General features: G+C 39.2%; 3 long non-coding RNA genes across 7 annotated transcripts; all 3 read left to right on the top strand.

Moving 5' to 3' along the window:
• The first annotated feature begins 71,437 nt into the window (after positions 1-71,437).
• On the top strand, positions 71,438-127,704 carry LOC143684220 (uncharacterized). Its single transcript, XR_013175925.1, has 3 exons — positions 71,438-71,485; positions 122,938-123,083; positions 127,557-127,704. It is a non-coding gene; the product is annotated as an uncharacterized LOC143684220 (long non-coding RNA).
• Positions 127,705-130,914: 3,210 nt separating this feature from the next.
• On the top strand, positions 130,915-260,764 carry LOC143684216 (uncharacterized). Of its 3 annotated transcripts, XR_013175919.1 has the most exons (5): positions 130,929-131,222; positions 131,564-131,713; positions 222,295-222,378; positions 249,178-249,406; positions 260,324-260,764. It is a non-coding gene; the product is annotated as an uncharacterized LOC143684216 (long non-coding RNA). The 3 variants fall into 3 exon arrangements; XR_013175918.1 differs by lacking the exons at positions 222,295-222,378; positions 249,178-249,406; positions 260,324-260,764 and adding an exon at positions 162,562-162,877 and having other exon boundaries at positions 130,915-131,011; XR_013175915.1 differs by lacking the exons at positions 222,295-222,378; positions 249,178-249,406; positions 260,324-260,764 and adding an exon at positions 162,562-162,878.
• A 2,675-nt stretch (positions 260,765-263,439) lies between these two features.
• LOC143684207 (uncharacterized) lies at positions 263,440-269,180 on the top strand. 3 transcript variants are annotated; one of them, XR_013175906.1, is made up of 4 exons: positions 263,440-263,500; positions 264,254-264,407; positions 266,692-266,801; positions 269,015-269,180. It is a non-coding gene; the product is annotated as an uncharacterized LOC143684207 (long non-coding RNA). The 3 variants fall into 3 exon arrangements; XR_013175910.1 differs by having other exon boundaries at positions 263,473-263,535; positions 264,254-264,358; XR_013175908.1 differs by having other exon boundaries at positions 263,473-263,535.
• Positions 269,181-282,382: the final 13,202 nt, after the last annotated feature.

The following is a 282,382-nucleotide window of genomic DNA, read 5'->3' as shown; positions in this document are numbered from 1 at the left end:
ACAAACGTGTGCCACGAGCGCCACCTACTGGGCAGGATAAGAAAAACAGAACCCAGAGATTTCACAGAAAAATATTACAACCTTGCTGGGTCCAACACCAAGAGAAATCTGAATAAATGCCCAGACGCCAGCAGCAGAAGATAACTGTCCACGCTCAAAAGATCGAGAATATGGCTCAGTCAAAGGAACAAACCAATAGCTCAAATGAGACACAAGAGCTGAGACAACTAATGCTGAATATACGAACAGAAATGGAAAACCTCTTCAAAAATGAAATCGATAAATTGAGGGAAGACATGAAGAGGACATGGGCTGAACATAAAGAAGAAATAGAAAAACTGAAAAAACAAATCGCAGAACTTATGGAAGTGAAGGATAAAGTAGCAAACATAGAAAAAATAATGGATAGCTACAATGATAGATTTAAAGAGACAGAAGATAGAATTAGTGATTTGGAGGATGGAACATCTGAATTCCAAAAAGAAACAGAAACTATAGGGAAAAGAATGGAAAAATTTGAACAGGGTATCAGGGAACTCAAGGACAATATGAACCGCACAAATATACGTGTTGTGGGTGTCCCAGAAGGAGAAGAGAAGGGAAAAGGAGGAGAAAAATTAATGGAAGAAATTATCACTGAAAATTTCCCAACTCTTATGAAAGACCTAAAATTACAGATCCAAGAAGTGCAGCGCACCCCAAAGAGATTAGACCCAAATAGGCGTTCTCCAAGACACTTACTAGTTAGAATGTCAGAGGTCAAAGAGAAAGAGAAGATCTTGAAAGCAGCAAGAGAAAAACAATCCATTACATACAAGGGAAACCCAATAAGACTTTGTGTAGATTTCTCAGCAGAAACCATGGAAGCTAGAAGACAGTGGGATGATATATTTAAAATACTAAAAGAGAAAAACTGCCAACCAAGACTCCTATATCCAGCAAAATTATCCTTCAAAAATGAGGGAGAAATTAAAACATTCTCAGACAAAAAGTCACTGAAAGAATTTGTGACCAAGAGACCAGCTCTGCAAGAAATACTAAAGGGAGCACTAGAGTCAGATACAAAAAGACAGAAGAGAGAGATATGGAAAAGAGTGTAGAAAGAAGGAAAATCAGATATGATATATATAATACAAAAGGCAAAATGGTAGAGGAAAATATTATCCAAACAGTAATAACACTAAATGTCAATGGACTGAATTCCCCAATCAAAAGACATAGATTGGCAGAATGGATTAAAAAACAGGATCCTTCTATATGCTGTCTACAGGAAACACATCTTAGACCCAAAGATAAACATAGGTTGAAAGTGAAAGGTTGGGAAAAGATATTTCATGCAAATAACAACCAGAAAAGAGCAGGAGTGGCTATACTAATATCCAACAAATTAGACTTCAAATGTAAAACAGTTAAAAGAGACAAAGAAGGACACTATATACTAATAAAAGGAACAATTAAACAAGAAGACATAACAATCATAAATATTTACGCACCGAATCAGAATGCCCCAAAATACGTGAGGAATATACTGCAAACACTGAAAAGGGAAATAGACTCATATACCATAATAGTTGGAGACTTCAACTCACCACTCTCATCAAGGGACAGAACATCTAGACAGAGGATCAACAAAGAAATAGAGAATCTGAATATTACTATAAATGAACTAGACTTAATAGACATTTATAGGACATTACATCCCACAACAGCAGGATACACCTTTTTCTCAAGTGCTCATGGATCATTCTCAAAGATAGACCATATGCTGGGTCACAAAGCAAGTCTCAACAAATTTAAAAAGATTGAAATCTTACACAACACTTTCTCGGACCATAAAGGAATGATGTTGGAAATCAATAATAGGCAGAGTGCCAGAAAATTCACAAATACGTGGAGGCTCAACAACACACTCCTAAACAACGACTGGGTCAAAGAAGAAATTGCAAGAGAAATTAGCAAATACCTCGAGGCCAATGAAAATGAAAACACAACATATCAAAACTTATGGGACGCAGCAAAGGCAGTGCTAAGAGGGAAATTTATTGCTCTAAATGCCTATATCAGAAAAGAAGAAAAGGCAAAAATTCAGGAATTAACTATCCATTTGGAAGAACTGGAGAAAGAACAGCAAGCTAACCCCAAAGCAAGCAAAAGGAAAGAAATAACAAAGATTAGAGCAGAAATAAATGAAATTGAAAACATGAAAACAATAGAGAAAATCAATAAGGCCAGAAGTTGGTTCTATGAGAAAATCAATAAGATTGATGGGCCCTTAGCAAGATTGACAAAAAGAAGAAGAGAGAGGATGCAAATAAATAAGATCAGAAATGGAAGAGGAGACATAACTACTGACCTCACAGAAATAAAGGAGGTAATAACAGGATACTATGAACAACTTTACGCTAATAAATACAACAATTTAGAGGAAATGGACGGGTTCCTGGAAAGACATGAACAACCAACTTTGACTCAAGAAGACATAGATGACCTCAACAAACCAATCACAAGTAAAGAAATTGAATTAGTCATTCAAAAGCTTCCTAAAAAGAAAAGTCCAGGACCAGATGGCTTCACATGTGAATTCTACCAAACGTTCCAGAAAGAATTAGTACCAATTCTCTTCAAACTCTTCAAAAAAATCGAAGTGGAGGGAAAACTACCTAATTCATTCTATGAAGCCAACATCACCCTCATACCAAAACCAGGCAAAGATATTACAAAAAAAGAAAACTACAGACCAATCTCTCTAATGAATACAGATGCAAAAATCCTCAATAAAATTCTAGCAAATCGTATCCAACAACACATTAAAAGAATTATACATCATGACCAAGTAGGATTCATCCCAGGTATGCAAGGATGGTTCAACATAAGAAAATCAATTAATGTAATACACCATATCAACAAATCAAAGCAGAAAAATCACATGATCATCTCAATTGATGCAGAGAAGGCATTTGACAAGATTCAACATCCTTTCCTGTTGAAAACACTTCAAAGGATAGGAATACAAGGGAACTTCCTTAAAATGATAGAGGGAATATATGAAAAACCCACAGCTAATATCATCCTCAATGGGGAAAAATTGAAAACTTTCCCCCTAAGATCAGGAACAAGACAAGGATGTCCACTATCACCACTATTATTCAACATTGTGTTGGAGGTTCTGGCCAGAGCAATTAGACAAGAAAAAGAAATACAAGGCATCAAAATTGGAAAGGAAGAAGTAAAACTATCACTGTTTGCAGACGATATGATACTATACGTCGAAAACCCGGAAAAATCCACAACAAAACTACTAGAGCTAATAAATGAGTACAGCAAAGTAGCAGGTTACAAGATCAACATTCAAAAATCTGTAGCATTTCTATACACTAGTAATGAACAAGCTGAGGGGGAAATCAAGAAACGAATCCCATTTACAATTGCAACTAAAAGAATAAAATACCTAGGAATAAATTTAACCAAAGAGACAAAAAACCTATATAAAGAAAACTACAAAAAACTGCTAAAAGAAATCACAGAAGACCTAAATAGATGGAAGGGCATACCGTGTTCATGGATTGGAAGACTAAATATAGTTAAGATGTCAATCCTACCTAAATTGATTTACAGATTCAATGCAATACCAATCAAAATCCCAACAACTTATTTTTCAGAATTAGAAAAACCAATAAGCAAATTTATCTGGAAGGGCAGGGTGCCCCGAATTGCTAAAAACATCTTGAGGAAAAAAAACGAAGCTGGAGGTCTCGCGCTGCCTGACTTTAAGGCATATTATGAAGCCACAGTGGTCAAAACAGCATGGTATTGGCATAAAGATAGATATATCGACCAATGGAATCGAATAGAGTGCTCAGATATAGACCCTCTCATCTATGGACATTTGATCTTTGATAAGGCAGTCAAGCCAACTCACCTGGGACAGAGCAGTCTCTTCAATAAATGGTGCCTAGAGAACTGGATATCCATATGCAAAAGAATGAAAGAAGACCCATCTCTCACACCCTATACAAAAGTTAACTCAAAATGGATCAAAGATCTAAACATTAGGTCTAAGACCATAAAACAGTTAGAGGAAAATGTTGGGAGATATCTTATGGATCTTACAACTGGAGGCGGTTTTATGGACCTTAAACCTAAAGCAAGAGCACTGAAGAAGGAAATAAATAAATGGGAACTCCTCAAAATTAAACACTTTTGTGCATCAAAGAACTTCATCAAGAAAGTAGAAAGACAGCCTTCACAATGGGAGACAATATTTGGAAATGATATATCAGATAAAGGTCTAGTATCCAGAATTTATAAAGAGATTGTTCATCTCAACAACAAAAAGACAGCCAACCCAATTACAAAATGGGAAAAAGACTTGAACAGACACCTCTCAGAAGAGGAAATACGGATGGCCAAGAGGCACATGAAGAGATGCTCAATGTCCCTGGCCATTAGAGAAATGCAAATCAAAACCACAATGAGATATCATCTCACACCCACCAGAATGGCCATTATCAACAAAACAGAAAATGACAAGTGCTGGAGAGGATGCGGAGAAAGAGGCACACTTATCCACTGTTGGTGGGAATGTCAAAGGGTGCAACCACTGTGGAAGGCAGTTTGGCGGTTCCTCAAAAAGCTGAATATAGAATTGCCATACGACCCAGCAATACCATTGCTAGGTATCTACTCAAAGGACTTAAGGGCAAAGACACAAACGGACATTTGCACACCAATGTTTATAGCAGCATTATTTACAATTGCAAAGAGATGGAAACAGCCAAAATCTCCATCAACAGAAGAGTGGCTAAACAAACTGTGGTATATACATACGATGGAATATTATGCAGCTTTAAGACAAGATAAACTTATGAACCATGTAATAACATGGATGGACCTAGAGAATATTATGCTGAGTGAATCCAGCCAAAAACTAAAGGACAAATACTGTATGGTCCCACTGATGTGAACGGACATTCGAGAATAAACTTGAAATATGTCATTGGTAACAGAGTTCAGCAGGAGTTAGAAACAGGGTAAGACAATGGGTAATTGAAGCTGAAGGGATACAGACTGTGCAACAGGACTAGATACAAAAACTCAAAAATGGACAGCACAATAATACCTAATTGTAAAGTAATCATGTTAAAACACTGAATGAAGCTGCATCTGAGCTATAGGTTTTTGTTTTGTTTTGTTTTGATTTTACTATTATTACTTTTATTTTTTTCTCTATATCAACATTCTATATCTTTTTCGGTTATGTTGCTAGTTCTTCTAAACCAATGCAAATGTACTAAGAAAGGATGATCATGCATCTATGTGATGATGTTAAGAATTAATGATTGCATGTGTAGAATGGTATGATCTCTAAATGTTGGGTTAATTTCTTTTTTTCCGTTAATTAAAAAAAAAAAAAGAGAAGGGATAATTGGAGATGAAGGGATACAGACTGTACAACGGGACTTGATATAAAAACTCAGAAATGGACAGCACAATACTACCCAATTGTAATGCAATTATGTTAAAACACTGAATGAAGCTGCATGTGAGGTATAGGTTTTTTGTTTTTGTTTTTTTTGTTTTTTTTTCTTCCTATTATTGTTTTAATTCTTATTCTGTTGTCTTTTTATTTCTTTTTCTAAATCGATGCAAATGTACTAAGAAATGATGAATATGCAACTATGTGATGTTATTAAGAATTACTGATTGTACATGTAGATTGGAATGATTTCTAATTGTTTTGTTAATTCTTTTTTTAATTAATAAAAAAAAAATCTAAAAAAAAAAAAAAGTACTAAATAAAATCTGACACCTCCTAAGGTGTCCCATAGCCTGGGATGTGGAGGGATAAGGGGCTTTTTCCAAGGTCAAGCTCTAGGCAGCAGGGAGCAGAGAGCTGGACCTGATTGGTGTGAATAGGTTAAAGGAGAAACACAATGAAAGCACACATGCACACACGCCTCTGACAACATGCAGGTATGGATAATTGGTAGGACTAACCCATCTCAATCGTGTGCCCTCTGTGGCAGATCGGATTTTCCATTATGGCCACTAACATACCCTACCCCGCACTCTCTTCTACAGTGCATGTGGACTCTCCTCCACCAAGAGGTGGGGTCTCTGTTACTTCCCTTTCAATCTAAGTGGGTCCGTGACTACTGTGAAAGTGACATTGTTTAACTTCCAAGAATAAGTCATAACAGGCAGCACAACTTTCACTGCCACCTTGATCAGGAGGCCTTGGACTCCTGACACAAGACACAGGGAAAGGCCACTGCAGGGTTCTGGCCACAAGCCTACCTGAGAGCAGAGTCGACAGCCAGCGTTGACCACACCACATCCATAGATTCAAACACAAGCCGTGTGCGCGAGTGGGACTTTGGAAGATTCCAGCGTCCAGACTTCGAGCTGCCCTGGTGGATGCCAGAGGGAGAACAGATGAGCTGCCTCTGCAGAATGCTTCCCCAATATCAGGTCCATGAGCAAAAGACAAATTGTTGTCTCAAGCCACTAGGTGTAGCTATGGTTTGTTATGCAGGAAAAGCTAACCCTCCTTCTCCCCTACTGGCTTGTGAGAGCTGCCCATGTATCACTCACGACACTGAATGTACCTGAAGAGACAGACTCAGGTGGATCAGCCTTTGCAGCCTGCCGAACACATTAGCTCAGCCAGGTGAATGTGTGGAGGCAAAGCTTCAACCTGGCATAAGGCTTTTCCTTGTGGAAGTGATTGGCAGACACATCCAGCACAGTTCTGGCCCCAACCTTTAAATGGTACTGGTCTTAGGGTGCCTGTTGGTGCCTTTATTGAGAAAAACTGAAAAGATAAATGCCCAGGGGTATTTGGCAGAGACTGCCACTTGCTTCCCCAGATCCATTTGTGTCCTTCTTCCTTAATGTTCCAAAATGTTCACTGCACACGAGGCTGCCCAGAATGATTACTGTAGCAGGTGCTGGTGGTGCACCAGGTCGCATCCCCATGGCCCGTCTAATTGCGCTGCAGCTGTGTAGGGACAGACCATGCCCTGCTGCCTTTGTCCGGCAGCAAGTGTGCAGAGTGTCTCTCTGTTCTTTTTCTGAAATGGCAGAAGGAAAGCGGCCCAGACACATGTGTGTGTGCACAATTGGACACTGCAGGAGCAACTGCGCTGGGGAGAGCTCTTCACCGATGGAGGGTGGATAAGGCCTCCACCTCCCCTTCCTCTTGGGATAATATTGAACCGTGTTCTACAAGATCCCGCAGAGGGCCCCTGTGAGAGAAAGCCCCAGTTGCCAGAACAGGGAGGAGCTTCTTTCCCGGCTTTTCTCCTTTCTCTGTCTCACTTTCTCTTCTTGCTGACTTCTATTTCTTGGGATAAACTCCTTTTATCCAAGTCCTTATCTTAGGGTCTATTTTTTTTAATGCAATTTTATTGAGATATATTCACATACCATATAATTGGTGGCTCACAATTTCATCCTATAGTTGTGACTCCATCACTACAATAAAGTTTAGAATATTTTCATATTTCAGAAAAAGAAATAAAAAATAAAAGAGAAAACCCGAAATATCCCATCTTCCTTATCCTCCCCCCCCATTATTATTATTTTTTCTTTATTTTATTACTCGTCCATCCATACACTGGATAAAGGGAGCGTCAGTCACAAGGTTTTTACAATCATACATCAGGGACTATTTTGGAGGGAACACAAACTAAGACAATTACATCTCCTGACTTCCTTTGCAGCAAGATGTGGCCACAAGACTAAATTTTGCACAGGTCCTCCATAAATTGTGGTTTACCTTTTGCTTCCCTTAGTCAGTAGTGCTAGTATGTGGCTTGTCTGAACTTCCTTGGCAGAGCAGGCCAGCTTGTGAACTCTGGAGACTGTAACGCAGACTTCCAGGGTTCAAGTCCTGGTTAGGTCACTTATCACTTCCACGACCTTGAGAAGGTCACTTAACCTTGCTGTGTCTAATTTCCTCACTGTAGGAAAATGATGATAATGATAATGATAGTTATGTCACTGTGGATGTTACATGAGGAAATACATGTAAAGTGGTTAGAAAAGTACCTGGTAAGGAGAAATCACAAAAATACTGTAATGTGTATATATATATATATATATACACACACACATCCAATCATTCCATGACAAATAAAAAGTGGGTTGGTTCCTAGTCTGAGCCCCTTAGATGCTCCACAGTGAATGATTTGAAGATCGTGGTAGGAACCCTGGCTGTGGAATCAAATCAGGAAACTGCCCTACATGCCGCTGGATTGATATTTCTGGGCAACTTTCTGAATACTTGAACCACACGCAGCTGCTGCAGAAATGGGCGCAGGCTGTGGATTCAAAATGAGAGGAGAGGAGCAAATGCCGATGTGTTCAGTTATGCCCGGCTACATTCCCCCACTGCTTCTTGCTGGGTGCTGCTTGCTGTTATATTTCTGTAGTTAAGGGGCAGAGGTGACATACGTAGAAAATAAAAATGGTTTCTTTCTTATCTCTCATGGATGCTCATTCAATCTTGCCCATAGGTACCAAGGCACAACCATTCAGTTTGAAATCAAGGAGGACTATTTTATCTCTGTATCAAATCCATTGAGATTCACAGCTTAGGACCCTTTAAAAAAGAAACTGTCATTGGACAGACCTTTACTATCTTGGAGATACCTAAGAAGGTGGAAGATGTTCGAAAGTGGGCAGAAAAAGCTGCAAGAAGTGAATCAGGACTTAGCGTCAAAAATTGAAATAGACTTTATGTTCATCTGTTTGAGCCATTCAGCAATTTCCATCTGATAAAGTACTTTTCAGTAGGAGCTGGAAAAATGAAACTACTCTACACAAGTGAATGGAGTTCTATTGTTTCCATAATGGGAAAACAATCATGGATTTATTTTCAATAATGATAACTAAGTGCCAGAACTGCCTTGCTTCACTGAATGTTCAAATTGATCTTATGAGATGGGCAATTTTATTATTCCCATCTCATAGATGTGGGTATTGAGGCACCAAGAAGTTAACTAACTTAACATCACAGGAGTGGGATTTCACCTCAGATAGTCTGGCTACAAGCCCACCATCATAGCCACTTTTCTTTTTGGTAATATCCAGAATTCAATCAGTATTTTATTTGTTTACAGTGGAAATAAATTCAATTTATTTCTTTTTTAAACATTTTTTTAATTGTGAAATATATATATATAAAGCAATACATTTCAAAGTACATAGTAACAAGTAGTTATAGAACAGATTTCAGAGTTTGGTATGGGTTACAGTTCCACAATTTCAGGTTTTTCCTTCTAGCTGCCCCAAGACATTGGAGACTAAAAGAACTATCAATATAATGATTCAGCAGTCATACTCATTTGTTAAATTCTATCTTCTTTGTTATAACGCCACCTTCTCTTGATCTTTCTCCCAATCTTTAGGGGTATTTGATGTATGCTCATTCTGACTTTTTCATGTTGGAAAGTGGTGTCGATAATATGGTCTAGGGGTATGGAACTAGTTGATGATCTGAAGAGGCTGGGCCCTTTGGGTTTCAGGACTTATCTGGCCTAGGAACCATTTGGAGGTTGGGGATTTCTGGAAAGTAATCTTAGTATACGAAACTTTTGTAGAATCCCAGATAGAGCCCTAGGTGTTCTTTAGGGTTGGCAGGTATGGGTTTGGTTGGGGTTTGGCAATTTATGGTAATAGCAATAAGTAGCTGAAGCTTGAGTAAGAGTAGCCTCTAGAATAGCCTCTTGACTCTATTTGAACTCTCTTATCCACTGATACCTTATTTTGTTACATTTATTTTCCCTCTTTTGGTCAGGAAGGTGTTGTCGATCCCACAGTGCCAGGGCCAGGTTCATTCTTGGGAGTCATCTCCCACATTGCCAGGGAAGCTTTCACCCCATAGATGTCATGTCCTATGTAGTAGGAAGAGTAATGATTTTACATAGCTACTTTTCTACAATAACACAATTGCTGCCCAAGGTTTCATTTTACGATCATTTTATCATATTTATGGAAAAATCTTACATTTAGAATTTGGGATTTTTGCCTTATTTATATTCCTAACAGACACAATGGCCTTCTTGATTGCTTTCTTCTCCATGCCATATTCATTTTTCTTAAATTGAAATAAAATTCATAATTTTAACCATTTTAATATGTACCATTCAATGGTTTTTAGTATATTCACAATATTATGCAACCATGATTGCATCCAGAACATTTTCATCACCCAAAATAAAACCACAAAACCACATTCATTAAAAATGCCACTCCCCATTCCTCCCTTTCCTCATCTCTTGGCAAACATTGATTAAATTTGTCTCTATTTATCTGTCTATTGTGAAGATTTCATATAATTGGAATTCTACAATATGTGGCCTTTATGTCTGGCTTCTTTCTCTTAACAATGCTTTCATGGGTCATCCATGCTGTAGCATATATTAGGACTTAATTCCTTTTTAAGGCTGAATAATATTCCATTGTGCAGATACACCACATTTGGTTTACCCATATATCAGGTATTTGGGTTGTTTCTATTTAATTGGCTATTATAAATAATGCTATCATACATATTTGTGTTCAAATTTTTATGTGGAAAATTTCATTTCTCTTGAATATATACCTAGGAGTGGAATTGCTAGGCTATATGGTAATTTTATGTTTAACTGTTTGAGGAACCACCAAAGTGTTTTCCTCAGCAACAACCCAATTTTACATTCCCACCAGCATTGAATGAGAATTCCAATTTCTCCACATCCCGTTGTTATTTTCCTTTGTTTTGTATTATGGCCATCTTAGTATGAAGTGGTATGCTGTGGTTTTGAGTTGTATTTCCCTAATGACTAATAATGTTGACCATCTTTTTATGTACTTGTTGGCCATTTGTGTATTTTCTCCAGAGAAATGTTTTTTCAAGTTCTTTACTCATTTTTAAATTGGGCTGTTTGTCTTTTTGTTATTGACTTAAAAGTGTCCTTTATATATTCTGGACACTGGATTCTTATCTGATATATGATTTGCCCCTTTTGATTGGAAGCTAGGACAGAGAGAGAGAGAGAGCCATGTCTTCCTGGCCCCATTCACCTGGAGTGGAGTTTCCATCAAGCTGGACTGGTAGAGAAGGAGGGAATGGATCATGGTTCAAATGCCAGATTCTAGAGGTTTTTCCAGGTTTTTGTAGATTTTCTTGAGTAAATGTTTCTTCTTTTGTTGCATGCCTTTAGGACAATTTCCAGAAACTTTGAATGCTTTTTAAAATTTTATATTTTTAGTACTTTTCTAGATTTCCTTATTTCACTGGGGATTGGGCCTATGAAATTCCACATGCTTTATTCCCAGCAGAACAACTCCAGAGTTTGGTCTTTGCATTACTTCTCCATGTACGGTTGCTTCCTTGTCTCATCCAGTGTCTTACCTTTAATGACTCTCATTTACTTCTCTAGGTAAGCCTGACATCTCTCCCAATCTCAGGCTCAAAAATATATAAATTCTTTCTTAACATCTCTACTTGGATAAATCACAGGAAATACAAACTTACATATGTCCAAAGCCAAACTCCAGATATACCCAAAGTTGCTTATCCCTCCCACAGACTTCCATTTTTGTTAAAGGTCTGTCCATCATTCCACTTGTTCATGCCAAAACTGAACTCAAGGACCTCTCTCTCTCCATCAAAAATCCCATGAGAATATCCTGTTGGCTCTACTTTTCAAACTATATCCAGAATTTACCAAAATAAGCTGCCATCTTTGATTGCCTGGAAAATTACTAAAGCTCCCTACCTGGCCCCAATTTCCACCCTTGTCCCCTACACCATGCTAGTCAAGTGTTCCTATTGAAACATAGAGCAGACCATGCCATTCCCTGTAATGGCTTCCAGACTTTCTTGGAGGTAAAGCCAAAGTCTCCACAATTGCTTACAAGATCCAATAATTTTGGTTCCTGTTACCCCTCAAATTTCTTCTCCTCCTCTCGTTCATACTCTCTCCTTTTCAACTATACTGGCATCCTCACTGCTTATCACACATGCTGGGCTTGCTTCTGTTTTTAGCTTTTGGATTGCCTCTGCTTGAAACCTCAACCCTTGAAATCATCTTGACTAAATCCCCCACTTTCTTCAAGTCGTTGTTGAATTTTCACCTTCTCACTGAGGTTTCCCTGGCCATTAATTTAAATTTTACTCTGCCCTTCCAGCATTGCTGAACCCTCATGCTCTGCCTATTTTATCAATAGCACTCATGATCTATGTGCTGCATAGTTTATTTATTTATTATGCTTATTGTCTATTTCTATTTCCCCCAGTATAATGTCAACTCCACCAGGACAGTGATTTCTGTTTCTTTTTTACATCTACTCTCAGCACCTAGAAGAATTCCTGAGATACAATGTGTACTCATTGGTTGACTGAATATTTTCATCAATGGTGTGCTGGTAAATGCTTAACAAGCCACTCCCTCCTAAAAAACAAGCTCTAATTTGTAGCATTTTTTTTTCAATATTCATGATGCAAATACTCTCATCTGATATCAGTGGCTGCTATCAAGCTGCCAACGTGAGATCTGTGGATGTAGAGTTATAAAAAGTTGTGCACAATTGTTTCACCTAAGACAGGATGAAACAGCTCCAGCACATCACTGGTTCTGGGCCATGGATAACACATAGATTTCATCTTGTATGAAAACTCTGGTTGACTGGTAGAGTCTAGATACACCATGTTGAAAAGGATACTGAAGCCTGGCTCAGGCTCAGCAGGAAAAAGTATCCTGATTAACTGGGAAGATTACATAGGTACGATAATGGTATTTGTCATTCCCATTTTATGACATCTTAGGGAAGAGAAAATGTGACATTCTGAAATGTGCTTATTTTATAAGTTTGTTCTTTTTGGCCTTTCTGATTTTTCTTTTGAGATCACCAAAATTTCAGCTACACTCTAGAGTAGGATTTTACCTAATGAGAGAAAACATTAATTTATACAAAAAATAGTTTCATAATGTTTTCAATTTCTACACCCATGAAACACTCTGAATATCACCCTCACTGTGGCAGTTTTAGCTTTATAGGAACTCTTCTAATAGGGCATGTGCAACAGTATCCATTTGCTTTTTGAGTTAGGAAGTTTTAAAAAAATGAGCTATCTTTTTTTTCTTCTGTTTTGGTGAGTGGATACCTGAAGAGCTAAGGAAATCCAATGTCTGGAATCTCAGAGTACAGGAGAAACTTTCAAAGTTACATAATGGAATCCTGGAATAAAGGCCTACTCTTGATAAATTGGCTTCCAAGGGAAAAAAAAACAGTGGAGACATAAAAGAGGTGGGAAACTCCTTAGGATGCATTTGCCACAGATGCGAACAGAAGGAAAGGAACTGCACCAGAGAGCAGTCAAATATCTGAGTATTAGGCCATTAGGTGATACTCCACAAAAAGTATCTTTCAGAGAAGAGAAAGAAAAGGGAGGTGATGACAGGTTTTGATGTTATAATTTATACCTCTAAGAAACAGAAAAAGAGATAAAAGTATAGTTATTTTTTAGTTGTCGCTTCCTTTTTTAAAATGTTACAGGCAGGTATAATTTGACTTGAGATTAGAGGAAAAAGCCATTCATAGTGAATAGTAGGTGAACATAGTGACTCCAAGATGGTTACTTTATTCATATTTATTGAGCACCTACTGTGTACCAGGTAAACTTCTATGTCCTAAGGATATGGTGGCAAAAAGGACTTCAAACTGTTTTTTGAAGGTCAAATCATCACTCTCATACAAATATAAAATGAAAATAGCTGTAGGATTTTACTGAACTCATTTATTAATGAGGAGTCCAATATGATGCTAAAACCAGTTCAAAAAAGAATTCCCAGACCCATATGTGTTGTTAGTCTGTAAACTGCCAGAATGCGATATACCAGAAATGAAATGGTTTTTAAAAAGAATTTCTTAAGTTGCAAGTTTACAATTGCAAGGCCATGAAAATGTCCAAATTAAGACATCCAGGAAAAGATACCTTGGTTCAAGAAGACCAATGATGTTCAGGGTTTCTCTCTCAGCTGGAAAAGTATATGGCAACGTCTTCAGACTTTCTCTCCAGGAATCTTCAACTGCTTCCCCGGGGGTGTTTTCTTTCTTCATCTCCAATGGTCTCTGGCTCTGTGGGCTCTGGTGGCTCTAAAACTTTTTCCAAAATGGTTCCCTCTTAAGACTCCAGTAAGCAATCACACATTGAATGGGTGGAGAAACCATCTAATCAAAAGTTGTCATCCACAATTGGCGGGTCACATCTCCATGGAAACAATAAAAAAGATAACACCCAGCAATACTGAATGAGGATTAAAGGGCATGGCTTTTCTGGGGTACATAATAGCTTCAAACTGCCACATATGCATAGGCAGTAGGGAATACTAAAATGAATTTACAAATGGATGCAAAATCGGTCTGTCCACAGGGAAATGATCAGTTGCATTCTACAGAACATAATTCATTTGCTTTTCTATGAACAAAAATTGTTTGCTTTGCTATCAATTTTCTATTATAGTTAGGTAGCTATAAAAAATTGGAAAGGGGAAGGAAGGGGGTTGAGATACACGTGAGTCAAATCTTTTCTATCAGAATAGAGAGTTGAATAAGTTCAATAATTAAAACTTCAATAATTAATGTTGAAAGATAATGAATCAAGGAAGTGAAACAATGACTTCATTTGAAGATTGGTAGTTAACCACTGTTCGACTAAGAAGATACATGGATAAAGGTTATTGAATCTTACTGTGGGTTGAGAAGCTGGAAGGAGGGTGGGGACAGAACACTGTTGATTTTCAGTGTGACATCCCCATTACTTCCTATTTTAGCCATGTTCGTGTATTATTTTTGTAAACAATTTGAAAAGCAAAAACTAAAACTCTAAACATAAAGATGTAACTTCATTTTATGATTATAACTATACACAAATTTTGTTTGCATTTGGGGAGTTGACTCTTGAAACAACTGATTTGTTGGAATTCCTTCCTATTTTTACTTTAGTGGTTATTATTATACATTTTATTAAAAAAAGATGAATCCACTTATCTGTATGTGTCAGTAAAGTACGTTGAATAAACACACTTGAATTGGGGGAATTTGAATTACTTTAGGAAATCATTCCAAATACTGAATTTTGATTTGCACTGTTCAGGTTTCCTTAGCAAAAGCAGGATAAGTAAAAAGCATAACGTAGTACCTGGTTCACGAAGTTCAGGCAGATGTCAGGGAACCTGGAGGTGAGAGCCTTTCCGGAACAAGTACTCTCTCTGCTTCTTCCTTCTCCCCACATTGCCGCTTTTTCTTGGGCTGTCTCTTCAATTATTCTCTCTCTGCAGCCATTTCCCCCTGCATAGTTAATGGTAAAAACTTCCCCACTTTAGGATTTTCATACCCTGTGATCAAGTCATCAGTAGGAATCCTTGCATCTCAGAATTTCATTTCAAATTCTTACATGAGAGACTATCTCAATGACTCAGTTTGGCTCCAGCTGCAAACCCGGGCAGTGGTAGTGAAGCCTTTACAGGCTATAAAGGAGGATAAGTTTGGAAACCACAAACATATCAAAAGGTACCCATGGCACCTCCGTATGTCAGGCATGTACACAGGTGACACTGATACCCACTCTTTTTTTTTAATGCAATTTTATTGGGATATTTTTGCATTCCCTATAATCATCCAAAGTATACAATCAATGGTTTGTAATATCATCATATAGCTGTGCATTCATCTGCAATCAATTTTTGAACATTTTCATTAGTCAAAAAAATGCATGAGGATAACAAAAATAAAAATGAAAAAGAACACCCAAAACATTCCATACCCCTTATATCTGCTTATTATTTATTTATTTTTGTCTTTGTTTTTTTTTTATTCATCTGTCCGTACACTGGATAAAGGGAGCACCAACGATAAGGATTTTACAATCACACGGTCACACTGTAAAAGCTACATAATTAATTATACAGTCATCTTCAAGAATCAAGGTTACTGGATTATAGTTCAACAGTTACAAGTATTTCCTTCTAGCTATTTCTAATACACTAAAAATTGAAAAGGGGCAGCTATATAATGCATAAGAATAACCTCCAGAATGACCTCTCGACTCTATTTGAAACCTCTCAGGCAGAGATTTCTCTTCCTCCTTTCGGTCAAGAAAGCTTTCACAATCCCATGATGCCTGGTGAGTCATGTCCAACGTTGGGAATCATGTCCAATGTTGACAGGGAGATTTACACCCCAGGGAGTCATGTCCCATGTAGGGGGGAGGGCAGTGAGTTCACCTGCAGAGGGGACTTAGAGAGAAAAGCCACATCCGAACAACAAAAGAGGCTTTCTAGGGGTAATTCTGGTATTATAAAGTAGGCTTAGCTTCTCCTTTGCAGGAACAAATTTCATAAAGGCAAACCCCAAGATCGAGGGCTTGGCCTGTTAAATTGGTAGTCCCCAATGCTTTTGAGACTATCATGCATTCCTCAGGTGGGGAGTTTAATAATTTCACATTTCCCTCCAGTCCCTCAAGGGGGCTTTGCAAACACTTTTTATTCTCTACCCAAATTAAACTGGGATGTATCGATGATGACCACTCTTAAGCTGGGCTTCTTTCCATTTGTTTTCTTGCAATTTGCTTAGCTTATGGATGATCTATGGGTCTCAGAGTAATGAAAAGTCTCTGGTGATTTATGAACATACAAGGCTATGTTTGAATATTTAAGAAATGGTCAATATGGGGTAGAGAAAGGGATGATTAAATGTTGTTATGAATATTATTTTACTTTCCTTTGTTGTACTGAAGACAAAATCAATTGCAGAAAAACAAGAAAGAGAAATAGGTACAATTTTGGAAAATCATTTTTTTAAACTGTAACAATTAAGGTGTGTTTGCACTGCTCTTATTTAAAAGTCAAGGAGATAGAAAAAAATTAGAGGACTTGAGAGATATGAACAAAAATAACAGCCGAGGGGAGGTGCCAAGATGGTGGCTTAGCAAGGTGCGTGATTTAGTTTGTCCCACAGAACAGCTACTGAAAAACCAGGAACAGTACAGAACAGCTCTTGGGGCCACGTCAGTGACTGGACACACAGCGTACCCCAGTCTGGACCAGCTGGACCAGCTGAGAGCCTCCCCCAGAACTGTGAGTTCTCCAAGCTGCAGCCGCTGGTGCCCCTCCCCCACAGACTGCTTCCCAGAGGGGAAAGGAAAGAGACTTTACCAGCAGCAGGGGCTGAGTGCAACCCAACGCCTATTGTGGAATTAATTAACAAGTTCTGACAACTAAAAATAGGACCCCAGCTCAGGTGAACCTGGTCAAAGCAGAGGCGGCTCATTTTTGCCCCGGCACCATGGGGGTAGGGCTGGTGGATAAAGAAAAAAAAAAATGAAACAGGGTTTTTTGTGGCTGTTTTTCTACAAAGTTTTGACTGCCTTTGGATACAGTTGCAGGACTTCTCAGGCTGCAACTGCCCCAGGCATGGGCAGAAACAAGCTTATTTAAGGGCTTGTCTGGAGCCTGTGCCTTCCCCAGGGGAGGGGTGAAGCCCAACTCAGGTAGAATCCCTCTCTTAAGGAATTCAGACACCAGGGCTTGGTAATTTGAAGCCATTAAAACCAGCCTACAACCTCTCCTCTGTCTCTACCATGCCCCCAACAGGGAGAGTCTGCCAAAGTTAAAGGTACTGCATCATCTTATGTTGTGGGACCTGCAGGCAGACAAGCACCACATACTGGGCAGGATAAGAAAAACAGAGTCCAGAGACTTCACAGGAAAGTCTTTCAACCTGCTGGGTCTCACACTCAGGGAAAACTGATGCAGGTGACTCTTTCCTCCTGATAGGAGGCCAGTTTGGTCTGGGAAAATCCGGCTAGGGTCTATAATACCTAAGAAGACCCTCCTAAGGGTGAGGGAAAAAGGCACCATACAGGCAGGGGCAAGAAACAAGAAAACAAGAACTGAAAAATTCTCCTCTGTTAAACAAAACCTAAGCTAGAGGTCCAGAAAAAGCTGAACTGAATGTCAAAGAACAGACAGACAACAAATTTATCCAGCAAGATTACCCTTGGTAAAAGAAGTGAAAACAATTTCCAGAATAAACTAATTAAGGTAATTAAATGCCTAGACACCAGCAAGAAATAACAAATCACACTAGGAAAATTGAAGATATGGCCCAGTCAAAGGAACAAACAACAATTCAAATGAGATACAGGAGTTGAAACAATTAATTCAGAATATATGAACAGACATGGAAAACCTCATCAAAAATCAAATCAATGAATTGAGGGAGGATATAAAGAAGACAAGGAATGAGCAAAAAGAAGAAATCTAAAAGGCAAAATTAGATATGGCATATAAATTCACAGAACTTATGGGAATGAAAGGCACAGTAGAAGAGATGAAAAAACAATGGAAACCTACAATGGTAGATTTCAAGAGGCAGAAGATGGGATTAGTGAACTGGAGGACAGAACATCTGAAATCTGACAAGAAAAAGAAAATATAGGGAAAAATATGAGCAGGGATTCGGGGAATTGAATGACAATATGAAGCTCACGAATATACGTGTTGTGGGTGTCCCAGAAGGAGAAGAGATGGAAAAGGAGAAGAAAAACTAATGGAGGAAATTATCACTGAAAAATTTCCTAACTCTTATGAAGGACTTAAAATTACAGATCCAAGAAGTGCAGTGTATGCCAAAGAGAATAGATTCAAATAGATGTACTCCAAGACATGCATCAATCAGAACGTCAGAGGTCAAAGAGAAAGAGAGAATCTTGAAAGCAGCAAGAGAAAAGCAATCCATCATATACAAGGGAAACCCAATAAGACTATGCATAGATTTCTCAGCAGAAACCATGGAGGTGAGAAAACAGTGGGATGATATATTTAAGATACTAAAAGAGAAAAATTGCCAACCAAGAATTCTATATCCAGCAAAATTGTCTTTCAAAAATGAGGGAGAAATTAAAACATTTTCAGACAAAAAAATCACTGAAAGAATTTGTGACCAAGAAACCAGCTCTGCAAGAAATACTAAAGGGAGCACTATGGACAGATACAAAAAGACAAAAGAGAAAGGTGTGGAGAACAGTGTAGAAATGAAGACTGTGAGTAAAGGTAAAAAGAAGGAAAATTATATATGACATATAAAATCCAAAAGGCAAAATGGTAGAAGAAAGTACTACCCATGCAGTAATAACATGAAATGTTAATGGATTAAAATCCCCAATCAAAAGACATAGACTGGCAGAATGGATTAAAAAACAGAACCCATCTATATGCTGTCTACAGGAAACATGTCTTAGACCCAAGGATAAACAAAGGTTGAAAGTGAAAGGTTGGGAAAAGATATTTCATGCAAATAACAATCAGAAAAGAGCAGAAGTAGCTATACTAATATCCAACAAATTAGACTTCAAATGTAAAACAGTTAAAAGAGACAAAGAAGGATACTATGTATTAATAACAGGAATAATTCAGCAAGAAGACATAACAAGCATAAATATTTGTGCACTGAGCCAGAATGCTCCAAAATACATATTGCAAACACTGAAAACACAGAAAAGAGAATTAGACACATCTACCACAATAGTTGGATACTTCAATTCACCACTCTCATTAATGGACAGAACATCCGGACAGAGAATGAATAAAGAAACAGAGAATTTGAATAATACAATAAATAAGCTAGACTTAACAGGCATTTATAGAACATTATACCCCACAACAGCAGGATACACATTTTCCTCAAGTGCTCATGGATCATTCTCAAAGATAGACCATATGCCGGGTCACAAAGCAAGTCTCAACAAATTTAAAAAGATTAAAATCATACAAAACACTTTCTCAGGTCATAAAGGAACGAAGTTGGAAATCAATAATAGGCAGAGTGCCAGAAAATTCACAAATATGTGGAGGCTCAACAACACACTCTTAAACAACCAGTGGGTCAAGGAAGAAATTACAAGAGAAATCAGTAAATATCTTGAGGCAAATGAAAATGAAAACACAGCATATCAAAACTTATGGGATGCAGGAAAGGCAGTACTAAGAGGGAAACTTATTGCCCTAAATGCCTATATCAAAAAAGAAGAAAGGGCAAAAATTGAGGAATTACTGTCCACTTGGAAGAAGTAGAGAAAGAACAGCAAACTAACCCAAAAGCAAGCAAAAGGAAAGAAATAATGAAGTTTAGAGCAGAAATAAGTGAAATTGAGAACATGAAAACAATTGAGAACGTCAACAAAACCAGAAGCTGGTTTTATGAGAAAATCAATAAGATTGATGGACCCTTAGCAAGATTGACAAAAAGAAGAGAGAGGATGCAAATAAATAAGATCAGAAATGGAAGAGAAGACATAACCACTGACCCCACAGAAATAAAGGAAGTAATGACAGGATACTATGAACAACATTGTGCTAATAAATGCAACAATGTAGATGAAATGGACAACTTTTTAGAAAGGCGTGAACAACCAACTTTGACTTGAGAAGAAATAGATGACCTCCACAGACCAATCACAAGTAAAGAAATTGAATCAGTCATTAAGAAGCTCCCCAAAAAGAAAAGTCCAGGACCAGACGGCTTCACATGTGAATTCTACCAAACATTCCAGAAAGAATTAGTACCAATCCTGCTCAAAATCTTCAAAAAAATTGAAGAGGAGGAAAACCTACCTAACTCATTCTATGAAGCTAACATCACCCTCATACCAAAGCCAGACAAAGATATTACAAGAAAAGAAAACTACACACCAATCTCTCTAATGAATATAGATGCAAAAATCCTCAACAAAATTCTAGCAACTTGAATCCGGCAACACATTAAAAGAATTATACATCATGACCAAGTAGGATTCATCCCAGGTATGCAAGGATGGTTCAACATAAGAAAATCAATTAATGTAATACACCACACCAACAAATCAAAGCAGAAAAACCACATGATCATCTCAATTGAACCACATAATCATCTTGATTGATGCAGAAAAAGCATTTTACAAAATTCAATATCCTTTCCTGTTGAAAACACTTCAAAGGATAGGAATAGAAGGGAACTTCCTCAAAATGATAAAGGGAATATATGAAAAATCCATTGCTAACATCATCCTCAATGGGGAAAAATTGAAACCTTTCCCCCTAAGATCAGGAACAAGACAAGGATGTCCACTATCACCACTGTTATTCAACATTGTGTTGGAAGTTCTAGCCAGACCAATTAGATAAGAAAAAGAAATACAAGGCATCAAAATTGGAAAGGAAGAAGTAAAATTCTCACTATTTGCAGATGATATGATACTATATGTCAAAAACCCTGAAAAATCCACAGCAAAACTACTAGAGCTAATAAATGAGTACAGAAAAGTGGCAGGTTACAAGATCAACACTCAAAAATCTGTAGTGTTCATACACTTGTAATGAACAATCTGAGGGGGAAATCAGGAAAAGAATTTCATTTACAATTGCAACCAAAAGAATAAAATATTTAGGAATAAATTTTACCAAGAGACAAAAGACCTATACAAAGAAAACTACAAGAAACTGTTAAAAGAAATCACAGAAGACCTAAATAGATGGAAGGGCATTCCATGTTCATGGATTGGAAGACTAAATATAGTTAAGATGTTAATTCTACCTAAATTGATTTACAGATTCAATGCAATACCAATTAAAATCCCCAAAACTTACTTTTCAGAAATAGAAATCCAATAACCAAATTTATCTGGAAGGGCAGGGTCCCCTGAATAGCTAGAAGTATCCTGAGGAAAAAAATAATAAAGTTGGAGGTCTTACACTACCTGACTTTATGGCGTATTACGAAGCTACAGTGATCACAACAGCATGGTACTGGCATAAAGATAGATATACTGACCAATGGAATAGAATAGAGTGTTCAGATATAGACCCTCTCATCTATGGACAACTGATCTTTGATAAGGCAGTCAAGCCAACTCACCTGGGACAGAACAGTCTCTTCAATAAATTGTGCCTAAAGAACTGGATATCCATATGCAAAAGAATGAAAGAGGACCCATATCTCACACCCTATACAAAAGTTAACTTGAAATGGATCAAAGACATAAACATTAGATCTAAGACCATAAAAGTGTTAGAAGAAAATGTAGAGAAATATCTTATAAATCTTATACTTGGAAGGAGTTTTCTAGACCTTACACCCAAAGCAAGAGCATTGAAGAAAAAAAGAAAAAAATGGGAACTCCTCAAAATTAAACATTTTGTGCATCAAAGAACTTCATCAAGAAACTGAAAAGACAGCCTACACAATGGGAGACAATATTTGGAAATGACATATCAGATAAAGGTCTAGTATCCAGAATTTATAAAGAGATTGCTCAACTCAACAACAGAAAGACAGTCAACCCAATTACAAAATGGGCAAAATACTTGAATAGACACTTCTCAGAAGAGGAAATACAAATGGCCAAAAGGCACATGAAGAGATGCTCAACTTCCCTGGCCATTAGAGAAATGCAAATCAAAACCACAATGAGATATCATCTCACACCCACTAGAATGGGAATGACCATTATCAATAAAATAGAAAATGACAAGTGCTGGAGAGTATGTGGAGAAACAGGCACACTTATCCACTGTTGGTGGGAATGTCAAATGGTACAATTGCTGTGGAAGGCAGTTTGGCGGTTCCTCAAAAAGCTATATATAGAAATGTCATATGACCCAACAATATCATTGGTAGGTATCTACTCAGAGGACATGAGGGCAAGGACACAAACGGGCATTTGCACACCAATATTTATAGCAGCATTATTTACAATTGTAAAGAGATGGAAACAGCCAAAATGTCCATCAACAGACAAGTGGCTAAACAAACTGTGGTATATACATATAATGGAATATTATGCAGCTGTAAAACAGAATAAAGTTATGAAGTATGTAACAACATGGATGGACCTTAAGGACATTATGATAAGTGGGATTAGCCAGAAACAAAACAACAAATACTGTATGGTCTCACTGATATGAACTGACATTAGTGAATAAATTTGGAGAATTTCATTGGTAACAGAGACCATCAGGAGATAGAAATAGAGTAAGATTTTGGGTAATTGGAGCCAAAAGGATACAGATTGTGCAACAGGACTGAGTGTAAAAACTCAGAAATGGACAGCACAGTATTACCTAACTAACTGTAATACAATACATTAAAACACTGAATGAAGCTGAATGTGAGAATGATAGAAGGAAGAGGGCTGGAGGCACAAATGAAATCAGAAAGAAAGATAGATGATAAAGATTGAGATAGTATAATCTAGGAATTCCTAGAGTATATAATGATAGTGACTAAATGTACATATTTAAAAAATGTTTTTGCATAAGGAAGAACAAAGGAATGTCATTACTGCAGGGTGCTGAAAATAGATGGTAGTTAATATTTTAAAATCTCAACTTATGTGTGAGACTAAAGCAAATAATGTTTACTTGTTACAAAATTTATATTTTGGCTAGTGCATTTCCTAATATAACTTATGTAGACAGCTTAATTGAACACCATAAGTACATGGACTCTTGAGTAGGACATGAGATTTTGTTGGTTTGTCCAGAGTGATGCCCCAATAAGTCCCAGAGTGATTTGAACAGTGAATAAAAAAGTATTTGCAAAGTTCCCTTCAGGGAAAGGTGAGAACGGGGGAAACTTCAACTTCCCCAAGTTGAATTCTTGATATTCTTACAAGCAGTGTGGACAATCAAAGCTACAGGCTGAGCCCCCAGTCTTGAGGTTTGTTCATACGAAACTTAAACCCCACAAAGGATAGGTCAAGCCTACTTAAAATTAGGCCTAAGAGTCACCCCCAAGAGAACCTCTTTTTGTTGCTCACATGTGGCCTCTCTCTCCAGCCGACACAACAAGCAAACTCACCACCCTCCCCCTGTCTATGTGGGACATGACTCCCATGGGTGTGAACCTTCCTTGCAATGTGGGACAGAAATCCTAGAATGAGCTGAGACTCAGCATCAAGGGATTGAGAAAACCTTCTTGACCAAAAGGAGGAAGAGTGAAATGAGACAGAGCATCAATGGCTGAGAGATTCCAAACAGAGTTGAGAGGTTATCCTGGAGGTTATTCTTATGCATTAAGTAGATATCACCTTGTTATTCAAGATGTAATAGAGAGGCTGGAGGGAACTGCCTGAAAATGTAGAGCTGTATTCCAGTGGCCATGTTTCTTGAAGATGATTGTATAATGATATAGCTTTCACAATGTGACTGTGTGATTGTGAAAACCTTGTCTCTGATGCTCCTTTTATCTACCTTGTCAACAGATGAGTAGAACATATGGAATTAAAATAAATAATAGGGAGAAAAAATGTTAAAATAAATTTAGTTTGAAATGCTAGTGATCAGTGAAAGGGAGGGGAAAGAGGTATGGTATGTATAAATTCTTTTTCTGTTTTCTTCTTATTTCTTTTTCTTAATAGATGCAAATGTTCCAAGAAATGATCATGATGATGAATATGCAACTATGTGATGATATTGTGAATTTCTGATTATATATGTAGTATGGAATGATCAAAATAGGAATGTTTGCGTTTGTTTGGTGTTTTTTTGGTATTTGAAAAATAAAATTAAAAAAATATTAGAATAAATAAGGGTCATGGGCAGGCCATGGTGGCTCAGTGGTAGAGTTCTCGCCTGCCATGCCAGAGGTCCAGGTTCAGTTCCTGGTGCCTGCCCATGTAAAAAAAAAATAATAATAATAAGGACTTTTTGAAAATGTGTCTATTGAAGATGGTCCTTAAAGATAACTGATTTTATTGCTATGTCATGAGTATAGAGGAAGGAAGGAAAGATTTTTCAAAGTTAAGAAGGAATAAGAGGAGTTGGAGAAATCTGGCCCATTTAGAAAGAATTTAAAGGGAGGGAAACTCAATATAGATTTACTCTTTAAGTTCATCTGGAATTTTAAAACCACGGCAAAATAGCCATAAAGTGTTCAAACAGAATAAACAATGAGGAGAACATGCTCTTTCTAATATAAAAACATTCTGAATAGTTACAAAAATTAAAATAGTGTAGCAGTGGTTGAAAAACCAACAGACAGACCAATAAAACAAAATACCGAGTCCTGAAATAGGCACCAAAGTAAGAAAAGATGCTCAAACTGTGATAAAGAAAACATCACCAATCGAAGATGAAATAGCGTAAGGGAAAATGTTAGATCCTTACTTCGCATGATATGCCAAAATAAAGCCCAGCCAAAAAGAATTAATGGAAACAAAAAAAGGAAAATAATAATAATTTAAAAACTAACTTGGAAAATTCATATTCAGTTGGAGTTAGCTGGGAAAGGGCTTCCTTAGTTTAAAAGCAATGGAAGAATTCACAAGCGTTAAGCCTGTCATGTCTACTCTACCCAAAGTAGTGGCAATCGATCACTATGTGAGAGCATACTTTCACCTTAAGAAATTGTCTTCTGGGTGGGTCTGAATTGGTAGGATCAGGACTTGTGGGCTTAAAACAGTGTATCTCAGATTGAGATTAGTGGGCCAGCTATGTCAGAATCTCCTAAATTGTAAAGTAATAGCAATAAAAAAGACGAATACAAATTTTCAAGTACACATTTAAAAAAAAATTCTGGACTGTATTTGAGATGTACTAGATCAAAATTTCTGGCCATACAGCTCAGGACTCTGTATTGTTAACACCCATTTACATCACAATAGCAATTTTGAGAATTATGGGCTCAAATGAAACACCAGCAAGGCGGGATGGAGTGAACTGAGCTTGTTTAAAAGTCCTGTCTGGAAAAACAACTACTTTACCCAGGTTTTTTCTAACCTGTTTGATAAAGGAAGCAGATTGGAGGGAATCAAATTAAAAGTGGAATCTCCATGCCCTTTCCAAAGTGGGCGGTGAATTGTCCTGGCATAAAGTAGAATGGTAAGCGGGAGTATTAACAGATGTGTTGCCCCGTATTTTGGGCATCTCCATTGTGCCATCCCAGGCATGCCAGACAGAGACCCTGATTTCTCATTAGGGACAAACCAGGTTTCCCTTGAGTGTGGCACCCCCAGCACATTCTATGCCATTCTGTTTGGGTGTACAGCATGCAGTTGGCATGGTTTAATCAAAATCGACAGTTAAAATGTAAAAGAGGAATTTCTTTATATATCATTTTTCTGTAATATATATATGTAATGCATCAATCTATGTATTTATCATGTATCCATCAGTCTATCTAAATTTTTCATTTATCTACCTATCCATTTACATACCTATCTATCTATGAATTCATCTACCTCTCTCATTCATCTCTACCTGATTTAATTATCATCATCATCTATCCATATTCTTTTCAGTTCTTCTAAGGAGGATAACATAATTCAGATCAATGGAAAATAAGCTTTGTACATGCCAATTTGTCTCCAAAACTGGTCAGATTTGCTAGGAGAGGATCATTTGTATATACTTAGGAAAAATAATATTTTGAAAAATGTGATATGAAGATATTCTACTATATATGAAATTTATTCTCATTTTCAGAAGGCATTTCAACATTTTATTTTCAAGAAAAGTGGAGAAAGAATGGCTAGATAAGAAACATTACATTATTGAAGTATACTTTAAAATGATAAAATTAATTTAATTCTGATTAGTGGGGAGGAGGATTTTCCATCATCTCGAGAAAAAGCAGTAAATAATCTGCCATTTGCTACCACTGATGCTTTTTAAACAGTTTTGTTCGCACACCATACAATCCATCCAAAGCACACATCAATGGTTCTCAATATAACCACAGAGCTGTGCATTCATCACCACAATCAATTTGAGTACCGCTGAGTTTTGTGAGGAAAGGTTTTGTTGACTATGACTGGAACTGCGAATTGGCTTGCTCATGTTTCATTTCATCTTCCTTCTAGCTTGAGAAGTTAGAAGGCCAAATACTATTTTTCCAGACTTTGCTGTTAGAGTTCTGAATGCAAATTAGGTTCTTCTAATTAGAGGGATAGGTGCCATATCTGGGTCACAGACATGAGGTGAAGGTTTTATAAGTACCTAATACTCCGTATTAAATCCCTTCCTGCTTAAAACATGCAGAGTGTGTTCTGTTCTTATACCAAACTTGTACCGAGACAATAACTATTAAGAGTGTGAAGAGCTCATCATTAAAGTGTCTTGATTGGGTTTAAAAAACTTCCAATTGCACTGAAGAATGTCTTTGAAGAAACAGAAAAATGCATTAATTTTTATTACATATTGACCCCTGAATACATGTCTCTTTAATATTTTGCATGGCGAGGTGGGAAGAGGTATGAAACACTTCAGCTGTATATCAGAGTGCAAGTTTGTCTTAAGGGAAGGCACCCATAAAATTGTTGGAGTTGTAAGCTGAACTAGTCCCTTTTTCATAGAACACCACTTTTTACTTAAAAGAACAACTGACAGATAAATTAAGGTTATTCAGACTTGGGTAATGGGTAGAGGTTTTCTCAAAAATGAGCAAAATGAGCCTGTCATTTCAAAGAAAACAATTTACAGTATTTTTTGCCAATGATAAAATTGGAGCTTTCAAGCACAAATTAGGATTTTGGAAAACATGTGCTCAGCAGAGGAAGCTTGACATTTCTTTCATTACTTGGACTTTACTGAAACTCAAGACTTTACTTATGAGATAGTTGGTACAATTATTAAATGCGTTTTTTCTGTTGTGTAGTGTGATGCAACATGTTAACATGTGGAAGTTCTCTGTAACTCGATAAAATAGCTTTTTCCAAATGGACAAAGGATAATGTTTCAAAAAATCATGCAAGGGTATAACTTTCTTTCAAGGTTCAAGAGAGACCATGGATTTTAATAGAACAGTATGAAATATATAATGATAAGCTTATAGATTTCACAGTGCAACAAGACAAGAAGCTATCACTCGTCAAATTATGATGTAGCATCAAAGAAGAATATTCACAATTATTTGAAAAGTTTATATATACACATGAGGCTGTATTCTCTTTACATACTTCAACCAAAACAACATATTGACATAGATTGAATGTGGAAGCAGATATGAGAATCTAGATATCTTTTACTAACCCAATTTTAGAGACATGCAAAAATTTAAAACAACGCCACAATTCTAACTTTTTGTTTAGAAAACATGTTATCTATCATAAAAACGTTATTTATATTAATGTGCAATGGGTTTATTGTTATTTTAAATAAAATACATATTAAAACTTTCTCAGTTTTTATTTATAACACAGTATATATTTATATATATGGTTCACTTACAAAAAACTCTTTAGGGTCCTTCATACCGTTATGGAGAGTCAAGGAGTCCTATGGGCAAAAAGCTTGAAAACGACTTTTTTAGAGCAGGTGCAATTCAATGTCACACTTTACCAGGAGATGGCGCCACTAATACATCTTGCACGCTCTCTGCAGCTCACAGGAGTGACCCACACTATCAATTTAATGAGCCCAGAATTTTGTGCAAGAATTGATGGTGGGGAAGGAGATGAGTAGAGAGGAAGAGCATATCGAAAGTCCCAGAAAAACTTGTGATGCAGCCGAGAGGAAAAGGAGAAAAACATAAGAGAGGACAAATAGGCTTCTAAGCTTCAGACATGAAACAAGCACAGTTTATTGCACCTCCTACTCTGTGGACCACCTGCATCCCCTCTCTAGATTAGGGAGCATCCCTCGATTTCCAGCTGCGAATTTGGATGAGGCCATTCCCTGATAGAAACTTGCCCACTGCTTCTGGTTGTTCTTACCAGGAAGAGAGAAATTCCATTCCATGACCTTTGGATAACTATGTGACTTGGCCCTTGCCTTCCTGTGCCTCCTCCAGTGTTCACAAACTCAATTTCTCTCACTACATTTTACAGAAGTACTTCTTTATGCAATGTTATACACGGAAATGTCCATCCCCTAACAGCATGATATGATATATCACTGGGAAATGTGTTCTGAGAAACGACGTCATTCTAAAGACGTGGTGCCCAATCCCCTGGAAGAGTATTATGATTATTGAAAGCTGAATTTTGTCTGGTCTCTGCTCCTAGTCAGCGAGTCCCATTGGCAATGTTTTAAATGTTTATGTTTCCCCTCAGTGTATGGACGCCAGTGCACTCAGAGATACACCGTCTCTCCTAACACACAGCTGCTATGAAATATGAAATGTCATGATATTACTATTCAAAATTCAGTTCTGTAACAGGGTCATTTCCTTTCCTGACCTTTCTTCTTTATTTCCTATTCTGCCTGTGAATACCTCTTGCCATGCTGATTTGGACTCTATTTCTTTCCTCCCGATTTTCATTTCTCTGCTGTCCTCAAGGGAATCCCTGTTCCTTGTGCTGATTTGACACCCCAGCCTTGCTCTGGATGACTCACACACATCCCCTGCCGCCCACTGCCAGATGATAAAAGGCGGTGGTTATTTCTTCATGTCCAGAAGAAGAACCTCATATAGACTCTGCTTGTATGGAAAAGGTTTTAATGCCTTGGTGGAGCTCATTTCTCACAGTCCCACCCACACCACCAGTTCCATACCTGGTTAATGCCCAAGACTCAATATAAAATGTTGTTTAAGAATGTCAGGAGGCTTCAGTTCTCAGGGCCCTCTCTGCCTCCAGACTCCTGCTGCCCATACTTCCAGTCTGTTCTGCCCCATGATGCATGATACTTGACAACTTTTTTGGATTTTACAGAAAACTCATCTATCCAAGGTACTGGTCAGCACTGTGCACTTTATGGGACATTTCAGGGAGTTTCAGAGGAGGACAGATATAAAGAACTTTGCAATGGAACTGCAAGCATCACCATTTTCTTTGCTATATTCTCCTCTTCATCTGGTCCAGTCACCTTCTACTTTGCTTGCTTTTCTTTCGCTAACCAACCTCTCATCTTTCCTTTTTTCTTTCTAGAACAACAATGCCTTTTCTTTCCTTAGGAAGAAATGCTGCTTTTGCCCTCCTTTCTGCAGCTTGGCTTTTAGCATCTCATCATCTATCCCAGCATTTATCAAGTTATATTTGCAAAAATGATATAAACTCTTTGCTGACTAATAGATGACAACAATTTTGCATACGTACCTTACAGATAAAGGTGCATGAATATTTATGTGCATTTTTATACCCACCTTTAACTATCTTACAGTCAAAAGTGTGTGAATATTTGTGCGCAAGTCTTTGTATAGTTGGATGCTTTCATTTCTCTTGGGTAAACACTTGGAGTGGAATGCCTGGATTGTATGATACGTGTATATCTAACTCTTTCAAAATGGCCAAACTTTTCCAAAGTGGTTGTATCATTTTTTATTCGCACCAGCAGTATATGAGGACTCCAGTTCTTTGATGACCTCTATCCTGAGAATTACAAAACAATGCTGAGTGAAATTAAATAAGGCCTAAGTAAAAGAGAGACATACCATTTCCATGGGTCAAAGACTCAATATCATTAAGGTGTTAATTCTCCCCAAGATTGATCGACAGATTCAAAGCAACCCAAGTCAAAATCCCAGCAGGCATTTCTCTGTGGTAGAAATTGATAAGCTGATTCTAAAATTTATATAAAAAATGCAAAAGACCTAGAATAGCCATACAACTTTGGAAAAGAGCAACAAAGTTAGAGGGTTAACTACCTAATTTTAAGAATAGTTATAAGTCTGGGAAATCTTTAAGATGTGCTGATATCCAGGCCACAATTCAATTGATTAAATCATAGTACCTGGGGATGGGACCCAGTCACAGAATTTCTGAAACCTCTCAGGTGATTCCAATGTGCAAACAAGGTTGAGAACCAATCTTAGAAGATTCTTGTGCTAACATATTCCATTAAACCTCTAGAGGGCCTCGTAGGCTCATAGCTGACAGGAAATTGCACCTGCATTCAAACAGGTTCACCCCACATTCTGAAGCCTGTTTTTCTTCAAATAAACAGATGATGTGGAGGAAAGAGGAAAGAATATAAGACTGACAGCTAGTACTGCTGGTCCTACCACTTTTTTTTAAGACTCATTAATATCATCTCCACCTTCACCCCCCACCCACCCCCACCTCCACCCCCGGCAGGGACTGAGAACCTTTATCAGCATCTGAATCTGTGGTGACAGCATCGTGGAAGGAAAAGGACGATTCATTATTTACTAATTCTAAAACAATCTTGTTGGCTCATAGAACTTTAGACTCAGCCTGCACTTGGAACCTTATAAAATTTGGCTGTAAATGAACCTTCTGTGTAATCTCTTTATGACCCTACAGAGTCCCTCTGCTTTGGCCACACTGCTCTAATTGCCATCTTCCAAACCTGATACCTAACTCCCACCTACCTTTGAGTTTTCCGGGCTGGGAAAGCTTAAGTTCTCCTTCCTTAGGATGCTCTCGGTTCTCTCCAGCCCTCAGGGACCCCTCCCTCCTCAGAGCCTTATAACACATCCTGTCCTATTAGGAATTGGATTATCATGCGCACCCTGTAATTTCAAATGGTTTCATACCTCGTCTGATCAACTAAATTACATGCTTTTTGCATCCTGGCGCTACATATTTAATTTAAAAGTCATTGTAGTGTTTGATGGATTCATATTTGCTTGATGAAAATATTTGTTTTAATTAGATGAGCTTTAAACTGAGCTTCTTGAGAAAAGGGCCATGTTTTACGATTTTTACCATCCTGCCTGAAACAGAGCAGGCACTTGATATGCAATTGTTCACTGAGATATAAGCATCCATGCTTAATATTTATTTGCATATGAATGTAATTTAATTATTTTAATCCCTTTCCTTTAAGCTGAACTTTCCTTCTCCTCTACTTCTTTCTCTGAGTCTTTTAAAGTGCCAATCCCTCCTCCCTACATTCCTCTCCCCACTTCTCCTCTCTCTTTCTTATACTTCTTGGTTCCTTTATTAAGACTTCCTCTTTTTTTTTTTTTTTTGCATGGGCAGGTACAGGGAATAGAACCTGGGTCTCAGGCATGGCAGGTAAGAACCCTGTCTGCTGACCCATCGTGGCCTGCCCTATTAACACTTTAAATAACAAGATTTAAATGGTAATGAGCAGAGGGTATATTTGAGATACGTGCAACAACTCTAATGTGGCATGTACGTACCACTGATTTTGTTGGTGATAAAGTCACAGGTATTGCCAATACAATTCTGATTTATCAACCTACATTCGTAATTGAACAAAACCTTACATTGCAGTAGAGTTTAGTGAAAGTGAAGATGTATTTTTCCCCATATAAATTCATGAATCCTCTCAATTCTATCCAGAAAGCCCTGGTGGCAGCAGAGGTCTGCGGTCCCCCAGAATCTCTGTTGTAGAACAATGATGTCAAATCCACGTTTTTATTTTTTTGATGGTCCAATCAGGTTTTTGTTTTGCTTAACTTTTTTTTTAATTAAAAAAAAAAATTCAAATCTTCAAAAAAGTTTCCAGGTTGCTGCGGCAGATCAAACGACGTACCCAAGAAAAAGTACGTTCCTAACCTTAATCCATTCCGGCAATGTGAACCCAACGTAAGTATGCAGGGCCTTTTGCAGACGTTGCTTTTAGTGGACCTGCGGCCAACTAAACCACCCTAAGACTGGAGGCCTTAGAGAAAAAGCCACGCAGGAGCCCGAGGCCGGAAGTCAGTTGGAAGAGAAAGGAAAGGTGCGGGAAAGCTGAGGAGGAACCAGGGGCACCGGAGCTCTGCAGACCCAGGGAGGAGGCGAGCCTCCCAGCCTCGAAACCCTAAGACAGTCGTTTGCCCTAGGTAAGCCACCCCTTAGTGGGGTACTTGCCACAGTGGAGGGAAACTAAATTGGCTGCTCTCCTTGAGTGGAAGTTAATGTGGGAGGCCTGAGACATCAGTAGTTCTCGAATTTAAGAGCACATCCGGACCCCGTGGAGGGCTTGTTGGAACCCGGTTTTGGGGCGCCACCCTGATTCTGAGTCATACGAGTCCCAAGAATCTGCATTCCCAGCAAGTTTCCACGGCCTGCTGAGAACCTGGCTTTGAGAACTGGCTTGAGGGGGTTAAGCCAGGCTTGGCAGAAGAGCCGCAGGAGTCAGGAGGAAGCAGTGCCTGAGGCTGGTGTGTGGCCACGTGGGGCTATAGGGGGAGCACGTTAGGGTGGGCCCTGCATACTTACGGTGGGTTCCGAGTGCGGACCCTGAAGACACAGCTGGTGTGCAGGTGCCTCCCAGGTCCTACCCCACACCCCTCGGTTCCGCCTAAATATGCCAACGGGTCTGTGGTCCATCCCCAGGGCACTGACCTTTGTTCCGGCACGACCTGCTTTTGCACCCAAGGGGGTCGCGGGATGGGTGCGTGGAGGTAACCCCCAGGCTCGCGGTTCTTGGGGAGGGGATTCCCTGGTGCGCCCGCGTGGTTCCGCAGGGCTCCCCAGTTAGAAGGAAGCCCCGCTGCCCACGCAGGAACGCTCCTCGCTACCTCTCCCAGCCTCACTCCCTCAGCCCCCTCACACCTGCTCACAGCCATCACCTTCCGAATAAAACGACTTGCTCTCAAGCCCTTACCTCAAGGACTGCATTTGGGGACACCCACTCTAAGATGGGATCTAAAACCAGGCCTGTCGCTCACCCTCTGGGTGACGCTGGGCAGTGGATTCAGTCTCTGGCGTCTCATTTCCTTTTCTGCACCGCGGGGATCATTGTTCCCCTCTCCCCGTGTTACCGAGAACGCGGCGGTGGGTTTTTTTTTTTTTAACTAGTTTTGTTCTAAAGACTGACGCTGACTTGGTACAGTGCTCAGGAGATGTTAGCCCCCTTCTGCCTTGATGGGGGTCGTCTCCTGCGAGGAAGAAAGAGGGCAGAGGGCAGAGGAAAGAATGTGTTTGCCAGATCCATGACCCACGTGGGCGCGGTTGGCCCCCGGAGGCAGCTTCCACGCGCGGAGGAGACGTGGGGACACGTCCTGCCCCTGCTCCAGAATTTGAAAATTCCTCATCTTTGCAAGCACTTTCTTCAGCCAAATATATTTGATTTCAGTGATAAGGTTTTGGGTTGGGAGGATTCTTTTGATTTCTGTTGCCCTTCTCACCATCTCTTTTTCAGGAAGTGCTTTCTCTTTCATTATTTTTATTTTTTATAATAGAAATATTAATGAAATGATTATTTTATAATAGAAATATTCTTGAATTGTTTGAATGTGGGACTCTTTATGATTTGGCTAATGTTCTATCAAAAAAAGGAGGAGAAAGAAAAAGATCTTTAAATTTATTTTGGAATTCTTTGCTCAGCCAACCTCCCTGCCCCTGTAACTCTCTGCTTCCGGCTGGTAATGCAGTTTTGAAACAGAATCCCAAAGAGAGACTCTGATGGAGAAGAAAAATCAGTATGGATTGTCTCTTCATCCTCCATCCACTTTGTGCGAGTTCCATGCAGGCTCAGTCTGTGGGGGATAGATTTCTAAGTACATTTGCTGCAGGCACATACATCTGAAGGACAGAAATAGATCAAGACAGATAGTATGAAAAAAAAAGTTATGAAATGCAAGAGAAACCAAAACAATTATAAATTTAGAGTGGAAAAACAGTGCTTTAAAATGAAGAAGTTTTTAAAGTCAGGTTTTATGAATTCAAATTGAAAGGACAACATTCCTCTCCTAAGAAAAGTTTATATGTCATTTAAGGCTTGGACTCCCACGTGGGCTTTAACCAGCTTTCCATCTCTCAACTATGGCCCCCAAAAAGCAGTGCTGTTCAGCCTTCTGGCTTCCGGCAGAGCAATGGACTAGGACAGTGGGTCAGGGAGGACAGGGCCCTTTTTAAATAGACAAATAGATTTTGAGATGCAGATGATTAAAAGCTAAGAAGCTAAGATGACTCAGTTCCCCACCTTGACTGATTATGGTAGCCTGGTTGCTCAATACCCAGCAGATTTTAAGCTGTTTATGTTCAGGATTCCTATCTAGATCATTTGTACTTTTTGCACAGTACCCTGGGCGCCTTGGAAAGATCTTTTCTTATGCAGCTAGTCTGAGTCATCAAATTTCATTGCATGGCCTCTGGGTTATATGGGGTGTGTGTGTGTGTGTGTGTGTGTGTGAAAACAAGATGTCAATATATGCACCTACACAGCATTACGTTTGTGTGTGTAAGAGAGAGACAGAAGGACAGACAGAGAAAGGAAGAACACCTTCACCCAGAGCTCAGAAGTTTGCATTTAATTCAGTTGGCCAAAGGAGTCACGGAGAGTTTGGGTACAGAGAATTAATAAATTCAGCATTTCCTTTCAAGAAACTTGCTACAGTAATGGATGGATTAATTATTTATGAATTGATAGGGGTTGTAACTGGGAGCAGAAAGAATAGTTTGGAAGCCCTTGAAAATCAGCTGGGGAAGAAACCAGGGGAGATCATCCTGCAGTCCCAGCAAGGGTAACTGAAATGAAGCAATGCATGTGAGAGACGTTTAAGAGGTGGAGTCTTCAGACTGTGGTCCAGTGTAGAAGGGAAGGGAAGGCAGGAGCCACGGATGGCTCAGAAATGTGACAGATCTGTCCGTTCATCTCTGACTCAGGACCAAGTTATAAGATTATCCCACCCTGTCGTTTACAGTGCTAGAAAGAACCTCAGATGGAATTCTGTTGCTTTTTTCTGAGGACCTTTATCCTCCTGTTATCCTGTTTTTCTTACTCTCTAACCTGTGCAATCCTAGATCCAATAAGGCTTTTAACTTAGAGGCAATGAATGTGAAGGATCTGATTTTATGTCAAATTATTTTATAAGTGAAGAGGGTAACCTTTTAATATTGAGTACACTGTCTAAGATGTAACTTGGTCTCCCTTTACATGAACAATAATTAATTTTTATTGTGACCTGTGACTCTACTGCCTTGATTCAGCAGGGGGATCTTGAACAACTCTTTTTCTGAGGAGATGAAGCCATTTTTATGATAGATGATGAGATTTAAGCTTTGCACCTGGAAATAAAGGTCTAAGCCCTTATTTTTATTTAAAGATTTTGGGTGATTTGGTTGGTCTACAAGGTCAGCTGAACTTATCTCCGAGAAAGAAGGTAGCCTCTGACTTTAGGATGGGAAGAGGGTACTGAGTCCACAGCAGCAGGGAATCGAGCCCCTGCACACCGCAGGCTGGCAGACCTACAGAGAGGAGGGAAGGCCAGCAGGGCGTCTTGGGAAGCGGGGCACTGAGTACCCAGGCTTTGAGGAAAGAGCAGAGGGCCCTGGTGGTCCAGGCTGCAGACGGTGGGGTGGGCACTTGTGAGCCTGCAGTGCGCTTGAGCCACACTCCTTTCTTATTTTCTTGATGTCCTAGAAAAAAACTCTGGGGTTCTTTATGCTCTGATGGAGAGGCTGGGGGAGTCTGGATAGGGACTGGTTGTGGACCTCTTACTGGTGAATGGAAGTTGGGAGTCAGGCTTCACTTGTTATAAAGAAATATAGAGGGCAGGGAGGGTGGTGAGAAGTGTTTGTTTCTTTAAAAAAAAACAGAAATAAAATAAAGCAAGGGGGTGATTCATCTACCCAAATATTGTAAGCCACAAATACCTGTTAGGATGATGGAATGCAGGGCTCTGTGCATTTATTGGGCTAGTTTTTCAGAGGTGTTCTCTATAGCAGACTTAATTGGATTTACCTTGCCATGAAACATTCAGCCTCATGGACCTGCAGATGTTAGAGTAGAAATTCACTACAGCTAGTGCTGCTGGAGACCTGGGAAATATAAAATATGCTGTGGGTAATTTTGGAGGGAGGGGCTTACTAGAGGTATACTGCCTCCAGGATATGTTCTTTCTGAGCCTGATGCTAATCCCCTGTCTGCTGTGCCATCCTTAAGATTAAAATTGGGCACCCCCAGTTACTGGTACCATTTTCATGCTGGTGTAGCTCAAAGTGAGCCAGGATAGGACTGGAAAGCACTGGAGGTGGGGATACGCCCAAGTGTGGGTCTGAAACCTTTATCGAGCTATGACCTAACTATTTGCAACTGAATAAACACACGTTGTCCAATTACACCTGAACAGCCAAGTCCAGGAGAAAACAACATTCAAAGGCCAGGGGTATCCCTAACAAACAATCACGGAGTGGGCACTGGCCGGGTTCCCTTTATCTTCTTGGAGCGATTTCCGTTTGCTCTTCTTAAGGACACCAGGGGTTGCAAGAATCAAATTTCTGAGTGTGCCCTGTTCCTATTGAAAGCTGCTCTTTCCGGGAGTTTTGCTCACAGGTCCTTTTGCATTTCTTCCATATCTTTAAACCAGAACCCAATCTCATTAGGTTAAGAAGTGCATTTTACACTTATCATCTGTATGTATAGTTTCTGGCAGCTTAGGGCATTGCTGTCGAATGAACTGAAATCCAGTGGTGGTTGTAAATGTTTGAGAGGCTGTCCCTCTCATCATGAGTCCTTGAATTGCAATGTACAAAGAACATTAAAGAGCTCATTTGAGCCTCACCATGTGCCTTAAGATTGATATTATCACCTCTATGCAAAAGAATAAAGTTCAGAGCAGAAATATAAAAATAGGAAATATTTTTCTTAACTGAAAGAAATAAAAAGTTTGACAGTCCCTGTAGCCATTAACTAAGATGTAGTTAGATACAGCCATGTCCTATGGGATGTTGGTGATACGTACACACATACAGAAAGCAGAGATGTATACATGGATATGGGTATATGCATGTTATTTATGTATACATGTGTTTATTATATATATATGTACATGTATATACATATGCCCAAAAGGACAGATCTCCAGTTATCCAGATGGTGAAGTGATTTGCCCAGGGTCATGTACCAGGATTTCTGAATAAATCTCCCAAGACTCTTTGCACTGAGTCTTGGAATCTGTTGTGTAGAAGAGGGAGTAGATGATTCTGCATTATTCCAGAAGACATCTTAGACTAATGAGTAGAAGTTACTCCAGGAGGCAGACTTCAGCATGATAGGTGAAAGCACTTTCTTAAAAAGATGATATAACTATATATTAATAGTATACTGATAGATTTTTAAAAATCCAGAGCAGTCTGTATGGGATACAATTTTTATGAAAAGGAAATAAATGTAAAGAATATGCACAAGTAAAGAAAATTTGCTAAGGTTGGGTTTAAAATAGTAATAGTATATTTTCTTTCTTTTTACTATGTGTTTTCTAATATTTATCCATGAGTCTGTATATCTTCTGCTATAAAAATAATAATTTGGAAAAGAGAAAGGAATCTGCTAACAACCAGAGCTGTTCAAAGGTGACAGGTTATAAAGCAATAAACCATCCCTTATAAAAGTGAATTTATGCAGGTCATAAAGCAATAAACCACCTGTGGTTAAATGACAGGGATTCCATAAAAGATGAACCTTCCATGTAGTTGTCAATGGGAGAAGATGGCCTCTTAATTCCCAGCTCAATCCTAACAGTCTGTAACTTGGAATTTTTCTCATCTAGCCTGTATTTTTCAAAGCCAATGATAAACACTCTGACAATCATAGTTTCCCTGTCACTTAAATGAAGAAAGTGCTAGAATATTTTAATTTTTAACCAATGTAAAATACAAGCTATTCTTGATGTATATTTTATTCTTAGGAGAGCAAAATGAGACGGGTCCTGAGTTTTGTGTAGGAGCTGGGTTGGTTGCCTAGTAACCATCAGCTCCCCAAACAGCCGGCCCCCCTTTGGCAGCCCTCTTCCACCATGCCTGAAGTCAGGCCAATTTAGCAACCTCCTAATGGCAGGTTGCAGACTTCTCTCTCCATGAAGTAAATAAATAATTGGCCAATAAAAGCGTTACCCCTTTAAGAGCCAGGCTATCCTTTTCTCTTTTTTTTTTTAAATTTCTGAAAACATCTTAAGTGGCAATGATCTTCCTCTCCAGCAAGGCTTAGAGAGGAAAAGGAAGACCCTGTAACACTGCTTGTCCCTGGCCAGCTATTAGAGGGAAGCAGTGACTTCTGTTCAGCCATTCTGGCTGGAGCAGACACCTCGCTCTGCTGTAGAAAAGAGGAAAGCTATTTGCAGAGGATCAAAGCCATGAGCTGTCATCAGGGCACACAGGAGTGGAGTTGAGGTGTTTCTGCAAGAGAATTTAATCATTTGTGGGTCACCTGAGCCTCACCTTATGAAATGAAAGAAACCTTGTGAACAGAAAACCCCAGCAATTAAAGCACCGTAAATGAAAGAGAAGACAAAATACTGAGCGCGTTTTCTCTACATTCCTCCTATGAAATTTCTCTCTCCATTGTTAGGCTGATAGGATGTGAAGGATTACTCCATACCTGCAGATTCTTTAGATAATGGTCAGTACTCTGCTTTTTCTGAGTAATCTATAAAAAATAACGAGGGGGTTGGCAGCTGCTGCTGTGCAGCACGTGGCCGGCGGACAGAGCTTCTCCTGAAATAACCCCACACTTACTCAGAAAATTCCATAAGAAAAAAATACAGTTCAAGAGATGAGAAAAAAGTTTTACATCGGAGTTTCCTTTATTTATTTATTTATTTTTGCTATCTTTAGAAGAGAAGGTGAGAATGACACTGGTTTTTGTTAAATAATTACTGGATATTTTGTTGGCATCTGTGTCTGGTTTTGATGCCGGGCTTTTCAACTGAACAGACAGTTAGGCTGCAAAGCTCAGGATGACTTTATGCTCACTGATTCCCCCAAACCAGAGTTTTGAACTCAAGTTGCATTCTTTTAGAGTGTCTGTGTCTTTCCATGTGGTTAATTTGCAATTATATTTTCTATTTCTTCCTCTTTATGTATTATATTGCAGAGACAGCATCACAGTAAAAAGGAAGAAAACTTTTTTTGAAACAAAGAAATATGATGTTCCTTTCTGCTCCTTATACACCTGCATTTGTACATTACAGAAGTTTTCGTAGGATTAATTTTTCTATTGTACCATTCTCAGTTAACTTTGTCATAAACATCTTTTCCATTTATAATGGTTGTTTGTAATTGCTCTACAACAGACTATCATAGGGTGTGATGTATCATAATTTCCTAAGCCTTCTCTTATTGAATTTTTGGGCCATTTTATATTTTGCACTATTGTAGATAACGATGTAAAAACAAGCTCTCTTTACATTTTAATAAAGACCCTTAATGGGCTATTAAGAGACATCACTAGCTGTGTAGTTGTCAGTGTCCCTATGTATGATTATAATCCTACTGGCCTGTTGTGTTTAAGGCACACGCTTTCTATTGATTGGCTTTCAGGGAAACTTGAATGCAAACACTCGGCCATGAGTGCTTCTCATGTCTGAAAATTAACTTCATTAAAAAAGACAATTTAAGAAAGCCCCAAACACCCTGTTTAACTGGAACATTTAAATGGAGAATGTTCAAGTTAATTGAATTTCCTGGTATTTGCTGCTGCTGTCACCATCATTAGCTTATATTTATGTAGAGGTTAGAGTTTAGAAGGCAGTTTTCACAATACAGTGTTTTAAATTGTGTGTCTTGAGATTGGTTCCCAATAATGTGTGTGAAATATTTACTTCTCTCTGTGTCATGCGGTGCTGCAAAATGCCTCTCACAATGAGTGCAATGTCATCCCTTCAAAAAGGACTCACCATGATAGTGTAACATTGTCAATGCAGTTGGACTAGAGTGGCCCCATTATGGTGAAACTTAAGAATCATCTACAGAATCCAAGGCATCCCCTTACATGTGTGAAGAATTTAACAAAATTCCAGATAGGAGTATTTGGGGATGCCCATTTGCTCTTTCTCATCAGTCTAGATCACCAGCTAACTGAGGGTTTCAGCATTTAGCATTCATGGAACTCAAGAATTTGCAGAGGCAGTGATGATCATTTAGGTGTACAATTAAAGCACACAGAAGAGTCATGAAATTCATTCAAGGATTAGGATTTGACTTAAAAACCCTGGAGTTATCCAGAGTTCTTTCTTCTACTTCATGGTTATACTTAGTTTCGTTACCTATATACCCTTGGGACTCTTCTTGAAACAGACAGTAGCAGTTGATGAAACGTCACTTGACACAGTCAAACATCTTATTATTTGTTTTGCCATCTACTCACTTAGCAGGACTGCATTAAGTAATAAAGCAAGAAGACATTTGATTTACTTTCATTCGTTTGTTCATTTGGCAACCTTTTATTGCATACCTGCGTTGTGTTAGGATACCTGCTAGGCACTCAGGACAGAGATCAGAGATGCAGTAGAGAGACAATTTAGTGCAGTCAGACAGATCAGGGTTTGCATCCCAAGTCTGCCATTTATTAGCCATTAATTTGGGAAAATTGCTTCACCTCTTCACGTGTGTAGAGAGTAAGAGAACAAAGTTGAGCAGTCCAGTTTATCCCCCTCGAATGCTTCATATTCTGCCTCTGATGTATTGAGAAATATCTAAATTCTTGAGTCTCTGGAGAGAGTGGATTCTAGTCTTTCCTGGCTCACCTCAAGGGCACGGTGGTGCTTGGTGCTTGAGTAACTTTAATGAAGAACCGGTGGTGGAATGGCAGAGGCCCATCCCAGAGGTTGGAGGACTCAAAAACGGAGTTGAGTCTGCTAGGAAGCACGAGCCCAGGGAGGAAAATGACTTCTAGTGCCAATGCAGCTGTCCCCAGAGGTTATTTCCTGTCCACGCTTCTAGCAGCTACAGTGCATGGGTACCGGGGCAGAATCCTTTTAAGGTCCCAGGGGCTCTTTAAGAAATGGTGTCTCTGGGTTACACTCAGTCAAGAAGGCATCAAGCCTAAAGCCTTAAAGAGTTCTTGGTGACATTCTCCTTCACGGTTCAGAGCCATGAGTACTTCCTGGGACACTAGCTCATCCCACAAGGATGGCCTGTGCCCATCTTGAGACCCATAACAAGTACTTCCACGTCCCTTTTGGCTTCAGTGTTAGTCCCTGTCTTGCATTGGCCTTTATTTCTGTGTCTCTGTTATCCTTCCTTATTCCTTCTCCATGGGATTTGGCCAGTCATTCTGGTCCTCCTCACTGGCCTCCCAATGTGAAATTTCAGGTAGCAGTAGTTCCTTCCATCCCAGGAGACCCATACTCTTCTATGAGCTACAAGTTTTACTCTACTGAGCAGCACTGTATACCAAGAGACAAGATAGGCTTTTCTCAAAATTTGTAAAAGAAAAAAAATTTATAAAAGGTCTTCAAGAATTATAAAGTCCTTCCTACCCTTCCTGAACTTGTAAGATTAGTCATATAATTTTCTAACTATGTATGTGAGTGAATGTTTCAGAGAAGATCTGCTTCGAGATTTTCTTCTACTGTTTATATTGATGACTGGAAACTCTTCATGGAGGGAAAAACAGTAATGAATATTGTGAGATGTAGTCTCTGGTAGGATTTCCTTTGGAAAGGTACCTTGTTACTCATATTTTGAGTAGTGACTTCACCACTCATCTAGTGATCAAGTCTCAAAACTTTGGCACCCTTATATATGCTATGTTTTTCTTACCCTCTCTTTCAGTTAGCATTCCTACACTGACTTCCCTTATGTTGCTTTGCTATAGTCCCCCTGCTCTCTCAGCAGGACCATTCTACTCACCCCAAGCTACTCTTCTCTTCACTTCATCCTTCCTGCTGACAAGCCTCGATATAATGTCACTTTCTTCCTGAACAATCTCTGATGGATCCTGACTGCCTACAGAAGAAATTTTAAACTCCTTTGTCTAACATTTGCTCCCATTCACCTATCCAGTCTTATGTCCTGCTACTTCCTCAAATGATTCCTTTATTGTGGTCATGTGTTCCCTGAATTTTCCCCAGGTTTGCTTTATTGACATCTGTAAATTTGTGTGCTGGAGCACCATCTTCTCCCTTTCCCTTCCTCTTGAAATACTATCTTCAATATCCCATTCTCCCCTATGAAACTATCTTTGACCCCACCTCCACTCCAATGTGGAAATAGTTCCTTTTCTCTTTTATCCTCCCATTGCAAGTTGTTTGGGCATTTTCCCATATAGCCACTTGGATTCAAGAGTGAGGCACCCAGAAAAGAGGCCTAAGTTAGAGATATGTATGTGGGAGTTGTCAGACTACAGATGGTTAAGTCATGTGATTAGATGAGGTCCCTTAGCAGAGGGTGAACCAGGAAGAACACCAGCCATTAGGTCCAGGGTTGTGGCTCTGAGTGTGCCTTGTTTATATGATCGTGTATATCTAGCACAGAGCAGTTGTCAATAATTGACCATTGACTGAATTAGAAATGGAGTATTTCCTGAACCTGAAATTTCAAAAGTTTCGAGTTTTTCTGTACTAGGGATTAGAAGTGGTATCCACTATGCCCTTTTCAGTTTACTGCTCCACCAATCATGTCATTCCCACCAACCACTGCCCTAGGAAACAGTGGCTCTCAGTAGAATCATGCATTCACTCAAAAGCATCCAAAGACTACTTCTTCTGTAACATGCACTGGGGATAGAAAGATTAATATATCAACGACATGATGAGATGCTTACAAGAATGTCACAGGGACATACATGGAAACAGGCCAGAACTGACAATACAGTGTGATAAATGATAAATGCTACCACGGGGAATGGAATGGGCATGGCTATCTCTCATCCAGGCACCTGGAAGAGAGAGAGAACATGCTGTTGGGTCTTTATCCAATAATTACTTTGGGCGCACCAGTATCTAAGAGGCTAGTGCAAAAAGGTCCCTCCAAACCTGATGCTTGATTATCTTCAGGGCTTGGGAGATGACTATCAGGGTCAGAGTATTTGGGTTCAAAAGCTGGTCTTGCCACCCATGTTTTACTTGGGGTAGTTATTAAACCTTTCCCTGAAACCCAGGGCCCTCATGCATATTACCTCCCACTGCGATCCTAAGGTGGAGCCCTTGTAAGACCCCATTACTCCTAATTCTTTTTTCCCTTTTTTGTTCTTATTTCTACTCCCTTTATTCTCAGTTATAGCAGGAGAAATAGGAAATCAACTGGAAACTCTGTTGGCTCCCAAGGATGTCTTTTGGTCTACCTAAAATCTGAAAAAATGAAAAGAAAAAGAATTTTCAACTCTTTCTAGTGGATTGGAAAGGGAAGAGTCTTTGTGCCTTATATTCAAGCACCAAATTCTGGCTAATAGAAAGTTTTATTATGTTTGCGCATAAAGTTAAGTGAGTCACCCCAGGAAGCAGTGGGTAAAATAAGTGATTGTGAGACAAGCAAAATATTTCTGTGTATCTCATTCCTATTTTTCTATTAAATGAGTCACAGAAAGGAAATTTGAAACTGGTTCTTCAGAGACCAGCCTGTTAAATAAAAAACCCAAACCGAAACTTAATAACAGAAAAAAAGTGCACCACATATTACTCTCCCAGATGGGAGCTCAGTGACACGGTTGGGCTAATATTTACCATTTACAAAAGCAGGAAAACTTGAACTACAATCTGTCCTTATTCTCCAATATTAGAGAACAGAATACAGGTTGGAAAGGAAATTTCTTTAAATTGATTGGCTCTAAGTGAATGCTGCGGTACTGTGTAGCCACATGGTTTAGATGGTTCTAATGATATAGTTCTGGGTAAGAAACAATCCTCAAGTTTAATGTCTTAACTAACAACTAACTAATGTATCTCATGATTTCTTAGATCAGGAATTCAGAAAGGGCTACATTGAGTGGCTTCTGAAAGGGCTTCTGTCCCCAGTAGCATTGACTGCAGCCACTTGCCACTAGCAGAAGGGCCAGTCTGAAGGGTCCAAGATGGTTTCCCACCCACTTCTGGCATCTTTCCTGGGGTAACTGGAAGGCTGAACTCAGTGAGAGCTCTGGAAGGGAGTGCCTAAATATGGCATCTCCCAAAAGGGGGTATCAGGGGAGTTAGTGGCTGATGTGGTGGCTCAGGGTTTCTAAAGTGCCCTACAGCGGCATGAATGGAAGCTGTAAGGTCAAGCCAGTCATTAAGGCCAGCTCAGAGGCTAAGGAAGGGGAATTACCTTGGCCTCTTAATGGGAGAAGTAGCAAAGAATACATGTGACCATCTTTAATCTACTACATAAATACCTGTTGTGGTAGGGTTGAGAATGTCTAACTCCTAGGTCAGAAATGCTAGAGACATTTCAAACTCAAGCTCCTCATTATATCCTGTTATTTATCTGTCTCTGGATGAGCCCACATCTGCACATTCTGATGCCTTCTTACTGCAGTCATCTCTCACTTTCTGCCTGAGGGCTTTCACTGGCCATAGGTTTTTCTCAGTTCACTCAACGGGCAGACGGACATGGCTGGGTACTTAATGCTCACATTAGTGTCCCTGAGCCAACAAAGGATAAAAGCTAGAAAATGAATACTCCACCTCCTTCCCCACGGGTGGGACAGTTCTGAGTGTTTTCCGTAGAGGCGCCCAGAGGACTCTGGCATGATTGAACCCCAGTTGCCCACAGCAATAACTTGCTCACCTACCCACCAGGCATTTCTTTCTGTTCTCCCTGTTTCGGTTTCCAACTCTCCTACCAGAATTCTTTTCCCCAATAAATGTTTTATACAGCTTTTGCTTCTGGGAGAGATGATACTTATGGACTGGTAATAGTTTTAGATCGTGGCATTAAATAGCTGCCTCTAGGTTTGACTGTAATATGGGAAAGACAGTACACCTTTTCCAGACCCAATTACATCACTCATAACTTAAGCATTGTTGACCCATGATTAAATTGAGCCTTGCTTTTTCTCGAGTTACTTGCCCAAGGCTACATGGCTGGTAGATGGCACTTGTGTCAGGAATAAAACATTAGTTTCTGATTCCTGGGATCTTGCCTCTGTGCACAGGGTTTTGAGCTGGGTACTTTGGCTCTTAATACTGTGCGTGTGTTCACAAACATGACTGGATGACACAATGAAGATGCATTGGAATATAAACACACACACACACATTTGCCACCAGTAAGTAGCCTGCCTTGTTTAGTTCATTGATCAAGGGTAAAGGTCTATTTTAAAAAGCCATAAAACAAAAGTTTGTTCATCTTACCTGTATTCATCTATTTGCTTTTGAATTAGATTTTTCAACTGGCCTTATTCTTAAAGCAACAATGAGAACGTTTTAATCTTAATAGCCAGTGGATACCTAGAAAATCTGAATCTAGCGCAGAAGTTTTTTTTTAACACCTTCCCTCAACTATGCAACAAAATTATTTTCAATAACAACCTTATAATAGTTATTAGTAATAATTATTTCTTTCTCTATTTCTTCTTTAGTTTTAAAACATTTTATAATTAAAAGAAGAAAAATAAAATTTAATTTTAAGGAGGGTCTTCAAATCTGGTAAAATATTTCATGCACGAGCCAAAGTTCCCCTTATCAACAAAAAGATTACACCTTGCAGCTTGTGCTGTTTCACATTTCAAATTTGAAACACAAATAAGAACTCCAAGTAGTCACACAAAATGACAGAATCGAAGTAACTCATATTCTGCTTCTTTGTCTTTAAAAACTGTCTTAGTTTACCATGCTCTCGTGACCAATACCACACAGTGGGTTGGTTTGAACAATGGTAATTTATTGGCTTACAGTTTGAAGGCTGGGAGAATTCCAGCTAACTAAGGTATCCAGCTAACTAAGCTAAACTAAGGTATCGGCAAGGCTTGCTTTCTCCTGTCTTCTGGTGCTGGCTGCTGGTAATCCTTGGGGTTCCTTGGCTTGCATCTCTGCCTCCTATTATTTGGTGATCTTACTCTTCTTTTCTCTGCCTTTCCAGATTCCATTGACTTCTGTTCCTGGCACTTCCTTTTAACTTTCTCATACTACTGTCTTCCTGTTTCCTTTCTTTATAAAGGCCTCGGGAACGGGGGTTAAGGCCACCCTCATTCAGTCGGGCCATGCCTTACCTAAAAATAACATCTTCAAAAACACTCTATTTATTGTGGATTCACACCCACACGAATGTGGATTAAGATTAAGAACGTGTCTAAATTGGGATATATAAATCAACCCACCACACAGTCATTACACTCTCCTTTTTTATTTTGAATCTTTTGTTTAAATGCAGGCATCTGTAGGACCATACAGTTGGAGATATGATCTGTGCTTGAAGCAGGCAGCTAAAGAAAACTCAAATGCTTGTCTACCATTATTAACTTTCAAAACAGATGCATGTAGCTGCATCCTTATGTGATGGCAGCTGAAGATATAAATGGATTCTTTAGCTTAACTTCCAAGTAAAGAAAAATACTTATTAAATGATATGTTATAGATTAAGTCATATCCCCCACAAAGACATGTTCAAGTCCTAAACCCCAGTCCTATGAGTGAACTCATTTGTAAATAGGATCCTTGAAGATGCTGTTAGTTAAGGTGAGGGCAAACTGAATTAGGGAGAGCCTTAACCCAGTGTGATTGGTGTCTTATATGCAGAGGGAATTGGGACACAGTACAAGGAGACAGATGGGAGAGAGATGGCCACGTGATGGAGGCAGAGAATGAGTTATGGACTGTTGGCAAACCACCACCTGACTGCTACAGACTTCAGAGAAAGTGTGGCCCTGCTAACACCTTGATTTTTCATTTCAGGCATCCAAATCTGTCAGATAGTAAATTCCTGTTGGTTAAGCCAGTCAGTCTATGAGTTACAGCAGTCCTGGCAAACCAAGACCAGAAGTAATTTTAAAATATGCTATTTGAAGCTTACATGTACAATATAGTATTAATACCCAACAATAACTGCAACAACTGTTAGAACTTAGATCAAAAAAATATATTTTTTTTTGAAGGGGGAGAGTATTTTATCATGCACATTGTTTAGAATCACTGGAATGAGTGGCACGTGGTGATGAATACAAGCAGGCTGAATTTTAGGCAACTTTAGAATTGATTTTAAATTCTCTGTAGACAATACAGCCTTTATTTTAACCTGCACCTGGACAGATCATGCCCAGTCCCTGCTCTTGATATACTACTGCTTGCAGCTTTCATTGGTCACCTCTCTTTGTGCAGAAAAAGGGAGAGGGGCTTAGGCCGCAGTCTGAATTTCAGCAGAAGTGCGGATTGTCTCTGTGAGCTCATTATGTCTGTGTGTTTGTTCTCAGGTATGTGAGCCAAGAGCTTGAGTAGGTAAGCAGAAGACGAGCCCATTCCTATCAAATCTTGCGCGCGAAGAAAATACTGTAATTTAATACAGTTTTTAGAGTTCTTAGATTGCACTGAAGTCTTTTGAAGAAATTGTGGCACAATCATTGGAGATTGAATGTAATCTTGGAAAGATAAATGGGTGTGCAAAAGTAATGATGATTCAGGAACCAGGAAGCTTTTCTTATCTCCATGTGATGGGTGCCAATTTCCCCTGTTCTTGGTGAGAAAGAGGCTTGGGCCAGTTAACACAGAGAAAAAAGTTAATTCTGTGATTCTGCATGTTCAGAACTGTTTTGTGAAAACTGATGATGATCTGTATTTTATTGGTACAATGCACCCCCCAACTCCACCCCCAATTCCACCGTGGCCCTGAATGATTAAGACCCAGACTTCTCAGTTTCTAACCCAGGCAACTGCTCACCCAGATCTCCAAACCACTAAGAAAGTGGTGGACAGGGGTGGTGTTTGCAGCTCAGTTAAGGAAAGAAGAAGCCCTGACAGTGGGTATTTTCCTTTGAGCTCTCTCAGTACTCCATGATATAACACCTGGCCACATCCTTGAAATTTACTGTTTTGATGTAAAATTTTTATTGAGATATAGAAAATTGCACAAAGCATTTTGATGGACTCACTTACCACTGAATTACCAGCAAATGTTGGTAAATGAAAGCAGTGTCCGCCAATACGGCTATGTTACCAGTACCCAAATCAAGAGACAGATGATTTGGGTACTGGTATCATCTGTCCCTCTCCTGGGCTACTGTCCCCTTTCCAAGGATAACCTCTACCCTGGCTTCTAACCCCATAGATAGATTTTGCCTGTTGTTGAACTTCATCCAGATAGAATCCAGGTGGAAGCACGTATTCTTTAGTGCTTGGCTTTGTCCACTCAACATAATGTTTGTGAGATTTGTCCATGTTGCTGTGTGTCTAGTTGGTTCATTGTTTTTTGTTACATAGTGTTCTACTGTATTGGTATACCACAGCTTACTTCTCAGTTCTATTGTTGTTAGCACTTTGGTGGATATCTGGCTTCAGCTATTATGAATGTGCCAATATGGGACATATTGGCTAGGGTTTTCAGGGAAACAGAACCCACAGGATATGTATAATGTACATATGTGTGTAAATATTATGTGATTTATTATAGGAATTGACTCATGAAACTGTGGAGATGGGCAAATCTGAATTCTATATGGTAGGCCACAAACTGGGAACTCTGATGAAGGGTTTTGATGAATTCACCAGGAATAGCTGGCTGGCAGACAGAGAAATGCGAATTCTTCCTTCTGACTACTAAAATCTTCAGTTCTCCTTTTAAGGCTATCAACTGATTGGATGAGACATCTCTCATTGTTGAAGGCAATCTCCTTAGTTCCTTGTAGATGTAATCAGTCAGAGCTGCAATCAACTTACTGATGATTTCAATCTGTGGAATGTCGTCACAGTAACAACCAGGCCAGTGCTTGCTTGACCAGGCAGCTGGACACCAAAACTTGACCAAGTTGACACATGAACTTAACCATCACTGGGGGACACTTACATGCATTTCTTTTGGGTATGTACCCAGGATTGGGATGTACTGAGTCTTATTTCAAGAGGCATTTTCTTTTTGTTCCCATACTCAAGACCTCTGCTCATCTCTGGTCTTTATCCCTCTCCTGGGCTACTGCCATACTTTCCCTTCTCTGGTCCATCTCTGTATACTCTCATTATGGTTACTATTCTAAAACTGATATTGTTTGGGGGGACTACTTTTATACTCCAGAACATTTGGTGACTCTCCATTGTCTACAAAATAGAGAGTGGTGTTGAGAGTCCTCTAACATCTGGCTCCAAATCATCTTCTCAGCTTCCCCCAACCATGTATATCCTTTTGCATATACTGTTATCTTATTTGCAGTCCCCAAGTCATGCCTTTTCAATTCTTTAGGGAATTATCTCAGCCTGAAATACTTGTTCTCCATCTTCTTCCATTTCTTAAAGAACCTAGCACAAAATAGATACTTGATCACAGAAAAGATACCTGAATATCTAATAGGTACTGCCAACTCTCGATTCAGTCATTCCCTGCCTGTTTTTCCTCCATCTTCCCCTTTTCAGTCAAAGACACCTTCCACTCAGCTCCACAATTCAGAAGTCACCTTTGTGTCTGCTTAACCTCCTGGTCTCCACATTGAATTTGTGAGCAAGCTCTGGCTGACTGCTCTCTCTGTGAAACACTTTCCCAAATCTGACTCTCACCTCCTCCACCTTTGTCAGTCTCACACCAACTTCTAACATCTCTAGCCTGGACTGCGTTAAGACCTTCCCAATGGTTCTTCCTGTTTCCTTTCTTGCCTCTTTGTAGTCTACTCGCCTTTGCAGCCCAAATGACTGATCTTTTAAGAAGGTGAGTAAGTTGATGTTGTTTGTTGGTCCTTAAAACCCTCAAACCCACTGGGCATAAAACCTAACTCTTCACTGCGGCCTGGAAATCTGTACAACCTGCTTCTTCTCAGCATTCAGACTTCTCCTCAAATGCACCTTCCTCTGAGATGCTCTTTGAGCCCCCCCAAGTCACTCTTTATGCCCTGACTTTGCTTATTTTTGAGAGCTCTTAGCACTGGCTAAAATAATATTTGCTTGTTTGTGTTTGGTCTTCTCACTAGAATGTAAGCACTAAGGGGCGGGGGCTTTATCTTGGTTAAGATAAATATATAAATAATATGTATCTTCTATAAATAATAGCGCCTGGCCCATAGTGGGCCCTGAACACAGTTTGCTGAATGAGTAAATGTATGAGTGAATGAATGCGTAATGAACACCCAGCACTGTAGTTCTTCCACTTATTCTCCTGCAGTCTTTCACAGTGTCCCTAGGAGACTGAGTTGCTCCTTCCTCCAAAATAATTTATATTTAGCTTTAATAGTTTTACTTATTTCATTCTGCCTTATGAAATATTTGCTTGTTCATCAACTTCCCCTCCAGGCTGTATGCTCTCCATCTCAGCTACCTATATATCCTGAATGAGCCCTGCTTTTGGGCTTCCACCACACTGCAGTCTCTTGTTTAACCAAAGGTAAAAGGCATTAGCCACTTAAGGAGAGGGTCTGTGTGCTTGTGAAAAGGAGCTTACGAAGATCAGCCTTCTTAGGTGGGCTAGCACCGCAAAAAAAGAGCACCTTTGGCTTTTCAGTCTTTTCTAATAACCACTTGAGATAAACTTTGTCCAAGAAAATTTTTGTGTAGCAAGGCAGGGTGATTCTTGGTGACTATTTCATTTCCACTTAAGGGAAATTTGGGATCCGATTTTGAAGATTTTGTTGGAAGGCCTTACACTTAAATTTATAATATCAACCAAACCATTTATTTTTTTCTTTTCCAATTTAATTTAATTGGAAAGCCCAAGAAAACAAAGACCCTGGATTGATTAAAGATCTCTGCTCTCCTGTAAATAGCTTTCTAACTATAACAAAATCAGTTTCCTAGAGAATATTTTATCCACGAGAGGAGGGGTGAGTGGTTCCCAAATTGAATGTTTTTTTTTTTTTTTTTAACAAATCCAAAGGTCCACTTATTATCCAAGGATCTTTAATGTTTGAACTGGCTCAGTTACTGAATAAACATGCTTTTGTATTGGAAACAGCGTAAAGCAACCACAACAGAAAGTGCTCAGAACCAACAAAGCACAACCTGCAATGCAGAAGCTTGTATCCAGCCTAAGAAAATGAATATTTGCGATGTGTCATTGAAAGCCATTGTGTGCTATGGTTGAAGTATTTCTGCTGTTCTTGATTCCCAAATGAGATGCCTAGTATGTCTCCAGGTCTTTTATCTGGGTTGGGAGGAGAGTTATACAGAGGAAATGTGAGCTGCAAGGTCCTCACGGATATTTACGTTTGAATAACCAAAGGACATTGAAGTGGTAGAGGTACCAAGACCATTTTCTCTCTCTTTTGAAATTTTCTAATAGACATCTTATGAGAACTAATGATTCTTTGTACATAAAGGGGGAAAGATAATTAACTTTTTGAGCCACATTTCAACTATTTTAACAATCAACCAGGTTTTCTTTTTTTCTCCTTCATTTTCAGTTACTCTGTAAATAGGGCAGATAATTAGGTCATCCAAATAAGAGAAAAAGGGTCTGAGATAAAATCCTATTAAATTGTAAATTTCAACATTACTGCAAGTGTGAAAAAGCAGCAAAGGAGATGTTTATGTGAATTTCTTTTACATTCCATGCTATTTTAGAGATACTAACCCTATCAGTAAAATAATTTGAAACATACAGATATGCCTAGTAACTTTATTCATATTGTATTTCACTTCATTTCATCACATCTCAAAGCCAAATTAGTGCACTTATAAGAAAATGAAAATCAAAGCAACATTAGCTTATTGCAGGAATAATGCAATAATAAACATTCATTGGGGAATTTTACTTTAAAATTCAGGCATTTACCATTAAGGGGATCCATGTCTGACATAATAAGTACATATCTAGTGGTAAAAGCCAGACTTTGCTCTGATGACACACATAATTTGTTCCAATTCTGGCTTCACCATTTATTAATCACATAAACTTGGATGAATTACTTGGCTTTGTTTAGGGTTCTTGTAAGCAACAATGAAGACTCTGGCTTAACTTTGGTATAAAAGGAATTAATTGGAACGATAACAGGTAACTCATAGAATGGATAGGAAGGCTGGAAAGCCAGGTAAAGGAAAACAAAGGAAGGAACCAAAGAAAATTAGGTAGTCAGAACCACAGCTGAGGTCCTGCCTCAGGAACCTTTGTCTAGGAGACTGACCACCATGCCTGGACACTAATTGCCATCACCCTGAATACTACCAGTTTTAGTTTGCTAGCTGTCTGAGCGTGATACACCAGAAATGGAATGGCTTTTAAAAAGGGGGAGGATTTGTTAAGTTGCTAGTTTAAAGTTCTAAGCCCATGAAAATGTCCCAATTAATGTTCCCAAGTCTGTAAAAATGTCCAAATTAAGGCACCAACAAGAGGTTACCTTCACTCAAGAAGGGCCGATGAAGTTCAGGGTTTCTCATTCAACTGGAAAGGCACATGGTGAACATGGTGACGTCTCCTGGCTTCCTCTCCAGTCTACTTGTTTCATGAAGCTCTCCTGGGACATGTTTCTTCTTCATCTCCAAAGGTCTCTGGCTGCATAGGCGCTCATGGTACTCATGGCTCTGTTGCTCCCTTCTCTCTTTCCAAAATACTTCCTCTTTTAAAGGATTCCAGTAAACTATCTAGACCCACCTGGAATGGGTGGAGTCACATTTCCGGGAGATAATCTAATCAAGTTTCTAACCTATAGTGCTGAATAGGAATTAAAATAAGCAGTTGCTCCCACAAGATTAGATCAGGATTATAACATGGATTTTCTAGAACACATAATCCTTTCAAACCAGCACACTACCATGTCACCCTGGACACTGGGTGCCATGCCCATCCTGAGTAATGGCAGAGGCCTCTTGGTGTTGGAGAGTCCAACCCACTTCTTGGTCCTCTTCTCACCACCATCTACACTCAGTCCCATGTAATAGCCCCTGGCCTCATGGCTTTAATCATTCTCTCTATTACCTTAACTTCCAAATTTATTTCTCTGCTTGGACCTTGCCCCTGAATGCAGAGTCATATATCCACCTGCCTATTAACATCTCCACTTGGACGTCCAAGAGAAAACTCTGCCTAACAAATCCCAAACTGAACTTCTGTTCTTTCCCACATCTCAACTAAAGGTCACACCATCCTTCCACTTCCTCATTCTTTTCTTTCTCTCATGTCTCACATTCTTATGCATTAGTGCTTTCTCCTGGTTCTTCAAAAATACATCTAGAATCTTCTCTACTCCTTTTACTGCTCCCATCTGAACCACCATCCTCTCTCATCTGGATTCCTGTACCAGCCCCTATCCAGACTCCCTGCTTCTAGCCTTGGCTCCATCTACCCCTACCATAGCCTACTCTCGGTGCAGCAGCCAGAGCGATCATGTTAAAATGTAAGTCAGGTTTTTGAGTGAGCACAATTTTCATTTAATTTGTCAAAAGCACAAGGAATGATATTCTGGGTTGTATGGTAAGTGTATGTTTAACTTTATAAAAAAAGGGATTGTTTTCCGAGATGGCTATACCATTTTACATTCTCACCAGCAATGCAAGAGAATTCTGGTTGCTCCATTTTTTCAGTAGCCTGGGATTGTCAGATTCTTAAAAAAATTTTTTTATTAATTTTAAATTGAAAAAATATGACAACAAAGAAACACAAACATTCTTATATATAATCATTCTGTTCTACATATATAATCAGTAATTCACAATATCATCACATAGTTGCATATTCATCATCATGATCATTTCTTAGAACATTTGCATCAATTCAGAAAAAGAGATAAAAGAACATAAAAAGAAATAAAATGAAAACAGAAAATATATATATACATACCATACCCCTTACCCCTTCCTTTCATTGATCACTTGCATTTCAAACTAAATTTATTTTAACATTTGTTCCCCTTATTATTTAATTTTATTCCATATGTTCTACTCATCTCTTGACAAAGTAGATAAAAGGAGCATCAGACACAAGGTTTTCACAATCACAGAGTCACATTGTGAAAGGTATATTGTTATACCATCATCATCAAGAAACATGGCTACTGGAACTTAGTGCTACATTTTTAGGCAATTCCCTCCAGCCTCTCCATTACATCTTGAATAACAAGGTAATATCTACTTAATGCATAAGAATAACCCCCAGGATAACCTCTCAACTCTGTTTGGAATCTCTCAGCCATTGACACTTTGTCTCATTTTACTCTTCTCCCTTTTGGTCGAGAAGGTTTTCTCAATCCCTTGACGCTGGGTCTCAGCTCATTCTAGGGTCTCTGTACCACATTGCCAGGAAGGTTCACACTCCTGGGAGTCATGTCCCACGTAGACAGGGAGAGGGTGGTGAGTTTGCTTGTTGTGTTGGCTGGAGAGAGAGGCCACATCTGAGAAAAAAAGAGGTTATCTTGGGGGTGACTCTTAGGCCTAATGTTAAGTAGGCTTGACCTATCCTTTGTGGGGTTAAGTTTCATATGAACAAACCCCAAGACTGGGGGCTCAGTCCATAGCTTTGGTTGTCCATGCTGCTTGTGAGAATATCAAGAATTCAACTGGGGAGTTGAATTTTCCCCCGTTCTCACCATTCCCTGAAGGGGACGTTGCAAATACTTTTGCACTCACTGATCAAAGCACGCTGGGATTCATCAGGGCATCACTCTGGACAAACCAACAAAATCTCATGTCCTACTCAAGATTCCATGCACTTACGTTGTTCAGCCAACTATCTACATAAGTTATATTAGGACATGCACTAGTCAAAATATAAATTTTGTACCAAATAAACATTTTTTGCTTTAGACTCACACATAAGTTGAAATTTTAAAATATTAATTACCATCAATTTTCAATACCCTGCAGTAATGATATTCCTTTGTTCTTCCTCATGCAAAAACATTTTTTAAATTTGTACATTTAGTCACTATTATTATACACTCTAGGCATTCCTAGATTATACCATCTCAATCTTTATCGTCTATCTTTCTTTGTGATTTCATTTATGCCCCCAGCCCTCCTCCCTCTATCATTTACACATTCAGCTTCATTCAGTGTTTTTTTTTGTTTATTTCTTTCTTTATTTATTTTATTAATTAAAAAAATTAACTAACACAACATTTAGAAATCATTCCATTCTACATATGCAATCAGTAATTCTTAATATCATCACATAGATATATGATCATCATTTCTTAGTACATTTGCATTGATTTAGAAAAAGATAGCAAGACAACAGAAAAAGAAATAAAATGATAATATAGAGAAAAAAATAAAAATACAAAATACAAAAAATATATATAAAAAACAAACAAACAAAAAAAACTATAGCTCAGATGCAGGTTCATTCAGTGTTTTAACATAATTACATTACAATTAGGTAGTATTGTGCTGTCCATTTTTGAATTTTTGTATCTAGTCCTGTTGCTCAGTCTGTATCCCTTCAGCTCCAATTACCCATTATCTTACCCTGTTTCTAACTCCTGATGGTCTCTGTTACCAATGACATATTCCAAGTTTATTCTCTAATGTCGTTTCACATTAGTGGGACCATACAGTATTTGGCCTTTAGTTTTTGGCTAGTTTCACTCAGCATAATGTTCTCTAGGTCCATCCATGTTATTACATGCTTCATAAGTTTATTCTATCTTAAAGCTGCATAATATTCCATCGTATGTACATACCACAGTTTGTTTAGCCACTCGTCTGTTGATGGACATTTTGGCTGTTTCCATCTCTTTGCAATTGTAAATAGTGCTGCTACAAACATTGGTGTGCAAATGTCCGTTTGTGTCTTTGCCCTTAAGTCCTTTGAGTAGATACCTAGCAATGGTATTGCTGGGTCGTATGGCAATTCTATATTCAGTTTTTTGAGGAACCACCAAACTGCCTTCCACAGTGGTTGCACCATTTCACATTCCCACCAACAGTGAATAAGTGTGCCTCTTTCTCCGCATCCTCTCCAGCACTTGTCATTTTTTGTTTTGTTGATAATGGCCATTCTGGTGGGTGTGAGATGATATCTCATTGTGGTTTTGATTTGCATTTCTCTAATGGCCAGGAACATTGAGCATCTCTTCATGTGCCTTTTGGCCATTTGTATTTCTTCTTCTGAGAGGTGTCTGTTCAAGTCTTTTTCCCATTTTGTAATTGGGTTGGCTGTCTTTTTGTTGTTGAGTTGAACAATCTCTTTATAAATTCTGGATACTAGATCTTTATCTGATATGTCGTTTCCAAATATTGTCTCCCATTGTGTAGGCTGTCTTTCTACTTTCTTGATGAAGTTCTTTGATGCACAAAAGTGTTTAATTTTGAGGAACTCCCATTTATTTATTTCTCTCTTGAGTGCTCTTGCTTTAGGTGTAAGGTCCACAAAACCGCCTCCAATTGTAAGATTCATAAGATATCTCCCTACATTTTCCTCTACCTGTTTTATGGTCTTAGACCTAATGTTTAGATATTTGATCCATTTTGAGTTAACTTTTGTATAGGGTGTGAGATACGGGTCCTCTTTCATTCTTTTGCATGCGGATATCCAGTTCTCTAGGCACAATTTATTGAAGAGACTGCTCTGTCCCAGGTGAGTTGGCTTGACTGCCTTATCAAAGATCAAATGTCCATAGATGAGAGGGTCTATATCTGAGCACTCTATTCGATTCCATTGGTTGATATATCTATCTTTATGCCAATACCATGCTGTTTTGACCACTGTGGCTTCATAATATGCCTTAAAGTCCGGCAGCTTGAGACCTCCACCTTTGTTTTTTTTCCTCAAGATACTGTTAGCAATTCGGGGCACCCTGCCCTTCCAGATAAATTTGCTTATTGGTTTTTCTATTTCCGAAAAATAAGTTGTTGGGATTTTGATTGGTATTGCATTGAATCTGTAAATCAATTTAGGTAGGATTGACATCTGAACTATGTTTAGTCTTCCAATCCATGAACACAGTATGCCCTTCCATCTATTTAGGTCTTCTGTGATTTCTTTTAACAGTTTTTTGTAGTTTTCGTTGTATAGGTCTTTTGTCTCTTTAGTTAAATTTATTCCTAAGTACTTTATTCTTTTAGTTGCAATTGTAAATGGAATTCATTTCTTGATTTCCCCCTCAGCTTGTTCATTGCTAGTGTATAGAAACGCTAGAGATTTTTGAATGTTGATCTTGTAACCTGCTACTTTGCTGTACACATTTATTATCTCTAGTAGTTTTGTTGTGGATTTTTCCGGGTTTTCGACGTATAGTATCATATCGTCTGCAAACAGTGATAGTTTTACTTCTTCCTTTCCAATTTTGATGCCTTGTATTTCTTTTTCTTGTCTAATTGCTCTGGCTAGAACCTCCAACACGATGTTGAATAATAGGGGTGATAATGGACATCCTTGTCTTGTTCCTGATCTTAGGGGGAAAGTTTTCAATTTTTCCCCATTGAGGATGATATTAGCTGTGGGTTTTTCATATATTCCCTCTATCATTTTAAGGAAGTTCCCTTGTATTCCTATCCTTTGAAGTGTTTTCAACAGGAAAGAATGTTGAATCTTGTCAAATGCCTTCTCTGCATCAATTGGGATGATCATGTGATTTTTCTGCTTTGATTTGTTGATATGGTGTATTACATTAATTGATTTTCTTATGTTGAACCATCCTTGCATACCTGGGATGAATCCTACTTGGTCATGATGTATAATTCTTTTAATGTGTTGCTGGATTTGACTTGCTAGAATTTTGTTGAGGATTTTTGCATCTATATTCATTAGAGAGATTGGTCTGTAGTTTTCTTTTTTTGTAATATCTTTCCCTGGTTTTGGTATGAGGGTGATGTTGGCTTCATAGAATGAATTAGGTAGCTTTCCCTCCACTTCGATTTTTTTGAAGAGTTTGAGGAGAGTTGGTACTAATTCTTTCTGGAATGTTTGGTAGAATTCACATGTGAAGCCGTCTGGTCCTGGACTTTTCTGTTTGGGAAGCTTTTGAATGACTGATTCAATTTCTTTACTTGTGATTAGTTTGTTGAGGTCATCTATTTCTTCTTGAATCAAAGTTGGTTGTTCATGCCTTTCTAGGAACTTGTCCATTTCATCTACATTGTTGTATTTATTAGCATAAAGTTGTTCATAGTATCCTGTTATTACCTCCTTTATTTCTGTGAGGTCATTAGTTATGTCTCCTCTTCCATTTCTGATCTTATTTATTTGCGTCATCGCTCTTCTTCTTTTTGTCAATCTTGCGAAGGCCCATCAATCTTGTTGATTTTCTCATAGAACCAACTTCTGATCTTATTGATTTTCTCTATTGCTTTCATGTTCTCAATTTCATTTATTTCTGCTCTAATCTTTGTTATTTCTTTCCTTTTGCTTGCTTTGGGGTCAGTTTGCTGTTCTTTCTCCAGTTCTTCCAAGTGGACAGTTAATTCCTGCGTTTTTGCCTTTTCTTCTTTTCTGATATAGGCATTTAGGGCAATACATTTCCTTCTTAGCACTGCCTTTGCTGTGTCCCATAGGTTTTGATATGTTGTGTTTTCATTTTCATTCGCCTCGAGATATTTACTAATTTCTCTTGTAATTTCTTCCTTGACCCACTGGTTGTTTAAGATTGTGTTGTTGAGCCTCCACGTATTTGTGAATTTTCTGGCACTCTGCCTATTGTTGATTTCCAACTTCATTCCTTTTGTGATCCGAGAAAGTGTTGTGTATAATTTCAATCTTTTTAAATTTGTTGAGACTTGCTTTGTGACCCAGCATATGGTCTATCTTTCAGAATGATCCATGAGCACTTGAGAAAAAGGTGTATCCTGCTGTTGTGGGGTGTAATGTCCTATAAATGTCTGTTAAGTCTAGCTCATTTATTGTAATATTCAAATTCTCTGTTTCTTTATTGATCCTCTGTCTAGATGTTCTGTCCATTGATGAGAGTGGCGAATTGAAGTCTCCAACTATTATGGTAGATGTGTCTATTTCCCTTTTCAGTGATTGCAGTGTACTCCTCACGTATTTTGGGACATTTTGATTCGGTGCATAAATATGTATGATTGTTATGTCTTCTTGTTTAATTGTTCCTTTTATTAGTAGATAGTATCCTTCTTTGTCTCTTTTAACTGTTTTACATTTGAAGTCTAATTTGTTGGATATTAGTATAGCTACTCTTGCTCTTTTCTCATTGTTATTTGCATGAAATATCTTTTCCCAACCTTTCACTTTGAACCTATGTTTATCTTTGGGTCTAAGATGTGTTTCCTGTAGATAGCATATAGAAGGATCCTGTTTTTAAATCCATTCTGCCAATCTATGTCTTTTGATTGGGGAATTCAGTCCATTAATATTTGGTGTTATTACTGTTTGGGTAATACTTTCCTCTACCATTTTGCCTTTTGTATTATATATATCATATCTGATTTTCCTTCTTTCTACACTCTTCTCCATACCTCTCTCTTCTGTCTTTTCGTATCTGACTCTAATGCTCCCTTTAGTATTTCTTGCAGAGCTGGTCTCTTGGTCACAAATTCTCTCAGTGACTTTTTGTCTGAAAATGTTTTAATTTCTCCCTCATTTTTGAAGGACAATTTTGCTGGATATGGAATTCTTGGTTGGCAGTTTTTCTCTTTTAGTAATTTAAATATATCATCCCACTGTCTTCTAGCTTCCATGGTTTCTGTTGAGAAATCTACGCATAGTCTTATTGGGTTTCCCTTGTATGTGATGGATTGTTTTTCTCTTGCTGGTTTCAAGATCCTCTCTTTCTCTTTGACCTCTGACATTCTAACTAGTAAGTGTCTTGTAGAACGCCTCTTTGGGGTGCACTGCCCTTCTTGGATCTGTAATTTTAGGTATTTCATAAGAGTTGGGAAATTTTCAGTGATAATTTCTTCAATTAGTTTTTCTCCTCCTTTTCCCTTCTCTTCTCCTTCTGGGACACCCACAGCATGTATATTTGTGCACTTCATATTATCATTCAATTCCCTGAGACCCTGCTCAAATTTTCCCATTCTTTTCCCTATAGTTTCTGTTTCTTTTTGGATTTCAGATGTTCCATCCTCCAGTTCACTAATCTAGCCTCTGTCTCTTTAAATCTACCATTGTAGGTTTCCATTGTTTTTTTCATCTCTTCTACTGTGTCTTTCAATCCCATAAGTTCTGTGATTTGTTTTTTCAGACTTTCCATTTGTTCTTTTTGTTGATCCCATGCCTTCTTCATGTCCTCCCTCAATTTATTGATTTGGTTTTTGAAGAGGTTTTCCATTTCTGTTCGTATATTCAGAATTAGTTGTCTCAGCTCCTGTATCTCATTTGAGCTATTGGTTTGTTCCTTTGACTGGGCCATATCTTCAATTTTCTTGGTGTGATTTGTTATTTTTTGCTGGCGTCTGGGCATTTAATCAGATTTCCCTGAGTGTGGGACCCAGCAGGTTGAAAGACTTTCCTGTGAAGTCTCTGGGCTCTTTTTTTCTTATCCTGCCCAGTATGTGGTGCTTGTCTGTCTGTGGGTCCCACCAGCAAAAGATGTTGTGGCTCCTTTAACTTTGGAAGACTCTCGCTGCTGGATGTGTGGTGGAGACAGAGGAAAGGTTGTAGGTTGGTTTTAATGGCTTCAAATTGTGAAGTGCTGGGATCTGAATTCCTTGAGAGAGGGATTCCACCTGAGTTGCGTTTCACCCCCCCACGGGGAAGGTTCAGGTGGTAGAGAGCCCTAAAAGCAGCCTGTTTCTGCATTTGGGGCAGTTGTAACCTATGTAATCCCAGCGCTGAGCCCAGAGGCAATGAAGCCTCTGTAGAAACAGCTGCAGAAGGCTCTGTTTCACCCCCTTTCCTCTTTTTCAGTTAGCCCAATTGGCGACTTCCGCCTTGATCAGTTTCGCCTGAGCTGAGGGCCTATTTTTAGTAGTCAGAAGTTGTTCCTTAATGCCACTATTGGTGTTAGGTTGGGCTCAGTCTCTGCTACTGTTGGAGACTCTTTCCTTTCCCTCCAGGAAGTCACCTGTGGGGGAGGGTCGCCAGCCGCCGCGGCTTGGGGAACTGCTGTTCCGATGCTCCCAGCCGGCCTGGCAAGCCGTGTGTGTGGAAGGGGCTGCAGTCGCCGGCCACCGCGGCTTGGGGGACCGTTGTTCCGAGGCTCCCAGCCAGCCTGGGAAGCCGCGCGTGGGGGAGGGTCACCGGCCGCCGCGGCTTGGGGAACCTCTGATCCAAAGCTTCCAGCAGGCCCGGGAAGCCGCGTGTGGGAGGGCCGCCGCGGCTTGGGGAACCGCCGATCCAAGGTTCCCAGCCTGCCTGGGAAGCCGTGTGTGTGGAAGGGGCTCCGGTCGCCGTGGCTTCGGGAACCTGATCCAAAGCTCCCAGCCGGCCCGGGAAGGAGGGAGGGAGGGACTCCAGCCGCCAGCCGCCGCAGCCTGGGGAAGTGCGCGCCTCTCGAGGACCTCACCGCAGCGGAGTCTCTTAGCCGGTCCAGCCATTCTGGAATGGGGTACACTGTGTGTCTGGTCTCTGTCATGGCTCCGGGAGCTGTTCTGTACTGTTTCTAGTTCTTTAGTAGTTGTTCTGGAGGAGGAACTAAGACCCGCGTGCCTTACTAAGCCACCATCTTCTCCGGAAGTCCTCTCATTCAGTGTTTTAACGTAATTGTATTACAGTTAGTTAGTATTGTGCTGTCCATTTCTGAGTTTTTATATTCAGTCCTGTTGCACAATCTGTATCACTTCAGCTCCAATTACCCAATATCATACCCTATTTCTATCTCCTGATGGTCTCTGTCACCCATGAAATATTCCAAATTTGTTCACTAATGTCAGTTCATATCAGTGAAACCATACAGTATTTGTTCTTTAGTTTCTGGCTAATCTCACTCAGCATAATGTCCTTAACTTCCATCCATGTTGTTACATACTTCATAACTTTATTCTGTTGTGATGCTGCCTAATATTCCGTCGTATGGATATACCACAGTTTGTTTAGCCACCTGTCTGTTTATGGACATTTTGGCTGTTTCCATCTCTTGGTAATTATAAATAATGCTGCTATAAACATTGGTGTGCAAATGTCCATTTGTTTCCTTGCCCTCATGTCCTTTGAGTAGAGACAGCATATAGATGGGTCCTATTTTTTAATCCATTCTGCCAGTCTATGTCTTTTGATTGGGGAGTTTAATCCATTAATATTTAGTGTTATTACTGCATGGGTAGTACTTTCTTCTACTATTTTGCCTTCTGGATTTTATATGTCATATCTAATTTTACTTTTACTCAAAGTTTTCCTTTCTATACTCTTCTCCACACCTCTCTCTTCTGTCTTTTTGTATCAGTCTTTAGTGTTCCCTTTAGTATTTCTTGCAGAGCTGGTCTCTTGGTCACAAATTCTCTCAGTGATTTTTTGTCTGAAAATGTTTTAATTTCTCCCTCATTTTTGAAGGACAATTTTGCTGGATACAGAATTCTTGTTTGGCAGTTTTTCTCTTTTAATAATTTAAATATATCATCCCACTGTCTTCTCACCTCCCTGGTTTCTGCTGAGAGATCTACGCATAGTCTCATTGGGCTTCCCTTGTATGTGATGGATTGCTTTTCTCTTGCTGCTTTCAAGATTCTCTCTTTCTCTTTGACCTCTGACATATTGATTATTAAATGTCTTGGAGTACTTCTATTTGGATCTATTCTCTTTGGGGTATGCTGTACTTCTTGGATCTGTAATTTTAAGTCTGTCATAAGAGTTGGGAAATTTTCAGTGATAATTTCCTCCATTAGTTTTTCTCCTCCTTTTCCTTCTCTTCTCCTTCTGGGACACCCACAACATGTATATTCATGCGCTTCATATTGTCATTCAGTTCCCTGAGTCCCTGCTTATATTTTTCCATTTTTTTCCCTATGGTTTCTGTTTCTTGTCGGATTTCAGATATTCCATCCTCCAGTTCACTAATCCTATGTTCTGTCTCTTGAAATCTACCATGTAGGTTTCCCTTGTTTTTTTTCATCTCCTCTACCATGCCTTTCATTCCCATAAGTTCTGTGATTTGTTTTTTCAGACTTTTGGTTTCTTCTTTTTGTTCATTCCTTGCCTTCTTTATATCTTCCCTCAATTCATTGATTTGGTTTTTGATGAGGTTTTCCATGTCTGTTCGTATATTCTGAATTAATTGTTTCAGCTCCTGAATGTCATTTGAATTGTTGGTTTGTTCCTTTGACTGGGCCATATCTTCAATTTTCCTAGTGTGATTTGTTATTTTTTACTGGCATCTAGGCATTTAATTATCTTAATTAGTTTATTCTGGAGATTGTTTTCACTTCTTTTACCTAGGGTTTTCTTGCTGGATGAATTTGTTGTCTATCTGTTCTTTGATATTCAATTCAGCTTTATCTGGACCTCTAGCTTAGGTTTTGTTTAACAGAGGAGAAGTTTTCAGTTCTTGTTTTCTTATTTCTTGACCTGCTTGTATGGTGCCTCCCCCCCGACACACACACTTAGGAGGGTCTACTTAGATATTATATACCCCAGCCAGATTTTTCCAGACCCAACTGGTCTCCTATCAGGAGGAAAGAGTCACCTGCATCGGTTTTCCCTGAGGGTGAGACCCAGCAGGTTGAAAGACTTTCCTGTGAAGTCTCTGGACTCTGTTTTTTGTATCCTGCCCAATATGTGGTGCTTGTCTGCCTGCAGGTCCCACCAGCATAAGATGATGTGGTACCTTTAACTTTAGCAGAGTCTCCCTGCTGGGAACGTGGTGGAGACTGAGGACAGGTTGTAGGCTGGTTTTAATGGCTTCAAATTACCAAGCCCTGGGGTCTGAATTCTTTGAGGGAGGGATTCCACCTGAGTTAGGCTTCACCTCTCCCCTGGGGAAGGCACAGGCTCCAGACAAGCCCCCAAAAGAGCTCACTTCTGCCTATGCCTGGGGCAGTTACAGCCTGAGAAGTCCTGCCACTGAATCCAGAGTCCATCAAGCCTTTGTAGAAACACAGCCACAAAAACCTCTGTTTCCCTTTTTTTTCTTTTTCCATCAGCCCTGCCCCCTCGGCTCCAGGGCAAAAATGAGTGACCTCTGCTTTGACTAGGTTCACCTGAGCTGGGGGCTTATTTTTAGTAGTCAGAACTTGTTAATTAATTCCACAATTGGTGTTTAGTTGGGCTCAGCCCCTGCTGCTGGTAAATTCCCTTTCCTTTCCCCTCTGGGAAGCAGCCTGTGGGGGAGGGGCGTCGGCTACAGCAGCTTGGGGAACTCACGGTCTGGGGAGTCTCGCAGCTGGTCCATCTGGTCCAGACTGTGGTACACTGTGTGTCTGGTCACTGTTGTGGCTCCGGGAGCTGTTCTATACTGTTTCTGGTTATTTAGTAGTTGTTCTGGAGGACGAACTAAAATGTGCACATTGTTAAGCTGCCATCTTGGCCCGGAAGTCAGATTTTGTTTTTTATTTTAATAAGTGTATGGTGGTAGCTCATTGTGCTTTTAATTTGCATTTCCCTAATGATAAATGATATTGAGCATCTTTTCATACACTTACTTGCCACTGTATATCTTTGATCAAGTGTCTATTTAAATCTTTTGCCCATTTTTTTATTATTTTAATAGTTATTTTATTTTATTTTTTTTTAAATACTCTTATTGAGAAATCTTCACACACATACACATTCCATATGTGGTTTACAATCATGGCTCACAATATCATCACATTGTTGTGTATTCATCACCATGATCATTTTCTTCAGACATCTGCATCACTCCAGAAAAAATATATAATAAGAAAAAAGAAAAAATTCATATATACCATACCCCTTACCCACTCCTTCTCATTGACCACTAGTATTTTCATCAATCCAATTTATTTTACCCTTTGTACCCTCTATTATTTATGTATTTTTTGTCCTTAGTTTTTTACTTATCTGACCATACCCTGGATAAAAGGAGCATCAGACACAAGGTTTTCACAGTCACATTGTAAAACTTATATCTTTATACAATCATCTTCAAGTATCAAGGCTACTGGAACACAGCTCAAAAGTTTCAGGTACTTCCCTATAGTCACTCCAATATACCATAAACTAAAAAGGGATATCTATATAATGCATAAGAATAACCTCCAGGATAATCTCTCAACTCTGTTTGAAATCTCTCAGCCACTGATGCTGTATTTTGTCTCATTTCTCTTTTCCCTTTTGGTCAACAAGACTTTTTTAATCCCTTGATACTGGGTCCTGGCTCATTCCAGGATTTCTCTGATTTAGGCTTTTAAGGGACCATTCTGGCTGCAGTGTCAAGAACATACTGCTGTGGGGTAGCGAGGCCAGGGGTCTAGGGTACGAACCTAAGGCCTAGCGTGATGGTGGCGGCCATAGAGACAGGAGAAGGGGTCATGCTTTTGCCCATTTTTATATTGGTTTGTTTGTTTTCCCATTATTGAGTTTGAGGGTTTTTTGTTAATTTACTGTGGATACACATCCACTGTTACATATGTAACTTGCCAATATTTTCTTCCAGTCTTTAGCTTGTCTTTTAATTCTCTTACCAGTGTCTTTCATGGATGAGAAGTTTTTCATTTTGATAGAATCTAGTATATCAATTTGTTCTTTTATGGATCATGATTTTTGTGTTATATCTAGGAAATCTTTGACTAATTCAAGACTACAATTTTTTTTCCTAGAAGCTTTATAGTTTTTGATTTTACATTTAGGTATATGGCACATTCTTAAAATTTTTTTTATTGTAAAATATAACATATATACAAAGCAAAGAAACAAAAAAGCAATAATTTCAAAGCACATTTCAATAAGTAGTTACAGAACAGATCCCAGAATTTGTCATGGGCTACCATTCCATCATCTCAGATTTTTCCTTCTGGCTGCTCTAAAACATGGAAGGCTAGAAGGAATACAGTGATTCAGCAGCCATACTCATTTGTTAAATCCTGTTTTGTCTGTTATACCTCCTACTTCTCCTTTATTCCTTCTCCCAATCTTTGGGGATCTTTGGGAAATGCCCATTCTGACTTTTTCATGTTGAGAAGGGGTGTCCACACTAAAGCATATGGGGATGTAATTAATTGAAAATCCTGGAGAGGTTGGTCCTTCTCAGTTTCAGGATTTATCTGACCTAGGAACCGTCTGAGAATTATATGTTCCAGGAAGGCAAATCTAGTGCCAGAAACCCTTATAGAGTCTCAGTTCAAGTCCTAGGTATCTTAAGAGTCAACAGGAGAGATGTTGATTGGGGTTTAGTAAACAATGGCAATTAGCATTATATAACCAAAGCTTTTATAAAAGTATCCTCCAGAATGGCCTCTTGACTCCATTTGATCTCTCTTGGCTACTGATGCCTTATATCTTACACTTCGCTTCCTCATGATCAAGAAGGCATTGTTGATACCATGGTGCCAGGAATAGATTCATCCCCAGGAGTCATGCCCCATGTTGTCAGGGAGATTTTCACCCACGAATGGCCAGTACCATGTAGTGGGGGAGGGAAACGATTTTCCTTGCAGAGTTGTGAATAGAGAGAGAGAGAGGCTACATATGAGCCAACAAAGAGGCTTCCTGGAAGCAACTCTTAGGCCTCATTATGGGTAGTCTTAGCTTCTTCTCTATAGAATTAAGTTTCATAAGGGCAAGCCTCAAAATCAAGGGCTTGGCCTATTTTCCTTGGGAGTTGCAATGGTTGAGAAGGGTACGTGGAGTTTCCCAGGTGGGAAAATTTAATAGTTCCATATATATATATTTTTTTTCTTCAGACCCACAAGGGACTCTACCAATACTTTAAAAAAAATTATTTATTGTTAAATATAACATATATACAAAGAAAAGAAAGAAAAAGCAATGATTTTCAAAGTACCCTTCAACAAGTAGTTACAGAACAGATTTCAGAGTTTGTTATAGGTTAAAGTACCACTATTTCCAACTTTTCCTTCTGGCTACTCCAAAATCCTGGAGGCTAAAATAAATTTTTTGTTGTTGTTATTTTTGTGTAAAATAGTGTACATACAAAAAAGCAATAAGTTTCAAAGCACATTGCAACAATTAGTTGTAAAACAGATTTCAGAGTTTGGTATGGGTTACAATTCCACAATTTTAGATTTTTACTTCTAGCTGCTCTAAGATACTGGAGACTAAAAGAAATGTCAATATAAATCATACTCATTTGTTAAACCCTACCTTCTCTGTATAACCCCACCATTACCTTTGATATTTCTCTCACTTTTTAGGGGTATTTGGGCTATACCCATTCTAACTTAACGATAATATAGGATAGGGGGATGGAGCTAGTTGATGTTCTGGAGAGGCTGGCCCCTCTGCATTTCAGGACTTATCTGGTCTAGGGACCCATCTGGAGGTTGTAGGTTTCTGAAAGGTTACCCTAGTGCATGGAACCTTTTCTACTAATACTTTTTCATTAGCAGCCCACCATAGTCTGAGATATATCCTGGTATTATATTAGGCTATAAACAATTACAAGGCCTCATTCCCATTCTGGAGTGCAGGAGTTTGGGTTGTTTAAATTAGCTATCAAGAGAGGTTGATTTAGACTATGGGTTATTGAAAATTTAGGTTCTAGACCCAATAAACCTCTCTGCCTTTGATCTCACACAGTAGCTGGAGGTCTAGAGTACATACCCTACATTCTATCTATCATTTTTTACCTTACATTCTGATTTACCTTAGATTCAACAAGATTGTCTTTGTTTTAAACTCGAATTGAGGTCTGATCTCTTTTTGTGGTTACTTTAACTGTTATTATGGATAGCTAAATTTCAGGGCTGCAGCACTCCGTTTCTGGGTTCTAGGTGTCACAGAGGTACTCAGAGTTCCAAGGACATACCAGCTGATACACATATAGCTCAGTGTCTCAGAATCCAGAAACACATCTACAATTCTGACCAAATGTGGTTGCTATCAGGGCCCACAATCTAGACTCCCATTTTCTTGTAAATATTTTCTGAGAGAGACTTTAGCATATTTGTTCTTTTATTTCTGGCTTATTTTGCACAATGCATTGTCCCCAAGGTTTATTCAGTTTGTTGTGTGCCCTTCGACATCCTTCTTTTTGGTAGCCAAACCACATTCCATCATATAAATGTATCACCATTCGCCATTGTGTTTCTCAGCCATTGTACCCTTTGGCTCCCTCCATCTATTGGACATCATGGATAATGTCCAAAATAAATAAACCATATATTACAGTATCTTCATTTGGTTGTACAATCAGCAGCACTTTCAATTTTAGACAATTTTCATTGGTCCATAATGACAGAGAAATGTCAAACACAACGTCACCAACTATCAAATCAAAACTACCCCTCATCACTTGTCCATTGCCCCCAATTAGTTGAGCCTGGTAATACTATGGTACTGTTGATGTTTTCCTGTTCACTATTGGCCATAGCATGCATTCATAGTTTTCCCCCTATATCTCTATATTATTGACTCTTTGTCCACTATTGAACCATTGAAGTAGTTCATGTGAGAACTTATTTACAATTGTAAATTTAATCAGTGGGATACATGGCACTATACATCCCCTTTCAGTCATATTCAACTTCAATAAGGCAATGTTAATTAAAAACCTGCTAATTAGTTGCCATCACTTCTGTCTGTTCCATTGCATTTAGATTCAACCTCTTTTGGTATTCTTTCCTCCATTTCTAGCTTTTGTGTATCTCTATGTCTGCTATATTATACGATGTAACCTCTGAGATTACATTTACTGAGTCATAATAGTGAAGTCATATAATATCTGTCCTTTTGTGTCTGACTTATTTCACTCAACATTATGCCCTCAAGGTTCATCCACATTGTCATATGTTTTAGGACATTATTTTGCCTTACAGCTGCACAATATTCCATCATATGTATATGCCACATTTTATATATCTTCTAGTCTGTTGATGGGCATTTGGATTGTGTGTATGACACATTTTAAGTTATGTAAATTTTTGTAGTAGCTTTATTCTAATGTCCCTCAGCTGAGGAATGGAGAAACACATTGTGATATAGCCATACAGTGGGTACAAAAATAGAACAAACTACTGATAACATGAATTAGTATGGGTGAATCTCAGATATATTAGGCAGCATGAAAGAAGCCAGGCTCAAAAGACTACATACTGTATGATTACATTATTTTATATTCTGGGAAAGTAAAAACTATAAAGACAGAAAACTAATCAGTGGTTGCTAGGGACTGGGGGCAGGAGAGAGAGGTTGACTACAAAGGGACATGCAGAAATTCTTGGGGAGATACTGGAACTGTTCTATACCTGGATTGGATGGTGGCTACGTGATGGTATATACTCGTCAAAACTCACAGAAAGGAACATTAAAAAAATAGTGAAACTTATACTGTGTAAAGTATACATTTAAAAAACCTGAAATAAATCCTTATTTGTTAAAATAATAATTTAAAAAGTCAATCATATTATTCACTCCTTGGTCCAAAACCCTTCTGCTCAGAGTGAAAACCCAAAGCATTTCACTGACTTGACTCTACTGGTTTCCTGCTCACTTATCACTATTTCCTTCAGCCACAGGAGCTTCCTTGCTATTTCTTAAACAGTCCCCTCAGGGCATTTGCACAGGCTGCTCACCTGTCTGGATGCTTCTCCTCTGAGGTCCATGGTTCCAAGAAGCGCCCTGAGATGTCTGGGGCACTGAATTGAATCCAGATATTCTGGATATTTTTAAAATGCGAGGGAAATACATCGATATCTCCTAATGTGCCAGTTTGAAGGGATTACGTACCTTAGAAAAGCCATGTTTTAATTCTAATCTATTTTGTGGAGACAGCCATTTCTTTTAATCCCTATCCAGCATTATAGGTTGGAAACTTGATCAGATTATCACACAGCAATGTGACTCATTCAATTGTGGGTATTAACCTTTGATTAGATGGAGGTAAGTCTCCACCCATTCCAGGTGGGTCTTGATTAGTTTACTGGAATCCTTTAAAAGAGGAAGCATTTTAGAGAGCAACAGGGCCCTGAGAGAGCCACAAGAACCATGAGAGCAGATGCAGTCAGAGACCTTTGGAGATGAAGAAGGAAAACATCCCTGGGGGAGCTTCATGAAAGAAGAAGTCTGGAGAAAAAGCTAGCAGAGGTTGCCATGTTCTCTATGTGCCTCTCCAGTTGAGAGAGAAACCCAGAACTTCATCAGCCTTTCTTGAGTGAAGGTAACCTCTGTTGGTGACTTACTTTGGACATGTTTGCAGACTCGCTTTAATTGGGACATTTTCAGGGCCTTAAACCTGTAAACTTGCAACTTAATAAATTCCCCTTTTTAAAAGCTGTTCTGTTTCTGGTATATCACATTCCAGCAGCTAGCAAACTAGAACAGCTGGATATCACACACCATGCTAGCTGGGTGTGGTTCACAGTTTCAACATCAGATAGTGCAACATTATTTTTTATGGCATCGCAGTTTTGCAAAAGACAAGACACAAAGAGAACATAGTCTTGGTAGTTAACAAGCCAGTGCTGTGTGAAGATTAGCGTGGATGAGAAAGTGAGAGATCCAAAGAAATCAGATCAGAAAGTTGTGACATTTCCAAACAGGTGCGCCCATTCCATCTAAGTAATTAGAATTACTTTATAGTGAAAGTAATTGTGATTATTTAAGAATGAAGCAAAAATATTATTTTGCTATTAAGGAAAGGTAAGTAACCATGTCAACATCCTGCCATAGAAATGACCCACTCCCTCTACTTCCCACCATTTCACCCTTTTGTGAAGAGTCAACCCCCCATTTGAATCATGCAGTGAAGACTTTTTGAACTGAAGGAGAGGGCAGAGACACCAGATAGTCAAAATGAAGGGGCAAATGCCCACTTTATGATGTAAGCATTCCAAGCTTCAGTTCACTCATATAAGGTAGAGCTACCAATAGCACCATCTTTACAAGGGCATTTGAGGCTGAAATGATCTAATGCCTTAAAAGCTGTTAGCAAATGTAAGTACTTGAAGTGTTCAAGGTCATTTGAATGGAACTTTCCTCCTTGGGACCAAAACAGACCATCTGAGATATGGATTAGCTGTAGATTAATGAATTCACCAGAAGAGAAATTTAGAAAACATGAGAGGTCTCATATCTCAAACCCACCTCAGCCAATGGAGAGCTTTTGTGATGATTGTAATTTGCAAAGATTCAGTTTTCTTAAGGTCCTCCATAAATGGTGGCATTTATTTTTGGTGTTGTAGATTTCAAAGAGAAGGTGCAATTTAGTATTTTTGAGTCTTCTGCAAGTTAGATTTAGGTATCTATTGCATAACTATTCAGTTCAAACGAAGTATAAAATAACCTCTTCTGCCTAGCATATAATCCAAAAAGGGTGATTAATTCACATTGAAAGTAGACTATGAGTGCTCACATATTGCTCAAAGTATTAGCAGTATTCAGAAGTCATTTTGGGTAGGAACAATGGGGAAAGAGTTTAGTGGCAAGTTCTTCTTAATTCTCTTAAAATGGTTCTTATATCTAATAATGTCAGAATTTGGAACTATTGATTTTTAAGGTGGAAGGGAATTTATGACATAAAAGTATGTGTATTTCTTGAAAGGGGAGGCTGATAATGTCAGTAGCTCACGTATTTCTCTTCTCTATCCATTCTGGTTTATACTGGGCTGAATTCCCTGCCACGCCCCACTTGAATGGCACTATTTCTTTCCTGATGGACTGGGCATCAATTATCAATTATCACAGTCCCTTGGATTCAGTAATTGTTTAATTTATCTTTCGTATTATTATTTATCTCAATTCCCTTCTTTGCTCTCCAAAAGGTTTTCTTTTGCAATATTTAAATTTGTGATATAATTTTCTCTTGCTCGACCTACTGTTTTAGGTACTCCTGTTCTTATCCTACCTCTTATGGTAGTTAAAAAAAATCATGTTGGGTGGGCCACGGTGGCTCAGCAGGCAGAGATCTCGCCTGCCATGACAGAGACCCAGGTTCGATTCCCAGTGCCTGCCCGTGCAAAAAAAAAAAAGAAGAATCATGTTCCTAATATGGGTGTGAACCCATTGTAAATAGGAAGATGTTATTTTTAGTTAAGATGTGGCCCAGCTAAATCAAGATGGGTCTAAATCCTATTACTGGAGGCTTTAGAGAGAGGAAATCAGAAGCCAGAAGCCAGCAGGAACTAGAAGAGTGGGGGCATTGCCATGCAATGCGAAACTAAGCAACCTAAGAAACTGCCAGCCAGCCCGAAGGCTACTAGTCTTTGAGAAAGAAGCCTTCCAGCCTCCAAATTGTGAGACAATAAATTCCTGTTGTTTAAGCTGACCCATTGTGTAGTATTGGTTATAGCAGCCAGGAAACTCAAGACATTGCTGTATTCCTTGCAGGCAAGAATATTCATATACTGTCCATCACTGAATCCCTTGAAATGCAGGGCAACTGCCTGTCCATACTTGATGCTTAGGAAGAATTTGTTGGTTATAGGGAATTTATTCCAGCCTATCATTTGCTGATTCCTCTCCTTTGTGCTATTTCCAGAAATTGAGCCTCTACTTACTTTGCTGTTTTATTCTATCATTCCCTAATCCAAAACTTTGCTAACGAGATTCCCAGCTGCTTTTAAAAATGCTTGGAGTAAAGGCCAAAAGGTACAAGTGGCATTTACTCAGAAAATATTTTTAGAGCAGCTGATGCTGTTTACAGTTATAGTGATAATTGAAGGCATCATTTTCAATTCAGAAGCAAGTAAACAAAAGGGTCTTCTCAGCTTGAAATGTGTTGTCTTTTTAAAACATTTATCTAGCCTGAAGGTAAACATCAGTATCAACTTAATCTCTCCCTCCACCCTCTACGTGACACAAGCAGCCACACTCTTACTTAGAAGAAAACCACAAGCAGTTTGAATTTAATTTATATTTTGTTTGTTTCATTTTTTTAATTAAAAATATTCTGAGTAGGTAACACATGGGCATGGGACAAAATGCAAGAAGTACAAAATGTTATACAGTGGAAAATAAAACTATTTCCTACTCCTTTCTTCCATCGTTCTAGCTTTCTTCCCCAGAGACAGTTGATGGCTTCTCATATACTCTTCTAGCAAAATTTCATCCATGCGCATACATATTTTATCTAAGTGGCATACACCATCATGCATCTTGCTTTTTGTCAATTAACAGTATATCTTCGCGTCCCTTCTATATATATAGACCTGGTTTATTCTTTATAATGTCAGCAAAGTTTTCCATCATGCATATGGACTATCATTTATCAAATATGCCTCCATGGATAAACATTTACACTGTTTTATAAGCAATGCTGCAATTAATATCCTTGCACACGTGTTGCATACCTATAAAATATTAAAAGATGACTTCTTAGGATCAATTTTCTGAGTATGGGCATGTATCTTTTTAGTGGATAGTGTCAGCATGCCCACAACAGATGTTTCGCACTTTGCACACCCATCAACAAGTCTATTTTTCCATATCTTCCTGAGCTCGTTGTTATCAAACTTGTTGGTTTCCCAGTCTGATAAGTGAAACATGGAATTTCATTGTGAGTGAATTTCTATTCCTCTTATGGTGAATGAGATTGAGCATCTTTTCTTATGATAAGGGACTTAAGAGATTTCCTGTGATGCAAATTTTTGTTCATGTCCCTTTCCCGTTTTTCTATGGATTGTTATTCCCTTACCAACTTAATTTGTAGGATCACTTTATATGTTAAAAGAAACTAGCCTTGCCTGTGATATGTGCTGCAAAGTTTTTTATAGATCATTTGTGGTTTGATAGTTTAAAGAATGTTTTCATAATGCTGAAAATATGATTTTCATGTACTTTCTCCTCCTTTACTTCTTCTTCCTCCTCCTCCTTTTGCCCTCTCTTCCTTCATCCCTTCCTCCCTTCCTCCATTCCTTTTTCATGTGTAAAAAGGCTTTTCCCACTTAAAGATGACAAAAAAACTCCCCTGTTTTTGTTTAGTGCTTTTGAGGTTTTGCTTTTACATTTATTTATTTTTTGTTTGTCAGAATGTATTTTGCACAGGCAGAGACCCAAATGCATATATTAACTTAGAAGCTGCGTAGTTGTTTCTGCACCATTCGTTGGATAATTCCTCTTCCCCAATTGATATGCAGTATCATCTTTATCATTTAAATTTATCTCAGTATAAATCTTGGTTACTTTGAATTCTTTATTCTGTTTCATTGTGGTCTTGAATGTGAGTGCTGTATTGTAGCTATAAAATGTTTTAATATCTGTTGGGATAATTCCCTTTTCTTCACATTCCTTTTTGTTTTTAATATTCCTGGGTATTTTTGCTTATTTATCTTTTCATGTAAACTATAGAATAAGTTTTAAATAATTTAGATGTCATTCTTTTAAAAAATCCTTTGGTACTTTTTTTCACAGCATTTATTATGTATCTAAATATATATATTTTTTAATTAAAGAAAAAATTGCAGGTTTATTTGCAGAAAAATCTTGAAGAAGGCATAGAGTTCTTATCCCCTCCCCATAGTTTTTTTTATTATTAACATTTTGCATTAGTGTGATATCTTTGTTACAACTGATGAAAAAATATTATTGTAATTATGCTACTAACGCTAGTCCAGACTTTATACCGGGGTTCACTCTTTGTATAGCGCTATATTGTTTTTGTTTTAATTTTTATTCTGGTAGTATATATACAACCTAAATTTTCCCATTTTAACTACTTTCAAATATACAATTTAGTAGTGTTAATTACATTCACAATGTTGTGCTGCCATCACCACCATTCATTACTTTTGGTATATTTTTTAATGAAATAAAATATGTTCTTGAGTCTTTCTATTCCAAAGAAGAACATCTTTTCCATGTTTTAATTTGGAATTTTAATGTTTTCTGTATATAAATTTGTTCATTTTTTTTGGTATGATTGTCCCTAGGTACTTTAATTTTTCATATATTGTTATTTTAGTTAGGATATTCCCTCCCTCATAACTTCTCTTTGATCATTTGTGTAGGGAAAGAATATTGATTTCTGTTTATTAATGTGCCCAGGCAGTTTACTGACCTTTGCCATTGGTTCTGTTAGTTTTCTAGTTTATTCTCCTAGGTCTTCCAAGTATATAAACTGTACCATACACAGTTCTTAAGAGTTTCACCACCTACTTTCCAATTTTTGAATATCTCTTATTTCTTTCTCTTGCCTAAATGCAAAGGCGAGGAGCTGCAGGAAAATGTTAAGTAAGAGTGGTGGCTGCAGACATTGCTGCCCTTTTACATTTTTATTATTTGCCCATTAAACGGAGCTTCTTTGATTGGATGAGATGGACTGTCATACTAAGGGTGGAGTCATCTAGTCTTGTTTCAACAGGAAGCTGTTTGCTTGTTAGTAAGAGTAGATATTGAATTTTAGCAAATGCTTCCTCAGGTTCAGAGATAGTCATATTGTTCTTTATGTCTATTAATATATCAAAATCTATTAATATAGCTCCTAATATTGGAACAGACTTGAATTCCTAAAGTAAACAAAACTTATCCATGGGGTATTGCTCTTTCAACATGTTTCCAGCTTCTACTGGGTAAGATTTTATTAGGATTTGTGCATTGGATTTCAGTATCAATGTTAATCGTAGACAAAATTTAGAATTTTATCTTCTTTTTCAATGATTTGAAACAGTTTAAATACATGTTGAGGTATCTATTATTTAGTGATTTGGGTGGAATTCTGAGAAAAAACTAAGTCCTTGTATTTTTGTTGGGGGGAGGACTTAGTTCCCTGGTTTCTTTATTGCTTCTATGGTATTTAATATATTTAGGCTTTCTGACTCTTTTGATCATTTATATTTTCTGGAAAAGCATCAGTTTCATCAACATTTAAAAATTTTATAGTTGAACAAAGCAATCTCTTATGATTCTTCAAATTTTTTTTCATTTGTTTTATTTACCTGCCTTTATTTCTTATTTTGACTCTTTGTATGGTCCTATTATTTTTTTCTGGATAGGGTTAGATAATGATTTATTTATTGTACTATGTTCCCCTTCAATCAAATTAGCTTTTAAGTTTATTTACTTATATGTTTTTCTGTTTTCTAATTCATTAATTTATTCTTATTTTATTAGTTACATCATTCTGATATCCTTAGTTTTGTGTTATTTTTTAACATCTTAATTGAATTCCTAATTCATTTTCTTCTTTGCTTACATATTTGACTATAAATTGTACTCTGAGCAACAGCTTCAGGTGTATCCCATAGATTTTGATATGTATTTATATCTATATTTACATTCATAGTTTTTTATATATTAGATTTATATTATTTTCCTACCACTTTTATAGCTATTCAGCTATGTTAATTTTGAATTTTCTTTTTGATCCAAAAGTTGTGAAAGAGAGAGTATTTAAAATTTCTAGGTGTGGGTGAGCCACCGTGGCTCAGTGGCAGAGTTCTCGCCTGCCATGCTGGAGACCCGGGGTTGATTCCTGGTGCCTGCCCATGCAAAAAAAAAAAAAAGATTTAGGTGGATGACTTTTCTCACTTTTTTTTTTCTTTTTAATTAATTACTATTTATATTGCTTTGTTGTCAGAGAATGTTGTTGGTATTTATACTGTTTTAGATTTAACTTTTATTTTGATAGTTGGGAAATTGATCCACAGACATATGAAAAGAAGATGCATTCTGTTTTTTAAAGCAAATCTCCTTCCCCAGTTCCGTTCTTTTTCCTCCCCCCTCAGATGTAGCCTTATTTTGAACTTTGTTTGCAATTCCTATGTATGAGTGTGTGAATGTGCATGAATTTATACATTTATAAATATATGTGTATTGATATATGTATATATTAATATATACATTTTTATCTCAAAACATAAATGATACATGTTATTCTCATACAACTTTTCTGTATTTATATAAATGGCATTATACTCTACAGATATATATTTCTAATTGTGAAAAATAGCATATATACAAAAAAACAATACATTTTATAGCACACCACAACATTTAGTTGTAGAATAGATTTCAGAGTTTTGTATGGGTTACAGTCTACAATTTTAGGTTTTTCCTTCTAGCTGCTTCAAGACACTGGAGACTAAAAGAAATATCAATATAATGATTCAGCAGTCATACTCATAATTTTCCAAATCTTGTTTTCTCTGTTATAATCTCATCTTCTCCTTTGATCATTCTTCCACTCTATAGAGGTATTTGGGCTATGCCCAGTCTAACATTTTCATTTTGGAAAGGGGTGTTGATAATTTGGGATAACGGGATGGAACTGGCTGGTCCCTCTGGGTTTCAGGACTTATCTGATCTAGGAACCTATCTGGAGGTTGTAGGTTTCTGAAAAGTAATCATTGTACGTGGAACCTTTATAGAATCTCAGATAAAGTCCTGGGTGTTCTTTAGGATTGGCAGGAATAGTTTGGCAAACCATGATAAATAGCAATATCTAGTTGAAGCTTATAAGAATAGCCCCCAGAGTAGCCTCTCTACTGTATTTGAACTCTCTCAGGCACTGATACTTTGTTACAATTTTTTTCCTGCTTTTGGTCAGGAAGGCATTGTCCATCGCACGGTGCCAGGACCAGGCTCATCTCTTGGAGTCATATCCCACATTGCCAGGGAGACTTTTACCCCTGGCTGTCATCTACATGTATTTTTCAAGTTGATTTTTTACTTAACATAACATTTTGAAGAAATTCTATGTTGATATACATAATTCTTCTGCATTCTTATTCATTGCTATGTAGTATTCCATCATTTGACTATAAACCAAATTATTTGTACTTCTTCCCCTAGAAGTGGACATTAGGTTAGTTCCAATATTTTATAATTACAAATGATGCTGATACATCTAATTTATAATATTTTAATGATTGCTCTTAACTTCGAAAAATATATCTATGCCTAAGTGCAATCGGTATACCTACTCTTCTCTTGAATCATCAAGCACCTTCATAGGCCTTAACTCTGGTCTCACCTCCATGTCATACATGACACCTTGTTTAGTATTTTAGTCCCACTTTGTTTTTAACCCCCCAATTTAGTCACTGCTGCTGTCATTTTACACAATTGTGCTTTCTCAGACTTGCCCTTACTCCCAACAACCTCTTTTCTCTCCATTAATTATTGCACCTCATCCCTTTCTTCTGATTTTAATTTTCTTCTTCCTTTAGTTCGCCTTTTAGTCATCCTTTTAGTGAAAGTCTACTAGAGAAGCATGAAGAACTGCAGCCTCATGAGTTGCTTTACATGTCCATTCCCTGTGTTGTCTTTGTGAACCTCATTTCTTTCCCTAGACATCCATGAGATATGAATAGTTGAGTAGGATATTACAGAAAGATGGAGTGGCATAAGCTGGATGGAATACCAGGAGTACATGATGCCAGGAGTCAAGGAAGCTATTCCCTGATTACCACATTTGTTGAGGACATTCTAAATGTCAGGCCATATTCTAAGAGCTAAGCCACAGTGGGAAAAAGACACATTCTCCCTCTGTGTAAATCAGCATTCTAGTGTGGGTGGAGGAGAGAGTAAATGAGCAGGCAGAAATAAATGTACACGGTGGTTTCAGACAGTGATGGCTGTTATGATGGCAAAGCACAGGTGCCATGAGAACAATCAGTGGAGTGGGAGGACTCTTTTACAACTAGGGTGGTCAAAGAAAGCTTCTCTGAGGAGGTGCCCTGTGAGCCTTGACACTTGAAGACTGAGGTGCAACCAGTCATGGAAAGGTCTGGAGAAGGAGGAAAATTTGAGGCACAGGGAACAGCAAGTCCTTTAGGTCTCAAAGCATGGAATTTGTGGCAGTGAATATGAAAGGCTGTGAGAGTATCTGGAACACGTTAAATGAAGGTAACCCAGGCAGGAGACCTTGTAGGGCCTGTAGGCCTTAATTGGAAATTGGGCTTCAATTGTAAATGCAATGGGAAGCCACTGGAGCAACTTATTAATATACCATGGTTTGCTTTGTAAAAAATGACTCTAGCTGTCGTGAAGAAAGCAGATGTTAGAGCAACATGAGTGTGGGCAGTGATTCATAAGGAGTCCAGGCAGGAGATGGTGGCAGCCTGCAGTAGGGGAAGTGTGGTTATGGTGGGGACACCACCGACACACCCTTCAGGGCCTGCCACAGGCCTCCCCAGCTGCTGGGAGTGGTGCCTGCTGATGGCTCAGAGCCGAGGTGTTTCCCAGGCATGGCCTCTGCTCAAGGCTGCTGTCTTACCCAAGCTTATTCCTTCTTCTTAGAAGCAACTTGTATCCAATGATTGGTGGAGGGAGGGGTCCAAATCCCCAGTCTCTTTGCCTCAATTTGGGACATATCTGAAAGTCCAGCTTCTGAACTCCTCCTGGGATCAGCTGAGGCCTCTGCCAAAATTGAACCACAATTCAACTCTTCCCTCAGCCCAGTTCTGCTTCCCTTCCTTCCTTACAGGTGTGTGCCAAAGAGCCCAACCCAGTTAAACACCTGAAGGCAAGTCTACATTTTACTTGGTTTTCTGGGGAACCTGGCCCTTAGGACCTGATACTGCAAGAGTTGGAAACTCTTTAAGAGGTACCAGAGGGGGTTCAAGGAAACAGTGCAAACTGGGACTTGGGATCTGAGTCATGTACCACCTTCCTGGCAATGAGCAGCTCATCCCAGAGGTGTGTGGAGCACTGAGAGCCTCTGGCGTGGAATATGTAGCAATGCAGTTGTTAAAATTGTCACTGGTGACCTGTGATGTAGTTCCTACAGAAGAGAATGTAACTGGAAGTACATTATTTCGGGTATTTGAGAGGTACAGGGGAAGTAGTAATTAGTAACTGTAAGTAATTACAAGTATAAATGATGCATTGGAGAAATTCATTAGAAAGCCAAGAGTAATTAATCACCAATTTAAGGCAGAATGTGAAATCAGAGGACCTCCTTCCCATCTAAAGGAACTCTCATATCTTGTACCTGGAAGGCAGTAAAAATCTGAGAAACAGGCCTTGGACTTAATAAAAGGGTAGTGCAGCTTCGGAGAAGGTGGAATTATCAATCACCTGGACATCGTGCAGCACACTGTTCCATCATATTGATGGCATCTTGCTAATTGGGTTAAATTTAAAAGAATTTGCAAGTATACTGGACATGTATGCCAGAGTCTGGGAGTATGCCCTACAAAGTTAAAGGGCTTCCTGAATCAATGAAATTTTTAGGGGTCCACTGATCTGTGGGTATGCAGATATTCCATCCAAAGTAAAGGACCAATTTTGGGTTTCATGCCTCTGACCATAAGAAGGAAGCACAGTTTGTAGTAGGCCTCTTTAGAGTCAACATGTCCAATACTTCACATACTGCTCTGACCCATTTTCTGGGTGTTGTGGATGGAAGGCTGCCTGCTTATAAGGGCTCCAAAGTAGAAAAGGACTCTATAGAAGACCCAGGCTATGATACAGGCTGCCAGCTGCTTGGCCCAGCTGGTTCTGCAGACCCTGTGCCATTAGAAGAATCAATGGGGGCCAAAGACACCATGTGAACTCAGGAAAACCCCATTAAGAAAATCAATTTAAACACTTAGCGTTCTGGGGCAAGGCCACAGCAGAGAATTACACATTTGGAAGTCAGCTGTTTGCATCCTACTAGGGTTGGCAGAGATAGAGCACTTGGCAGTGGGACATCACCCAACCATGGGACCATACCTGTCCATCATGATGTGGGTTCTGTCAAATAAAACAGGCCATGAGGTCAGGTGGGCCCAGCAGGAAGCCATCTTAAGATGGAAGTCATACAACTGGGATTGGGCACAAGCAGGGCCACAGGGCGTAAGTCAAATGAATGAATGTGCGGGTGACCCAGATCCCCGTTTCATTTACTGCTGTTGTACTAGATCCTCTCCTTAAGCTCATACCTATGGCTGCTTGGATATGTGTGTGTGTGTGTGTGTGTGTGTGTACATATGTGTGTGAATCCCTGGTGACCAGCTTTCAGATGAGGACAGTGGTGGAAGCTTGTAGTCCTGAAAGACTACTCTGAAGGGGAAATCCTTCCAGTGGACACAAATTTGGGCAGTGCACCTGGCCACCTACTTTTCTGTAGAAAGAGAGAAGCGCCTCCAAAACAAGAATACCTACAATGTATGGGATATGGGGATGGCTTGACTGGTTGGCCAGGGGTCTGGAGGAGAAAGGTTGGAAGGTCAAGGACAAGAAGGTCTGGGTAAAGATATGTTAATAAATATATGGGATAGGCACAACATGAGATTTTTATTTTGTGCGTCATACTTCTATATTGTACTTTCTGCGTAAGAGATATGACTCATACAAGTCAACAGAATGAGTTGGTCAGTTGAAGTCAGCCAACCTCTGACACTGGCCACTCTGCTGTTGGCACAATGAGGAGATGGGTGGAGTGGCCATGATGGCAAGGATGGAGGATAGGCATGGACCCAAGAACATGGAGTATCACATAGCGTCTCAGAAGGAGCCCATTTTATAGCAAAAGAGATGCAGTGATTGGTCCAAGATCACAGGATCCTCTGGTTTTATCACATTTCACACCACTCGGAAGCTGCCAACCTCAGAGAGCCTTCTGAACCTCCAGAAGGTACCAGCTTAAACACGAAACCCAGCATGGGTAGGACATCACCCTCCAGGATGTGAGACACACCCTCAATCAATGATCATGTTATGACGTCATGGCCCTATTGGTAGAATACAATTGTTGGGAAACCAAGAGGCAGAAGTAGGAGTGGCCCTATTTATCATCACTCTGAATGTCCCATTTGGGGGATTTGTTCTTTCTTTCCTTACAACCCCAGGCTCTGGAGGTTTAGAGGTCCTGATTCCAAGAGAGGTAATGCTTTCACCAGGAGACGCAGAGTCCCATTACTTTTTTTTTTCTTTTTTTAACATGGGCAGGCACCAGGAATCGAACCTGGGTCTCCAGCATGGCAGGTGAGAACACTGCCTGCTGAGTCACCATCACACCACCCAGAGTCCCATTACATTTTAAGGTGCTGCTGTCACTAGTTGGCTCCTTTTGTCAAACAAATAGCAGACAAAGAAAGGAGTCATCATGTTGGCAGGAATAACTGACCTGATCACAGGTACATTACCTAGCCGATCAGATGTGCTAACCATGGGGTGAGGGAGCATGGTTAGAATATGTAATGGAGAAGGGAGATGATGAGTCTCAGTTGTGACTCTGAGATAAGCATCTTATAAGTTTTCCCTGGGAAAAGAGACCAACCAGAATTCCAAGATGGTGTTGACTTATATGGCACAAGTGGATCCAAGAGGAACAAAGAGTGGACACTCTGATGTACACCTCAAAGCCCAGACCTTTGTACCTGTTGGGAATGTTGGCTGCTGACAGCTCCTGGCTCTCCCCAGACACTCACCAGTGGGTGCTCCCCCTCCTAAGGTTACATCCCTTCAAGGCCCAGCCCACATCAGCAGCTAGGAGATGCACGGGTAAAAGGACCAATCCCTTTAACTCAAGTTGGGACATTTCTGAAGGGCTCACTGGTGTTGCAGAGGCTTTTCTTATGCCAGAGTCACAGCTCACCTTCTCCCTTGCCCATCTCTCTTCCCTTACCCCCTGTGGTGACTTTAGGGTATGCCTGCATATTCTCTGCTTCTCCTTTTCTCAAGAGATAGAGCACAGTCCCTCTCTCCTCAAGTGTGGGCTGGACTTCGGGACTGGCATCTGATGAATGGATTACAGCAGGAGTGATGAGATCGCCCCCCTGGATTAGGTTCTAAAAAAACTGGCTGTGCTCACCTTCACTCTGGGGAAGCCAGCTGCCAGGTCCTGAGGACTTGGCAGTCTTTAGAGAAGCCGTGGTGGCCAGGAACTGAGTGCTTCCAGTAGCTGTGCCAGGAATTTGGCAGTGGATCCTCCCGGGACAGCATCCTCATGAGATGTCCCCAAACCAGGACCATGTGGCTCTGCCCCTCCTGGTCTCCAGACCCGCAGACATGTGAGCTAAGGGATGCTTATTGCTTTGAGCTGCTCAGTTGTGAGGCAACAATGTACATAGCAATAGAGAACTAATAAACTCCTTATGGATGTTCTATTTAAGAGCCCTGATAAACTTCCTACTTGTAAATCTCCATCTCATGACTGTTTCCTGGGAAACCCATCTCAAGAGAGAAAGTAAAGATGAGTAGGTATTAAAGGGCTTGCTTTTCTGGGGGATGTGGGATAATGTATTGTTGCCAAATGTAAGCAAACTAATGTATGGCAGTGAAGTGGTGGGGGGTGAGAAAGGAGCTCCTCTAAGCCTGGCTAAGAAGATCTAACTCTGCCTTGTGGGCAGTTGGGGGCCACTGAAGGTTTTGGAGTGGGAAGAACATTCTAGCAGCAGACAAGGAATAGAGAGACTATGAGGCAGACCTCATAGAAGAGGAAATAAAGACCACAAACAGACCTCTAATCCTGGATGTGTGGACTGATACAGTACCCACTTCACAGAGGAGTTGTGAGGATTAAATAAATTTAAAACCGTAGAGGGCTTAGAGCAGTGTCTGGCACTGTTCTAATTTTTTTAACTGTTTGTTAAAAAGTTATATGCAAACCTGAGTGGCACCTCCATGGCCAGAGAATTCACCATTTGTGTTCGTTTTCAGGCTGCTGGAATGAGATATACCAGAACTGCAACAGCTTTTTAAAAGGCGGAATTTAGTAAGTTACAAGTTTACAGTTCTAAGTCAATAAAAATGTCCAGACTAAGGCTTCCAGGGAAAGATACCTTAAGTCAAGGAGGACCAATGGGTCGGAAACACCTCTGTCAGCTTTAAAGTCATGTGGCTGGCATCTGCTGGTCCCTTGCTCCTGGGCTCCATTGCTTTCAGCCTCTCTTCCTGTGGGGGCTTCTCACTTAGCTTCTCTGGGGCTCGCTTTCATGTCTTGGCTTCCCTTGGCTCTCCTCAGGTTCTGGCCTGCTTAACATTGCATGGTGGTATCTGCTGGGCTCCAAGCATCTCCAAACATCCATGTCTGTGTTCTCTGAAGCAGCTGTTTTCCAAGTGAATACATCTGTTTTCTCTGTCAGCTCTGAGGCTTCTGTCATTTCTGGCTCTCTCAAAAATATTTCCTCTTTTAAAGGATGCTGGTAAACTAATCAAAATATACTACCTGGAATGGGTGGAGTCACATCAAAAGTTCACACCCATAATTGGGCATGTCACATCTCCAGGGAGAGAATCTAATCAGATGTCTCCAACCTACAGTATTGAATCAGGATTACAAGGAACAGCTACTCTCACAAGATTGGATCAGGATTAAAACATGGCTTTTCTGGGATATATAATGGATTCAAACTGGCACGTCATTCAGTATGGGAACATCCCAGAGTCCAAGAGGAAGGGAAAGGCAGGCAATGGTGTGATCCATGGTAAGCACAGGCCCTTAGGGACCTTCTTGTTAGGGAATGTACTAAGCCTGTGGTCACTGTTCTCTGAGTTCAAAGCCTTGCTCCTTCCCTCACATGTGCTATGTGCTCTCGATGACAAGGGCCACTGGTAGGAGGAATTATAAACCACAAGGAGAAAAATAAACTCAGCTCATGTTCTGCTCTATATGGTATTAGCATCTGCAAAGTCTGCATTTCCCATGAGTAAAAAACTTTCTATTGTAGTAACATATACACAACTAACAGTTCCCCATTTTAACTACTTTCAAGTGTACAATTCAGTGGTATTAATTACATTTGCAATTTTGTGCTACCATCACCACCATCCATGACCCACGCTTTTTCATCACACTAAAAAAAAAAACTGTTCCCATTAAGCTATGACTCACCATTGCCCTCACACACTCCCGGCTCCTGGTAACCTATAATCTGTCTCTATGAATTTGCTTAGTCTAGGTATTTCATATACACAAGATCATACCACATTTGTCATTTTGCATCTCGCTTATTTTACTCAACATTGTTGCCATCAAGGTTCATCCATGTTGCCACATACACTAGAATTTCATTTTCTTTTTTTTTTATTTTTTATTTTTTTATTAACGGAAAGAAAGAAGAAAAAAAAGAAAGAAATTAACACAACATTTAGAAATCATACCGTTCTACATATGCACTCAGTAATTCTTAACATCATCACATAGATGCATGATCATCGTTTCTTAGTACATTTGCATCGGTTTAGAGGAACTAGCAACACAACAGAAAAAGATATAAAATGTTAATATAGAGAAAAGAAATAAAAGTAATAATAATAGTAAAAAAAACCCCTACAGCTCAGATGCAGCTTCATTCAGTGTTTTAACATGATTACTTTACAATTAGGTATTATTATGCTGTCCATTTTTGAGTTTTTGTATCTAGTCCTGTTGCAGTCTGTATCCCTTCAGCTTCAATTACCCATCGTCTTACCCTGTTTCTAACTCCTGCTGGACTCTGTTACCAATGACATATTTCAAGTTTATTCTCGAATGTCCATTCACATCAGTGGGACCATACAGTATTTGTCCTTTAGTTTTTGGCTGGACTCACTCAGCATAATATTCTCTAGGTCCATCCATGTTATTACATGCTTCATAAGTTTATCTTGTCTTAAAGCTGCATAATATTCCATCGTATGTATATACCACAGTTTACTTAGCCATTTTTCTGTTGATGGACATTTTGGCTGTTTCCATCTCTTTGCAATTGTAAATAATGCTGCTATAAACATTGGTGTGCAAATGTCCGTTTGTGTCTTTGCCCTTAAGTCCTTTGAGTAGATACCTAGCAATGGTATTGCTGGGTCGTATGGCAATTCTATATTCAGCTTTTTGAGGAACCGTCAAACTGCCTTCCACAGTGGTTGCACCCTTTGACATTCCCACCAACAGTGGATAAGTGTGCCTCTTTCTCCGCATCCTCTCCAGCACTTGTCATTTTCTGTTTTGTTGATAATGGCCATTCTGGTGGGTGTGAGATGATATCTCATTGTGGTTTTGATTTGCATTTCTCTAATGGCCAGGGACATTGAGCATCTCTTCATGTGCCTCTTGGCCATCCGTATTTCCTCTTCTGGTAGGTGTCTGTTCAAGTCTTTTTCCCATTTTGTAATTGGGTTGGCTGTCTTTTTGTTGTTGAGTTGAACAATCTCTTTATATATTCTGGATACTAGACCTTTATCTGATATGTCATTTCCAAATATTATCTCCCATTGTGTAGGCTGTCTTTCTACTTTCTTGATGAAGTTCTTTGATGCACAAAAGTGTTTAATTTTGAGGAGTTCCCATTTATTTATTTCCTTCTTCAGTGCTCTTGTTTTAGGTTTAAGGTCCATAAAACCACCTCCAGTTGTAAGATTCATAAGATATCTCCCTACATTTTCCTCTAACTGTTTTATGGTCTTAGACCTAATGTTTAGATCTTTGATCCATTTTGAGTTAACTTTTGTGTAAGGTGTGAGATGCGGGTCTTCTTTCATTCTTTTACATATGGATATTCAGTTCTCTAGGCACCATTTATTGAAGAGACTGTTCTGTCCCAAGTGAATTGGCTTGACTGCCTTATCAAAGATCAAATGTCCATAGATGAGAGGGTCTATATCTGAACACTCTATTCGATTCCATTGGTCGATATATCTATCTTTATGCCAATACCATGCTGTTTTGACCACTGTGGCTTCATAATATGCCTTAAAGTCCGGCATCGCGAGACCTCCAGCTTCGTTTTTTTTCCTCAAGATGTTTTTAGCAATTCGGGGCACCCTGCCCTTCCAGATAAATTTGCTTATTGGTTTTTCTAATTCTGAAAAATAAGTTGTTGGGATTTTGATTGGTATTGCATTGAATCTGTAGATGAGTTTAGGTAGGCTTGACATCTTAATTATATTTAGTCTTCCAATCCATGAACACGGTATGCCCTTCCATCTATTTAGGTCTTCTGTGATTTCTTTGAACAGTTTTTTGTAGTTTTCTTTAGATAGGTTTTTTGTCTCTTTGGTTAAATTTATTCCTAGGTATTTTATTCTTTTAGTTGCAATTGTAAATGGGATTCGTTCCTTGATTTCCCCCTCAGCTTGTTCATTACTAGTGTATAGAAACACTACAGATTTTTGAATGTTGATCTTGTAGCCTGCTACTTTGCTGTACTCATTTATTAGCTCTAGTAGTTTTGTTGTGGATTTTTCCGGGTTTTCGACGTATAGCATCATATCGTCTGCAAACAGTGATAGTTTTACTTCTTCCTTTCCAATTTTGATGCCTTGTATTTCTTTTTCTTGTCTAATTGCTCTGGCTAGAACCTCCAACACAATGTTGAATAATAGTGGTGATAGTGGGCATCCTTGTCTTGTTCCTGATCTTAGGGGGAAAGTTTTCAATTTTTCCCCATTGAGGATGATATTAGCTGTGGGTTTTTCATATATTCCCTCTATCATTTTAAGGAAGTTCCCTTGTACTCCTATCCTTTGAAGTGTTTTCAACAGGAAAGGATGTTGAATCTTGTCAAATGCCTTCTCTGCATCAATTGAGATGATCATGTGATTTTTCTGCTTTGATTTGTTGATGTGGTGTATTACATTAATTGATTTTCTTATGTTGAACCATCCTTGCATACCTGGGATGAATCCTACTTGGTCATGATGTATAATTCTTTTAATGTGTTGTTGGATACGATTTGCTAGAATTTTATTGAGGATTTTTGCATCTATATTCATTAGAGAGATTGGTCTGTAGTTTTCTTTTTTTGTAATATCTTTGCCTGGTTTTGGTATGAGGGTGATGTTGGCTTCATAGAATGAATTAGGTAGTTTTCCCTCCACTTCGATTATTTTGAAGAGTTTGAGGAGAGTTGGTACTAATTCTTTCTGGAATGTTTGATAGAATTCACATGTGAAGCCGTCAGGTCTTGGACTTTTCTTTTTAGGGAGCTTTTGAATGACTGATTCAATCTCTTTACTTGTGATTGGTTTGTTGAGGTCATCTATTTCTTCTTGAGTCAAAGTTGGTTGTTCATGTCCTTCCAGGAACCCGTCCATTTCATCTAAATTGTTGTATTTATTAGCGTAAAGTTGTTCATAGTATCCTGTTATTACCTCCTTTATTTCTGTGAGGTCAGTAGTTATGTCTCCTCTTCCATTTCTGATCTTATTTATTTGCATCCTCTCTCTTCTTCTTTTTGTCAATCTTGCTAAGGGCCCATCAATCTTATTAATTTTCTCATAGAACCAACTTCTGGTCTTATTGATTTTCTCTATTGTTTTCAATTTCATTTATTTCTGCTCTAATCTTTGTTATTTCTTTCCTTTTGCTTGCTTTGGGATTAGTTTGCTGTTCTTTCTCCAGTTCTTCCAAGTGGACAGTTTATTCCTGCATTTTTGCCTTTTCTTCTTTTCTGATATAGGCATTTAGGGCAATAAATTTCCCTCTTAGCACTGCCTTTGCTGCGTCCCATAAGTTTTGATATGTTGTGTTTTCATTTTCATTCGCCTCTAGGTATTTACTAATTTCTCTTGCAATTTCTTCTTTGACCCACTTGTTGTTTAAGAGAGTGTTGTTGAGCCTCCATGTATTTGTGAATTTTCTGGCACTCCACCTATTATTGATTTCCAACTTCATTCCTTTATGATCTGAGAAAGTGTTGTGTATGATTTCAATCTTTTTAAATTTGTTAAGACTTGCTTTGTGACCCAGCATATGGTCTATCTTCGAGAATGATCCATGAGCACTTGAAAAAAAGGTGTATCCTGCTGTTGTGGGATGTAATGTCCTATAAATGTCTGTTAAGTCTAGCTCATTTATAGTAATATTCAGATTCTCTATTTCTTTATTGATCCTCTGTCTAGATGTTCTGTCCATTGATGAGAGTGGTGAATTGAAGTCTCCAACTATTATGGTATATGTGTCTATTTCCCTTTTCAGTGTTTGCAGTGTATTCCTCACGTATTTTGGGGCATTCTGGTTCGGTGCATAAATATTTATGATTGTTATGTCTTCTTGTTTAATTGTTCCTTTTATTAGTATATAGTGTCCTTCTTTGTCTCTTTTAACTGTTTTACATTTGAAGTCTAATTTGTTGGATATTAGTATAGCTACTCCTGCTCTTTTCTGGTTGTTATTTGCATGAAATATCTTTTCCCAACCTTTCACTTTCAACCTGTATTTATCTTTGGGTCTAAGATGTGTTTCCTGTAGACAGCATATAGAAGGATCCTGTTTTTTAATCCATTCTGCCAGTCTATGTCTTTCGATTGGGGAATTCAGTCCATTAACATTTAGAGTTATTACTGTTTGGATAATATTTTCCTCTACCATTTTGCCTTTTATATTATATATATCATATCTGACTTTCCTTCTTTCTATACTCTTTTCCATGTCTCTCTCTTCTGTCTTTTTGTATCTGACTCTAGTGCGCCCTTTAGTATTTCTTGCAGAGCTGGTCTCTTGGTCACAAATTCTCTCAGTGACTTTTTGTCTGAGAATGTTTTAATTTCTCCCTCATTTTTGAAGGACAATTTTGCTGGATATAGGAGTCTTGGTTGGCAGTTTTTCTCTTTTAGTAACTTAAATATATCATCCCTCTGTCTTCTAGCTTCCATGGTTTCTGCTGAGAAATCTACACATAGTCTAATTGGGTTTCCCTTGTATGTGATGGATTTCTTTTCTCTTGCTGCTTTCAAGATCCTCTCTTTCTGTTTGACCTCTGACATTCTAACTAATAAGTGTCTTGGGGAACGCCTATTTGGGTCTAATCTCTTTGGGGTGCGCTGCACTTCTTGGATCTGTAATTTTAGGTCTTTCATAAGGGTTGGGAAATTTTCAGTGATAATTTCTTCCATTAGTTTTTCTCCTCCTTTTTCCTTTTCTTCTCCTTCTGGGACACCCACAACACGTATATTTGTGCGCTTCATATTGTCCTTGAGTTTCCTGATACCCTGTTCAAATTTTTCCATTCTTTTCCGGATAGTTTCTGTTTGTTTTTGGAATTCAGATGTTCCATCCTCCAACTCAGTAATTCTATCTTCTGTCTCTTTAAATCTATCATTGTAGGTATCCATTGTTTTTTCCATCTTTTCGACTTTATCCTTCACTTCCATAAGCTCTGTGATTTGTTTTTTCAGTTTTTCTATTTCTTCTTTATGTTCAGCCCATGTCTTCTTCATGTCCTCCCTCAATTTATCGAATTCATTTTTGAAGAGGTTTTCCATTTCTGTTCGTGTATTCAGCATTAGTTGTTTCAGCTCCTGTATCTCATTTGAACTATTGGTTTGTTCCTTTGACTGGGCCATATTTTCAATTTTCTGGGCGTGATCCGTTATCTTCTGCTGGCGTCTGGGCATTTAGTCAGATTTCCCTGGGTGTTGGACCCCACAGGTTGAAAAATTTTTCTATGAAATCTCTGGGTTCTGTTTTTCTTATCCTGCCCAGTAGGTGGCGCTCGTGGCACACGTTTGTCTACAGGCTCCACCAGTAAAAGTTGCTGTGGGTCCTTTAACTCTGGAAAACTCTCGCCGTAGGGGAGGTTTGGCAGCCGAAGCGTCTTGGAAGAGTGCCAGCCGGCCCGGGGGTCCGACGGGGAGGGTCGCCGGCCGCCGCGGCATGGGAGAGCGCCCGACCGAATTTCCTAGTCGGCCTGGGGCGCCAAGCGTGGCGGAAGGGCGCCAGCTGTCGCAGCCCGGGAGAGTGCACTGTTCCCAGCCGGACCGGGGAGTCATGTGTTTGGACTCCCCTGGTCACCGTTCTCCGCAGTCTGAGGATTTTCGACCCAACTCTCTCAGTTGGTCCAGGGGGCCTCGCGTGGTGGGGGTGCCAGCTGCCGCGGCCCAAGGGGACCGCCTGCCCAATTCTGCCAGCTGGCCTGGGAAGGAGGAACGGAGGGACTCCGGCCGCTTGCCGTCCCGCCCAGGAAAACCCGCGCCCCTCGGTGATCTCACCGGAGCTGGTTCTCCCAGACAGTCAGCCGTTCCAGGATGGGGTACGCCATCCCTTTGATCTCCATCGTGGCTCCGGTAGCTGCTCTGTATTGTCTCCACTCCCCCAGTAGCTGTTCTGGAGGAGGAAAGGTGAGGGTGGCAAGGCTGTCGAGGCTGGTGGCGGAGGAGCCGGTGAAGGCGGAAGAGGGCACTGTGGTGGTTGGAGAGCCGCCGGAGCAGGAGGGGGAAGAGGGCAGGCGGGTCGGCTGATGCGGGGCGTGGGCGCCGTGCGGCAGGCCGGCGGACAAAGAAAGAGGGGAGAGGAGGGCGGGCGGGTCGGCTGCTGCGGGGCGTGGGCACCGCGCGGCGGGCCGGTGGACAAAGAAAGTTTATTTTCTTTTTAAGGCAGAATAATATTCCATGGTGGACTTTTGGTGCTTTAACCTGACTGGTTCTGCTGCCTGACTTTACAGGTAGCAATGAGTTGATTTTCTAAAAGGCAACTTCCCATTTGCCCAGCATCTAAAAGGCTTTCTCTGATGTTCCAGCTAATGGGCCAGGTTATCAAGAGAGGTTATTGAATATTTATGCAATTAAAAGTATCAGGATGCATGGGTAGTTTAGTGGTTAGAATGCCCACCTTTCATGTGAGAAACCCAGGTTCGATTCCCGGACCATGAGCCTCAAAAAAAAAGTATCAGATGTTATGTGAAATAAAGAGGAGGAAGTTTGTGGGAAAGGAGACAAGATGAAAACATAGAAATATACCTTGTTAGGACAGTATCTTGAGGGGAGTCTTCTTCCCTCGTTTTGCCATCACTGGGCCTCAGAATCTTGACACTGAAAGTTTAGCAGAGTCTGCCTAAACTAGGATTTAATATGCAAGACCATCTCTCTTATTTTGCTAGGGCTGCGGCAACAAAGTACCTCAAATGGGGTGGCTTAAAACCAAAGAAACATACCTGCTCACAATTCTGGAGACCAAAAGTCCTAAATCAAGGTGTCAGCAGGGCCACATTTCCTCTGAAGTCTGTTGGGTGCTGGTAGAGGCTTGTAGCATAATTCATGCAACATGGCCACCTTCTCTCTCTGTCTCCCTCTCTCTGCGTCCAATGTCCCTTCTTAGAAGGGCTCCGGTTATAATGGATTGTAAGTGCACTCTAATCTGGTTTGGCCTCAACTAATGACATTTTCAAAGGTCTGATTTCCAAATAGGGTAACATTCATGGGATTGAGGGGATGCAATTTGACCCATAATACCAAGGATTCTTAAACTTTAGGCTTTTTGAAGAGAATTTGTGAAGAACCATTAAGCTCACGTTCTAAGTAGAAACAACACACAACTCTCTTAGCTTGGTGACCCCACCACCACCACCAAAAGTGCTTAAGAAAAGAGCTTTGTGCAGATTGAATCCTAGGAACACCTGTAGGAGACTGATAAGAGGGCACACCTCCAAATGTCAGTGTAAATGCTTCTAGAATGTGACTTTTCATGGCCGTAGCAGCAGGGTTGGCATACTTCATTTAACCACTCTCCTACTGTTTGGCATTTAGGTTGTTCCCATCTCTGTGCCTTCATCTTTGCAAACATAGCTTATTTCTCTAGGATAGATTGCAAAATGGAAATTGCTGAGTCAAAGGCTTTTAATGCACATTGCCAAATTTTCCTGCAGAAGATTGTACCAATTTATATGTTTGCTAGCAGTGGATGAGGATGTCTATATCTTCATAAATCAGGATATTACTACTCTTTTTAATCTTTGCTATAATCAGATAGATAGAAAATGAGATCTCATTTTGTTGAAGTTGCATTTTTCTTATGTACTGTGGTAGAGAATGTTTAAAAAATATTTATTGGCCATTTGAATTTCTTCTCTCATGAACTGCTCATTCATATCCTTTATTTTGGATGTACTGGAAGATTTTCTCACATTTATTTGAACAGATTCTTTATATATTAAGATGTTAGTCCTTCCTCAAAATATATAGATATATGTGTGTATATTTCACCAGCTTGTTGATTATTATAAAATTTCGTTTATAATTTGATATATGGAAGTTTACAGAGTTTAGGATGTAAACTCTATCAGATTAAATATTTTTTTTACTTTTCAACCAGTGTATGCAAATATTTACCTTCTACTTAAGATATTGCTTTCCATTACAAATTGCTGTTATAGAATTGCTTACTGAGCCCCCTTTCCTTTCTCCACGAATGTGAAATGTCATCTTAGATTCATATAGTTGAGTCTGTAAAATACATAGCCACAAAATGAGAAATGGAAGTAACAAAATAAAGCTGTTTATGACTCCATGCTGCTAAATGTGCAACTGTTACTGAAATGGACAATTTCCTGAGGACATGAAGTTCCAAAATTAATTTCAGTCGAAAGTCTGAACAGACTAATGACCATTTAAGAATTTTAAGCTATTGAAGAATTGCTTATTTGATGATAAAATATAAGGCATCACAAAATATAAAATTTTTGATACTAGCACAGGAATTAAAAGAAAAAATAATGAGACTGAACATAATATTCAAGATAAACTCTAGACAAAACCATTAGACTCCAAAAGAACCCCAAACTAGTAGAACTAAAAGCAGCTGCTGAAGCCCAGTATCCTAACTTTAGAGCCCCTCCAGGACACACAGCAGAGGCAAGCAAGAGGATTCTACATTTATATACTTTCTTAGGTATCCTGCGGAGATCTCCAGAAGTGTGCACAGGAAGCTGGAGCTAGGTGCCTGGACAAAGGAGTATGAGGAAGACTTAAGTTTCACCATATGCCCACCAGCTTTTTGAATTTTGAACCATGTACCTATATTACTCAATGAAGAATGAAATACATCCCCAATGAAATAAAATTGAAAAAACTTAAAAAGTCTAAATAAACATTGGTGTACAGCTCCAATGGAATACTATGCGTCAGTGACATTGAACAGGATAGATACACTGTAGACAGGAAGATCTTCATGGCTACTGTTAAGAGAAATTTATGAGTCATGGAACAATACATATCTATCAAATATGGCAAGCAATTCCTCACATACAACAAAGCTGTACATGTGTACATATATATATATATATGGAAGGATTCACACCAAATGATAATAGTAGTTACCTTTACAGAAGATACTAAGATTAAGGTGACCTTTAAGGTTTAATTTTGCACTCTGAGACTATATATTCACATTTTACTCGTATAATAAATAAAATTTAAAGATGCATACACATATGTGCACTTTGTGCTAAAAAAAATGTTCATTGCTTTGCTGCTCATGATGACATACATATTGGAAACAATTTAAATGTCCATCAATATCCCTATTAGTTAACACATGCATCTCTCAATAATTACAAACCTGTTTAAATGTATTAAATGTAGACTATGTATCAAGCTATTGGTAATGTTTACCTTTGGGAGGTATGGGTGAATTAGTTTTTCCATGCTTAGAGTGTACAAATCTTATGATAATGTTTTTATATATTACTGTGCAATTAAAAATCTGTATCAACAGAACATAATAAAGCAGGATAAAATAGGAGAGCTGCAAGTCCCTGATATAAGCTCTGAAAGAGTGAACAGACAACTGCAAATCCCTAGTCTCCTATTCACCTCTTAAAAGAATTAATGGACAATTTCAAGTCCCTTGTTTCTTTTCCAGCTCCAAAAGAATGAATGCAAACTGAAAACTTCAGCTGCAAACTTCATGGGACAAAAATTTCCTCCAAAACCCCAAAACCTCCCCAAACCATAAAAGCTAATAAAATCATGGGCCAAAATCAGACTCTTAGTTAATAACAGAAAGCCTAGTGTTGTAAAGATTGTTAAACATCTGTCCAAAGACAAATTTTGGATACCTGATGGGCTGGCCACAGGCACCAATAGTTATCTCTCCCTGAAACAATGCTTAGTACCTGGTTAATACAAACCAAGTAAATTCCTACTGTCCAAAGAAGGTCGTTATGGGAACTTACCAAAAAACAAAACCAAAAACACACCTAGTGCTCAGGGTCACTATGGAGACCTGTTACCAACAAAACATTCCTGTAAAACAAGCTAACCCACTCCCACTCAGTGTATTTCTCTCTTGAACATCCACATTATCTCTTTAATGCGTACTCTCTTTCTCTTTAATGAACTTTATTACTCCTGCTGGACCTCTCATCTCTAAATTCTTTTAGTGTCAAAACTAACGAACCTGGAACAGGGCTTAGCTGGCTGCATTGCCATCTGGACACCGGTTCAGTAAGCTCTGTAGTAATAATTATCTTTGTGTCTTTAAAAGGTAAAAGAAAGGTAAACCTGATTCTAATGGCTGACCCACCCCATTGTTTTTGTTTTTGTTTTTTTTTTAATTTCCATACAAACTCTCTCATTTGACTGATGCAACTGAATTTTAACTCTCCCTTTCATAATGTAGCAGGAAGAAACCTCCTAATCACTCCATCTGTCTCTTATTTGGTCTTTCTAATGGTTCAGAAATAAGGGCTATTTGCTAAAAATTGAATTCACCAAAAGAACTGAAGAAGTCATTTTATGTCTCAAAGAAGGCACCTATCTATTGGTTCTCTTGGGGAAAATAGCAGTGTAACTCTTCCCGTAGGAAGCCAAGGTGAATGAATATATAGCTTCCCTTTCTGATGTATTTCTTGTACACCATTATTGTATTGCCAGTTGTAGGGTAAAAGGGGACATCTGATCCCATTTTGTTCTCAAACCTTAAAATACCCAGAGACTGAGGCAGGTCTTCCAGAATTGCTCTACAAAAGAGAATTCTCATTTATTCTGCTTTGGCAACTTCACATACTTTAAGTGAAAGGAAATTGTCCAAACTCTCCATCTGTCACTTATGAAAGCCAGACTCTCTAAATTGCTAATTCACAAACTACCTGGAAAGTGAAATTCATTACTGAGTTACAGCTTTGAATATTCCAGCAAGAGATACCGATAGCATCTCAAATAGACCCTAAATCAGTTTGCCTAACTCAGAAAAGTTTGATTAAAGGAAACCCTGTTTTTCCTGTTGCATCTCCCCTTGAAGTCTAAACCCTGTTCCCTGTCAAAGGAAACATCCGTTAAAAAACAGAACCAACAGTTAAGAGTGCTGGCCTGATGTAGTCACCCCGAGAGAACCTCTTTTGTTGTTCAAATGTGGCCTCTCTCTCTTTAAGCCAACACAGCAAGCAAACTCACTGCCCTCCCCACCTGTATGGGAGACATGACTCCCAGGGGTGCACACCTCCTTGGCAAGGTGGGGCAGAAACCCTGGGATGAGCTGGGACTCAGCATCAAGGGATTGAGAAAACCTTCTCAACCAAAAGGCAGAAGAGAGAAATGAGACAAAATGAAGTGTCAGTGGCTGAGAGATTTCAAACAGAGTCGAGAGGTTGTCTTGGAGGTTGTTCTTATGCATTATATAGATATCCCCTTTTTAGTTTGTGGTGTATTAGAGTGGCTGAGTGAAGCACCTGAAACTGTAGAGCTGTGTTCCAGTAGCCATGTTTCTTTTGAAGATGACTAGATAACTATATAGCTTTTACAGTGTAACTGTGTGATTGTGAAAACCTTGTTTCAAATGCTACTTTTACCTATGCTAAGGACAGATGTGTAAAAAATATGGATAAAAGATAAACAAATAATAGGGGGAACAAAGGTTAAATTGAGTAGATTGAAATACTAGTAGTCAATGAGAGGGAGGAGTAAGGGGTATGGCATGTATGAGTTTTTACTTTTTTCTTTTGTTGGAGAGATGCAAATGATAAAAAACATGATCATGGTGATGAACAGAGAACTATATGAAGATATTGTGAGCCATTGTACACCATGCATAGAATGTTTGTATGTCAAGAATGTTCACTGTGTACAATAAAAATATATATAAAAAAAAAGAGTGCTGACCTGAGATGTCATCTCATTCTTGAGCCCAAAGAATATTTAGCACATAGCTAAAGGGCATGTGGGCATTTTAGATACCGTTGGATAACATTTGAAAACAATACTGGTACATAAAATACAATATTGTTTCATGTAATTAAGATGCAAGTGAAGTGATCTAATGAGGAAGTGCAATGTGCATTTCTTGGGGATTTGCCTCAGGTTGCCTGCCCAGATTTTTAGTAGAATTGAATTGGCTCATAGAAGCACAAACTTTATTAGAATTTTAGTACCTATATTAAAATGCCCAAGTGTCACAAATTTGACACCTGTCTGCAGTTGATGTTAAGGAATGCACACACACATGCACACCCCATACATTTTCAGATATATAAATTCAATCCTGCATAATTTCCCCTTAAAAAACCTTACAGAAAGTTCCTGCCTATGTTCGTTTTTTTCCTGATTATACGAGAGTGATACATATTCAACATAGAAAATTTAGACAGATCAGAAAAATATAGAAGAAATTCAAAATCACTAATTATCCTACTACTAAGAGATAACAGTTTAAAAAAACTCACCTCCTGAGGTGGGGCAAGATGGCACAGTGAGGTGTAGAACTTAGTTTGCCCTCAAGAGCAGTAGTAAATAGACAGTAACAGTACAGAACAAATGCTGGGGGAACATCAGTGACAGGACATATAGTGTAGGACAGTTGGACCAGATGGAAGGGCTGAGATTCCACACAGAACAGTAAGTCCCCTAAGCTGCATAATTCAGTTTGTCTGAGAAAAAAGTAATTAGTCAGGGGAAAGGAATTAATTCCCTAAAGGGTGCATCTTCCCCAAGAAAAGGGCAAGGCCCAGCTCAAGTGGAATCCCTCTTTCAAGGAATTCAGGCCCCAGGGACTGGAAAACTGAATCAGTTAAAGCCATCCTACAACCTCACTTCTGTCTCAACCATGTCCACAGCAGGGAGAGTCTGCTGAAATTAAAGGCACCACAACACTTTAAGCTGGTGGGAAGCTGCAGGCAGACAAGCATCACATGCTGGACAGGAAAGGAAAAGCACAGAATCTAGAGGCTTCATAGGGAAAGTCTAAGAATCTGCTGGATCCACCCTCAGGGAAAATTGATGCTGGGTACTCTTTCCTCCTGAGATGTGGGCCTGTCTGGTATGGGAAAATTTTACTGGGTCTATAATATCTGAGGAGATCCTCCTTAAAAAATAGCCTCCATATAAGCAGGGCATGAAGCAGAAAAGCAAATAAAAAATTCTGATCAGTTAATAATTCTAAAGGTCTAGAATAAGTTGAACTGAATATCAAAGAACAGATAGAGAACAAACCCATCCAGGAAGAAAATCCTAGGTAAAAGAGTAAAAACAACCTCCAGAATAAGCTAATTAAGGAAATCAAATGCTTAGAGGCCAGCCAAAAATAATGAGTCATACTAGGAAAATTGAAGATATGGCCCAGTCAGTGGAACAAACCAGTACTTCAAATGAGATACAGAAGTCGAAACAAGCTAATTCTGGATTTTTGAACAGACATGAAAAATCTCATCAAAAATCAAATCAGTGAGTTCAGGGAGGATATAAAGAAGATATTGGGCAAACAAAAAGAAGAAATAGAAAGCTTCTAAAAGCAAATCACAGACCTTATGGGAATGAAAGGCACAATAGAAGAGACAGAAAAGCAATGGAAACCCACAATAGATTTGAAGAGGCAGAAGAAATGATTAGTGAACTGGAGGACTGGACATCTGAAATCTGACAAACAAAAGAAAATATAGGGAAAAGAATGGAAGAATATGAGCAGGGTCTCAGGGAATTGAATGACAACATGAAGTGCACAAATACATGTGTTGTGGGTGCCCTAAAAGGAGAAGAGAAGGAAAAAGGAGAAAGACTAATGGAGAAATAACACTGAATATTTCACATTTATGAAAGACATAAAATTAAAGATCCAAGAAGAGCAACATACCCCAAACAGAATAGATTCAAAGAGACATACTTCAAGACACATACTAATCAGATTGTCAGATGTCAAAGAGAAAGAGAGAATTTTGAAAGTGGCAAGAGAAAAGCAATTCATCACATACAAGGGAAGCCCAATAAGACTATGTATGGATTTCTCATCAGAAACCATGGAGGTGAGAAGGCACTGGTATGATATATTTAAGTGTCTAAAAGAGAAAACCTGCTGACCAAGAATTCTGTATCCAGCAAAATTGTCCTTCAAAAATGAGGGGGAGATTAAAATATTTTCCAACAAACAATCACTGAGAGAATTTGTGACTCTGCAAGAAATATTAAAGGGAGCACTACAGGCAGATAGGAAAAGGCAGGACAGAGAAGTCTGGAGAGTAGTTAGAAATGTAAATCATCAGTAAAGGTAAAAAGAAGAAAAAAAAATAGGTATGACTTGCAAATCCAAAAGACAAAGTGGTAAAAGAAAGTACTGCCTTTACAGTAATAACATTAAATGTTAATGGCTCAAACTACCTAATCAAAAGACATAGACTGGTAGACTGGATTAAAAAACAGGGCCAGCTATATGCTGTCTACAGGAGACTCATTTTAGACCCAAGGACAAAAGTAGGTTGAAAGCGAAAGAATAGGAAAATATTTTATGCAAACAACAATTAGAAAAGAGCAGGAGTAGCTATTCTAATATCTGACAAATTGGACTTCAAATGTAAAAATTTGAAAAGACAAAGAAGGACACTGTACTAGTTTGAATTTGTAGACCCCCAGAAAAGCCATGTCCTTTAATCCTCATTCAGTATTGCTGGGTGGGAGTATTTAAATTTTCCATGGAGCTGTGACTCACCCAATTGTGGGTGATTGCTTCTGATTAGATGATTTGCATGGAGGTGTGTCTCCACCCATTCAAGGTGGGATTGCTTACTAGAGCCCTTTAAGAGGGAACCATTTTGGAAAGAGCTACAGAGAGTCTTCAACTCAACAACAAAAAGACAGACAACCCAATTTAAAAATGAGCAAAAGACATGAACAGACACTTCTCAGAAGAGGAAATACAAATGGCTAAAAGGCACATGAAAAGATGCTCATGGCTATTAGGGAAATGAAAATCATGAAACATCATCTGACACCCACTAGAATAGCTATTATCAAATAAACAGAGCTACAGAGCCTACGCAGCCAGAGACCTTTGGAGATGAACAAGGAAAATGCCCCTAGGGGAGCTTCATGAAACAAGAAGCTGGTAGAGAAAGCTAGCAGATGCCCCCATGTTCACTATGTGCCTTTCCAGTTGAGATAGAAACTGTGAACGTCATTGGCCTTCTTGAGCCAAGGTATCTTTCCCTGGATGCCTTAGATTGGACATTTCTATAGCCTTGCTTTAGTTGGGATGTTTTCAGGGCCTTAGAACGGTGGACTTGCAACTTAATAAAGTCCCCCTTTTAAAAGCCATTCTATTTCTGGTTTATTGCGTTACAGCAGCTTGCAAACTAGGGCAAATACTATGTATTAACAAAAGGAACAATTCAATAAGAAGACATAACAATCATAAATATTTATGCACCATTGGCGCCAAGTGCTCCAAAGTATATGAGGCAAACATTGACAATACTGAAGGAAGAAATAGACATCTCTACCATAATAGTTGGAAGCTTCAATTCCCCCACTCTCATCAATGGATAGAACATCTAGACAGAGGATCAATAAAGAAGCAGAGAAATTGAATAATGCAATAAATGAACTAGATTTAACAGACATTTCCAGAACATTAAACCCCAGAACAGCAGGATACACATTTTTCTCAAGTGCTCATGGATCATTCTCAAGATTAGTCCATATGCCGGGTCACAAAGCAAGTCTCAATGAATTTTAAAAGATTGAAATCATACAAAACACTTTCTCAGATCATAATGGAACAAAGTTGGAAATCAATAACAGGCAGAGGGCCAGAAAATTCACAGTATATCGAGGCTAAAAAGCACACTCTTAAACAACCACTGTGTCAAGGAAGAAATTACAAGAGAAATCAGTAAATATCTTGAGGCAAATGAACATGAAAACACAACATATCAAAAGTTATGGAATGCAGCAGAAGCAGTGCTAAGAGGAAAATTTATTGCATTAAATGCCTATATCAAAAAGGAGAAAGAGCAAAAATAGAGTTAACTGTTCACTTGGAAGAACTAGGGAAAGAACAGCAAACTAACCCAAAGCAAACAAAAGGAAAGAAATAATGAAGATTAGAACAGAAATAAAGGAAACTGAAAACATGAAAACAATAGAGAAAATCAACAAAACCAGAAGTTGGTTCTTTGAGAAAATCAATAAAATCACTGGACCCTTAGCTAGGTTGATGAAAAAATAGAGAGAGAGAGAGGATGCAAATAAATAACATCAGAAATGGAAGAGACATAACCGCTGACCCTGCAGAAATAAAGGAGGTAATGAGAGTATACTGTGAGCAACAATATGCTAGTAAACCAGACAATGTAGATGAAACGGACAACTTTCTAGGAAGGTATGAACAAACACCATTGACTCGAGAAGTAAAAAGATTGAATCAGTTATCAAGACACTCCCCAAAAAAGAAAAGTCCAGGACCAGATGACCTCACATGTGAATTCTACCAAGCATTCAAGAAAAAATTAGTACAAATCCTGGCCAAACTCTTCAAAAAAATTGAAGAGGAGGGAAAGCTACCTAATGCATTTTCTGAAGCCACAGCAGGCTGCAGCTGGAAGCTGGAAGTCAGTGGAACCCAGAAGAGAATGGAGCAGCCAGGAGAGGCTGTCATACACAAGGCGATGTGTGAAAAAAAAAAAAAGCCTAGGACAAAGGGTCACTGGCAGATAGCCCCAGAAAGCCACATTCTTCTAGGAGAAAGCATTGTCTTGATGATGCCTTACTTATGGACTTCTAGCCTCAAAACCATGAGCCAATAAATTTCCATTCTTTAAACCAACTCATTGCATCATATTTGTTTTAGCAGCTAGGAAACTAAAACAAGAACCAAAATGTGTTTCATGTGCTACTATCAGTTTATTTAACTAGCCATTTTCTTCTCTCTTGGGTATTTAAACTGTTGCTAATTTTTTACATTGGGCATAATGCTGTGATTAAAATGTTTTCTGCAATTCTATTTTTTTATTAGGACATGCTTTGATTTTATATTTAAGAAAAATTTGCCCTTGTATGAGTCTTTGAAAATTGGTACATAGCAGGTATTCGGTATATATTTGCTAAATGGGTGTACCCATCTTAGAACTTTGGTTCCTAGTGCCAAATTGTTTTCCAGATGAGTGATGTTCATTTATACTGCCCCCCAATATGAAAATGAGTTTCACACCACTTTTTTTTTGTATGCTGTGTGGCAAGGTGGCATTTCCTTCTTTTTCCATGTGAGTAGCCCATTGGTGCAGCACCATTTGTTAAATTTTGTTTGTTTTTTGTTGGTTTCTTTGTTTTGTTTATTTGGGAAGTGTGTGGGTGCCAGGAATCAAACCCAGGTCTCCCGCATGGCAGGCAAGAGTTCTACCACTGAATTACCCTCACCCCCCCACACCACTTTTATTACCAGCGATCATTATAATTTATTTTTTGTCTTTGACAATTGATAGATGGAAGATAATAGGCTTGTTTTATTTTAATTTTTCAGAGTTATGGTTCATTTTTTAATATGCTTTTTGGCTACTTGCATTTCTTCTGAAAATTGTTTTATTTTGTTTTTCTTGCCTGATTTGGGGAGGTGTTAGTTTTTAATGTGGAATGTAGGTATCAACATATAACCTTTAATTATTTGTCTATGATCTTTGCTATACTATTTTCCCTAGGTTGTCCTCTGCCTTTCTTTTTTTGGCATGGGGGGGGGGGCACTGGGAAACGAATGTCCTTTGCCTTTAATTTGTTTGTTTTAATTTAGCTTTGAAATGGACAAACCTAATGTTAAAACTGTCATCAAATCTAGCAGACTTTTCTTTTTGATATCTTGTTTTGTTTTTACACTGAAAAAAAAAGTCAGCTCTTATCCTGAGATCAATAAAGATAGTTTCCTCTAGAATAATGAATATTTTATTTCCTTTTGCATTAGCTCTTTTATCCATTTAATATTTATTTTGTGTAAGGTGTGGCATGATTAACTTAATTTTTTCCCCCAAACTAAACCATCTTCTAAACAGCAGATTTTTTTTCTTTTCCTTTTTTTCCTTTATTAGAAAAGTTGTGAGTTTACAGAGCAGTCATGCATAGAATACAGGATTCCTACAAGCCACCCTGTTATTATTTTATTTTTATTTTTTGGCATAGGCAGGCTCCAGGAATTGAACCCAGGTCTCTGGCATGGCAGGCAAAGAATTCTGTCACTGGGCTACCGTTGCACGGCCTCACCCTATTATTAACACCTTGCATTGGTGTGGAAAATTGGTTATAATTGATACAAGCATATTTTAAATAATTTTTCTATTAATTGTAGTCTATGGCTAAATACCAGTTTTGAATAATCTCTTCTTTCTGTTGTTTTGATACTTCCTTTATTTTGTACATGAAATTCTTGCAAATTCTAGGATCTGTTTCAGGGCTGTTCTACTGTGGGTCTTTTGTTGGTGCTACAACATCTTATTTATTGAAAATCTATAATAAAAAAGTAGAAAATTTTCACTGTGTAATTAAAAAAAATTTTTATCCCAGTGTGAGGCACCCAAAGTTGCACGGTGGAAAGTGAAAAGACAACTCAGAGAACCTAGATCCTACTCTGTTGTCAGATAATTGTGTGGCCCCTGAGATGCTTGGGAACCCCTCTGGTCCCCAGTTTTCTCATCTGTTAAATGGGCATAATCATAATGACTTCCTGGTTGTTGGACTTAATTAGGTAATATTACAGCATTCACTCAGGTGTACGTGCTCAATAAAGGCTTGCTATTAATATTATCGTTTTAGTTCTCACTTTTCCTTATCTATAAGATTTCAGGACTAGATATTTACTTTATGGTACTTTTAGCTCTAAAATTCAGAGGTGAAATGAATCTTACAGAAAGTGCTACTTGCAGATTGTCAATTATACATTCTTAGTCTCAAATTCTTTCTTCCGTTTGATTTCCCTGTTTCAGCACCATCTCATTGTACTTCATTCTTTAGCCTAAACTGTTGGGATTACCCTGTTTTATCTTGCAAATGCAATGCTCCGGTTTAAAGCCGAGTTCTGTCTCTCTCTCTCCCATCTGTGTTTTATATCTGAAAGTGTTTAACTTTCCTGTATATGAAGCTTTGGACATAGACTGTAACTCGGTGCATGGATTTGGTTTGTTTTGCCAGGATATACACCTTCCTTACTTTCTGAGATCATTCTCAGACATTAGAATGGGTTTCTCTCTAGGGTGTAAATTCTGTATTTAAATGTGGATGTGCCAAATAATGCTTCCCTTGCGGTGTATAAAGCTGCCTTCCCGACAGTTAGGAGTGCCTGAAAATGGAACAAGAGGAGGCAAATCACCTTCTGTTTCTCAAAGTGAATTTAAGATAGTATAATTTATGAGGCCTTATCCCTAAAACATACTCCCCCCCACACACACACTTATAGTCCACCTTGCCCAATCATATCGATTGAGTGGATTTTTATTAAATTCTGCTATCCACATATTCTTATATCAACTTAGGACATAAGAAAGAATAATAAACTTTCTGCTTTCAAGAATAATAGAATATTTAGGAGTTATCACAAAAAAATGAATGTAATGCTAGGGGAGTAGGGAACATGGAATGATTTATTGTAATCTGGGGGACAGGAATTAGGAAAGACTTCATGGAAGAGGTGCTGTTTCAACTGGTGGTGAAGCTACTTTTTAATAAGAAAGGAGGAACAGGCAAAGACAGGTATTTACAGAGCGGGGTGTTTCCGCTGGAGACAGGATGGTACTTAGCTGGTGAAGGGCAGTGAACGTCTCCATAAATTGGACTTTGTTTTCTAAACGACGTGTAGCAAGCACTCTGGCGCTGTACTCATTTCTACATCTGTGCACCCTCCCCGTAATTCTGTATTCTTTTGCTTTTAAGGTACCTGTGACTCTTCTTTGAAGAACTACTGACAGGCTGCTAGAGCCTCTTTTCAAACGCCTGGAGATGTGTGGGATGCAGCATTCCCCCAGCTCCTGCCTTAGGTCTGACAGATAAAAAATGTGAGTGCCCATGTTTATGATTCTATTTTTATCTTTGTAAATTTAATTTTTGAATATGTCATTTACATGGTCCAATATTCAGAAAGTACATTTTATAGATTGAAAAGTTTTCTCATTCTTGTCCCCAGCTTACCCAGTTCTCCTTCCTGAAGGCAATCGATGTTTCTGGTGTTTATTGTCATTTCTATTGCAAATAAACTCTTAATTCTATTATTGCTTTCCCCCTTTTTGTACAAATATGAGCATATTTGCTAATGCTCTATACATTCATTTTCTTTTAATTACCAATATTTACATTTTTACAGCAGCTTTATTGGCATGTAATTTACGTACCATGAAATTCTTTGTTGAAAATTTTTATTGGAAATGATATTTTAGATAATACATCATAGCATCTGTGGGTGCTGGTTCCCCCTCATTTCTCACAGTTCTTGTAATTTTATTTGCTTGTGTATTTGTTTAGTGACTGGCTGGATTACTTCAGTGAAGTTTATGTCTCTTTGAGAGTGTGAAGCCTGTTGATATAGTTTATCAGGAACTACAGCCTTGGGAAGTCCCTGGGATGTCAGTGGTTTGGGCAGAGCTTCTGTGTCTCTTTCCCTGACCACGCACAGCTATTAAAGCTCCGCTAATTGATGGTTGATTGCACTATTGTTTTCAACAGGGCCCAGAGACATAAATTACTCTAGAGACTAGTCCAATCTAATTGGAGCTCCTCTGAAGGGAGAGTTCCCTAGGTTGGTGTTTGAGACCTGTTAAGACTCCAGGAGGACTCCTTCCAGCTGTCCTTTCCCAGGTTCTTTCTTGCAAAGTAGCCGTGTAGCCTGGATCGCCAGTGACTCTGCCATCCTTCTCCCAATTATTCTTCATCAAAATCTCCATGTGGAAATCATTACTCTCCCCCCTCTGTGGGACATGACACCCAGGGGTGAAAGTCTCCCTGGAAATGTAGGACATGAATCCCAGGATGAACCTGGCCCCAGCACCGTGGGATCAACAGTGCCTTCTTGACCGAAAAAAGAGGAAAAGAATGGTATCGAATAAGGTATCAGTGGCTGAGAGAGTTCAGACAGTGTGAGAGGCTATTCTTGAGGCTATTCTTGAGGCCCTGTGTTTTTGGATGCGTCCCTCAGGAGTGTTTCTGTCTTACTGAGCTGGGGATGGGTTTTGGTTCAAATATCACAACCTCTTGTTCTTACTCGGTATTCGTAGATTTTCTTGAATATATGTTTTTTCATTTGCTGTATGCCCTTAGAACCTTTTCCAGAGACTTTAAATAGTCACTTTTTTTCATAATTTTCTCTGGAGTCAAGGGTCCTGGGACCGCCTTTTATTGTTATGGCCAAAGTGGAACCTGCTGATGATTTTCTTAACAAATGCCCTACTCACAGAACTATTCCACCTGAGGAGCTCTGGGCCAGGTCAGATGAAGACAACCCCTTCAAATGGGACTTTTCCAGGGAGCTAACCCTAGTTTTGCAGCTACTATGATTGAGAGACTGCTGTTTGTCAAGCCTGCCCCTGAGCCGGGAAGAGGGCATTGGGTATAGGACAAACTGGAAGGCTGCAAAGTTTGCCGTTATAACTAAGGCTCGTCCATTTAATTCCATGTCTTTTGCCCATTTTCTAATTAGGCAAAAACAAAATACTGTTTGTATTTTTAGTATTAATTTAGTATTAATATTTGTATTAATTTGAGAATTCCTTACGTATTTTTAATACTAATTCTGTATTATATATATGGTTTGCAAATATTTTCCCCCCGTTTGCAGATTTTTTCATCCTCGTTTTAACAGCATCTTTCATAGAGCAAAAGTTTTAAATTTCGATGAAGTTCAATTTATCAGTTTTTCCTGTTATGGATCATGCTTTTGGGGTCAAGTCTAAGAACCCTTTGCCTAGCCCTAGATCCTGAAGATTTTCTCCAGCTTGTTTCCTGAAAGTTTTATGTTTCATAGTTAAATCTATGATCCATTTTGAATTAATTCTTTTTTTTTACAAGTGCAAGAATGGCTTTTTTTTATTAATTAAAAAAAATTAACAAACAAAACAATAAGATATCATTCCATTCTACATATATAATCAGTAATTCTTAATATCATCACATAGTTGCATAGTCATCATTTCTTAGAACATTTGCATCGATTTAGAAAAAGAAATAAAAAGACAACAGAAAAAGAAATAAAACGATAATAGAGAAAAAACGTTATACATACCATACCCCTTACCCCTCGCTTTCATTTACCACTAGCATTTCAAACTAAATTTATTTTAACGTTTGTTCCCCCTATTATTTATTTTTATTCCATATGTTCTACTCTTTTGTTGATATGGTAGGTAAAAGGAGCATCAGACACAAGATTTTCACATTCACAGAGTCACATTGTGAAAGCTATATCATTGTTCAATCATCATCAAGAAACATGGCTACTGGAACACAGCTTTACATTTTCAGGCAGTTCCTTCCAGCCTCTCCACTACATGTTGAACTACAAGGTGATATCTACTTAATGCATAAGAATAACCTCCAGGATAACCTCTTGACTCTGTTTGGAATCTCTCAGCCATTGACACTTTGTCTCATTTCACTCTCCCCCTTTTGGTCGAGAAGGTTCTCTCAATCTCTTGAAGTTAATTCTCAGCTCATTCTAGAGTTTTTCTCAGTCCCTTGATGCTGAGTCTCAGCTCATTCTAGGATTTCTGTCCCACATTGCCAGGAAGGTCCACACCCCTGGGAGTCATGTTCCACTCAGAGAGGGGGAGGGTGGTAAGACTGCTCGTCATGTTGGCTGGAGAGAGAGGCCACATCTGAGTAACAAAAGAGGCTCTCTTGGGGGTGACTCTTAGGCCTAAATGTTAAGTAGACTTGACCTATCCTTTGTGGGGTTAAGTTTCAAATGAACAAACCCCAAGACTGGGGCTCAGCCTGTAGCTTTGGTTGTCCACACTGCTTGTGAGAATATCAAGAATTCGACTTGGGGAAGTTAAATTTCTCCCCGCTCTCACCATTCCCCGAAGGGGACTTGCAAATACTTTTCCACTCACTGATCAAATAACTCTGGTATTCATCGGGGCATCACTCTGAACAAACCAACAAAATCTCATATCCTACCTGAGATTCCAAGTACTTATGACATTCAATCAAACTATCTACATAAGTTATATTAGGAAATGCTCTAGTCAAAATATAAATTTTGTAACAAACATTTTTTGCTTTAGTCTCACACATAAGGTGACATTTTAAAATATTAATTACCATCTATTTTCAGCACCTTGCAATAATGACATTCCTTTATTCTTCCTCATACAAAAACATTTTTAAAATTTGTATATTGTACATTTCACTATTGTTATACACTCTAGGCATTCCTAGATTATACCATCTCAATCTTTAACATCTATCTTTCTTTCTGATTCATTTTGAATTGATTCTTGTGTAAGGTATGTGACTTGATCAAGTTTCCTTTTTTTACTTATGAATGCCGAATTGCTCCAGAATCAGTTGTTGAAAAGGCAGTATTTTTTACATTGAATTGCTTTCACACCTTTGTCCAAAATCAGTTGCACTCATTTTTGTATGTGTCTATTTTTGAGTTATCTTTTCTGTTTCACTGGTTTATGTCCCGATCTTTTGCCAGCACTAGACAGTCTGAATTACTGTAGCTAAGTACTCACTCTTTTAATTGGATAGACTGATTTCTCCCACTTTCTTTTTATTTTTCAGAATTGTTTGAGTTTCTTTGCCTTTATATATGCATTTTATAATAATCTTATCTACATCTACAAGAATTCTTGCTGGAATTTCAATAGGAATTGTGTTAAACCTGTATATCAGTTTGGGGAGAATTAACAACTTTCTTGTTTCGGGTCTTCTAATCAGTGGGCGTGGTTTGTCTTTCATTTATTTGAATCTTTGTTGATTTTTTTAAATCAGTATTTTGTAATTTTTAGCATAGAAGCCTTGTTCAAGTTTTAATAGATTTATACTTATGTATTTCATTTTTTTGAGTGATTTTGAAAGATATTGTATTTTTAATTTGGGTGTCTACATGTTCATTGCTAGTACATAGAATTAAGTTCTACCAAACTCATTTGTTATTTCTTGGAGTTTTTTGTTTTTGTTTTGTAGATTTCTTGGTATTTGCAAGGAACAGTTCTGTCTTCTGCATGTGGGGACAATTCCAATCCAGTCTCACTTTCCTATCTAGCCATGGCTCAACTTCCAGCACTGTATGAATGAGAGTAGCGAGAATGGGTGTCCATGCCTTGCTTTTTATTTTAGGCAAAAAGCATTCATCCTTTCATCGTTAAGTATAATATTAGCTGTAGGATTTTTTTTTCAGTTCTTTATCAAGTTGAAGAAGTTCCTTTCTATTCCTACTTTTCTTAGAGTTTTTTATCATCAATGACTTGTTAAATTTTATCAAATGCTTTTCCTGCATCAAATATTATGATATGATAATGTGCTTTTTCTTCTTTAAATTATATAGAGGAAAACACTGATTTATTTTTGAATATTGAACAAAACTAACATCCTTGAAATAAACTTCACTTGCTCATTGTGTACAGTTCTTTTTATAATTTATTTTTTATATTGCTGAATCCTGTTTGATAATATTTAGCTAAGGATTTTGGCATCTGTATTCATGCAGGACATTGGTTGTTGTTTCCTTTTTTGTACTATCATTGTCTGGCTTTTTAAATCAGAAATACTAGCTTTACAAAATGAATTGGGAAGTGTTCCCTCCTCTCCTATTTTCTGGAAAAGTTTTTATAGAATTGATGTTAATTCTTATTTAAACATTAGGTGGAATTCTCTAGTGAAATTCTTTGGGCCTGTAGATTTCTTTTTTGGTAGTTTATTAATTATGAGTTAAATTTCCTTAATAGTTATTAAGGATAATTGTATTTTTGAGTTCTAAAATTTCCATTTGGTTCTTCTTTATATCTTTTCTTTCTTTGCTGAAACTTCCTACGTTTTCATTTGTTTCAAGCGTGTTCATAATTGCGCATTAAAGCATTTTATGATGACTGCTTTAAAATATTTGTCAGCTAATTCTAACATCTTCATCAAATCCATTGTATTTGCATATAGTGATTACATTTTTATTCAGTTTGATATTGTTCTAGTTTGCTAGCTGCTGGGATGTAATATACCAGAACTGGAATGTCTTTTAAAAAGGGGAATTTACTAAGTTACAAGTTTACAGTTCTGTGGCCGTGAAAATGTCCTAATCAAAGCAAATCTATAAAATGTCCAAATTAAGGCACCAATAAGAGGTTATGTTCCCTCAGGAAAGGCTGATGAAGTCAGAGTTTCTCGCTGAACTGGAAAGGCACGTGGTGAACATGGCGATACCTGCTAGCTTTCTCTCCAGGCTTCTTGCTTCATGACTAGGGACATAATCCTTCTTCATCTCTAAAGGTCTCTGGCTACATGGGATCTCCTGGTTCTTGGGCTCTAAAAAGGGACTCTCTCCAAATGTTTCCTCTTTTAAAGGATTCCTGTAAATTAATTAAGACCCACCTGGAATGGGTAGAGTCGTATCCAAGGTTAATACCCACAATTGGGTGAGTCACATCTCTGTGGAGATAATCTAATCAAGTCTCAACCTATAATACTGAGTAGGGATTAAAAGAAGAGGCTGTCCCCACAAGACTGGATTAGGATTAGAACATTGTGCTTTTCAAGGGTGCATAAATCCTTTCAAACCGGCAGAGATATCTTCCTGGTTCTTGGTTATTTCACATGATTTTTTAATCGAAACCTGGATATTTTAGGTGTTATTTTTATGATTCTGACTCTTATTTAACCTTTTGTTATAGCTGGCTTTCTTTGACTTCACTATGGCAGAGAAAGGGAAGGTGCCACCTTATTACCACGATTTAGGGTAGAAATCCTATTACTTGGTAGTTCCCAATGCTTGCAAGAATGTCAGGGATTCCCCAAGTGGGGAAGTTTCGTATTTCCACATTTCCCCCAGTCCCTCAAGGGGGCTTCGCAAATACTTTTTTATTCTCTGTCCAAATTACTCTGGGATGTATCAGAGCATCACACTAACCTGCACAGACCAGCGAGATCTCATTCTTTACTCAAAGTTTTATGTAATTATGGTGTTCAAATAAACTGACCATACAAGCTAAATTAGATAGTGTTGTACTGAAAATTTAAATTTTGCAGCAAATAAACATCTCTTCCTTTGGTCTCACACAGAACTTGAAGTTTTAAAACACAGTCAATATCATCCTTTACCCTTTAGTCTGATTTACTTTAGTCCCAACCAGATCTTCTTCATTCATTTCTCTTACTGAAGTCTAATCTCTTCTTCAGCTTTTCTAACAGTTGCTGTATGGGGTGGGTAGTGCTGACTTTCATAGCTGCAGAACTCCAGCTCTAGGTCTCAGCTATCATAGATACTCGAAGTTCCAGGGGATAACCAGGTTATGGACAAAAAGCTTAGCATCTCAGACTTTGGAAGTAACCATTATAACTCAGGAATAGATGTGACTGCTATGAAAGCTTGCAATCTAGTATCCTTTACAACAAGCTTATTCCTGATTACCTGTGCTCTTGAATTCAATTCTCAGGGCTTGCATATTATAGTTAATCCATATAAGTGAGGTGTTAAAATATTTGTCTTTTCGTTTATGGCTTTCACTCAACATGAACTCAAGTTTCATTCACCTAGTTGCATGCCTCACAACTTCATTCATCCTTGTAGCCATTCAATTTTCCATTGTATGTATACACCACAGCTCACCCTTCCGTTCTTCAGTCAGTGTACCCTTAGGCCACCTCCATCCATTGCACATTGTGAATAATGCCACCCTAAACACCAGTGTGCAAATGTTCATTCATGTCCCAACTTTCAGTTCTTCCATGTCTATGTCTAAAATTGGGTTGTGGGACCATATAGCAATCCTACATTTAGCCTCCTGTGGACCCACCACACTGCAGTCTGGATAGGCTGCACCATTATACTTCCTGACTGACAGTGGGTAGGGAAGAGTACATCCCTCTCTTCACATACTCTCCAGCACTTGTATCTTTCTGTTTTTTATTTGTTTATGTATGTATGTATTTATTTATTTATTGCATGCACAGGCACCGGGAATTGAACCCAGGACTCCAGCATGCAGCTTTCTGTTTATTTTTAAAGCAGTTTTATTCACTCACCATACCATCCATCCTAAAATAAACAATCAATGGTTTTCGGTATAATCACAGTTATGCATTAACCACCACAATCTATGTGAGGAAATTTGTATTTTTTCCACAAAGAAAAAAGGGAGTGGAAGAGAAAAAAATGAAGAATAAAAAATAAAATATAAAGAACATAATAAAAAGTAAAATAAAATAAAAATGAGAAACAACACCACCCACACCAAGAATCCCACATTCCTCCCTTATATCCCCCTTTTATTGACATCTTGCTTTGGTATATTGCCTTTGTTACATTTACTGGGAACATACTATAATGGTACTGTTAAGTATGGACTTTTGGTTTGCTTTGATTGTATTTTTTTTTCCACATACCATCTGTGCTAGTTTGCAAATGTTATGTACCACAGAAAAGCCACGTTCTCTTAATCCTTATTCAATATTGAATTGAAATTGATTGAAATCCTTCATTAGATTGCTTTCATGGAGATATGATCCACACAGTTATGGATATGACCTTTTGATTCGATGGAGATGTGACTCCACCCATTCAAGGTGGTTGTTGATTATTTTACATAACTCTAAGCTTTGATAAGTTATCCAGTCCCAGTCTTTATCTTCTATCTTTCTTCTGGTGTCACACATGCCCCTAGCTTTCCTCTTTCAACCGTTCTCACACTCCTCTTTGGTCAATGTACTTATAATATTGTGCTATCATCAGATAATATTGTGCTATCCATTTCTAGATATATACAATCAATGCTGTTGAATATTCTGTCCTCCTTCAGCATCAAATGCCTCATCTCTACCCTCTTTCTAGCTCCCGAAAACTTGTGTTCTCAAATTTAACTTTCCAAGTTCACCCATTAACGCTAGTTCATATTAGTGAACTAATATGTCCTTTTGTTTCTGCCTTATTTTACTCAATATAGTATCGTCAAGGTTCGTCCATGTTGTGGCATGCTTCATGAGTGTATTCTGTCTTACTGCTGCATAAGATTCCATTGTATGTTTGTACCACAGTTTGTTTATCCACTCATCCCTTGATGGACATTTGGGATGTCTCCATCTCTTGGCGATCATGAATAATGCTGCTATAAGCATTGGTGTGCAAATGTCTGCTCATGTGCATCCCTTCAGTTCCCCCAAATATATACCTGGTAATGGGATTACTGGGCCATGTGGCAATTCTTCCTGAGGAACTGCCAAAATTCCCTCCAGAGTGGTTGCACCATTCTGTAGTCCCACCGACAGTGAATAAATGTGCCTCTTTCTCCATATTCTCTCCAGCACTTGTAACTTTTTGTTTTTTCTGATAATGGCCATTCTAGTAGGTGTGAGATGACATTTTTCCAAACTGTAAATACATATGGCTAAAAGGCTCATGAAAAGATGCACATTCACTGGCTATTAGGGAAATGCAAATCAAAATGACAATGAGATATAATCTCATACCTACTGGAAATTTTGTATAGAGTGTGAGATTTGAATCCTCTTGCATTCTTTTGTATATGGATATCCAGTTCTCCAAGAACCATTTATTGAAGAGGCTGCTCTGTCCCAGGTGGGTTATCTTGACTGCCTTATCAAAGATCAATTGTCCATAGATGACAGGGTCTATTTCTGAACACACTATTCTATTACATTGGTCAGCATATCTATCTTTATGCCAGTACCATGCTGGTTTGACCACTGTAGCTTCATAATATGCTTCAAAGTCATGTAGAATGAGAACTCCCACTTCATTTTTCTTTCTCAAGTTATTTTTAGCTATTTGGGACACAATTCCATTCCAAATAAATTTGGTTACTGGTTTTCTTATTTCTGCAAAGTAAGTTTTTGGGATTTTAATTGGTATTGCATTGAATCTATAAATCAATTTCAGAAAAATTGACATCTTAACTATTTAGTTTTCCAATCCATTAACACATTATATTCTTCCATTTATTTAGGTCTTCTTTCATTTCTTTAGCAATTTCTTGTCGTTTTCTGTGTATAGGTCTTTTGTGGCTTTGGTTAAAGTTATGCCTAAATATTTTATTATTTTTGTTGCTATTGTAAATGGAATTTTTTTTTCTCAAATTCCTGCTCAGACTGCTTATTACTAGTGTATAGAAACACTACTGCTTTTTGGGTGTTGATATTGTACCCTGCCACTTTCCTGTATTCATTTATTAGCTCTAGTAACTTTGCTGTATATTTTTGGGGATTTTTGACATATAGTATCATGTCATCTGCACACAGTGAGAGTTTTACTACTTCTTTTCCAATTTGGATGCCTTTTATTTCTTTTTCTTGTCTTACTGCTCTGGCTAGAACTTCTAGTACAGTGTTGAATGGTGACAGTGGGCATCCTTGTCTTGTTCCTGAGCTTTTAGTCTTCTCCCATTTTTGCATTCATTTATTTACTTCTCTCTCTTGCTCTCTCTCTCTCTTGCTCTCTCTCTCTCTTTCTCTCTCTCTGTCTTTTGCCAGCATAGCTAAGGGTCCATCAATTTTAATAGTTTTCTCAAAGAACCAACTTCTGGTTTTGTTGATTATTTTCATGTTCTCAATTTCATTTATTTCTGCTCTAATTTTCATTATTTCTTTCCTTCTGCTTGCTTTGGGGTTAATTTTATTTTCTCTCTCTAGTTCCTCCAGATGAACAATTTCTCAATTTTGCTCTTTTTTCTTTTGTTATAAAAGCATTTAGGGTAATAAATTTCCTTCTCAGCGCCACTTTTGCTGCATCCCATAAGTTTGATATGCTGTGTTTTCATTTTCATTTGCCTTGACATACTTACTAATTTCTCTTGTAATTTCTTCCTTGACCCACTGAGTTGTTTAAGAGTGTGTTGCTTAGACTCCATATATTTGTGAATTTTCTGGCCTACTATCTGCTATTGATTTCCAACTTTATTCCATTGTGATCTGAGAAAGTATCTTGTATAATTTCTATCTTTTTAAATTTATGGAATTGCTTTTTCACCCAGTATGTGGTCTATCCTAGAAAATGATCCATGAACATGTCAGAAAAATGTTTATCCTGCTGTTATGGGTGTAGTGCTCTATAAATGTCTATTAATTCTAATTCATTTATTGTACAATATGACATCTATGTTTCTTATTGATCTTCTGTTTAGATGGTCTATCCATTGATGTGAGTAGCATATCGAAGACTCCAACTATTATTGTGGAGATGTCTATTTCTCCCTTCAGTGTTGTCAGTGTGTTCCTCATGTGTTTTTGGGCACTCTGGCTCAATGTCTAAATATTTATAATTGTTAAGACTTCTTGAGGAATTGTCCTTTTTATTAATATATAGTGTCCTTCTTTGTCTCTTTTGTTTTACGTTTGCAGTCTAATTTGTCTGACATTAGTATCGCTAACCCTGTTCTTTTCTGATTGTTGCTTGCATGAAATATCTTTTTCCAGCCTTCCACTTTCAACCTATTTTTGTCCTTGGGTCTAAAGTGAGTCTCTTATAGACAGCATATAGATAGGTCCTGTATTTAATCCATTCTACCAGTTTTGTCTTTTGATTAGAGAGTTTAACCCATTAACATTTAATAATATTACTGTAAAGGCAGTACTTTCTTCTATCATTTTGTCTTTTGGATTTTATATGTCGTATTTTATTGTTTTGCTCTTTCTTTTGTACCTTCCTGATACTCTTCATTTCTACACTCTTCTCCAAATCTTTCTCTCCTGTCTTTTCCTATCTGCCTGTAGTGTTCCCTTTAGAATTTCTTGTAGAGCAGGTCTCTTATTCATAAACTCTCTCAGTATCTATTTGTCTGAAAACATTTAAACTCCCCCTCATTTTTGGAGAACAGCTGTGCTGTAAATAGAACTCTTTGTTGGCAGTTTTTCTGTTTCACTATCTTATATATATTATACCAGGGCCTTCTCACCTCCATGGTTTCAGCTGAGAAATCAAATCCACATATAGTCTTATTGAGATTTCCTTTATTTTACTCTTGCTGCTTTTAGAATTATCTTTTTGTCTTTGACATTTGACAATCTTATTAGTAAGTGTCTTGGATCTATTCTATTTGGGGTATGCTGTACTTCTTGGATCTGTAATTTATGTCATTCATATGCGATGGGAAATTTTCAGTATTATTCCTTCTGCTCCCTTTCCCTTCTCTTCTCCTTCTGGGGCACCCATAACATGTATATTCATAAGCTTCATGTTGTCATTCAATTCCCTGAAACCCTGATCATATTTTTTCATTCTTTTCCCTACCTGTTCTTTTATGTGTAGGATTTCAGATGTCCTGCTCTCTAGTTCACTAATCCTTTCTTCTGTCTTCTTCAAATTTGCTGTGTTGTAGATCTCCATTGTGTTTTTCATTTGTTCTATTGTGCCTTAAATTTCCTTAGGTTCTGCTATGTTCTTCAAACTTTTGAGTTCTTCTTTGTTTGTCCAATGTCTTCTTTATACCGTTCATCTCTTTTGCCATATCTTCTCTGAACTCCTTAATTTGATTTTTGAGGTAATTTTGCATATCTTTTTGAACATCCTTAATTAGTTGTTTCAACTCCTGTATCTTATTTGCAGTGTTAGTTTGTTCCTTTTTTTTTTTTTTTAATTATTTTTTTACATGGGCAGGCACCGGGAATCGAACCTGGGTCCTTGGGCTTGGCAGGCAAGCATTCTTACCTACTGAGCCACCGTGGCCCTAGTTTGTTCCTTTGACTGGATCATATCTTTGTTCTTTTTAGTATGACAATTTTTTGCTGGTGTCTAGGCATCTGATTTCCTTTGAGTTGTTAATTCTGGAGGTTGTTTCCACTGTTTTACCTAGAGGTTTCTTTTTGATTGGCTTTGTTTTCTATCTGTTTTTTGACATTCAGTTCAACTTATTCTAGACCTCTAGCATAGCTTCTGTTTAACTTATCAGAATATTTCAGCTCTTGTTTTTCTAGTCTTGTTCTGCCTATATGGAACATTTTTGAGGAGGGTCTCCCAAGATATAATTTACGCCAATCAGATTTTCCCAGACCAAATATGCCCAGGTTTCAGTAAGAGGGTGTAATCAATATCAGGTTTCCCTGAGGGAAACTGCTGACAACCCAGCAGGTTGTCAGACTTTCCTGTGAAGCCTCTAGACTGTGCTTCTCCTGTCCTGCCCAGCAGGTGGTGCTTGTCCGACTGCAGCTCCCCACTGTCACAAACAATGCAGTGCCTTTAATTCTCCGCATACTGTTCCTGCCAGTGGCATAGTTGAAACAAAGGCTGAGGTAGAAGGCAAGCTTAAACTTTTTCTGTTTCTCAGTCCCTGCAGCTTGAATTCTCTGAAGGAGGTCCAGTGCTTGAGTTGGGTCCCACCCCATCCCCTTTTTGGGGGGGAAATTGTGCCCTTTAGGGGTTTATCTTTGACTCATTGCTTTGTTTCTCAGCCCTATCTTAAGTCAACCCTTGCCTGGGTGCCACTGACAATTGAAACTGCTGAGATTTTCTCTAATGAACTTCTTAGAGTAGTTTAAAAAAAAAGAGGAAAAAACAAACAAAAAAAGAAATCCCTTTTCAGAGCCAGTCCCTAGTCCCCAAGGTTCAGTAGTCAAGAGCCAGAGTTGGTACCCAGCTCTGTGTGCCCCCTTCTTGGATAAGGAAGTACTCTGAGCTTGACTGGCTCCTAAATCCTCCATCTTTATTCTTGTTTATTCAATTTCATTTTAGTTTTTTCCATCAGCCTTGCCTCCCCTCTGCCAGGATTAAAACTGCAATTGAAGTTTGGCTGAGCTACCTTCCCTTGCTCCCATATCTTTTAGCGAATTATCTCCTTCACCTGACTGGTTACTTTGTCTCTACATACATTAATTCTGCCCTTGCCTGGGGCAGTGCTGAAAGCAGAGAATGTCCACAGTTCTACCTAATGGGCTGTTGAGCAGTAAGAAAAAAAGATGGAGAGAAAAATATCTTTTTCAGAGCCAGCCCCCAGCCCCCTGGGTTTGCCAATCAAGAGCTGGAGTAGGTGCCCAGCTTTATGTGCCCATTTTCTTGTCCAACCCCAGAAAGGCTCTTTTTTTTGTTCCATCAGCCCATCTTCCTCTATGCCAGGGTGAAACCTCCCATTTCCATTCGTGCTAGCTCCAGCATGAAGGTAACCAGGATAAACTGGATTTATCTTTGTTCTGAGCTTGTATTCAGGAGCCTGAATTTGTTAATTCCACAATGGGAGCTTGGTTGAGCTACCTTCCTTATTCCTAGTAGAGAGAACTTATTTTTCCCTTGGGGAACCAACTCCAAGATAGTCTGTCATGTTGGAGATCTGGTCTGGGTGCAAGCTGGGGTCAGGACCACCTGACCCCAGCTTGACCTACCTAATTGTGGTGGGACCTTTTGATTAGGTGGTTTCCTGGTTTCCATGGAGATGTGTCTCTACCCACTCAAGTATGGATAGTCTGTCATGTTGGTGGGGAACGGCATCAGCCTGCATGACTTGGGAGACTTACAGTTCTCCATAGGATCGCAGCCATTCCACCCATTCTGTACTGGTGTATGACGTGTGTCTGGTCACTGAAGTCCCCCAAACAGTTTGTTCCTGGCAGTTCCTGACTATTTACTCGCTGCCCTAGAGGACTAACTGAATTCCATACCTCACTACACTGCCATCTTGCCCTGCCCATTTCTAGGGATTTTAGTACTACTTAGCATCTTCCCAGAAGTACAAGTCAGACTTTTTTTTTGGTATGCTGTGTGGCAGGGCCATATTTCATTCTTTTTTCATGTGAGTATCCCGTGATTGCTGCACCATTTGTTGAATTTTTTTTGTCTGTTTGGCTTGTTTGTTTGTTTGGGGGAAGTACATGGACCAGGAATCAAACCCAGGTCTCTCACATGGCAGGCGAGAATGCTACCACTGAACTACCTTTACCCAAGTCAGCCTATTAAAAAAAAATATTATTTGTTTACTTTTTTTTGAGCTGTGAGTGTTCTTCATATGTTCTGGACAAAAATGTTTTATCAGGTAATATTTTTCTTTGCAATTATTTTCTTGCAGCCTGTGGTTTGTCATTTCATTTTCTTACAAGTACCTCTCAACAAGCAAAAATTTGAATTTTGATGAAGTCCAATTTATTGTTTTTTTTCTTTTATTCTTCATAATTTTTGTGTTCTAGCTAAAACATCTTTGCCTAAATGAATGAGGGCATTTTTTGTTGGAATGTCCATGGCCCTTGGAGTTAATGGTGGATATCTGGGTCTCTTGGCAGTTTTCTTTCCTACCCCTGAAAGCACCAGTAAAGGTCACCGAATTGAGATGTGTGAGTCCAGCTGTTAAACTAGTACAGATCATGTCATTTTATTGGCCCAAAGTGTGCAGTAGTGGGTGGAGCCTGATTTCCAATCTTCCATCAGCCCAGTTACTAGCAATCCATGGAATATAGAACAGGACATAGGAAGTTTATTCCATAAAGTTTAACCAGACCACACTCATAAATGTCTCCAATGGCCTTTCATTTCTTTTGCCCAAGATGAACAGGCCATTTTCTGAAGAAGGCACTGAGGTTTGTGACTATCTCTTTATCATGTAGCTTGACCCTTTAGGACTGAAACATTCCCTATAGTAAAGGAAGATTGATTCTTCCCCTGCCCATTCTCTTTCTTCCAAGCTTTGGTTGAACCCCTTTGGCCACCACCATTTCAAAGTCTTTCCATGTGACAGCAGGATCACCTGACCCCAGCTTGCACCCAGACCAGATCTCCTATGTCATTCACAGCTGGAGGACCCCTCTAGCAGATGCTGCCAGTGCCTCTGAGCACTGTGAAGGATCTGAGTCTCCTGGCCTGACGACTTTTCTGGATGCTGGAGGGTGGTTGTTTTAGTCTGTAAAGCTGCCGGAATGCAGTATACTAGCAATAGAATGGCTTTTATAAAGGGATTTATGAAGTTGTAAATTTACAGTTCTAAGGCCAGAAAAATGTCCCAACTAAGGCATCCAAAGAAAGATACCCTGACTCTGAAGAAAGGCCAATGTTTATCACATGGAAAATCACATGGCTGGTGTCTGCTGGTCCTTGTTCCCAGTTCTGTTGTTTCGAGGTTTTAATTCCAGTGGCTTCCTCTCTAAGCATCTGTGGGCCTTCACGTAGCTTCTCTGGGGCAAAAATCTTTGTTCTGGTTTGCTTAGCATCTCATAGAAAGGCATGTGGTGACATCTGCTGGGCTCTGCATCTCCAAACGTCTGTGTCTAGGCCTCTGCTCTCTATGTTGGCACCCCAAGTATACCCAAATGTCTGCATCTAGCTTCCTGTAAAAGCTGTGTTGGCTCTTTTATGGACTCCAGTAAACTAATCAAGACCCATCTTGAATGGGAGGAGTCACATCTCCACCTAATCAAAGGATTATACCTACAATTGGGCACACCACACCTCCAGGGAAATAATCTATTGAAAAGATCACATCCACAATTGGGTGTCACATCTCCATGGAAACAACCTAATCAAAAGATCCCACCTTACAATATTGAATCAGGCTTAAAAAACATGGCTTCCCCCACAAGTATGGATTAGGTTTGAAAGAACATGACTTTTCTGAGTTACATAGCAATTCAAACCAGCACAGTGGTCAACTCATGTACAGGGCAGTGTGCGAGTTTGAAACTGTTGTATACCTCCCAAAAGCTATGTTCTTTAACCCTGATTAAGTATTGCTGGGTGGAATCTTTTGATTAAGTTTTTTCCGTACAGATTTGACCTACCTAATTGTGGTGGGACCTTTTGATTAGGTGGTTTCCTGGTTTCCATGGAGATGTGTCTCTACCCACTCAAGGTGGGGTTGCTTACTGGAGTCCTTTAAGAGGGAACCATTTTGGAAAGAGCAGACAGAGCCCACACAGCCAGAGAACTTTGGAGATGCAGAAGGAAAACACCTCCAGGGAAGCCTTATGAAATGAGAGGCCTGGGAGGAAGCTAGCAGATGTCGCATGTGCCTTTCCAGCTGACAGAGGTGTTCCAGATCCATAAACCTTCCTTAACAAGGTGTCTTTCTCTGGATGTCCTAGTTTGGCCATATTTTATAGCCTTAGAACCGTAAACTAGCAACTTAATAAGTTCCCTTTTTAAAAGCCATTCCATTTCTGGTATATTGCATTCTGACAGCTTTAGCAAAATAAAACAGGTAGACAGGGAATGTTTGTGGAGTGACCCTAAGCCAATGAGGACAGGAATTGGTGTATAAATATTACTGCTTTCTCCCCCTCAGCTGTATTCTGTATAGACTTTCAGGCTCTAATAAGATTAACGGTTGTAACTTGTTAATTTAAGTTCCTTTAATTAAATTTTCTCTCTTCCCTGCCTCACTTTCCAAGTTCCTCACCATGTGTGTTAGTTTGCAAGTTGCCAGAATGCAAGATACCAGAAACAGAGTTACTTTTAAAAAGGGAAATTTAATAACTTGCAAGTTTATAGTTCTAAGGCTGTGAAAATGTCCAAATTAAGACACCAACAAGAGGTTACCTTCACTCAAGAAAGGCAGATGAAGTTCAGGTTTTCTCTCTCAGCTGGAAGGGTACATGGAGACGTCTGCTAGCTTTCTTTCCCAGCTTCTTGTTTCATGATGCTCCCCCAGGGGTGTTTTCCTTCTTCATCTCCAAAGGTCTCTGGCTATGTGGACTCTGTTTGTTCTGGTTGCTCTAAAGCTTTTTCCAAAGTGATTCCCTCTTAAAGGTCTCCAGTAAGCAACCCAACCTTGAATGGGTGGGGACATACCTCCAAGGAAACCATCTAATCAAAGAGTGTGTCATATCTCCATGGAAGCAAGCAAAAAGATACCACCCAGATATATTGAATGAGAATTAAAGGACATGGCTTTTCTGGGATACACAACAGATTCAAACCGGCACGCCATGCTTCCAAAAATTACCTCTCAAATAAATGATGTACACCACATCTTGGGACCTATTTTTTGTTTATTTTTCCTTTGATGGTGGTGGTGGCAGAAGTAGGAGATATGGGGTGATGAGGCCAAACAAAGACAACTCTCTATATCCTTTTACCTAACTGAAACATTCCCAGTAAAGAAGATTGATTCTGCCCTGCCCATTCTTTCTTCCAAACTTTGGGTGAACCCTTTTGGCCACCATTTCAAAGTCTTGCCAGGTGAAAACCATCTCACCTGATCCAAACCCAGGTATAGCATATGGGATCAGGCCAAGAAACATAACATCTATGTAGCAGGTGCATACATACAGACTTCTAACTTATACTATCATGACTACTTTCCATTCAAGTCATGTGATCTGTGATTGTAATCTGCTTCACTCTGAAAGTGACTGTTTTCTAGGTCCAACTGAACAAAACTAAAGTTACATGTATTTCAGATTCTCAGTTAAAGTGAGTAGATGCATTGGCAACATGATTTCTTGAAACTTCCCCTCAAATTTTAGCAATTTGAATCCCAAGAAATTCACTTCTAACCTGTTTCGTTCTGTGACTTTTTCAGAAGGTGACCTTGCCCTCCCTCCTTGAGCCCTGGATTACATAAGACTTTAATCAAAACTCATCAAAATCCTGACCTGACCACAGAGAGATAATCAGGCTCCAGTAGTGGGAAAATGAGAGCGACACAAGAAGCCGCATGAAATACGAGTAAGTGCTTCTCTGAGATCTGCTTGGATTGTTGCTATTCAGTGCTCCAGGAAGTGAAATTCTTCTTGATTAAAGGGGAAAAAATAACCATTTTTACCACTGCTTGTTCAACACAGGTTATTTTGACAAGGACGTATTTGAGTAATTCTGGGTTATGGAGTGAAAATGACAAGTTTTATTTATTAGCCTCAATTGGTGGTAAGATATAACACAGTGGAGTCAACTCAGCGTTCATGCAGGGCAATTACAGGCAGAGACTGTGCATTTCCAGCGTGTTCTCAGGGTTCCAGTCATATCATGAAACCTACAGAAGTGATAGATGTGGATTAAAGAAAGAGGTACAGGAGGTGTCTATCTCTGTCTCCAAACTCAGATGCATAATAAATATACTTGCTTCATTTTGCCATGACTCAAATTAGTATTTCAAACCTGTTTCTGCCAGAGTGACAGAAACTGGGATAAAGCACGTCTTTTTTTTGAGGGGGAATTTCTGTGAAGAGGTAAGCAGGAAAAAAGAGTTCGGAAAGGTAGATATTGAGAGGAGCCAAGAGGGTTGTGTACGGGGCCCAGCCACTCCAGCCAGTAATGGGGAAAGAAGAGTGAGGACAGCTGCTCCTGGCCCATCCCACAGGGTGGAGGAGCCAGCGTGGGGTCTGTGGACAGCTCCATTCAGTGGGGGCAGTTCCAGCCAGGGCCCTTCGCTCTGAGCACTGGCACGGGCCATCACTGGGTCCTAAGCCATTCAGGGATGGGCCCTCTGTGGCTTGGCTTCTCATACCCTTCTCTTCTAGAAGGCCCCATTTGCCAGGAGTGTTCCAGAGAATCTGCCAGAGGAGCTGAAATATAGTTTCAGGGTTTTACGATTTATCCACACTCCAACAACACTGTAGCCTGAGGTGGCTTAAAGAATTTCCTCTCAAGATCTTTTACAGAATCACAGAATGTACAAGTTAGAAAGCGGTTCTCTCTCTTTCTTTGGTGTGGTTATAGAGACCTTTATCAGTTTAACTCTTGCCCAGAATTCCAGTCTGTAAAAAGCGATGGAGGCAGAGCTTCTCCGTGTGAAGCAGGGAACCTCAACAAGCTGGAAGTTAGGATACCAAGGAGACCCTGGGGTTCTGGTTTTGGTCCAGCCGCCAACAAGCCCCCCGCTGGTGGGCACCTTGTGAAATGCTTTCCCCTCTGGTCGTCTTACTTTAGCTTCTCGCCAGTCCAGTGAGAGGTAGGGCAGCATCTCTACGCCTGTTCTGTGCAGGGGAATCGAGGTTTGCAGGGATTGAGCCCTGCTCTGAGCCTGATGATGAGTTTGTGGGGAGTGGAAGAGATTTTAATTCAAGCCCAGGTTCCCTCCAGACTTCAGTCCTGGGATTTATTACTCTGTGATGTGGATTATTTCTTCTAACTGAAGAAGTGAGAATAGATGTATCCTCTGATTCTACCCCCTCTGGCCTGCTGTGGGGATCGCTCTGAAAGGACCACGAAGCCCCAAAATAGCTGCATCAGATGGGAAGGCCAGACACTAGCACAGCTCAAAAAGTGAGCTGTCTCATCTGAAAACATTCCTATAGGGAAATCAATATAGAAAAGAGAGTTCAGGCTCAGCAGCAGCAAGGGAGGGAGATTTGTCCATCCAGCCTGAAATCCAAAAATAAAAATCCATTTACCAAGTGTTCATATTAAAATAATAAATCAAATGAGATCTTGGGGTGCACCCGGGCTTGTTGGTAGCGTCGAGGTCTGCCTCGGCCTCGCACTTCGGATGCCTGAGATCATCTTCCATCTCTCCCGTCAGAGGGGGCTGTGTCTAAAGGAAAGCAGGAGGATGTTTAGACAGGATCTCTGGGTTCTGTAAGGAGATGAGGGCAGGGCAGTGTACTGCTCCCACCAGCAGCGTCAGCACCACTTGGGAAGCTGTAGGAAGTGCCAATTCTCAGGACCCACCCAGACTTCCTGAATCAGAAACTCCTGGGGTGGGGCCCAGCTTCTGTATTCAACCAGGCCACCGGGGGATGCTCATGCACACTCATGGGGGCCGTGGGCTTCAGGGATGAGCTTTCCTGTGGGATCTGCCCCCACAATCATCCCGAGGAGGAAGACAAGGGTGTGGCTCCGGTGGCTGTGCTCTGGAAGGAACCCAAACCCCACGTCCTTGCCAGTCCTCTGCCTTCCAGGTGTTGCTTATAAGTGTGTGTGTATGTTTTTTCTTTAATTTTTAATTAATTTTTAAATTTAAAAAAATGACAAGAAAGAAACACATTCTTAACATATGATCATTCCATTCTACATATATAATCAGTAATTCACAGTATCATCACATAGTTGCATATTCATCACCATGATCATTTCTTAGAACATTTGCATCAACTCAGAAAAAGAAATAAAAAGATAACAGAAAAAAATTTGTACATACTACACCCCTTACCCCTCCCTTTCATTGATCACTAGCATTTCAATCTAAGTTTATTTTAACATTTGTTCCCCTTATTATTTATTTTTATTCCCTATGTTTTACTCCTCTGTTGACAAAGTAGATAAAAGGAGCATCAGACACAAAGTTTTCACAGTCACACAGTCACATTGTGAAAGCTATATCATTATACAATCATCTTCAAGAAAAACGGCTACTGGAACACAGCTCTAGATTTTCAGGCGGTTTCCTCTAGCCTCTCCATTACTTCTTTTTTTTAATTTTTTAAATTAATTTTTATATTTTAAAAATATATATGACAAGAAAGAAACACGAACATTCTTAACATATGATCATTCCTTTCTACGTATATAATCAGTAATTCACAATATCATCACATAGTTGCATATTCATCATCATGATAATTTCTTAGAACATTTGCATCAATTCAGAAAAAGAAATAAAAAAACGACAGAAAAAGAAAGGAAATGAAAACAGAAAAAAAAGAGAATTATACATTTTTGGTTTTGTTTTGTTTTTGGCAGTTCCTATATTCGAAGAAAGGAAAGAAGTCAGAATGTATTGAGCATTCATGAATGTGCCAGGCACTTGGGTTAGGCCCTTTTTGATGAGTTAGTTATTTATTTGAACTTCATAAAAACTGAGAGAGAAGAAAAATACATCTCCTATTTCATACAGAGGGATATCTGAATTCTGTTAGAGAAACCCTTGAAGACCTAAAGACGTTTTGACAGAAGGGATTTCTATTGATGGAATTTCATGGGAAAGATTGTTTTTATAAGAAGGAAGACCAGGCTGCCACAACCCTAAAAGGACAGCACTGCTGAAGGGTCATCTGTCAGTAGTCGGCAAAATGGAAGTATGTGCCTGTTGTAGGGCTCAGCAATTCCACTCTAGGTTATAGTTCTCAAAGGAACACTCCTACTGGTCCATAAGGAAAAGGTAGGGTGCTCCTGCAGTCTTGTTTGGTGGTGGTGGTGGGAATCAGACACAATCTTGGGGCCCTCGCCAATGCTCACCGCTATGGAAGCAAGACCTGGCAGTACCCGCAGCCACACAGAGGGGTCTTACAAACATATCTGCCTGAAAAAAGGGAGGAACTGGATAGGATCTAAAAGCACAATAATAGCATACATTTCACATGAGCCTGTGTAACCAAAGAAATGGACATTAAAACGCTTGGATGCTTGCCTATGAAATAGAGATAGGAATATGAGAGCGGGGTATTGGTGGCAAAGATAATTGCACCCAACAATGTTAAACAGGCAAAGATGACTTTATTCTAGGCCATTGCAATAGGGGGAGAGACCAGAACTAAGTCCGAACACAACACTATTGAAACAAAGGACGGCTAGGGGCTGGGGTGGGCTAGTGGAAAATTATTGGAGAATGTTAGAGGGGTTGAACAACGGGGTGGAGGAGTGATTTATGAGCTTGTAATTTAGGACCATTTGGCTCAGAATGCTTTCCTTTACTGTGATTTGGCCTCATGGATCCTGTAAGGACTGGTGTAGAGGGAAAGGGGGAAGGAGATGAGGACTTCCTGGTTAGGTATCTGGATAGTGTGAGAGATGGGGAAAGAGAGAGGTCAGGGCTTAGAGTCAGGAGGATGCACCTATAAAATTTCCTCAAGCTAAGGGAAACCTTAAGACTGTCTTGGCCATGAAACAAAAGGGGATTAATAAAACAGGAGGGTGGGCTTGCATTGATAATAAAGAGTGTGTGCCTTGAATTGATACATATTAACCAAGTCCTCTGCAGCTGAGGTAAGAAAATAGAAGGAAAGAAGGAAGAGAGGGAGGGAGGTAACAGAGATAAAAAGAATGGAAACCATGAAGCAAATGACAGCCCTTGGCAGTCTCCCAGTGTGCATTCCAAGACTGGACCATCCTAGGAGGTTGTTGCATCTGGTACTCATGCTCATGTGAGCAGCATGTGGTTTTGGTGCATACCACCATTTGGAGCAATGGCTCCTGAATACCTCATAGCTGAGGGTCTGTTTTAATGGCAAATAATTTAGTGCCTTTTTCTCTCTTCTGTCTCAGGGAAGAGTCTTTGGGATTTGGGATCTTTGGACAAGAGAAGAACTCTCCTCTCTCTTTTGCAGCATCTGTACCTTGGGTCACATTATTCACAGGCACCAGAAGGTACCTTAGAAGTGGCTCATGCAACCCTTCATTTTATGAGAGGTCTTGGGGTGCCAAGAGGAGAAATAAGGTGAGTGAGAGCTGAACCTAGAACATGACATCTTGACTCCTAGTCTAAGACTATTTCTGAACCTCCATTTCTTAATGGGGTCATTGGGGGGGGGGATAGAGAAAAAAGGTCCCAGGGCCCCTCCACCTGAGATTTGGCTTTTGATAGATCTGGGGGAGGGCTCAGGAACCAATATCACCCCATTGATTGTGAAATAAAGATGGATTTGGAAACCTTACTCTTCCACTCTCAAATCAATCTGCCAAGGGGCAAAAAACAGAGAGAGTATAAGACTTTGGCCAGTCTTTTAAGAATGTTTCCTATCAAATAGCCCAAAGTATTTTTCTTGTGAGAGAAATCTACATGATGCCTATGCATATGTGCGCATGTTAGAAAGCACAAAAGCATGCATAGGAGAAATATGTATCATTTCCTGGATAGTGGTTACTTCTAGTGGTGGTGGTGGTGGTGGTGAGTGTGAGCATATGTGATGCCCAGAGGTGGTCTGCATGCTTAAATGTTTCTTAATTAAGAGTTTTGAAAAATACATTATAAAAACTTCCATCTGATAACCAGAAGGCTGCCTTGTACATTTGTATTCCATGTGGCTATTTGGTGTTTCCTTTTGATATGCCAGAGAAGTTCCAGCATGATACCTATCTGAAATGTGAATTATTAATGAGGAATTTTGACCTGGGAGAGTTCCAAACTGGGGTCATGTGGCTGAAGAGTGGGAGCAGGTGGGAATAAGGCCTGGAGCCTGGTTTTATGGCTTTATATCTCACGTTCAGTCTGGAGAAAGAGATTTAGAGCAAGGCATCACAGACAGGTTGCTTAATCTCTCTCAGTCCATTTCCTTAGCTATGAAGTAGGAATAATAAATCGTATTTTACCAGGTTGCAGCGAAAGGTAAGTAAACACAGAACACGGCACTTGCTAAGCATATCAACCACCCAGCCTTATGACACCCAATTTATATTTAAAGCTTATATGCAGCAGACTTCAGAGAGGAGCAAGAAAGTAATAATCACTTGCCGACTAAAAGATGATTTCTGCAGGTGTCAGAGCAGCCAACAATATCTCACTCCTTCAAAGCAATATACACATTCAGAATATCCAAAATAAAACAGCAAGCAGAGCCTTTCTGGCATGGGTATTGTGCCAGTTTGAGGCTACATGTCCTTTTTCCTGATGCAATCTTATGAGGGCAGCAATGTTTCTTTTAATCCTGATCCAATCTTGTGGGGCCAGCCCTATTGTTAAGGTGGGAAACTTTGATTAGATTGTTTCCATGGAGATGTGACACACCCAATTGTGGGTGTGGCCTTTTGATTAGGTGGAGATATAACTCCACCCGTTCAAGGTGGTTCTTGATTGGTTTCCTGGAGTCCTTTAAAAGAGGAAACATTTTGGAGAAATCGCAGGTGCAGATGCTTGGAAAACAGTTGCTTTGGACCTGAAAGAGACACAGATGTTTGGAGATGCATGGATGCCGACAGAGACAGTAGATGCCTAGACATGGGCATAGCTCAGCTGACATCACCATCTGCCTTCCCATGAGATGCTAAATGAGCCAGAATCCAGAGTTGTGTCCCAGAAGAACTAAGTGAAGGCCCACCAGATGCTTAGGGAGGAAACCACTGGCATCAGTGGCTGGAAGAAGCGGAACTGGGAGCAAGAACCAGCAGACACCAGCCACGTGCTTTCCCATGTGACAGACATTGGCCTTTCTTGAGTCAAAGTATCTTTTCCTGGATGCCTTGGTTTGGACATTTTTATGACCTTAGAACTATAAACTTGTGATGTAATAAATTCCCTTTATAAGAGCCATTCCATTTCTGATAGATTGCATTCTGACAGCTTTAACAAACTAATACAGGTATGAAAGCCAGCCCACCTTTCCCTACCCCATGATTCCTGCACATGGTTCAGGAAGCTGGAAGGGAGACCTCTGCCCTCATGGAGGGAGGAAAACCAAAGCTGGGACAGGGAACAAGGCAAGATTTGGGGAATGGATAGGTAGTTCGGCAGGGTAAAGAGATGGAACGGTGCAGGAGAGAGAAGTTTGCAGGTGAAGGGGTGGAGCTGCAGGAAGGACAGAGAGTATGTGAGCCGGCCTGAGGGGAGCAAGTAGGAGACAGGTATGCTGAGTGAGGCCACCTGAGGTCAAGGGTGCTGAAGCTCCATAAAGCAGCCTGAGGGGAAATGCAGGGACCTCTGTGATTTCAAGTAGGACCTTACAGAAAGTGTTTGTTTTATAGAAAGATGTAGTCCATCGATTCATCAGGAAACTAATGTGGTAAAGTAATCCTGAACACCATAAATGCGTCTTCAGTAAGGAGAGCGTGTGCTTCCTGCAGCTGGAGAAATGAAAGCTCACCCACATTGCCAATTCTGCTAATGCCAATTCCTGTATGCTCTGACTCTTGTCCTCAATAGCCAGAGATATATATATTTTTAAATAGTAAAGCTGTATGGTGCCATTTTGACTCATACTTTACCATTTCAAAAGGCATCTTTGTTAGTGATGCTTTTAGTCATGACAGATGGCGAAGGGAATATTTCAGACTGTAAATCAAGAGACAGTTTGATATGGTGGGAGAAGTGTGGGTTTGATATCAGATAGACCCAGGCACATCATTCATTCATTCATTCATTCATTCATTCAACTAGTGTTTGTGGCGCAAAGACTATGTGTTGGGTAGGGAGCATTTATATTACAATGGAAAGAGAGAGAGAAAAGAAAGTAGGAGGTGCATGATACGGCAATTGAAGGATGTGATGAGTGCGATGAAGAAAACAAAGAAAGGCGATGCGACCCAGAGTCGCTGGGAAGGGTGCTGTCAGGGACTGAATCATGTCCCCCGCACAAGGCATGTTCAAGCCCCAATCCCTGGTCTTTTAGGTGTGAGCCTATTTGTAAATAGGACCTTTGAAGATATTAGTCAAGTGTGGCCGAAATTAACAAGTGTGGGCCCTAATCCAATATGGCAGAAGTAGTATTAAGCAAAGGAAATTGGACACTGATGAGAGAAGCTGTGGGAGGAGCCAGAAGCCAGAAGTCACTGGGTCCAGAAGACAAAGGAGACTTGGTCTTTTAAGGGGAAAGCCAGGAAACTCCAGAATTGCCACTGCTAACTACCTCAGGAGGAAGCAAGCTTTCAAGACTTGAAACCATGAGCAAATAAGTCCTATTGTGTGGTCATTGTCGTAGCACCTGGGAAATGGGACAGGTGGGGAGTCTTGGAGTAGGTGGTCAGGAAAATGCCTGAGGAGCTGACTCTGTGCTCCTACATGGGGGAAGGTAGCGGGGGGCCCAAAGAGATGGGCTGGGCGCTTGTTTGGGTGGGGACCCCTGGCCGCTGCCTCCTGGCTCCCAGCTCTCTAGTGGGAGAAGAGAGCCTCAGGCCCACAGGGACAAAGAGGTCTCCTGGCTGCTCTACCCAGCTTGGTCGGATCCCTCTTGCTGGTGCCTCCTGGACCCCCTGGAGTCCCCTGCATGAGAGGGGTCTCAGGTTTGTGGGGACAAAGAGCTGCCTGGGCAGGGTGCTTGTGGTGGTGGGGTCTCCTGGAGGACAAGGTGAGGTTCAGGCCCGATGGGGGAAGGAAAACAATGTACCTGCCCACTGGTGTTTGATCTCCCTCCTTTGTACCCCAGGGCTAGCCTGGAGTTGTCATCGGCAGGACCCTCGTGCTTTCCTTCTATTGCTAAGATGTGTTGCTTTCTGCTGTGTGTATTGTGTTTGTGTGTGTGCGTGTGTGTTAGGGAGGGGGGGAGTCTTGAGATGCTCTGCTGCTCTGCCCCCCCTCCAGTCCTGGGCCACTAACCTGTCCACCTTTCTCTTCCACCTTTCAGAACCCTCCTTTGGTTGCCTCTTGTGTTATTTCCTGGGTGCACAGCTGTATTTAGTGGGCAGGAGCAGGGAGATGCGAGTCCGTGTCATCTCATTTGGACCAGAAGTCCTTTGACCCATCTCTTTTAAGATCTTTGGAGTATCCATCACAGGTATGTTTACCCAATGCATATGTGTGTGGCTGCATGTGCATGTACATGTGCAGACAGCTGTGCACACACATATCCCTAGTCATGGGCATTTAGGTTTTCCTTTTCGCATTATTACTAACAAAGCTGTAGTCAATATCCCTGCATGGATCTTATTAAGCACACAAGGGAGCCTTTCTCCTAGAGCAGATACAGATCAGTGGAATTGTGGGATCAAAGACTGTGCACATTTAAAAACTTAATGCGTAATGTCCATGGTGACTGCTAATTTATCCTTTCCCTGCAATGCATTCCCACATCCTTATCAATAACTAGTGTTGGCAAACTTTTTAATTTTGCCTATCTGTGGGTTGGAAATTTTTAATTGCTTTCATTTGCATTTGTTTTCTAATTTCTAATGAGCTTAAGCATCTTTTCATGGGCTTATTGGCTATTTATATCTCTGTTTTTGTGAAGTGCCAGTTCATATGCTTTGGACATTTTTTTTTACTGGGTGTTTGTCTTTATATTGTTTAACAATCATTTAAAAATATTAAATTTAAATACTAATCCTTTGTTATATATACGATGGATATTCTCTCCAAGTCTATCCATTGAATTTTAGTTTTGGTCATTAGTCATGTCTTTTGTCATAACATTTAAATTTTGATGTAGATAAAGGTTTTAATAGTTTCCTTTATATCTCTTGCAAATTTTGTTTGTGATAAAAAGACATATTAAACCCCAGGATCATAGACAGTTTCTAATTGTACTTCTAACAATTTAATAAATTTTTTTTCAGTTTGGATCTTGAGTCTACTTGGAATTTATTGCTGTGAGTGGTACAACGAATCAAAATTTATTTTTTCAAGTGAATATTTGGTTACAATAACATTGTTTTCGTAGTCCCAAATTTACTTTTGCTTTAAAGTGCCGCTGTTGTTTCTATACTAAAATGCCCTGTAATCATAGGTCTGCTCTCCACATCTCTGTACATCTCCAAATACCACAATGTTTGATCTACTGTAACTTTAGTATATGTTTTTGTATTCTGTAGGGGCGAGGGGCGGAAAGTTCTCTTTTCATAACTTTTTCAAAATGTATCTTGTATATTCTTTTCCATTTATTGTACCACATTACATTTTTTTAAAAGTTTGTCAACTTCATGTAAGAAAAATGTAAAGAAAAATGAATACTTTTTTTACATATAATATTGCAAAAATCATGAAATTTGATATCAAGTATGGATAGTGACATTTAGGATTAAATTGAATTGAATGAACAGATTACCTTTGTGAAAATTTGGTTTCAAGATTTAGTTTTCCACTTCAAGGATATGGTGTATGACTTCAGCAGATTCTTTTCTGATTGATGATCCTTGCTCAGTAGGAAGGTGGTTGATTTTAGTGTGCTGCTCGGATCTCCAAACAACGTATTGGATTTTCTTAAAAGTTCAAATAGTTTGTAGTTGATTCTATTGAGTTTTCTAGGCGGAAAAGTGTATAATTTAAAATAATAGTGGTTTTGTTCTCTTCCACCCCCTTTTAAAACTGATTGGTTTGAATTTTGAATAGCAATAGTGACAGCTGGTCTATTTGTCTTGTTTCTAATTTAGTAGAATTTCTTGTAGTGTATCAACATGCGTATGGTGCTGTTGAAATAGTCTGGTAAATAGCCTTCTCTTTCTGGTTCATTAAGAGTTGATCTTTTTCTAATGTTTTTCTGGCATCTCTAATGTGGAGATAATTATATTTTTGTTTTTATAATCTGCTAATGTCATTTACAGTAATAGATTTTTCTGACATTGAGCAATCCTTACTTTCCTAGGATGGACCTTTTTTAATTATAATTATTTAATCTAAATATGTATTCAATACCTGATATTTTATATACAATTAAAAAATCTGTATTCATAAGTGCTATTGGCCTAGGATTTTTCTCTCTGTTTACAATAATTTTATGGTTTATGTGTTAGAATTGTATTTATCTTATAAAATGAGTTGGGAAGATGCTCTGAAATAATGTGTTTTAGAGGGGAATTATCTATGCCAGAAAGTTTAGTCGAATACGCTAGGGTCTTTTGCCTGTTTTGGTGGTAAATCTTTGATTACTGTGAACTTTTCTTCTGTAATTACTGCTCTACTCAAGTTTTCTCATTTTTCCTAGGCCAGTTTTGAGGACACAGTCTTCTAGATTTCCTACGTTGTCTGTGTATAGTAACTATTGGTATGCATTTGTACGTGGTATTCTCTTATTTCTAAAAGTGTATATGCTAGTTCATTATGTGTGTGTTTCTCCCTCCCTCCCTTTCTCTCTCTTGTCATATTTGTCATTTATCTACTTCATTAGTCCTTCCAAAAATATATTTCTAGTAATATTAGTCAACTATATTATATTTTTGTTTTGTTTTATATCTTACCATTTTATCCTTTTACCTTTATTATTTTCCACCTCTGTTTTCTTTGCCATTGTCTTTTTGCTACCTTCTAGAATTGATGCAGAAATCCTATCCCATACCATGTCACAAAACCTGCGAACAACAACAACAAAAAAGTCAATAATCTGAGAGATCTTAATGTTTGACTGAAAAGATTGCATGAACAGTTTCACATGTCTTAGACTGTATCCGTGTATAAAAGGAAACTTGTGGATTGATTTAAGACACGAGTTACAAGGGTGGCTCAGCTGGAGTTTGGTGAGCAAGGCCCTATCCTCCTTGTGTGAAGGTTTTTTTTTTTTTTTTTTCTAGATATATGCATTTGTTTTCTTTGTTACTTTCAAATTTTGCTGCACTGTGGTCAGTGAGCATAGTCTGTATGAAATCCACTTTTTTAAAATTATAAGACCTAATTTATAATCAAAACATAATTAAGTTTTGTACATGTTCTGTTTATGCTAAAAACAATGGGATTCTTTTTGGTTATAGATTTTTATAGATGATTCTTAGATTGAGCCTTTAAATTTCCTTGTTAAAATCTCCAGTATAATTTGTGAAAATTGTGTGTGAGTTTCTGAGAGAAATCATCAACTGTGATTCTGTAACTATTGGTTTCTTATTGCAGAACTATCTGTTTTTACTTTATATCTTTCAAAACCATGGCGTATGGTTTTTGGAGCCCCTTGATATTAAATTATCTTTTTACATGGTTCCTTTTGTCAAAGTGAAACATCATTCTTTTTCCTTTTCATACATTTTACATCAGATCATATTTTATAGGATGTTAATATTCATTTAAAAATAGGTCCAGGAAGTTTTAATTTTCAACTTTCCTCTATCATTTTTTTACAAAATTTTGAAAAATATTAGCTAAAGTTCATACTTTATTCCTATTTCTTTAGTTTTTCCCCAATGTCCTTTTTCTGTTCCAGGATTCCAGCCTGGATAACATTTATCTGTTATGTCCCCTTAGGCTACTCTGGGCTGTGCCCATTTCTCACACTTTGCTTGTTTTTGATGACCTTGACAGTTTTGAAGAGTACTGGTCAGGTATTTTGTAGAATGTCCCTCAACTTGGGTTTGTCTGTGTTTTTCTTATGGTTATAATGGGGTTATGGGTTTTGGAGAGGAAGACCATAGTGGTAAGTATCATTTTCTTTGCATCATATCAAGACTTCGTGCTACCAATACAACTTATCTCTGTTGATGTAGATCTCGATTGCCTGGCTGAGGTGATTTTTGCCAGACTTTTCCATTGTGAATTTACTTTCCCCTCCTTTCCATACTATACTCTTTGGAAGAAGTCACTAAGGGTAGCCCATAACGAAGGTGTGAGAAGTTATGTTCCATGAGTTTGAGGCATAATAGCTACATAAATTATTTGTAGCTCTTCTGTATGGGATAATTTCCTCTTCTCCCCTATTTATTCATTTATTTATTCATTCAATCAGCCATTTATTTATATCAGTATGAACTCATAAATATTTATTTTGCATTTCACATCATAATCCAAGAGTATGTTATTTATTTTGTTGCTCAAATTGTTCCAGCTTTGGCCATTGGGAGCTCTTTTCCATTAACTCCGATGTCTCACTCTGACCTAACCCTTCATTTTGTTTTTTTGAATACTTCTTTACTTTCTGGCACAACAGAATGACCCAGGCTCAAACTGTATATTCCTTTCCCTCCCTGAATAAGCCCTGGCTCCTTTAAATGAGAAATGATATCTGGATGCTGAGTATGGCATTGTCTCTAGGACCTCTCAGTGGACAGAGCCAAGAAATGTATGTCTACCAACCCATGTGTATGCACATCTGTAACCATTTCTTTGCCTATTACTACCTATATTAAGCTAAATATGAGTTTATACTGTTGTCTCCAGCTCTTATCCGGTATTATATGGATCATTTTAGCTTTCTTCCCTTGCTTATCTGTAACCTCTGATTCCAACAGTAAGAAACCTAGTTTTTACTATCCGCCATCCATTTACCCATTTCTTTAATTCCGGCATAAATGACTGCAGTTTCAGAATTGTTATCCTAAAACCCTGTGAGTAACAGCTTTACAACTTTAGTATGGTGCTTATGTACAGTTCCTTCTGTCTTTAGTCTTAAAGTTTCCAGTCATTTCCACAGTTAGTTAGGTCAGGGCTTCTTTTTCTCCCACCCTGTTCAGTAAACTTTATATCATACATTTGTAATACAATCAGATTCTTATGTCACCAGTTGGCATTCCACCCTGGGATCCCCCACCCTCCATGTTATTTTTTATTGTGGATCTTCCTATATCATTTTTAAAGGTGAATCTGTTTTTAAGTCAATTTGCTTTAGATGATTTTTTAAAACTCATGTATCTTTTTGAGATGTGAATTAAACCATTAGTATCTATTGCTCTAGGTATAGTTAAAGGTTTTTCTTGCTATTTATTTTTAGTCTTCTGCTGATTTTGCTTTTTAAAAATTCACTTTTCCTTCATTTTACTTATTTCCTGCCTTTTGTAGAACTTAAGTATTCTGTTTTAGAGAATCACTTGGTTTCTGTTTTCTAGACCTTACCCTTAAATTTTCTAATGCACATATATAAAATGTACATTATTTTAATCATTTATTTATTTCCCATTCTTTACACCAAAGAAAATACTCAATATTCTTTTACTTCAACCTCTTCTCATTCTCCTGCAATTCCCTCAATCCCCTGTTGCTTCCTGTAGAAACGGAGCTCGAAGGATATTAAGGAATGATGAGAAAGAAAGAAAGGAAGAAAGAAAGAAAGAAAGACACAGACGGGCTCAGGGGGTCTGAAGCTTGAGTTTACTTCAGACAGACTTCAGACAATTTTATTCTCAACCAGATCCTAGTTATATACCACAGGATGTCAATAGATATGCGGGCATTTCCTGAAGGAGCAAGATTCTTATCTCAGTGTCCTTCATACTTAACATAACTGTTTTGGGTAAACATTCTCTTCCTCCCAGACTGCTCTACATAACAATCGCCACAGTTTACCGCTGCCATCCCGAGGCCAGCAGCTTGCAACAAATTCTGTAGGTCTTGCTTTAAACTCTTGGCTTCTACAATCCCCCTGTTGATAATATCAAATATATTAGCTTTAGACTGCTTAAACACACATACACGAAAGCACATACACAGACAGTTTATTTATATTTAAGATAATTTTTGAATTCCCCTACTCAGCTTGTATCCCACTACTTCTTTCTATATTCATTTTTCTTCTTGCTGGATTATATCCTCTAGCAGGAAACTGCTAGAGGATATACTCTAAGGCCTATGAGATGTAAACTTTCTGGGTCCAAAAGCATGTTTATTTTGATCTCACTTTTTGAAGGTCAGTTGGACTATGTTTCCAATTATAAACTTTAAGTTGTTTCCATCAACCCTTTAAAGATATTAATCTGATGTCATCTTCCATAAAAGATCTTAACTCTGATTGTCTGAATATAGACAACTTTAGTGATTTGCCTCTAACAAATAGAAAGAGATGCTATTTAACTTCTGAGCCCAGGTTATAGAAGGTGATCGATGCATACACCTGATCTGTCTGGGGATGTTCGCTTTTGGAACTCTGCTCCCATGCTCTGAGGAAGCCCAGAGCACATGGCAAGGCCACATGTAAGCATTCTGACTGGTGATGTTCCAAGCTGATGTTCCAGCCGACAGCCAGTGTCAACCCACAGACATGAGTGAGGGAGCCCTTAAGATGTCTTCAGCCCCAGCCACTGTCTGGCTGCAGCTTCCTGAGAGGCTCTGTATGAAAACCACATGGTTGAGCCCAGTTAATATCCAGACATTATGAGTTTATCTCCAGGCTCTGCCACTTACAAGCTGTGTGACTTTGAGCAAATTATATATCTTATCTGTAAAATGGTGCTAATAATACCCACCCCAGATTCTTGAGAATTAATCATGATAATGACACTCCAAGGCAGGTATGATTAGGCTCATTCTGTAGCTGAGAGCATGTTCCAAGAAAGGTCAAACAAATTGCTCAAAGCCAGTCAAACAAGATACAGAATGAGTTTGAACTTAAATCTGACTTGAAACCTGTTCTCTTGATCATTTTTCAATTTCATTGCTAAAAAGATCACCATGGCAACCCATTAACCTGCGTAGTCACAGAAGGACCTAAAGAAATAGTACTATCCTTTTGCATGTCTGGATTTAATTTAAGTCAGAGTTGGCAACCAGCTAAAGTTGTGATGCCATTGAAAGTAAAAGAGGAAAAAAAAATCAGCCATGGACTTTGAATTCCTGAGTCCACAGACACCACACTGTGTTAATGTGAAAGTGAACAGTGAGTTCTCTCTGTCCCAACCTTTTTAGTTTCGGAAAATGTATGAATCTTATTCAAATTCCAGAATTGCTCTTGGAACTGGTATGTGGTTAGACTACATATTTTCATAGAAATATCTAGCCCATGGTTATGAAGAGAAAGAAGCTGAGTGCGTCAGGGTGTTGGGGGTCGATGAAGTCTTAATACAAAAATATTTTCACACTATCAGAATTTCCCTGTAAATCTTTGCACCAATGGGTCACCTATATCAGCATGAGTTAAAATGCAGTCAGAGGGGTACAAGGGTAATTCAGTGGTAGACTTCTCGCCTGCCACGCGAGACCCGGGTTCAATTCCCGGCCCATGCACTTCCCAAAACAAACAAGCAAACAAACAAAGAAAGAAAAACAAAAAAATTCAACAAATGTGCTGCAATAACAGTATGCTCACATGGGAAAAGAATCAAATGTGACCCTTGCCATACTGCATACAAAAAAAAAAAAAAAAAGAACCACAGTCACAAAGTTAGGACAGTAAAAGTCAAGTTTTCTCTGACAATTTTATTATGTGTCCTACAGATGATACGTCTGCGTATCAGATGATACCAACATATCACCTTTAACATCTAAGGGAATGGTGAGAATATGACTTAGAAAGAGAAAATTTAAACTTTTCTGCTTTAACAATGGTTTACTGCCGATGAATTGGCTTATGTAATTATTTCACCATCGTCAATCACTGCCTAATATTTGTTGAGCATTTAATATGCTTAAAATGTACTAGACAGACTTATATATATTCTTCATATATTATCTCCTTTAATTCTCACAACAGCCCTTGGCATCAGAATTTTTAAAATGCACATTTTACAGTTGAAGAAACTGAGGCACTGAGAAGAAAATTCATTTACCTAGGATGTGCCATTTAGGATATGCCAGAGACAAAATTCAAATCCAGACCCCATGTTCTTAACTGCTAGGCTATCTCTTTATATTATCAATATTAGTATTATAAATATTCATTCCAGATAGCCTTTATTGACCACTTATGTACCAGACTTGATGCAATTAACACTTTATATTTAGACCTCAAAATAGCCCTATAAAGTGGATTCTATTAGCGTTTTCTATAGATAAAAATGTGGAAACTCTGATTAATTAAGTAACTTCCTCTAAGGTCACATAGCCAGTAAATGCTCAGAAGAGATTGGTGATAAATTACAAAAAAATGGTCTCAAATTCTTCCTGTCCCTGCTTCCATGCCCTGATCTGGGGCTTGAGCTTGTGGCTTCCTTTGAACAATGGGGCAATAGCAAATGTGTGAGAAACGCTTGTGCAGTGGAGCGTGCCTTGTCCCGTGCTGCTCTTGGGAACCCCGTGGCCATCACGCTGAGCAGCAGCCTGGAGTAGCCTGTTGAGGGACAGGGGACCGTGTGGAAGGCAGCACCCAGCAGAAGCCATTCTGGGCTAGCCGGCCCCTGTCAAGCTGGCGGCTGGCTGCAGACTCATGAAGGAACCTGACAAAGACCAGAGAGAAGCCATTCAGTTGAGCTCTGTCCAAACTGCTGATGCACAGAACCCACAGGTACATAAACAGTTGTTATGAGCCCCTAAGTTTTGGGTTGGTTTGTTACACACTAAAAAGCGAATTGATACAGGGATCTTGCTAGGGTTTTTCTGATTCCAGATTTTACATTCTCAGCTATGGTGTTATACACATGCTTCTATTCAGCTGATCATGCAAGTGTCATACATGCATGTTTTTTAAAAGATAGGAACTTTCCTCACGATGCCCTGATAGTAAATAATACTTTCCTGGGACGGGTTAGAGCCAATTCATTCTTGTTTAGTTTTAGTTTCCAGAAGGTAAGGGCAATGTGTAACAGAACAGTCATGGAATTTGGTGTCAGGAAGCTTGGGCTCAAATTTGACTCTTCTATTTTATAGTGGGAATTTGAGCAAGTCACTTAATTTATCTGAGCCTCAATCTCACTAAAAACGGGGGTGATGTTACCTGCCTAACTCAAATGTGTGTGAAATATTTTGTCAATTGTCTGAAGGATTTTAATTAAAATGAGAGATGAGCAAGTGTCAGAGAAGCAGTAAAAGTTACACCACCTCCAAACCGAGACCTTCACCTTCATGACGGCAGAGAAACAAAAGAGAATGTTATTTAGTCCCCTAACCCTTCCCTTATGGTTCCTTAATGAATTCTTTGAGTTCTCACTGTGGCAGCAATTAAATTTGCAGATTCGTAGCATAATAGAACTGGGATGAATTCTGAACCTTCTCCAGAAGGTTGCTCCTTAATTTAACAGACATGATCAAGATGCCTACAGAATTATCTGTGCTGTGTTCCCCATCCTACAGTGCAAGAGTGAATAAATTGTTTGAAGTTATTTTCATGCATCATTGAAAATAATCACCAGAATTTGCCTTTAACTGTCTTTGTGACCCTACCCAAGGAATCTAATCTTACCAGGCCTCTGTTTTCTCATCTGGATGGTGATCCAGTTGGACTGTGATATCCCAGATCCCTCAGTGCCATGGTCTGGGTGCCAAGTCTGCTGTGCAGCCCACACGTGTCCAGGGTTATGCCAGTTCATTCCAATATTAGGAGATAAAATACCAATTTATACAAAGATCCAGTTGCTTTGTAAGTCAAATAAGACTCTCCTGTCCTGATCAGTACTTGATGTCAGCCAGGATTCCCCACTGGGAATCCTGACTGTAAAAGGAAAAGGGGCAGAGAATTAAATTGTGTCAAGCCAACACAATTCTCTTTTGTTCCTTCTGCCTTCATCAAGGTTTCTTTATCACTTCTCTAAACTTTGCTCATCTCCCTTTTTAATAAAGAACTTTCCCAGACAACATAGCCAGAATTTAATAACATTGTTTTGTGTTTTTCTTTTATTTGTTTTTAGTTCTCTTCTATTTGCACCAAGAAAATGTATTTCTTTTTCTGTTTACAGTAGTGACATATAGAGTGTTTAAAATTTAATTTGTTTAAATGAGAACATCATTTAGAGAAGAATATTGATTAAATAATACTAGGGATATGTATCAGTTATTGATTGCTGTGTAACAAACTACTCTGAAAGTTAATGACTCAAAACAATAATCATTTATTTAGTTTACTTTTCTGTGGTTTGGCAACTTTGACTGGACTTGGATTTTTCTTTTTTATATCAGTTGGCTCTCCCATGTTATCTCCAGTCAGTTTTAGCCTATGGATGTCTCCCTTTTTAGAAGCATAAAATAAAATATATAGAACTATAAAGAAAACCACTGGTACTGAAATACAGATATCAAAATATTATAAAATTTGTGATTTAACAATAGGCTGATCCTTTAGTAACACACTAAATAATAAGATCTAGTAGCAGGTCAATTAACAACAGGAATTTTGAGTAGTGAGCGCATAAAAACAATATTCTGAGATCTCTGCAACAACTGTACTGTGATACGCAAATATTTATTTATATGCAAATGTTTATTTCTATTGGTGTCAAAATCATGAATTCTAATAATACTCCTGCGGTTTGTCGCCTAAATTCATCGTCAAAATAAATGTTAAATTTCATTCAGAGGCTAAAAAAAGTAAAGATGTCATTTTTTCCCTACTCACATTCTGGGGTCTCCTCTACGTAAAAGGGAAACTCTGTTCATGGTTTATGGCCACATTCCTTGAAGTTGCTCTTCCTTTAAAAAGCAAAAGTATGACTGCCAAGGACTTGGGAAATAGTGATTCCATCTTGATGAATATTTGCTCTTTCAAATTCTCCTGGGTTTTCATTGCTTGTTTTTTTTTTTTAAAATGGGCTATATGTTGCTGAATACTATTAGTGTAAGAACGTGTTCCTCTTGACTCAGATGTGGGGCTCTGGCATTCTGCTGAATCTTCAGAAGGTGATCTTTGATCCTTTTATTCTTTTCACAGGACTCAGGACCCACATGAGCCTTCCTTGACATTCTCTGGTCCCTAAATATTTCCAGAGGATTCTGATTCCCGAGATGAATGTTCTGCCGTTTCAGCGTATTCATTTCATATAAGTAATTGGTGGCTTGCGAATGGAGGTTGTGAGGGAGGGTAGGAATAAACAAAGGAAGAGTATGAAGAAATAAGGAGGATTTTCTGGGAAAATGAAGATTTTTTTTTCAGTGCTTAGGAAACATTGGAGGGCTAGAGCGGTGAGGCTGCTGATGCAGAGATGGGAAGCGGCTTCGTTTTCTACTCATTCCTCTGCCTTTCCCAGGAAAAGTTGTTCTTTGTCCTTTTGATGTCGTTCTCTAAGCCTCTTGGGAGGAGCCACAAAAAAAGGTACAAGAAATGACCACAGACAAACGTTAGGGAAACGACTCATTCCTCATTTACAAGGACTTTAAGAAGGTATTTATAGTGCTTTGCTATGTTGGATTGATTAGGGAGTAGAGGCTATTTATGTCAGAAAGTCTGATTTCTATATCATTGTTTAAGTGTTTGCAGTGAACAGCATACTTCCATTTGGAGCAGACTTAGGTAGTGAAAAACTGGGAATTAAAAAGTTATGCATAGCTGAGTGATATATATTGGCTAAGACGTTTTCATCTCCCCATTAGAATTGTAAACAGAACCCTGCAGAAGGAAGAATGATGCTGCAAATATGATAGATAGCCAAGCAAGTCAGCCAAGAATACCGTTATTCTGGGGGGAGTTGAGAATGTAGTGATTGCAATGGCTCTCATAGGAATTATGAAATATGGGAATAGCATTTTCTTCATGCAGGATTAAATGAGGGACGGTACATGACTAATTTGGTGTCAAAGCTAAGTATTCATTTGTACTGAGTTGCCTATGTTTTTCTACCATGTTATCAAATACCCATGATTCATTCAAAGTATTGGTTATTTAACTTGTTCATTTTTAGATTACTTAAGTAATAAATGTTTGCTGTAAAAAAACACAAACAGTAACAAGTAACAGTAACAAGTAAAAAGTGAATATTCTTTCTACCTCTATCATTCTACCTTCTATCATTTCTGGAGGCAAGAACCTTTAACAGTTTAATGGTAATTTAACATTCCAGATTTCTAAATATTCATACTCACATATATAATCATAATAGGATTATTCTGTACATACTGCTTTGCAATTTGCTGATTTTACCTAAAATAACTTTCTTCTCATTCCCCATGTCTGTATTAGATGAAACATTATTTTTCCACAACTGTGATGTTTGAAATTCCATTGAATGGCCGCTCATCAATTATATAACAGTCTCCCAATGAGCAGTATTGAGGTTGTTTCCTATTCCACAAACATTAATTGAGAGTATGTTATTCTTCCAGGGTGCTGTGGGGGAGCAGAGAATATATAAGGAGCTACCTCTTCTTTCAAGGGGTTTGAAGTTGAATATGTGTCAGATATAGTGTAACAAATGGCCTTCACGTTTCAGCAGAAAATGCTGAGAACTCCCAATGCGCAGAATCTAAAAGCCAAGTGAACTGGAATAGCCTACAAGAAAAAGGCGTTGTGCAAGAAGTGTACTTTCTCAGTAGAAAATCCAACATATCAAAACAGGATGGTTAGAGGGCAATAATTCATATTATAAAGACATTTTTCTTACAAAATATCTGATTTGTGAAGTACCCCTCTAGTATTTAAGTCTTGATTTTTCTATCAGCAGCTATTTAATACAGTTTAGGCCACCTGCAAAGTAAAAGGAAGTTTGATGCATTAGGACCCCCTAAAGTTTGGCAGTAGATCTCAATCTCCCTGGAATATTTAAGTGAAAAAATAGAATTCAATATATTTAAAGACAGTTTTTCAAATCTTGATGTATCCAGCGCTTTTTGGCACCATTTCAGTTCATTGCAGCCTCACCTGGCTTGGGGAGTCTTGTCCACTTGTCCTCACCCTTCCCACCCCACCCCCCCACAACCCCAGCCTTTACTCTGAGCACCAACTGCATGTAGATTTTTCACCACTGCAGTGGCTGCACCTGAGCTTGCATGGGACTAACCCGGCTGCACCTGAAGTACAGGGCGTTAATGCCCCTGGGATAAACCTTTGGTCAATGGGAGATGAGAGCTAGTGGGTAAATCCTTTCCCTTCCTCATCTGACCCCCTCCTGACAGACTGTGATGAGGTATGCCTACCCTTCCCGCCTCTCAGAAGGAGGTGCCATGAGATGGTACAATTAGTTATCCTCCATGAGAAGCAGTGGCCATCTCTGTAGTGTGCTATTTCGTATTTGCTGTCCATCCCCCTTGCCCCCTCAGTTTCCCCTGCTTCCACTTTCCTGGGATGACATTTCTGATAAAGGTGTTGCATATAAACTGTTGTTTCAGACTCTGTGTTTTGATTTGCGAAGCTGATGAAATGCAGTATAACAAAACTGGGGTGGCTTTTACAATGGGGACTTATTAACCTACAAGCTTACAGTTCTTAGGCCATGAAAATGTCCAGATCAGGGCATCAACAGCTGACGCTTTTTTCCCTGAAGACCAGCTACCAGCGATCCACAGCTCTTCTGTCCCATGGCCAGACACATGAGAGCATAGTGGGAGGTATGGAGGTCTCCAGTTAAGGCAGAGCTATCTATTTCTGCCTTCAAACCTGTCAATATTTGCTTTGTGTATTTTGGGGTTCTGCTGTTAGATGCATATATAGTTATCATTTGATGTCTTCTTGTTGAATTGACCCCTTTGTCAGTACATGGTCACCTTCTCTGTCATTCCTAACAGTTTTTCACTTAAAGTCTACTTTATGTGATGTTAGTATAGCTAACTCAGCTTCCTTTTGTTTACTATTTACACATGCTGGGCTCTCCCTTCTCTCCCAGGTTTCTTTGCTTCCAGCTTCTGGACTCAGTGGCTTCCTCTCTCTGCTTTTCCTGGGCTTTTTTTCTTATAGCTTCTGTTCCTTTCTCTTTCTCTCTTTTTTTTTCCCTTCCTTAATTTACAAAGGACTCCAGTAAGAAGATTATGACTCACCCTAAATAAGGTGAATCACATCTCAATTTAAGAGTCTACTCACCAAATGGGTCCATACCCATGGGAATGGATTAGGTTTAAGGATATGCTTTTCTGGGGTACATACAGTTTCAAACCATCACACTCAGCTGTCTGGACAACTTAGGCTAAAACTCAGGCTGGACAAAGAGGGGTAAAGCTGGATATAATGTGCATTTTCTGCTCATTACCTAATTTAAAACTACCATTTATTGAGCATCTACTAAGTACCCAACAATTTGGCCAAGTGATTTATATGCCATTTAAAAACACCCTATGAAGAGGTTACTATTACTAACTATAATTTTTATTCTACAGGAAAGAAAATTCAAGCTTAGAGAGTGCCTTGCTCAAGATGATGTTAGTTTACATTCTGATTTCTTTGTCTGCCCTAGCCTGTGTCTGTGTTTGGTAGAGGGAAGAGGAGCTAGGGAGTACCCAACTCTACTTGGTCATTCAGAGCCATTTTTAATCACATTCTTCAAGATGTAAATTATGCGAGACAAATATGTGAAAATGGAGTCACTGAATAAGACAGGTCTTGGACTTAGAGTCCTGTGCAAGAGGCCACGTAGATGGAAACAGCCAAAATGTCCATCAACAGACGAGTGGCTAAACAAACTGTGGTATATAGATACGATGGAATATTATGCAGCTTTAAGACAGAATAAACTTATGAAGCATGTAATAACATGGATGGACCTAGAGAACATTATGCCAAGTGAGACTAGCCAAAAACTAAAGGACAAATACTGTATGGTCCCACTGATGTGAACCGACATTAGAGAATAAACTTGGAATATGTCATTGGTAACAGAGACCATCAGGAGTTAGAAATAGGGTAAGATAATGGGTAATTGGAGCTGAAGGGATACAGACTGTGCAACAGGACTGGATACAAAAACTCAAAAATGGACAGCACAATACTACCTAATTGTAATGTAGTTATGTTAAAACACTGAATGAAGCTGCATCTGAGCTATAGTTTTTTTGTTTGTTTTTATTTTTTTAATATTTTTTATTTTTATTTTTTCTATTATCATTTTATTTCTTTTTCTGTTGTCTTGCTATTTCTTTTTCTAAATCGATGCAAATGTACTAAGAAATGATGATCATACATCTATGTGATGATATTAAGAATTACTGATTGTATATGTAGAATGGAATGATTTCTAGATGTTGTGTTAGTTAATCTTTTTTTCTAATTAATAAAAAAAAAAAAGAGGCCACATAGAGGAAGTGTCAGCTCAGAAAGCCATGATGTGTGTCCAATCGGAAAGGTAGCTCTGCCAAGCTGTCATGCTGTTGTCATTGCATGCCTCACTTGTGGCTTCAGCTTTTGCACCTTGAAGATGAGAAAGTATGGCATACATTCTCAACTCAAACCACCTCTGACTTCTGAGAGGGCCGCATGGGAAAGAGGCCTGAGCTGCTCCGTGGCCAGGATCTCTAACTCCCTCCATTTCTGCTCCCTCATCACACTCCACTGCATCTCTGTCTCCCCAAGCCTGGGCTCAGTCCCACCCAAAGCTGTTTGTGGCAGAGTTTCCCCTTTTCATCTGGTTGGCAGCTGCCTGGTCACTGACCTGTTCAGCAATCATTTTACTCATCCTCAATGTCTCTTCTCCCCCACACTTTTGTTCCATTTTACATAGCAGCCTTTCCAAACTTCCACTACTCTTCTGCCTTTTCCCAAATGTTATCCTCCTCCCACTATGCTCTCAAGAGAGGGAAGGTAGAAGCTCTTTAACTTAGTTTCCCCCAAACTCTAAACTCACTTAGCCCTTTCCTTTGCTTCCAACTTAAACTGTCCCTGGTGCTCTCCATGACATTACCAGATGCCCTGGTGGGATGCAGGGGAAAGCTCTGGACCTTCACTCTGGGCTCCTAGGTCTAAGGCTAGACCTGGAGACATGATGCGCCCTCTCTTCTTTCCATATATTACAAAATATACAAGAAAAACACTATAGGACTTTTCTGCCTTAGTTATTTCTAAAATATTCAGCCTGCTTTTTAGGATCATGTGGGCCTTATTTGCAAAGGCAGTTGTGGAGAGCAGTTGCTACTTGTACATTGACCACATTGTGGAATAGATGGGCACCAAGCTCAGGTTACTTTGACCGTGGGACCCCCCAGATGTGGAGAAAAGATCCCAGGTTGTACTTTTAATTGACCAATTAAGTTTAATAAAATTTGCATAAAAGCCATTATTTGTGAAATCAAAATAGGGTACAAAGCATGGCCCAGAACACCTTCCCCAACCTGTTATTCCTCTCCCCATCCATCACAGAGGCGGTTGAGCAGCCCTGATGATATCATGCATCCAGTGCTTTTGGCTGGTAGAAATAAAGCTAATTTGAGGCTAGTCCTGAAAGTATGTTCATGTACAATGTTCTAGTTTGCTAGCTGCCAGAATGCAACACACCAGAGATGGATTGGCTTTTAATAAAAGAGGATTTATTTTGTTGGTTCTTCAGAGGAAAGACAGCTAACTTTCAACTGAGGTTCTTTCTTACGTGGGAAGGCACAGGGTGATCTCTGCTGGCCTTCTCTCCAGGCCTCTGGGTTCCAACAACTTTCCCTGGGGTGATTCCTTTTTGCATCTCCAAATATCTGGGCTGAGCTGCGAGTGCTGAGATGAGGTATACTGAGCTGCTTGGGCTGTGCTACATTGAGTCTCTCATTTAAGCACGAGCCAATTAAATCAAACATCATTCATTGCAGCAGGCACACCTCCTAACCAAGTGTAGATGTAATCAGGAACAGATGAGGTTCACATGCCATTGGCTCATGTCCACAGCAATAGAACTAAGCACCTTCACCTGGCCAAGTTGATACCTGAATCTAACTACCACATATAGTATTGTTTTAAATTTTTGAATTTCCAAAAAATATTTTTAAATTTTCTATTTTTCCCTCTGTTATTGATTTCTAGCATCAATCCAGTTTAGTTGGAAAAGATACACTCTATGATTTCAGTGTTTTTGCATTTATTGAGACATATTATGACTTAATATATGGTGTAGGCCTGGGAATGATTCATGTGCTCTAAATAAGAATGTGTATTCTGTTACTGTTTGGGTGAAGTGTTCTATATATGTCTATTATGTCTAGTTGGTTTATAATATCATTCAAGTCTTCTATTTCTTCATTCATCTTCTTTCTAGATGTTCTATCCATTAAGGTGGTATATTGAAATCTCCAGTTAAGGTAGAGCTATCTATTTCTGCCTTCAAACTTGTCAATATTTACTTCAATATTTTGGAGTTCTGCTGTAAGACGTGTATATATTTATCATTTTGATGTCTTCTTGTTGAATTGACCCCTTTATCAGTACGTAGTCACCTTCTTTGACATTCCTAACAATGTTTCATTTAAAGTCTATTTTATGTGATGTTAGTATAGCTAACTCAGCTTCCTTTTATTTACTATTTACAAGGTGTATTTTTTTTCTGTCCTTTTAGTTTCAGGCTACTTGTTTCTTCAAATTTTAGATAAATGTCTTATAAACAGCAAATAGTTGAGTTATGATTTTTTTTATCCATTCTCCCAATCTCTGCCTTTTGACTGAAGAATTTAATCTATTTGCATTTAAAGTAACTGCTGATACTGCAAGATTTTCTTCTGTCTTTGGTCTTGGTATGTGTTCTAGTCTTTTAGCTGCCAGACTGCAAGAGACCAGTGACGGACTGGCTTTTAATAAAAGGGGATTTATTTCATTAGTTCTTCAAAGGAAAGGCAGCTAACTTTCAACTGAGTTTCTTTCTTACGTGGGAAAGCACAGGGTGATCTCTGCTGGCCTTCTCTCCAGGCCTCTGGGTTCTAACAACTTTCCCTGGGGTGATTCTTTTCTGATCTCCAAAGGCCTGGGCTGAGCTGCGAGCACTGAGATGAGGTATGCTGAGCTGCTTGGGCTGTGCTACGTTGAGCGCTTTCATTTGAGCACCAGCCAATTAAATCAAACATCATTCATTGCAGCAGGCACACCTCCTAGCCAACTGCAGATGTAATGAGCAACAGATGAGGTTCGCATACCATTGGCTCATGTCCACAGCAACAGAACTAGGTACCTTCATCTGGCCAAGTTGACACCTGAACCTAACTACCACAGTATGTCATATATTTTTTTGTCTCTCAGTTCTTCTGTTAATGCATACTTTCATATTTATTTGCTTTTTGTGTGTGTTGCACCATTTTGAGTTTATTCTCATTTCTTTCTCTCTATATTTTTTTCTTTGTAGTTTCCATGATGCTAACATCCTAAATCTATAGTAATCATATTTGATTTGATACCAACTTAACTTCAATTGCATGTGCAACTGTTCTTCCTATAACCTCCACCCCCACCATTTTGTTGTATCTGTACAAATCATATCTTTATACATTGTATGTTTCAAACCATAGATTTATCATTATTTTAGAACCTATAAGAAGTAGCAAGTGGAGTTACATATCAAAAAATACAATACAATAATTCTGGCCTTTATAATTACTGATATGCTTACCTTTACTGGAGAACTGTCTTAGTTTTTGTTCATCTGGATATGTCTTAATCTACCCTTCTTTTTCAAAAGACAGGCTCACTAGATATAAAATTCTTGATTGACAGTTATCTTATTTCAGCACTTTAAATATTTCATCCACTGCCTTCTGCATCCATGGTTTATGATTAGAAATTGAAAATTAATCTTATTAGGACTTGATGTTCATAACATTGCTTTAATCTTGCAGTTTTCAGAATTTTCTCCTTGTCCTTGGTATCGAGTATGTTTCACGTTAAGTTTACCCTGTTTGGTGTCCTTTTGGCTTCTTGAGTGTGCATATTCATATCTTTTGTTAAAGTTGGGAAGTTTTCTGCTGTTATTTCTTTAAATACTCCTTCTGCCTCTTTGCCTCTGTCCTCTCCTTCTGGGTCTCCCATAATCCTTATATTGGTCTGATGGTGTTCTACAGGTCTCTTAAGCTCTGTTCCTTTTTAAAGTTTCTTTTTCTTTGTGCTCCTCACCTCAATCATTTCAATTTTCTTGTCTTTGGGTTCACTTATTCTTTCTTCTCCTAGCTCCAATCAGCTGCTGTTAATGTGTTGTGCAAATCCAGTATTTCTTTTTGGTTCCTTTAAAAAATGTATCTTTATTGAGAGTCTCATATTGATCATTCAATGTTTTTCTAATATCCTTTAGTTCTTTTTGTGTGTTTTTCTTTATCTCCCTCAGCATACTGAGGATTCCTTTTTTTTTTTTTTAAGTCTTTGCCAGTATATCCAAAGTCTGGGTCTTCAGTGATCATTTCTCATTTTTTTTTCCTGTTCCTTTCAATGAGCCAGTATTTCCTTTCTCATTCTTTTCTTGTAATATTTTGTTGCACACTATGCCTCTTACTATTAACTCTGGGGTTTATTCCCTGAACTGTTTGTTAAGTTTATATCCAGCTAGTGATATGACAGAGATTTCTTTGATGCCAGTAGGTAATAAAAATCAATAAACCCATGCAAAAATCACCTTTCACAGTCTTCAGCAATCAGCACTGCATTGACCAGTGATTTCCTTTAGTGTTTAGCTCTCCTTTCAGGAAGCTCATCACAAAGTAAATGCAAAGTTCAGGATCCTCTATGTCTTTTCTGAGCCTGTGCCTCGCCCTGGACTTGTGCTGGCTGGTAGCTTTATTAATTCCCCAGTTTACAGGAATTTGAATAGCTGCTTCCATTCCCTTGAAAGGGACTTTCTGGCCATCCTAGATGCTAGATTCTATGACTTAAAGCAGTCAAGTTTTGCCCCAGACAATTTTAACTTAATTTTTTTCTTACATTGCTTTAGTTGTCAGTGAGCTGAACCTGAGGTGCATTTCCTCAGTGTTTTTGGCTGTCAACCAATTGATTGGCACCAACATATAGGATTCCCAGTATATGCATAGGGGTTACTCTGCTCCCACCATAACAGGGCCAGGGACCACTGTGGGAGTGCAGGTTGGCTTCCCACTGCACAGGTGTGGGGGTATGAGGGCAGTCAGCAAGGGCACCATGAGCTTCTCCTGCCAATTTTCAAACTGCATTTTCTTGATTCAACCCTCTCCCAGTTATTACAACCCTTTATCTATTGTCCGGACTTTTGAGGACAATGGCTCTGCCAGTTTTGGGTTGTTGTTCAGAGATTCTGTGAGGAAATGGCACCCTAGAATGTCTTACGCCACCATCTTGGGTGAATGGAACTCATTATGTACTCTTTTAGTTTGGCTTCTTCCTGTCAACATGATTATCTCAGATTCATCCACATTTTCACATGTATTCTTTTCATCCTGAATAGCATTCCATTGTATGGATACACCACAATTTGTTTATCCAGTCACTGTTGACAGACATTTGAGCTGATTCCAGTTTTGTACTATTACAAATAAAACTGTTAAAACATTTGTGTACAAGTCATTGTATGGACATTTGCTTTCTTTTTTAGGGGTAAATGCATAGGAGTGAACTGTTTGGATCATACCATAGGGGTATATTTACCTTTTTAAGAAGTAGGGCAGGTCTAAAAAAGTTTTCTAATAACAGGAGCCTCTGTTGTTTAGGATATGTCTCATTAACATTTTGTTTTTTAAGTGCCAAGATGGAAAATTATACCCCTATTCAAAACAAACCCATTAACTCTGACCTTTTATGTTAATAAACCTTATGCCATCCATACAGAAACTGATATAAAGTATATATTGCACATTTTCAAATTTTGCCTTGAAACACATTAACTTTTATTTAAGAAAACGAGTAAATGTGTCAAAGATTCCCATCCTTCTCAGTAACACCCTCACTGGTTAAAAAGCTTAAAAGGTTGAAGTCTGTATCCTGTACTTACATAAGCCAGGCTCCCCTCAGTATACAACAGGCTCAGAACCCACATCATATTGAGGCTCCTTTTCTTTGAGTTGAGAGAGAGTTAAAGGCCTTCTCATATGATTTTTGATAGATTGAACAAGCTAGAGTCCCAGTAAGCAACAGGAAGCAATTCTGGATATCTTTTCAAAAAAGGGAATTTATGAGAAAGACATGGTACAACTCCAGCATGGAGAAAGGTAAAGAACTGGATGTGAAACATTTGAGAACCGGAGAACACAGGACACCTCATCAGGAGGGCCATTTCCATACCCTGCGGTGGATAGCAGCATAGGACAGATTAAGCTGTAGCATACTTTCTTTCCATGCATTACCCAACTCAAGATTCAAAGTGTTGAGAATGAAGGGATCAACTGGGATCACAATTTGGAGATGACCTATGTTCCTGGATGTATCAGGTGAGCAAAAGGAAGGCTCTAGTTGAAAGAAGCTTCAAGGATGCCTTCCTTATCATTGTGTGTGCACAGGCATGTGGATTTGCCGTGCCATTAAGAAAGCACAGGGAGCTGAGGAATCAGGAAAGGCAGGCAGGCTCGGTATGCATAAGTGACAACAGTCCCTCATATTGGAAGGTGTTCTCTCAAAAGGATGACCTCCATACACTTCAAGTGTAATCTGAACTTAAAACCTACTTTAGCTTAATAGACTGAAGGTTATCAAGAAAACCCTGGTCTTTCTACTTGTCCTTCAGTTCTTCAGACATAAGACAGAGCCCCAGAGTCTGAGGAAGCCAAAAGAGCACAGATCCATGTGGAAAGACATGGCTAGTCATTTGTATGGAAATCTGACCCTCTGCAGTAGCCAGCATTGACAGCAGCACCCAATTTATTGGCTGTTGTTTGGAATTCTGACCCAAATCACTAGTTTCCTGATCTGCAGGCACAAACTCTTGACTTAGAGGGATAACCTCTGACTTTCAAGTGAACCCCAGGTATCTTTTGATTGTGCAGCATGTAAGATTTAGCATAGACTTGTGAGAATGTCACAAGAGGATGGCATGTGGGATGCAGTGCAATAGTATAGGTTCTCTTATATACAGGAGAGTTTAATTTTTTTTCCATGATGTGGAAATTCAAATTTCAGAGCCCATAAATGCAATTTTTTCTTCAATTGTTTTTTTAAAAACTTTAAAATATTTGTGCAGTTAATTACAGACATTGTCCACCACAAGGTTCATTGTGTTATACATTCCCAGGTTTTAATCTCCAACTTTCATTCTGGTGACATACATGATTCTAAACTTTCCCTTTCTACCAAACTCACACACCATTCAGTACTATTAATTATTCTCACAATAATGTGCTGCCATCACCTCTGCACAATTTCCAAACGTTAAAGTTCACCCTAGTTAAACATTCAGCACATATTAAGCAACTGCTCCCCATTCTTTAGCCTCATTTTATATCCTGGTAACCTATAGTCTATATTTTATGTCTATGAGTTTACATATTATAATTATTTCATATCAATGAGATCATAAAATATTTGTCCTTTTGTGTCTATTTATCTATTGTTTCTTTTGTTGCTTAGATTTTTGGGTATAAAGTCTAAGAAACTACCCCTTATTACTAGATTTTTAAGATGTTTCCCTCTATTTTCTTCTAGGAGTTTTATGGTACTGGTTTTTATATTTAGGTGCTTGATCCATTTCTTTTTGTGTGGGCAGGCTCCAGGAATCAAAGCTAGGTCTCTGCATGGCAGATGAGAACCCTGCCACTGAGCCTCCATTGCCTGCCCAGTATTTGATCCATCTTGAGGTAATTTTTGAATAAGGTATGAGATAGGAGCCCTCTCCCATTTTTTTGGTCATGGAGATCCAGTTCTCCGAACACCATTTATTGACTCTTCTGCCATTGAGTGCATTTTGACCTTGTCAAAAATCAGTCAAGGGCCACGGTGGCTCAGTGGCAAAATTCTCGCCTGCCATGGCAGAGACCCAGGTTTGATTCCCTGTGCCTGCACATGCAGAAAATATATATATATCAATTGACATTGATGTGAGGATCTGTTTCTGAGCTCTCAATTAGATTCCATTGATCAATAGGTTTACCTTATGCCATGGATACCATGCTCTTTTGAACACCATAGCTTTATAATATGCTTTAAAGTCAAGACATATGATACTTCACACTTCTCTCTTCTTTTTCAAGATGTTTTTGGCTATTTGAGGCTCTTTTATCCTCCCAAATAAAACTGTTAATTAGCTTCTCCATTTCTGCAAAGTAGCATATTGGAATTTTGATTGAGATTGCATTGAATCTGTAGATCAATTTTGGTAGAATTGACATCTTAATGACATTTGCCTTCCCTCTTAATGGCACTTAGCCTTCCAATCCAGGAACACGGAATGTCTTTCCATTTATTCTTCTTTGGTTTCTTTTAGCAATGCTTTGTAGTTTTCTGTGTACAAGTCCTTTACGTCCTTGGTTAGGTTTATTCCTAGATACTCGATACTTGGTTCTTTTAGGTGCCATTGTAACTGGAATTTTTTTCCTTGATTATCTCTTCAGACAGCTCATTAGTAGTGTACAGAAACACAATTGATTTTTGTGTATTGTTCTTGTATTCCACCACTTTGCTGAACTCACTTATTAGCTCAAGTAACTTTGCTGTCATTTTTTTCTGGGTTTTCTAAAAATAGGATCATGTCATCTGTAAATAGCAGCAGTTTTACTTCTTTTCCAATTTGGATTTCTTTTGTTCTTTTTTTCTTACCTAATTGCTCTAGCTAGAATTTCTAGCACAATGTTGAGTAATAGTGGTGACAGTGGGCATTCTTGTCTTGTTCCCAATCGTAGAGGGAAAGCTTCCAGTCGCTCACCATTTAGTCTGATGTTAGTTGTGGGTTTTTCATATAAGCCCTTCATCATATTGGGAAGTTTTCTTTGATTGCTACCTTTTAAAGTGTATCATGAAAGGATGCTGAATTCTGTCAAATGCCTTTTCTACGTCAAGTAAGATGATCATGTGTTTTTTCCCTTTTAATTTGTTAATGTGTATTACATTAACTGATTTTCTTGTGTTGAACCACCCTTGCCTACCTGGATAAAATCCACTTGGTCATGGGGTATAATTCTTTTAATGTGTTGTTGGATTCAATTTGCAGGTATTTTGGTGATGATGTTTGCATCTATACTCACTAGAGAGATTGGTCTGAAGTTTTGATTCTTTATTTTATTTTTTTTGTATGCTCTATGGTGGCGGTCACATTTCATTCTTTTTCCATGTAACTATCCCGTTATTGCAGTAAATTCATTTGTTGAATTTTGGGGGGTGGGGGAGAGATTGTTATGGGCCAGGAACCGAACCTGGGTTTCCCCACACGGCAGCTGAGAATTCTACTACTGAGCTACCCTTACACCACAAGTTTTCCTTCTTGTAGTATCTTTGTCTAGCTTTGGTATTAGAGTAAAGTGGCTTCATAGAATGAATTAGGTCATGTTCCCTTTTCCTCAAATTTTTGGAAGAGTTTGGACAGGAATGTTTGGTAAAACTCACCTGTGAAGCCGTCTGGGCTTTTCTTTTTTGGTAGGGTTTTGATGACTGATTTGATCTCTTTATGCTCTTTATGTGTGATTCATCTGTTGAAGTCTTCTATTTCTTCTTGAGTCGGTGAGTTAGTATGTTTGTAGGAAATTGTCCATTTCATCCGAGTTGTCTAGCTTGTTGGCATATAGTTGTTCATAGTAACCACTTATGATCTTTTTTATTTCTTTGGGGTCTGTGTAATGCCCCCCTCTCATTTCTGATTTTATTTGCAGCTTTACTCTTTTTGTCTTTGTCAGTCTAGCTAAGGGTTTGCTGATTTTACTGATCTTCTCAAAGAACCAACTTTTGGTTTTATTGATTCTTCAATTATTTTTTATTCTTCATTTTGTTAATTTCTACTCTAATCTTTGTTATTTTCTTCCTTCTGCTTGCTTTGGGATTAGTTTGCTGTTTCTTCTCAAGTTTCTCCAGTTGCTCAGTTAGGTTGTTGATTTTTGCTCCTTCCTCCTTTTTAAGGTTATAAATTTACCTTACAGCACCACCTTTGCTGCATCCTGTAAGTTTTGATATGCTGTATTCTTGTTTTCGTTCATCTTGAGAAATTTACTGATTTGTTTTGCAGTTTCTTCTTTGACCTACTGATTGTTTAAGAGCATGTCATTTAACCTCCATATATTTGTGTATTTTCTGTTTCTCTGTTTGTTATTGATTTCCAGCTTCAATCCATTATGCTCAGAGAAAGTACTTTGAATAATTTAAGTCTTTTAAAATTTATGAAGTCCTGTTTTGTGCCCCAGCATATGGTATATCCTTGAGAATGTTCCATGAGCACTTGAGAAAAATGTGTATCCTGTTCTTTTGCATTGTAGTATTCTGTATATGTCTATTAGATCTAGTTCATTTATCATGTTATTAAGATTCTCTGTTTTGTTTATTGATCTTCTATTTAGTTGGTCTATCTATTGAAGAGAGTGGTGTGTTGAAGTCTCCCACTGTTATGGGAGAGTCGCCCATTACTCCCTTGAGTTTTGCCAGTGTTTGTCTCATGTACTTTGGGGCACCTTGATTAGGAGCATAGATATTTATGATTGTTATTTCTTTTTGTTGAATTGTCCCTTTTATTACTGTATAGGGTTCTGCTTTATCTCCAAACATTTTTGCATTTAAATTCTATTTTGTCTGATGTTAGTGTAGCTACCCCAGCTTTCTCTGGTTAGTACTTGCGTGGAGTATTTTTTTCCATCCTATCACTTTCAACCTACTTGCAACTTTGGGTCTAAGATAAGTCTCTTATAAACAGCATATAGATGGATCACATTTTCTAAGCTATTATATCAATCTATGTCTTTTGATTGGGGAGTTTAATCCATTAACATCCAAAGTTATTACTGTAAAGCCAATTCTTGATTCAACCATCTTATCCTTTGGTTTTTATTTCTCAGATCTGTTTTTTATCTCTCTCTCTTTTTATTCTTTAAGTTACCCTTACTAATATTCTTCAATTTTGTACCCTCCTCCAAATCTCTCTCTCCTATCTTTCATTTTCATCTGGTAAGACCCCCTTTAGCAGTTCTCATAGGGCTGGTCTCTTATTAGTGAACTCTCTTAGCTTCTGTTTATCTGTGAATATTTTGAACTCTTCCTCATTTTTGAAGGATAGCTTTGCTGGAGAGAAGAGTCTTGGCTGGCAGTATTTCTCTTTCAGTGTCTTAAATGTGTCATACCATTGCCTTTCTGCCTCCATGATGTCTGATGAAAAGTCAGCATTGAAGTCTTATTTGGCTTCCCTTGTATATGGTGAATCGCTTTTCTCTTGCTGCTGTCAGAATTTTCTCCTCTTTAGCATTTGACAGCCCAATTACTCTGTGTCTTGGAGTGGTTTGATTTGGATTTATTCTGTTTGAAGTATGTTGGGCTTCTTGGATTTCTGTATTTATGTCTTTTATAAGGGTTGAGAAATTTACAGCCATTATTTCTTCAAATATTCTTCCTGACCCTTTTCCCTTCTATTCTCCTTCTGGGACACCCATGATATGCATATATTTGTGTGCTTTGTGTTATCAGTCATTTCCCTGAGACCCTGATCAAATTTTTCCAGTTTTTTCTCCCTTTGTTCTTTTGTCTGTTCAAATTTGGTGTATCTGTCTACTAGGTCACTGATTCTTTCTTCTGCCTCTTCAGATCTGCTATTGTGTGTCTCCAGTGTACTTTTAATTTCGTTTACAATTTCTTTTATTTCTGTAATATCTGTCATTTTTCTATGTATCCTTTCAAATTCTTCTTTATGCTTCCTAGTTTCTTCTTTGTATTTTATTTATTTATTTATTTATTTTTGCACGGGCAGGCACTGGGAAGTTTCTTCTTAATGTTATCTCTTTAGACACAGTTTTAGTTTGTTAAGGCTGCTGGAATGCAATATATCAGAAATAGAGTGGCTTTTTAAAAGGAAATTTATTAAGTTCCAAATTTACAGTTCTAAGGCCATGAAAATGTCCAATTAAGGCGCAATCACAGGTTACCTTCACTCAAAAAGACTGATGCTGCCCAGAACCCCTCTGTGATCCAGGAAAGCATGTGGCTGGTGTCTCCTGGGGTCTTTGGTTTCTGGATACCTCTGTCAGCTGGGAAGGCTCATGGTGACATAAGCCAGCTTTCTCTCCTGGCTTTTCATTTCATAAGGCTTCCCTAGGTTGTTTTCCTTCTGCATCTCTAAAGGCCTCTGGCTGTGTGGGCTCTGAAGTTTTTTCCAAAATGGTTCCCTTTTAAAGGACTCCTGTAAGCAACCCCACCTTGAATGGGTATAGACCCATTTCCATGGAAACTGTTTACTCAAAAAGATCCCACTCGGCAATATTGAATGAGGATTAAAGAATATGGCTTTTCTGGGGTACACAACAGTTTCAAACTGGCACAGACACATTTTCCTTCATTTCTTTTGATTCAGGAGATTTGTTTGCACATCTTTGATTAGTTGTTCCATATTCTGTATCTCCTCTGACATTTTGATCTGTTCCTCTGACTGGGCCATTTCTTCTTGAGTTTTAGTATGCCTCGTGATTTTTAGCTGATATCTGGTCATCTCATTATCTTGATGGGTCTAATCTGAAGGTTTATTTTTCTGTCTTTTCTAGGGTTTAGTTGTTGCCTGGACTTGTATTAGGGCACTGCTTTGATGCTTGGGTCTTCTGTATTTCTCAGCCAAAACATGCCGGGTGCCTGTGCATGGGGTTTAGACCAGCTCCTATGGGCCTGGGATAAGGTCTTGGAGAGGCTCTGAAGAGCCCTGCTGTCTTCCCCTGCACTTCCTGATCTTCCCAGCAGATGGTGCTGTTTGGTGACTTAAGTCATCCTCAGAAGCTCTTTGCCTCTTTGTGACCCCCAGCATGCGACCAGGCAGGGCTGAAACTTAGGGGTTCTTGTGCTTACACTTCTCCAGTCAAGATCTGGCTCAACGTAGGTCTGTGTCCCCCACTTTCCTTAGGGTGGAGGCTCCCAGCTGCCTCAGTCTATAGCCATCTCCCAGGCAAGCTTCAGGAAGCCCACTGCTCCTTCCCTCAAGGGCGGGGAACGCACCAGGACTCAGGGCTGGAAACACAGTGTCTGTCCACACGTTTTCTCAGACTCTCCGTCCCTCACTGACCTGGATCTTGAGATGTCCTTCCCTGCCCCCAGGTTCCCAAACAGTTGATTTGGGTAGTTTCTGCCTGGCTACTTGCTGTTTTTAGGGAAGATTTTGCAGTTCCCTCCCTAATTCCCCACTTCGGAAACTCCTCCTTCCACCCTTTTGTTTTTGCTACCCCTCATGGCTTAGTCTTGCCGTGGTCCCTGTAGACCTTTGTCTCTGTGTCTGGAGATAGATGGGGATCTGTCTCACTGAGGGGTGAGATTTTATAGTCTGTGTTCCCAGGGAGGAATCTGGCTGCTGCCTCTGGGCACTTCCTGAGCTGTGTGGGAACAAGTGATGGGGAGGGGAGAGGATTAAACAGCCCTGGATGGAAGTTTCCTACCTGACATTTTCCTTTCTTCGAATCAATGTTTGTGGAATCCTTCTCCAATCTGTAGCTTCCTCCAGAGTCCTAAACAAGTGAGAATTTTCCTTGTGTTGGTAGAATCTCTGGGGAAAGGTTTTCAGTAGCTATTTACATTGCCACATTGATGACGTCACCAGGAGTTTAATTTAGAGACCAGCCTGAGAACCAGAGGTAGCCTAGGTGATCTTTAAATATATTTTCCTATGATGTTTTAGGGCAATAAGAGAAGGTAAGAACATGTTTCTGTCTCACAACTTGATTTTGTTGACCCCAGTTAGAGCTCATCACTGTACCTATTCAGTCTCAGGAAAAATAAATAAATAAAAATAACTAGCAGTAGAAGGAATGTTCTTGTGCACAGATATGTCTAAAGCTCTATCATTATCCCTCTCCTCTTCAGGAAACATTTTCCTTTTTTTAATGCAAGGTTTATGATAAAATGATTTTAAGTTTATAGAATATTTGCAGATATAGAACGTAGCATACCCATACATCTTTCACCCAGCTCCCCCTGGTACTGACATCTTACATAAGTTATTAAGATTGATTAAATACTAATAACTGATCTATAGACATTATTTGAATTTTGCCAGTTTTCCCGTAAATTCTGTTTTTCTGATCTAGAATCTAATCCATGATCCCTCTTCACAATTAGCTGGCATATCTTCTTTGTCTCTTCCAATTAATGGCAGTGTTTGTCTTTTGTGGACTTGGAACTTTTGAAGTACATTGGTCAGTTATTTTGTAAGGTGTCTCACAGTTTGGGTTTTTCCAGTGTTTCCTGCAGGCTTAGAGTGAGACTCTGCACTTTTGCAAGAATTGATGACGTGCCCCGTGAGTACATCATATTTAGGACATGCTGCCAACCTGTGTTTTTTCTGGTGATGCTCATTTTGATCACTTAAGATGGTATCTGCAAGGTTTCTTCACTGTAAAGTTACTGTTGTAAGAAGATACTTTGGGACTATACAGATATCCCCTTTTTCATCATACGTTCATCTATTTTAGCCCCATCAAAGATTCTTGCCTTCAAAAGTGATCACCACGGTGTTTCCCTAAAGGTGATATTCCATTTCCTTTACTTCTTATACATTTCTATGTTTATCTGTTTTGAATATGGCTATGAGATAGAATCCAGCAAGTTATTTGCTAAATGGCTGTTCTGAGCAAGGAAATGGGATCAGCGGACCTGCCTGCCTTCTCTTCCTCTTGAGGGTTATTGCTGGTCAGTGAAGCTCCTGCTGGCTGTTTGATCTCCTCTGGGGCAGCTGCTGGGGCGTGGAGACTGTCCACGCCCCTTGGCTCTTTGCTGCCCTCTGTGTTTTTGCTCCTGCTTTCCTTACACCAGGAATGCCCTCCCCCCTCACCTTCTAGACTGTTGTGTTGACTCTTGGATAAAAATCAAGCTATTTGCCTGTGGTGAGAATGAGAAAATGATTTTGAGAGCTTTGAGGGTTTTATGTTAGCAGCAGCAGGTAGAAGAGACAACGGGAAGGTGAGGTTTTACAGCAAAGGAGCTTAAAGTGATGTAGGCAGACAAGAAGGAGCAGGAAGCAGATAAAATTCAGCGAGCTGTCTTCCCCTTGACATGGCCAGACCCAGGATAGAAAAGGGAAATTCTGGAAACAGATATTTTAAAAAGAATCAATGTTCAGTAAATATAAGGGAAAGTACAGAAGCTGAGATGAGACTTTGATGTCAGTGCCTCTTTCTCTGGGAGGGTGCTGGTATCAGTTTCCTTCAGAAGGTCAATAAAAATGTAAGAAAGGAGATCCCATGCGATGAATACAAAAGAAATTCCTGTGTAACCAACATCTTCCATGTGCCATGCCATGCCATGCCAGTACAACCCTGCTGATGATGTGACATACAAGGTGGATCTGTTTCAGTTACCACAGAATAGAAAAAATTTTATGTGATCCTATGATGCAGCATAACTGAAAAATTTAAGGTACCATCTCCCCAGAGCCAAAGTTCGTTCCTCTTCCTTGCCTTTCAGTGCACCAGGCTTCTCTTTCTAAAGATAAATGGATTTAGACAGAAACCCAAGACTCTCTCCCAGTGTCTGAGTAATTCTCTACTCTATTGAGAGGCTTCTTGATGTTTTGTTCCATTATATCTCAGGTTATGGTATCAGTGCATCTTAGAGAGAAAATGTCCTTCTTCGGGCATTGTGTGTCATTGTGGAGTCCCTTGATTCTAGTTAATTTCCTGTGTTTGGGAGCGTATATGTACTAGGGTCACCCACCCACCCCCCAGCCCACCATGAGGAACTGCAGATAGAGTCATTTTTACCGCCCCTTTTCAAAGCAGATGTGTGTCACCGTTTGTGATGGTTACATTCTGGTGTCAACTTGGCCAAATGATTATGCCTAGTTGTCTGGTCAGGCAAGTACAAGCCTGACCATAGCTGGAAGGATATTTCATGGCTGATTGATAAAGCAGAGAGCTGGTGTATTAAATCATCAATCAGTTGATTGCATCTGTGGCTCATTACATCTGTGATCAATTAAGGTGTATCTCCCACAATGAGATAATCCCATCAGTTGAAAGCTTTTAAGGAAGAAGAGATTCTTTCACTGCTTCTTCAGCCAGTGAGCCTCTCCTGTGGAGTTTCCTTCCAGTCCCTTCATCGGAGACACCAGCTTCACAGCCTTCCCTGTGGATTTTGGAGTCTTTCATTCCCAGGGTTGTGTGAGATACCTTTATAAATCCCAAATTTACTGATCTCTCCTGTTGATTCTATTTCTCTAGAGAACCCTGACTAACATACCATTCAAGTAGAAAGGGGCTAGAATCTTACAAGACAGGACTTCACCAGCTGGAACCAGAAGAAAAAGAAAAGCAACTGTCCGTCTGCTCTGGGCAGTGTGCCCTCCTGGAAATTTACTGAATAGTGCCAAATTCCAGAAAAATCCATTCCTTAAAATGCCAGCAGAAGGTACAGACTTATGGAGTAATGAAGAAATTATGCAGGCTGTGTAAAGCTCAATTCATCACCAGGCTTGGGTAATGGAAATAAATGCCCACCCAGACTTTGTGTTAGAAACATTAATAATTAGTTCATGGGAGCTGTTGCCCAGGAATGTCCTGGCTGTGATTCAGATCCTGGGCATGAAAGAATGTGACATAAATGCTGTGAAGCTATAGGGTAGGGAGACATTTTGTCCTGCGTGGGTTGCAAATCAGAAGCAATCTCCTGCTACCGCAAGGCAGTGAGATGTGATGGCTTTGGGAATGTCTCTGTGGGTTGAAAAAAAATTGTGAAGTTAATCTTGGCTGTCTTTCATTTTCTCTTACTGCACCTTTCACAGAAGTTTTTTGTTGCTGTTTTCCTCTTTCCATCAGACTAATTTCCATAGCATGTCCTCTCCTGACTCTCTTCCATTACCTGGCCCACGGTTGTTACAATGCCTCTAACTGGGCTCTCATCTTTGTCCTTCTGATCTGTCACTCCACCCCCTTCCTCAGGGACTTAAGAGAGTCCTCCTGCTGCCTAACGAATAAAGTGCAGAAGGGCTGACCCTGGCAGTGAAGTCATTTTCATCATACAATTGCCCACTCACCTTGCCTCATTCTGTCTGACTTACTTTTGAATTCAACTTTTGTTCTATAATTTTGTTATGATCATATACGTATGTAAACATAAAATTTTCCATTTTAACCATTTCATGTAAACAATTCAGTGGTATTAATTACATCCATCATGTTTTACAACCATAACCACCATACATTAGCAAACTTTTTCATAATCCCAAATAGAGACTCTGTATCCTTTAAGCAATAACTCCCCATTTTTCCTCGATCTTCTCCCAGTCTCTGATAACCTCTAATCTTCTTTTTGTCTCTGTGTTTTTACCTATTTTAGATATTTCATGTAAGTGGAATTGTACAATACATGGCCTTTTGTGTCTGACTTCCTTCACCCAGCATGGTGTCTTCAGGGTTCCTCCATGTTGTAGCCTGTATCAGGACGTCTTTCTTTTTTTATGGCTGAGTGATATTCCATTGTATGGACAGACCACATTTTCTTTATCCATTCATATGTGCTGGACACCTGGGTAGTCTCCACCTTTTGGCCCTTGTGATGGTCACCGGTTTTAATCCATACCTTCTCTTCCTTTCATCTGTACTTGTGTTGTTCCATCCTTGCTCTTCCCCAATCACTGCCTCAGAAGGCAGATAGGTTCCCTTCTCCTTGGAGCCATCCTTGCTCTCCCCAGGTAAGGAGACGCTCCAATCTGATATCTGTCTTTAGTGGCACATATAATTTCTACCCCAATATCCTAATTGTCTATGTAAATGTTCTCTCTTGTTGAAAGGAGCCATGCCTGGCTCCACTTCGTATTCTTTCTAGTCCCCATGTACTACTTTGCACATACTGAGTTCTCTATTACTCTTGGTCGAATGAATGAAAGAAATAATTTATGACCGATAATAGCTGTTAAGACCCCCTGCCCAAGAGTATTTGTGTTTAATGGGAGGAATGGTGGTTTGGAGTTATGTACCCCCAAACGCACAGGTCCATTCCTGTGGGTGTGAACTCTTGTAAATAGGTCCTTTGGATGAGGTACTTCCATTAAGGTGTGACCCTCAGGACAGGTCTCAATCCTATATACGAAGCATGCCTTATACGAAGCATCAGAGAGAGAAAGAAAGCCAGAGGGAGCAGCGAGAAATTGAGTGTCCGCAAAACCTGGAAGAGAAGGGGGAGGTCAGGAAAGGCCGCCAAGTGCATTGCCAGTGACAAAAAGAGCCTGGGACCAGCAGTCCCTGTCAGCCAGCCCTAGGACGCCACAGATGGAAGAAAGTATCACCTTGATGCCACCTTGATTTTGGACTTCTAGCCTCAAAACCACAAGCCAATAAATGCCTGTCATCTAAACCAATCCATTGCATGTTATTTGTTTTAACAGCAAGGAGACTAAAACAAGAGGTAACATGAGCTAACAAAAATAATCAGGTCTTTGTGATCAAGCAGGTCTGTCTATAAATCTTGGCTAGGCCACCTTGTTTCTTTCTGTATGTTCCATTACTTCATTGCCTCTTGCTATGCTCATCCCTAAAGGGAAATTCCCTTCTACTTTATAGGGTTGTGGTATGGATTAGAGAAGGTAGCATATGAAGCATCTTCTCATATTAGACCCTCAAACATGTTACTTCATTCTCTTTGTAATTGTCTGAATGCTTTATCTGAAGAAATAAATATCTAAGAGGTGAGCTTTAAGCACCCAAGGTGTTGTCTGAAGGAAGCACCACATTAGGAACCTACATACTGTCCCTTTTCACCCAATAAGTAACTAGTTCTCCCATCTCCTCCAGAGGTTGTGAATGCACCAAGAAGCAAGGTGGCCAGAGGAGACTGTCAGTCATCCCACTTGTCAGACCTAATGTGAGAGTTCATATTCCCAAAGAGACACTGATGATGGCAGCCAAACCTGGCTGAAATGGGCCCCTGCTCCCATATCCCTAAGATATAATCATACGGAGTTTGATTTATTCAACAGATACTTAACAAGTGCCTTACTCCCTGGGGATCTTCTGAGTCTAGTCTCTGCCCTTCAGGTATTTTCTCCCCAGTGTGGGTACAGACAGACAAAAGGGCAGAGAGGTCTGTCCCAGAAGGCAGGAAATTGCAGGTATTTTGGTATAAAGCACAGTTTGAAGTTGGACGTGGTGATTGAGGCTGGAGAGAGACAATGGTCCAAGTGAAGAAGTTTCTTAAATGGCAGTCCTTGGCCCTGTCTCACTACTGGAGCATCATTGGCAATGCACCACAGTTACATTCCTGATTCTGACTGTCACACTCTGGTGCCTGGGAAAGTGGATTTGAAGAGTGGTTTTGACAAGTGGGCGATGGATTAAAACATCACTCCAGGATTCTTTTACCTGCATCAGCCAGTTGCTCACAACTTATAGATGCATGCATGCTTCTCAAAATATGACTCTGTATGCAAGCTATAAAATCCCTAAAGATTATTTAGAGGCAAGGCTGGCAGGCACAGTTATTTTGGTGAGGATCAGTTTGGGGTTGGATGTATGATTATCCTTCTACTGTAGAAACCCATTTCCAAGGAGAAAAACAGTTGAATGTTTTCTAATTTAAATTCCTTCTGTCAATTAATTGAACATACACACACAAGTTGGGCTCACCCACGTTCCAATTCATGTAACTCTCCTCTGGAACACATTAGAAAGAACAATTGATTGGGACGTGGGAGACTGGAGATCATGCCTCAGTTTTGCTACCAAGTAGATGGTATCTTTGTGCCTCAGTTTCTTCAATGTTAGAAGTAGGGCAATAATATTGCATTAGCTCTACCCAGTTCCTAGGGTGATTGCTGAAAGATAAACTGAGACCATAAATATTTAAAAAGAGGTGTAATGTATAAAGATGCAAAATATGAATATTGCAGAAATAGAAATGGCCTCTGAAGTGCTGAGTATCCAAGCCTGAAACAATTCTTGGAAGCAAGAATAACACTGGGGACTTCAGAAAAGTCACATTGCTCCTCAGGGTTTGAGAACCTCAGAATAACAAAGAGATGCTCCATAAGGAAAACCATCCTTGCCACCTGATGATAGGTACTTTTATGGAGCTCCGTTTTTCCTCTCATGCACATGACAAATATACCCATATGCAAGCTAAGACCTGCTCCAATGAAAATTCTGGAAAAAACAAACTTGGGCTGGAAGCTGATTTGGTTAATTAATCATTGCATCCGGTCCATACATATCTGCATATCTATGATGTCCTTAACTTTGTTCTAGATAGTTTGGGAGGCCCAGAAACATAAAGAGAATGTAACAATACAGTTGTTTTAAGAAGATAAAACACAAATGGGGATGAGAAAAATGACACATAAGAGCTGTTAAGTAGAGCAGGGAAACAGTGCAAAAGATGTCACAGGCAGATCTGTGATAAGTGAAGACGGTAGATGCCAAGGTTTCAGAGAAGGAAGACATGAGTGTAAGCTAAATCAGTCGCTGAGTTTGCTGTCAGAGAGAAGGGACTTGAGTTGGGCTTTGATGATTGACTAGGATGTGGATGGGAAAAGAGGATGAGGATGGCTCACGGAAGCACGTGTTCAGGAAGTCACACACAGATCAGCCAGCTGGGACAGCATAGGCAGAGGAGTGGTATCGCGGGAGATTGAATCATGTCCCCCGCAAAAGACATGCTCAAATCCTAATCCCGGTCCTGTGCATGTGAACACATTTGTAAACAGGACCTTGGTGGATGTTATTAGTTAAGTTGTGGCCTCACTGAATAGTGGGCCTTAATCCAGTACAGCTAAAAGTGTACGCAGAAGTGAAAGCCAGGCCAGAAGACAGATATTGCCATGTGATGGAAGTAGAGATGTACGTACAAGCCACAGAATGCAAGGATTGCTGACAAGCTACCATCTCTAGGAGAAAGAATGACCTGCTGCGCTGCTTTGAAAGCATTATTATATACCCTAGAAAAGCCATGTTTTAATCCTGATCCAATCTTGTAGGAACAGCCGTTTCTTTTAATCCTGATTCAGTACTGTAGGTTGCAATCTTTTGATTAGATTTTCTCCAGGGAGATGTAACACACCCAGTTGTGGGTATCAACTTTTGATGAAGATGGAGATGTGACTCTGCCCATTCCAGGTGGGTTTTGATAAATTTACTGGAATCCTTTAAGAGAGGAAACGTTTCGGAGAGCTTCAGAAACTACAGAGCCTACAGAGGTGACAGAAGCCTCAGAGCCAACAGAAACTTCACAGCAGAGCAGACACAGATGCAGACAGGTGGAGAATAGAGACACAGATGTTTGGAGATGCTTACAGCCCAGCTGATGTTACCATGAGATGTTAAGTAAGCCAGAACCTAGAGAGAGCCAAGGGAAACCAAGAGATGAAAGCCAGCCCCAGAGAAGCAAAGTGAGGAACCCACATAGGACCAGAGGCTGAAAGCAACAGAGCCCAGGTGCAAGGGACCAGCAGATGCCATCCACATGACTTCCCAGCTGGCAAAGGTGCTCTTATCCCATGGACTTTCCTTGAATTAAGGTAATCTCTTGTTGGCACCTTAATTTGGACACTTTCACTTCCTTAGAACTGTAAACTTGTGACTTATTAAATTCCCCTTTATAAAAGCCATCTGAGTTCTGGTATATTGTGCTCCAGCAGCTAGCAATAGGTGCCCACACCTATTGAATCCAAAATTGAGGCAATAAATTCCAGTTGATTTAAGCTGACCAGCTTGTGGTATTTGTCATAGCAGCCCTGGCAAATGAAGGCAGTTTTGTTTTTTTTTTATGGACAGTGTAAACTGTCCTGCAATTGCATTCGGGCTCAGGCTGGGATCGTGAATACTCTGGTTATATAGTGCAGGCCACCAGGTCACCCCTTAAGCTACATTTTGGGTCATGGGACCTTCAAAGGGTATGGACACTTGAAGTTGTGGTTTAAAAGAATAATGTCCAAAATGAGTGCCATGGGACTTTGATGCCTTTTGAAGTATTTCAATAGGTCTTTCCCTAAAAATAAAGGCATGTAACAAAAAAGTTTAGCAAACACTACAGACTCTATCCCTACCGGAGATTTTCAGTACACATGTGATGGTTAAATTTGGTGTCGACCTGGCCACATTATGGTGTCCAGTTGTCTGGTCAAGCAGGCACTGGCCTGATTATTACTGTGAGGATAGTTCATAGATTTAAATCCCCAGAAATTTGATTGCATCTATGACTGATTACATCTGCAATCAACTAAGGCAATTGCCTTCAACAATGAGAGTAGTCTCATCCAATCAGTTGAAGGCCTTAAAAGGAGAACTGATGATTTCAGCAGTCAGAAAGAAGAATTTCCATCTCTACTTTAACAATTCTGCCAGCTTCTCCTGCAGAATTCATCAAACCCTGCTTCACAGTTCCCAACTTGCAGCCTGTCCTACAGAATTCAGACTTGCTGATCCCTACAGTTGTGTGGCCAATTTCTACAATAAATTTCATAATATTTGCATGATATATATATATATATATATATATATATATATATAAGTATATATATATGCATATATGTATAGGTATGTATGTATTTATGTATGTATGTATGTATGTATGTATGTATGTATGTATATATCTCCTCTCACTTCTGTTTCCCTGGAGAGCCCTGATTGTACGGCACATTAGTAGATGTGCCAGATTGCTTTTGTCAACTCAGTCCCATCCCCATTCTCTTCTATGCTGTCTGCTAAATTGTAGGGGCTAGAAGTCTGATAACTACATTGCTAAGATTTTCCAGCAGTGTAGAAGTAGGCTTCTTGTTAGATGCTGCCAGAGAGAGGCACTTTCACAAAAACTAAAATGGAGATGAGAGAGGACATTTACGGTCCCTTCTCCAACACATGGCAGGTATACATATGAGCTTCAGCAAATAGGAGGTTTTGTGGTCTCTCCAGATATCCCCCTGAACATCACTCACCTCAGGGCTAAAGATATCAGTAAAATTCCTGCAACTCTTGATTCTGGTGATCCTTGAATCTAGCAGTGGCTTTGCCTGATCTTTGTAGATCCAGCCTTTCCAAAAGAGTAATAAACTCCTAATGACTTGTATTCACTCCTTTTCTGCTAGAATACTGAAGTGGTTCCTGCTTTTCTGACCATGCCCCAATAAGATGGCATAGCTAAGTTTCTGAGAAGTCTCACTTTAAAAAAAAAAAATTTCAATTGTTTAAATTAGCATTTACCAAGCATATTTGCCATAGAACTGATTCTACCACCCCATCCAATCACACACCCCAAACAAAAAACAAAGAAAACAGCTTTTGATATCCTGGGAAATCTGAATTCCATGGAGTGCCCTTTGGAAATCATCTGAGGGATTGTGAGTAGAGAGCTAGGAATCCAGAACTGTGGGCCTAATGTCAAGGTCTCAATGTGACCTTGAATGAGTCATGTTGTCTCTCTGGTCTTTGGTTTCTTCAATGGATGAAAGGAAGAGTTGGACGAAGGTCACCAGCAGGAGTTTTTCCAGCTCTCGTCACTAAGTAGAAAAAAAAGCAAAGACAACGCTGTATTTTGCTTTGTATTCTCTTCCTTTTATGGCTTGGTTTGCATGAATACTTTGAGAATTGAGGAAGAGAAATTCCAAGAGAACTGCTAGGTAACTCATACTAAAGAGATGTGGGGTCTCAGAACTTCAAAACATTAGTCCTAACCCTAGAAACATGGACCTTCAGAAACATGCTTACTTTTGCATTGCCAGGTGTGCTATTTGGAAAGTTTTGTGTACCTCTAGAAAAGGCATGTCCTTTAATCCTGATTCAGTATTGTAGGGTGGAATATTGTTTGTATGATCATTTCCATGGAGACTGACACATTCAATTGCGGGTGTGACCTTTTGATTAGATGGAAATATGACTTCAGCCATTCAAGGCGGGTCTTGATTAGTTTACAGGAGTCCTTTAAAAGGGGAAACATTTTGAAGAAACTTCAGAAGCTTCAGAGCTGACAGAGATGAAGACATTTGAAGATGCTTGAAGATGCTGTCAAAGAGAGCAGATGCCTAGACATGGGCAGAGCCCAGCAGATGTCACTATGTGCCTTCCCATGACTTGCTAAGCCAGCCAGAAACCAGTTATGCTGGAGGAGTTAAGTGAAGGCCCATAGACACTTAAAGAAGAAACCACTGGCATCAGAAGCTGGAAGCAACCAAACCAGAAACAAGGACCAGCAGACGCTAGCCATGTGCCTTCCCATGTGACAGACATCAGTCTTCCTTGAGTCAGGGTATCTTTTTATGGATGCCTTAGTTTGGACATTTTTATAGCTTTAGAACTGTAAACTTGTAACTTAATAAATTCCCTTTTTAAAAGCCATTCCATCTCTGGTACATGCATTCTGACAGCATTTAGCAGACCGAAACATCGGGGTATTGGATAAACACAGGTAAGGAAGCTTTCAGCACCTGAACAGGACTGTTTAACAGGTGAGATCCCATCACTGGGAACTTTCAGCTGGTGACTGGATGTTAGCTTGGCAGGGATGACCGAGAATAAGTTTGTGTGCATTTTGCTGACCCCTCAGATTTTTATGGCCAGAAGGCATGAAATAGCTCATCTACATGGATTTTCACATTTTATAGATGAGGAAACAAAAGACCAGAGAGGTTATGTGGATTTTCCAGGATCACACAGCTCGTCAATGGCAGATTGGGAGAAAGACCCAGAATGTCTCCTACCTGTTCTCCCTTGCATTATTCTGCATGTCCAGGATTCACTCTGATCTCTTTGAGGAGTAACGTTCTCCCTCAATCTTTCTTTTTCATTTATTTAAAGAAACAGTCATTTAGTATGAGCAGGAGAACACTCAAGGTTGCCAGCTACTGTGGGAGGCTAACAAGGTTGGAAAACTTGAAGTAAGTCTTTGGCTCTCAAAATGCTTCTTTCTCAGCGTAGTTGGTATGGGGGCCCTTTCTCCATCTCTTTTCTGCCATTCCTGCCAGACCTGCCATTAGGCGTCTGAAACTTCACCCTCGAAATTCAGGCACTCCAGCCTCCATTGTGCAACTTCAGGCCCCACAGGCAGTCTGAAAAAGCAACTTGAGCAGAAGTCTCTTCTGCTTGGTTTGAAAACAAATGACTCACCCCAGAGAGGCCACAAACACTGCCCGAGGGCCGTGGCCTCTGTGGAGTTGGCCGCTCAGAGCCCGATCCTTGCTAACTGCTTGACAGAACCCACATTTGTTTTCTCAGTGCAGCTGGTGGTGGGAGTGGATGTTGGGTAGCAGCCTTTTCTGCTCTAATCCAGCTGCTTTTATTATCCAAATATTCTTGGAGAGGGAGGGTGGGTACAAAAACATGCTGCCAAAGTGGAGAGTCATGGCTGTGGTTTTGCAGGCAAACAGGTACTTAATGCACAGCTGACTTTATCCTGGGCTTTCCTTCTTCCCCCAAAGAAAACTTAAGCATGTTCAAGGAGAAAAGGAGAAAAGTGCTAGAAACCATTGCTGTTTTCTCTTTTCCTAAGAATGATAGAAACAAAGGTAAAAAAGTAGTCCTTGTAAAAATGTCTAAGTTTTAAGTAAACTCCTTGTTTGATTTCAGGGAGAACTTTTAACAGCAAGGAGGCAAGGGGGAGTTGGAAAAAGGCAGACCCAATTTTCTGATGGGAGGTGCTTGGGAATTCTGCCAAAGTCAGTAGAGTAGGACGTTAGGACAGTGTGGCCTTATTTTTTGTTTCATGGTTGAGCCTTAAGTGCCACATTTGACCGCACTCTGCTGCTCAGCCCCCATACTGTGTTGATCTCTGATTCTGTGGATGATTCCCTTTGATTCCACGTGCACTGCCTTTCCCAGTTCAGCTGCACACATCACCTGCCTCTCACTGTCATTACCGGCACTCACTGCTGTACCGCTTCCATTCTTGACCAGCAACAATTGGCTAAGCGTGTGGCAACCTTCTCAAGCCCAGATTTAATTTTGTGAGTCCTCTGTTCAAAACCCTTTGACATCTTGACCCTCAAGACCTTTTGGGATCTAGCAGCTCTCCTCCTTTCTGCTCTAAACTCCAAGCAGACCCCATCTCCAGCCTCACTCCTGTTCTTTATCTGGCAGTGTAGAGCCTGCAGCACAAACCTACACTTTTCTACTTGAGAATTATCAACAGAGCAGTCAGAGCCTAAGTAGGACACAGGGTCCCTGTCACATTTTGTCCCCACATTGTCCTCCTCTTTATGAAACAAAATGAGCAACTGTGATTTCTCCTTTGAACAGGATAAGTGGCTCCGGTAGGTAAGCCAGAGATTGATGTACTTATGCACTGGACATTTGTTAGACAACAGGTGCTCTTGTTAGGTTCTTGGGCATATTTGTAAAGAAGGTAAACAAGACCTTACTTGCAGGTAGCTTACCTTACTGCATCTCAGTAGGAGATGCAGATAAGAAATGGCTAAATGAATAAATCAAAATAATCATTATGGGAGGAAATTGCCTGGTGTGGTGGACTGCACCAGAGAAGGGAGGGATGCTACTACAGGTTATCAAGGAAGGTCTCCATGACAAGGAAACATTTAAGTCAAAGTATGAAGGATGAGCAGGAGGTTCTCACAGGGAACTGTCTTTTGGGGAGGGAAGTGTCCCGGATGTGCAGAAAGTGACAGAACAGAGCAAGCACAGCGGGAAAGGGCCTGGGCCAGCTGACCCGCCGCTTCCTGGGAGAGGAGCGACAGAGGAGTGTCAATGAGACACTTTGCCTCCTGCTACTCAGCATTGTGTTGGAGGTCTTAACCAATCCATTTAGGCAAGAAGAAAAAGATGTAACTATTAGAAAAGAAGTCGTAAAACTATCTTCATTTGCAGGCAATTTATATTTTTGCCTAGACTCTAAAGGAATCAACAAAGTATAAGAACAAATAAGTTAATTTAGCCAAGTCACTGGATACAAGTTCAATATAAAACTATCAAATGTATTTCTATACCAGGAGTAAACAATTGGGAAATGGCGGTAAGAATAACAAATTCTTAACATCCAAAAAAGCATTCATTACAGTGGAATAAATCTAATGAAAGAGATGTAAGACTTCTATACTGAAAATGACAAACGTTACTCAGAGAAATGAAAGAAGTCCAAATGAAAGGATGGCTCGACCATGATCTCGAATGGGAAGGATGAATATTGTGAAAGTTGGCAATTCTCCCCAAGTGGATCTATAGATTTGATACAATATTAATGAAGATGCAAATAGGATTTTTATAGGAATTGACAAACTGATTCTAATTTTTTAAATAATAAAAATCTACAATTTTTGAAAAGAACAATAAAACTGGAGAACTTACAATGTTTGATTTCAAGATATCCTATGAAGCTACAATAATCAAGAGAATGTGGTACCAATGTAATGACAAACAAAATAGAGAGCCGAAGAAAAGAACCACACACATGTGGTCAAATGATTTTAAACAAAGGGCCCAATGAGATTCAATAAAGACAGGAATGTCTTTTCAGTAAATTGTGATAGAACAACTAGATAGCCATAAAAAAGATGAACTTTTCTGACCCCCTATACTATACCGTACCTTAAACTTAATTTTAGTTTTTTCATAGACCTAAATGTCAAGGCTAAAATTATAAAGATTCCAGAAGAACAAATAGGAAAACATTTCCCCAAATTTGGGTAGCCCAAAATTTCTTAAACAGGATGTAAAAGACACTAAGAAAAAAAATGATCAATTGAACTTCATCAAAATTACCAACTTCTCCTAAACAAAAAACATTATTAAGATAATGAAAAGGCAGGCCACAAGCTGTGGGAAACCACAAAGAGTTATGGAACACCTTAAAATCAATAACAAAAGGATAACAATCCAATAAAAATGGCCAAAGACTTAAATAGACACTTTACAAATAAGATATAAGGATGGCTGATAAACACATTAAAAAGGGCTAAACATCATTAGTCACAAGGGAAATGGAAATTAAAGCCTCATCAAAATACCACTACACTCACTGTAATCGCTAACATTTAAAAAATACTGAAAATACCAAGTTTTGGCAAGGAAATGGAATAACTGGAACTCTCATTCAATTCTGTGGTGTGACTATAAAATGGGACAAACGTCATGGAAAACTATTTGGCGGTTTATTATGTTGGACATACCATTACATGTGAACCAGGAATTACCTTTCTAAGTAATTATGCAAGAGAATTGAAAACATGCCCACAACCAACTCTACGAGAATATTCATAGCAGCTTCATTCATATTTTCCCCAACTGAGAAACAACCCAAATGTCTATCAACAGGTGAATAGCTAAACATATTGTGGCATAGTCACAAATAGAAAACTACTCAGCAATAAAGGAAGAATAAACGAATATACACAAGAGCATGGGTAAACTCTAAAATATGTTAAATGAAAGAAGTCAGACCTAAGGATACATAGAATATGGTTCCTATCCTGTGAAGGACAAGAACAGACAAAGCTAATTTATAATTGTACAAATCAGAAACATGGTTGACACTGAGAGTGATTGCCTAGACGGGGTCTTTCAGAGGAGACTTTTGGGGTAATAAATCTTGATTTGGGTGATGGCTACAGAAGTATTTATAGTTTTCAAAACTTGAACTGTACACTTAAAATTTGTACAATTTAACATATATAAATCATACCTCAATGAAATGAAAACTCGGCTTCTCCTCCCACTCACTCCCACAATTAACAAAAGCCTTGAAAAAGGGATTCAGGAAGGCTTCCCCATCTGTGTGGGTAAGTGTACAGCTTTGTGTTGCCCTCATCACGCCTTGTTCATTCAAACTGTTTCAGAGGGTCCTTGAAAGGATTTCAGTGCAGACACTACCTATAATAACACCATGCATGTAAAAGGCGCACTTCTCCATAGATGAGAAAAGTGATTTGCAAACTTGTTTTTTTTTTGAGCACCATAGAATCTGATGTGTAGCCCATAGATAGAAATGGGATTGCTTTAGTGGAAGGATGGGTGGCATAAGGGCTTCACTCTTTCCTTCTCTCTCTCTTTCTCCCAGACACTGTACCTGAGGCTCCTCTACCCAGAAGGGAAGAGTTTGAAACCCGCAGGTAGAAGGGATTTTTTTGGTGTCAAACTTGCCACACTGATTTCTCCTCGGAAATCTAAGTACCCTTGTAGAGCCTCTCAGCCCCACTGGAAACACCATTTCTCAGCCTGTGACCAGCTTAGGTATAAGAGTCAGGATTCCCTGACTGGTCCTGGTGCTTGCAAACTCACACACCCTACCTGCGGTGGATCCAAAGCCCAGTGTTCCCCTGTTCACCCCTGCATCTCCCAGGGCCATTGTGACCTGCTCCTGGCCAGGAAATACCAGTGTCTTGCACACGTAGGGAGGATGAATGAACACTCCTGTGTCTTGCCCACACATCTTTTTTCACCTTTAGCTTTGCTTTTACTTTCTTATATTCAATCTCTTTTTTCTGTCCTTATTTTTGCTTTTTTCATTGTTTACACGTGTTTCCCTGGTGTTTTATCCCCCTATTCTTTCTAGGTCTCAGAAATTGATATTGTAATCACACGATCACAAATACCTTTTTTCTGAGGATTCCTTGCTCGGCAATTCCCCACTGATAATGGACAAGTAGTTAGAGATAAAGGTCACACGCAACGTAAAACATAACCGAATGCCAAATTGCTTTGAAACAAGTTCCCCTGCAGGGTGCTGCGCCAGGCACAGCCCACGAGTCGCCTTAAGTGGGGCCCCTTACCCACTCCATCTCAAAACTGAGTTTTAAGTATTAACTAATGAGCGATTAGCTCAGCCCCATGATTTATTGCTCTAGTAAAATGGGTGTTAAAGCACTAATCGCAACCAGTTTGAGTATGTTATTGCTATTCTAACAGACCTCTTTAATTCAACAATTAGGAAGCATGAAATGTAGTTTTGCAGTCATAATTTGATGATATAAAATTGTTCATCTGGTGTGAGCCATTTGTTTCTATTAAAATATCTCAGGTCACATGGGAAATGACCCTTCAGGAGGAACTACAGAAAGCTGTTTTTAACTCTGTCTTCTAACAAGCTAGCTGGGAAGCCTCTGGGAAGGCTTTTCTGATATACTCTCTGCTATTGGTTCTTTGATTGTGGTCAAGTCAGGTTGAACAGTTTGACCGATGTATGTGTCTTGACTGGACAATAATATCAAGCTCTGGAATAAGAACCATATTAGTCAGGGTTCTCCAGATAAACAGAACTAATAGGATTCTCATATTTTAAGAGATTTAGTATAGTAATTGGATCATTTGACTGTGGGGATTGGCAAGTCTAAATCTCATAGGGCAGATGAAAGCTAGAAACTTCAGGAAAGGTGATTCTGAAATCTGGCACACATGAAGTCTGTAGGGCAGACTGCAAGCTGGAAAATTCTGAGTGTGAAGTTGCACTCCCCAGGAGAAGCTGGTTGGCTGAAGAAGAGGTGGAACTTCCTCATTCTGAATGCTGAAATTTGCAGTTCTGCTTTAAGCTCTCTAACTGGTTGGATGAGGAGACTCATTGCCAAGGGCAGGATCCTTTGTTGATTGTAGATGCAACCAGTTGTAGGTGCAATCAACTGAACAGTTACATAAATCCATCTACAAAAATACCCTCGTGATATCGGTCATTTCTTGCTTGACCAAACAGCTGGACATGACATGAAATTAACCATCACAAGGGACTCAGTCTAATGCCTCTTTTATCCCAGCTTTCTTTCTCTTTCTCTTTCTTTCTTTCTAGAAGTTGTAGGTTATTCGTTACTAATGTATAAACACTACTTATTTTTGTATGTTGATTTTGTACCCTGCCATTTTGCTGGATTCATTTATTAGCTCTGCTAGCTTTGGTGTGGATTCTTCAGGATTTTCTCTATATAAGATCGTGTCATCTGCAAATAGTGAAAAGTTTTGCGTCTTCCTTTCCAATTTGGATATTGTTCATTTCTTTTTTCTTACATAATTGATTTGGCTATATCTTCCAGAACAGTGCTGAGTAAGGGCTGAGAATGGGCATTCTTGTCTTATTCCTGCTTGTTTTTGTTTGCTAAGGCTGCTAGAATGCAGGGATGGATTTGGCTTTTATAGAGTTAAGTTACAAATTTACAGTTCCTCAGAGGAAAGGCAGCTAACTGTCCTCTGGCTCTCTCTGTCACATGGGATGACATATGGCAACACCTACTGGCCCTCCTTTCAGGCTACTGGGTCCAAACAGCCTTCCCCAGGGCATGTCCTTTCTGCATCTCCAGGTGTCTGCTTCTGAGCCAGCTCTGAGCTTTGTTGTGCGGAGCTCCTTGGAGCTGTGCTGAGCTGTTTTCTCTCTCTTCTGACTTTGAAGCCTCACTCATTGGGAGGACACTCCCCTTAGCAGACTGTAGACATAATCAGCTATAGATGAAATTCATATGCTTATGATTTAAGTCCACAGCAACAGAACAACTGTGCACCATCACCTGGCCAAGTTCACAGCTGAACCTAAATACAACAATGACCTTAGAAGGAAACTTTCAATGTTTTCATTGAGTATGATGCTAGCTGTGAGTTTTGAATATATGTCCTTTTGAAGTTGAGGAAGTTTCCTAGTTTTTTTTGGATGTTTTTATCAAGAAGCGGGGCTGGATTTTGGCAAATGCCCTTTTGAGTCAATTGAAATGATCCTGTGTTTTTTCTTCCTTTGTCCTATTAATGTGGTGTTGATTGATTATATAATTAATATTAATTGAAACAATTGATTAGTGTTAATTAATTAATTGATGGGTATTAATTAATTTTCTTATGTTGAGCCACCCTTGCATACCTAGGATACATTCAACTTGATCATGGTGTACAATTCTTTTAATGTGCTGTTGGATTTGGTTTGCTAGTATTTTGCTGAGGATTTTCCCTACATTTTCTTCTCAGAGTTTCATGGTACTATCTCTTATGTTTAGTCTTTGATCCAGTTTGAGTTAATTTTTATATAAAGTGTTAGACAGGGCCTCTTTCATTCTTTTGGATATGGATAACTCAGCATTATTTGTTGAAGAGACTGTTCTATCCCAGTTGAGTGTGTTTGGCAGCCTTGTCAAGGCACAGTTGACCATAGATATGAGGATCTATTTCTGAACTCTAAGTGTGATTCCATTGATCAATATGTCTTTTTTTATGCCAGTACTGTGCTATTTGGGCCTCTGGAGCTTTATGATATGCTTTAAAGTCAGAAAGTATGAATCCTCCAAATTCTTTCTTCTTATGTCTTGTAATTTTTTGTTATAAACTGTGAATGTTAATATTTTGATGTGTTATCTCTGGGATTTAGTCCCTGTACTGTCTATTCTTTAAGTTTGTCTCCAGCTAGTGGAGAGATTTCCTTGAATACCAGGAGCTAAGAAAAACTAACAAACCAATGCATGAAACCCCATTCACAGTCTTTACGAATTGGCTCTGCCTTGGCTGGTGCTCCCCTTCAGAATTTAACCCTTCTATCAGCCTGAGGTTCAGCCTGAGGCAAAAGTGAATTGCAGGGTCCTTCCCTGAGCCTGTATCCTGTCCTTGGCTTGTGCTTGCTTATAGTCTTAGTAGTTCCCTTACTGATAGGAATCCAGATATCCTCTCTGCTCCCTATAAGCTAGACCACACACACACATCACACATTTCGTGCTCTATTATATGTCTTAAAGCCAGGAATCCTTTTACCCAGCCTGCTTTGACTTAATTGTTTCTTATACTGCTTTAGCTGTCTGCAGGCTGCTTCTGCCAAGCTGCACGGAAAGTTCTGGGATGGCGAACTAGGGACGAGTTTCCCGGTTCAGTCTTTTAGACTTACACTAAATAGATTGGCACCCAATCGCACAGGGCTTGCTCTGTTCCCTCCTGAAGAGGGCCAAAAACCTACAAGGAACCTGAAGCTGCTCAGGGAGGAGTACGAATGGTCAGCAAGGTTGCCATGAGGTTCTCCTACCATTTTTAAATCTGTGTTTTCTTGATTTGTCACTTGCACGATTGCTACAACTCATTTTAACTGTTTTTTTTTTTTCTTTTTCCTTTTTAGTTTTGAGGAAGAAGCTCTCTGCCAGTTTTGGCTAGTTGTTCAAAGATTGATGGGTGGAATGGCGATGTGCAACATATTATGCTGCCATTTGGTCAACCAGCCCTTTCTTCAGCTTTTAAGAAACTGGACTATGGCTTTTACTTTGTTGGAACTGAATGTAACAGTCCTTGGGCTGTACTGGTTCAAGCCAAGCTAAGCCTTACCTGGTCTGTTTTTATTTCTATTCCTATACTGCCTGGAACTTATGATTAACAAGTATTTTAATGAAATTAAAGTTGAATTTCAATTGTAGAATTGAATTAAAAATAAAATTAAAAGACTGTGTGGGGTTAGTGAGTTTATATATTCTGTAGTTAATTTATTAATTCGTATTTGCTTCTCTTTGCAGGGGTTCTTGTTTTACGTGTTTTAAGAGATTTAACAATTTCTTTCTCTTTATAACTTCTTTGACAGATCTCCTACTTTGTTTCTGACAATTATTACTTCCCAGCTGCTATGACCATTCTGCCCTGACCGTCTCCTGCCTCGTTTAACCACAATTTAGTTTCCACCATCATCTTAGTCATACAATAATGTTCCCTGGTCACACTTTTCCTCATTTCACATCTTCAATTCCTGATGTTGTCATTCTTGACACTTGAAATCGCTCCTCAGAGAAACTCATAACTTAATAGAAGGCACCTTTATTTTCTTATCTTAAAGTGAATTTATTTAGTAATAACTGCTTGTTCTTCAAAGATTTATTGTTATTCATTGTTTTCCATTCTTTGTTAGCCAATTCAGTAAAAATTTATATTACCCTGAATTTGAATATAAAAGGGGCAGCATGAGATGGTAGAAATGAAAATTGATTAAGAAGGTTCCTCATCCTTTTTTGCTGATAATCCAGCTCTTTATGTATCAAAGGGCAAGTTTCCAAGCTTCTCAAAACCTCACTTTATCTATCAATTGAAGGCAATTATACCTACTAGAGTTGCTTTTAAAATCAAAGGGAGAAAACTGATATGAAAATGTTTTGAAAAATAAGCATTCTATACTAAGCCAAAACTAGCAATGTCATCATGTGTGACAAAGCCTAAAACCTTGGGCTTTCCACAGCAGAGCTGGATTTTATACAGTTTCTCACCTGAACTCCGACTTGCATTTTCAACTAAGTGAATGTCTTTTAGGCCTCAGTCCCCCATTTCCAAACCAAACTCAGCATTTTCCTGCCAGAAAATGAGACCCTACTTCATTTCATAATTGACTCATGGTGTTTCCATCTTGGTCACTCAGACCTGAAGCATCAAGGTCACGTCTGACTTGGATGGCCATGTCCAATTTAGTCAGCATCATTCTGGCTTACGCCTGGTATCTGTGCAATATAATTAAAAGGCCCCCTTTTACGCTCCAAAGTGTATTGTTTAGATGATAAATTTTTCTATTTTTCCCCGCTCTCTTCCCCATCATCTCACCTCCTTTCAGAACCAGGAAGGAATGTTTCCTTGGATTTTACCTGTATAAGTCTGCATCTACTCCATGCCTCTTTATTTCTGACATCTCTCCCTCTATTTCATCTTTCAGCACTTGACCCTGTTAGACCACCCCTACAGACCTGCCTTGCTGCTGTCCTAGATCACCAGATTCTGTTTTCTGGTTGCCTGTTGCATGCCAGTTCCTCCGTCCCAGAGTGCACTATCAATATGCAAATGTCAAGCATATGCCAAATCAGACTTTTAAAAGGCCTAGAGTTCTAGAGTGAAAATAAGTCATGCTTCGAGTAATGCACAATTTGAAATTCATGTATTTTAATCTCCTTTTCCTCCTGTGGGGATAATGACTGGGACTATAAAATATTTTCTGCTGTCTTCAAAGCTAAATTAAATCTATACCATGTTTATTGATATTTATTCTTATGCCTTTAGTGCATATTTTTAAATCCTTGAGTTAAGAATAGGTTGCAGAAAAGAAATGAGAAAAACAGGAGGGACAATCAGTTGCAACTCAGGCATTTGCAGCTTTTTTTATGCTAAAACAGATCAATTCAATGTAATATGCTATTTCTGATAAATATCAGAATTTTCAGGAAAGGACACTCGTAACGCTCTTGATGATTCTCTTAGTTTTGTAATAATTTGGTATAACTTGCTTTGTGCTCATACTAGATCTGTGAAATCAGGTGGGAGAAGATTATTTCAGAGTCTGAGTGGCTTTCCAGCTAGAGACTGTGGGAGGCGCACACAATGTCTGTCTCCTTTCTCCTGATCGTGACTAAGACTGTCGTATTTTTGACAGTTAAGCTCCCAGGGATGGTAGCATATTTGAGTGGTTTCTAAACAGCCAAGTCTGCCATGAATTATGCCGCAGAAATGCATAACATTTTACTATTCTGTGGGACCCAGAGGTTGACTCTTAGAAGTCTATGAAAGAGAAGTAGTGAATTTCTCCTATGCTTGGGAGAGAGACAGCATGATTCTATGTGGAACCAATTCTGTTCAAATGCATTTAAAAAATAGAAGGAAAAAAATGGAAAGAAATATCTTTCAGAGAAAGGTTTAGGATGGGCTGGGAGATTCTGACATGATTAAAGGTTAATCTTTGGCATTCGGAGCAAAGCAATTTAAGCCATTTAGGCTTCAAAGGACATGAAACTTCAAGGGCTTCACTGCATTCCAGGATGATTTTCTTTTGGTTCCGGTTAAGTCACTTGGACAAAGAGGTTTTATTAAAAAAAAATAAAGGAAGGAAGGGAAGGAGGAACAGAGGAAGGAAGGGAGGAAATAAAGAAAAGTCCTGACTTAATCAGGACTAACAGGCAGTATACAGAATTTACCCTCTTCTGATGAAAAAAGTATAAGCAGATGAAGAGCAAATCAGAGCTATACCCTGGAGATGGCAGAGAGATCAAATCAGTCTGTCAGCTGTCAGGGTGGTTCCATTTGTCTAGTACAATACAAAGATGACAGAAGAGATTGTTATTGTAGTTGATTCCAGAGTTATTGGAAATAGGTGAGGTTTCATATAAGAAAGATAAATTGCAGGATTTGTCTTGATTGTGTCTGTGTACCTATCCGTGGCAATTAGGCATAGTGGAATATGACGCTAATTATGCGAATAAATGGTTATATACTTAAAATAAATACATAGTTGACGATGGGACTTTCTTCCTTCCATCTTTTGCTCTCCTTTTAATGCCTAAGAAATACTCTCAGGTTGGCCCATGCAGCTGAAGCAGGCACCATCCTTCCAGGTCTAAGAGAACCACCCACAGAAGGCAGAAACAAATGCCTAGGAGGCTGTCAGTGTAAAGCTAGATTTTAATGCAGTTGGTTGAATGTCAGCTCTGCTGTACCTGATCACTGCATTCCTAAGAATATCAATGCACAGAAGAAAGAAATGTTTTTTTCCTTAAAAAAATTCTTCTTCTCAGGTATTTATACAGAAGGGACTTTCCAGATGCAGTGAAAGAAACGGTAAGAAAACAGCACCAATGGCAGGCATATTTCTGAAAAACAAATCTTTTTAAAAATTTTAATTTTCCCTTATTTTTGACCCCTCCCATTGGAAAGGGGCTTTGAGGAAAAGTCTTTGCCTTCTGGAGAGATGCAAAGCAAACAGAAGCTCTGATTAAAAAGTACAGCTTCCCATATGGTGGATAATGTTTGTTCAATCCAACCAAAGTTCATCTCTATTGGCTGATGATGCTATTTCAAGGAAATTGGCAGCTTTGGGAGCTGAAAAAGCTGGAGCCCAAATAATGATTCCTCTGTCCCTTTCCACTCTGTTCATTTCTCCTGCCGTGTCCCGTGCCCTTTGAGCAGATGACATTTAGATGCAGAGAGCACACAAGTCTAAGATGAGGACAGAGAGGATCCAAAAGCTATGATTATGTTAACACTTGGATTGATGGGAAAAAAGCGTGATTCTAGCCCACTTCTGTAGATAAAGCAATAATCATGTTGGTTTATTGATGAGATACTGAGGCCCACTGGTGACATTTTCATTAGGTTAGACATTGGCAGCAGTTCCCAGCACACCAGTGTTTGACTGTTCTCTGGAATGGCATGCTTCTCAGATTAATTCCTGGCTCTTCCATGTTGAGCCACCACAGTCCTGCAGCCCACTCCCTGCAGCCTTAGAAAGCTAAACTACTGGTCTGCTCCAGCTGCATAGAGAAGGCGGGAGGAAGACAGATGCAGCTGTAAGTAGAACATCAGTCTCTTTGGGAACTGTTGCCAGCAAGACTGACTGGAGTGAGTTAAGTGGGAAGATGGGACCTTGTTATTCCCTGGAAAGCCTCAGTTGCCAAGAATATACCAAAGGTGCCAAAATAGTGTTAACTGTGTGCACTCCATTTTCACTGATGTGAAAAATCCAAATTTTCAGCAAGCATAGACAAAACAGAGAGCTAGAGCAAAGCAGACAGAGCAGCTCCACTTCCTGTTGACCTGTGAAATAGCTGCTTCAAGACTGACAGTTGTGTTGAGAAAACAATTGCTCGTAGTGTAATGATGCGCAGTGGCGTTTTATACCGCACCTGCTCTGTACTTTGAAATTTTAATACAATCATTTTGTTTGTTTAAAAATAATTGTGTAAGGTTGACCACTGTTCCCTTTAAGTTGAGATCACTTTCTGCCTGCATTTAAAGGTTAAGATATTATGTTTCTCTTATGCAGTGATGTTTCTAACAGAAGACTCCTGTTTTTACATTTATTTGGCAAAAATAAAAAAGTTGATCACCATATATTGGTTCCCAAATAAAAAAACAAAACAAACCACATCATAAAATCAACCATTTTATTGTGAATTACTGATTATGTATGTTGTTTTATTTTGTTTCTTTATTTTTAATTAATAAGTAAATTTTTAAAAAATCAACTATTTTAGAATCCCAAAAGGAGATTCTCACTTTATTCATTTATTCACTAAATATTTGTAGACTACTATTTATAGTTGGCTGTTCTAAGGCAGCACCATCCAGTAGAAATATAATGCAAGCCAAAAATGTGAGCCATATATGTAATTTTAAATTTTCTAATTAGCCACATAAAAAAACAGGTTTTTAATTTCAATAATATATTTTATTAAACCCATTGCATTCAAAATATTACTTAAGCATATCATCAATATAAAAAGGTTATTAATGGGATATTTTATACTATCCTCTTTTCATACTAAGTCAATGAATCTGATTTATGTTTTGCACTTAACAGCGCACCTTGATTTGAATTAGCCACATTTAAAGTGCTCAAATAGCTCCAAGTAGCTCATAGCTAGCATATTGGTTAGCGCACTTCTAATGAGTCACAAAGTTGGAGAACATGTGGTGTCTAGTCCGAGGAGAGTAGCTAAATAATCAGAGATGTGGATATGAGTTATTATTCAAAGTAATAAGAAAAGATAAGTGTACAAAACAGAGAATAACCTTGTCCTGTGAATGTAATTCTATCTAAGGGGATTTAGGGAGTTTTATGGAGGTGGAGAAGTTTAGGGGCAGATATTGCAATATGAGTAATGGGAGGGAGAGAGATGAAAAGGGATTCTTATAGGAAGAGCAATTAGGGTGACCTTAGTGTGAATTGCATTGGTACTTGAACTTGTGACCTGAGGGTCCTGGCTCTCTGTCCTTTCTGCACTCTCAATACTGCCTTGCATGAAAGAGTCCTTGAACAAAGGAATCTTTTTCAAGGTTGTTATTGCTGAAAGAGGTAGTATTTACCTTCTTTCTTTCTTTGTGGTGGCCTTGCCCTCTTCAGAGACTCCGAATCTCTGCCCTGGGGATAGGGGACCGTAGTCCTCAGTTACTTTGCTGTCTACTCCCTCAGCCAAAGATAGAGGCTGATCTTTGCCCTTGTGCTTTTTCACTCCTTAGAAGTGTATTTTACCCATTTTAGTAGGCAACTACCTTCTACAGGTTAATAATTCTTAAATTAAAATATAAAATTTTCTCTGTTCAAATAACTGGTGGGGTTTCTGTCTCCTGATTGGATACTAACTGATGTATTCTCTCATGTTTGTCTTCTGTATTAGGTTTCTCTAGGGAAATAGAACCAACAAGAGATATCTGTAAATATGAGGTTTTATACAGGTGTCTCATGCAACTGTAGGGAGATGCAAGTCCAAATTCCATAGGGCAGGCTGCAAGCTGACAGTTCCAATGAAGGTCTTAATGAATCCCCCAGGAGAGGTTGGCTGGTTGAAGCAGAGGGGGAGATTCTCTTCTGATTTCTCCTTTAAAGCCTTCATCTGATTAGATTAAACATCACCGATCATGGAAGGTACTCCCCTTGGCCAACTGCAGATGTATTCAGCTATGATGCAATCAGTGTGCTGATAATTTAATAAACCAGCCTTCTGGTCTATTAATCAACCATGAAATGTACTTGCAGTAATGGTAGACCAGCGTTTGCTTAACCAGATGACTGGGCACCATCACTTGGCCAAGATGACACATGAAACCAAACCATAACAGTCCACCCTTTGTCAACTTGGTAGCTGTACACATCACCTTAAATTTTATTTAATATCTAAATAGAACACAATAACAGACATATTTTTAGCTAACAATACTCAATTGCCCTGTGTACAACCAGAAACGCACTAAATCTTTCCAGAGATTTATATAATTTAAGTACCACAACATGAACAATACAACTTAGTCATATGATAAGGGGATATGATAGAGAAGAAAACAAAAACATTTGCTTTATGTACAAATACAAACATAAAAAAACGAGGAGGAAATAATCATACCATCACAGTCCTCATTTCTGTAACTGATCATGTGGTCATAGTTCATATTTATCACTACTTTTCCACTACCCTTTCCATGTTCCCTTTACCCTCAGCACATTCAGCTGGCTGTGATTCTTTGCCTGGTGGGGTGACCCAAAGCTTCGTCCCTGAAGTTTCTGGGCCAATGGTAGCACTGCCTGGATTAGGGTATTGCAGTTTTCCCTTGACTTCAATCACAGGGCTTGGTAGTCCTAAGAGCTACCCTAGGAGAGCTCCTGTATTCCAGGAAAACTCTTCTTTACCTCCATTGTGTAGCTGAAGTCCTATTTCCTTTTGATAGTTCGGGTCAATCGACCCAACCAGTATACTAATCCCCCTTCCTTGACTGTTGATCAAGAGGCATGAGAAGCCTAAAGTGGCCCGATGGCAGTCTTAACTTCCAGTTCAGTGGGATCATGGTTGTGTCTCCTGGAAGGAGCACTCCTCCTTTTGGAACTAAGATCTGTAGACCAGAAGCACTCAAGATTTCAGGGAAAGGAAGCAAAAGTTTTCCTAGTGGATCACTAGGGGTGATAGTGAGTAGTGACACTCCCATTTCTAACCCTGATTCCTGGACTCGTGAATCTTGCTATGGGAGAAAGAGCACCATAGAGTGGATGCTGATTCAGAGCACACACAGCCTCCTGGAGAACATTGCTCCAGCCCTGTAAGGCATTGCCAACTAGTTGGCACTGTAATTGAGTTTTCAAAAGGCCATTCCACAATTCTATCAACCTAGCTGCCTCAGAATGATGGGGAACATGGTAAGACCAGAGAATTCCAGGAGCATGTGCCCATTCCTGCACTTCTTTTGCTGTGAAGTGGGTGCCCTGATCAGAAGCAATGCTGTGTTGAATACTATGATGGTGGATAAGGCATTCTATAAGATGATAGTTTTGGTTAGATGGTTGCAGGCAGGTAATGCAAACCCATATCTGGAGTATGTGTCAGATTTGTTCCAGTTAGAACAAATTACTTCCCCTTCCATGATGGAAGTGGTCTAATGTAATCAACTTGTCACCAGTTAGCAGGCTGATCACTTCGAGGAATTGTGCCATATCGGGGACTTAGTGCAGGTCTCTGCTGCTGGCAGATTGGGCACTCAGCAGTGACTGCAGCCAGGTTGGCATTGGTGAGTGGAAGTCCATGCTGCTGAGCCCATGCATAACCTGCATCCTACCACCATGACCACTTTGTTCATGAGCCCACTGGGCAATGACAGGAGTGGCTGCGGAAAGAGGACAACTGGTATCCACAGAATGGGTTATCTTGTCCACTTGACTATTAAAACCTTCTGCTGAAACAACCCTCTGGTTTGTTTCACATTCACATGGGACACAAACATCTTTATGTTTTCTGCCCACACAGAAAGGTCTATCTACATACCTCTTCCCCAGACCTCTTTGTCACCAATTTTCCAATCATAGTCCTTCCAAGTCCCTGACCATCCAGCCAAACCACTAACAACAGCTTAAGAGTCTGTATACAAACTCATCTCTAGCCAGTTTTTCTTATAAGCAAAATGAACAACCAGGTGCACTCTTCAAAGTTCCAACCAGTGGGAGGATTTCCTCTCACCACTGTTCTTCAGGGATATCCCACAAAGCGGCTGCAGCCGTCCAGTTTCATGTGATCCCTGTATAACATGCAGAACCATCTGTAAACCAGGCCCAAGGTTCTCTTTTCCAGTCAACTGACGATAAGGAACTCCCCAAGACCATAGCTCTAGGCTGTGAAAGAGAAGGTAATGTGGCAGGAGTGGGGGCCATAGGCATTTGGTCCACTTCCTCATGTAACTTACTTGTGCCTTCAGGACTCACTCAAGCCCTATCTTGTATATACCATTTCCATTTTATGATGGAGTGCTGTGTGCACACCCAACTTTATGGTTTGGTGAGTCAAACACCCAGTATGCAACTCTGGTCTCATGATAACTTAGTGGCCTATGGTTGAGCATTCAGTTTCTGCTTAGGTCTAGCAACAGGCTAAAAGCTGTTTCTCAAAAGGAGACTAGTTATGTGCAGATGATGGTAAGGCTTTACTCCAAAATTCTAAAGGCCTTATGATTCTCCTATAGGGGACTTTAAAGGTTCCAGACAGCACCTCAATTTGCCACTAACACTTCCAGCGCCACTGGAACTGCTGGATCATATGGCCCAAGTGGCACAGCAGCTTGCACAGCAGCCTGATCCAGTTGTAGGGACTTGTCTTGTTTTGCTCCCCACTGTAAGCCAGCAGCTTTCTTCGTCACTCAGTAAATGGGCTATGGTAGCACACCAAAACAGATAAAATGTTATCTCCAAAATCTAAAGAGACCAACTAGGCATTGCGCCTCGTTTTTTGGTTGTAGGAGGGGCCAGATGCAACAGTTTAGCCTTCACCTTAGAAGGTGTATCTTGACATGTCCCATACCACTGGACACCTAGAATTTTTTTTTTTTTGGAGAAGAAAAAATTTATTAATGATCCTGCGAGAACTCGCATGCAGCCAAAAATATGATGGCTGGTGCCCTGAGCAACTGAAAGCAGTAGTATATATTCTGTAAACCTACCATGGAGGTCCCTCACCTGTTTTTCCACTGATTGGATACTCCAGAGATTACAGCCTATCCAGATAATCTAATTCAAATTTCCCACTGAAGTTCCCCACTTTTGATTATGCTTTACATTTTAGTGACCCTGGCTGTTACTTATTTAACCTTGTTTCAACCTATTTGGCACCAATTCTAGGTTTGCGTCAGAGCTCTCTTCTTTCCCTACCTGCAAGACCAGTTTGAACTGTCCTGCCACCCTTTCCTGTACCATCTTGTATGAAAGCTAAACTTAATTTTATTCTTACAAATCCCCCGTCTTTCTTTTTGAACTCTTAGTTTTCACATTTTAGTCTCTCTTAAAACTTGTTAAGAGCCTTTTTACACTCTTCATCTTAGACATCTTCCTCTTTAAGGGGGTACAAATTGTTTTGCTGGTACCAAATAGGTATTTGCTTGGCCAAGTCAGCCTCAGTGAGTCTCTGAACTAATCCTTGGGTATATGGGATAATGCAGCACCCAAGTGCTGTGAGTATCCCAGCTGCAATGATTAAAGAAGTCAGCATGGACATTGCCACCCCTTTCCATTTCCCAAACCAACTTTCTAACCATCCCACGAGGTGGTTATCAATAAAGCCATTAGGTCTTATATAGCTTAGGTGATAGTTTCATCTGGGACTGTATTATTGGGGATAAATTTACAACAACCCCCGACCATAACATAAATGTCTCCCTTTTCAGCAAGCATCATATCTAGCACCGTGGTATTCTCCCATGTCATTCAGCTAGTAGCTTCCAACTCGTTTGCTATTCACTTAACTGCATCCTTGGTGTAATTGATAAACCTTTGCTGATTATAACTAACCCACATTTTGTTGATGGTGACCCACCAGAATAAGGATGACTCATATCCTGCAGCTACTTCATTCCTAGCCTTAAACACATCTGGGATTCCCTGTGGCACCCCATCAAAGGAATCAAGTAAATTTTTTCCTTTCTTTTTCCTTTGGTTCTTCCTCCTTTTCAAATGCCAGGGTGAATGGGACGGCTAATTGGACCAATGCATAGGTCCCTTCCATTTGTTAGGTCATACTAGTCAGAAGATGCCCTTTCCACAATACCATCAAAGGTCTGCTCGGGGTATGGTTAAACTGGAGGAACTGTCAGTACCATCCTCAACCACATCCCATGCTTGGGTACATGCAGCTATGGTCCCAAGGTCCTGGAGCCCTTCTGCCCATCTAGAGAGAGACAAGCAGAATGATTTCCTGAACAGAGGCAGGAAGCTGGTATGGCCTTGACTTTTTCATTCCCTAACTGGAGAGAAAAGAGAGGACAACATACTACAATTTTCCCAGAAGTAGTATTTTGAAAAAAGGAGTACCATGCATTTGAACTCCTTTTTGTGAGCATGTAGAAATTTTACTGAGGTAGAAAACCCCTATATATTTTTTATCTCCCATCCCCTGACACTCAAATGCCTCGCCAATAAGTCTAGAGCAGTTGCTACTTCTTGCTCACTAGGTCCAATCAGTATGATATCATCAACATAATGGACCAGTCTTGTAGAAGAGAGAAACGATTGAGGTCCCTGTGGACAATGACATAGGTCTAAGAGTTGTTGTACTCCCGAGGTAGGGTAGTGAAGGTATACCGCTGGCCTTGTCAGCTGAACACAAACTATTTATGGTGATCCTTAATAACTGCTACTGAGAAAAAAAAATTGCCATATCAACAGCTGTACTAGAAGATGTGTTGATTTGCTTAAGTGATGATACTACATCTGGAGCAACAGTGGCAATTGGAGTCACCACCTGGCTAAGTTTGCAATAATCCATGTCATCCTTCAAGACCCATCTGTTTTCTGCACAGGCCAAATAGGAGAGTTGAATGGGGATGTGGTGGGAATCACCACCCCTGCATTCTTCAAGGCTTAAGAGTGGCACTAATCTCTGTAATCCCTTCAGGAATCCAATATTGCATCTGATTTACTATTTTTCTAGGTAGGGGCAGTTCTAGTGGCTTCCACTTGGTATTTCCTACCATAATAGCCCTCATTCCATGAGTCAAGAAACAAAGGTGGGGATTCTGCCAGTTACTGGGTATGCCAACTCCAATTTTGCATTCCAGAACTGTGGAAATAACCACAGAATGGGTCCAGGATCCACTGGACCCACTATGAGATGGACCTGAACTAGAACTCCATCGATCACCTGACCTCCCTAAGCCCTCACTCTGACTGATGGACCAGAGTGATGTTTTGGGTCTCCTGGAATTAATGTCACTTCTGAGCCATTGTCTTATAATGCCTAAAATATCTGATCATTTCCCTGTCCCCGGTGCACAGTTACCCTGGTAAAAGGCTGTAGGTCTCCTTGAGGAAGGCTGGGAGGAAGGTTAACAGTAATACCTGACCAAGGGAGAAGGCCAGCTACAGAGCTCTTCAGGGATGATGGAGCTAGTCTCACAAATTTATTCCTCAAAGTCCTGGTAAAAGGTGTGTCCTCTGGACATTCCCGGGGTGTGTGAGCAGGTGTCCCATGATAAATCCACTCTAGCATTCCAATCTCTCTAAGCCTTAGGATCCCCTCCTGTACATTATATCATGGCCAAAATGACATTTCAAACTCAGGTAATGTTGCTTACCATTTGATACATGTATCAGCCAACCACCCAAACAAACTATGAATGTCCTTTTTTTCTTTCTTCTTCGTGGGCAGGCACCAGGAATTGAACCCAGCATAGCAGGCAAAAACTCTACCACTGAGCAACCGTCGCACTGCCCTGAATGTCTTTTTTATCCCCCTTGAGTTACAACATTGAATGCACAATCTCTGCTTAGTAGGCCCATATCAATAAATTCAGCCTGGTCCAACTTTATATTCCTTCTACCATTACCCACACCTTCATATCCATTCCCACATGTATTCCCCTGACTTCTGTCTATATAAGTTAGAAAACTCATGCAACTATTTTGGAATATAGCATAAACCTCCTCATGGGTCACTCCTTGTACTTCACCTTTGGGGCCTGTTGGGACATTAGTCTAGTTATAATTCTTGGAGAACAGAGGGATGGTGGGGAAGGGTCAATAAAAGAAATAGAAGTATCTTTCAAGTCAATTACCTCAGGGCATTCCATTGCAGTTTCATCTGGTGAAACAGGATTTGTTGCTCCAGGCAGAGGAATGAGGGCTATTGCCCCAAGGGATGTGCTTACAGGGTTAGCAGGCACTGAAAGGCTAATCTCATTTGGTGGAGGTTGGATGCCGACTCCTCTGGAGAGACTGGAGGCGGGGAAGCTATTTCCTCAGGGCAGTCCATTACAGGTCTGTCTAGCAAGGGTTCAGCAGATTCCAGGGACTGGACATCTGAAATCTGTCACACAAAAGAAAAGAGTGGAAACATATGAGCAGGGTCTCAGGGAATTGAATGACAACATGAAGTGCACAAATATACATGTTGTGGGTGTCCCAGAAGGAAAAGAGAAGGGAAAAGGAAGAGAAAGACTAGTGGAGGAAATCATCACTGAAAATTTCCCATCTCTTAGGAAAGATATTGTGGGAAAATGCTCCAAAGTCAGAATGTTTCCATAATGCAGATAAGGGTGCAGACCTTGGAACACCAGGTCCTGCCAGGGTGGAACACTGTCCTGGCAAGCACATGATTATTTGCAGAAGGAAACATTCGAGCTTTGTATGGCATGCCTGAGAATAATGTTGATGTGGCAGTTCAGGCAAAAGACAACTTACTAACAACCTTGAAAGATACTTTCTGTTTTGAAGCTTCTCAATAAATACGATGAGGAACTCAGGGTCCAGGCTCTCATCCTTGAGACTTTGAGTCCCCTGTTCCCATCCTTAAATCTTCTCTTGTGTTGTTTTTTCTTAAGTTTTGCATTGTCTTCCATTCAATCTCACCCTTTGCTGAACTGGACTCAGCAAGATATAAAATCAAAGAGAAAGAGAGAATTTTGAAAGCAGCAAAAGAAAAGCAATCCGTCACATACAAGTAAAGCCCAATAAGACTACGTGTGGATTTCTCAGCAGAAACCATGGAGATGAGAACGCAGTGGCATGATCTATTTAATATTCTAAAAGAGAAAAACTGCCAACCAAGAATTCTATAATAGTCATTCAAAAATGAAGGGGAGGGCAGGCCTTGGTGGCTCAGCAGGCAGAGTTCTTGTCTGCCATTCTGGAGACCCAGGTTCGATTCCTGGTGCCTGCCCATGCACACAAAAAAAGAAGGGGTGTTCTAGTTTGCTAGCTGCTGGAATGCAGCATACCTTTCAATAAAAGGGGATTTATTTAGTTAACATATAATTCTTCAGAGGAAAGGCAGCTAACTTTCAACTGAGGTTCTTTCTTACATGGGAAGGCACAGGACAATCTCTGCTGGCCTTCTCTCCAGGCCTCTGGGTTCCAACAACTTTTCCTGGGGTAATTCCTTTCTGCATCTCCAAAGGCCTGGGCTGAGCTGCGAGTGCTGAGATGAGGTATGCTGAGCTACTTGGGCTGTGCTACGTTGACTCTCTCATTTAAGCACAGCCAATTAAATCAAACATCATTCATTGCAGCAGGCACGCCTCCTAGCTGACTGCAGATGTAATCAACAACAGATGAGGTTCACATGCCATTGGCTCATGTCCACAGCAATAGAACTAAGCACCTTCACCTAGCCAAGTTGACACCTGAATCTAACTAGCACAAGGGGAGATTAAAATATTTTCAGAAAAACAATAACTGAGAGAATTTGTGACTAAGAGGCCTCTGTAAGAAATACTAAAGGCAGCATTATAGGCAGATAAGAAGAGGCAGGAAAGAGAGGGCTGGAGAAAAGTGTAGAAATGACAACTATCAGTACAGGTAAAAAGAGAAGAAAAATTAGATATGACATATAAAATCCAAAAGGCGAAAGTGGTAGAAGAAAGTACTGCCTTTACCGTAATAACAGTAAATATAATGGATTAAAATCCCCAATCAAAAAGACATAGATTGGTAGAATGGTTTAAAAACAGGACCCATCTATATACCCATCTATAGGAGACTCATTTTAAACCCAAGGACAAAAATAGGTTGAAAGTGAAAGGTTGGGAAAAGATATTTCATGCAAATAAGAATCAGAAAAGAGCAGGAGTAGCTATACTATACTAATATCTGACAAATTAGAGTTCAAATGTAAAACAATTAAAAGAAATAAAGAAGAACACTATGTTAATAAAAGGAAGAGTTCAACAAGACATAACAATCACAAATATTTATGCACGAAGCCAAAGTGCTCCAAAGTACATGAGGCAAACACTCACAACACTGAAGGGAGAAATAGACACCTTTACCATAATAATTGGACACTTCAATTCCCTGCTCTCACTAATTGATAGAACATCCAGACAGAGGATCAATAAAAAAATTGACCATTTGAATAATACAATGAATGAACTAGACTTAATAGACATTTACAGAACATTACACCTGACAACAGCAGGATACACATTTTTCTCAAGTGCTTATGGATCATTCTCAAAGATAGACCATATGCTCAGTCACAAAGCAAGTCTCAATAAATTTAAGAAGATTGAAATCATACAAAACACTTTCTTGGATCATAATGGAATGAAGTTGGAAATCAATAACAGGCAGAGGGCCAGAAAATTCACAAATATATGGAGGCTAATAAATACACTCTTAAACAACCAGTGGGTCAAGGAAGAAATTACAAGAGGAATCTATAAATATCTCTAGGCAAATGAAAATGAAAATGCAACATATCAAAATTTGTGGGATGCAGCAAAGGCAGTGTTAAAAGGGAAATTTATTCCCTTAAATACTATATTAAAAAGGAAGGAAGAGCAAAAATTAAGGAATTAAATATTCACTTGGAAGAACTAGAGGAAGAACAGCAAACTAACCCCAAAGCAAAGGGTAGAAATAATGAAGATTAGAGCAGAAATAAATGAAATTGAGAACATGAAAAAATCAAGGAAATCAACAAAACCAGAAGTTGGTTCTTTATGAAAAATCAATAAAATCAATGGACGAGAGAGAGAGAGAGAGAGAGAGAGAGAGAGAGAGGAGGAGGAAGAGGAGGAGGAGGAGGAGAAGGAGGAGGATGCAAATAAATAAAAATCAGAAATGGAAAAGGAGACATTACCACTGACCCCACAGAAATAATGGAAGTAATGAGAGCATACTATGAGAAACTATATGCTAATAAAGTAGACAAATTAGGTGAAATAGACAACTTTCTAGAAAGGCAAGAACAACAAACATTGACTCGAGAAGAAGTAGACAATCTCAACAAACCAATCACAAAGAAAGAGATTCTCAGTCATCAAGAAGCTTCCAAAAAAGGAAAAGCCCAGACTCGATGGCTTCCCATGTGAATTCTAACAAGCATTCAAGAATGAGTACCAGTTCTGCTCAACTTCTTCAAAAAAATTGAAGAAAAGGGAAAGATACCTAATTAATTCTATGAAGCCAACATCATGGTATTACAAAACCAGAAAAGAAAATTATAGACCGGTCTCTTTAATAAATATAGATGCAAAAATCCTCAGCATAATACATGCAAATTGAATTCAGCAGCACATTATAAGAATTACACACTATAACCAAGTGGGATGTTTTCCAAGAATGCAAGGATGGTTCAACATAAGAAAATAACTGTAATACACCATATCAATAAATCAAAGCAGAAAAATACATGATCATCCCAATTGGTGTAGAAAAGGCATCTGACAAAATTCAACATCCTTTCTTGATAAAAACACTTCAAAGGATAGGAATAGAGGGAAACTTCCTCAACATGATAAAGAGAGTATATGAAAAATCCACAATTAACATCATCCTCAATGGGGAAGGGCAGAAAGCTTTTCCTCTAAGATCAGGAACAAGACAAGGATGCCTACCATCACCATTGTTATTCAACATTGTGCTGAAATTTCTAGACAGAGCAATTAGAAAAGAAAAAGAAATAAAAGGCATCCAAATTGGAAAGAAGAAGTAAAACTCTCACTGCTTGCAGATGAAATGACATTATATGTCAAAAATCTCAAAACAAAATCTACAGCAAAGCTACTAGAGCTAATAAATGAGTACAGGAAAGTGGCAGCATACAAGATCAAAACCCAAAAATCAGTACTGTTTCTATACACTAGTAATGAGCAAACTGTGGAGGAAATCAAGAAAAAAAAACCTCCATTTACTATAGCAACCAAAAGAATCAAATATTTAGGAATAAATTTAACCAAGGCCACAAAAGGCCTATACACAGAAAATTATAAGAAATTACTAAAAGAAATCATGGAAGACCTAAATAAATGGAAAGGCGTACCATGTTCATGGATTGGAAGACTAAATATAGTTATGATGTCAATTCTACCCAAATTAATTTATAGATTCAAAGCAATACCAATTAAAATCCCCCAAACTTACTTTGCATTAATAAAAAAAACCAATATCCAAATTTATTTAGAAAGGAAGGGTGCCCTGAATGGCTAAAAATATCTTCAGAAAGAAAAATGAAGTGGGAGGTCTTACAGTACCTGACTTTAATGCATATTATGAAACTGCTGTGGTAAAAACAGCATGGCATAAAGATAGATATACTGACCAATGGAATAAAATAGAGTGTCCAGAAATAGGCCTTCTCATCTATGGACAGTTGTTCTTTGATAAGGCAGTCAAGCCAACCCACCTGAGACAGAGCAGCCTGTTCAATAAATGGTCCTTGGAGAACTGGATATCCATATGCAAAAAAATAAAACAGGATCCGTATCTCACACCCTATACAAAAATTAACTCAAAATGGATCAAAGACCTAAACATTAGAGCTAAGACTAAAACTTTTAGAAGAAAATATAGGGAAATATCATATAAATCTTGTAATAGTGACATTACACACAAAGCATGATTAAAAAAACCAATATCCAAATTTATTTAGAAAGGAAGGATGCCCTGAACAGCTAAAAATATCTTCAGAAAGAAGAATGAAGTGGGATGTCTCACAGTACCTGACTTTAACTCATATTATGAAACTGCTGTAGTAAAAACAGCATGGCATAAAGATAGATATACTGACCAATGGAATAAAATAGAGTGTTCAGAAATACACACACACACACACACACACACACACATATATATATATACATATATAACTGGGAACTCCTAAAAATTGAACACTTTGGTGCATCAAAGAACTTTGTCAAGAAAGTAAAAAAGCAGCCTACACAATGGGAGACAATACTTGGAAACCACATATCAGATAAGGGTTTAGTATCCAGAAGTATATAAAGAGATTCTTCAACTCAACAACAAAAAGACAAACAACCCGATTTAAAAAACAAGCAAAAGACATGAACAGATACTTCTCAGAAGAGGAAATAAAATGGCTAAAAGGCACAGGAAAAGATGCCAAACTTCGCTGGCTATTAGGGAAATGCAAATCAAAACCACAATGAGATATCGTCTGACACCCACTGAATGGCCATTTGAAAAAACAAACAAACAGAAAATGACAAGTGCTGGAGAGGGTGTGGAAAAAGAGACACACTGTTGGTGGGAACGTAAAATGGTTCAACCGCTCTGGAAGGCAGTTTGGCAGTTTCTCAGGGAGCAAAGTATAGAATTGCCATTTGATCCATCAACCCCATTACTAGGTATATATCCAGAGGACCTGAGGGCGAGGACAAAAATGGACATTTTGCACACCAATGTTTATAGCAGCATTATTTCTGATTGTCAAGACATGGAAACATCCCAAATGCCCATCAATGGATGAGTAGCTAAACAAGCTGTTGCGTATTTGTATGATGGAATATTATGCAGCTGTAAGAATAAAGTCATGAAGTATGTAACATTATAGATGAATCTTGAGGACATTATGTTAAGTGAAATTAGCCAGAAACAAAAGTACAAATACTGTATGGTCTCACTAACATGAATTAAAATTAATGAGTGAAATTTGAAAATTGAAGTTAAGAACATAGATTATCAGGAGATAGAAATAAGGTAGAGATTGGGCAATTGGTGCTGAAGGAATATAAATTGTGCAACAGGACTGACTGTAAAAATTCAGAAATGGATAACACAATACTATCTGATTGTAGCACAATAATAAAGTACACGGAATGAAACTGAATGTAAGTATGATTGATGGAGAAGGGCTGATGACATGTATGAAAACCAGAAGGAAAGACAGAGGATAAAGACTGAGAAGGTATTATTTAGGAATGCCTAGAGTGGACAATGATGGTGATAAATATACAAATAAAAAATTTTGCATTTGGGAGAACAAATGAGTGTCAACATTGCAGGGTGTTGAAAATAGATGATACATGGGAAAAAGTGCAATCAATGCAAGCTAGGATCTATAGTGAGCAGCAACATTGTAATATGCCTCCACAGAATGTAACAAAAGTGTTATGCCAAAACTAAATGTCAACAGGGAGGGGGCATGTGGGAAGTGTACGGTTTCTTTGTAGAAGAAAAGAAAATGTCTTCATATAGCTTATGGTGGCGAAGGCATGTCTGTACACTTAGGTTAGATTGTATGATGTGTGATTAAAACTGTTTAAAAATGAACAGAGGGCAGACCATGGTGTCTCAGTGGCAGAGTTCTCACCTGCCATGCCGGAGACCCCGGTTCCTGCCCACGCAAAGAAAAAAAAAAAGAACAGAGAGAAACTGTGCTAGAGATAACGTGAAAAAGAGAAGTTCCTATTCACTGTCAGTAGGGAAATTGAGAGGTGCAGCCCCTTGGAGGGCAGTGTGGTGGTTCCACAGGAAGCTAGGGTTGGGGTTGCCATATGATCCTGAAACCCTGTTGCTCAGTATATAACTGGAGAGCTGAGTGTGGGGACACAAATGGACATTTGCGCACTGGTGTTTATGGCGGCAGTGTCCCAATCCATAATCCACGGAGGTGGCCTATGGGTACAGTGACTGAGGAGTGGAAGGGGGAACTATGGTGTATGCATACAGTGGACTACTGAGTGGCTGCAAGAAGGAATGAAGCTGTGAAGCATGCAACTAGGTGTGTGAGCCTTAAGGACTGTACATTGAATGAAATTTCAGGAACAAAAAGACAACTATTATCATGCCTCAATCACGTGGACTAACTATAATATAAAAACTCAGTGAACTGAAGTCGAGAACATGGGTTATTGAGTTGGGGCCTATTCTAAAGGTTTCTAGGTTGTAAGTTCGTAGTGCAGCACATATATTCAGGATTTGTAATTGCTATTTCTAAATTCTGAGATACCGAGCTGTTTGTTTATCACCTGGTTGTTCCCAGAAATTTTGGGTATTTATGTGATGCCTGAGACTCAGAGTTAGAGCTCTGCAGCTATGAAAGTCAGTAGTATCCCATTCAGGAACTGTTTAAAAAGTTGAAAAATGTCTAAGACTTTGAGTAGAGATATGAATGAGGATGATTTGAACAGGGCTAAGGTAAATTAGAACACAGGGTAAAGGACGATACTGTCCATATTTTAAAACTTCAACTTCTATGTGAGACTAAAGGAAGGGATGTTTATTTGGTGAAAAACTTATATTTTGGATAGCACATTTCCTGATTTAACTAGTGTGGTTAGTTTAGTTGAACACCGTAAGTACATGGAATCTTCAATAGGAAGTGAGGTTTTGTTGGTTTGTCCAGGGTAGTGTGATGCTCTGATATATCCCAGAGGGGACTGGGGAGAAAGGAGGAAATACTCAATTTTCCAATTTGGAGAATTTCTGATATTCTTACAAGCAGTGGGGACAACCCAATCAATAGGCCAAGGCCTTGATCTTGGGGTTCACTCCTATGAAACTTATGCCTGCAAAGGATAGCCTAAGCCTACTTAAAATTATGCCTAAGAGTCACCCCCAGAGAACCTCTTTTGTTGCTCAGATGTAGCCTCTCTTCCTAAGCCAACTTGGCAGGTAAACTCACTGCCCTCCTCTCCTATGTAGGACATGACTCTCAGGGGTGTAAATATCCCTGGCAATGTAGTTCAGAAATCCCAGGATGAGCTGGAACCTGGCATCAAGGGATTGAGAAAGCTTTCTTGGCCAAAGGAGGAAGAGAAAAATGTGATGAAATAAAGTTTCATTTGCTGAGGGATTTCAAACTGAGTCAAGAGGTTATCCTGAAAGTTATCCGTAATGCATTATATAGATATCCCTTTTTAGTTTATCGCATATTGGAGGGAAGTATCTGCAACTGTTGAGCTGTGTTCCAGTAGCCTTGATTCTTGAGGATGATTGTATAAAGATAAAACTTTTACAGTGTGACTATGTGATTGTGAAAATCTTGTGTCTGATGCTCTTTTTATCCAGGCTATGGACAGATGAGTTTAAAAATACATAAATAAAAATTAAATAAATAATGGGGGACAAAGGGTAAAATATGTTAGGTAGATAGAAATACCAGTGGTCAATAGAGGGAGAGGTAAAGTGTATGGTATGTATGAGTTTTTTCTTTTTTCTTTTTATTTCTTTGCTTGAAGTGATGCAGATGTTCAAAAAAAAATGATCATGGTGATGAATACACAACTATGTGATGATATTTTGAGCCAATGATTGTACACCATGTATGGAATGTATGTGTGTGATTTCTCATAAAAATATTTTTAAAAGGGAATTTAATAAGTTGCAAGTTTACAGTTCTATGGCCATAGAAATGTCCAAAGTAAGGCATCCAGACAAAGATACCTTAACTCTAACAAAAAGCCAATGGGTCCAGAACACCTCTGTTAGCTGGGAAGGCATATGGCTGGCATCTGCTAGTTTCTTTGACTTTTCATTTCAAATCACTTCGCTGGGGGAATTTCTTTTCTGTATCTCCAAATGTCTGGATTTTGTGTTGGCTCTGTTGGCATGGAAGCTTTTTTCAAAATGTTATCCTTTAAAGGGCTCCAGTAAGCAACCCACCTTGAATGGGTGGAGACACATGTACATAGAAACTACATAATCAAAAAGTCCCAACCACAATTGGGTGGGTCACATCTCTATGGAAACAACTTAATCAAGAAGATCCTATCCAACACTATTGAATGAGGATTAAAGAACATGTTTTTTTCTGGAGTTCACAACATTTTCAAACCGGCACACTGTTTCATCTGGTGAAACCAGATTAATCTCTCCAGAGGAGTTAGGGTTGCTTCCCTAGAGGAGGTACTTACACATTTAGCAGGCACTGAAGGGTTCATCTCTTTAGGTGGAGGTTGGATGGTAGATTCCTCTGAGAAGACTGGAGTCCAGGAAGCTGTTTACTCAATGCAGTCTAGAAGTTGGGTAACCATCTCCTCAGTGCAGGCGGAGGTTAGGGGAACTATTTCCTAAGCGTAGACCATTACAGGTTTATCTAGCAAAGACTCAGCAGAATACAGGATTCCAATATCCCTACTGCCATCATTATCAACCCATATGTCCCCATCCCAATTTTTAGAACCCAATTCTTTCCTAATCAATGCCCTTACTTTAATAGCAGAAAACCTGCAAGGCTGAGATTTTAGTTTATGTTGTAAATCTGCTACTCAACACATGAAACTCTGGATCTGGTTTTCAGAGATCTCAAGTCTGAGACCTTAGGAAATAAGATTTTCTCTCAGGGCACACATAAAAACTTTTACATCTTTTAAACTGTTTAAGTTACAAATTTGAAGCCTTCAGCTCATCCCTTTCTCTCATAACTGTATCCAATATATCTAAGAACAGCCAATCAACATCATTATCCCTCTTAACTCCATAAAACTCTGCTAAGGTGTCAAAAATACTGACACCCAGAGCCTTGTTTCATATCAGTATACAATTAGCAGAATCAAATGGTAATATTTTCCATGTCTCTATTGCCAACTCATCCCATGGACTATCAGTGCCACCTTTAATATTGTAAATGGGGTCCTTAGTGCCTCTGAGTCAATCAGAATAGAAATTAAATTGCAAAAACCTGTTTTTAAGATTCTGTTTCTCAAGAACCACTCCTAGTACCAAGTTGTATTTGTCAGGGTTCTCTAGGGTAACAGAACCAACAGGGAATATCAGTAAATATGAGACTTTATAAAGGTGTCTCATGCAGCGATGGCGATGCACATGTCCAAATTCCATAGGGCAGCCCACAAGCTGACAGTGCTGATGAAGGTCTTAATGAATCCTCAGGAGAGGCTGGCTGGCTGGCTGAACTGGAGGAACAGAGCCTCTCTTCTGATTTCTCCTTTAAAGTCTTCAGCTGATTAGACTAAATCTCACTAATCATGTAAGAGTCTTCTCTTGGCCAACTGCAGATGTATTCAGCTATGGAAGCAAACAACGTGCTGATGATTTCATAAACCAGCCATGAAATGTCCTTGCAGTCATGGTTAGGTCACTACTTGCTTGACCAGATGACTGGGCACCATAACCTAGCCTAGTTGACACATAAACCCAAACCATAATATTCTCTTGTTGTTTTTATTTGATTTGAGAAAGAGCGCTTGGCCAAATATGCCACTATTCCACATTTAAGCAAACATGTTACAGAGTTTTAAGTGTGTACAGCAGAGTTTGCCATTCTTTTCCCATATTCCTTGGACCTTACCACTTGAACACACCTACCTATTTCCAACTGCCCACATCTAAATCTCCTTATTGAGGGCTTTCTCTGAAGCTACAGAAAGTTTTCTACCTGAGCACATGGCAGGCCAATAGAGCCAAGAAATGATCTTGACAAATGACTGACAAAATTCAAGGCACAATCACCATCCCTTCGCCCCTCAGGCAAGATAACTCTAAGGTGTGTGTTCTCTATTGTCTATCAGAGTTTCCCATAGGATTAAGCTTCAGGCATCTGCAGCGGTAGCTGCCTTGATCACATAATCTTCATTGGCAGTATTCCTTACCTGTCTCACTTCCAGTATTTACAGGGATCACCTCCCAAATAAAATGCTTTCGCTGGAATTTTTACTTCAGAATCTACATCTGGAAGATCCCAATTTAAGATAGTATGATACCTCAAGTTTACTGGGGTTTTTTATTTTAGATCACAGTTTGAATCACCACATATAAAACCTACAAGTCATTGGTTATAATACTGATACATCCATTACAATGTGAGGCTAACCAATTGGTCTTTTAAAAATCCTTGACATGTTTCAAAGCCATGAAGACAGGTTACTAAAACATCTATTTGGTTTACTCACTTCAATCCAACAGTGAGAAAAAAGTTTGCTTGTATAAACTGAATATCCAGGAGACTGTTGAAAGTTTCCACATTTCAATTACTTAGTTTGGTGTTGTGGAACACATCTGCCATCTCAGCCACCTCCACAATAAGCTGCAGTAATCACATCACTGCAGCCCCCAGGCTGTTTGGAAGATAATTCCTAAATATTTTTGGGAGCCACATGGCACATATGAAAGTGTTATCCAAATGTTAAATAACAAATGTGGATACTTTATTTAAAGGTACTGCAAGAAAGCTGATTGAGGTATATCAGTGCTTAGAATTGTTAGTTTTCATATGCATACTGTTAAAAAGATCTTTTATTTGAAAGGTTTCTTGATCATTCAGCTATATTTTAAGTATGAATAGTCACTGCTCCTGATCATACCGTTGTTTTGCTTATGAGGTTTGATAACAACAGAAATGTCAAATCAACATAAACCTAGAATTGCTAATGTGGCAGAATGCGAAGCTGACCCACTTTTTCTCCCCTTCTTGCATCCATTCTTGTGCCTTGTGACTGTGCATTATGGTATTTTCCCACCAAGGGTGACCTATTTCACCCCTTCACTCTGGGCTCAGCTAGGTGATTTGGCTCTGGCCAAAGGGATATATAGTAGGCACAATGGAGACAGAGGCTTTAAAGGGGCTTGCACATCAAAGGTTGCATTTCCATCATTGCCATTAGCACTGAGTTAGCTTGCTGGAGATGGATAGAAAAATGAATCAGAACCGATTCAGCCTGGTCACCCCCGTGAGGCCAGCCCAGGCGGGACAACAATGGGCCAGCTCCCACACACATGAGTATGAAGATCCGCCGAGCTGAGCCCAGCACAAACCATTGAACCAAAAATTCCTGGGTTAAATAATGCTGATTGTTTTATGCTACTGAGTCTGAAGGAGGTGTGTTAGGCAGTTCTACCATGGCAATAGATAACTGATGCTTCTAACGTGGTTGAATCTACTGGCCACTTCTGCTGAGGCTGTGGCCAACCTACTTTCCTACCTAAGTTTCTCATTGTTGTTGATACTCTCAGATTTCCTGGCACTACCACTGTGCCTTCTTTTTACCAAGAATTTCTCTCCTCTTGACTCAAGAATTCTAAGGCTTTTTTCACATTTTTCTTCTCTCAACTTCGTCTCTTTTCCTGTCCTTCTTAGGAGACAGACCCTTTCTTTGCCTGTAGTCAAATATGGAAACAAATAGTTCAACCTTCATCTTATAACCATTCAGTGAGTTTTCTGCCCTTTCTCATGCTTCATAACTAGAGTTCCTTACAATGTAGTCACCAGCAACAAAAATATTTTATTGCACTGACAGATAGCTTAAAATAAATTTTCTTTGACATTCTCCAAGCCCGCGTGGGAGCTGGAGAAACACACATGGGTGGGAAGAAGCTGACTGACAGAGACACTGCTGATATATTTTTATACAAAGGGATATGTGCATAGTTTTCAAGCATTTGATACTTGAGTCTAAACTGCAATAACTGATTTTCCCCAAGCCATTTTAATAGTATTCAGAAGGAGACTCCTTTCCTTTCATGCAATTTACTTACTCATGTAGTGCATACATAGTTGGGTTCCTTTTGTAGGACCTTTTCATGCCCTCCCTTCCTCTACTCTCTTTTCCCCTATCAAAGCTCTAAAGCAACCACAAAAGTATTGGAAATTAGTGAACATTTTACTGGGGAAGCACACAATGAAGTCATATTGCCCATTACTTTGCAAAAACCCCATGCAAATGTCTTTCAATCTTTCTGCTCTTTACTCAAATTTCTCTACCTATTTGAGCCATAGAGAGAAGATGCTTTTTAAGCATACACTATAATCAATACTAACACCCCAATATTTATGTGCTTAGGAAACAAACATATAATACAAAATTTGGAGAAATGCCATCTCCCTACATCTAGCTTCAGAGCATTGAGGCTCCAGTGCTTCCTGGGCTAACTCACTGCCTCCTGAATTCAGTTTGGGGGATGATCTCAGGAGCTTTGCCACAAAGCAGCAGAACGCAATAGAAGAGATACCTGAAGGGCAACTCTGCTTCTGGTTCAGGGAGGAGGGAGACACCTTGAAACATCACCTACATTTGAGGCCTTTGTGGTTATCACTGAGAAGGACCCGGGAAGAAAAGGAAGAAAATGGAGACAGCTTCTTAGCTGCTAGCATTTTGTGTTTGCAAGCAGTCATGGGACACAATTATAGGTGCCAAGAAATATTTATGGGGTTTGTTTTACAGGGAATTGGAGGGTCTGCAATGCTAGATGGGATGAGAGTCAATGAAGTCAATTGTGTTCTTGGTTTTAAGGGCAAAACCTTAAAACCTTAAAATTCTTGGGTTATATATGAATAAACACTCCATTGCTGGAAATCCACCCTTTCCAAGCTTCTTTAGTTTTGAAAGGTATTACTTTTCAAAAGTTTTCATTCTCCTTCATTTAATTGCAAATACTTGACATTATGCATAAGAAACCAAGAGACAGTGTGGGCCATAAAATATTCACTTCAGCTTCTAATTTTGATTCTGAAGCCAAATCATAAAATGGAAATAAGGGAAAAGTATTCCAAAATGAGTCATAAGATCCACAAAGGTCTGAAAAAAAATGATTTTTAGCTCACAGATCATATTAGAATATACATGAGCTAATGAATCATATATCAGTGCTACCTTCCAGAGAACTAACAGATGGTATTTTTACTAGAGGAAAGTGAAATTTACTCATTTCTGGAGAAATCCACTTGTATTCAGGGCAGGTAACAGAAAGTCCAGTGGCGCTCAGACAGCTAATTTCACATCTCTGTGTTTTGAGCTACACAAAAGTCCATCTCATCTCTGCCCAACAGAAACATATGATGAGTTGGGGTAAGATACAGAGGGGGATTATGGCAAAGGAACTATCATATCTACATAAAAAGAGTTTGCTCCTTCAGGGGAAGAAGAATTACCTTTGGCTATATTGAATTCTTTTGTATCAGAAAGGAATGGAAATTATTGAAAGAGAAAGAAGGAGAAAAACTGAGCTAGATACCCATAGTCATGATGCAATGCTTAATTACTTGGTTGGGTCCACATGAGTTTCTACCCAGTATCTCTATCAGACACTGTAGATGCTGTGCCAACATCTCCTTGATCACTTTGACCATTTCTTCCCTCCACCCATTGCTTCTGTTTGTTTTTGCTTTTAATGGCCTGTGACTCTCTTTGGAGGCCTGTTGTTGGGTTACTGGGGCCCCTTTGCTCACCTGCACAGAGATCTGGAAGTGACTTTAAGATGCTTTGGGGTGGCTCTTAGCAAAGACTGCTAAGTATGGGGGCATGAAAGCCTAGCTCTTTTGCTTCCAAGTCAGGATAAGCTCTGAGATGTAATTTAGGCTCTAGAGTTCCCCTGCAAGGCCAGGCTTAAGATGGAATCTGCCTGTAACTGCAACCTTGATGGCTTCTTCCCTTTCTCTCTCTTGCTTCTCCACTCCCTTAGGTTTCTCCTGGGAACATTTTCTTAATAAATCCCTGACAAACTGTTATTTTGGATCTGCTTTAGGAGTCCAGTGTAAGACACTGTTGAATGGATAGTTGTGTCTATCTACAACCTCAGCTGAACAGTCGTGCTCAGCATCGGTATACAATTTCAGATTGTAGCCCGTCTTCCTGATAGGGACCAGACACATCTCCTCGGGTTCAGTTCTTAGAAGATACGGATGGAATCAATACTCTGAAAAACTGACTCCTATAATAAAAAGAGAATACCCTTTCTCTTACTCAGCAGAAGTTAATAGCTTTCCTATTTAAGTTGAGGTGAATGAATAAAGGCATCGTAATTTGCTTACTTGGAATATGCCATGATATGCTGCTCACCAAAACTAGGGCATTTATCCTAGTTACTGAGTATTACAAGGTGTCAAGTGGTGAGTTTACCCAGACGTAATGAAGAAATATGAATTTTCCTAGTCTAGAGCTCAAAGAGCTGATGTTGGAGGAGTTCATTACTTCCCTTTTATAATTATTATTGGAAATTTCTTAGGAGGACTGGCCCTAGTTAAATTTATGTTCTGTGACAATGTTAATAGACTTGACATGAGGGAACATGGTTGTTGTTTTTTTTTATCTGCAGGAACTTCTCAGATTAATTTGGTAATGTGTTTCAAGTGTCTCAGTGTAATGTTTTATGAATTTAGTAATCATAGAACCCTATATTTGAGGGCTTCTTTGCTGCTAAGGTCAAGATTGTACATGGAGGAGATTTCTCTTAACCTTCCTCTACTCCACTTCTCCACTTCTCCATCTCTTTCTGTTGATCCCTGATCTAGTTATCTGGTATGAAAATAAGTATTAAAATTATAGGTGTGTATTATTCACCTATTCACCTTTTACTGTGAATTCAGATCTCCTTACTATACAAATTCAGAATGGATTTCTTGAGAGGGAGGGGTCTAATTCTCTCTAAGATGGTTTCATGTTTGGTTATTCTTCATGTATTCTTTAGCATCTCCAACTAAGCTAAAAGACCCTAGAGGACAGAGTAGAAGGTAAACTTTTTTTTTAGTGAAATGAAACACTGATAATACTATTCAATTGATACAATTGATACCATAGTTACAGAACTTACCAAGTATTGCCACTGAGAAGAAAAGTTTACCATAGCTTTGGGAAATAGTCTTAAAAAGTAAGGTCTTGAGACTTCCGGAGAAGATGGCGACTTAGTAAGACGCGCGGGTCTTAGTTCCTCCTCCAGAAAAGCAACTAAAGAAACAGAAACAATACAAAACAGCTCCCGGAGCCACAACAGAGACCAAAAAGACAGCATACCTCATTCTGGAACGGCTGAATGGGCAGGGAGAATCCGCTGCGGTGAGATACCTGAGGGGCGCGCGTTTTCCCAACCGGGGCGGCTGGCGACTGGGGTCCCCTCCACGCACGTGGCTCCCCGGTCTGACTGGGAACGTTGGATAGCGGGGCCCTCCCGCCACGCTTGGCGTCTCGGGCCAGCTGGGCAATTTGGACCAGCACTCCCCCAAGCCGCGGCAGCCGGCGACCCCCACTCCACGCGCGGTTTCCCGGGCCGACCGTGAGATTCGGATTGGCAAGTTAAAGGAGCCACAGCATCTTTTACTGGTGGGCCCCGCAGACAGATGAGCGCCACGAGCGCCACCTACTGGGCAGAAAAAGAAAAACAGAGCCCAGAGATTTCACAGAAAAACCTTTCAACCAGCCGGGTCCCACACCCAGGGAAATCTGATCAAATGCCCAGACACCAGCAGAAAATAATGGATGACGCTCGGAAATTTGAAGATATGGCCCAGTCAAAGGAACAAACCAATAGTTCAAATGAGATACAGGAGCTGAGACAACTAATGCTGAATATACGAACAGAAATGGAAAAACTCTTCAAAAACCAAATCAATAAATTGAGGGAGGACATGAAGAAGACATGGGCTGAACAAAAAGAAGAAATAGAAAATCTGAAAAAACAAATCACAGAACTTATGGGAGTGAAGGACAAAGAAGAAAAAATGGAAAAAACAATGGATACCTACAATGGTAGATCTAAAGAGACAGAAGCTACAATTAGTGAACTGGAGGATGGGACATCTGAATTCCAAAAAGAAACAGAAACTATAGGGAAAAGAATGGAAAAACTTGAGCAGGGGATCAGGGAACTGAATGACAATATGAAGCGCACAAATATACGTGTTGTGGGTGTCCAGAAGGAGAAGAGAAGGGAAAAGGAGGAGAAAAACTAATGGAAGAAATTATCACTGAAAATTTCCCAACTCTTATGAAAGACCTAAATTTACAGATCCAAGAAGTGCAGTGCACCCCAAAGAGAATAGACCCAAATAGGCGTTCTCCAAGACACTTACTAGTTAGAATGTCAGAGGTCAAAGAGAAAGAGAGGATCTTGAAAGCAGCAAGAGAAAAACAATCTGTCACATACAAGGGAAACCCAATAAGACTATGTGTAGATTTCTCAGCAGAAACCAAGGAAGCTAGAAGACAGTGGGATGATATATTTAAATTACTAAAAGAGAAAAACTGCCAACCAAGACTTCTATATCCAGCAAAATTGTCCTTCAAAAATGAAGGAGAAATTAAAACATTTATAGACAAAAAGTCACTGAGAGAATTTGTGACCAAGAGACCAGCTCTGCAAGAAATACTAAAGGGAGCACTAGAGTCAGATATGAAAAGACAGAAGAGAGAGGTATGGAGTAAAGTGTAGAAAGAAGGAAAATCAGATATGATATATATAATACAAAAACCAAAATGGTAGAGGAAAATATTATCCAAACAGTAATAACACTAAAAGTTAATGGACTGAATTTCCCAATCAAAAGACATAGAATGGCAGAATGGATTATGACCCAGCAATACCACTGCTAGGTATCTACTCAAAGGACTTAAGGGCAAAAACACAGACAGACATTTGCACACCAGTGTTTATAGCAGCATTATCTACAATTGCAAAGAGATGGAAACAGCCAAAATGTCCATCAACAGACGAGTGGCTAAACAAACTGTGGCGTATACCTACGATGGAATATTATGCAGCTTTAAGACAGACTAAACTTATGAAGCATGTAATAACATAGATGGACCTAGAGAACATTATGCTGAGTGAGTCTAGCCAAAAACTAAAGGACAAATACTGTATGGTCCCACTGATGTGAACCGACATTCGAGAATCAGCTTGGAATATATCATTGGTAACAGAGACCAGCAGGAGTTAGAAACAGGGTAAGATAATGGGTAATTGGAGCTGAAGGGATACAGACTGTGCAACAGGACTAGATACAAAAACTCAAAAATGGACAGCACAATAATACCTAAGTGTAATGTAACTATGTTGGAACACTGAATGAAGCTGCACCTGAAATATAGTTTTTTGTTTGTTTGTTTGCTTGTTTGTATCTTTTGTTTTTGTTTTTTTCTTTTTCCTTTTTATATATATATATATTTTTTTATTAGTATTATTATTTTAATTCTCTCCTCTATATTAACATTCTATATCTTTTTCTGCTGTTTTGCTAGTTCTTTTCCTAAATCGATGCAAATGTACTAAGAAATGATGATCATACATCTATGTGATGATACTAAGAATTACTGAGTGCATGTGTAGAATGGAATGATTTCTAAATGTTGTGTTAATTTCTTTTCTTTTTTTTGATTAATAAAAAAAATTTAAAAAAAAAGTAAGGTCTTAGCATTTGCTGTTCATCCTCTCTGGGATAATCTTCTCACACTTATCTCTTCCATAAGATCAGAGACTTTGTTTTGCTTGCTCATGTATACCTGGTACCATGTATATGGCAAATGCTGAAATGTAATTTTGGAAAGAAGGAAGAAAGAGAGGAAAGAGGGAGGGAGGGAGGAAGGGAAGAAGGAAGAAATCCTATGTATACAAATACTTATAGACCTTTTGTGCTATTTTCCAGAGGTTGGCCTCTGCCTCAAATTCATAACTGAAATATGGTGATGCCCCATTTAACAGCAGCATAAGTGGTCTTCTGGTGTTTAAGTGATTGGGGCTTGGTTAATTCTGTTGGCAGAACGGAGTGTTATGGAATGAGCTGTAAACTGGAAGGCATGGTGGACATCTCTTGTTGTGGCTAAGCAATTTTAACATATGTGTTAAAAGGGAGCTTAATTTATGCAAAATCCATTAAACACAGAGGTAGCAATTAAGCTAAAAAGAGGATATGAATTAAGTTCTGGTTTGAAGAACCCAAGGACTGAGACGTGGAGTGGTGGGTGGAAAGAAGGCAATGGAAGGGGGATGTCATTATCAGGAAGATGTTTCAGGAATTTATAAGACTTGTATTTCCCATAATACCAGAAAATCATGTCATTTGGGAGACTTGAGTCTTCATTCCTTCTAGGAACTTACTTATTACACTTTAATGAAGGTCAGTTGGGGAAAAAGGGAACCTCTTTACTGTGATTATAAAATCAGTATTTGTAGAATGTAACAATTGTTTATGATTCTTGATGTCTTCTCTCCAGGAGGTTTTTTCCTCCAGTAATGGGCCAATATAAGAACTTGGCTTTTATTTCTCAAATGGGTCCAATGTTAAAATTTGCCTTTCCAATAATTCTTTTTTTTTTTTTTTTTTGTGATATCACTAACTTTCCATTCTTCCAAGTTAGAAACTCAGAGTCCTCCTTCACCCTTGCCTCCCTTTATTAGTCTGCATAATCTATAGTAAAATCTTATAATTCTCCTTCAATATATCTTTTCTTTCACCTCAAATGGCACACCCTTTACGCTAGGCCAGTTCTCCATCATTCGACGTCTGGGTTATTTTAACAGCCTGCTGGTTGGTCTCTTGGCTCAGGGAATGCTGGCTCTAAATCCCAGATTGTTTGTTCCAGGGGACTTTCAGGTGTTGGAGAGAGAAGTGCAGAGAATCATAGGGCCCAGTAATAATTGAAATTGGTAGAGAATTGTTTTTAATGTAATAATCAGAAGTAGACCCTTGTTTTGGTTCAAAAAACACTATGACGGGGTTTCATTATTTAGGTATCATAACAGGGTATCCAGTGAGGTAGAATTCAACATAGAAATTGAGTCAGCTGATTTTTTTTGTATGGACCAAAACTTAGAGTCACCTTAGATATTTTTGTTCTGCAATAAAATAGCCATTTTATTTAGGGAAATGATGGCTTCTTACACAGGGGAAAGGCTGGTACATTGCATTGTTTGTGTACAATCCTTCTGTGTTTCCTGGGTCTTGCTGTGGCTTCCTCATGGGAGGGATTTATTTCCAACTCTTTTGGTTTGGGGTTTCACCATACAATTGACGGTGATTATCGGAGTGCAGTGAAAGGGAGAGTGACAGTTCTGACCAGAGCCTTCAAGGAGCATGCCAGGTTCCAGTTTGGCTTCTTGAATTTCTGAGTCCATCATGCGAAGAAGATGTCCAGTCTAACCAACCCAGTGATCCATGGATCCCTAAACAGAAAATAAATATTTTGTCCTTTCATGCTACTGGGTTTGGGGCATGTTGGTTATGTACAATCGCTGCAGCATAACTTAATATAGGTTCCAATGGGACCTCGTGATACTTTATGTACAAGGTGAACCAAAGCTGGATGTTTTCATTGAGTCATTTGGATTTTCATGTCACTGTTCTGATTTCTGTTATTTGCCCTTTGTTCTGCTAAACATAAGGCACAGTGAGCTAAATGCAAGATGATCAGAAATATATGAAATAGACTGGCAGTAAAATAGAGAAATTTTGGGCAAAAGAGACATTCTGTTATCTCCTAAGAGGTTGATCACATTTTTAAAAAGTGGGTTAGCTAAGAAATAAATCAGAACCATCCAATTCACAATGGATATTAATGGGAGAAATTATCTACCTAAAGTTGGCACTGGTGATAAAATTGTTGTAGAAGAAGCACTAAACAACAATCATGTAGGAAATACTGAAAACCACGATGATTGAAAAAATTAAACTTGATAGAAGCAGCTAACAGAAAATAAAACGAGTGATGACTATTGAGTAACGATTGACCAAAGAACTAAATCTTCTCAAGAAAATATTGGTGTGAAAAATGTATCCCTGGGAAAATTGAACTTGGTAAAGATAATGGCCACAGAAAAATGATCTTACCAGCAAAAGCTGTGTTTTGATGAGTGTGAGGCACTCTTTGCAGTATATTCTTTGTAGTCTTTGGAGTGTGTTCCACTTTCCCCACAATATCCTATGGTGTTCCGTGGGTCTGTCCCCTGCACCTCCAAACTGCTTGTCTCCTGGGAGTGGAGAAAGTTTCCAGAGGTACCAAAAGGACAAGGGGTAGTTGGGGTAGGGGGGATGGTGAGGCAAAACTCCTTCCTCAGAGGAGGGCAGTCCTCACCCAGAAGGCTAACTGCCTGTGTCCAGCTGCTGTAGACATGGGTCTTGTACTCAGGGACAAGTAGAGAGAGTTAAAGGATTATGCTCTCGTTTTTCAGGCAGTCTCCATTCCATGAGGCCACCCTATGGAGTGTCATGAATGTAAAGCCTCAGGGAACTTACCCAGTCTGGCCCTATGGGCCTTATAGTCCAAGAGAATTTGCCCAGATTCTGGCATTTTATTGACACTTGGTGACATCTTTTTAGAGGAAAGTGCCAGAAAACAGACACTATTTTAAAGTTATTTCCTGAGAAAATTGCACTACCCTTTATAATAAACTGCTGCATTGTCTGGTGTATGTATGAGTGTGTTTATACACTCACCCATGCAGGGCTTTAGAAGCAGAAAGAATATCCATTCTTCCCTTATGACTCAGAAATTGAAGCCCAGTTTTTCAGTTGGAGTTGTGGCCACCAAGAATAAAAACGTGTTCTGGTCTCATTTATAGCAGGGTATGGCCATGTGACAAAGTTTTGGTAAATGAGACAATATAAGCAGAACTCCTTGTGACTTCTGGGAACGTCTTTAATGGTATAGACAAGCGCTTCTTTGCTCTTTCTCCATCTGCTATTTGAAATACGATCATGATGGCTGGAACTCTCCCAGGCAGCCCAGATCATGAGATGAACCATGCCTAATGATGATGGCAGAGCAGCAAGTAGAAGATTGGGTCCTTGACAACTTCGTGAAGCTGCTGGTCCTGAACTGCTTTCTTGCAGACTTTCCTTATGGAGCAGAAACAAATTTCTATTTTTAAGTCACTGCCATGCTGTATTTACTCGTTCACAGTCAATTCATATGCCTTTAGTTCTAATGGTTTCTTGCCTTCAAGTTCTTACTTTCTCTCCTCCTCAATATATTGTATTCCACCAGGGTTCTAACTGAAAACTGACCTCTGTAGTGAAGCGTGCTCTGTTTGCTCAAGCTCCAAAAGACATGTCTATTTCCAGGCTTCTGCAGCAGTGAAGTCCACAGGCAATTGCAAGGCAATTGCAAGTAACAGAAATCTGAACTCACACCACCCTGAGCAATGATCATTTCACATAACATGAAATGCATGTTATGAATGATGCTGAGCAAGTTGCCTGATGCAGTGGCTCAATTATGTCAAGATGGTCCCAGAATCTTTTCCTCTCCTTCCTGGCCAGCCTTATTGTCAGCCTCAACCTCAAGCTGATGCCTACATGTAATTCCTGGCATCATATCGAGATACCTCAATGTCCGAAGAAAGAAACTAGTTTTTTCTTCAGAAAAGCAAAGAAATGTTTGACAGAAGTCTGCTTTTGGACATCCCCTCATTGATCAGAATTGGGTCATGTGCCATGAACACCTTGGCAAGGGGAAGGGATTATTCCTAGAGCTTCTGGAGCCAAGGCTGTGGTGGGGAGCTACGTACAAAGAACATGCATGTCTGGATGGGGGTTGGGTGTCTGAGCAGCTTTAGGACTCTGCTAGCAAAGGATGGATGCCAGGTAGACAAACAATGGTATCCACTGGAAATGTGAATCAACTGTACAACTGTACTACTTCCGTACAATTATTATAAAATATTTAAGTGAGACTGAAGGATGTGAAGAAAAATACAACTCTACTTTCCCTGTTTCTCATCTTATAAAACGACTCTTACCAATACATTTGAGATCCCCCCACTTTCAGTAGCATCCACTTTTTCTTCTTCACACAGAGATGCCACTCTGTGGCATATTTGTAATTTATGTTCCCATGTATTTATATAAGATATAAGTGTGCACATACATCACTAATAATTTTATATTATCCAGTAAAGCTAAAGATTAACATGCCCTAGGACACAACAGTTCCATTTTTAGGCACATACGAATTTGCATGTTTAAAAATTTATTTAAATAAAATAGTACCATTGTGTATTCTGCATCTTGAATTGTCCTTAGTATGTATTTGTAGGATTAATTTGTAAGATTTATGTGGCATTGGTTTATACTTTTCCATTGCTGAATTGTATACCATTATATAAATATGCTGTGTTTGATTTATCCACAATTGAATTATGCTGCATCCAAGTGTTTGCTATTACAATGTTCCCTTATGAACAGTTACTATATAATTTGTTTCTCTATAACTTTTGACCACATGGACAAGAGTTTCTCTAGTTATATATGCCTAGGAATGAAATTCTTAGGTCATCAGATATATGTATTTTCAGCTTTACTAAATATTGCCATTTTTTTTCTAAAATAGATGTATCACTTTATCCTTCTAGCAGCAGTGAATGGAGTTCCTGGTGCTCTGAAACTTTTCAAACTTTGTAGTATCAGACTTCTAATTTTATTCAATTGATGGTTATGAAATATGTTGTTTGAATTTTCACTTTCTTGATTACAAGTAAGATTGAGTGTTTTTTCATACACTCAATGTCCTTTGTTGTTCTCTCTCTGTAATTTTTCCTTTCAGATGTTTTGCCCATTTCTCTATTGAATGGTTTGTTTTATTGATTTGTAGAAGTCATTTAAATGTGCTGGGTAGTGAGTCTTTCTTTGTAACATGAGTTGCAGATATATTCTTTCTGACTGTGGGTTGCCCTTTAACTTTTTAATGGGATTATTGATGGGCAGAAGTTACAGGTTTTGGTATGTCTCTGCTTTCTTTTAAGGTTTGTACTCAGTGTCTCAAAGAAATCATTTCTTACTTTGATGTTGTAAGACTGTTACCTTATGTTTTTTCCCTAAATTTTAAGCATTCAAAATACCATGCTATCTGTACCTTATCTGTTATGATATTGAATATTGAATTAAGAGAACTTGTTACTATTTCTTCCTTTACTTCTGATTAATTTGAATTTTAAACATTTACGAATATATGAGCTTTTTATGTGGCTCATATTTGCATTATTATGTTATTTTGCATTGGAGAAAAAGCTGTTCTTCATGACACTATTTTTTTTAAGTGGGTCTTGCTGGTAAATGGCCAACTTTTATAGATGTTCTATGTGCCTGAGAAAACTGTGTGCCTTCACTTATTGGGTTTGGTGTTATTTATATGGTTGTATGTGTCTATTTGATCAAAAATTTCAATTATATTGTTCAAACCTCTCCTTAGTAAACTTTTTTTATTATTGTTTGATTAATTAAAGAAAGAAGTGTCTTAAAAATATTCGTCCTAGCATGGAATATTTGTTTATTTTTTCTTGCAATTCTGTCAGATCTGTATTTTATACCTGAGGCTGTATTATGGGTTCCATATTGGTTTAGAAATTTTAAATAGATTCTCAGCAAACTGAGTCTTCTATCATTGTATCCAGGGCATCCGTGTTGCCCAGCATTAGGGTCCCACTTCCATTGAGTACAATGGTAACAGTGCCCTCTGGGGTTGTGCAATATGGTATGTCCCTAATCATTTTGTCATGTTCTTCTTTAGGGTATGTACGTATAAGGCTCTCAAGGCTCGTTTTCTCTCATGTTACTATAGCTATCAATTTTAAGTTCATTTTTGCCCTGTATTTTCCCATTCTTTTATCTTTTTCAATTTTATTCTTTTATTATTTCTTATATCTCTCTCTTTAATTGTGATTTTATTTAATATTGAATACACTTTCAGCTTATTGAGATAAATGAAACAACCTTTATTCATAATAAGCATTTCTGAACCAAGAGATATTATTAATATGCCAAGAATTTTAAAAACCCTACTCCTTTATGATACACCTAAATTAAAGAAGACAAATGCAATATTTTCTTCCATTGAATTTCATTCCAAGGAAAGTTGGTATTGTTACATTGAGTAATTAGAACATCAGATGATATATAATATAATCCTTTATATTTTATTATTTTTCATTATGTATTCAATAAGGATTTTTTTGAAAAATAACCCCACATGTATACTCTAACCATATTATACAATCAGTGGCTCACAATATCATCACATGGTTGTACATTCTTCACTATGATCATTTTAAGAACATCTGCATCACTCCAGAAAAAGAAAAAAGAAGAACTCATGCATCCCATACCCCTTACCCCATCCCCTCATTGACCCACAGTATTTTAATCTACCAGATTTTTATCTTTTATCTCCCCCTATTATTTATTTATTTATTATCCTTTTTTTTTTACTCATCCATCCATATCCTGGATAAATGGAGCATCAGACACAAGGTTTTCACAGTCACACAGTCACATTGTAAGAGACTAAATAGTTAGGCAGTCTTCTTCAATTTCCCATCCTTTTACTTCCAGTCTTCTGTATCTTCACGGTTTATGTGCATTACCTTTAAACATCATATTGATGCTTTATTTTAAAAATCCAACATGAAATTTTATTTATTTTATTTGTCTCTTGTAAATTTATCTCATTTTCCTTTTGTGGTGTTGCCAGTATATTTGGAGTTATTTTAACCATTTGTCTTTTGTTGTTTTTCTATGTTCATCTCCCCTCTCTCTTTCATCTTCATTTTGATTGATTTATGTTACTTTTAAATTCTTCCTATTATTTTAGAAGTTGTATATATCTACTGGTAAAGCTTTTGGAGGGGAGCTTTTTTTTCATTTAAACTTTTAATTTGAAATAATTGTAGGTTCACATGCATTGTAAGACATAATATAGAGAACTCCTGGGTACCCTTTTGCCTGGTTTCCTCCTAGGGAAAACTATAGTACCATATCACAACCAGGATTTTTTAAATGTAATTTTATTGAGATATATTCACATATCATATAATCATCCCAAATGTATAAGCAATGGTTCACAGTATCATATAGTTGTGCATTCACCACTGCAATTTTTGAACATTTTCTTTAATGAAAAAAGAATAAAAACTAAAATAAAAATTAGAAAGAACACCCAAAACATCCCATACTCCTTATTTCCCCTATTATTTATTTTTGTCCTTATCATTTTAGTCATCTGTCCATACACTGGATAAAGGGAGCATCAGCCACAAGGTTTTCACAATCACACAGTCACATTGTAAAAGCTGTGTCGTTATACCATCGTCTTCAAGAATCAAGGCTACTGGAACACAGATCAACAGTTTCAAGTATTTCCTTCCAGCTATTCTAATACCCTAATAACTAAAAAGGGATATCAATATGATGAATAAGAATAACTTTCAGAATGACCTCTCGACTCTGTTGAAATCTCTCAGCCACGGAAACTTAATTTTGTCCCATTTCTCTTCCCCTTTTGGTCAAGAAGTTTTTCTCACTCCCATGATGCCGGCTCCACTGAGGAGGTGTCTCACCCTCCCTTGATGGTTCCCTCCACCCTGCCCCCTTTGTTAAACTCTCTTCAGTCAAATACTTCATGTGTGCTTTCGGTTTTCTCTTGGGCTGCTGACTCATTCATTTGGGAATTAATCCTCAGCCCTCCTTTCCCCCTTCAGTCTAATGGTTCTAGCTTGGAAAAGCTCCAGATGCCAGGTCCAGACACTGGGGTAGGTCAGAGAGAGGCAAAGGCCTAAAACCACTGAGTGGAGGTCAGCCCATGTAAAGGTGCCCTGCCTCCACCTCAGCCCCAGACGGCGGCAGCGGCACCTAGATGGGTGTATGTATGGATGAGTGTGTGTAGAGCTAGATGTCTATATATGTCTATAGCATATACGTATATGTGGCACATGTGTAAATACATATGTATGTATATAACTTGTCAGTTATAGGTACATGCCTTTTTTCCTAGTAAAAAGCTAAAAAAAACTGCTAACCTTTGGAGGAAAGCCAGCAGGACATGACATTAGGTTTTTGATTTTCATTTTATACTTTTCTGTTCATTCAACCAATTCCTAGTTTAGAACATGAACCTTAAAGCCAAACATCCTAGAATTAAATCTGTGGTCCGTCCTTAACAGCTGTGCAACCTCCATGTGCCTCAGTTTTCTTTTCTACAAAATGGGAATAGTATTTTTTACTTCCTAAGAATTAAATGAGTTAATATATGCAAAATGCTTAGAACAGTGCCTAGCACATAGTAAGAGTTTGATAAAAGTTCTATTTATTATTAAAAATATGTGTGTATTTTTTTGTAATCTATAGATGTCATCTAGGAGTAGAGCTCTGGAACCATAATTTTTATGCTTTTTTGTATTTAAACAAACAAATTATAAATACTATTCAGAAGACAAAAATATGCATGCATCCTCACTCACGTAGCAGTGTAGATTATTTTTCTGAATCAGCTAGCTGCCATCCATTAAAAACAGGAAGTATGCCCAAGACATCACATCTTAGAGCAGAGACATGTTTCAACGGGGGGAAGGGGAAGGGAGAGGGCGTCTTTGAAAGGGCTCTGGTCCAGGCATCGGCAGCTCTGGCTGGAAGTCCCTGCTCTGCTCTCTGCTAGCTGTGTGGCCCAAATCACAGCACCTCTCTGACCCTCGGTTTGTTTCTGAGAGTTGAAGTAGATGCTCTCGGGATCCGTCAGCGCTGACAGTCTTTACCACTTGTTGGGAAGCTGGGGACACTTACTTCAGTGAGGGATGTGTGTGGGTCATTTGAATGGGCAGGTGGGAGGAGACATCACTTGACCACTTTGGCCTGGCTTCTCCCTTGGGCCCCAAACTCTTCTAAAAATAGTCAGTGACTCTAAGAAGCATGATGAGTAGGCTTCAAGTGCCAGAGATGGGCACCAAAACACAAAGTGGTTACAATACTCCCTAATGACAACCTAATTCCAATTTCATCCCAACAGTCATATGGACCCCAGAAATTAGCTCACATTGGCAACTGGGTCAAGGAAAGGCAGGGAGGAGAGCTATTCTCTCCTTCTTTCCAGTCTGTTATCTGTCATCAAGTGCTCAACCAGTTTGGCATCGCAGGAGAAATTAGGGGTAGGCAAGGTAGCTCTTGTTAATTTACTTCCAAGGAATTTGATTAAATAGCTTTACCTTACTCAAAGCTTGTTTTTCCAGTCGTCTCTATTTCTCCTTTTTTAAAATCTCATCTTCTTTCTCCTTGTGTTATGTTAACCACATGAATAAATAGCAATTAGCTGTGGGCTAATGGCTGTGAATTTACTTCATTCAAAAAACTACTACTTTATTTTTGGACCATTTTAATATCACAGTAAGATATAAAAATTGTAAGCCACAAATTACACAAAGCAAATGGAAGGGCCAAAGAATGATGTGATTGAGCACTATATATGCCCTGAAGATTAATTCACTCTAACCCATAAAAAACCCTACTTTTTGCTATGTGCTCTTTTACCTGCTGTAGAACTGAAAACTCTCTTGCCCATTTTCTACTTTCTGCGGCCAAATTCACATCACCCAGGGGATGGAAAAAGCATTCATAGTTTCAATCTGCTGATGAAATACACAGCACAACCACCTCGTTTTGGCCATTTTTTCAAGTGTCCCTCACATCAGACTTTGAGTAGCTCAGCTAAGGAAAGTCTTAAGTTCCAGGACATAGTCTCCCCTGCCCTCCTAATAAGGACAGAGACCCAGCAAAGAGAATTTTGGGTGGGAAACAACAGGTGTCTGCAGTTCAAGAGAAGAGGAGAGAGGTTGAGTGTGACCATAAGACCACAGGTGGGTGCTCATTTCTGTTGAGCTCACTCTTGACTTATGTAGGCTGACGTATTTACAGTCACAATATGGGGCTACAGAGTAATTCACACCAGTGGGTGGCCAGAGGGGCACAGGGCCAGGACGTGAGAAAGTTGGGGTATTTTTCCAAGGCATTCAGATGCTCTGTTAATTTTATTTATCTTGTTTTTCTAACCCCATATTGTCTTCGCACTGTCCAACTCCTACCTGACATCTACTAGCCAACCAAAATGAATGGATAAATAGCCATGTTAAAGCTTCTCCCAGGGCAGGAAAGATTAATCTGTCCTATCTCTGTGTTTCAACACTGTTCAATTCTCAGTCATGCTCTGTGGCATCAGAAACCATGTTTATTGCCATACAGACTTCATGCATGAGGGACTCTTAGTGGTAAGGAAATCAATCCTCTTTATGCCTTGCCTGCCTCGTGGGGTTATTGTGAGGATAGAAAGAAACAATTAAGCAGAAGCACTACCATGTGCTTGGCATGGGGATCAGAACTGTTACAACATGGTTCTTGCCAAATGGTCTGAATGAATAAATGTGAAAATCAATGCCTCTGATTTAATGAGAGTGACACTGCTTTATAATCTGCAAAATGAAATTTAGAAGCTATTATGCCTGGTCTCAAGTCTAGTTTCCAAACTTCATTCTTACTCTTTTATCTTCATCGACGCTGTTCATAACTTTGGGGGTCCAATACTTGATGTACTAGTGCAGTCACAGAGTTCCATCCCTGCCATTCATCGCCTTACAACTCTACACAAGTTCAGTTATTACTTCCTCAGATACTTAAAGGTGCAGATTTCTCTCTGTTCTTCCTATCCAGCTTTTCCGCCTGCACATTTATGCCTTGTGCTTATGAAGCTCATTTTTGTGGCTATCCCATTTTCCTTGATGTTTTCTAACGATGTGTGTGAACTTTCAGGGGTGACCACGGGGTTTATGTTGAAGTGTCCTTATCTATGATCAGAGCTCCTAAGCTGTGGGAGTAAAGAAACCCAGAGAGTGGGCATATCTCTGTAGGCACTGATGTCTTGCTCTGTGTGGCATAGACAGAGATGGGCTGGAACAGGTCGCTGTGGAAGGCTAAGGGCCCTGGGCTGGAAAGACACGAGGGCTGGGATAAGCCCATTCGGAAGTAGAGTTCAGAGTCTAGGAAAGCAGCACACGTGGTAGTGGAGGAAATGTCTGAACTGACACTGACAGAGCTGAGGGCATCTGTATTAGTTAGGGTTCTCTAGAGAAACAGAATCAACAGGGAACACTTGCAAATATAAAATTTATGAAAGTGTCTCACGTGACCGCAGGAACGCAGAGTCCAAAATCCACAGGGCAGGCTGCGAAGCCGACGACTCCGATGGATGGCCTGGACGAACTCCGCAGGAGAGGCTCACCAGCCAAAGCAGGAATGGAACCTGTCTCCTCTGAGTCCTCCTTAAAAGGCTTCCCATGATTGCATTTAGCATCACTAATTGCAGAAGACACTCCCCTTTGGCTGATTACAAATGGAATCAGCTGTGGATGTATGTCCTCATTGCAACAGACAGGCCGGCGCTTGCCCAATCAGATGAACAGGTACCACAACTTGGCCAAGTTGACACCTGTCCCTAACTATGACAGCATCCTACCAAGGACCTGAGCCCTCGGGCAGAAACTTGGGTCCTGAGGGATCAGACAGTGGAATCAGTGCCCCGAAAGTGAGCATATGGTCATCAGGGTGAGGACACAGGAGGCCTAAGCACTGGGGACAGTTTCTAGCTGCAGAGTGACTGAGAGCAGATGTCCAGCCATTCCACTCCAGGCCAGAACACCAGGCAGGTGGGATATTTTTCCAGGGCAGCTAGAGGCACTAATAATACAAAAAGCCAAAGCCCCTATATCAGAGGTTGCCAAGAGCTCCATGGATCAAAATCAGCCCTCAGACTTTATAAAAGTAGCCAACGCCTATATAATACCTATTGTGTGCCTGAGATGCTTTTACATGATTTACATATATTACATATTAATAAATTCTATCTTCACCATGAGCTTGAGGGGTTGATATTATTACTCTCTCCATCTTACAGATGAGGGAACTGATGCAGAGAGATGTTAAGCCACTTGACTGATGTCAGACAGCAAAGAATTGGAGGACTCAGGACTAGAATCCAGTAAGTCTCTGAAGTCCAGGCTCTTAATTCTCTGTTATATTTTCTCATTGTGTTTGATTTGGCTCAAGCACTAAATAATTTGGAATGAGCTGTCAGCATTTAAAGACTGGGAGATTCTACATAAAATTAACAATTGTGGTTTCTCTCGAATAATTGAAAAATCTGTCAACTTCCATGGCAACAAATTCCTGGGGCTAGGAATTTCCTCTTTAGGCAGCGTGAGAGTTCTCTGGTCCACCACAGTCTCTACCATATCCTGGTATTTGCATCCACCTTGCTTCACTCATTTGTGTTACCTGCATAGCCCCATTGGGAGAGTGAGTTTGGGACCTTCTGGCTTAGAGGATCAAAGTGATAAACATGCCTGAATAAGAAAGGAAGCCAGGCCCTAGAGCTGGGCAGAATGGCAGCTACTGGAGGTGGATTTTAGAGGGTCCAAGATACTTGTCAGATGTAGTAAGCACTGGATATTCATGACCTGCTTTTATGGCTACTTGAGATCAAGACTGTTCAAGTTCCAAGGTCAAGGTAGCAGGAGACACAGAAATTTTAAAAACAAGTTCTGATTACATTAAGCCCAGATCTGCCTTATATAGCTCTCTGCTCAGGGATTCAATTAGGACCTCAGTGGAGTTGGCTGAGCTCTAAGGGACATGACAGCAGAGATTCTGAAGTAGAGGAGACACATCCAGGGTAAGTGAGAAGACTGCTGCTCCTCTCAGTTGTCAGGCTTGTAGTTTGGAACATTTTGAAGCAATGAATCTGTCTCAGTCTGGGTGAGAACAATAAGTAACATCTTTTAAGACAGAAGCACTAACCTCACTGTAACATAGCACTATTTTTGCATTTTTCAATATCCCTCAACTCTTCCAACTTTGTCAGCAAATATGCACATTTCTGCACCTACTCTCTCAGCTCTGTACCTTCATTATTTTCTCCAAGGTTAACTCCATGAAAATGTGTGCCCAGAGAGACAGACACTAAGAAACAGTTAACTTTGTTAGCAACATGGACATGCCTTCTCTTGGTTCTGTGCCTTCTTTGTCTATGCCTACTATAAAACCCTGCTTCCCGACCCCTGATCAATGCAGAACACTTTCCCACTGAGCTCTGTATTGGCTGCCATCAGAGCAACTTGACTCATAGATTAATTTCTTTCTTCACTCCTGTATGTCCCTATAATAAAGGTTCGTGTCTCTGTCCATGCCTGCTTTTTACTTTGGTCTCTAGACTGAAAAAGCCCCTTTAGGCTGGGCCTCACTTTACCTGTCCTGTCCAATGCAGTAGCCACTAGCCACATGAGGCTCTTTAAATGTAAATTTAAACTAAATTAAAATTTTAATTCCTTAATCCCAGTAGCCACATTTCACATGCTCAATAGCCACATGTGGCAAGCGGCAACTGAATTAAGCAGTGCGGAGATAGGACATTTCCATCACTGCAAAACGTTCTAATGGATGTTCTAGACAGAAGACCATCATTTTCATTTGCTTTGCACAATATTCCAAGGATTCAAAGAAGGGAATATTCATAATTCTCCCTGCACATGGCAGTGTAGAATTGTTTCTTTGCTTGATGAATATGAACAAAGAATGCCACAAATAAATGCAAATTTGTCATCAACCGAGGTCTCTCTGACACCTAAATAAACTCAACCCAAACTTCCTTCCACACTCAGAAAGTTTAAAGCCCTCTCCATGATTTATGGAAATATTCATGGCACATATGTTCTCATGCACCTCTGGTTCCTGATTCCTGCCTTTTTGCAGTAATGTTTATTGTCCCTGTTCCTTACTACGTTGACTCGGACATCCAGCCAACCCCTTCCCCTTGTTTTACACACACAAAAATATTCTGCATGCAGAGAATGTTATGAGTGGGTGGGTTGAGAGAAGGAGCATTTCTATTACAGTAATAGAAAGCACCATAGAAGAGTTGCCGCACGCCTTTTCCTGAAGGTGAATTCCAACATCATCCCATGTTGGTATCTCCTCTCTCCTCCAACCCTGTGTACTTCTTCTCTTTCTTCTCTCTTGCTACCTTTCAGACATAAAACACATTCTTTCCCAGTATCTACAAAGCCCTTTGGTGGTATTTTATGGTTCTCCACCTTTCGGACATGTATCCCACCCCAGGATCTCAGTTGCCCAAGGCAAAGCTTCATTGGGCAGATTTCCCCAATAAGAAATTGTCCCTCCCTGTATGAGTTTGCCTGAACTGCTGTACCAAACACCGCACCTTAGGTTGGCTTAAACAATGAGAATGCATTATCTCATGGTTTCGGAAGCTAGAAGGTTTGTATCCCCCTGTGGCTGGTAAGGTTGGCTTACCATAGCCCTTGGGGTGTTTTGTTTTAGTCCCTGCCTCATACCACAGGTTTTGGCCTCTTCCTGTGGCTTTCTCTTTATAAAGCCTCCAGTAATTCAGGTTAAGACCCAGGGTCATTCAGTTGGGCCACTTCTTAACTAAAAATAACATCTTTAAGAGATCCTATTTACAATGGGTTCACACCCACAGGAATGCGGATTAAGAATAAGAACATTTCTAAATTGGAGTACTAATGCAACATAACACTCTCTTTAAGAATCATTCCAGTAGTTGTAGCTATTAAGAGAATGAAAATTTTCAGCCCTTGTGTGAGCATAAGTCCTACTTGCTTTGATCCCTTTAGAGCTTGCATCACTGTGTGGGTTCTCTTCTCTGATTCTGTTTGCTAGTGTCACCATCCACACATGTTACACATCAAAGGGATGCTGTTCTCCAGTTCCCAGAAAGGGCATGCAGTGGGCAGGAAACCAACATTTCTATCAAGCACAAAACTTGGAATCCCAGAATATGGGAGTTTTAGATTAAGGGAACTTAAAATAATTATTGTTAACTTTTCAGGTTATGACATTTTTCTTCCTGACGTCACCGTTCCAAGAATATCATCCCAATTCCTTCATGGAAAATGAACATCTGAGCCTTTATTCCCCAAGGCACAACTATGATCTGTGATGTCAAGGTTACTTTAATTTCCTGGATAACTAGAGCAAAAGCAGAAAACCTTTTTGAGGATTGGCTCCTGTCATTCAAAATTTCTCTCAAACAGTAGTTCCCCAATGTGAGTGTGCATAGAATTCCCTGGAGTTCTCATTGAAACATGTTGCTGGGCCCCACCCCAGAGTCTCTGATTCAGTAGGTCTGTCCCAGGGCCTAAAAATCTTAATTTCTAACAAGTTCCCAGATGATGTTGAAGCTGCTGGCTCAGTGACCACACTGAGAAAAACTGCTCTAAAATATAGTAATCCATTTCTTTCCTTGGCAAGTGAATGATGGTTAAATCTTTGGTGACTGAACTTGCCCTTGATGATTAGCTGTCCACATAGCTTTAGACCCATGATTCTGCCCGTGCAAATTTAAAGAACACTGAACTCTGTGTGCATGTGTGTGTGTGTGGGGGGGTGCTGAGCTTACCACATCTCCTTCAAATGTGGGCATATTTTTCAGTTTTTATCACAGCCTTGGCTTCTTCCAACTCCCTAGGTAAACTGGGGAAGGTTTGGGGATCCCAGAACATGATATTACAACTTATTATCCCTCTCTACTTTGAGGGGTGGTGACATTTAACCCACTCTGAAAACATAAGACTCCTGTCTGGTCTTAAATTATCCCAGAAGACATGACCCCTCTGTCAGACAACATTTTCAAATTTCTAGGCAAAAGAAAAATATCACCCCAAACTTTATGATAGTAAAGCCAACCAAAATGGGATTGTACATTTAGCCCTTAAGAGTTCGTTGGTGCAGGAATAAAGTAAAGGTCATTATGAGACAGGGAGAACATAAGGACCTATGAATTAGTTCATATATGAATATCTATCTTCATCCAGAAAAGTGTCCTCCCAGAACTCTTCTAAGACCTGAGATTTCCTCAGCCTCAGCTCTCTTCATTGCTGGCATTCCTTGCACTGCCCTCCTTGAGCTGTGATCCTGCTGGCCATTAACTCATCCTGATGAATGGCATCTGCCAATCTTGGCCAACCTCACCATGACAACCCATTTTCCCTCAGACTGTTGTGCGTCTCATCCAATGCTGATCGCTGCCCAAAGTGAAAACCTTTTTTATACACTCCATTTATAGATGGTTCCAATTTAACTGATTATTTTGTATGTATGGTTATATCAATAACCAGAAACCTTCTGTTAATTACATGGGTGGTCATTATTTCTCCACCAGTTATCATGTCTCTCAGCTGGAGGGTCCCTGTAACTCCGTGACATGCAGAATAATTTAAGCTTTCTTCTTGTTACTTGGTTTATTCTTCTAAAAATAGAATGACAGAAATTATTATAGATAATTGAGTTGGCCTGAGGTTAGACCAGTAAGGTTTCAGAATGAAGAATAACTTTGTTATTGAGTCCTTTAGAAGAAGGGCTCCTTTGAACCAAAAGGGAGTTGTGTTTAAAACAAAATCTAGGCTAAAACAGAGAAGCTAGATTATCTTGCAGCCTAGAGGCAATGTTTAGCTGAGCATGCATTGCTACATTGCCTAAACCAAAAGTGTCAGACAAATGTACTACTCTATCTTCACTAATCAAAGATAAGGATGGTAAAAAAAAGACCGCCTTTGGCAAAGCTGTGAATTGCTGAACCATTGTATTTGTCCTCAGCCTCTTCCCTTTTCCATTGCCCTTAGCTGACTTGATAGGTACACAGGTGAATTCTTGTACCTCTTCTGTATGTTTTAACTTATTACCAAGTCAACTTTTTAAAATATGCTATGATTTTATTTATTAATGAATGATAGATAAGTACCAACGTAACCCAAACCCTGCCCCCACTTTTCTAATGTACCATATTTCACCTCTATTCCTCCAGTAACATTGCTACATCTGGTCAGATTATTTCAGGAAAAAAAATTCTTTATAGAATACAATTTTTGTTAATTTCATTAATAGAACAGTTCATTGGATATCTCAGTTTAAAGTTCAAATCTTCCACTACTATGTCCATCAATACTAATGGCCAACCTTTATTCAGACTAGAATATTCTAGTTTAGAAAGTTTCCTTGTACATGGAATCCTAACAGAATCTCTAGAGGTATCCTCCTATGAGGAAACTAAGGCAGACAATTGCCCAATGTCACCCAACCCCAAGGCAGGTCTACATGACAATAAAACCTGTGCTCTCCTTCAAACATGGGAGCCTGTTTCCCAATAGAAGAGGAGAACTAATCTCCCAGGGGAGAAGACAACTCCCATAATAAACCTTGCTGGCTGTGAAATAGACTATTTTTTAGGGTGATATAAAAAGCAGGCAGAAAGGTGATGCTAATGACACTGAGAATCCTTCTCGATACCTTTGCACTTACAGATGCAGAATGGGAAAATCTTCCTGTCCCTAATTACTTGTGACAGTCCTGAAAATGAAGTCAGGTCAGAGTTACAGTCATAATATGCCGTTGAGAATATGCAGTTCAGAATATTTAGGCTGTAACTGAAGTTATTACTAAAGGACAAAACAGAACTTGATTTTAGGATATACAACTCAATCACTACTAAAGAAGAGTTAGCAGAAGCAGAGCTGAAAATATATATAATTGGAAGAACAAGAATAATCATTATTATGGAAATGCAAGATACATTCCTATAGAAGCAGATAAATACCCAAGTCTGTGCTTAAATCATAGCTTCTAAATTTATTTGTCCTCTGTGATGTGAAAGCAATGTTCTGAACAATCTACAGAGAAATGATTGAACTGAATAATGAAAAGAATGAAACAGAGTTGTCCTTGCAACCTCAACAGCCTTTAATCTCTTTTTCAAAGAAGCTCATTGTCCTCCCAACAAGACCCCGAGGCTATTTAGAAGCAAGTTTCTGACCTTGGGTTCTAAGCCAAAGGGTTGTTCATCCATTGAGCCCACCATATTCGTATCTGTCTCTGACATTCTCCCTACTCTTTGGGCCTTGCCCGTCTTCCACAGTCCAGCACAATTTTGCTCCTTTAGATCCTCTTCTCTGAGTACCCTAAACAGCATAAATGGTTCATTCAATAGACAATTATCACATGTAGTCTTGGGATTGTTCTCGCAATATCATCTTCAGTGACAATTTAAACCTTGAATCATATTTTAAGTTTCAGTAGGTAGCAGCCTTGTCTCTTTACCCAGTTTGGAATTTCTTCAAGGCAAATTTTGAGTTCAGCATGACTAGATGGAGATTAGAATGTATATTAACTCTTCTAGGAAATGTAATAGGGCTGTTGGACAGAAGTAGAAGGGAGGGGGGAAGAGGGGACAGCAGAAGATGCTGGGGTAGAGGTGAGGTATGTGGTAAGAGATTTCCATGGAGATAGAGCTCAAAACAGAATTCTAAAAGAACTAGAAAAAGAAATTGGCAAAACAAAAGTATTGGAGGTAGTATGGTTAGAGGTTTGGAAGCAAAGTGTAACAGTACCCTGCTAGCAATAGTGCCAACTGAGCCCTGCTCCAGGTTCATTAGTCTCAATGCTAAAAGAATTTAGAGACAAAAGGGCCAGTAGGAATAAGGAGGATAGTTTATTTAAAAAGGAGAGAAAGAGTACCCATTGAGGGAATAACCCAGACATGTTTAAGGGAGAAGCAAGCACTGAGTAGAGTGGGCTAGCTTGTTTTATAGGAAGGTTTTGTAGGTAACAGGTTTCCATAGTGACCTTTGAATACTAGAGCCTTACAGAGCTAGCATTGTTTCAGGAAGAGATAACTATATGATAGCTATTAGTTTAAGATTTTTTCTTAAGTATAGAGACAGAATAAAGAATTAAAGCAATATGTATTTCAGGCAGTCTAAATGTTGAAGGTGAAAAACAGTATGGAAAAAATATATTGTTCAAATCTGAGAAAATCGCAGATAAAATATTTACTTTTAAATCCCCACTGAGTTTGCATTTGGAATATGTATAAGTATCCTTAGCTTTCCAATAATATTGTATGGGAACCGAAAGACCTATTATGCAAAATGTTTGGTAAGTTGATAAGATGAAGCAATATTAAGAAACTTGATACATTGTATTAGGACTAACAGTTATTCTTGCTGTGTCTATCTGGGATTTCAAAAATCATGAGGCTCGGGCGGGCCGCGGTGGCTCAGCGGGCAAGAGTGCTTGCCTGCCGTGCCGGAGGACCCCGGTTCGATTCCCGGCCCCAGCCCATGTAAAAAACAAACAAACAAACAAAATATAATAAAAACAAGAAAATGTTTAAAAATGTTTCCCTTTCTTCCTCCCTTCCTTCCTTCCTTCTCTGTCTTTCCTTCCTTTAAAAAAAAAAAAAAAAAAAAAAAAAAAAAAAAAAATCATGAGGCTCAGTGAATGAATGAATGAATGAACAGAGAAAATAATAGGTGAGTGAATAAATAAGACAAGGAATCATGTCGTGAAGATAATAAGTGTGATATCTAGAATTAGAACTCTGAGGAGTAGCCTACCCCAATCCCCCACATATTTCATGGCACAATCACTTCCTTTGAATTCCCACTGGCTCTGATTGTGGATTCTGGCTATCAACACTGTGCCTAAAAGTCAAATACTTTTTTGCTTTGCTCAGGTGGCTGAGCATGACTTCTGTCCAGCTTGAGAGTCAGATGGGCAATAAGGATGTTTAACTTGCTCTCCTATACTTCTATTCTCTTTCTGAAGGCTCCAGGTGGTATGTGGTGGAGAACACGGCCAGCCATTCTAAGTCAGCTTCATCATGGATTCACTCCATTGTGAGCTTGGGATTGTCTTCTATAGTGTTGGAGTGCCAAGCACTGTCTTTTGGGTGTTCTGATCCCATCCCATCCAAGAACAGCAAATGCATATCAATGTTTTGCTTCTTTTTCAAAAGTAAGCTCTTGTTTTACTCTAACATTGACCTGCTGTGTGATCTTGGGCAGACCATATCATTCATCTTTGTTTAATTGAGATAGTCAAAGCCATCCCGCAGCACTGTAGAGATGTAAGGTGCTATTCTTCAACCGGCATGCAAAATTATTTTCCATTCTGCCCCGTTATAGACCTTTCTAACATGCCTACTGGAGTGGAATTATAACACCTGCACTATATCACCCACCAAGTTACCTGGGTGTTGAAATGAGATAGTTCATGTCAAAGCCTGTTGAAAAGGTTGAAATTATGATACAACATCAAAATACGATAGATTTTTTAACACTACCATTTTCCAAGGTTTTGTTACACTTCAAGAAGAGATATTTTAATGATACTCCTGTAAACAATCTCTAAACATTTGATAGTCACAAAAGAAAACTTAGTAAGTGAAACCTCCTATTACTCATTTTTTTCTTCAAAGCTAAAATTTCTAAATGCTGAAATGAAAATAATGATGCAAAGACAGTTGACTCTTAACTCCTTGATAGCTGGGACTGTGTTTTAGTCATCTCTGCCTCTCCAAGATATGACAAAGGGCTGGTCCCATCATAGAAGGACAGTGGATAATTCTTGAATTCATTATGAATTATTCTCCAGGTTACATTGCTCATCTAAAATGGAATCTTCTACTTCTTGTTTCTCTACCAAAAGAGAGAGCCCAATTAATTCTCCTCATGTAAATGTTTGTGAAATACAAAGCATCTTTTTAGTGCAATTTTATTGAGGTATTTCACATAGCATATAATCATCCAAAGTGTACAATCAGTGGTTCACTGTATCATCATATAGTTGAGCATTCATGACCACAATTGATTTTTGAACATTTTCATTACTCAAACAAAAAATAAACATAAGATTAAAAAGAGAAAGAACACCCAAAACACCCCCGTCCCTTATCCCCACCCCCCTGTTATGTATTTATATATTGTCTTTATTTTCTTACTCATCTGTCCATACACAGGATAAAGGGAGGGTCAGTCACTGTGTTTTCACAATCACAGGGTCACACTGTGAAAGCTACATAGTTATACAATCATGTTCAAGAATTCAGGCTGCTGGATTACATTCAACAGTTTCAAGTGTTTCCTTCTAGCTACTCTAATACCTTAAAAACTAAAAAGGGTATCTATATAATGCATAAGAATAACCTTCAGAATGACCTCTTGACTCTATTTGAAATCTCTCAGCCACTGACACTTTATTTTGTTTCATTTCTCTCTTCCCCCTTTGGTCAAGAAGGCTTTCTCAATCCCACCATACCAGGGCCAGGCTCATCCCTGGCAGTTATGTCCTACACTGTCAGGGAGACTTAAATCCCTGGAAGTCATGTCCCTTGTAAGGGGGAGGGCAGTGAGTTTACCTGCAGAGTTGGCTTAGAGTGAGAGGTCATATCTGAGCCACTGTGGATGACTCAGGCATCATGATAAGTAGGCTTAGCTTCTCCTTTGCAGGAATAAGTTTCATAAGGGAAGGCCCCAAGATCAAGGGCTTGGCCTATTAAATTGGTTGTCCCCAATGCTTGTGAGAATGTGGATAAGTTTAATAGTTCCATATTTTCTCCCAGTCCCTCAAGGGGACTTTGCAAATACATTTTTTATTTTCTGCCCAGATTACTCTGGGATGTATCAGGGCATCATACTAACTTGTGTTAACAAACAAGATTGCCCTTCCAATTCAACTTTCCATTTAATTATGGTGTTTGAATAAACTGACCATACAAGCTCAATTAGATAGTGCACTACAGAAAATATAATTTTTGCACCAAATAAACATCTCTTCCTTTGGCCTCACACAGAATTGAAGCTTTAAAGCACAGTCAGTATCATTCTTTACCCTTTAGTCTGATTTACCTTAGTCCTAATTAGATCTGCTTCATTCATGTCTCAAACTGAAGTGTGATCTCTTCTTCAGCTTTTGCAACAGTTGCTGGTTGGGGTAATTCTGAATTTCATAGCTGCATGGCTCTAGCTCTGAGTTGCAGGCATTACACAGATACACTAAGTTCCAGGGGGCAACAAGGTTATACACAAAGAGCTCAGCATCTCAGACTTTAGAAGTAAACGTTACAATACAAGAATATATATGACTGCTATAAAAGCTTACAATCCAGGAACCTTTACAATAAAACTATTCCTGATAACCTGTGCTCTTGGATTTAATTCTCAGAGTTTGCACATTATAGTTAGTCCGTATTAGTAAGGTGTTATAATATTTATCTTTTCGTTTCTGGCTTATTTCACTGAACATACTATCCTCCAAAGTTCATCCACCTAGTTGCATGCCTCACAATTTCATTTCTTCTTGCAGCTACTCAATATTCCGCTGTATGGATACACCACAGTTCACCCTTCCACTCATCAGTCGACATACCCTTAGGCCACTTCTATCCATTGTAAATCATGAATACTGCCACCATAAACCCCAGAGTGCAGATGTCCATCCCTGCCCCTGCTTTCAGCTCTTCCAGATGCATACCTAATAATGGGGTTGCAGAACATGTGGCAACTCTAGACTTAGCCTCCTGTGGAACCACCACACCGCCCTCCAGAGGGGCTGCACCATTCTACTTCCCTACCGACAGTGAACGGATACATCTCTCTCTACATTTTTCTCCAGCACTTGTATCTTTCTGTTTATTTTTTAAATAGTTTTATTCATACCCCATACAGTCTGTCCTAAGTAAAAAATCAGTGGTTTCCAATATAATCACATATGCATTCACCACCACAATCTGTTTGAAGATATTTCCATTTTTTTCCCTAAGCATCTTTTTTGAAGAACCCAGTGAATTATCTCCTATTGCCTTACTATTTCCAGTGATGGTGAGCATTCCCTAGTTCCCTAAAATGACAGCCCTTCATTTCTCTTCTGCTGGCCAGGGAATTGGTGGATTACCTGAACAGTGATGGGTAGAATGAGGACTTTTGTACCAACTTCTCATACATGGGTAGTGCAATGCCTGCATTGCACAACATTTTATGCTAGTGAAATTGAAAGGGAAAAGGAAAAAAAAATCTTGAAAATTAATTAGACAAAGCAGCTTCTCATATGACTGCTGAAATGGTATTCTGAGACACCATGTGACCTTTCACCAATCCCAGGGAATGATCTTCAACCTGGTCAGAAGTCAGAACATTCACCTTAAAACTGATAGGATATAGGGAAGGATGGTTTGCAATGGGATCTGAGGAAACTTTTGGGAGTGATGGCAGTGTTTGGTATCTTGTTTATAGTGACAGTTTCACAGGTATGTGCATCTGTAAAAACTCATCAGATTGTACACCTTCAATATGAGCAGTTTATTGTGTGTAAATTACACCTGAATAAAGTTGTCAAAAAAAGGAAGGAAGGAAGCAAAGGGGGGTAGAGAGGGAGGGAGGAGGGAAGGAAAGAAGGGTGAGGGGGGACAACAGAGAAGAGAAAGTTTGACGCAATAAACACATGGCAAGAATGAGAGGGCAAGGGAGAAAAAGAGCCATGATTTTTAATCCTAGGAGGGCTCTTAAAAAACACGAAATGCCCTGTTTCCTTAAGTAGGGTTTCATTGAGCAATATTCCAGCAAGATGAGAGGAACACATGATTTAAGGTCAAATAAATGTGGGAAATAGATGAATGTTCTATTAGTACGTATTAACACAAAATACAGACTTTGAGAAATCTTGTAGTAAAAACTTCATTTTAAGTTTTTTTCACCTGGTATTTCCCAAACTTACATCAAGTGATGCCTACTCAAGAAAAGCCCTTGTCTAACCCAACCCTTTCATGGAGACATAAGGAAAGCCATGTGGCTGAATAGGAAACAGTACAAGCTAAGAGTACAGGCTTTGACAGTCAGACATCTGAGCCTGTTCTACCACTTACCTCCATCAGTGAGATCTTGGGCAAGTAACAGAAATGCTCCCTACCTGACTTCCCCATGTGAAATGGCATATAAAACCGCAATAGGGTTAGAGGCCTGAACATGTGAGTCTTATGAAATGCTCAAGGCAAAAATCCAGCATCTATGAGAGTCCAAAAAAGCACTGGATTTTATGGGTTGCTAGGAAAGCTGCAGCTCCCTCCAGTCTATCACTGGACTGCTGAGCCTTCAGCATGAAAACAAGCTCTGAATCTTCCAGGCTCTCCCGTGGCTATGCATTGTCCATACTTAGTATTCTACAGCCGAGGTGACCCCCTCGCTCCCTGACATTCACACCCTCATGCAAGTAGCAGGAGGAGACAGCAAAGAATGCAGAAGGACTGACTCAGAGTAAAAGAGAAGTCTATTCTCCTGAGGTGAACTGTGAGGTTAGGTTTGCCGCTTTCCTCAAATCAATCAAAGCCTTTTGCATCATTTTTGTCCCTCCTCCAGACAAAGATACGGTGAACCTCTGTGAGGTGGGGGACTCAGGAAGGAAAGAAGGATGAAGGTAGCAAACTCGAGGAAGTCTCTGAAAAATAAAAGTGAAAACAGAAAACAGTGCTTCTTTTGGTTGACCTGCCGTGACTTTGAATTAAACACCCCCACACTTAGGGTTACTGAGAAATGCTATTGATTGTTAATACTCGCATATGCTTTTATTTAATTATCCTGCTCTATCCACAAGTCCTCATCTCCAAAAGATGGCATGAGCGGTTTGCACTCCATCAGAGGTAGAGTCCGCCGCCCAAGCAGCCTTTCAGAACACACGCTGAGAAAGGATGGGGTTGCTATAGCAACACCATCCACCTCTCTGGAATTGTTCCCTCTCCTTAGCACCTTTCTTGCCAGGCCCTCATCTTCCCTGACAGATATATATGTGTATATATATATGTATTTGCCTTACAATTTACATGGACAAAGAGCATAGGGGGACAATTACTGTGCCCCATGGTTAATCCTGGATCTTTATGTAGGTAAAGTACCTGGAATCAACAAGGTAACCATGTCCAGCTATGCCCAAACCAGGCTGCACATGAGAATCACCCATGGACTGAAAGTCCAGGTGCCTGGGTCTGACTCCAGACCTATGTTCTCAGGCTTTTTAGGAACTTAGCCTTGGAATACAGATTTTTATTTAACAAAACTCCATCGATTTAGGGAATCACTAATTTACTTCAACCCTTTTATCATATATATAAAACACAGGCCCCTAATGCCCTCAGGAGTGAATGAACCAAACTTCCCAGCCCCTAGCAACTTATTTACATTTAACAGGCAAACCCAGCCCATGCCATGTTCCCAAGCTCCAGAAGAGTCACCCGCATGGCTCTGCTGCATGACCACTTCTTCTGGTATTGTATCCTTCCCCCAGATTCTCTGCCACTAATTTGCTCGACTGATTGGCTGCTCGTATTGTTCCTAAGTGTGCCTGATTATAAAGAATCCATAGAAACTCTAGGAGAAGCTTTTGAGCTGCCACATATTTTTATGGGACCCTGTATAGATTTCCCATCAAATAAGCAAATATACAAATTTTATTTCTGATTTAATAATGGCTTGAAATCCCCTCCCCAACTTTGCGAATATTTTGTGATCCTGTACAGTTGGATTCTGAAATAACAAACAGGCCATGGATTCCAATTATTTGTAAATTAAGAAAAATTTCCTTTCGGTTCTTTAGAAATAAATGACCAAGAACTTTTCTTCCAACCCTGAGAGTTTATAAAAGATATATCAAACATGGGACATGTTTATGGGGACAAACTAACTATATACTCTTTTCTATCTATATCTGAACTGTCAGCTCTCAGGAACTAATCTGACGAAGGTGAATTTCAGCCAAGTCAGACCCTGGAAGCCAAGCAACTCCAAGAGTCAGGCTGTGGATCATTAGACTGTGAAATTCTCAGAAACAACGATGCCATTAGGTGGCAATGACATCTAGGTTTACTTAATCCAGACTACGTAAGCGGTGGGACTGCTAAGAACAGCTATGAAGTGGCTACTACTCTTCACCTGACCCTTTCAGCTAGGTCAGAGTTTCTCAGCCTTGGCACTACTGACATTTTGGGCTGGAAAAGTCTTTGTTGCCGGGCTGTGCTGTGCATTGTAGGATATTTAGCAGTATCCTTGGTCTCTACCCACCAGGTGCCAGTAGCAGTCCTTGCTGTTGTGAAAACCACAAGAGTCTCCAGACATTGCCAAATGTCCCCTGCAAGACAAAATTGCCCCTGGTTGAGAACCAGTGTTCATTTATAACACAGGTCTGGAATTTTCCCATCTGCAATACTTCCCCATGTCCCTCTGTAGCTTCTGCCAAGCTGCTTACTTAATTCTTTTTTTTCAAATATCTTTATAGAGATTAATTCAAATATCATAAAATTCACCTATTTAGAGTGTACTCTTTAATGGTTTGAAGCACACTCATAATGTTGTGCAACCATCACTGCAATCTAAGTTTAGAACATTTTCATCACTTTAAAAAGAAACCCATTAGCAGTCACTCTTTTTCCCCAACCCCGGCCCGAGGCAACCACTAATCTACTTTCTGTCTCTATAGATTTGCCTCTTGTGGCCTTTTCATATAAGTGGGATCATACTTTCATTTAGCGTAATGCGTTCAAGGTTCATTCATGTTGATGTTGTAACATGTGTCAGTGTGACATTTCTTTTTATTGTTGAATAATACTCCATTGTATCGATATACCACCTTTTGTTCCATTGTGAGGATATATCACTTATCAGTTATATATACCCACTTCGGGACAATTCGGAATAGTGCTGTTATGAACATTCATGTACAGGTTTTTGTGTGGACATAAGTTTTCATTTCTCTTGGGTATTTACCCAGGAGTGGAATCTCTGGATCATCCAGTAACTACATGTTCAACATTTTGAGGAACTGCCAGATTGTTTTTCAAAGTGGCTGCACCATCTTACGTTCTCACCAGCAATATATAAGGGTTCTGATTTCTCCACATTCTTCATACTTGTGATCTACCTATTGCGGGCCCTGCCTCCCAAGTGTTTATCCAACTTGGTGACATTACATAAATATATGGTGTGCCGGTTTGAATCTGTTGTGTACGCCAGAAAAGCCAAGTTCTTTAATCCTCATTCAATATTGCTGGCTGGGAGCTTTTGGATGGTTTCCATGGAGATTGACCCATCCCCAACTGTGGGTAGTAACTTTTCATTGTATGGTTTCCATGGAGATGCATCTCCAACCATTCAAGGTGAGGTTGCTTACTAGAGCCCTTTAAGAGGGAACCATTTTGGAAAAAGCTTTAGAACCCATGCAGCCAGAGACCTTTGGAGATGAAGAAGAAAAATGCCCCCAGGGCATTCATGAAGCAAGAAGCCTAGAGAGAAAGCTAGTGGACATCACCATGTTCGCCATGTGACTTTCCAGTTGAGAGAGAAACTCTGAACATCGGCCTTCTTGAACCAAGGTATCTTTCCCTGGATGCCTTAGATTGGACATTTCTATAGCCTTGCTTTAATTTAATTTGTTTATAAAATATATAAACTTGCAACTTAATAAATTCTCCCCTTTTAAAAGCCATTTTGTTTTTGGTATATCACATTCCAGTAGCTTGAAAACTAGAACATATGGTTAAGCTGGGTGTATGCCCTTTGGTAATAAATATAAAAAATATGCATTCATCTGTCTGCAGATGACAAGATTTTATCATCACCACACATTCCAGTTATTGCCAGGGGGAAGGGCTAGAGAGAAATCATTTAAAACCCAAATAGTTGGTTTGGGAAACTACCACACCTCTACCTGCCTCCTTTTAACTTCTAAATATTTAATATCCCTCTGAAACAAGTCACTCCACTCAGGTGTACACTCTGCAGTTAGCTACTTTGGGAAGAAAGAAACTCTTATGAAGAGAACCTTCCAAATATGGGCCTTCTATCCATGCGCTTACTGATTTTATGTGATCAAAGTGACTGTTAGTTACACCAGTTTAGGATTTTTCTAACCATGCTTAGAAAATATAGTTTGTCCATGTGATGGTTAATTTTATATGTCAAGCTGGCTAACATTAGCCTAGATGTTGCTGTAGAGATATTTTATAGGTGCAGTTAGCTTTAAGTCAAGGAGATTATCCTTGATCATGTCTGTCTGTGTGTGTATGTGTGTGTGTGTGTGTGAAAGAGAGAGAGAGAGAGAGAGAGAGAGAGAGAGAGACTCATCCAATCAGTTGAAGACCTTGAGAGCAAAGAACTGAGGTTTCCAGAGAAATAAGAAATTCTATTTCAAGAACGCCATATCTGCGTGAATGTACCTGCTTGGAATATATATTTTTCTCTTAACTGTTTCACTTTATAGCTAAGAACAAAACAGGGGACCTAATATAGAAATGTCTAAGAGAAGTATTCAGGTATATATTTGGAAGTTACAAATCAAACAAATTCAGAGTCGCATGCATATAAAATTTTTTTATGGAAATATAAAACAATGCCATTTTCTATTAGAATTTTTTGTCCCAAGTAGAGCAGTTAGGAGCCTCAAGTGGGAAAAAAAAAAAAAAAAAAGACTTCCACATCTAGCCTTGACTGAATTTCCTGCCTTCCACCTGCCCTATGGATTTTGGACTTGCTAGCCCCTACAATTGTGTGATCCACATCCTTAAATAAATTTCTTCACAAATATACATGTAGATGTTGGTTCTGTTTCTCTGGAGAACTCTGGCTAGTATAGTCCAATTGTCCATGTGGTTGAATCAACCAAAGGTTATTTTGGATTGGCTGGGAAATATTTTCTCTGTTCACTTCTAGGGAGAGATAAGGAAGATGGCCATTCAGGAATATGTCCTTGTCCTCAGTTTTTAAACAATGGCAGTTCTACCCCATACTCCATGAGTCATTAAAAGAACACCACAGAATCACCAGACCACAGGTAGCAGCAGGGCACACAGACAAAAGCATCAAGAGGCCACATGTATTAATTAGCCACTTGCTACTTGTCAGGACCTATACTTACTTTTTCAGAATATTTCTCAGTGAACTCTTACAACAACCCTGCAAGGTAGATATTATTTCATCCATTATACAGGTGAGGAAACTGAAGATCACGAGGCTTAAGTAACTTTTCCAGATCTCACAGTTAGGGAATGGTGGAGTTAGGGTTTAACTGGGCTGGCCGTGGTATCTGCTCTCACATTCACTCTGCTGCTGATTCGCTGGTACTCGTTGGGATGTAAGTTTTGAAACTCTCAGTTGCTCAACTTCTTTCAAATGCTCAGCAGAAAGAAAATGGGTTTATTAGGGATGTGTGATAGATAGGAAATCCTTTCATTTCCCTAGATACTTTGATACTTTGAAACCTACCCCTGGATTAAAACAGACTTCTAAACACTTCTTGCTTTTGCTGTATCATCTTGCTTTCCCCAAAGACTGCTTATTCTGAACTGTGCTGTGGCATGAAACCTTCATCCTGTACTGAGAGATACTTCCAGAAAGAGTCCAACAGCTCTGGCTTTCTTTGGTTTTTACCATGGAAAAGCAATGGTTATGGACATGGATGAACCATCTTATCGCTGGGCGAACATGGGCAGTTCATGTGGTTCAGTTTCTTCCTCTGTAGTATGTGGATGTTACTTGTGCTTACCTCGTGAAATCGTGTGAGGATTAAAGCAGCTAACACCCAAGTGCCCAGGATAGTGACCAGCACAGAGGCAGGATGAAATCAGCATGACCTGTAGGATAGCAGATCAAATAGGGATCTGCAGTTGCAAGCAAGAGAAACCCACTTTGGTTACACTGAGCAAAAACAGAAAGAGAAGAAAGAAAAAGAAAAGGAACTTAATGGAAGGAAGGGCACAGAACCTAAGACCAAAGGGAGCGACATTCAGCTGCAAGAGTCCAGACAGCAGAAAGAAATGGAAGGCCTGCTGTATGCTCTGTTTTGAGGATCCATAGAATAAAATGTCTGTTTTCAAATCCTAAATAATTGTGCCTCTTCTGAACATTTAATTGGTTTTGACATTCTGGCTACTGCAGAATTTTAGTTGCTCATATTTCTTTCATTGTGAAGGCTACTAGAAATTCTAAGACCACGTAAGTGGCTCATCTTTGGAAAATTGGCGAATTTTCTGTCTAGAAGTCTGTATACTATCCTGGTGCCATCATTTTCACTGCATGTAACTACCAGTTGCCTCATATTTCTCACTCATTATAAATGTACTCTATCTCAGGTGCTTTAGTAGCTACCACTTACTTAGTGTTTCTTAGGCAGTGTGCTGAACACTTTAAATACATTATTTTATTTAATCCATGTCCCCATCTCCCAAAAAGCCTGAAAAATGAGGCTTCTGCTGTTGTCACATTTTACAGCAGAAGACAGTAAGTTTTAGAGAGACTAGATAACTTGACCGAGTTCACATAGCTAGTGAGGGGCGGAGCTGAGTTTCAAAAGTGACACCAATTTTTAAAGGCATATTTAACTTCTCAACTCACTTTACACACACACCCTCAATTGTATTCTTAAAAAACAGTGATGGCATAACAGCTATTGCTAGCATTAATTGAATATGCACCATGTACCAGCAGGGTGCTAAATGGATTATGTTCATTCTCTCCTAGAATTTTGAAGCAAGTATTGTTGCCATCTCCTCTCTAAGGAGTGAAAATTGAGGCTTAGAAAGGTTGTGGAGCTGGCCTAAGTTCAAGGCTAGTAAGTGGAAAAGTGGAAAATTTTGCATTTAATTGCTGGTCTGTCTGACTCCAGGACCCAGCTTTTAACCAAATTCCTCTCACATTCACACTGTAAAATAAAGTTATTAAAACTGATTTTATAAGTCCAAGTAGGCACTCTCTTTCTGATTACTGTCTTGGAAGGAAGGCAGAAGGGAATGCATGATCACTGACTAAATTTTCAAGTGTCTTTGACCCCTGACTTTAAAGCCTCCAAAGCTTAGACTGTTAAGTGCTTGGATGGCCACTGGGCAGCTGGTCTACCCTTAGGGAGCTTCTCCAACAAGACTAGTCATGACTTTTAACTTTCAGTTGAGCATCATAGGGTGCGATTACTGATGAAGGCATCACCAGAAATTATAATATTGGTTCATTGACAAATCATAGTCATTACTCTTCTGCATGAATAATCTATCGGCTTTGTTTGCATAGACCTTATTTAGAGTATGTCAGCTGCAAAGATTGCATGTCGTATGAGACACAGCAGGAGCAGGGGACATGCAGAAGACAAAGTCCTATTCCTAAGAAGCTGACAACCTAACTAGAGATAAGATGGTGGTACAAAAAAAAAACTGAGCCAGTTTAAAATTAAATGATTGACTTTGGCTTCTGGAAAGATGGGGCAGACTCCATTCCTCTAAATATTTACTTTACACTAAGTAAAACTATAAACCCTGGATATTATATATAAAATGAACATAAGTCTGAAAACTGGAGAGCAGGAGGGAGTTGGTCAGTGACCTTGGGACCCGAGGAATGATATGAGGATGACTTCCCTGGGTTTTCTTTTTGCCTCATATGACCCAGACTCAGAGCTGAAGAAGACTGCAAAATAGAAACACCAACAGGCAAAAATAGAAAAAGCACCAAAAAAACCTGCTGTCTCTAGCCACAAGACAGTAAAGGGTAGCTTAGCAAGGCAGAAAAAGCTTATATACAGTAAATACTCAACCCGAAACAAATACCACAGATATAATTGGTGGTCTCAGTCCTGCCCACACTAGCAAGGCTGAGCTTAGACTTCTACTCCTTCTTGGCTATAATGGTTATCTCAACCCCCAACCCCCCACCTCCCCATCACCACCATCACTGGGGGTCAGAGAAGGCCCAGTAGAGAGCCGGGACTTTCATCCTCCCCCATACTATGGCAGGTCAGTGGTGACCACATAGGGAGCTTGGACTTCTACCTACACCCAACACTGGCACAGGGCCCTTCCCTCCCCATTGGTGGGGATTGGACAGTCAGGACTTTCACCAGCACCCAGCACTAAAAAGGCTACCACCCCCACAGAGTCAGTAGAGACAGCATGGGGAGAGGTAACAAGGGACCCTCAACCTTCAACATGGTGTTGGAAATCCTAGCCAGTGCAATAAGGCAAGAAAAACAAATAAAAGGCATATAGGTCAGAAAGAAAGAAAGGAAACTGTCCTGATTTGCAGACGACATGACTGTCCAATTCTTATATATATTATTTATTCTTACTAAAGTACATGTATTCCATTTTAATAAGGTCTCTAAAAGGAGTAAAATTCATGAGGTCAAACCACTTTAACTGGAACTTTTAATGTAGACTTAAGTTTTAAAATATAGGTCCTACATTTATCTGGATAAGTTTATTTCTAGGTATTTTATCTTTTAGGTTGATGATGTAAATTGGATATTTCCTTCCATTTATTTTCAAGTGAGTTACAGTTCTTTTGATAAGGAAATTCTTAATGTTTGTATATTAATTTCATTACTGAATTCTTTTGTTGTTATAAGTTATTTTGGCTGCAGTATTCCAGGTATTCTGTTCATATCAGAGCAAATAATATTAATCTTGCCTACTTCTTTGCAACACATACATGTAGTATATTTTTTTTGCTTAACTGCTTTAACTAATACTTTCAGAATAAAGTTAATGGCTTTGATAACATCTTCGTTTTATTCACCTTTAAACATGGTAATCCATTCTTTAAACATATATCCAATCTCATAACTCATATACCATTTATTTTTATTATAGTAAGGATTTTTCATTTTAAATGAGGAAGAAAAGTAGGATTTTCAAAAATGCTTTTTTATTTAATGAGATAATCTTAGGTTTTATGTCTGTTGATTTATATTATATAATGTTAAAAAGTGATATATTATCTTAGATTTACCAATTTTTAATTATTTTTGCATTTCTGGAATAAATATCCTTTGTTTATGATGCCTTATATTTTTAAACCTGCTCCTGAGTTATACTTGTTAATATTTCACTTAGCATTTTGATATTGATATTTATAAATTTATAAATTATAGTTTACTATAGTATTTTTGATAGATTTAAGTCATACTAAATATAAAAATAATTTGAACACTTTTATTCTTTATGTCTTGAGAAGATTAAAACAATATTTAAATAATCTATTTTTTCATAGTTTGAAACTGTCTACATGCCTGTGCTTCTTGGAGAGATAATTCTTTTGATAACTTTCTTAATATCTTCTGTGGTTCTTTAGCTTTCCTATTTATTCTGGAATTGATTTTGTTGACTATTTTATTGGAAAATAGATTAATTAAGTCTAAATATCCATTATTTTTTCTTAAGTTTTTGTGATACTTTAAATGTTCTTTGTATTAGTTAATGCTCCTCTTTTCACCCATTTCCCCATGTTATCACTATTTTAATGTGGTAGTTGCTTTAAATTTTGTTTTGGTTTTACATATAATCTCTGCTTTTTTTCTGTTTTTTTAGTTTTTCGTTTTATTTTCTCCATATATTTCCTCCCTTCTGTTTTCCTTTAATTATGTAAGTATTTAAGCCATAAAGTTTGTTTTGAACTAAGCTTTAGCTATTACAATTTGTAATTCTTATACATTTCTGGCTTTCGTATTCACTGGATATCTTTTCAAAAACATGCCATATGTTTGCTTTTTGTTTGATTGATGATGGCATCATTTTTGTTATTATTTACATTGTGGCTTTCTTTGTGTTTTCTTATTATCTGGTATGGCAAAAAAGAACTTGACAATCTGTTTTCAAACTGCCCCTGAAATCCTCATTTCCTGACTATGTGACTTTGTGACATGACTGTTTTGGACATGTATCCCTATAAAATTTTTTTTAACATGGAGACATTGTGATAAGTCTAAGGAACAAACAATTCAGCATTCAGCTTCCTTTGTTTTAATCAGTGTAGTGGATATGTAAGTGTGTCATGCCTGTGATGTTCTTTGACCTTGTAACTGAAATAATTTATGACTCTGTACCTCATCTCCCTAAATACAGTTTAACTTAGTCCATTCCTGATTTTGTCCCTGACCAATCCAGTGATGGCCATTTACATTTGTGACCCAGTCACAGAATAGACCTCAGAAGCTCCAGCTGCTTAGATTGCTCCAATACAAAATTAGGCATCTGGAGCGCACAGGTGGTTCAGTAGTAGAATGCTCGCCTTTCATGCAGGAGACCCAAGTTTGATTCCCAGACCATATACCCTCACCCACAAAAACGGTACAAAATTAGCCATCTATAGGGGCTAGATTGTGTCTGCTACTTGGTAACTGAACTGCTCTTCTTGAGGTCAGTGGTGCCCTGGACCTTCTCAGGCACAACCCACTCTCATTCCTTCTCCTGACGGCACTCAGTCTTCAGGCTATAACTGTGTTTCCCCAGTTCCTATCATGGCACATGCAATATCACCTTTTGATGCAATAAATATCCTGTTACTTAATCACACGATCCCAGGAGTAGACACACCAACTCACCCTTCTCTCTGACTCTTTCAGGTAACCTCCTATCAGGTTTGGTGTCATGATAAATTGTGGAATCACCTTGCACACCCTCAGATTCACAGGAAGCCAGAGGGAAGGAGGTGCCATGTGGCCATCTCTCTAACACCCTCCCTGAGGTGGAATGGGGAGAAAATGCAGTGTTACCATCCTCAACAGGTCCAGGCAGGAAGCAGAAGAGAGGTTCTATTCCCCTCTCATATCTCCCAACAGCACGGTATAGAGTTCATTTTGCCCACTTTCTTCTTCCCAAGCTTTCTTCTCCTTTTGCCTCTCAACATCTCCTTATCTAGTAATCTGTGCGCTATAGCACAACAGGCAAGTAGGGGAGACTCTACAGCTATACCATACAGGTCACGAAACGGAGCATCAGTTCATGCTTTTAAATATCCTACTATGCAAAGACGTCTTCCTCTCACTTTCTTTAAGCATTTCCTCATCACTATCCTTTGGATTCATGTCAAGGTTAGGGTTATGTTGCCTAAGAACTAGGGATGGTGCAGAATTTGGGATAGCACTTGGGGTAAAGTTTAGAGCTGGATTGGAATTAACTAATGCCTGGCAAGCACTTACTGTAAAATCATATGTAACCTGACTTGCTTATCTCAGTAATGACCTTCAAGTGCCATGTCTGTTCATTCTCTGAGCATTCACATGACTCTCGAATGGTCTGCCTCGCTCTTGAAATTACAACAGGCATCAGCTTATAAATAGATTAAGCTGCTTAATTATGGAACCTATTCCATTTTCCATTTGAAGATTTTCTGAGTATACATTACATTATTTTCAGAGACTTCCTGGTTACGCCAACTATACTTGATCTGGTATCTTTAGATTGTTTTGGAGTGTTGGAAGAGACAATTTACAGCAGGAGCTCTTATTCTCAGCTCCAGGGTATGTCTTTGTAATCATGAAATTTCTCATAAGTGTAAATCATTTAATGTAATATGGAAATGAATAAGATAAAAGTTCTTATACTTAGATTTGGAATTAAGACCAGAATTAAGACAAAACTAGGATGAAGTATAATGAGCAATGTCTATCATATGCATTACCTGGTAATAAAAAAGCAGTGATTTTTTATTTTGACTGAGTTGACTTGATGTGGCAAGAAAATGTCGCATGAAATTAACTCCACCATCAGACTTGATGATCTTTTTGGAAGAAAGGGCAGTGGATAGATAGGTCTGTCATGGCTGAAGATGTGTAGCTTTAGTTGTGTTATTAATTAAAGCTCTTGGGATATGTAAAAGCTGAGAAGTGAAGAGACTCTTCCACCACTACTGGACTAAATCTGCAGATGGAAAGCAAAGCAGAGCCAAACCCCCTCCTGCCCTTCCATTGCTCAGGGCTGATGTCCCTGGCTTTCCTTAAGGTACCAGATGGAAAACACTCTTGAGCAACCAGTGACTCACTGGCTCATCATCTCATGGCTAACTCCTATATTTATATACTCTCTCATTTGATCTGTTGAATTCTTTGGCACAATTGGACTTACAGGCCCTTATACTATCCACGTCTTTGACCATCAGGCATGGTATTTAATTGTGGATGCATTGCCAATGCCCTGTGAATATTTTTCCTATGTCAAGGTAAGCATTTGTTCAAGGCAAAGAGTCCCAGGAAAGGAGAGTAAAGGCTTTTGCTCTACACTCTCTAAAGTCCTTGCAATATGCATTCCTTAATGAAGCCAGATGCATCCACTTTCACTTGGTTCATGCATGATCAAAGTGACTCATGGCTGTAATTTTAATATGCCAATTGTTTTCTCAAGAAAACCACAAGACTGCTTTGCAAGAAATTAATTTACATCTATTTCAGACATTACAGATTCTCTGCAATGGGATTAAATATCTTTTTTAAAAGATATTTATTATATCTTTTAACTTCATAACAACTTTTAAGAAAGTTATTATATTTACAAAATAGCAGCTTTGTTGTTGTTAGGAAAGTTTTTGGCCTAAATAAACTTTGTGAATTATTCATTATAAACAATTTTTCACTTTGTATATTCGTTAATTGTATTAGCATTGGATCATGTGAACTACAATTAACTGGATGATTTTATGACCCATAACCAGAGCTTGGCTTAGTGACCTATGCCAGCTTATGTACTAATTGGCAGTAGAGAGCCTCCTAAAGAAACACATAAAGTGAATCAGGCTTTAAAAAATATGATATTACCCATTTAATGGCTCCTTTTACTACCACTTTTTAACTCACCATTTTTTGAAGTAAAGTCTCTAATTTTAAACTGAGCCTTTTATTTGTTTTATTTTAAATATCATTCATTACATTTAGGAAAACTTCTTTTAAATCAAAGCTACTCATAAACCCACCTTCAGAGATATCATTGCTAACATTTTTTTTCCTTATAGATTTAGGCAGAACTGATTAGATATGAAATCTATTGTATTGGAGACAGGTGATATATTTGGTTAAGAATGAACACGTAAACATAATTGGTAGGTTGAATGGATTTAGGTATGTTTGGAAATGTTTTATGTATAATGTTACTAGAAATGACCTGTGTTTTAAAAGTGGCACATTGGGAGAAACAGATGAAAAGAAAGAGGCAAAGAATATTTGCATTTTTGAAACTAGAGTAGTGAGACAACAACTCATTTTGGAGTTCAATCAAACGGAGCTGACAGAGGTCCAGCTATTTTGAAACTGGTGCTGATACAATTCCTTTTTGCCCCAATTATGCCCCTTACCTTCTTAGGACAATAATATTACAAAGGGAAATACCAAATGCAATTGAAGTAAACAATAATTAGGGAAAAAGTAAACAGTAATTAGGGGAAATCTGGACGGAATTTGAGAGGAGTTTGCTCAGTGGGAAAAAGATGAACTCACAAGAGGAATGGACCTGGGTTCAAAGTAAGAAATATTTTACTGAGCTCATGGACTTCAGAGTCAGTTTAGTACAATGTTTAAAGATCCCAACTCTGAGTTCAGACTCTCTGCGTTCAAATCCTGATTGTGCAAGTTGCCTAGTCTTTGGTTACCTTCATAGCAAATGGGAATGGTAGAAGTTGTGGTGAAGATTGTGAGAATTAAAAGATGTAAATACTTAAAACAGCACTTGGCCCATAGTAAAGTAGTTCAATAAATATTCGCTATTATTATCATCCACCAATCAGTTTGGTCGTAGTCAGTATTAACAGGCTGGGAGTTTTAAAGCAACATTGCTTGCTTCGGTCATTGCTGCATAGAAAGAAACCTAAGGATTAAGACATAATCAGTTGTTTAACCTGAAATAGCTTGGATCACTAACATGTAGGGAGGATTTTTCTTCTTTGATGACCTTTTCTGCATAAAAATCTTTTTTTTTTTTCTTTTTCTGTCATTGAGAATTGATCCCAGTATACGGGGTTAAGATAGGGAATTGAGAGAGTCCATGTTCGATTATATATATTTTTCACATTTGTACATTTTTACATTAATGAAGTTTTAATATACATATGATTTTGAGTCTTTATTTTTCATTTAATATTATAGTAAGCATTACCTAGCTAGAAAGTTTTTTCATAAGCCTAACATTAACATCTGCATAACAGTGCACTGTGTGATTGTATCATGGTGCAATTAACTATTGCCTACTGTTGGAGATTTTATGAATTCTGATATTTCGACGTTATAAATTGTGTGACAGTGAACAACTTTACTCATTAATTTCTTCAGCAACTATTTATTGAACATCTACTATATTCCAGCCACCATTCAGAGCACTGGGGATAACAACAGTAAATCTAACATAGATTTTGCTCCACATCTCTCATTTTTATCACTCAGGAATACTTGTTGGTTCAGAAAGGATGAACATTTTAAGGCTCTTGACATTCGTTGCCACATAGCTATAAAAACATGCCAATTTATACTCCCTCAGCAATAGATCACACAATTAATGAGCTTGAATCAATTAAAATGCTTCTCAGGTATCCACTCATATCTAAAAGCATCTCCACCCACTGGAGAAAGCAGATGGAAATGCAGTTCAAAGAAATAGTTTCTTTTTCTACATCAACAATCCATGTCTATAGTGAATAAGCCATACTGACTCATTTAACTTGGTGAAATCATTCTACAAGACTGGAAATGAGAATAGGAGAGGTGTTGGAAAGAATAAGATTTGTGCTATTGATTAACCAAATGATATAGCTTTATAAAAAACAAGCTGTTATATTTTGGGGGGGGTATACATTATTTGAGGATGAATATTCAAAAGATGCATGACAAAAACAATATTGCAATAGCATTCCACATGATATTGGTCTGCTCTTTTATCTTAAAATATGGGATATGTGAAAAGAATAGGCATCAAAGATTAGCCACAGGGGAAGAGGGAAAATGGATTATGGGGTGAGTCCTTTTTGCTGCCAGCAGCCCTCTAAAACTTGGTAGGAATTAAAAATAGTGATGAGTGCAAAGTGTGAACTGGGAATTGCACTATAAACCTTGTTCCAATGTATTTTTTATTAAAAGTAAATTCTTCGTTTCCATCAGAACCAAATATTAATTCCCATCTCTCTTCTTGCAGATAAAGGGGCTACCTGCTCAGAATTTTAAAACAAGATCACAAAGAAAGCAGTTCAATTTGCAATATTTCCCTTGGAGAATATTTTGTTGGTGTTATATTTAGGGCTTGAATGTGAACTGCCAACTAGTTAGCATCTGGGTGAGGCTTGACTTAGAGACACGTTATTTTGTTCTGGACTGACTAAGTGTGCAGAATTTTCATCCCTTCAAGGGTACTACTTCTATAACCGGTAAGAATATAAAAATATAATAATATTAATAATAATAACTGCTACTGTCTTTTAAGCTGGTATTATGTACTAGACACTGCAAATTCTTGCCTGCACAGACTTGTTATATCCTTCTCCAAATCTTGGGGTAAGATATTATATTCAGTCTTCACAGGTTAAATAAATGGAGGCTCAAAGGAGCTTAGTTACATGACTAAGGTCACAGAAGTTCAGTAGATGAAGAATTTAAACTCAAGAGTTTCTAACTTTAAAAACCTCTAATGGAGGGTTGTCTGAAGAATTTAGTAGGAGAACAATGTAGGAGTCCAAATTCTGGACTTAAACAATGTAAGTAGGAACATCAACAAGGTGGCGTCATGCTAAATGGATGAGATCTGGCCATTAACTTGGGATAAGGTCAGTTCAGAGCCTAGGGAACTCATAAGGATGGGATCTTAGTAATAAAGGTTGAAACATTTCAGAGGCAAAACCTGAGTCCATCCTTAGAACTACAAATCCATCTCTGGGTCCTTCAGAATCATGGCCTCAGCAAAGTTTTCCTGATCAAAATCGCACTGGAGACAACAGATTTTAAAATGATCCTGTTTGGGTACTTAAACTACTTGAGAAAGAGACCAAAACAGGCCAGGTTTACTCTGAAGTCCTTTTTGAACCACGAATCATAGAATCAAAGTTCAAAAAATGAAGAATGGAAGCCCCCTTTGAAAACTTGGGATGACAGCATAGAGTGTATTTCCTGCAGAGTCTGGTCATTTTCAGAAAATGCAACGTTGGAGGCAGAGAGGATGAAAACAAGCAAGTTCTGTCTCTCGAGGAAGGACTTATCTCTCCCACCTTGTCTAATTAAGTTCTGTTTAAGTTTTGGATGACCTTATTCAAAGTAAGGGACAGTGTTTGCTAATGGCCCATCATGAGAGCAGTAAAAAGCTGGGAGTGTTTTGAAATTTTTATGGCAATTTGCTATGTGTTTTGCTTACCTATTGCTTTGTAACAAAGTATCCTAAAATATAGTGGTCTAAAACACAAATTTATTAGCAACTTTCATGATTTTGTGGGCTCAGTTAGGCATTTGCTGTCAAATGGCAGATGGAGCTGGGGTAAATTAAAGACTCACCTGGGCTTTATGACCAAGATGACTTCTTCATTCACCTATCTGACACCTCATCTGGGATGGCTGGAACATCTGGAGGCTCTCTCTCTTCCTGCAGTCTTCCTATGTGGTTAGTTTGGGCTTCCTTTCGGCATGGTAGTCTCAGAATAGTTGGACTTCTTTTCTGGTGTCTTCTTTCAGAGCTCATGTTCCAAGATACCCAGGTGGAAACTGCAACGCTTCTTATGACCTAGCCTCAGAAACCACAGAGTCACTTTATGATGTCTATAAGTCAAATTGAGTGCAGGACCAGCCCACATGCAAGGGACGGGAATGATACAAGGGTATGAGTATCAAAAATCTCATTTATCAGGGTCATCTCTGAAAACTAGCTACCACACCTGGATATCCAAGTGTATGATTAGTGGACCTGTCTTGCTGAACAGTTCAGGAGTAGAAATCATATGGTGATTCACATGTGGCTCTTGCTGCCTGCTGGTCATATGCATTGGGATCGTGTATCATTACAAGTAGTTTGAGGTATACCACTTAATCCCTTCATCCCAGCTTCTGCCCAACCAGTCCTTGCTCCCCAAACCACAGTCAACATTCTTTATCAACCCCAGTATGTCTGTTTAATGCTCGCCTAAGATACTACTTTTTTTCCAGTAACTCTCTAGAAGCAGATCTTTCTCTAGTGACACATCTTTGATCTCAAAAACTAATAATTCTTCATGGGTTTTCCTCCTTCTTAATTCTCTTCTTATTTTGGCTCATGCTTGACTCTTATTGTGACCCATCCTCAACTAAGCCCTGTTTCAGAGCATCAGCATCTCATCCAACCTTCAGACTCCTGTATTATCTCTGTTCTCTTTTGCATTTTAAAAAAGAAAACCCTAACAGATTAATAACAGTGAAGAGGGCGGATCATTCATATTTTTTTTTCTCTTTTGTTAGAAGTTTTCAGATATAGAGCTCTTCATTAAAAACAAAATCCTTTTTATTATGAGAAATTTCAGATACGCACAAAAGTAGAAGAGGAAAACCACATTTCCCCGTTATACAGTTTCAGCAATTATCAGGACATTTGTCCATTGAATTTTAAGGAAACTCCGTCATCACCTTCTGCTGGGTTGGGGGAGGGGAGCACAATCAAAACATTTGATTACCACTCTCACCTCTTTCAAGGACAGAAATTTCATTTCTTGATTTTTAGAATAATTTCTCTCTGATCATTTCTGGCCACTGCATAGCAAAAGTGATTTGAAGCGCACATGCACACACACACACCTAGAACAAAGAAAATTCTTGCCCAATGATTAATTCAGCAGATGAAGACCTAAATATTAGGTTCTTTTTTTTTTTATTTTTTTTTTTTATGAGCAGGCACCAGAAATCGAACCCGGGTCTCTGGCAAGGCAGATGGGAATTCTGCCTGCTGAGTCACCTAAATATGAGTTTTTAAAAAGGTGTTAATGTAATGTCATGGTCAGGGATATTTAGTATCATGGAGAATAACTTCCAGCACAACCAATTAGGCACACCAGCATCAGGAGAAGCATAGCTCAGTCACACTGGGCATACTCAGTATATTTCTAGATATAGATGGGTTTGATAGGGTCAAACAAAAAATACTTGAGATTTGAATCCAAAGCATGTATTTAAAGGAATTCCATTTTGAATCATTTTTGCAAAATGAAATGACCCTTAAGTGTAAAATAGCCTCATTTGCTAAAGCAAATGTTCGTGTTTTAGTGAGCAAAAGGAAGTATTGTCAGAATCTAATACTGCTTTTCAAATATCCAAACTAAGGCAAATGGGTAGATATTGCTTAAATACTTTAACTTAACAAAAGTATTTAAATATTACCATTTTTCCAAAGTGGAAGGGGCTTCCATATAAGATAGTGAACTTTTGATCAATGGAAGAAGTAAAATACAGGCTGGAAAACTGCCTTCAGGGGATGACAAAGGGATTTTCATAGAACAATCGTTCTTAAGCTCTGTGTGTATATCTGTCTGAGTGTGCACGTGCCATTGCATATTCAGGGAAACTTTGAAAATTAGAATTTTTGTGGCCCCAGAAGAGATTAAAAGACCCTAAGTAGCTGTAAACACACCAGCAATAATTACAGAATAATCGTCATTGTGGTGTACTAATACCCCTTCTAAAGAACACACGGTTTATTTATAGCTCTCTTCACTGTCCTTGCAGCACTGTTTACCATCACAGAAGACCCTCCTTTACACTCACAAGCAAAATTCTGTCATGGTGCAGTGTTATAATAAAAACATGATTTATCTCTGGTGCTGGATTGATATTTTCCTATACCTTTTATCACCTTCATAAAACTCAATTTATTCAGCTCAGCATTCTACCAACAGGCCTTGCTGTAACCAAGATTTTAAAAAAATTGGTAGTTCATGAAAGGGTCCCACACACTAGTCCCACACCAGCCGCTGTGGAGGACACATTGGAACTCATCATTTCTAAGGGCTTGAAATTACTTCTCTGGCTTCCTGTTATGCTTGTTGCAAGAAAGTAAGCTAATAATGAACAAATAGCTCCCACATTGTATTTTTCGCCTTGGTTTATTTAAAAATTACCAAAAGGGAGGGCAAGACCTTCTAAATGCTACTTTGTTTGTTTGTTTATTTTTACCCACAGGCCTAGATTGCTGAGTACAAAAGTCTCAAATGTTCTTTTCTTGTTTTTAATTTCATTGTGGTAAAAGATATATAACTTAAATTTGCTAATTTAGTCATTGTAAGTGTACAGTTTAGTGGTAATATTCACAGTGTTGTGCAACCATCACCGCTCCATTTCCAATACTTTTTCATCATCCCAAACAGCAACTCTTTACCCATTAAGCAATAACTCACCTTTTCCGGTCTGCACAGTTCCTGGTAACTTCTAATCTACTTTCTGTCTCTATGAATTTGACAATTCTATATATTTCATATAGATGGAATCATACAATATTTGTCCTTTTTCGTCTGGCTTATTTCACTCAATATGATGTCTTCAGGGTTCATCCATGTTGAAGCAGGTGTCAGAATGTCATCCCTTTTCATGACTGAATAGTATTCCATTAATGGGTATGCTACATTTTGTTTATCCGTTCATCTGTGGATGGACATTTGGATTGTTTCTACCTTTTGGCTATTGCGAATAATGCTGCAAAGAACATTGGTGTTTGAGTATGTTTTCATTTCTTTGAGGCATACACCTAGATGTGCAATTTCATAGTCATATGCCAAACACTGTTTTTATGAATACAACAATAGCAGTACGTAAACCAGTGATCATTACATTAAATAGCGTGATTCAATCAGTTCTAAACAGTACATAGGATAACTCTTGTGAGAAAACAGTCATAACAATACATAGTATAACTTTTGTGAAAAAACAGTCATAAAAGAATTGTATTTGCTTTGCCCATGCCACCACCCTGACTTGAACACACATATCCTGAAAAAACTGGGGAGAAGCAAGCACGTTATATTTGATGCTTTTTTACGTTACTGCCTGCCAACATTATTTTTTTCTAATGACAAAAGTACAAATCCTCAGTGTACAAAATTCGGAAATATATGGAAAAATGCAAAAAGAAATCATCATTGTCATCATTCAGAGATAATCTCTGTTAATATGTTGATAAATTTTCTTTTGTATTGAATCTAAATTTTCCTTGGATTTCAGAAATAGATTATGTGAAGGATAAAGCCATTAATATATCCAAAACCAGATCTTTTGTATGCATTATCACTGCTACTATGGAAACCAATATTTGACCTGGACGTAATGAGCAAGCAAGCTTGACAATGAAGAAATGTGACCTGCTGGCGCCATGGAGAGGAGATCAGTGGACACTTTGGAAGCTGACTGGGCCCAAACTGAGGGCCTTAAAAGCAACATGCAAATAACAGTGATGTCAATGTCAGGATAGAGGACACACTTTAAGGTCTGGATCCTGCTAAGAGGCAGTCCTGCCTGACCCACTCACGGTTCCCAGGCCCCATGGTTCCAACCCAAGCACATGGAACTATGCCCTGTTCACCATTGTATCCAGCACCAGGGCAAGGCCTCACAACACGCTTGGCAGAGAAGAAGGTTTCTAAATATCTTTTGACTGTATGAGCAAATTAGTGTGGTCATGACCAAAGTGGCTTTTCCCTTACCTCTTGGTCTTCTACCTATAAATGGGTCTTACCAGGCCTATGATTTTTACCAATGCAAAAGACTTGATGTAACAAGCTGGCCTTGTTTTCCCTTAAAACACATCTTCCTGGCTCCAGTAAAGCCCTCAGAACCAGGAACTTTGATCAAATAGAGCTTTGCACAAAGATGCCAGTTAGAGAATGATTAGGCATGGATGACCTTCTTGCCGAAGAAGTAATTCAATTGTAGTGTGCTCTGGCTCTGGGCTCTTTGCTGTAATCCAAATAAAGAATGCGTTTTACCAGCTGGGTAACAATATCCCATATTCCTCCTAAAGGGTAAAATTACTCACTGCAATTTGTTATCAGACCCTTCATAGGTCTCTATTTGCAAAATTTATCTTCTCTTTATGAATTTTTGCACACATCTCCAATTAAAGAAAAAACCAGTCTCATTTTCTCCTGGCTTCCACTCCAGTTCAAGGCGTTATGTTGACCAAGCTCAGAATGCCAAGACCCATAATGTTACTATGACACTCTCTAAAGCAAATAAAATCAACTCTTTTGAAAGTTAGTTACTAATTATTTTTTGAATTAGGGCAATTTGTTTCCTAAGGATTAAGAAAATATGATTATAGGAAAGTAAGAAATACCAATAAAGAGAAAAATCTGAATAAAGTATTACAGGGTCAGGCCTAAAAATTTATTTATTTATTTTTTTTTACATGGGCAGGCACCAGGAATCAAACCCAGGTCTCTGGATGGCAGGTGAGAACTCTGCCACTGAGCCACCATCACACCGCCCAGGCCTATACACTTTTGTTGTCAGTTATAATCAACGATGAAAAAGTTACTTAATACCCCAGTGGGCCTTGTTTGTTTCATCTGTAACGTGGGAGTTATAGCTACTCCCTAGTTTCCACAGAATGATCGGCCCATTTTATTGACAATGATTTTCAAGGTCCTCCCAGTCTTCTATGAGTCAGAATTAACAAGTAAGTTTCTCCTTGCACACTTACCAAATTCTACTTTCCCTTTCCCTTTTACCACGGTTATGGGGATCTGGGTGGGGGGGAAATGCTCACCATTGTCATTAGCCGTGAGTGTTTGGGCCCTTGGTAGAGGGAGCAACCAATTTCATGTTTTACTATGCCCTGTAGCAGATATCACAGTAATCAAGTGAGAATTTTATGTTCCCGATGTTAACTGCATTTAAATAAAGTCTTTGAAATTCAGCCATTCCCAACATCACATAGTTTAAAACTATGATTTTGTTTAATTTTGAGTATTTCTCCTGTGGTTGGCAGAATTCTAAGGTGATCCCCAAGATTCTTGTTCCCTAGTGTTCAGATCCTGTGTAATCCTCTTCCCTTAAGTATGGACAAGACATATAAATGTGATGGAGTATCATTCCTGTAAATAGGTTACATTATATAGCAAAGGTAAAGAAATTTTGAAGATATAATTAAGGTCTTTAATCAATTGACTTTGGGTTAATCAAAAAGAAGATTGTCCTGGGTGGGGCTGATCTAATCAGGCGAGCTCATAAAACAGAGATCAGAGACAAAGGAAATTAAAGAGAGGTACTTTTTCTGTTCTCAAAATAAAAACTGCCATGAGCTTTATAGCTTTGAGGAAATGAATTCTGCCAACAACTTGAAAGAGCTTAGAGGAGAACTCCAAGCTCCAGATGATACTGCAGCTATGACTGATACCTTGATTGTTACGCTTGATTGAGAACTTAGCAGAGGACCCAGCTAAGTCATGCCTGAACTCCACCCACAGAAACTGTGAGATAATAGTGGTGTTTCTGGGAACCACTAAGTTTGTGGTCGCTTGTTAAATAGCAATAAAAAACTAATATCTCCTCTCTTACACACACCATGTCTATGTGGGTCCCCTTTTATTTTTAAATGGACGTTTCTTGAAGATTCTGTCATTTCCTATAGTGAGAAGAGAAAGGTTCCCCTACCCTGCTGTGGGAAACTTTGCCCAGGCTCAATGGGGAGCAAGTTATACCTTCAACTATTTGAGATGCCTCAGGCCTCTAGATATACCTGGGAGCCAAAGTGAGCCAGTGACGCCCCTACCCAGCGGGAAACCCACAAGCAAATAATAAGGAATAGAAATCTGCAATGGAATTCAGTCTTTTTGTCTCTGTTTAATTCTGGCTGTTCTTATAACACCCAGACCCTCATCCTTGCTTGGGCCTTGCTTACCTGTCTGACCCTCTTGCCTAAACATTATACCTGCAAGATTTGTCTGTTAGAATTGCTAAAACCTAATATCTTTGTTTATTCTTCTGCCACCACTCTATGACCCTGCCCTTTGACTAAGTCCTTTACCATATCCCACAGAGACAAAGCCTTTGAAAATTAAAACATCCCCTATTTGGCCATCCTACCAGAAATGCTTGGTAAAAAGGAAGCCACATGTAGCACCATATAAAGTCATCCATCGCAGAATAGTTTAGGGGTTAAGAATTTGAGCTCTGAAATCAGACTTAGATGTGAATTGGGTCTGAGTTATTTACTATGAAATCAGGCAAGTTACATATGTTTTCTGTGGCGGAGTTTCCTCATCTATAAAATGAAGTTCCTCCCTCATCTGGGTGATGTAAGGATTATATAAGATCGTGCATGCAATCCTTTAGCACAGACATGATGGATCCATCTAGGAACTATTGCTGTTTCCACATCAGCCACACTTGGGTTGGAGACCTCATTGCCCCCAAGGTCAGCCTTCTACACCTTATTAATTATAAGACCTTAGTACCTGGACCTTTCTGATGTTGGACAGTCAATACCATGGTCGGGAAACTGTTACTTCAATAGCTTCTCTTCCAAATAGATGGCAGTCATGAGGATGGTGTGATGGTTAGATTCTGGTTTCAACTTGGCCAAGTGATGATGCCCAGTTGTCTGGTCAGGTAAGCACTGTCCTGCCCGTTGCCTCAAGGCTATTTCATGGCTGGTTGATAAAGAGGAAGGCTGGTATATTCAATCATCAATCTGTTGATTGCATCTGTGACTGATTACATCTGCGATCACCAAGGCATGCCCCCCACAATGAGAAAATCCAAACATTCGAAGGCCTTTAAGGGAGAAGAGAGGCTCTTTAGCTGCTTCTTAGCCAGCAAGCCTCTCCTGTGGAGTTCGCCCAGACCCTTCATTGGAGCTGCCAGCTTCACAGCCTGCCCTATGAATTTTGGACTCTTCCATTCCCACGATTGCATGAGACACCTTTATAAGTCTCGTATTTACAGATATCTCCTTTTGGTTCTTTAGAGAACCATGACTTACACAGATGGAAACTATATTTTTAAATGTGAGTTCTAGTGTGGAAAAAACAATGTGTAGTCAATTCTCATTATTTGTAGATTCTCTATTAGCAAATTTGCCTACTTGCTAAAATATTTGTAATTCCAAAATCAATACCTGTACTTTTTCAAACATTTGTGGACATATGTAGAGTAGTGAAAAGTTTGAATCTCCCAATACATGTGTTCCCAGCTGAGGTTGAACAAGGTGATGCTCTGCCTTGTAATTTCAGCTCTCATACCATAAACAGATTTCCTTTTCATAGTGTATTTAATGCCTATTTTTCACATTTTTGTGCTTTTTGTTAACGATTTCACTGTTTAAAATGGACCCCTAGTGTAGTCCTGTGATGCTGTCTAGTGTTCCTAAGTATAAAGTGGCTGGGATGCCCCTTATGGAGGAAAGTTTATCGGATATGTGTCATATCAGCTGTGTTAAGGCAATAGCTAGGGTGCTGTTGGTTGTGAGTCCAATTCATAGTGATTAAGGGGTCTTTAAACAGAAACACACATGAAACAAGGTTACTTATTGGTGGACAAAAATGCCATGGCCAGAGGTTCACAGGAGCCTACCCTTGTATTGTCCTTAAGAGCAGTGGTTCAGTATCTGCTAGAGTGCAGAGACTTTCTAGAATTTAACTACTGTGAATTATGACAACTGAGTGCATGTGCATCCGGAAGGGTATATTCCATGACAGGAGTCAAACACAAGGTCTGTTAATGGCTCCCTTGCCTCCCAGAGTGCCTTTGATTTCTACAAAGGAAGTTTGGCAAAACTTCCACCAAGGACAGAAGATTTCACCTATTAGAGACAGTGAGGCAACCTGTAGTCACTAAGATTTGCCATGGGTTTACACGTGGATAATGTGGAGGAATTTCATGGAAGATCATTGTCAGCTGAGGTCATTTTTTGCCAACATCTTTAGGGAAAAACAAGAAGATCAATTGTGGTAATAACGTTTGATATGGGGTTTGTTCGTGTCAATCATCTGTAATGATCAGGAGCTACAGAGAGGGGAGCTTAACTAGCATCCTAAGATCTTGAATGCATTCATATATGGAATTCAAGGGAATCTGTAAACTTGGGTGGATAAAATGTTTCATTTTCCTAATTGATATTGAAGTTTTTTCAGTTATAAAGTTAGGTAACTAAATATAGCACTATCAGCAATACCTGTGATTTTGACACCAGTGGACATCGCAGATATTTTAATACCATATTTCATTGTTGCAGCTCACAAAATATCATTTATACCCCATCACCACTTCAGAATTAGGATAATTATATACAAGGATCATTAGTTACATAATGCATTAAAACATAGTTATTTAATACATTTCTTACAATAATTGATTATTAACTGCATTAATAAAGAAGCATGTATTCTGGCCAGACATGGATAATCATAATCTAATCATAAGGGAGCACCACATAAACCTAAATTGAGGGACATTCTATAAAATAACTGACTAGTATTCTTCAGAAGTGTAAAGGTCATGAAAGTCTAAGGAGACCTGACAACGAAATGAAATGTGGGGCCCTGGTTTGGAGCAGAAAAAGAACATTAGTGGAAAAACTGTTTAGTTAATAGTGCTGTATCAGTGTTTATTTCTTAGTTTTGATAAACACATCATGGTTTTCTGAGATGTTAACATTAGGGGAATCTGGATTAAGAGTGTATTGATATGCTTTGTATGACTTTTGGAACATTTCTGTAAGTCTAAATTTATTTCAAAATCAAAAGTTTAAAAAATTACAAAATAAAAAATAGAGATGAACAACTAGCTATTTCAGTTATTCTTATAATGTTTTGATACATGCATTTCGATATAGCTTTCCTTTGAAACCAAGTGTATTTTATTTTAATATTTAAAATAATTATTTTGAGAACGGTCCATAGGTTTCCTTAGCTTGTCAAAGTGATCATGGAACAAAAAGATGAAAAATCTCTGATTTAAGGCAATTGAAAGTTGTAAATTCCAAACACTTAAGTTAGTGGGTTCATATCTGTGAGGAATGAATGAAAAGAAGAAAGAACCTCTTCTCTTTGACCTTAGTTTTGAATGGGTTGACCAGAAGTCAAGGTCTTTTCTTTAGCATCCTTCAGTTCTTCCATGTGGATGGAGGGAAACCCCACCTATAATAAGACCTATTGCAGCTGGTGAAACCAACATCTGGAAGCTTCTGGCCATGAATCACAAATCACCTTCACTGGGCATTAGCATCCTGCTACTTTCCCATCACAGCTGTGCAGAAGGTTCATTCTTTTCTATGATAGCTCATTTGTTTTGAGCTTGGGTCAGGGTTTAAATTATTAATCACTTCCTGGGACATTTTTTTTCCTCAGCTCAGCTTCCAAGCCACATTAAAATGCACACACAAGCTTTGTCCTTCTGCCAGGCAATTATGTAAAAACAACTCTGTGGATGTTCCTGGCCACCTCTGCAGATGCTGTCGATGGAGTCACATCAAAGAGAAGAATCTAATTGGAAGCAACGTGATGCTTTCAGGAATGGATATTTATCCATATCACTGCAGAATACCAGAGGCAGAGAGAAGGAAAGAAGATACCAGAAAAAGAAGGGTGAGATGAGGAATTTGGCTGTACCATCATATTGACTCAAAGGATGACCACAAGGCTGCCCTCCAGTAAGTAAAGGGCATCCAGGCACCAGGCACCATGGACATAAAACCTAAGCCCTCCTCTCCTCCTCTGACCTTAAGAGGCCATGAAGCCCTTGCTGGAATAAACTTCAGTGGCTCTACTTGAAAAGATGGGTTTGCTCTACTTAGTGCTAAGAAAGCTCTTCATAAATAATCTAATAAAATTTAATGCAAAAGTACAAGCTGTTTGGTTTCATGGTAGTGAATTATGGTTCAGTCAACGTGTATGGAAGTAGAGCAATATTAAATCATTGCTCTCAAGGCACAGGGGGATGTTCACAACCCTTCCCCACTTACATTAAACGCCCCCCAAGCAGCAGTACTGCATAATTTTGCCTGTGTTTGGTCTGTTAACAGCTTTGATGCAGCAGCAGGAGGGGCCTGTACTATCCGTGAGAGCAAGTAATAAGCATACAGATTGAGAGCTGAGGGTGGCAGAGAGGAAGTCTTAAGAGCCAAATACAAATGTACAGGGAGGATTTGAGACTTCTCTGGAGATCCTGAGTGAAGAATCTGGAGGAGCTCTCCTTTCTCTTCTGATTACTTTATTTGGGTGTGTAAAGAGGTTGCAGGCTTTTCCACGACCTGAACAATATGTACTGCAGGACCTTGTAATCTAGCTATGTGCCTTCTCTCTTGAACAGAATTAAAAATGAACAGATACATCTTGGATCCCCTTCAAGGAGTTCCTGCACTACTGAATGGAAGGTGACACTGTACACTTATTGTGAGCTAAATGCTTTATATATGTTATCACATTAATCCTTGCTATATTTCTAGGAGTTAGGTTTTGTTGCCCCATTTCATAGAAATCTGTAGAGTTCTTTGTGGAATGTGGTTCTGTATTTTGCACAGGGAGCTAAGTGCTACTTATTGGGCTCCTTTCTTTAAACTTGACATCCAAAGGCCTGATCTGGTTGGAATTATAAATTTCCTTTAAAGGTAATCCATGTGATTTTCCTTAAAAGAGCAATTATATACATATCTTTGGAAAGGAGGTGCTATGAAACTCACATTAGGATTAAAATATTATGACTTTTGCTTAATAGAACTTTGTTTGCAAATAATATTTATATGAATATTGTACAGAAGAGTTAAAGAACTTGTCAGTTTGTAACAAGGAGGGCAAAAACATTTCCAGACCAGATTGAAAGATTGTAATTTAGAGAGAAAATAATTTAGAGAGAAAACACCTCTGTATAATCTGTATGTAGTTGATCATGTTCTCAACTCTGTCACTTTTCTTTATAGGGAGAGCATGCATATAATAATACAAGGCAGCTCACCTGCCATGCCGGAGACCTGGGCTCTATTCCCAATTGCCCGTCCATGCAAAAATAAAAATAAAATGATAATAATAATAGTAATAATGCAAAGCAGAATTTAGTAAGCCTATAACCCAGCTTTGCAGTGAGCCCACAGTAAATAGAGAGAGTTTCTCTGACTGGGGGAGCTAATGACAGGCATGGGAGAGATGGGCCTGAAAGGAGGCAGGGATGCAGACAGAGTAGGGTCACTATGTGCAAATGCAAAGAGATGGCCACGCCTGAGGACTGTTAGAAGCTCTGGGACTGGCTCCATTTATGTACATAGAGTGCATGTGGGGAGGGTGACAGAGCCTTCTTTCTGCCTCTTTCAATCACTTTTTCCTTTTCTTTCTCTTCCTCCTTCAAAGAGAATCCTCCTTCTCTCCAGTCTACCCAGAACCACAGTTCATGCTTTTCACTGCCTTTGAGTAAAATTCCTTATCCGAACAAAACGTTTCTTTTCTGAGTCTCCCTCAGATAGGTTCACAGAAGAAAGGCAGCGACCCAGATTCTATTTGGGGGGACATTTTAATCTGCATATAATTACATATTTCAATTCTCATAGTGTACCATTTTGGTCACAAACTCAGGTTAAGACACATCTAAGGCAGGGGTGTACAACTAACCATGGAAAGGACAAGGATGTGTCCGGAGCCTGGGAACACTTGAAAGGATGCCTTGGTTTTCATGTATGTCTCTTTCTCTGTTGTAGCTTTGTTTTCTCTCCTCTGAGGAGGAAAGCATGGCTTGATGGTAGCTCCCATGTTTTGTATTTTACAGTTTCACAGAGAAATTCAGAATTCCCCCTTTTGCTCCCTCTGGGAGAAGAGTTCACTGACCCAGTTGAGCCCATCAAAGGCCCAAAGTAACAACAAAGCTGCCCAAAGTAGCCATTTGGATCATGGAGTGAGGGTAGAAGGCTGTCATATGTGAAGGGAGAAGGAAGGGCAGATAGCAGCCGCTATATGTATGATACCTAATTTCGTTATCTCTCTAACACTCAGTACAGCTTCTAAGGCAAGGCTATTATTGAATTTATTGACTATTAAGCTATTTCTGGGCTTTCAAACAGTCACCTATTGTATCCTGTTTTAGTGTTAAGTTCCTTGGCCAATTTCCAAGTCTTCCTGTTCCATCCTACTAATCTACCTTATTTCCTGGCTTTCCTTGCCATGTACCTCTGGATTCTCCTAATTCAAGCTGCCCTACCTTCCCTTTTCTGAAGATGCATATTTACTCACACCTTTTACTTCTTTGTCATATCCTACTTATATCTCCTGTTGAGCACCTTTTCTATAATTTCTTAAGTCAGAATATAGCACTGAGAAACATCATGCTGTCTTATTAATGAAATGTTTTGAATCTACATTCTTTGTTTCCTAACTAGATTGTAGGTTCCCCTGGCAGGGACCTGGCATTATATTTCCTTTGGCTGTGCACGTGTCACAGTGTTAGGTTTTGCTTCATAATCAACCATCCCAAGGCTTTGAGGCTTAAAACAGCCATTTATTGAGCTCATGTTTCTGTGAATTGACAGTATGAGCTGGGCTCAGGTGGGGTGTTGTCCAGGCTCACTCGTTTATCAGTGGTCAGTTTCTGGTCAGCTGGGCTGCTCTGCCTCTGGGAATTGCCGAGGTTTTAGTGCAGTAGGGTGTCATCATCCAGCAGCTAGCCTGGGCACATTTACAAGAACAGTGGGAGAGGAAATGCCCAGTGTACAGGCATTTACCAAGTCTGTATTTGTTGCACCCTTGCTTTTGTCCTAATGGCCAAAGCAAGTCACATGACCAGGACTGGAGTCAATGCAGGAAATCATTGTGCTGTTTTTCTAGGTCAGGAAAAGGCAGGCCAGACAAAAAGCCTGTGTATTAGCTAGGATTCTCCTGAGAAACAGAATCAGCAGGAGATATCTGTAAATATAAAATGTATGAAAGTGTCTCACGTAACCATGGGGATGTAGTGTCCAAGGTCTGTAGGGGAGGCCATGAACTGGCAGCTCCAATGAAGGTCCTTAACAAACTCTCAGGAGATGCTGGCTGGGCAACTGTGGGGATATAAGAGTCTAGGATCTGTAGGGCAGGCCACAGCTGGCAGCTCCAATGAAGGTCCTCAGTGAACTCTCAGGAGAGGCTGGCTGGCTGAAGCAGGAAGTGATTTTCTCTTCTGACTCCTCCTTAAAATCCTTCCCATGATTAGATTAAGTGTCACTCATTACAAAAGACAACCCCCTTAGCTGACTACAAATTCAATCAGCTGTGGTTGTAGCCAACATGATCATGATTTAAGTCCATGAAATGTCTTCATAGCAACAGACAGACCAGCACTTGCCTGACCAGACAACCGGGTACCACCACGCCAAGTTAACCCATGAACCTGACCATGACAGCCTGTAACGAGAGATAAGTGTATCAGTGGGTAGAGAAATTTGGGCATCTTTCTCCACATAAACCTGGTTCTTTGGTATGGCTTCCCTGATAATGTTCTAGTTCCATTTATAACTTTAAGAGTAAAACATTAAAATCTCTTTCTCTAGTCATTTAAAACTCCCCATCACTATTGGTCAGATATTTTTTTAATGTCAGAACCATAAGATGTTTTCTCTTTATTTTGATAAAAGTTATTCATACCACTGAACACTGATTTAAGATTTACTAACCTTGATTATTAAGCACAAAAAAGGATCTTACAACCATTGTGAGCATATGTGGAAAATCCCTGTCAAACCTTGTCTTTAATATGTTTTTATTTGCAATTTTTTGTGGTTATATATTTGCCACACAAAATCTGCTGTTTTTAACTACTTTCATGTGTACAATTCAGTGACATATTTACATTCTCAATATTATGCTATCACCATCCATTATCAATATTTTGGACATTTTCTTAAAAGATTGCAGTCAGATTTTGTTGCATACCAAATAACCTGAAAATCTCAATGGTTCATAACAATATTTATCCTCTTTCTTGTGGTCTCTGGGTTGGCTATGTTTCAGCTGAGCTTGGCTCAAATCTGCAAGTTGGGCTCAGATCTGCTCTACATGCTTTTTGTTCCTCTTTTACCAGTAGCTACTGGGGATGTGCACTTCACAAGGAGGTTCACGTGAGTGAAAGAGGCAAGCAGAATTGCCTAAGCACATTGAGGGCCTCCATTCATTTGTATGGTGTTTGTTGACATCCCATTGGTGAAAGCAAATCTTATAGGTCAGGTCTTTATCCAAAGCAAGGGATAAACAAGTGCTCTTGGCCTATCCAGAATCCCAGGCAAAGCAGGGAGGTCTAATTCTCTAGCTAGGAGGGAGTGAATAATTGGGAGCAATATCCAACCCCTCATGCCATTCTGAAACTCAAAGCCATCTCTCTCATGAGCCTTAATCACACCTCTTAGGAGGCCTTATGACATTGCCTGTCTGCGTCTCCCAACTGGACCTAATCACAGACACTGAGGCATGTAGGGGAAATGCCTGTGTTGGGTGCTTGTGTAGATCTCCTGCCAGGCAGCTATCCCCCAGCTGCTATTAGATGTTGACTCCTAATGGCTCACAGCTCTACTCCTTCTCTGGAGACCTGCCCTCAGCCTATGGCATGTGCTACCTTGGGAAAGGAAGTCCAGGGACATAACCAACTTCTATGGAGTACAAAAGGCCAGCCCACTTGCCCCAAGGTGAGGACAATTAGGCAGTAAAATGTATGTTCTAGTCCCCCTCTGTTTGTGGATCAGGCCGAAGTTAAATTTTCTTTGAAACCATATTCTTGCTTATCTTCTTCCCTATCCTGCTTCATTTGCTTCCTGATGGGTTTCTCTTGAGAAAACTCCCTAAAAAGCCAACTCCTTTTCTTTGGCTTTGCTTCTAGGGAAACTGACCTAAGCTGATGACTACTTGATGATATCTCCTCTGGTACTACCCAGAACCCTGCACACTCCTCAAGCTGTAACCATGCATGGAATGAATAAAAACTTATGTTTTCCTTTACTCAAGATGGATGCCAGAATCATCCACTAAGACTGCACCCAGAAGACTCAGTCATATTCATGAATATCTACTTAATATATCTTCCTCTGAACTACAGGGACAATATTATCCCTTATCCAACATCCTGTGTGATACACACATGTCTATAGTGTCTCCCTCATCCATCAGTTACTAGAAGGACATGTCTTTAGTCTGATGGTTTTAGACTTGGTGAACTCCTGTTGTTTTCTGCTGACCATTGTCCCTCCCTTTACACACCGAAGATGTTACCCTGGAGCCACAGGAGAGTTGAGATTAATTTTTGTAGAGGGAGTAGAGCAGAGTAAAGTGAGCAAAGGACTTTGGAAATGACACAGGGATGTTCAAACCATGGTTCTGCCATTTTCCTGGCCAAGTTAGTTAAGATCTTGAAGTCCCAGTTGAGCTTCTTCAAAATAAGGACACTGATACTTGAATACAATGATACTTTTTCCCAGAAAAATGTGTGATTGCCACTATGATTTTCTACCAGGCTGAGACATCTGGATGTGTGATACTTACTAGCAGTGCCCTGGGGGTGTGGGGGGTGGGGGGAGTTTGTATCATGTGGAGCAAATGTTGCAGGGTATGGCGATTAGGCAGCCCTGGGCCTGGAACACGGTGTCGATGATGTTCATTCATCTACTGCTTGCTACCTGTTGGCCTTGCCGCTCTTCTATTTGTATGTGCTGCCTCAGAATCTGATCAACAACCTTCTATTATTTATTCCCTCTCTTGCCTCCTTGTACCTGTAGGCAATTGATCAGCCAGGTACCCTTGAAAAGGTTTGCACCTGCTGACTTCCATCTCTGGAAATCAAGATTTGTGAAAACATGAAGGAACTGGAGTAAAAAAAAATAGAGAGGTATGTTGTCTGGAGAATAGAATGGTATGAAAAAGCTCAACACTAATTTTTACCCCAATCTTGTATCATTATGGTTTATTTTTGTTTGCTTTCAGCAGAAGTAGGTCTTTATCATTTCTCCGAGATGCATTGGTTCCATTGGCTCTTTGTAAAAAGTGTTCCTTTCATTTTCCTTGGAGGTATCCAAATCGCGTCTCCAGTTTCCGCTTCACATTCAGATTTCTGCTTTTCTCCACACAAATTACCCAAACTTTAGGGGCCCTAGCCCTGCTCTGGAGGGAGAGAGAGCTGAAAGATAAAAATATCCTCCTCTGCTTTACACCCAGAAAAATGTGTGGTTACAACTGTGGTTTTCTACCAGGCGGCGAGTGGTGGGCTGTGTGACGCTCATTAACAGTGTCCTGGATCTGAGATTTAGCTCGGCGGGTTTTTTCCATATCTGTGTCTCATATTGGCACAGAATGCAGCTGTATAAATCTCCAGCCACTAAATTCTGCTCTGCAATTCCCCAGGCTGTTCATTTATTATTAATTACAACCGTTATTTATATAGAACTGGAGAGTTTTACGTCAAGACCGAGGCCCAGCTAGAACATAAAATAGTGCTAGGATCAGCCCAGTGGCAGAGGGACACTAGGGATCAGTGTCCTTGTCTCTCCCCACTAGCCCCTGTCCCCACCAAGGGCAGAGGTGGAGAAAGGGTGAGGAGAACAAATATGGATCTAAAGCTGAGAGGAGAACAGGCCTGGCATGAGGTTTATGCCATGGCAGTTTCTCTTTGAAGCAGAAGAAGCAATGGACGAGGGTAAAGAGGAAATGCATTCTAAAATTTTGTGGCTGCAAGGTTAGCTCATATTATGCCTTAATTTACTGAACAGCTAATTTTTGAGCATCTGTTGTGTGCTGGGTGTAGGGAATATAGAGATGCACAAAAGAACATAGCCCCTGCCCTCCTGGAGCCCACATCTTAATTGCCTTCAAGGATGAGACTGGGACTGAAATCTGGGTGTTGGGATAGGGGAGGGTGATGGAGTAGGGTGGAGAGGGTGGCAGGAAGGGAATAAAATGGAAGACAATGACTTGAAAACAAAAAAATAGCACTGTTTCAGTTTCTTTGGCTGCTCAAGGGATGGCTTAAGTGATAGGAATTTAATGGCTCACGGTTTTGAGGTCAGGAAAAAAGCCCATATCCAGGTATCATCGAGATGCTGCTTTCTCCCTGACGACTGTGGCATTCTGGTGCGGGCTGCCAGATCCTTGGTCTTTAGCTTGTCCCATGGCAAGGCACACAGCAGCATCTCCTGGTCTCTCCCTTCTCTTCAGAGTTCTGTTGATGTTCAGTTTCTGGCTGTTCCCTCTGTAGCTTTCTCTCTGTATGTCTGAATTTCATTCTGCTTGTAAACAACTCTGATAATAGGATTAAGATCCACTCTAATTGAGGTGAACCATGCCCTAACTGAAATAACCTCATCAAAAGGTCTTCTTTATAATGGGTTCACATCCACAAGAATGGATTTGATTTAAGAACATGCTATTCTGGGACACATACAGCTCCAAACCACCACAATCGCACATCCTTTTACATGGAAAGCCAGTCAACTTCAACATGGCAGTTTTCTAGCCCTAGATTTTTGTTCTGATTCTCTCTTGGAAGAAAAATTCTGATACTCCAGTGCTGATAGAGGATAGTTCCAGCTGTTATTTAGCAAACACTTACACTGGGTTTGCACATGGAAGACACTGTTCTGAATGTTTCACACACATTAACTCATTTAATTGTTATAACCTCTCAAAGTCAACACTATTATCCTTCCCATTTTGTAGATGAATAAACTGAGGCACAAAAGTTAGCAATTTGCCAAGTTATACAGTTGGCAAAGCTGGGGTCCAAACCCAGGCAGTCTGGACCCAGGGCTGTGCTCTTGAACAAACTGTTTTGAAGACACTGTAGCCCTACCCTATTTCCACTTCTCAAATCAAATAATTATTCACTCACCCCCCAAAAAATTAAGAATACAGGGGCACAGAAGAGAGGCCTGCAGGAGCAAGAGATATGAACCACTCATTGTAATGCAGCAGGGGAAGAGCTCTAATGGAATCATGCATTTATCTTATATATTGCTATGGGGATCCAGATGAAGCAGGGGTTCTTTATTCAGCCTCAGTAGCCAGGGAAATTTTCACTGAGTTTTTCCTATTTGCATTAATCCTTAGGAAAGATCACAGACCCAGGATCACAGACACAGGCCTGTAGAAGTCTGGACAGTAAAATCAATGTGCCGAGTTGTCAGAGGAAAGGAAACAGCAGTGAGTGCTTTACCACGCTCAAGTGTCCATGCCCCTCCCAAGAATATTCAAAATTAAAACTTGTCAATATTTTGTTGGTCAAAGAAGTGTCTTTCAGTTTGTTGGGCCCACATGTGGTGACTTTTCACTGCAGGCCTTAAAGGACTAGTAGGATTTTACGGAGTGGGGGAGTCTTGTTTGGGTGGGTGCCTTGGTTTGGGTTCCCTCAGAAACAGACCCTGAAACAAGGATTTCATTGCAAAGGGTTGATTTAGGAGGTGGAGGAAGGACAGTAGAGGAGTAGGGAAGCAAGGCAGGGATGGAAAGGAGCTCAAACAGGATATGCCAGCCATCTCTGTGGGTTACTGGAGCTTGATCTCTCAGAATTCTTCCAGCTGAAGGGAGAGGGAGCTGGAGTGTTTATATGCCAATTCCCATCAACCATTGGTCCAGGATTGCTCCCAGGGCTTTAATTACTCATTCCTGCAAAGGAAGCTCTCCGGTGAAGAAATGCAAGGGCTGGGTACACAGGAAAGGCGAGAGTGAGGGGCTGTAGGCAGGCATCCACTTACAACAATGAATGTGTTTGCTGTGTCCTTGTGGAAGGAGCTAGAAGCAGCCAAGCAGAAGCAGAGAGTACCTGGTTTGTTAGGAGGACTCTGGGACACCTAAGGAAAGTCAGCCAATTGGATGCTCCCAGCCCTTGACTCTTGTTGTAACTAATCTGTGGCTGCAGTGTGTGGTGGCAGTATATTGTTCGGCAGGGGTTGTAGGGCACCCTAGCCTGCCCCTAGGCCCACCATCACCTAGCCTCTCTTAACATTTTCAAATTGAGCCTAGTTCTCCAGGCTTCCTGTTCATTCTGGGGATTTTCTAATATCCTTTCACTAAAATAGTTTCTCTGCTTAAATCACCTGAAATCCATTTCTAATCCTTCCAAACAGAGACCCTGCTGGACAAGAACGGGATGGGGTACTCTGTTTTAAAATAAAGCTTATGCTTAATTTTAGGCAATCCTTCTTGTAATAAATACAAGAGGTGATCGAGAGCATAAGAGCGGGAGTGTAATTCCAAGCAATCATGTTGGATGATATCTAGGGGCAGAGAATGAAAATTGGACAAATGAGAGCAATAGACCCTCACAGCCTAAAGCCAGGATGGAGGCTGGGGACAATTCTCGGATGAGATGGGACTTGAGATGGGGGAAAATCACAGAGTATCAGGGAAAGAGTTATCTTTAATCAAGAAATCTCATGCCCAAACACATAGGAGAAAAACTGCACTCAGTCTCCTAGGGGTAGGCGATTAAGTGTAGGCCCACTTTCCCCACCCATAATTTCCCCAGCTGAGAGGACAGAAAGAAATTTGCTAATAGAGCAAACCTAATACACTTTGGACTTTGCTGGCTTTTTTTTTTTTTTTTTTTTTTTTGCTTCCTTCTTAGCACCTTGTAACTAATGGGTAAATTTTTTATGCTTAATGCTTCACCATCCTGGTCTTAGTTATTCATCTTTTCATTTCTTACTGGTTTAGTGCTGAAAGACTGCTTGGAGAAAGCAGGAGGTCAGGATTAGCAAAATGGCTTGAAAGTTCGTGATCACTTCTTAAGAGGATGCTTGACGTTGCTTTGCATTATAGCGACCAAGGCTGCTTTGGACTCTACAAAGCTACAGGCTCTGCCACCGATCCTAACAGTGGCTCCCACATACCCCACTCCTGCCTTGACTTCCTTGAAACTAATCTTGCAGCTGTCTGGCTGCAGACAAAACAACTTGAACTGCAGAAGGAAAAAAATTCAAACACTAGCTCCTCCAAGTATCCAAGTAGCCCGGACCTCTCCCTCCCCTCTTCCAGCAGATGGCCTGCTGGTACTTTTCCACTGCCTGACTCAGCCAACCCCATGCCTTCCTCATAGTTGAGTTCTGTCTCTCTCGCCTACTAGATTAGCCCTCGGATAAAGTCATCCTGGCTGTTTAACATTACCTGGTGCAGTTTTTCCTTTGGCAGTAGTCTTAAGGTTCAATGCCAAAAAATGCAAATAGTCACCCAGAGTGGTAATATTTAGAGACTGTCATCGTTAGTGTGAATGAGATTTAGGTGCTGGACAGAAGGTAATGTTGATTACAGGTTACAGATGGGAGATTTGATTTTTGATTATGAAAGATGGTTCCAGGGAGAGAAAGGAGAAGAAGAAACACAACCGGGAGGAATGTTGAACCTGGAGTTAACCTGGATGGCTTGAACCCCAGTTAGGCTCCCAAGCAGATAATACAAGGAGTCACAGCACCTCTCAGGGCCTGATAAATCAGCTCTGGGGAGTGAGGCCTTTTCAAAGTCCATCCTTTCCCCGATATACAATAGGCCCCACCTTCCCTTTCCTCCAGGCTTAGTGCCCTTACCAACAAGCTCGTCTATGGGAGACTCACTGAATTACTGTAGAAGTCACTGTTTTCTAGGAGATTTGTTGGGAGCAGAATAAAGGCACAGAAGTCCAAAGTGGATTGGAATTGAATTATAATTTTATATAAAATCTCTTCCATTTTCTCGTTTTGTTTTTATTTATTTTTCTTCTAGAATCCTTTCTATTTTAACACTTGATGTTGTAGCCTGGCATCACTGAGCTGATACCCACAGTTCTGCCAAGTGGAGGGGCTGGACCCAGCGCTCAGGGGTTTGCATCCAGCCTCTGCTGCTCCCTGTGGATCGGCCTTCAGAGAGCGTAGGGCTCCGTCTCAGTTCTGGGTCTGAAGCATAGGCCTCGCCTAAGACTTCACAGGGCCTGAATCCCAAGGCCTAGCCTAAGACTTCAGCTATAGATATATCCTACAGAGTAAAATGTATTGAGATGAAGTTTAGGTATCTGGACAATTGTCAACCAAATTGTGATGGACTTGAAGTTTGCCTTCCTGACACTGAAATTTTGGGCATCACGTGCCTTCATTTGGGTTCTTCAGAAGAATGAGCCAAAATAAGAGCAAGTGGTTTACTGAGGTATTCCCAGGAAACATCAGTAGGGAAGTGAAGAAGTGGTACAAGGGAAGAAAAGAAAGCCAAAAAGAGGTGTAGGCAAGCTACTCCTGTGTACAGGAGTGGCTCAATCCCACTGGGGAGCTCTGAGACAAGTAGAACATGCCTCAGAGTTTCCAAGCAAGGGGAAAGAAAGCTGGAGCATTATGCTCCTAACCCCTGGCCATCGTTGGCTGAGGTTTGCTTCCCAGGATGCTAATTCCTTGCTGATTCTGGCTTACTCTCAGTGACTGTAGAATAAGCTCTTGTAGCTAGAAACAAAACAAATACTGCAGACAGAGAGTCTCAGGGTTGGCAACAGACTCCTTCACTGCGTAGAGGATAACTAGATAATATGGGCATCTGTCGCAACGTGGGGGCTGAACTAAAATGCTTGACTATTTGTAAAGCCCTGAACGAATGAAGATGTTGCTCCCTATCTTCTTGTTTTTTCTGCTGCCCCAACCAACGATCAAATATATTGAAAGCTTCCAAGGTGCCAGGCATGTATTAAGCTCTTTCCATTCTCAATTGTTTCTTTATTCAATAATTCAACCCAGATTTGCCGAGCATTCACTCCCCACTGATCTGTGACAAGTTCTTGGGGGAGAGAATGTAAGCACAACAATCACCCTCTCCGCCCTTGCAGAGATAATGTGCAAGTAGAGGAGAGAGGCATGGATCAGACAATCATATAAATAAATGTATGTGCTACGATGAAGGTCCTGATAGATAAACTGCACTTCCTGGAGAGCTGATTAGTCTGGGCGTCCAAAGAAAACTTTCCAGAAAATGATGTTTAAGCTGCGACATGAAAGGTGAGTGGAAGAAAACTAACTAAGCAGAGAAATGGAAACAGAGTACTATGAGTAGAGGAAACAGCAGTTGCGAAGACTCAGAGGGAGGTCAGAGCATGGGAAATTGGGGCAAATGAGAGTAGATCGGCTGGAAAATGTACCGAAGGCCACACAGCTAATAGGTGACACAGCAGGGCCAGTAGGTATTAAACCCGTGTTCTGTTGCCTTTAGTATGCCTCCTTCTCAATGTCCTGTCTTTTTCTCTTGCATTACATATGGTAGCTTTGTGTTTCCTTATGTTTCCTCCCCAATTAAATGTTTTTATTAAATTACAGACTTTGTAGGTTTACAGAAAACTCATGAAGAAAGTAGAGTTCCCATATACTCCCACCCCACACATACAGTTTTCCCTATTATTAATACTTTGCATTAGTGTGGGACCCTTGTTATAATTGGTGAAAAAATATTATTATAATTATGTAATCGATTATAATATTATAATCATAGGTTATCTGAGTTCACTGTGATTTACAATTCTATGGGGTGTTTTTTGTTGTTGTTGTTCTTCACAATTCTATGGTTTTTAAAATTTTTTATTCTAGTAACATATATATAACCTTAAATTTCTCCCTTTAATCACATTCAAATGTGTAATTCAGTAGTTTAATTACATTCACAATGTTGTGTTGCCATTAACACCATCACCAAATTTTTGCCATCACTCCAATCAGAAACTCTGTACCAATTTAGCTTTAACTCCCCATTCCCTGCCTCCACCCTTGGCCCTGGTAACCTGTATTCTAGTTTTGACTCTATGAATTTGCTCATTATAATTCTTTCATATCAGTGTGATCATGCACCTTTGTCTTTTTGTGTCTCTGTTTTTTATCACTAAGCATGATTTCTTCAAGGTTCATCCATATTGCTGCATGTATGAGAACTTCATTCCTTTTCACAGCTGAACAATATTCGATTGTATATATATAGCACATTTTGTTTATCCATTCATTTGTTAATGGACTCTTGGGTTCCTCCCATCTTTTGGCAATTGTGGATAATTCCACTATAAACATTTAGTGTAAATATCTGTTCAAGTCCCTGCTTTTATTCCTTCAAGTTTATACCTAGAAGTGGGATCGCTGGGCCATATAGTAATTCTAAACTTAACTCTCCAAGGAACTGCTAAACTGTTTTCCATGGTGTCTCCTCCATTTTACCTTCCCCCCAATAATGAACAAGTGTTCCTATTTCTCCACATCCTCTCCAGCAATTATTTTCCATTTTTCAATAATAGCCATTCTAGTGCATATGAAATGTTATCCCTCTGTGGTTTTGATTTGCATTTCCCTAATGGCTAATGATGTTTCCTGTATGTTTATTGGTCATTTGTATATCTTCTTTAGAGAAATGTCTATTCAAATCAGATATGTGGTTTTTCTCCTAGTCTGTAGGTTGTCTTTTTACCTTCATGATGAAGTCTTGATACACAAAAATTTTAAATTTTAACAAATCAGATTTCTTTCAGAATTCTAAATATTTCTCTTTTATTGCTTGTACTTTGGTATAAAGTCAAAGAAACCATCACCTAACACAAGGCCCTGAAGAGCTTTCCTATGTTTTCTTCTAGGACTTTCATAGGTTTTCTTCTTTTTTTTTGAAGTTGTATAGTTTGACTTCTTATATTTAGGACTTTGAAACATTTTAAATTAATTTTTGTAAATAGTATGAGGTAGGGGGTCCACCTTCATTCTTTAGTGTATAGCTATCTTGTTCTCCCAGCACAGTCTGTTGAAGAGACTATTCTTTCCCCATAGAGTTTAATTGTCACCTTTGTCAAAATAAATTAGCCATTGATATGAAGCTCTTGGTTCAATTCTTTATGAATTGTCTTTATGTCTGTCCTTATGACAGTGCCATGCTGTTTTGATTACTATAGCTTTGTAATAAATTTTAAAATTGGGAAGTGCAAATCCTTCAACTTAATTCTTCTTTTTCAAGATGACTTTGGCTATTCAGGGCCCCTTCCTCTTTCAGTGTAAATTTAATGACTGGCTGTACTAGTCAGGGCTCTCTAGGGAAATGAAACTGACAGGAGATATTTGACAGCTTTTTTTATTATTATTAATTAAAAAAAATTAACTAACACAACATTTAGAAATCATTCCATTCTACATATGCAATCAGTAATTCTTAATATCATCACATAGATGTATGATCATCATTTCTTAGTACATTTGCATCGATTTAGGAAAAGAGCTAGCAAAACAATAGAAAAAGATATAGAATGATAATATAGAGAAAAAAATTAAAATAATAATAAAAATAAAAAATAGAAAAAATATATAAAAAAGAAAAAAAAACAAAAACCCAAACAAACAAACAAACAAACAAAAAAACTATAGCTCAGATGCAGCTTCATTCAGTGTTTTAACATAATTACATTACAATTAGGTAGTATTGTGCTGTCCATTTTTGAGTTTTTGTATCTACTTGACAGTTTTTTAAAACTGTATTACCCAACTGTGGAGATGGTCAAGTTCAAATTCCATAGAGCAGCTAGGAACACTAATGAAGATTTTGATGCATTCTACAGGAGAAGCTGCCTGGCTGAAGTAGAGACGAAAATTCCCTCTTCTGACTGTTGAAGTCATCATTTCTCTTTTTAAAGACTTCAACTGCTTGGAAGTTGAATGTTTCTCATTGCTGAAGGCCATCTCCTCAGTTGATTGTAGATGTAATTAGCCATGGATGCAATCAGCTTACTGATGATTATGTCCAAAAAACTGTCCTCACAATAATAGACCAGTGCTTGCTTGCTTGACCAAACAACTGGGCACCATTACCTGGACAAGGTGGCATGGTAAACCTAACCATCACATTGGATTTACCATTTCTGCAAAGAAGGCTGTTGGAATTTTGATAGGGATTGTGTTGAATCTGTAAATCACTTTGGGTAGTATTCACATCTTAACAATATTTAGTCTTCCAGTCCATGAACACAGAATGTCCTTCCATTTAGGTTTTACTTGATTTTTTTTTTTTTTAGTAATTTTGTAGCTTTCTGTGCATAAGTTCTTTATATGCTTCGTTACATTTATTCATAGATATTTTATTTTTTTAGTAGCTCTGAAGTTAGCTGTGGGTTTTTCATATGTGCCCTTTATCATGTTAAAGATGTTTCCTACTATCCCTGGTTTTCTTAGTGTTTTTATCCAGAAGACATGCTAGATTTTGTCAAATACCTTTTCTGCATCAACTGAGATGATCAAAAGGTTTTTTCCTTTATTAATATGATGTATTACATTAATTTTCTTATGTTGAACTACCTTTGTATACGTGGGATAAGTCCCACTTGAGCATGATATATAACTCTTTTAAAGTGCTGTTGAATCGTCAGTATTTTGCTGAGGGTTTTTGCATGTATATTCATAAGGAATATTGGTCTGTAATTTCCCTGTGGCATTTTTATCTGGCTTTGGTATTATGGTGATATTTGACCATAGAAGGAGTTAGGAAGTGTTTCCTCCTCTTCACTTTTTTATTTTGAAGAGCTTGAGCAGGATTGGTATTAATTCTCCTTGGAATATTTGGTAAAATTCATCAGCAAAGCCATCTGGTCTGCAGTTTTCATTGTTGGGAGGTTTTTGATTACCGATTCAATCTCTTTACTTATTATTGAATAACAAATTACTTATTACTTTTGAGCTCTTCTATTTCTTCTTCAGTCAGTGTAGGTAGATTGTGTGTTTTTAAGAATTCTTCCATTTTATCTAGTCTTTTGGTTTGCTAAAGCTGCCAGAATGCAATATACCAGAAATGGAATGGCTTTTAAAAAGGGATTTTATTAAGTTGCTAATTTACAGTTCTAAGACCTTAGAAATGTCCAAACTAAGGCATCCAGACAAAGACACCTTAACTCCAAAGAAAGGCTGCTGGATCCAGAACACCTCCATCAGCTGGGAAGGCACATTGCTGGCATCTGCTGGGGTTTTTGGCTTTTTGTTTCAAACAGCTTCCCCAGGGGTATTTTCCTTCTACATCTCCAAATATCTGGGTCTCGTGTTGGCTCTGAAGATTTTCCAAAATGGTTCTCTCTTAAAGGACTCCATTAAGCAATCCCACCCACAATTGAATGGGTCACTTCTCCATGGAAGCAACTTAATCAAAAAGATCCCATCCAGCAATATTGAAACTGAATTAAAGAACATGGCTTTTCTGGGGTACACAACAGTTTCAAACCATCACATCTAGGTGATACAATTTGTTGTCATACAGTTGTTCATAGTGTTCTCTTACATTCCTTTTTATGGTGTTGGTAGTAATGTCCCACCTTTTATTTCTAATTTTAGCTATTTGTGTCCTCTCTCTTTTTTTCTTCATCAGTCCAATTAAGTGTTCATTGATTTTATTGTTTTTTTCAAAGAATCAATTTTTGTTATTGTTGCTTCTCTCTATGGTTCTTTTATTCTCTTTATCATTTACCTCTGGTCATAGCTTTAAGCTTGGTTTGCTCTTCTCTTTTTCTAGATCTTCCATTTCTGATGTTAGGACTCTGGTTTTCATTCTTTTTTTGTTTTGGCATGGGCAGGCTACGTCATGGCAGGCAAGAATTCTGCCACTGAGCCACCATTTTTTTATGTAAGTATTAAAGCTATAAATTTCCCTTTTGGCATTGTTTGCTTATCCCATAAATTGGGGTATTGGACTTTCATATTCATTTGTCTCAAGGTATTTCCCAATTTTTCTAGTGATTTCTTCTTTGACCCATTGGTTATTTGAGCATGTTGTTTAATTTCCACATTTTTTTTTTATCTTTCATTCTCCCTCTGTTATTGATTCTGATTTAGCTGAAGATATGTTCTTTGATTTCAATATTTTTAAATGTATTGAGACTTGTACTATGACCTAACATATGTTCTATCCTGGAGAATGATTCATGTGTACTAGACAAAAAATGGGTATTCTGCTGCCATTCAGTAAGTGTTCTATATACGTCTATTAAACCTAACTGGCTTACAGTGCCTTTCAGGTTTTCTACTTCTTTATTGACCTTCTGTCTGGATATTCTATCAATTATTGGAAGTGGTCTATTGAAGTCTCCTAGAACCATCTATTTCTCCCTTCAAATCTACAAATATTTGTTTCATATATTTGCGGTCTCTATTGTTAGGTGCAAATGTATTGATAATTGTTATGTTTTCTTGTGGAATTGACTCCTTTATCAGTATAAAATATTCCTTCTTGTTCCTAGCTTTTGACTTAAAGTCTGTTTTATCTGATATTAGAATAACTACCTCAGCTCTCTTTTTGTTACTAAGAGCATGGAATATTTTTTCCATCCTTTCACTATTTTTCCAACCTTGTTGTGACTTTTAATTTGAAGTATTTTGTAAACAGCATATAATAGGATCATGCTTTTTTTTTTTTTTTTATCCATTCTGCTACTCTCTGCCTTTGACAGGGGAGTTTAATCTGTTTACATTTAAAGTAACTACTGATACTGCAGGACTTTCTTCTGTTATTTTTCTCTTTGGCATTTGTAAGTCTTATACTTTTTATATCCTTTCATTCTTCCATTAGTTGCCAACATTAATTTTTTTTGTAGTTCACTATTTTTAGTCCCTTCTCATTTCCTTCTATATGTATTTTTCAGATATTTTGTTGTGGGTACCATGGGGCTTAAATTTTTTAAAAACTTTTTTTATTGTATAATATACATACAGGGCGGGCCACGGTGGCTCAGCAGGCAGAGGTCTCGCCTGCCATGCCAGAGACCCGGGTTCGATTCCTGATGCCTGCCCATGAAAAAAAAAAAATATATATATATATATATATACATACATACAAAGCAAAGAAAGAAAAAAATAGTAGTTTTCAAAGCGCTCTTCAACAAGTAGTTACAGGACACATACCACTATTTGTCGTGGGCTACAATACCATCAGCTCAGATTTTTCCTTCTAGCTGCTCTAGAACATTGGAGGCTAGAAGGAATAACTTCTTTTTTTTATCATCGCAATCAATGTTTTCTTTCTTTTTTAGTGAAAAATAACCTATATACAAAAAAGCAATAAATTTCAAAGCACAGTGCAACACTTAGTTGTAGAACAGGTTTCAGAGTTTAGTATGAGTTACAGTTCCACAGTTTTAGGTTTTTACTCCTAGCTGCTCTAAGGTACTGGAGACTAAAAGAAATATCAACTTAATGATTCAGCAATCATACTTATTTGTTAAACCGTACCTTCTCTGTATAACTCCACCATGACCTTTTATCTTTCCATCCCACTATTTAGGGGTATTTGGGCTATGCCCATTCTGACTTTTTCATGTTGGAAAGGCTGTCAATAATATAGGGTAGAGAGATGGAACTATCTGATGTTGTGGAGAGACTGCGCCCTCTAGGTTTCAGGACTTATTTGGTCCATGTGCTTAAATTTAACATCCTAAGTTATAACAGTCACGTTTGTTTTGATACCAACTAAACTTCAATAGTATACAAAAGCACTGTTCCTATACCCCTCTTGACGCCCCCCACCCCCACTTTTTGGCTGCACTTGTTACAAATTATATCTTTGTAACATTGTATGTCAAAAAACCATAGATTTATCATCACTTTTTGTTTTTGCACTTTAGTTTCTGTAAGAAGTAAAAAAATGGTGTTACATACCCAAAAAATACAATACAATAGTACTGGCAGTTATGTTTACTCCAATTAAATATTCTCCCACCATTTAGGTATTATCCTGTCGGGAATCTGCCCTGTGCTGGGTGTCACCCAATAAGCCAATCAATAAAACTAATTTGTGCTAATGGGGTGAGACACGTCCCTTTTATCGCAGGCTTTCTGAACGGTACCTTTTTGCAAAGTTGCATGACCAGTATTCAGGTCTTTGGCAAGCTGGCCCGGTAGCTTGTGAACACTCTAAAACTCCTACAAGGAGATTTTTCTCTGCACCCTTGTGCCAAGACGATGCTTCTATTAAAAAGAAAAGAAAGTGTTCATTTTCAGGTCAGAATTCCCCAGAAAACTGCCTTGATCAGATTCAAGAAGAAACAGAATGGAGATAAATCTGTGGTATTCTTTCTTTTCAAATCTTAATGATTCTTCTACACAAAAGCCTACTTTGGAAAAGTACATTGACTGCCTTGGGATATTCTAGAAACTGTCAATGGACTCGGATGATGACTAAATCAAGAATAGTGAATGGAATCTGGATACCAAGGGAATAGTTGAAATTTATTTTCAAATATATTCCATGTATTTTGAAAAAAAGCAATAGTCATTGTAATAAATCCAATTTATTCACATATGTCAATCATCACAGCTTCGTTTTCAATCTCAGGTGTCACCTAAATTAGCCAGCATGTGAAATCTAAAGAAAGAACAGTGTTTGAATTAAAGGTAGACCTTGACAGAAAACCCAACCGTGTTCTTCCGTTAACCTGGAGTCAATAGCTCCAATGGCTGGCAAATGTTAGTTTGCCTCCTCTTCCAACATCCCTCTCTCTTCCTGAGGACACGTGCCCACAACTGGAGCATTGATCTCATGATGATTTTAAGAGCCAAGCACTTTTAAGTGGCCCCGAGTAACTGTGTACCATGTATTAAAGGAGACTTTGCCTCACTAACACCCTGTTTGGGGAGACAGGTTAAAGCTGTGCAACACTATTGATTCGTAGTTGATAGGAAATGATGCACAGAAGGGCAGTGATCAGGGTGCTGTGTTTAATTATCACCTGTCTCCAGGTACACCACTCTCTGAACTCAGAAGCAGGTGCTGTCAGGATGGAAACTTCCATTGGCTGCTTGCTTTTGAGTATATGGGTTTCCTCCTTGCCTTTGATTTCTTTGCTATGAATTGGCAACTTATGGAGGATAAAGGAAAACACTTACAGGAAAGCCCTTTTCATTTATTTGATCCTCTGAATAGATTGGAAATGATGTTTACAAAGACACCCACTAGAGTGGACCTCTGTAGAGGAGTTATTTTGTGCCAAAAATCTACTCTGATTGAGAATTTGGCAGGAAAATTAAAGCTTATTTCCCCTCAAAGCTTGGAAACTAGACTTTTCAAAATCTCACGGAAGTTTTGATAAATTGTCTCTAAATCTGAACAATCCTTATATTGCTCTTGGTGCTGATATTTAGAAATATGAATTGTTATTCTATGACCATGACAAGTGCTTCTCCTCTCCACTGGAAAAAAACAGAGCAAGGAGAAATTAATGCACAATCAGCAAGGACTATGTTTATTCTTATAGGAAAAACTTGGAAAAATAAAAAATACAAGTTTGGTTAGATCATCCTCATACATGTTCTAAATGAGTAACACAAATGCTTCATGTGATAATAAAAGCACAATTTAGGTCTCATTTACCATTGGGATAGTTTGCCAAAAAAAGCTATCTTTCCACTGGGGAGGGCTCTTTCTATTTATGACATGTATAGTATTATGGGTGAATGCAATTAAAAGACAGTTTGCTTCTATGGCTTCTAAAAAGGGATATTTAGGAACTCTTGATTTAAAATTATTTAAAGTTGATAAGTTATACTTTTGGAAGCTTAAGAGAAAGGGTCTACTTATGTTCATCCTGGGAACTTTCTCAAGCAATACCTGAAGCTCGGGAAGGTGCTCTGAGAGATCCTTTGGTCAACAGATCAGCACTTCTCAAGCTTTCAGGAAGCAACAGATGGCTTGCTTCTATTTTGTGGTTCAGGGACCTGTGACTTCTATGAGGGAATTTGGCAAGTTGCCAGAGAAGATCAACACACACAAATTCAAATTCTCTTTTAGATTATGAAATAGATCTTTTTTTTTTCTCCTTACAAAATAAAATGCAAGCTAATTGGAAATAAATTCTGAGATTTTATAAGATAAAGAAATAAAGAGCATACAGTTTATCTGTAACTATAGTTAACATTATGGCATTTGTCAGTGGTTCTCAACTTTCACTCAGTATCAAAGTTGCCTGGGAACATGTCACAAACTACAGAAACCGGGACCCACCTCTCAGAGGTCAGTTTTAATTGATCTGAAGTTGGATCTATGAATTGGTATTTTTTAAAAGTTCCTCAGTGATTCTGGTATGCAGCCAAGGTTTAAAATCATTAGTTATACATATTTCAGGCATTTATAGTCACATAGCTATGGGAAAACACACTTTTATTCTTAAGAAAAACAAGATACTATTCTTTGCAGTATCTAGTAACCTGCCCCACCCCTTTACGTGTGTGGACATCATTCTAAGTCAGAATGTAGATTTGCATCATCCTTTTGAGTGTCTGCATGGCATTCTTTTGGAGGAATAAACACTCATTCAGTTAGCCAATCTCCTTATGATAGATACTGAGCTTGTTTCCAATTTCTCTCTATTATGAATGTCATAGTAATGTCAAGTTGCCATGGAAGTTTCTAAATGCTTACTTTCAAAGAAGACTGGTAACATGCACTAGTACCAGCCCTAAGAGCAGGTTTTGAGAAATACTGCTCTAA

The sequence above is a fragment of the Tamandua tetradactyla genome, chromosome 1 (genome assembly GCF_023851605.1).
Source record: "Tamandua tetradactyla isolate mTamTet1 chromosome 1, mTamTet1.pri, whole genome shotgun sequence".
Taxonomy (NCBI): Eukaryota; Metazoa; Chordata; class Mammalia; order Pilosa; family Myrmecophagidae; genus Tamandua; species Tamandua tetradactyla.
Note: the sequence above shows the minus strand (reverse complement) of the source record. Positions and strands in the feature narration are given on the sequence as shown.